This window comes from Meles meles, chromosome 7 (genome assembly GCF_922984935.1).
Source record: "Meles meles chromosome 7, mMelMel3.1 paternal haplotype, whole genome shotgun sequence".
NCBI classification, from domain to species: Eukaryota; Metazoa; Chordata; class Mammalia; order Carnivora; family Mustelidae; genus Meles; species Meles meles.
In genome coordinates this window covers 119,883,475-120,171,832 of record NC_060072.1, presented here as the reverse complement: position 1 = coordinate 120,171,832, position 288,358 = coordinate 119,883,475, and the positions used below count along the sequence as shown (strand labels likewise).

The following is a 288,358-nucleotide window of genomic DNA, read 5'->3' as shown; positions in this document are numbered from 1 at the left end:
GTGCCCGCAGGGACAATCATCAATAACGCAAGAGGGTATAAAGTGAATGTCCCCTGGAAGCTCCAATGACAGGTTACTACACGTTTGGGAGAAATACAGGGAAGGGGGGACACCCAGCGTGCCTGCCTCTTTTGTGTCTGGCCCCGCACACGCTGTCAGGTGTAAGCAGGACCTGGTCAGGCACATTGTTATCCCACTTTGCAGCGAAAGGTGCCAAAGCCCAGAGCCATTCAGTCGGCTCAGGATCACATGGCTGGAAAACAGCAGATCCAAATCTCAGCCCTCTGACTTCACATCTACTCCCCTGTCCCCTGTCCACTATAGTTTGGGCTGGGAGGGGCAGAAGAAGATTAGGATGAAGACACAACCTAAAGGAAGGAGAGGGATAAGATGGCTCCTGGCAAAGAAAGGACAGCTGAGACTGCAGCAGGGGGTAGGGGGGAAAGGGGGGGCAGGGGGTCTTCCTAGTGACAAGGGATCCCAACTCTATAAAAAAGCCAGGGTGGTGGCACCATGGCCTTGAATGTCAGTTACATCTTATTGTGACTCTATTTCTCAGCCCCTTTGGGGAGGGAGGAGGGAGACAGAGGCACGAGGAGCCACTAGGGGCAAAGGTCGCTGAGGTTTAGAGTAAGGGTAACTAAGGAAAAATCTGAAGTCCATAAAAGCACATTTTTCTGACCTATGCATATTCTGGAGTGTTCATCAGAGGCTAGGACAGAAGTGCCCTTGTTTAAATTTCATAATTCACAACTTAGTCATTTCAATTACATCATATCCAAAAAAAGAGGATTTTCTTTAGAACCTAAACATTGAAAATCTTCATTAATATTTTGATTAAGCCTAAAACCAGTATTTTTCTGAGCATTATGGACTATGTGATTAACAATAGAACTACTTTTAACTCCATGGTTTTTTTGACCCAATTCACCAGGGAGCCGGGGAAAACCATATTTGCCTATTCTTTCAATGCTGATCTCTTACATCCGATGGCACTGATTTTAATTTGGATAATTCTCTTTTACTTGAATGTGGAAAGAACTTGAAAAAATGAATAGGGTAACTTGCAACACAGCTCACTTTTGTTTTTCCATATAGACATTGCCACTTGCCTCTCCCAAAGACAAAGCTAGAGAGACAACGCTGCCCTCCCATAGCCCCCAAGAAAGGATCTTCTGCTAATTCCCAGCTTCCAAGCTAAGTGGGCAAAGGGAGTAAGACAAACTAAGAGGCAAGAGGAGTGAGACACAATGCACTCTCTCATTGGACTGAGCCTCCAGCACCGGCTTAGAAAGAGCCGGTGAATAACTGTGAATGATGTGTGAACGATGAATAACTGTGGTGTAAGTATGGCGGTGCTAAGCATCATGGGAGAGGGACTGAGCCATGGGGGACACATAATGGAGAATCACATTCGGTCAAAAGGTAAAAAAAAGCAAAAATCCCTCAAAAGGAGATGGTGTTTTGAATGTTCATAGCAGCACTATTCAGAAGAGTCCCAAGGTGCAAACAGCCCATGTGTCCATCGACTGATGAATGGAGAAGTAAAACGTGGCATAGCCACACAACAGAATATTACTCAGCCATGAATAGGAATGAAGTGTTGACACGTGCTACAACAGGGGTGCGCCTTGAAGACAGCACGCTAAGTGAAAGAAACTATTCACAAAAGACCGCATATTGTATGACCCGGTTATACAATCGGTCTAAAATTGGCAAAATCCTTTGAGACAGAAACTCTAGTGGAGGTTGCGTAGGACCCGGAGAGGTGGGGAGGTTGGAGAGGGCTGGTGGCTAAGGGCCGGGTTCCTCGTGGGCCGTGATGAAAGTGTTCTAAAATAGATCGTGGTGATGGTTGCCCAACTCTGAATCGTGGGACTGAATGATCTACTCAGGAGAATTGTATGGTGAGTTCAATCTCAACGAAAAAAAATTTTTTTTTTTTTTTTAAGGAGAAGATGTTTGAGATGAGCTTTGGAGATTGGACTTAAATCCACGGAGGTCTTATTAGCCCCGTGCACAGGAAATCCATCTTTAGGTCTGAGCCGAGGAGCCATGATGATAAACCCATGCATTCTCGCATCCGGAAGCACAGGGCTTGTGAGTAAGTGCTACAGCAGGTGACTGAGGCAAGCCCTGGATGTCACGAAGCTTCTTTCGATTTTTTTTTTTTTCAGCTCTACTGAGGTAAAATTGACAGATAAAAAATGCATTTATCTGAAGGGCACAATGTGGTGATTGGATATACATATATACATTATGAGAGGACTTCCCCTATCTGGTTAATTAACACATCCATCACCTCACAGATGATCCAGTTTTGGTGAGGACACTTAGGTTCTACTTTCTTAGCAATTTCAACAACATCGCCTGCATTATCAACTGTAGTCACCCTGTTATACATTAGATTCCCAGACCGCATTGCCCTTATAACTGAAAATTCATATCCTTTAACCCATCTCTCCCTATTCCCCTCCCTGGCTACCACCATGCCATTCTCTGTTTCTATGAGTTTAATGTTTGTTTGTTTGGTTGGTTGGGTTTTTTTTTTGTTGTTGTTTTGTTTTGTTTTTTAGATTCTACATCTAGGTGATACCACGTAGTATTTGTCTTTTTCTGTCTGGCTTATTTCACTTAGTACAATGTCCTCCAGGTTCATCTGTGTTGTCACAAGTGGCAGGATTTCTTTCTTTCTCAAGGTGCAATGACATTCTATTATAGATATAATATTTTCTTTCTCCATGCATCCACCAACGAACACTTGGGTTGTTTCGATACATTGGCTACTGTGAAAAATACTTCAATGAACATGGGAGTGAAGATACCTCTTTAAGATAATGATGTCTTTCCTTTGGATGTGTATACTCAGAATGTAGGTTGCTGAATCATATGTTAGTTCTATTTTTAACTTCTTCAGGAACCTCCATACTGTTTTCATAGTGGCTATACCGGCTTACATTTCCACCAACAAAGTACCGTGGTTCCCATTTTTTCATATCCTTGCCAGCATTTGTCATCTCCTGGGATAACAGCCATCCTAGCAGCTGTGAGGTAATATCTCATTGTAGTTTCAATTTGCATTTTCCTGATGATGAGTATTGTTGAGCAACTTTTCATGTACCTGTTGGCCATTTGTATGTCTTCTCTGGAAAAATGTCTATTCAGATCCTCTGCCCATTTTTACATTGGATTATTTGGGTTTTTTGTTTGTTTGGTGTTTTGTGTTTTTTTTTTTTTGCTATTGAGTTATATGAGTTCATTGTATATTTTGGATATTTAACCTTTACCAAATATATGACTTGTTGGGGTTCCTAGGTGGCTCAGTTGTTAAGGTCTGCCTTTGGCTCAGGTCATGTTCCCATAGTCCTGGGATCGAGCCCTGCATCAGGCTCCCTGCTTGGGCAGGAAGCTTTGCCCCTCCTCCTGCTTGTGTTCCATCTCTCTCTGTCAAATAAATAAATAAAATCTTTAAATATATATATATATATATATATATATATATATATATATATATATATATGGCTTGCAAATACTTTCCCCCATTCTGTAGTTTGCCTTTTCTGTCACTGATGATTTCCTTAGCTATTCAGAAGTTTAGTTTAGTTTAGTTTGGCTTAGTCACACTCGTTTATTTTTGCTCTTATTACCTTTGCTTTTGGTGTAAAATTCAAAAAATCATTGCCAAGACCAATGTTAAGGAACTTCAACCCTATATTTTCTTCTAGGAGTTTCATAGTTTCATGTCTTACATTCAAATCATTTAACCATTTTGAGTTGATTTTTTTATATGGTTAAGACAGGGGTCCAACTTCCTTCTTAAGCTTATGGATATCCAGTTTTCCTAACACCATTACTGAAGAAACTATCTTTTTTCCCCATTATATATTCTTGGCTCTATTGTTGAAAATTAATTGATCATATATGCATGGGTGTATTTCTGGGCTTTCTATTCTGTTCTACTGATTTATTGTCTATTTTTATGTTGATACCATACTGTTTTGATCACTGTAGATTTGTAATATAGTTTGAAATCAGGAAGCATGATGCCTTTCACATTGTTCTTCCTTCTCAAGATTTCTTTGGCTATATAGGTCCTTTGTTGTTTCTCACAGGAATTTTAGGATTGTCTCTCATATTTTTATGAAAAATGCCACTGGAATTTGATAGGGATATTACAGAATTTGTAGATCATCTTGTGTACTGTGACTATTTTAATAGTGTTAATTCTTCCAATCAATGGACAGATTATCTTTCTATGTATTTGTGTCTTCTTCAATTTCTTGGATCGAGGTTCAATGGCTTTTATTGTACAGATCTTCCACCTCTTTGGTTAAATTTATTTCTAAGGATTTTATTCTTTTGATGCAATTATAAATGGGATTTTTTTCTTAATATATATCTGATAATATGTTATTAATATATAGAAATGTAACTGATTTTTCTATATTGATTTTTTATACTGTAACTTTACTGGATTTACTAGTTCTAACAGGTTTTTTTGGTGAAGTCTTTAGGGTTTTCTATATGTTATATTATGTCCTCTGCAAACAGAGATAATTTTATTCATTCCTTTATAATTTGGATGACTTTTATTTCTTTTTCTTGCCTAATGGCTCTGGCCAGGACTTTCATACTATGTTGAATAAAAGTGGCAAGAATTCAGCATCCTTGTCTTGTTCCTGACCTTAGAGGAAAAGCTTTTAGTTTTTCACCCATGAGTATGATGTTAATGTGGGCTTGAAATGTTAAGGTATGTTCCTTCTATACTCAATTTGCTGAGAGCTTTTATTATGAAAGTGTGTTGAGTTCTATCAAAAGCTTTTTCTGCACATGCTGGGCTGCACATACGAGTTTTATTTTGTTAATGTGGTGCATCAAATTCATTGATTTGTGGATGTTGTATCATCCTTGCATCCCTGAAATAAATCCCACTTGATCATGGTGTTTCATCCTTTCAATATACTATTGAATGTTCTTTGCTAATACTTTGTTGAGGATTTTTGTATCTATGCTCATCAGGGGTATTGGCCTATAATTTTCTTTTCTTGTAGTGTCCTTGTTTGGTTTTGATATCAGGATAATGCTGGCCTTGTTAAATGAGTTTGGAAGTGCTTCCTCCTCTTCAGTTTTTTGGAAGCATTTGAAAAGGATTGGGAATAATTCTTCTTTACAAGTTTGGTAGAATTCACTAGTGAAGTCATCTGGTCCTGGATGTTGTTGGCAGGTCTTGATTACTGATTCAGTCTTCTTAGCAATTTGGTCCATTCAGATATTCAGTCTTCATGTTTCAGTCTTGGTAAGTTGTTTCTAAGAATTTATCCATTTCTTCTAAGTTATCTAATTAGTTGGCATGTGATTGTTCATTGTAATTTCTTTTATACTTAGTATTTCTGTGTTATCATTTGTAATGCCTTCTCTTTCATTTCTGATTTGAGACTTCTTTTTTTCTTAGTCTAGCTCGAGGCTTGTGAATGTTGTTTATCTTTCCAGAACTTAGTTCCACTGATCTCTTCTATTGTCTTTCTAGTGTCTATTTCATTTATCTCTATTCTGATATTTGTTATTTCCTTCCTCCTACTAATTTAGGCTTGGTTTGTTCTTGTATTTCTAGTCCCTTGCTGTGTAAAGTTGGGTTGTTTATTTAAAATATCTCTTTTTTTCTTAATGTATTTATTATTATAAACTTCCCTCTTAAACTTGTTTTGGCTGCATACAGTAAGTTTTGATGTCTCATATTTCCATTTTTCATTTGTCTCAAGATTTTATTTTATTTTATTTTTATTTCTTCTTTCATATAGTGGTTATTCAGGAGTGTGTTGTTTAATCTCCACATATTTGCAAATTTTCCAGTTTTCTCTCTTAACTGATCTCTGGTATCCTACCATTGTGCTCAGAAAGGATATTGATGAGATTTCAGTCCTCTTAAGTTTATTAAGACTTGTTTTGTGGCCTAACATCTGATCTGCCTTGGAGAACGTCCCACGTGCACTTGAAAAGAATATGTATTCTCCTGCTATTGGATGGAATGTCTGATAAATCTGTAAGTATATCTGGCCTAATGTGTAGTTTAAGTCCAATTTTTCTTTATTGATTTTTTGTCTGGATCATCTATCCATTGTTGAAAGTGGGGTACTGAAGTTCCCTACTATTAGTGTATTGCTGCCCATTTCTCCCTTCAGCTCTGTTAATATTTTCTTTCTATGTGTAGGTGCTCTGATGTTGGGTGCATAAATAGTACAAATGCTATATCCACCAAATGAATCGACCACTTTATCATTATTTAATGATTTTCTTTGCTTCTTTTATTTTAATTTTTTAAATTTATTCATTTGGGAGAGAGAGAGAGAGATAGTGGAAGTAGGGGGAGAGGCAGAGGGAGAAGGAGAAGACTCCCTGCCGAGCTGGGAGCCTGACATGGGCTTGATCCCAGGACCTGGAGATCATAACCAGCCAAAGGCAGACACCTAACCATCTGATTCATCCAGGGACCCCTTCTTTGCCTCTTGTTACAGTGTTTAGTTTGTGGTGTATTTTGTTGGCCATAAATACAACTACCCCTGCTTTCTTTTGTTTCTTTTGCATGGGATTTTTTTCCCCATCTATTATTTTGAGTCTATATTGTCCTTAAAGCTAAAGTGAATCTGATTTTCTGTAGTGTGTGCTTTGATTCTTATCGCTTTATCTCTTCAACAATAGTTACTACAATTTTTTGCTTTTTTCTCACCAGAAGGCTTACATGTATCATCTTATATTTATAACAGTATATTTTAAGTTGATAATAAGTTAGCTACAAATACATATACATATATGTATAAAGCTTTACATTTTTATATACTCCCCACCCACATTTTGTGTTTTTGGTGTCATGATTTACACCTTTATATTGTATATCCATTAATAAATTATTGTAGTTAGAGTTACTTTTAATTCTTTTGTCTTTTAATCTTTATGCTAGAGTTATAAGTGATTTATCCATCTCTATTATAATATTAGAGTATTCTGAATTTACCAGTTTTATACTTTGATATATTTTTATGTTACCAATAAGTGTTTTTAATTCATATTGAAGAACTTCCTTTAGCATTTCTTTAGGCCAATCTAGTGGTGATGAACTCCTTCAGTTTTTGTTTGGGAAGCTCTTTATCTCTCCTTCAGTTGTAAAGAAAAACTTTGTTAGATAAAGGATTCTTGGCTGGCATGCTTTTTTTTTTTCCTTTCAAAACTTTGAATATATCATCCCACTTCCTCTGGCCTGAAGATATCTGCTAAAAAAAAAAAATCCATTGATATTCTTTACAGGGTTTCCCCTCGTATGTAACAAGTTGCTTTTCTTTTGCTGCTTTTAAGATTCTTTGTCTTTAACTTTTGACAGTTTAATTATAATGTGTCTTGATATGCCTCTCTTTGAATTCCTTTTATTTGAAAATCTCTAGGGTTTCTGGATCTGGATGTTTGTTTCTTCCCCCAGACCAGGGGGAATTTTTTTTTTTTAAGATTTTATTTATTCATCTTGAGAGAGAGAGAGTTTAGGGGGAGGGGCAGAGAAAGAGGGAGAGAGAGAATCTCAAGCAGACACTATGCCGAGCTTAAAGCCCACGGCGGGGCTTGATTTCACAACCATGAGATCATAACCTAAGCTGAAATCAAAAGCCAGATGCTTAAACAACTGAGCCACCTAGGCACCCCAGCCATTACTATATTTAAATAACCTGTCTGTGCCTTTCTATCTCTCATTTCCTTCCTCTGTAATGTTTGTATTTGTCTGTTTCACAGTGCTGTGTAAGTCCTTAAGGTCTCTTTATTCTTTTTCACTCTTGTTTCTTTTGTCCTCTGATTTGATGAGTTCCACTGCCTTGTCTTTGAGGTTAATCACTTATCTTCATTTCTTTAAAATCAGTTTCTGAACATTTATCATGTCATTTTTTTTGAAATGTATTCCCCCATTTCTTCATTTTCCTTGACTCCCTGTGTTTGTTTCTGTGCAGTAGATAAAACAGTCTTCTATCCCAGCCTTGACAGACTGGTCTCACGTAGGAAAAGAATCTTATCAGTCCACTTGGCTTGAGCTCCTGATTGCCTATCAAATCTTTGTGATTGTTCAGGTTGCTGACTTTGTTCCTATTTGCTTCTAGTAGTTGAGAGTGTACCAAGACTTGTCAGTGACCCCAAGGGGAGGATCACAGTCATCCAACCTAGAGGCAAGATGATTACAGACCGGACTCTCAGGTAACAGCTGCAAAACTGTGAATTCAAACCCATTTCAGGAAGATACTGCAAGATGGACATTTTTTGCCTACACCTTCTGTGCTGAGCCTAGGTGTGTAGCCAGAGGGGGTATTCCTGTGTCCATTTAAAAACTGCTTCTCTGGAGACACCTGGGTGGCTCAGTCAGTTAAGTGTCAGTCTTCAGCTCAGGTCATGATCCCAGGGCCCTGGGATCAAGTCCCGCATCAGGCTCCTTGCTCAGGAGGGAGCCTGCTTCTCCCTCTGCCTGCCACCCCTGCTTGTGCTCACTCGCTCTCCCTCTTTCTGAGAAATAAACAAATAAAATCTTTAAAAAACAACAACAATAGCAACCGCTTCTTTGTTTTCTATAATCCTGTGGGACTCATGAATGTAAGTAAGTCACCTGTCAAACTAGGTGATTTGGAGGCCCATCCTTTGGATAGTAGCCATAAAAGTTGGGGGAGCTATATGTATGGACAAACTCTTTCCAGGGAGATATTGCTGACTTGGTTTTATTTTGAAGTGAGGCAGAAAAAGAAGGCATGGGAAGTGCTTATTGGGTCTGTCAGGCTCCAGGGATGATCACAGTAAACACCTAGATGCATGCTACTTGGGACTTCCTGGCAGTAGCTTATAAAGTATACAGTAGGAAAAAGCCCTGTCCAAGGAAAACCCCACTTTCTGCTCATTTTAATATGGGTATTTTCTCAATTGCCCAATATGTAGGAGTCACTCAACTAGTTTCTGGATCTCTCTCAGAGTGAATTGCTTCGTGTGTAGCTGTAAATTTGATGCATCCATGGGAGGAGGGGAATTCAGGAGCCTACTGTTTCAACATCCTGGCTAGAGTCCCACAAACCCTCTTTTAAAGCAAGTTAGCAGGGACCCCTGGGTGGCTCAATCGGTTAAGCATCTGTCGTCACTTCAGGTCATGATCTCAGTGTCCTGGGGTTGAGCCCTCCATGGGGCTCCCTGCTCAGTGGGGGTCCTGCTTCTCCCTGTCCCTCTGCCCCTCCCCTCTCTCATGCTCTTTCTCTCTTGCTCCCTGTCTCTTCCTCAAATAAATAAATAAATAAAATCTTTAAAAATAAAAAAAGCAACTTAGCAGTCTCTCTCTTCTCCCATCTCTCACTCACATGGCTACTGGCACCATCTTCCCTAAACACAAGAAAGAGTCACAAGTTTTCCATTTGGCTCTGTTGTCCATATAAAGCCCTATAGCCTTCAGGGCACTCTTAGCATTGGGAAGCAGTAAAAGCATCCTTTTCTTAAACAGGCCAGCCATTTTCATGCCATGTGTTGCATTTATGCTGATCCTTCAGCCTAGAATGTCTTCTCTGGTAAAGAACTCACACTCAAAATCTAAATGAAATTGGGCCTCCTGGTTCTCCTGATTGGAACTGATCACATCTTCTTCTTTGATCCCCCAGTAGTTATCTGGTGCCTCCATTATAGCATTTATTTCATTTTGGCTTTTGTATTTGTTTATATTCCTTAGCCTATAATAGATGCCTCATAATGGCAGATATCATTCCTTTATGTCCTTTGGATATTGATTGAATCATACTGTGCACAAGTCACAGAACTCAATATTATGAGATTCAGATTTAATAAGGTATAGATCTTGACGTTAAGAAGTTTCAAGTCCATACTCTAAATATGTGTGGTAGAAAGAGATCTAATATCTTAAGCATAATGAGAGCTCTTACAGATCAATAAGAAAAGAATGAACATCCCTATAGGAAACGTAGGTAATTTCAGATGCTGTTGCTGAGAATAGCCAGTCACCACTGTTCTGGGGCGCAGTTTAACAAAACACATTTAAAATATGTATCACCTTTGGTTTAGTAATTCCACACTAAGGAATTCCATACTAAGGAGTTTCACCTAAGGAAGCAATTAGGACACGCACCAAGATTACATATTACTGTAACTTAACATCATTATGTTAGAGACAGGGTGATTTATAAGGTAATAGCACATCCACAGAGCAGAATATTTTGCAAAAATAAAAATCATGTTTTCAAAACATATTTAAGGTACAGGAAAGTATCTAGGATAAAATATGAAAAAAGGAGAATACTCACAAAAACCTGTTTTAATACTACAGTGTATCACTAAGAAGGGTTACTTAGGTTTCAAAAATTTTATCCCTTAAAATTTTTAATAATGATTATAAGTTTATTTTAAAATCAGAAAAAAATAATTGGAAGAAGAATATTTAATTTAATAGGAGAGTGAAGGCACATACAGGAAGGCCCAGGGCTGTTCAGTCATTACACACCTGTACACACCAGTATACTCCAGTATGTGCAACTATTATGCCTCGTGGCCTTTTGATTGGTTACGGCCTTGACATACAGATCATTAAAAATATTTAATATCATTTAAAATAAAATATTTAATATCATGCAAATAACTATGGTCAAAGGCAGAAAGTGACACATTTCTTAAAGTGTATATAAAGTGTTTTGAAAAGAATTACTTGAAAACTGTTAACAAAAGAAAGGAAATAGGCCATCATATTTGATAGATGCTTACAATCACTGAGCTTAAATATGAAAAGAATCTTAGAGATTAGCAATGTCACAGATGTAGAAAATAAGGTTCATCCACTCACCTAAGGTCCAAAAGGCACGGTGATGTTACACTGAATTGTGTCTCCTCACCCAAATTCGTATATTGAATTCCTAACCCCTGGTTCCACAGGACATGGCCTTATTCAGAAATAAGGTCATTGTAGATATAATTGATTAAGTGGAGATGAGGTTATTCAGTTGGGCCCTGGTCCAATGTGGCTGATGTTCTTATTAAAAGGGGAAATTGGGAGCACCTGGTTGGATCAGTTGGTGGGGCACGTGACTGGGTTGTGAATTTGAACTCCACATTGGGTACAGAGATTACCTAAAAATAACATCTTAAAAGAAAGGGGAGGGGCATTTAAACACAGACATGCACACAGAGAAAACACCAGGTTAAGTATGAAAGGATAGAGATTGGGATAATGCTTCCAGAAGCCAAGGATTCTTGCCAAGGATTGGCCAAAGATTGCCAGCAAACCACCCAAAGCTGGAGGAGAGGCCTGAGCCAGAGTCTCTCTCACAGCCCATAAAACCCTGCCCACACCGCCATGTTGGACTGTAGCCTCCAGACCTGTGAGACAATCCATTGCTGTTACGTTGGCTGCTTGACTTGTGCTACTCGGTTAGAGCAGCCTTAGCAAACTACTACAGGTGGGAGGCAGGCCTAGAACTCAGGAGTGCTGACTCCCAGCCCAGTGCTAAGCTTTTAAACATATTGCATTGTATCTAGGAGAAGCTTCCCGACTCTGAACTCTTGGACCCTCTCTTGTGTGGAGGGTTTTCCAATCTTCATGCTCAGGACAGAACTTGTTTTGAATTCCAAGCCAGGTTGAGGTTGGAAGTTGAGCTGAACTTGAAGGGTCACGAGGACTTTATACCTCTGGGGTCCACATGTGGCTGGAAAGAAGTGCTGAAGATCCCCTTACCCGAGTGTGAGGCCTGACAGATGGCAGAACCTGGACCACAGGATGCAGGCTTGAAAGGCTTTGTGTTGCCCCCGACTATATGAGTTTCTAATTAAGACTAAAATGGCAAGTTTGTGACGAGCACATTTATCCCAGGCACTTGGCCGCTCTTCATACATTCCTCCTCCAGGCACAGATGTCTGAAGCCAGAACACAGAGTCCGGGACTTTTAATTCAATCCAGATTATGTACTGAGTATGCTTACCTTTAGGGCAAAGAGAGGTGCTGCACAGGTTGGTGTCTGGCTTGGTAGAGGTTACCCTCTGTGCATAGAGCACGACGTATTCCAGGGAAGATGGGCAACAGTGGTCTCGCCACCCACAAGACACAGAGGATGAGACATCAAAAAACATGAGATGTTGTCACCACAGCAGACGACGGAGACCCCCGGCCTTGTCTACCGTCACAACAGTCCAGTGCATGCTAAGAAGCACCTGGAGACTCAGAAGGGGCAGGTAGTTGATGAAGTTTGTGCCTGAAGGCCACAGTGAAGTGTCAACTCTTTAGGATGAAACAAGGCTGTCAGTAAGCCCCTAAGACTCAGTTTCTCTAACTGCAAGTTAGGGAGGCAGGTGAGGGATGCGTGAGGATTTGGGGCTCTATAGGTTTTCAGCCTCCTGGCTGACGCTCACAGACCTATCCCCACCCAGGCCCGAGTCTGCCAGCCCCCAGTCCAGCCTCAGGCCCTGCCTGGATCACCCAGGGAGCCAGCCTCTGGGGGCCCAGGCAGGATGAACACTAATTGTTTTATGACCCACAGAACCTTTGAAAATGGAGTATTTCTACAAAGCAGCTTTAAACACAAACAAGAGACTCTTCTGGAAACCATTGCCTCAAGCTGTATGAGCAGAACAAGAAAAGAAAAGAAAGGAAAAGGAAAAAAAAAAAAAGAAGAAGAAGAGGGACAACCCACAAATTAAAGTCCATAATACATTTTTAACATAGTTTGTGGTTTTATAGTCGCTTTAATCTTTTTTTCCCCAAAACTCCTCCAAAGATTTGAGCATTAGCTGAGCCAACACACAGTTGCATTTCTAAGCAACAAACTAGTAAAACTAGACTCTGGACCCTGTCCACAACAGCTTTGTAACATCTCCAAGAACAGAGGGTGACACGATAGATTGAAACAGATCCAAGGAACCATGACTGTGTTTTGTGTCCAAGGGCTGCTTCGTTCAAGTCTTACCAGGGTAAATCAGGCTGTCCCACGGTGTGTCTTCCCTCCCCTGTCCATGTGCCAGGGGGACACAGTCAAGCCTCAGGATCTAAGGGTGGCGCTGGGTGCCCTGGAGTCTCTCTGGGGTTAACTGAGGGCACACACTGCCAAGGCAGAGGTGAGCGCACGGAGGGCGGGGGTGGCCGCAAAGGCCCTTCTACAGGGCCCTAGAGCTGTCTGCTAGATGTCCAGATGCCGACATTCCCTGGTGCCACCTGACCCCCCACACCGGCTCTCTGCCTGTGGTTGACCCACATCTGGTGGGAGAAGGCATCATCTTTTTGGTTTTTGCTTTTTAACAAGTCTCAATTTCAAAGAGGAGAGTTGTGTCTCCAAGCCTGGCCTTTGCTCTTCTCTTTTCTGAGGGAAGCCTGAGCCCCATGGGCCAAGGAGAGCCTCACCCAAGAACCCGCTGGCCTAGGAACAATGGAGTTCAGCGAATCCTTAGCATCGTAAGCTAATCTCAGGTGTTCACATTTTAGTAGGTGTGACAACAGGACCTCGGTGTTGAGCTCACCTATGTGTACCATAGTGACACAGCCAGGCTTGCAGAGTCATGTGGGGTGACTGGAGCCTGCTGTCTTCACACCAAGAGGGATGAGGCTCCCTCATGGGACAGTGGTGAGGGGATGCAGGGGGGTCAGGGCACAGCACCATGGGACCGTCTGTCTGTGGTCTGACAGTCACTTCCGTGTCCCTTCACAGGGGGCCTTGGGGAGATTTACTTCTGCAAATCTCCCACCCTGAAAGGCATAGGACGTGGGTTTGGGCTTTCCTACTTGTCTGAGCGGAAACGCCACTGATTGACATCAGGGAGCAGATCCCAACAAAGTGACACCACTTCTTCTGTGTCTGATCCAGCTTGTCTTCTGGAGCACAGACCTACAGGTGACATCCAAGGACAGAGCTCAGGGAGTCTCTTGCGACTAGAGGTTTCTAACTGGCTCTGAATCTTTTGCTGCACCAGCACACAGATGAAGGGAAAAGAGAAGAATTCCAAGTGTATGTGAATGGGAGGAACACTCTGGAAGGCAGGGAAACAAGGAGAACCAAGAAAAGGTGTTTCTAGGGGAAAGAGGAGTTGAATGCTGTGAGGAGGTACAGTACGATGAGGACCATGATGAGGCCACAGAACTGGATGACACAGAGGTCTTGGTGGCGGGAAGGGACAGAAGCCACACTGCCATGATCTGAGGAGGACAGGAAGACCTAGGAGGATGACCCACAGACAGTGTCCCAGCACTAGCCATCCAGAGAGACCAGCTGCCCGCCTGTAACCTGAGTTCCCGGTGAGAAAGAGTTCCCTTCTCCATTCCCTTCCATTCCACCTGGTGATGCCAGAGAGCACTTCTGTCTCACACCCATGGGCCCCCAGTGTCCCTTCCCTGCTGGCTGATCTTCCCTTTGGAATAGAGAGCAGGCTCAGTCTTACAGACATCCACAGGCAATAGCTAAATTTGGATGACCCTGTTTTGTTTTCATTGCATTAGTATGGTCTTCCCCTTCTCCTTCCTCTTCCTCTTCTTCTATTTCTTCTTCCGTTTCTTTTTCTTTAGAGAGTGAGTGAACTTGTGACCAGGGACAGGGAGGGGCAGAGGGAGAGAGACACTGAAACAGGTGCCATGTCCAGGGCAAAGCCCAACACGGGGCTTGATCTCACGACCCTGCAATCATGCCCTGAGCTGAAATCAAAAGTCGGATGCTTAAACCACTGAGTCACCCAGGCTCCCGTAGTGTGGTTATCTTCTATGTCTCACGAATGATACTATTTTTCCCATTTAGTATTGCACTAAGAAATTTCCTTATAAACTAATTAATGGAAGTAAAACTGAGTCCATTGAAGGAAACAGGATGGAGCAGATAGCAGACGACAGGAGGTATGTGGTTATGGCAAACATGATGAAGAGAGTACATCGTGGTGCGGGGCCGTGGCGCAAAGAATCATCCACGAAGGAATGGAGTGGGCCAAGGCTCTGGTGGTTGGGGAGTCCCAGAGTCCCAGTCGAGGGGCTGGCCCAGCTCCTTCCAGAGAGGCCAGGACAGAGGGCCTGACTGGCTGGCCCCCATAGCTCACCGTGGTTGCTGACCAGGAGGGCTGCTTTTGCAAAATCGCCCAATAGACTGCCCAACCTGGATGCACCTGGACTGGTAAGTCCCTGCCATTTGGGATCAGAACTTCTACCATTTGGGGTTTTCAGTAGCTGCTCATTCCTAACAGGATAATACAAACAACCTAAAGCGAAGTAGTGCAATCTCCAATGTTGTGGCCACTTGTCCCGGTCCCCAAGTCCCAGGGAAGCCGGATGGGCATCAGCCCATGAGCCTGTTCCTGGACGTCCTGGTTTGGTGACCTGCCTTCCAGGCCTCCAGCTGCTGGAGGACAAACAACAGAAGAGACACGCAAACTGTCACTGAGACGTCACAGAGGTGAGCAGGAAACACCAGACCCGTGGCCCTCCCTGGTGAGGAGCAAAAAGAGGGGAGATTGTGACGGAATCAAAGGAAGTCAGCTCGGCAGTAACACTGTGCAGACACAAACAGAATGAGGGATAGGTCTGTCTTCCTTTTTCCTTCTTGACCCCATAAAGAAAATAAAACACACATGTGGGGGATGTAAACTAGCGTGTGCTATTACCAAGTAGCCTGCATTCAAATTAAGGATGAAAATCTAATGCTTTTTGGGGGCTGGTATTGAAAAATTTATGATGTTCTGAAGACAAGATGTTTATCATTCATTTTCTCCCTCCTTTCCCCCAGGAGAATCCAATCACTGGTTATTGCTCCCTGCTCCCTCTGCATAGTCCCAGGGTCTCCACCAGAGAAGAAAAACAGTTAAGACAACAGGCAGCCTGTGGGACTTGCCTTTAATTAAATAGTCTAGGAGGCAGGAATTAACTTACAATTTGACCAAAACTAAAGCTCGAGTTTAATTGAATCCACATTATGTCCACTTGCTTGCTTTCTTGTTGGCCTTCTCTTGGTTTCTGCTTTTGTCTCTTCTTGACCCCTGACTTTTGGCTTCCATTTTGAGAGTGGTTTCCCTCAGAAACCTTAGAAAAATGAATATAGGGCAAAAATATGGTTGCTTCTGGAGCATTCCTAGAAACTGCTCGCAAAGAGTCCTGGCCAGGCCTTAGCCCTTCATGAGCTCCCTCCAGGACCTCAGGCTCCATGAGGACAGCTCCAAGAGGACAAACACCAGACCAGTACCAAGCCTGCCACCTGATGGGCCAGGAGAGGGCCCTTGGGTGTTACACAGGTCAGGACTTACCAAACTGAACACCTTAAATGTGTGAAGTTTACTGTATGTTAATTATATAATTGTACTTTCACAAAACATGAAGAAAAAGGTGGTGGAGAAGAAGAGGATGGGGAGAGTCATCGCCTCTCTAACCTGAAATGGACTTGAGACCCCTGGTTAGATGGGCAGATTGCACAGGCCAGAAGGGCCAGGGAGGGATCAAATGGCTTGGGCTTTTGAGTCCCACTGGATTTGAGTCCAAATCATTCACATGTTCAGGGGCAAATCTTTCTGTCTCTCTCTCTGTCTGCCTCCTGCCCAGCATCTTCCCTTTCCCACAGAAGACAATCAATCAAGAATCACACCTCCCACACAGTCCTGGAGCATGGGGACCAGCCGGTGGCTTTGTTCTTCCATGCTCATGGGCTCTGGAAAGGGAATGGCCGATCCATTTCCAGTTCAGATTTTAGAATGTCCAGACTTTCCAGGAATTTGGGGGTCTGCAAATGCAGATGAAGAACCATCTAGAATCAATAGAAGGTGGACAGTTACAGAAAAACCCATCTCCATCACTGGTGACATAGATGAACATGACAATGACGGGATCTCCTAACTATAAGCTCGCCTAGAGCTAGGCACTGTGGCAGGCACTTTGCCCACCGTCTCCCCAGTCCTCCCACCTTCCTGCCATATGTGAATATCCTTATTTTACAGAAGAGGTGGTTGAAGCTTAGGGAAGTTTTTGATGTCGCTCAGGCAGGCAGGTGGTAAGGATGGACAGTAGATCAGGAGTAGACAGGGTTAGGAGAGGGACTCTGGGTGCAGAAAGCTTAAAGTGGCTTTTGTGTTAATTCACTAGTTCTGCTCTTTGAGAACCAGGCCCCATAAGCCCCACAGACAAGAGGACAGGGTTGTTGCACTTAGAGAAAAGGACGGAGGTGGCTTCCCAATGTCCTTGCACAGAAATGGGGATGAGAGTCTCTTCCTACTAAGTCCCTTTAGAAGAAGTAGATTTCATGGGTACTTTAGGAATGACTGAAGTCACTGGGACAAAGAGTTCTTCCACTCCTGGGATAGATGTGAGGAAGGTTTGCATTCTTTTCTTGGGAAGTGTGGACCACAGAGGGGCTAGCTGGTTTCCAGGGACTGGATGAGACTTCCTGCCGGCTATCAGAGTTACTCTGAGTTCTGATCCCATGAGAAGTCTAACCAAGCCAGGAGCATGATTCTAGAAGGAAGAAGGACTTTTGCAAGTCAAGCCCAGTGCTGCCTTGGCTCAGGGCTGGACAAGGAGTGAGCCCAGGGCCCATGCCATTGCCAGGTGGTGGGCACTAGAGGGAGGGCAGGGGGTGGGCATGTAGCCACACAGATGAGGGGGCTGTGTCATGAATGTGGGCCACTGTTGCTATGGCCTATGGGCATGTCCCATTCATTATATGGTCACTGCGAAAGCAGAGAGGCACACACCCTCCCCTACAGGTGAGAATATCATCGGGAAACCCCACCTTCAGATTTCGCACCAGAACCTCATAGCCATGAACCCCAGGCAAGTTCACTAACTTCTGCCTTCCTCAACTGTAGAAAAGGGTGACAACCTTTCAGGCTTACTGTAAATACAGAGAGAGACAATACCCCACAGGCACTGGTACCATTCTGGCCCTGAGCCAGGGCACCTGCAGCAGCAGCCTTTGTAGAATGAGATCATGCCACAGAGTATTTTATGGATTCTGAAACCTCTTCTCCCTTTGTCTTCATCACAACATTTGGAGATGGAGACCATGACACCCATTTTACAGATGAACAAGTAGAGAGGTTAAAGAACCTGCTTCATGGGGAGGAGCAAGATGCCAGAGAAGTAGGAGACTTAAATATCATCGGGTCCCAGGAGTTCAGCTAGATAGTTATCAAACCATTCTGAACACCTACAAACTCAACAGGAGGTCGAAGAGATGAAGAGCAGCAATTCTAGGAACAGAAAGGAGAACACTTTCTGGAAGGTAGGACCTGTGAAGAAGTGAATCTGAAGCAATGGGAAGATAGACCATAGTGGGAGGGGACAGCTCCCAGCAAGCGGTGGAGCAGCGGAGCACAAAATCGAAAAAATTTTGTTTAAGATTTTATTTATTTACCTGAAAGATCACAAGTAGTCAGAGAGGCAGGTGGGGGGGGGGAGCAGGCCTCCCACTGAGCAGAGAGCCCGATGTGGGGCTCAATCCCAGGACCCTGGGATCATGACCTGAGCCGAAGGCAGAGGCTTAACCCACTGAGTCACCCAGGTGCCCCAAAATCGGAATTTTTTGAAGTCTGCTACTGAGGGACTTTGCTCAAGAGGCTAAGCAGAGGGTGGAGCCCTCACAGGGAAACTGTGGTCTCAGTACCTGCGGGGTGACAGAAAGACTTGGGGTATCTGAGTGTGGCAGAGCTCCCAGGTATTGGAACGGGGGAAGTCAACTACAGAGACAGAGCAGTGGGCTCTCAGCTTGGGGTTACTTTAAACTGTGATCTAAGTCATAGGCCACTGTTCTTTGAGTAGGGACCCCACAAGCAGCAGATCCAGAGAGACTCACCTTCCTCCTCTGGGAGGAGCAGATCAGGAGCACACTGCAGGAATCTTCTGGGTTTGGAGACTCTAAAAAGGGCTGTGCACCAGAGATAGAAATGCTTGGTCACAGAGCAGGTGAGCATGGAGTGCAGCCAGAGACCAGGGTGATGGGAGGGATTGACTGCTTTTCTCTGAGGGTGCACTGAGGAGTGGGGCCCCAAGCTCTTGGCTCCTCCACGCCAGAGATTAGGAGGCTGCCATTTTCATTCCCATCCTCCACAGGGAACAAAAGCTACTGAAGGTGAACCTGAGCAGATTACTTAGCCTGGCCCCTGGTAAGGGCGGTGCAATTCTGCCTTGGGCAAAGACATTTGAGAATCCCTGCAACAGGCCCCTCCCCTAGAAGATCAGCAAGAATATCCAGCCAAGACCAAGTTCACCAATCAATGAGAACTGCGGAACTCCAGAGCTAGGGGAAAGCAATGCATAGAATTCATGGCTTCCCCCACCCCCCAATGGATCCTCTAGTCTTGCAAAGTTAATTTTTTTTAATTTTGTTTTTTCTTGTTCTATTTTTTTAGCTTTTCTTCTTTCCTACTTTAACTTTTTAAACTATTTCATCCTATCAATATCTTTTTAAAAATCTTTTAAAATTTTCATTGTTATAGTCATATTCTATCCCTTCATTGTATTTAACCTTACTTTTTGTATACATATAGGTTTTTCTTTCCTTACAATTTTGGGACACAGTTTCTTCTAACAGATCAAAATATACCCTAAAACTAGCTCGTGGCTTTGTTCTAGTCTCCAGCCTGATCATAATCTTTCCTCTTATTTTTCTTTTTTCAACCAACTTCTTATCAACTCCTTTTTTAGAATCTTTTAAAATTTTCATCTCTATGTCATATTCCATCCTTTCATTGTATTTAATCCTATTTTTTGTGTGTGTATATATATATATATTATATATATATATATATATATATATTCTTTCTTTCTTTCTTTAAAATTGTGGGAGGCAGTTTCTTCTAACAGACCAAACTACACCCAAAAATACAGACAAAAATACAACGAAAGTGTGTGGCTCTGTTCTATTCACCCAACTAATAAATGTATATAGTCTTTGTTTTTTTCTTTGTCTTGTTCTCCTTTCTTCTCCCTCTGTTTTTGGGTCTCTTCCACCCTGGTTAGTATATTTTTCTAGGGTCATTGCTACACTTTCAGTATTTTGTTCTCATTCATCTTCTTATCTGGATAAAATAACAAGGCAGAAAAGCTCACCTCAAACAAACAAACAAACAAAAAAAAACAAAAAAACAAGAGGCAGTACCAATGGCTAGGGATGTCATCAATATGGACATTAATAAAATATCGGAACTAGAGTTCAGAATGATGATTATCAAGATGTTAACTGGGCTCAAAAAAAGCATGGAAGATAATAAAGAATCCCATTCTGGAGAAATAAAAGAGCTAACATCTAACCAAGTTGAAATTTAAAAAGCTATTAATGAGGTACAATAAAAATGGAAGCTCTTACTGCTAGGATAAATGAGGCAGAAGAGAGAATTGATGATATAGAAGCCCAGATGATCGAGAATAAAGAAGCTGAGCAAAAGAGAGATAAACAACTACTGGACCACAAGGGGAAAATTCGAAAGATAAGTGATTCCATAAAGCAAAAACAATATTAGAATAATTGGGATCCCAGAGGAAGAAGAAAGAGAGAGAGGGGGAGGAGTATATTGGAGCAAATTATAGCAGAGTATTTCCCTAATTTGGTGAAGGGAATAAGCATCAAAATCCAAGAGGCACAGAGAACCCCCCTCAAAAATCACTAAAAAGAGGTCCATACCCTCTCATCTAATAGTAAAACTTACAAGTCTCAGTGACAAAGAGAAAATCCTGAAAGCAGCCCAGGACAAGAGATCTGTAACACTCAACTGTAGAAATTTTAGACTGGCAGCAGACCTATCCACAGAGACCTGGCAGACCATAAAGGACTGGCATGATATATTCAGAGCACTAAATGAGAAAACTATGCAGCCAAGAATACCATATCCAACTAGGCTGTCATTGAAAATAGGAGAGATAAAAAGTTTCCAGGACAAACAAAAATTACAAGAATTTGCAAACATCAAACCAGCCTTACTGGAAATAGTGAAAGGGGTCCTCTAAGCAAAGAGAGAGTCTAAAAGTAACAGATCAGAAAGGAACAGAGACTGTATACAATAATAGACACCTTATGGGCAATACAATGGCACTAAATTCATATCTTTCAATAGTTACCTGAATGTAAATGGGCTAAATACCCCAATCAAAAGACATGGTATCAAAATGGATAAAAAACAAAACAAAACAAACAAATAAACAAAAAACCAAACAAACAAAAAACAAGCCCTGTCAATATGCTTTCTACAAAAAACTCATTTTAGACCCAAAGACACCTCCAGATTTAAAGTGAAGGGGTGGAAAACAATTTACCCAGCTAATGGACATCAAAAGAAAGCTGGGGTGTCAATCCTTACATCAGATAAATTAGATTTTAAGCTGAAGACTATAATAAGAGATGATGGAGGACACTATATTATATTTAAAGTGTCTGTCCAACAAGGAGATCTAACAATTTTAAATATCTATGCCTCTAACATGGGAGCAGCAAATTATATAAAACAATTAATAATAAAAACCAAAGAAATACTTTGACAATAATACAATAATAGTAGGGGACTTTAACACACCCCTCACTGAAATGGACAGATCATCTAAACAAAAGATCAACAAGGAAATAAAGGCTTTAAATGACACATTGTATCAGATGGACATCACAGATATATTCAGAACATTCTATCTCAAAGTAAAAGGATAGACATTCTTCTCTAGTGCACATGGAACAGTCTCCAGAATAGATCACATCCTGGGTCACAAATCAGGTCTCAACCGGTACCAAATGATTGGGATCATTCCCTGCATATTTTCAGACCACAATGCTCTGAAGCTAGTACTCAATCACAAGAGTAAAGTTGGAAAGAACTCAAATATATGGAGGATAAAGAACATCCCACTAAAGAATGAATGGGTCAACCAGGAAATTAAGGAAGAATTTAAAAAAAAATTCATGGAAACAAATGAAAATGAAAACACAACTGTTCAAAATCTGTGGGACAGAGCAAAGGTGGTCCTGAGTGGAAAGTATATAGCAATACAAGCCTTTCTCAAGAAAAAAGAAAGGTCTCTACACAACCTAACCTACACCTAAAGGAGATGGAGAAAGTACAGCAAAGAAAACCTAAACCCAGAAGGAGAAGAGAATGTAAATATGGAATAAAATCTGAATGACTTATACATATGGTTTACAAAATAATAAATGTTAATTCATGGAAATTAAAAAAAGAAAGAAAGACCAGAGCAGAAATCAATGAAATAGAAACCAAAAGAACAGCAGAACAAGTCAACACACTTAGGAGCTGGTTCTTTGAAAGAATTAATAAGATTAATAAACCCTTGGCCAGATTTATCCAAAAGAAAAGAGAAAGGACCCAAATAAATAAAATCATGAATGAAAGAGGAGCGATCACAACCAACACCAAAGAAATACAAACAATTATTAGAACATATTAGGAGCAACTATACACCAGCAAAGTTGACAATATGGAAGAAATGGATGCATTCCTAGAGATGTATAAACTACCAAAACTGAACCAGGAAAAAATAGAAAACCTGAACAGACCCATAACCAGTGAGGAGTTTGAAGCAGTCATCAAAAATCTCCCAACAAACAAGAGCCTAAGGCCAGATGGCTTGCCAGGGGAATTCTACCAAACACTTAAAGAAGAAACTGTTCAAAAAAATAGAAATGAAAAGAAAACTTCCAAAACTCATTTTATGAGACCAGCATTACCTTGATCCCAAAACCAGACAAAGATCCCATCAAAAAGGAGAATTACAGACCAATATCCTTGATGGACATGGATGCAAAAATTCCCACCAAAATACTAGCCAATAGGATCCAACAGTACAGTAAAAGGATTATTCACCACAACCAAGTTGGTTTTATTCCTGGGCTGCAAGGTTGGTTCAACATCCACAAATCAATCATTGTGATACAATACAGTAAAAAAAGAAACTAAGAGAACCATATGATACTCTCAATAGATGCTGAAAAAGCATTTGACAAATTACAGTGTTCTTTCTGGATAAAAACTCTTCAAAATGTAGGGATAGAAAGTACATACCTCAATATCATCAAAGCCATCTATGAAAAACCCATAGCAAATATTCTCAATGGGGAAAAACGGAAAGCTTTTCCATTAAGCTCAGGAACACAGCAGGGCTGTCCACTATCACCACTGCTAATCAACATAGTACTAGAAGTCCTAGCCTCGGCAATCAGACAACAAAAAGAAACAAAAGGCATCTGAATCAGCAAAGAAGAAGTCAAACTCCTCACTCTTTGCAGATGATATGATACTTTATGTGGCCAAGCCAAAAGATTCCACCCCAAAACTGCTAGAACTCATACAGGAATTCAGTAAAGTGGCAGGATATAAAATCAATGCACAGAAATCACTTGCATTTCTATACACCAACAGCAAGACAGAAGAAAGAGACATTAAGGAGTTCATCCCATTTACAATTGTATCCCAAACCATAAGATACCTAGGAATAAGAAGAATCCATACTCAGAAAACTATAGAATACTCATGAAAGAAATTGAGGAAGACAGAATGAAATGGATGAAAGACCTCAATGTGAGACAGGAATCCATCAAAATCCTTGAGGAGAACACAGGCAGCTACCTCTTTGACCTCAGCCACAGCAACTTCTTCCTAGAAACATCGCCAAAGGCAAGAGAAGCAAGGGCAACATTGAACTATTGGGACTTCATCAAGATCAAAAGCTTTTGCACAGCAAAGGAAACAGTCAACAAAACCAAGAGAAAACGGACACTATAGAAGATAATGGTAAATGACATTTCAGATAAAGGGCTAGTACCCAAAATCTATAAAGAACTTATCAAACTCAACACCCGAAGAACAAATAATCCAATCAATAAATGGGAAGAAGACATGAACAGACATTTCTACAAAGATGACGTCCAAATGGCCAACAGACACATGAAAAAGTGCTCAATATCACTTGGCATCAGGGAAACACAAATCAAAACCACAATGAGATATCACCTCACACCAGTCAGAATGGCTAAAATTAACAAGTCTGGAAATGACAGGTGTTGGCAAGAATGCGGAGAAAGGGGAACCCTCCTACACTGTTGGTGGGAACGCAAGCTGGTGCAGCCACTCTGGAAAACAGCATGGAGGTTCCTCAAAAAGTTGAAAGTAGAGCTACCCTATGACCCAGCAATCACACTACTGGGTATTTACCCTAAAGATAGAAATGTAGTGATCCGAAGGGGCACGTGCACCCAAATGTTTATAGCAGCAATGTCCACAAGAGCCAAACTATGGAAAGAACTTAGATGTCCATCAACAGATGACTGGATAAAGAAGATGTGGTATATATATATATATATATAATGGAATACTATGCCACTGTCAAAAAACCGAAATCTTGCCTTTGCAATGATGTGGATGGAACTAGAGGGTATTATGTTAAGCAAAATAAGTCAATCAGAGAAAGACAATTATCATATGATCTTCCTGATATGAGGAATTTGAGAGGCAAGGAGAGGGGTTGCTGGGGGTGGGAGGTACCAAATGAGACAAGATGGGACCGGGGAGGGAGACAATCCATTAGAGACTTTTAATCTCAGGAAACAAATGGAGGGTTGCTGGGGGTGGGAGGGATGGGGTGGCTGGGTTATGGACATTGGAGAGGTTATGTGTTACGGCGGGTGCTGTGAATAGTGTAAGTCTGATAATTCACAGACCTGTACCCCTGGGGCAAATAATGCACTATATGCAAATAAAAATAAATTAATCAATTTTTAGAAAAGAAAGAAAAGGACAGTTTTGGGGAACCTGTCCCACTACTCAACCAAATTTCTGACACACCACTTTGTCATTGTTAACTGCAAGCAGAATCGTATATAGAAAACCATTAAAAATTGATAACCATTGCAAGATTAAAAAAAAAAAAAGAACCTGTTTCAAATCCAGTCTCAAGACCAGGGCTCATTCCATTGCACCAAAGACTGTTTTCTTTTGTTCCCTTTTTGGTTAAACCCAACTACCCCCAATGGGCCCCCTTCCCTGGCAAGCTCCAGCAGCCAGACAACAGGCAACTTCCTTCTCACTCAGGATCCATAGCAGTGTCCTGGTGCTTGCTGTCCTCAACTCCTGGGAGATAGGCTGTCTGCTGCTCTCGGCTTGTCCAGCCACATTTCATGTCACAGGAGTGGATCTTTTGTATGCCCTCCTGTCCCACTCTTACTAACTCAGTTAAAACGCATTCTGTTGCGTCAAGGTGCACGTGTGTCCCCGTGGTTGGTGACTGTCTATGGAAAGATGCATTTAGAGGAAAACTTGTCTTTTAAGTGGCTTAAAGCCTTGCTGTAGAGTGCAAGGCCAGCTTTGATCATGAGAGGTGGGTCTGCGGGGCGACACACAGTGCCCGTCCACCCCCCACGCAAACAACAAATAGGCATCAAAAGCAAGGAAGCAGAAGTATGAGGTGGAAGTTCACAAGGGAGGGAGTGGGCAGCTCAATGTTGAGTATGAAAAGGTTCAGTTACTATGTCAGGATCCCAAACTCCCAGATCGAAGGGAAAGTCAAAGGCACCCACCGCTGTAGAAGGCCCTGAGACATGCCCCATGCTGCAGAAAAAGTCCTCAGCAGATCTCCAGAGCCACGGATCACCTTGACCTCCTTCCCTGCTCTCCCATTCCATCTTGACTCTTTCTCTCTACTCTATCCATCCCAGACCCTGCTGTGGTCAGAAGTCGCTGAATTAAAATCGTGCCCAACAAGAGTTTTGCTGATGTCTTAGAATTTCTAGGGTGACCTAATTCCTTGTGTCTGTTTTTCATGACTTTTCTATTTTTTTTCCCCTCTCTTGTTTGTAAGAGCAAATCGCTGGACTGAGATCAAGCGGTTCATGGTGCCAAAAAACCAGGGAGGCTGCTGAGGCTCCAAGGGCGATGCAGAAGGGCCTTCGGGGGCAGCATCACCCCACTGAGCGGTGGCCTGGCATGCAGCAACATGGGAACCCTGGTGTCAGTTCTGCACCCCGGCTCAGCAGGGCTCATGGCTCAGGTGCACGACAATCACCACCCCGGGCTCCATCAGCAAATGGCCCTCAGCTCTAGTGGGGGGGGCATCACTTTTCCTTCAGAGCCGGAGTGCAGGTGACTCGCACTGGTGTTCTATAGGACAAAGAGAAAGTGTTCGCGGCAGGGGGAGGGGTGCACATGAGAACAGGGGGTGGATGGCCCTTGCATTTGCTTCTGCTGGGACTCCCAAGACTTACAGCCTGGCGTGTCAGTTCACACCCCTGAGCCTCCAGGATCCCTGTGTGCTTGATATGGTGGGATTACTTCCCTGACCCTGGGCCCAGAAAATGAGAAAAATGCTATAGGAGCTTGCCCAAGATCACTGAGATAATAAATGGAAAAGTCCCAAAAGAAACATAAATTTTTCTGAATCTAAGACTAAAAAGAAGTTACCCATGTATCAAAAAGTTTAGATTGCAGTGTTTGGTCTTTCAATGGTACTTAAGTGATGAGATTATTTGAGAGAACCTGATGGTGACTCTTGTGCGACCAATGTTTAATCTGTTTGATCTACCCAGGTGCTCCTTGGCACATCCCTTAAAGGGAAGCCCCTTGCATGGGGTGAGCTCTCACGGACTTGGGAATGAAAGCCCCGACCAAGCATCTAGAGATTCTACGTGCTTCCAGCCCATCAGCTCCTTCAAAGGATACTCTCATCACCCTCACCATCATCATCATCCCTTACCCCAGTCCGACACTGCGACAAAGAGGCACAGAACCTTAATTCACCAGCCAGAGTCTCCCCCAGAGGTAAGGTAGCGTTGGTTCAAACCCAGGAACTCTAGTCCATAGTCTCTGCATTTCGCCACTTTGCTCTCTTCTCCTCTTTCTAAGCAGCCCTCGCTTTTCTCAGTATTTCCATGGCGGGGGGGTGGGGGGCACAGATTCAATTGTGCAGATGACCTGACCACGCTGGCTTGCCTTGCTGGGAGCTATAGCTGGCCTCAGTTCGTTGCCGACTCATTGTCAAAAGCCTCACCCAGGTATTTGGGATGACCCAAGAGAGAAAGAATATTTGGGAGTAAATCCCTTTAGATCTGCCCCCCAAATTTTAATGTGCACACAAATCCCCTGGAGAGGGTGGGAAAATGCAGATTTGGAGTGGCAGGTCTGAAGTGGGCTGGATGCTGGACTCCTTCCTCACAAGTGGCCAGGTGATGCAGAAGTTTCTAGTCTGAACATCAGGCTTTGAGTAGCACGGTTCACCACAGTTTTCCAGACTAGATTCCAGGGGTTAGCCTGGGATTGTGTGAAGAGTTTTGAGTAAGATTTCCTTTGAAAAAGAGGTTTTCATGCTTTGAAAAAAAGTTTGAAAACCACAGCCCTAAATTTAATATCCCATACATTTGGAGATACTTACTAGAATGTGTGGTAAGAAATTTCTGTCCCAAAGATCATTTTTTTATAGACTTTGCTGACTCAGGGGAATCAGCAGCCATATTTGGACAGCTGGCCTCAGAGTGACCTCCCTGCTACCTAATGGAAAATGTTGAAGGTACTCTACTTAGAAATAATTATATTTACATAGCCTCTGCGGTCTCTCTCTCTCTCTCTCTCTTTCTTTCTCTCTTTCACAGATGCTTGTAGGAGAAAAGAATACTCACTTCTGGAATTCATCAGCTCCAGCTGTTTACTTCCATTTGAGGCCAGAAACTTATTTTTTCCCCCCGTGGTTAACTTTCTTATGGGAGAGGGGGAAGGAAGGCCTCTAACATGTAATTATCAGAAATTGTTACCCTTCACCAAAAAATCACTCAATCTGTCCCAAATTTGACTGAGAGCTCACCACCAGACCAGAGGAGAAGAGATATGGAGGATATGGGGTTGAAGGACCTTAATAGAGCCCAGGGTGTTCCCCCATATCCAGCTGCATTCTTCAAGGAAAGGATTCTGTGACCAGAGAAGCCAAGGAAATGCTGGGCTAAATGAATTTGTCTACTGTAGGATTTCTTAGAGTCGACATAAGCTAATAAAGCTGTAATGCTCCAAAAGTCACCAATAATCTGCCATGCTGGGGCATTTGGGTGGCTCAGTTGGTTAAGTGTCTGATTCTTGGTTTTGGCTCAGATCATGATCTCACAGGTTGTAGGATCAAGCCCCGCTTCGAGCTCAGTGCTCAGCAGGAGTCTGCCTGGATATTCTCTCCCTCTCCTTCTGTCTCTTTCCCCAGTTGCATATGCACTCTCTATCTCAATAAGATAGATAGATGATAGATAGATAGATAGATAGATAGATAGATAGATAGATAGATGATAGATAGATAGATAGATAGATAGATGGATGATAGACAGGTTTAAAATTGTCTGCAGTGTTTCTTAAATTTCCTTGAGCACAGACAGAGCCTGCTTTTTATTGAACATCTCAAAGAACACTCAGAATTCCATGGATCCCAATTTCTGGGACCAGATGAAAGAGCCCCAGCTTCAGAGATTCTAAGAAAATCCCTAAAGCTGGAGGACATCTGCCCTTGCCGTCTGTTTCTCAACATAAGAAGACACCAAGGACCTTTCATATCTGGAATTCCAATTCTTCCTGCCTAAGACTCTGGGCCAGCCCTGGGAGGGTGACATCAGAGGCTGAGGTCAGAGCCACCCTAGTGGCCAAGTGCTGCTCCTGCAAGGATGGGGCTGGGTTTCATTCCTCCTTTGGGTCTCCAGGGTGGCCTCGGAGAGCCATCTGTAAATGTGGGTGGGGCAGGACAGAAGGGGATCACAGGAAGATGGTCAGGAGGGCATGAAGGAGGAGGTACCCAAGCCAGCAGACATACACAGCTTTCAGGAGACTGGGGAGAGTGGGAGAGAGGCCTCTGGGTATGAGAGTTGGGAACCTGGAGAGAGAGTACAAGTTTCAGGTGGGCCCGGGCCAGTGTAGTGGGAAATCAGCAGGTCACTAAGATTCCATTTGGGTCAATATTGGGGGGTGCTCTGTTTTGCATGTAGTACCCTTCTGCTGCCCTGGGCCTCAGCTTACTCATTTCTCAAACTGGGGCGGGGGGGTTGATGGTTCTAAAGACCCTCCCAGTACTCGTTTCAGCAGCACATATACTAAAATTGGAATAATACAGAGAAGATTAGCACGGCTCCTGTGCAAGGACGACATGCAGATTCATGAAACGTTCCATACTTTTAGCTATGGAGAGCCTAGATGTCCATCAACAGAAGAATGGATAAAGAAGATGTGGTGTATATATATATATATATATATATATATATATATATATATATACATATATATGTATATATATACACACACATACATACACACATGGAGTACTATGCAGCCATCAAAAAACCAAAATCTTGCCACTTGCAATGACATGGATGGAATAGAGGGTATTATGCTGAGTGAAATAAGTCAGTCAGAGAAAGACAATATCATATGATCTCACTGATATCTGGAATTTGAGAAACAAGAAAGAAGATCATAGGGGAAAGGAGGGAAAAAGGAAACAAGACGAAACCAGAGAGGGAGAGACCATAAGAGACTCTTAATCTCAGGAAACAAACTGAGGGTTGCTGGAGGGGATGGGGATGGGAGATGGGGGTGGGGGATGGACATTGGGGAGGGTATGTACTATGGTGAGCACTGTGAATTGTGTAAGACTGATGAATCACAGACCTGTACCCCTGAAACAAATAATACATTACATGTTAAAAACAAAAAACAAAACCCTCCCAGTCTGGCATGTCCCTAAATATGGTGGTTCATTGGAAGCAAGTTGGGTGAGCCTAGGGCGTACACAAACAATTTTTTATTTTAGTAGTGATGTTTTTGTTTTAATGTTTATTAGAAAAAAATGTGAACTAGAACCTCCTGCTAACACTCTCCCTAGCATTCCTGCATCAATGGAGGCTGAAAGAGGGAGTCCCTGGGCCTCCAGCCTTGCTCAGCTCCTGAATTCTACACAGTAGGGAACAGACATGACAAAAATGAGAGCAGGCAAAGGGAGCTATAGTTATGGATGCCCAGGAAAATTCAGAATTCCCTCCAGGGAACTAGGCTTCCCGACTATGGGAGGGAGCAGGTCCCTGGGGCCAGGGGAGGTGTGACCATGAGGTCACAGGCTCGGCATGCACTCCTGTCCCCCCAAACCCCCTCCAGCCAGCAGCCAGGGGAGGACTGGGCAGTACCCAAGCTCAGGTGCTTCTCAAAACAGCAGTAACTGTCATGTGTTCCCTTCACTGAAGCCTTCGCTCGTCTGCTCTCTGGTGTCTTTGGAACCCAGATCCCAAGTCATGGACTGCTTCTCTCTCCCCGCTACGCCATTTGTCCCCGGAAGGGATAGACACCTGAAGATATCTACTGTCTGCAGATGAAAACAAAATGCCAGAAAATGCCCCATTTCCTGTCCGTCCAGCTGCCTTACAATCTTCGGACTCCGAGACCTGGACTGCATGCATGGCATGAGATTACCTTAATTCACGCTGCTCCCAAGTATACCTTGTGAAGCTGTGTTTAAACTGAAAGGTAAGAGAGTGCTCCCTGAGTTAATTCCAACTAGGTCTCCAGCTGACCCCTTAATGCTGCAGTTTAATGTGACACAGGCTTCTCTGCAAAGCAAATGGCCGGGCTTAAATAATGTAAAACTTTCTATTTTCTAACTCTGGTTCCAACCTGGCTCCAGCAGGAGGGCTCTGCCCATTCATCACCCTCCTGCCGGGAATATTAATAGCAACGGGGGGTTAGTGAGGGCCTGTTCTGTGCAAGGCGCTATTCTAGGAACTTGACACTTATTAACTCACTTAACTCCATGAGCCAGGGACAGTTATTATTCCCATTTTAAAGATGAGGCAAGTAAAGCACAGAGAGGTTAGCATCCAGGGTCACATGGCCAGTAAATCACAGGGCAGGGCTTTCCAACCCTTAACGGGAACATGGCCTCCCTAGAGAAAATCTTCCAGACCTACATCTTTCCAGTCACAGGCTCAACCAAAACAAAACAAAACAAAACAAAAACCAAACACCAAATATGTGGATTGCCAGTCAGTAATTTTCGCTGTGGGTTGAGGACACCCAAAGCTTCCTCTAGAACAACATGAGAATTTAAGAATCTCGAAGAATCTCCAGATAGCTGGGTTTTGAAATGTGACTGCAAGCCAGGAAAAAACCTGAGGCTGGCACCAGCGGGGCAGTCCAAACTTCCCAGTGGGGAGATGCCGGGAGAGAAGGAAGGAGGAGATGGGGAGTGGAGAACCCCTTCTGGAACCTCTATCCCAGGGTTTGGTGCAGGGGAGAGAGCCCGTTCAGTTCTTCCATGGGGAGCATCCTGGGAAACACATCAGTGGGCACAGGGGGTTCGGTGGGAACTGATCTCACCCGCCGCTTATCAGCCCAGCTTACCAGGGGGAACAGGAACCAGTTTTGTACAGAATGGCAAATGTTGCTTTGTTAGCCACATGGCCTTGGACCTGGAATCCAGGTGGGCCCTGGGGGCTACACTCCGCATGCTGGTGTCTGCCTGGTTGGCAGCGCACGGGTCCGTGTTGGTCCATGTGCAGTTTCCTGCCCACCCTGGCCCCGGGTAATACCTGGTTGCTAGGCCATCAGTGATGCTCTCAGCAGGAAAAAGCCCTATAGACAGGACAAAGTAGGCGTACTTAGGCCATGGGAGCCGGTAAAAGGCCAAGCAGACAAGCCAATGCAGCCACCAACCAGGGACTTCTCCAGGCTTTGGAGGATAAAGTGGGTCTAAGCTCCTGGGCCTGGGAGCTCAGGCTTCTTCTAGCCACGCCCACCCACAAGCGCATTCTAGCTATGCCCACGCTTAAGCTCATTTGGCCACGCCCACTCCCCCCAAGCTCCTTCTAGCCACGCCCACTGCTCCTGATAGCTGTGCTGTACCATCTCTCTGTTGGTGGTCCCAGCCTTCCATCTCCAACCAGCACCTCCCTTCTCAACTCCTGATGGAACACACAACTGCTCACCTGACATCCTCACTTGGGTATTTCAAGCGTGTCCCAGATTTCACTCTGATCGCCTCTGCACGAGACCTACTCTTCACCTCTGCTAATGCCAACTCCATCCTCCCAGGTACTCAGGCCAGCAACTCTTGAAGTTATCCTTGATTTCTTTTTGTTTTTCACCCCTCACACCAGCACGTTCTGTATTACGTTGTCTGCTCACAACATACACTCCTCACTCCTGGGCCTGGGTCTTGATCAAGACCCCTGCTTCCCACCTGGACCGTTGCCTTGGCCTCTGCACAGATTCCTGGACTCTCCCCTGACTTCCCACTTGGCAGGGCAGCCCCTGGCTGCTGAGCGAGCCCTTGCCATGGGAGTTGGGCCATGACCCTCCTCTGCTCAGAGCCCTCCAAGATCCCACCTTGACCAGAGCACGGGGCCTCTGACCTGGCCTTGGGGCTCCTCTGTCCTCCTGTGCGGTTGCACTCCCCCTCCCCCTCCAGCCACTCCTGGCCCCTTGCCCGTCCCAGAGGGCCCTCGTCCTTCCTCAAAGCACGCTTCCCAGATATCTGAATGTCTTGCTTCCTTGCCTCCAAATTCTTCCAATCGCCACCCTCCCCGTGGGGCCTACTTGGGTCACTCTATTGATAACAACCGCCCCCACCCAGGCCCATGACATTTCCCCCTTCCCTTTCCTGATTCCTTTCCTCCATAACAGTTTCCCCTTCTATGCTTTCACTGTCTGCTCCCTTCCCCGGGAGGCAGGGGCCACGGATGCAGGATCTTCACCCACATTGGCTGCTGCTGTATCTGGGCACCAGCCACCCAGTAGGTGCTCATGCTGGTTTGTTACCCAAAACCCTGCCATCTGCGGCATCAAGAATGAAAGCGCTCTTCAAACAGAGGAGATGCTCACTGTTAGGATTTACAATCCTTAAACCGAAGACCTTCAGCTGTCTGGCCTCCCGTGTTGCCCACATCCCCAGGGAGCTCACTCAGGCCCAGCTCTCTGGATCTCAGCCTTCAAGGGAGGGAGGAAGGTGGTCCCTGGGGACATCTGAGCTGTGGGACAGAGACTTTGTCCTCTTCTTGCTGGGACCCTAAGAAAGCCTGGGGACCAGGAGCTGCCCCAGAGGCAGTCAGGTAACAGGAATGGTTGGAGGTTTGCTAACCACAGGCTAGATGGTGACAGGCTGAGGCACTAAGTTCAGACAGGCAGACAAGGAGCCCGTGGCCTCACTGAGACACAGAGCAGGTAGGACTCTCCAGTGCTATGCCCGTCTCTTCACCAAACTGCAAGCTTCTGGAAGCTTCTGGAGGGCAGGGTCTGGCCTTGGCCCTTCTCCTGTGCCCAGTGGCTGCCTCAGAACTTGGTACACAGTAGGTATTTGTCAGAGGCTCGTGAAGTGAGCTAAGCAGTCGCTAAATGACCTCTGGGGTCACTGCCTTTGTTTACACATTCCTAGCATGGGCAAAACCCCTGGAGCGGTGCACATGTGGAAGCTGTGGGTCCCCCTAGTTTTGCCTCCCGGTTGGTTTGTTGGGATCGACCGGTTTCCTTTGAGGTAAGGCGGCTGTGTCTGCTCCAGGATATTTCAGAGTGGCCTCCGCTCTCCACCCACCCTGGGTCACCCCCGGGGTATACCCCAAAAACCAGAAAAACAGTGGAGTCCTCCCCAGCCCTGAGAGACAGAATGACATTGCTATAAGCCCTTTTGAAAAGAGAAAGGAGCCTGGAAGCTCAGACCATAAGAATCATCTCCTACATTTCCCTCCTTCTGCTCATCATAGAGGACATGAGGGAAAGGGCTGGATTCACCCGGTTTCCCTACACCCATCTCCTAATGGTTGCATCTTCTCTCCCACCCATGGGAATACCGCCTCCTTCACAGCTCCCTTGTCGCTTTCCTTCTGCATGATGATTTGCTATTTTGAGGGGGTAGGAATCAAGTGTGACCCCTGAAACCTGCGAGATTTTCCACCAGTGGGCTCACGCTTTTGCAGGGGACCAAAACCGTGCCCTACCTGTTCTGCATAAACCAGGAAAACACCCAAGTCCCTCCCAGCCTTTCAGATCTCCTATCCTTGAGTTATCCACGCAGCTTTCACCACCAAAGGGAGGCCGCCAACCACACCATGAGACCTGTCCCCAGCTCGGAATCCCGGAGACCCCCAGAGCCGGGATGAACGGCTCCATCTCACGTGACAGCTAGTTTGCTTGAGGATCAATGGAAAACTCAGCGACACTGGGAGCAAGGAAGTTGGAAAGAATGTCGGTCTTCGCCGGGATTTAATATGACAGATTTCTGGCTCTGAACTTGGACAAGATTAACTCTTCATTCCGAAGGAAAAAGAGGAGGAAGAAAAAAACTCGCCTCTCTGAAATCACAGTTTAGTGGAAAAACGTGCAGCTTTGAAAGTGTCGCAGGTCGTCAGATTTGCACGTTCCCTTTTTCCGGGGCTGCATATTTTCTGTGTCTGACAATATGTTTGTTACCCCTCCTCTGTGCCAGGGACACATACAGTAAATTGTCAGCTTGAACCATGTAATCTCTTAACCAGAAGGCTCCAACATCTGCTGGCCAGTTGTCGCATGGTTGGATCATTAACATGGCTTCTAATTTTACCCTTTGAATTTAACATAAAAGTTTTAATGAGCGTATGTAATTCATACTTTCCAACTTCAGAGAGTCCTGAAAGAGAAACCTATGCTTTTATAATCCAAGCCTCTGACGTAGCCGGTTTTATTTTTAAATCCTGCTCCCTCCACCAACCCCGCCCATGCACAAATGCATTATAAAAGAGACCACTTGGACATCATCTCCCTTTCCAAGAGAGGCATTCAAATATTTGTCTAGGTTTTGGTGAAGAGCCCCTTTCAAGTTTGGGCTCAGATGATAGGGCAGACATGCGCATTCTACATTTCATCCTGAGAATCGTGTTGTGAGCCCCCATTCATCCGTCTATAAAAACAAATTGAAAATTGGCATGGGAAAGACGACCCCTGAGTCATGTTGAGAGAATTCAGTTTTAAAACTTGCCATCACTCTCATGCCTGCTTTTACTGAAACGAGCTGGGGTTAGTAATGGTTTGTTCCTGCCAGCTTAGGTCACTTTTCCCATTATCCCCTCTCTGGGTATGCCCTCAGTCTCCAGCCTAGAAAGTGACTGCGTTGGATTAAATGCAATTTGGAATGACCTTTTTATTCAGAGACTTGCCTCCGTTAATATGTTTTGGGCTATTTTTTAGGAACAAACTCCAAGAGACGAGAGCAGAAACGTTCAAAGCCAATAGAGAGAAACCGTCCCTTGAACACCGACTAGAGTTGTGGTTCTCATTTACCAGCTCCCGGTCAGTTTCAAAAGGAATCCCCCGTTTGAGTATTTGCCTCCTGTTCGGGGTCTTCTGTACTGAAAGCTTAATGAAGCTTTAAAGCAAAAGTCCCAGAACGAAGCTTGTTAGTGTGGCTTATTAACTCCTGCTGGAAGTTCTGCCGATGTTCTACAGACACACATCCTTTCCTGCCAAATCCGTTTTATCCGCTCCTGCCCAGGAGAAGGGGGCAGCAATGCCAATGGTGGATGGCCAGAGTTAACAAAGCAAACTCCCTTTCTTTGTTACAGGAGATTAAGGGGACAACTTCCCTTTAATTCTCTCAGGTTTATGCAAATTCAGAAGTAGGATCCCACCGCAGCATTTTGTATGGAGAACCACATCTCAAATACGCAGCATCGCAGCTTCGATTCAAACGCATGAGGCTGACGAGCTTGACCCAAGTCGAGATAAGTTTCCTCCATTCCTCAGGAGCTATGTATTGAGTTCTGTTTTACGCTGGGCAGTTTCTGAGCCCCAGGAACATAGTAGTGAAGCAGAACAAAAAACGCTTACATTCTAGCACGGGGCGAAAAATGATAAACCCATGAACGATTTGCCTGTGGCAGTGAAATTTTTCTATTGAAGAGCTGAAGAAAATTTCTAGATTCTCTGGGGACTAGCGATTTGCTGTTTTTTTCTAGAATTCTTGGGAAAATTTGCCCGTAAAACACATTTCAACAGCTAGCGGCCAGCACTGGGGCTGGTAGAGGGGCGGTGGCCCCGGCAGTGGGGTCGGATGGCAGTGGGGAGCGATCTAGGAAGAATCTAGTCCAAGCATTCATTGTGAAGAAACACGGGCTTGCAGTCATGGCATACGCGGGAGGGACCACCACCTGTGTTGTCTCACATTCTCTGAAGAAGACAGAGGAAGGAAGGGGGGGTCGGTGACATGGTAAGGCAGAATGGGGATCAGAGGGGAGGAAAAGGGAAGGAGTAGGGTGGGGAGTAGCTTGTGCGGGACTTCAGGCACCGAACCACATCCTGGCCGTTAACTGGAAAGGACAGAGCCGGCTTCCACCCTCTTCAATCGGTGGGACAGACCTGGCTTCTTTGTGGCGAGTTTCAAGGATGATGTGGCTTATTCCAGCTCTTTCTCTTCCTGAGCTCTTCCCTTTGTCCTTTCCCTGAGGAAGGGCAGGATTTGCAGGAAGAGTCCTGGGTCTGGAGCGTATATAACGCAGGGGTCGGGCACTGGGGTGGCTCAGTCGGTTAAGCGGCTACCTTCGGCTCAAGTCATGATCTCAGGGTCTTGGGATCAAGCCTCACATCGGGTTCCCTGCTCAGCGGGGAGTCTGCTTCTCCCTCTCCGTCTGCCCCTGCCCCCTGCCTGTGCTCTCTCTCTAATTAATAAAAAAAATCTTAAAAAACAAAAAAATCACACAGAGGTTGTCACGGTGCATGTGTCAATGGAATACGAAAGGAAATACGAAGGCCATGTAAAATCAGCAGCACGTCTGTTACCCCAGTGCCCTACCTCCTGAGATTTATTAAGTTGCATCCTTGGAGCATTTTACATTTTTAGCTGAGCACATATTTGATGGTGCTGACTTAAACCGCTGCTGCCCAGTTTGGCTTCCCAGGACCAGAGACGAACAGGAGATGGGGAGAAGACAGCCGTGTGGGCTCACACTAGGAAGGTCTCGGGACTCTGCCAAGCCAAAGAGAAGGGTCATCCTTACTCTGAACATCTACCACACTTTCTGAATTCCTCCAAGAAGGCATTGATTGAGGTGGGGGTGGGGGGAGGAAAGAGAAAGCCCAGGAAAGGGATGGCCTTGCCACATGGATGACCCACAGTCACACCCCCTCAACCTCATCCTTTCAGCCTCCTCTTCAGCCCTCAGCCTCTAGGACAGCTTAGCTTTGTTTATGGGATCTCCATCCGTCCAGCTCTCCCAGTCCAGTCTGTCACCCAGCCTTACCCTATCCACCTTCAGCCCCTCCAACCTGTGCTGGCCAATCCAATATGGCAGCCACAAGTCACCTGTGGCTATTTCAATTACTACAAGTTAAATAAAATAAAAGATTCAGTTTCTTGGTCATATTCACATCCTCTCAAGGGCCCAAGAGCCACATGTGGCCGGTGGCTACCATATGGGGCAGTGCACACAGAGAGCCCTTTCCGCTCGCAGCCAGTTCTGTTGGGCGGGCATGTCCCACGGGAGCACAGTCTGTGCGAAGGCCGACTGTCTTGTCCGTGGCTCTCTCTCTGAACCCAGGCATTGCTACTGGAGGAAGTGACAGCTTCCCTCAGCCCAGAGTTTCATCGTTTCTGGCCGGGACTAATGTTATAGCCTCCTAGACACCTCAACTTGACCCCGAGGGTTAGCATGCTTCCCGGCACAAGTGTCCTCACTGGACACTTCCTGGGGACTCCGGGTTCTGAGCATCCTGCCTACCAGCCCTGCAGCACTATGCCCTCCAAGCTTGTTCCCCCAGGCCCCCTCAGTGTCGCCCCCTCTGGCCAGGCGACAAGTCTTCCAGGCAGTCCCTCATCCTTCCTCTGCTCTCTCACACACAGGCTGTTATTTGGTCCTGGAGGGGCCACATTCATGGTTGTCCTCCCTTCCGGCTGTGAGCCCTGCCTGGCATGTGGGAAGGTCCACATGCACATGGCTTGACCACAAGGGAGGGATGGGATGCAGTGACAGATGGGGAACACCAAGTCCACCTTGGCTGGGGCTCTTACCTTGATGGGCCAGTCGGCGGCGCCAGAGGCAGTGGCCGTCAGCCCAGTTGGTCTTTTGGATCACCTGCAGGACAGGTGAGTGTGAGTCTCTGGGTGGGACCGGCCTGGGTGATTTGAAGGTTCCCTTTGAGTTTTCAGGCACCACCAGAGCTGGGAGCCTCTGGCTCTGGGCAGGAAGCAAGGCCAGCTTGCTTTCCACTTCCGTCGACCTTCTGCTGAACTCAGGGGATGCCACGGCTGCTTTGTGACCAGAGATCTATGAGGAACACACACGATGAATGTAGGTTCTTATGCGTGTCCCACAGTGTGGGACAGAGAAGGGGAGTACCGCAGAATGGAACCTGAGATCCTACACCGGGCCGTGTGACTGAGGACTGATTGTGTCCCCAAGTTGTGCAAGTTCTCTCTACACCCCCTTCTTACTCTAAAGAGGCAAAGGTTCGGAGCATCACTGTACCACTGGACATTGTTATTGAGGGGGGACGCTGATGGGACATGATGGACACTGGGGCCACGCGGACCTGGATGACCCTGGTGTCTCCCAGTAGGACAAAGAAATGGCACATGTGTGCATGCTCATGTGAATGTATGTTATGTGTAGGCACATGTGAATGTGTGTGAATATGCACACATACGCGTGTGTACAGGTTTGTGTGCAAGTGCATGTGTGGTTGTGAGTGTGCCCACGCATGTGTATACACGTGAGTGCAAACGTGTGTGCTGAGCGTATATATGCAAACACATGAGTGTGTGTGCTTTGTATGCATGTATGTGTGAGTGTGTGCGTGCATGTACATGTGTGTATTTGTGGTGTGTGCACTTTGCAAGCACGTATGCATGTGAGTGTGTGTGGGTGTGCACGTGCAAATGTATGTGAATGTGTGTGAGTTTACATGCACGTGTGTGAGTGTGTATTCGCACGTGCCGAGAACTAGAGAGAAGAGCGGTGAGTGTGGCAACAGAGACTCATCCGTGGACCCTGGGACCCTGTCCCATCTTCCTCTGCAGCTGGCGAGTCATGACCTAATGCCAGCATGAGGTCCAACCTCAAGACCACGCTGGATTCGGAGGGCAGGTGGGGCCCTGCGGGCTTTGCAGGTGAACCGAGTGAGTAAATTCAGAGAACAGTGTGACTGCTGTGGGCAGCGGCAGTACAGCAAGAAGAAAGCGAGCAGGAAGCCTGGGGCTGCCTCTTCACCTACCAGCTATGTGGCCCTTCACTTCTGTGAGCCCCTCGCGTGTGGGCGGGGTGACCACAGCGTGCACCTCTGCCCGCTGTGTGGGGCTCGGGTGGGTTCAGGGCCGGGTGCAGGGTCCACGCTGGCCCCGCTGGGCTTGCCAAGCCTCTGCTTCCTCAGTGGGGGCATCTCCAGGCCAGAAGAGCCAGCCCGGCATGAGCTCTGGCCTGGGGGGAGCGCCCAACCCCCACAGACACCCCGTCCGGAGCAAGGCTCCATGAGTGAGTGATTTCGGCTCCATATAAAGGTGCTGGGGAGGATTTCCAAAGTCCTAGTGGCCTTTGAAAAAGCCTAGTAAATACTCCAGAGGGGAGCTGGGTCTTGCTGAAACACCGTGGCCAGGCTGGAGCTGGGCCTTGGAACTGGTGCCCATTGCCCCACATCAAGCCTTTTCTCTCTGTGGAGCCTGTCATTCCAGCCACGTGTCACTGGGAACAGCAGAGACATCAAAGCTGTGCCCCTCATAAGGGAAGCTTCATGTTTTCAGCCCCTCCTCTGAGTGCCCCCTAAGCACACAGAGATCCCCCAGCCCCGGTCTTCCAACAGGAATCTCTGGCTTCTCTTTGGTTGGCCATTATGAAATCCTGTAGAGCAACTGTTGGAGACAGAAGCTGAGGGGTCTGCATTATTGGAACAGACTTCTGATTTTGTCCTCCCTGCACGCCTTCCTCACAGAGCCCTCTCTCCTCAGCGCAGGCAATCGTGTTTGCTTTGGGGGGATCTTTCTTTCTTCTTTTTTTTAAGATTTAGTTACCTACTCTAGAGAGAGACAGAGCATGAGTGGGGAGAGAGGGTAGAGGGAGAAGGACAGAGAGAATCCTCAAGCAGAGTCTGGCTGAGTGTGGAGCCTGATGCAGGGCTCGATCTCACGACCCTGACATCATGACCCAAGATGAAACCGAGAGTTGGACTCTCAACCAACTGAGTGGGTGGGGATCTCTCTATGGACATGACCCTACCCCAGGCCCAGAGTGGGCATGTGACCAAGGCTTTGGCAGTGACAGGCACAGGACCCAAACCCATGACCAGGACTTCTGCCGGCAGACTGGGGAAAGCTGTTTCCCCTTCTTGTAGTCAGGAGATGTAAGGTTTGGTAGGTTTGGGGCTGCCGGAGTCCATCTTGTCTCCACATACGGAGTCTGTTTGGAGAATAGACCCAACAAAGGCGAGAGCAGACCAAGCCACAGAGCCCTGATAGCATCCTCTGGGCACCTCTGGGTAGTGTCTAAACTTTACAGCACCTGGCTCACCCCCGCCTCATTTTTGAGTCAATGCAGTTTGAGCTGAGTTTGTCACTGGCTACCATACGCTGATCATTAGGAAGCTCACTGAAGAGACTTTATTCCTAGCTGTTGGCAAATAATGTCAAACCCTCAAAACACGAAAACAGACAACTGGGAAGAGCTGAGATAAATGACTGTACACGACATTGGCCAGTGCAGACTTCTAGGGTAGGGTCAGTGCCCTGAGGCCAAAGTTGGACTGGAGGAATGGTGTGGCATTGATATGGGAGTGAAGGTGTGGGCAAGAAAAGGGGGGGGGGCGAAAGAGAGGGAGTAAAGAGATACCAGCTCTGCCTGACTTTTCAATTTGTCCATCACGCAGAACTCTGGGGTGGATGGCTTAGGGCCGGGATGATTCTAGGAGACAATGTGTCTCTTCAAAATGCTTGCCAGTAGCTGCCACTCTCCCCTCTCCCATTCTGCCGCTCCAATCTGAGACCTCCCATGGATCCAATCACCTGGCCAACGGACACATTTGGGGCACTGCCATATGCCAAGTTCAAAACTGGGCTCCAGAGATGGAAAAGATGCCTCCTCGAGGGGCTCATGATCTTACGATCAGCAACGACAACACACACGAGCAAACATGACAAATGACCCCAACAAACATGGTTTCATGTTTCAAGAAATACACAAAAAACACAAAACACTTACTTCAAAGTGCCATCATCAAGCAAATGTAGAGTATTTCTCAGAAAAGCCCAGGGGGTACATTCTCCAGAACGAGCAGGAAAAGAATGTGGAAAGCACCATGATCCAAATGAGAAACCATTCCTATCGTCCCTGTCCTCTCAAGACTGGAAGAGAAAGCTTGTACGCTGGTCTGCAAACCACCTCGTTTCCCTTCCCTCTTTCCCTCCTGGCAGGACACGCGGCCCTGCGCAGGGGGTCTTCCCGCAGGCAGGTGCACAGACGTGCAACCACCCGGGGCAGAGGTGAAGGCCGGTAGTGGGTCTGTCATGTGCTGTTACTTCAGGTCAGATGACCGTGCTCCAGGGCACAGAGTGACAGAAGCTTCACCAATTGCTCTTCCCCAGTCCCCTCTCTGGGCCTCTGTCTGCTCAGACACCAAGGCTCTGGAAACACCTGCCGACCAGCAGCCATGTGTGACTTCAGGAGAGAGGGTGTTCTTCGGGAAGCTTGAGTATAATGGGCATGTCTGTGCGATAGGCTCTTGGGTTCCAATCTATAACTGCTACTTGACAGCAAGTTACTTAACTGCTCAGGGACTCCGTCCCTTCATCTGTAAAATGGGCGTAATAAAAATACCTACCTCAGAGGGACACAGTGAGGTTTAAAGGAGCTAACAAACATGAGGGCTTAGCCCAGTGCTAGGCACAAGTCAGCTGCTATAGACGTCGCTATACTCACCCCGAGGCCCCGGCAGACTGAGCAGAGGTGAGACCATCTCCTGACTGGAAGGGAACGATGCAGCCGTCCCTCATGAGGAAGAAGAACTCTGTGCCTGGGTGTGACGGCCACGCTGGCAACTGCCAAAGTGAGCCATTCCCTCAGTGCTTATAAAAAAGCCCTGAAATACCAGTACCCAATGGCTAAACAAACCCAGATTGTTGCTGGGGATTTTGATGGGGAAAGGATTAACTCACTTCCAAGTGCCCTGGCTCCATCCCAACATTATTTACTTAGCTGAGAACTGCCTTTCAACACCAGCCTGGTGAGAAAGACCAGGAAGTCTGAGCCCTGGGGGAGGTGTGATGGGCGGAGAGGGGATGACGCGGGCACGTTACAAAGACATTGGCACCACTCTCTGCTGGGTTTCTTGCTTGGCCAGACATCTAATTGAGGCACAGAGACACTGGAGGGTTTTACTTTTTGTGTTCCAGAAAGGACTGCATAATCAGGCTCATAATCAGCAACTGAAGTCTTGGCTGGGGAGGGTTAGCTTTCACCTGCTTACTTTTCCCCAGTCGTTAATCGTGATGACGGTGGTCCCCACCCCCCGGCTTTGTACGTGAGGGATACGTTCCAGGACCCCTGGTGGATGCCTGAAACCATAGATAGTATGGAACCCTACAAATCTGATATTTTCTCTTATCCGTATACACCTATGATAGAGTTTAATTTATAAATTAAGCACAGTGAGATTGACAACAATAACAAAACAGAACAATTATAAAAAGATACCGTAATACACGTTACGGGAATGTGGTCTCTCTCCCAAGACATGACTGTATGGTACTCACCCTTCTCGTGCTGACGTGAGATAACAGAATGCTTAAGTGAAGGGATGTCAATGACGTAAGCACCTCGACATGGCGTGAGGCTACCATGGACCTTCTGACAACAACCCAGAACAAGGGTTCTGCTCCCGGACCCTGGTTGCCCGTGAGTAACTAAAGCCCTGGGAAGTGGAACTGCAGACAAGGGGCACCACTGTATTATGATTTAAATCCCTCTCCGCTAGCATCCCCGACAACTGAAGTGCAAGGTGTTAAGAGATGTTCTCATGCCACATCCCTGGCTTTCTGCTTAATGTGCCTCTTTGCATATGTGAAGCCAAAATCTATGGACCTGGAAGGTTCTAACTAAACGTTTGATAATCTGTCTGTTCTGGGTGGACTTGCTTATGATGCGTGTCCACAGCGAGCCAGGCTGGGGGTCTTTGTAGTGGGAGCTGCTTTCCCAGGGACGTGCCCGTCCCGCTGGTGTGTGTTGCATGCACACAGGGAGCATTTACACCAGCAATGCTGCCCCAGCGAGAGGGGCCCCACCTCAGGTGCATTCAGTTTATTCACCGAACAGTCAAGTGTAGGAGTTTATGTCAGGTGTTTTCGTATTTCCTCTCTGCTTTTAAGAAGAGAGGGTAAAATGCGAAGCTTTGATTTCTAGGAATGATATAGGAGCCACCACAGAAAGCTAAGGAGTTGAGAATTGTTACCAGTACTCGTTGAGTGCTTAACTGTGGGCTCTAGTGGTATTAAGAGCTGAAGACCCAAGATGAACTAGCTCTGGATGCTTGCTTTTAAGGGACTCATAGATCGTGGCACCAGTAAATAACCTTGGCCAGAACGAGTGGATGAGAACCAACATCTTCAGAGTGCCTCCCAAGGGGCTGGGCTTCTCTGCCCCCCCAACAACCCTCTGATGAGGCAGGACTGCCCACAACCAACAGCTGAGGACACGGAGGTGTGGAAAGGTGACTTCATCCCCGATTCCCACGGAGGGTAAGAGGTAGAGTGAGAATTCAAACCCAGATCCCTCTGCACTCTGGGGTCTGTAATTTTCCAGTGGCCCATTTGGCCTCGCCAAGGCTACTGGGGTTCCAGAGCAAGGGGAGATGGGCTCTATCCAGAGAACCTGAAAAAGGCCTCGGAGGGAGGGCGACATCTGAACCATAGAATGAGCTGAGACCCCTTCCCCTTCATCACCCACTCGGAGAACCATGGGGGTGGCCCTCCAAGCAGGCCGGGTGTGGGGAGGGCTCTGCTTCCTGCCAGTGCTGGGACGTATGAATGAATCTTTCGCTTTGGCGCAGAAAGAAAGGAAGGCCATGAATCCCTGGGGGCCCACACCCGGGAGAAAGGGGATCAAGGCTGAGCCACCAGACAGGGCTAATAGTGTGCCACGGGTCACTGGCCAGAGAGGAACACAGGTGATTCTTAAAATGATGCACAAAGGGGCGAGGGCTTTTTGCAGCATTGACAAACGACCCTTGAGGGATGAGGATCTCACTGTAATAAATTCTGCACACATCACTCAGACTCATGCCTTGAAACTGCCATCATCCCGGTCGATAACTGCTCTAGCTTGGGTGCTAAAATGTGCCCGGTACTTTTAATGGGCTCCCCACTGTGTTTTTCAGATGTCGGCTGTGGAAGAATGCTCAGCTAAGGGCTAAGTGGTTGCCTGGGCCCCTCATTTCCACCGAGGAGCTTTGAGCCCCTGGGAGTAAGTGGGACACCCCGTTAGATCACACACTGGTTGTCACTGGCACCCTCTAGCCGACGCACCGGGGCTGCTCCCTCTGGAGAGAGGTGCCCTCGCCCCCCAGGGTGGGGAGCGGGAAGAGGGGTTGTAGAAACAGCCCCCAAAGGAGAGTTCACCATCCTGCGTTTGGGCTCAGTCTCTCACATGTCAACCAAAACTCAGAAACAAGCAAGCAAAACCCCACCAGCATGTATGGGCACTACACGTGACTCGCCTTTAGATGCAATGGAGAAAACTCCAGAGCTTGTCTCTTGGGACCCATTTAAATACTCCGGTGATAGTCATCTGTGATATCAACAGAACGTCTGGCCTGATGTTCAGTATTGATGGCCCCAAAGGAAGCGCGAAAGTCCGTACTGGAAAAAGCATGTGGGATCTGGGCTTACAATTTCATAAGGGAGAACTCTGCACCCACCCCCTGCTGCCCCCCGAAGGGTCTTCTTTGGTAAATATTTCTGAAGTGATCTAGGGGTGTCCTTCCAGCAGCCCCTGCCTTCAGTATCAATACAAGTACCATTCCTATCTGAAATGTCTTTTATAATTGTGTAATTACACACCTCATTTATCCAATTGTTAAGCCAAGAGACTGATTAAATATTAACAACTGCTTGGTTCTCGCGGCGTCATTAGTTGGAACACAACCCTGTAATCTCAGGTAACACCCGATGGTAATTATGCAGCACGTTCACACTTAGCTGAAAACCCAGAGCAGTCAATCCAGATAAGGTTGCCAGGTAGAAAATGCATTGCCTTTAAATCCATTTTATCTCCCCGGTCTTGAGCAGGTGCATTTTAGCCAGGGCTCAGGGTTTTTGAGAATGAACTGGCTCCTTGCTGGGTAATGGCTGGGGCGGGGAGGGGAGACAGGGTGGCCATAACAAACAGCTCAATTCCCGCCTAGCCAGCCCTCTCCAGCCATAAATCCGACTGGGCTTCAGAAGTTATAATGGGATTTTTCCCCTAAGCACCAAGATGGAGAATCCGGTTTAGTGTAAGCATCCCTCATTTTAGGAAACAGTGCTGAGTCCTGCTGAGTTGGCCTTTGTTACTTTTGCTGGGCCGAGGGATGGCGGGAGGAGGTGTTCCAGGCGCCTTGGCTACCCGCTCTGGGGCTGCACACTGCCTGGCCCAGGTTTCCTGGGCTGAGCCGGCTGCAGGGTTTGGGAAGGGCCCTGCATGGGCTGGCTTCCTTCCAAACTGGCTCTTTCTGCCAGGCCATCCAGACCCTTTCCAGAGACCTGCAGCTTGCCCACCTGCTTTTCCTTCTCTTCCACATTCTCTGATCCCTTCCGTTCCTCCCCCACAGGGCTCTGCACGCTGTAATTCCTGCGGGGGCTCCCAAACCCCACAGCCTTGGCTTGCTGATCCCTGAGCTGACTTCCGGAGAACCTTGGGTCTCCTGTCTCGGGTTGGTCTGGCTCTCCAGGCTCAGGAACACCTGGGGATGCCTCTCCTTTGGCAAATGTGGTAGCCTGGGGACATATTCAGCAAGACCAAGTGCTCTGTGCGTGCCTGGGGCAGCCTGGCCAGTACTCAGGGCCTCAGCAATCTTCCCTTCTAGCATCCTCCACACGTGTGTGCCTTCCTGGTGGATGGGTCATGGTCTGTCTTCCTCCTGCCCCAGGCTATTAGGTGGTATTGCGACTTTGTTCAGACTCCAGGGGCACAAGGGGACTGCACTGTTGAAGGTACCACTCTGGAATGTTCCTTCACCACAGCTCAGATATGGGGGTGGATGGCAAGGCCTGCCCAGCCCCTCAGGCTGGCCAGGGTGGGCTGTCTCCACTTAGCGCAGGAGGCCAGCCACGACCTCCTTTCTGCCCCTGGGGTGGTGCTGGGGCACATCTGGAAGGCGGCTGCCTTGAGATGAATCATGAAATCATACGTCACATCTGTTTGTAAAAATATAATACAAAGGATGCACGGCTGAGTTCCACGTGGCTACAGACAAGACAGCAGTCGTGAGAAAGAATGAGCTCATTATTGCTTACGTCACACTTTTAAAAAACCACCACTTTTGCTGAACTCTGGGGAAATGTCTAGAAGAATCTGGGTTCGTGTTAAAGACTGATTAATACATGGAGATATACTGATGGGAGGAGCAAAAGGAGGAAAGAGAAGGAGCAGACTGAGCAGAATTGATAGCAGGAAGGAAGACTTGGAGCAGGTGAGAAGTCTGGGATGTCAGGGGACTCAGGCTGGGGGGGGGGGGCGGTTGCTGGCAGAGAGGATTCTTCAGGCTTCATTACATAACCTTGCCCTCTGTGGTGTCTCCATGCCTAACCCTGATGTCTGCTCGCTTTATAAATTAATTGTGATAAAAGACATTGGCCTGGACACGACATGTCAAAGACCCATTTCAGGCCAGGGAGGAACATGCAAAAAAACAATCTCTTTTGCAAAATAAACATTCTGGGTAGCAGATTTAGGGTTTGCATTTCTTGCTCAGCAGGGCAGAGCTGTTTAAATCCTCCAAAGCAAACAGGCTGGCAACAATCCTCTGGGGAAGAGGAGGCAGTTTTCCTCTGACAACTCATTTGCTCCATCTTAATTAGAGGAGGTTTTCATTGTTGTTGTTTGTTTATTTAATACCAAAGTCAGGGGGAAAGGCAGATGGAGCAAAATTACACAATGTTCGACTCTCCAGCGGAGAGACTCAGGACATTAAAGTTGTTTCTATAAATTGCCAGGGGCATCATTAAAACTAACTTTGAAAATAAGGAGACTAGGGGCGCCTGGGTGGCTCAGTGGGTTAAAGCCTCTGCCTTCAGCTCAGGTCATGATCCCAGGGTCCTGGGATCGAGCCCCGCATCGGGCTCTCTGCTCAGCAGGGAGCCTGCTTCCTCCTCTCTCTCTCTGCCTGCCTCTCTGCCTACTTGTAATCTCTGTCTGTCAAATAAATAAATAAAAATCTTAAAGAAAAAAAAAAGAAAATAAGGAGACTTGATCAGTGGCCCCTGTTTGCTAATTTCTTATTTGACAGCTTATCCAAGGATTTGCTCCCACATTCAATCAGCCAGTTCTGTTGGAAGCCTTCTTCCCCTTCTGACGTTTAATATGGAGGTTCCATTTTCTGCTCCCCAACTGAACTATCCACCCCTCTGTGTACATCAAAGTACCAAACTCTCGTGCCAGGCGGCAAGGCTCCCTTAGCAGGTCCGGGGCTGCTCTGATGCTAGATAAACATCCAGAAAGGCCCACCGTGGCCCCTGCCTGTGTGGATTTATCATGTCTCTTCCCTATTTTGCAACTGTTCCCAGGGACTGCCTTTTCACAGCTGGCAGTGGGCACATGGCGCCCAGAGGCACTGAGCCCCAGAGACATGACAAGACTGCTTGAGCCATGCCTGAAAAATGCGGCTCGTCTCACGGCTGTTGTGGGAAAAATGTAAGACTTTAATTGGTTCTGACTTCAGAATTCAGATCATAGTTTTCCCTGGAGGTGTGCATTGCAGGAAACAATATTACCAAAGCTGGGTTCTTTCTACACGGTTGAAGTCAATCAAGTTGTAGGATCATTCGTAATGGGAAAACGAAAGAGAGCATTCGAACATTTAATTACAATATTTTGTAATTGTTGAGTGACCAGTGACATTACGAAATGCTCTTGGTGACCAGCTGCACCATGTCTCTGTGAGAGAAAGCAGAAACGCTCAGCAAAAATGAAGTAATTGTAGGCACCTTTTCTTCTCTTCAATCTTTCCCAAAAGGGACAGATTCAAATAGATAATTTGACTTGATTGTTTTTAATTACATTGCAAACATTTAAAAAAAAAACAATCTAGGATAAAGGTGAACATGAGTCAGTTGGTAATAAAATTCAGGCTCCAATTCTTCTTGGATGACAGATGAAATGAGTTTAATATATTCTTGCTCCGTGGAAAACACAGAGCATTTAAAACTGCAAACAACTGAATTCAATTAGCAGACCTTGTTCAAAATGGCCTGGAGAACCGGAGGGCCAGGAACTCAAATTATCCACCCATTGTAGAACGGGGAAAGCATCACAATTCACGGCTGATATGAATTGGTGAAGAAACAATATAAAATTGGTCCCTGTGTTTTTCCATCCAGCCATATCTGGCAAGCAGATCCACTAAGAGATTCAGCTGTTAATGCTTTCAAGCCCTCACCTTACATAAGCCCTTAATTCATCAGAAAGATATAAAAGGGGAGAAAATACATTCAGTGTTGAAAGATGAACTACTAACTGCATTGCTTTCAAATGCAAGTGAATCCCAGCGGTGAAGTTCAATTCCAAATTTCCCTGCACTAATAAATCACAATCAGCAGTCGCTGGGGGGCCTGTGTGCCCTGCTCCCCACCTCAGGCCTTGACAGTTGCTGGGAGAAACCAGGCCTGGGCCAGCCTGTGAGGGTGACGTTTTTGACTTGGGAGAAGGGAACATCCATCCAGTTTGCAGAAGAGCAAGGCCCCGCTTCAGTTCGTGTTTGAGGGAGGTGGCTTCCGTGGCAGGGCCGGCCGTGAGTGTTCCTGCCCAGGATTGCACACGTGTTTCGTTGTGCTCACTGGTTGGGAGCAGGAGCCCTGGGGGGCACCTGTGTGGCCTACAGGTCTGGTCCTTCCTTTAACTAGCAGTGTATCAAGCTCAGTGGGAGAAACAGCACAAGGCCCTCAAGTCCGCGGAGCAGCACTTACTTAGGAAGCCAAGCTCCTTAGCGGGTTTCCTCAAGGTCCAGAGAGGGATGATGTGGACAAGGCGACTGGAATGCATCGCCCCTGTATCTACTTTCCAAGAACCGGACGGTGGTCCAAGAGGGAGGGGCTGGGCCGCCCGGGGAGTGAGGCCTCAGGGTACCCGCTGAGAGCCATGCCTTGGCCCTGCTGGGCATGACACCCGGGGGCCCACGGGCCTCCCCACCAACCTCCCATCAGACCTGCTTCAGGGTGGGTGGAAAGAGGGTAAACACAGGCTCAAAGGTCATCATAAGGAAACTTGAGGGCTGCCTCCCACCTTGGGTCCCAATAAAACACGGTGACACTGTTGAGGTGGAGGGCACAGCCTCGTGTGGGTGGTGTGGACATTCTGCTGGGCTCCCTGGTTCATGGTTCGTGACCATGGGCAAGGGGTCAGATGAGCCCGGAAGGGGTGCGGTGGCAGAGCCAGGGCAAGGCCAGCGCCCGTCACCACAGCGGAGAGCAGGGAGGGCCAGCTGGGGGCGGGAATGCGGGGCAGCTCCAAGGCGGGGAACTCTGAGCCAGAGGCAGAGAGGAGTTGGGTCCATATTCCCTGGCTGGCAGGTACGTGGCCAGGCCCGTAAACCATGGGGACACAGTGAGTCTTGGCTTGAAAGGGGAGAGTGAAGGCAGTCCACAGAGGCTAGGGAGGGGCGAAGGTCCTGTGTGCTGCAGAGTCAACAGACTTCCTAGTGGCTCTTGGTCTTTTCTGTGGCTTACTTTCATGGTCTTCTAAAAGAATTGCCCACGTTTTCTCAAGGATGTTGGTGATGAACCTGACAGAAAATACTGCCACCGGAGTCTGGCGCTCAGCGGGACATTGGCAGATCTCTGCTAAAAATCGGATGCCATTCTGGTCAGTGTGAAAGGTTCCATTCAAACCTCATAGCCTGTTCACGTTCCCCGAGCCTCCTGTGGTCCCTGCAAATAGCATCTCCCAGCCACAGTGCGTCAACCGAGAGCAGTTAGCCTGTTTTCCTGAAATATGGTCAAACGCTCTTCCTTCAGGAGAATTAGCTCTTTCTTCTGCCCCCTCCACCGGCTCCGCCACCAACTGAAATTTAGTGGCTTCTTCCCCAAGTCCAAAGGCTGAGAATGCCAGAGTGTGCTGGAGGTCTCACTGAACCTATTTTAAGTTCCTTGCTGTACTAGAAGGACTTTCGCTATTTCTGGATGGCTTGACTGCGACCTTGCAGCCCCAAACACTCCCTTATCCCTGGAAGAGAGCAAACCTTGGGTCAAAACAGTATGATTTCCTTCCTACCTACCGTCTCAACTTTCTAGCACATTGCTCAGTATTGGGGCTCAGAGATTTCTCTTCTGGGACTGTCAACAATGAGGCCAATTAGTGTCCATTATAGCAATGGATTTTGTGATGTGGAAATTTTCCCGATTGTAAATGGTCTGAAATCCCCAATTAATCCCACAGGACCCAGAAGAGCAGGAGTCCTTTGTGAAACTGGTGTAAGCTTCCCCTCTTCAACAATAAAGGCCCTTAGAGTTACACCAATTATTGCTCTAATTATTATTTTCCATGTAAGATGGCGGACATGTTTGAAGTAGTATTTCAGTGCACTGAGGAAAACCAAAGCAAAGCAAAAACATCCAATCATTGGCTAATCCCTGCCAATCTTCTTCTCTCCTCGTGCCTTTTATCAGTGAGAGGGCTAGATTCTCTTCTCCCATCTGCTCTGTGTGCAAGCGGAAAAGTACAGCCCAGCAGTGGCACCTCCGAGGTAAACCCATCTGGCCGAAAGTCCAGAAGCCCTTCCCCGCGCCAGGCTGGCTCTGCAGGCCAGTGATCCCTGGGGCGGGCATGTTGGGGGTGTGTCTCTGCCCTTGAGCACGGGCACTCAGGAGCTGTGTGTTGATTTAGAATATCCCTGGAGGACCGGTGAGTAGTTCCATAAACACTTTTCTGGCAACTTGGGGACAGATTAAAGCTGCTATAAAAAGGGGAACCAGACCTGTTTTCTCCAAGCCAACATACTGAAACTGAAAAGAGGGACCCCTGAGGAATACACACAGGAGAACGAATTAACTAAGTGTTACCTCTGAATGGTCTGGACCAAGGAACAGCTAAGCAAAAGCGCTGGGTCTCTGCCATGGGGTGGGGGGTGGTAGCCTTTGTTTGAGTCAGTGAGAGACTTGGCCTAATTTCAGAATCTCTCCTTAAAGAGACAATGGGAGGATGAAGATCACTTTGAAGCACGAGAGGTCCTTTCTTTGACCATGGTCGACCCTCGTGACCCCGTCCTTCTGCAGGCCCAGCAAATGGCAGAAGGTTCTCCAGGAAGTGAGGCTGGGAGGAGGAGAGGGAGTGGTCATATCCCTGTCTTCAGAAAACTGGCCAGTGTGGGCTTCTTCGCACAGGAGAAGGGGAGCAGGTGGAGGGTAGAGGAAGGCTGTGGGTTTGAATGTTATCAGACTTTGCTTCTTGTTCAGTCCACGAGATTTCTGCCTCAGTGTTTTATGTGACTTTGGATGAAAAGTCAGAGATGATTGCAAAATCAACCCAAACCCAAAGAGTCAGTAAATCTAGTCAAGTGAAACTTTGAGAAAGGGTTTCAAACCCCAGAGCCCCAGTGAGACAGCAATGTTTCTCCTTGCCCATTTCCGAAGGGGCACTCAAGATCCACCAGGACATTGCTGGAGAGGCACCAAAGGCCTTCTTAGTGGTCACAGGGTGTCCAAAACACCCAGCTTTAGTCATGCATTTGGCCTGCGGCCACCCTTCAAAGGTCTATCAAATGCATCTTTGTACAGAGAGAGGAGAGTTCCTCATCAAGCCTCTGGCAGCAGGGACCTGAGAAACTGGGGAAGAGCCCAGAAAGGCCACGATGGGATAGGGAGGGGTCACAAAGTCTAAAGTCTACAGTGGTGTATTTCAGATTGCATTTTCTTCTTAGTGGGTCACGAAGTCAATTTAGTGTTAAGTAGCCAGCCTTTAAAATCCAAGGGAGAAGAGGCCGTATCAAAATGCAATGTGCATTATTACGTACATTTTCACAAAGTCAAGCTTCCGTCTGGATTGTAGGTATCTGTGTCTGTGTGTGTGTATATGCATGTGCATACTGGGTCGACAAGATGTCTCTGTCACCATGGCTCATTGTCTATGCGGTACTATTAGGCAGCAAGGGTGCAGCTGGGGAAATGTGCATGGGCCCTAAAGCTGAGGGGTGACACGAATTTTCCTTCCTTCATGATTTGGCTGAGGCCTTCCTGAAAGAGCTACCACTTAATCTGGTAAAGCCATTTTTTTTCAACTGAAAAAACAAAATGCAGCAAAACATTTCAACAGGGCAAAAGTGGGTCCCTCCTTCCCATCTCCCAGTACTCCTTTCCTGAAATGACCCTCTGGAAATGTTCTGTGCATACACAGGCATCTATAATACATTTATCCCTTCTCCTTCTCCCTTTCCTCCTCTGTTTAAAAAGCAAACGAGAGCACACTATACATTGTTCTGGAGCTTGCTGCCTTCACACATGACATAGTCCAGCTCACAAAGAGCTACTTCAGTCTCCTATGCTCTAGCGCGGTGTTCCATTATATGGTATGCGGTAACGTTTTTTTAACCAGATTGGATGGACACGTAAATTGCATAAGTTTTCCACACATTATCAACTGCGCTGCCATGACCGTCCTCACACATCCATCTGCGTACATGTGCACTGATATCTTGAGGACAGTGCCAGAAGCCCGGAGATCCTGGATCAAGAAGTTGGTGCGGTTTCGATTCTGCTATGTGTCTGATTTCATTCGCCCCACTGTGACTGTACCTAAATATTACTGGCACTTTCCTGTGGGACACTGGCTCCAGGAGCCCCGCTACCTTGGTAGTGCCCCTTGGGGATTTTCATAATCAAAAAGCTCCTCCCACCACATCCTGACATAGGACTACTGCCCTCTTGCTCCCCCAACCCCACCGTTCAAGAAAGAATAAATACCATTCCAAAGACTTCGTTGTCTTGGATATTTTAACTTTCCTTGCGTGTAACTACGGCTCAAAAGGCTTGGCTCCATGAATGTCTTATGAAAAACTGAACTGTGCTTTAATTCGGATTACACTAGGAAAAGGCAGTGTTTTAGTGACCTAAGAACATATTCTTAAATATTGCTTCCAGATATAGCCAGAGCTCTGGGATGGTTATGGACTCATATGTTTGAGCCACCTGGATCTTATCCATGGCCACATTATTTTACTCAGATCTGCATTGCAACTCAGGCAGTAGTCAGGTCAGGTTCATTGCTGTTTCTGCAAAAGCCTCTATAAGATGGGGTCGTCTCTTTACAACTCCGGAGTTGGAGATTAAATTTATATTTAATGACAGAAGGTGAAAGCTTTCATTTATTTATTTATTTTGGAGTAGTGCTTAGTGGCTGTTTGACTTATCACAAATGATCTATCATGTTAATTGCTTGCAATTTTTATTTTGGAGCCTACCAAAAGAGACAATATAGCTTTCCTATTATAGGTGAAGTCTTTGCTGCTAAGCTAACCCTGGGGTGGGGAGCAGTTCTGAAGATGGGAACAAGTTTCATACAAACGAATCCCTGATGAGCTTCACATCAAAATTAGAACAAATCATCTTTATTTCTCTTGCGCTGTCCCATTTGGTTTCCTTCCACAGATAGCGATTTTTTTTCTAGGCTTAGGCAACATGTTGAAACGTTTTCACACTTTGGAGTATGGAAAATGTGATGTACCGCTAAGCTAATGTCTGCATACTGAACCCAACTTTAAAATATGCTCACAAAACTGTGGCTGTAGTTTTATGATGGGGATGACCATGACCATGACCAAACAGGAGATACAATAAACATTTCACCTCAAAAGGAACATTCCCGGAGAGGTGGATATAGTTAAAATAGCTATTGGATTGCACCACAAGCCTAGATAAGCTGCTGCTGGTCTAATGTCGGGCAAGTCAGTATATAGTTGAAACTAAAAGCCTGTTCTGTTAAACCCCAGTTCATCTCTATCAGGGCACTGTTTCTCAGGAGCTCAGTGAAAAGAGGAGACTCCATAAAATATGTACCTAACAAAGCATGTCAGCAGCTTGAATGGGGCAAACCAGTCCAGATCTGAGAATTCTAATAAATAAATGAAGTTGAGCATTTATTGCCAACAATCCTGTCACTGGGGCCACAGAAAGCTGGAGCTGTGCAGCTGGGAGGCAGGAGTGTGGAGCCAGAGAAGGTAATGGAATGCACCCAGGTTTGATTATTTATGGCGTGCTGATGAAGAGACAACTTTCCATATGAGGAACAGCTTAACGGAGGAACCATCAAACTAAACCAGGAAGAGGTCCAGAGAAAGAGAGCGAAACAAAAGAGGACATGAATAAAAATGACAGCTAATAAAACAATACAAATCTAAAATGCTGTAACTTTCAGAAATAATTTAGGACCAGAAGAAAAGAAAAAAGTCTCGTTTTGCTGGCTCTGGGACAATTTTCCAAGAAGCAAAAGACATTAAGCAAAATGAGCGTGCTGAACTTAAGACCAGATTTGCCTCTCATACCCTCTTTGCTATGAGTCTGGTTGCTGCTAAAGCTGGCTTTATTCATGAAAAGGCAAGTGGCAGTTCTGTTTGTATTTAGCTAATGTATCTATTTTTTTCAACAAGTATTGATTGTACATTATTCCAGTGTCACATGCTGCATCCTTTGGGGTTACGATCCCTGCCTTCAAGAGGCTCATGGTCTGGCATTAGAAGTGGACAAGACCATTGTCAAGTTCAAGAAACTGCTGGTACCACCTAGATCAGGACCGGGGGCAGGGGGGAGTTTGGGGGGCGGTAGCCCCAGGGAGACTACTAGAGCCAAAATAGAGCCTGGAATGAAAATAATTCCGTTTTCTGTATCAACTAAGTAAACCCTTGGCAAGCCTCCATGCAATCCGGGTCCTGGTTTGATTACTGAAAAATTAACCCATTTTGTGCAGAGATGTATATTTCTATGGTTCTGAGTTTTAATTTTTGAATTCTGGACCTGAGGCCTACCTGAGTTGTTTGACATGGTCTTTCTATGGTGCAACATACCTCTTCTCCAAGGCTGGCTGGAAGCATAATATCAGCCCCTAGTTCCTAGGCCCAAGTGTGCCAGACACTTCCTTTGGGTCTCCTTGGCGCTTCACCACAGTGAAAGGAGCATCCTTTCCATTCTACAGGTGAGGAAATGGAGCCTTGGACAGGTCACCCTCTCATGGTCACATGGAGGAAACAGCACATTTCTACCCCTCCCTGCCTTTGGGTCAAGGATGTGGGTTGGGACTGCACCAATGACACATCTGTGCCCAAAGAAGGCTTATCAATGAAGATCCACTGGCCCATCAAAATGAGCCATTCCCAGAGTCACTTTAGCTGGAGGACTCCCTTTTCTTCCTGGCCCTCCCCCTCCCCCCACCATCAGTAGGAGTCCTTTGCCATGCCATTCTTGCTGAAGAAGGGCTAGTTTTAAGTGCCAGAAGCCCCTTATCATAGGTGGCATTGGGGCCATTCCCACTATAATGTAGGGGAGTGTCTCTAGAAGCCGAGAACTAGAACATTCTATTCCAAATGAACCCACACGCATAGCCATCCAGTGGGGTCCCTCTGCACTGCACACTTCCTCTCCTAACAAGAGTCTTCTTAAAGATGAGCGCCAACCCCCCCAAACGTAGGGTTTGGGGCCCTGCTGAAATGGGGATCCAGCCAGGCATGAGCCGGTCACACCTCTCTACCTGGGCTGGTGCCCCATTCCTAAATCTCTTCTTTTTAGAGGTCGACTACACTCTCAGTATTGTGCCCTTGCTGTAAGAATCTGTGGTTAAACACTGCCCCTAGGCGGGTGTCACACAACCTCCGGGACTCAGACTTTCCTTTCCGTGCTGGGTGGGTGTCTCTGGCCCCACCCCTCTGCTTCATTCATACTCCAGACCCACTCCTCTGCCTTAGCCAACTGACCTGTATTTCAGAAATGCTGCTTAATACTGGAGCACCGAGAGTCTGAATTAGAGATGGAATCTGAGTTTCATGGTCTGAATTCAAATAGGATTTTCAGTCGATCTCTTTTTTAAGTGTCTCCAGACCCATCTTCCCCAAACAAACTGGGTGCTGCACTGAATGGCAAAGCGGTTTCATTACTAACTCTGTTCTACAAGTATTAACCAGTGAAGGTCTGACAGGATCCCTTTCAAACTGGGTAGAGCCCGATCAATCAGTAAACTATGGCAAAATCTTCCAGAGGTTTCCACCTTTACCCTCCTTTTCTCAAATTTATAGAACGATTAGAAAAACCCAAGATGTGAGTTTTCCCTTTCTGGACGATTCGAGCCAAATCCTCCTTATGAACACTTGCTTTAAAAACGAGACATTAAAAACAGATGACTTAAGATCCACAAGCTTATCAATTCTAATTCACTTTCTCCTGCTTAGGCAACTTCCTGCAGCATGAAAAAATGGGCCACAGGCACGGTACCTCTGCCCATAGGCTGAAATTCCAGTTGGCTGGCCGCTCACACTCCCTCGTTCTAAGAAAATGATTCTGCAGCCAGGGATGGCCCAGAGCTCCAAATGGCAACTTTTCTGATGAGAGGTCACTTCCCAGGAATTTAAGAGGCAACCATTTACTCTTTGACATTCAAAGTGAACCCTGGGCTTGAAAGGCACAGCGGCTTGGAGAGCCAATAAGCTAGGGACAACCCTGTGAAGTTCCTTGGGGTGTGTGGGGGGGGGGCAAGCTCTTCAGACACCTCGACATCTGGACTGCACCACCTCGTGCACTTTCCAGGTTGTAAATTTCCTGGCCCGAAAGACTATTTGAAAAGAACTTTTAACCAAAAAAGTGGTTTTTTATTAGCTGAAGTACTAAAAAAGTTTTGATTACTTTGATAATGGAACACTACCGCTGTAAGGCTTAGCCAACATCTGATCTTCAAGGCAACATACATTTAAGAAAATAGCAAAATTAAAAAAAATAAAAAACAAAAAAACCTGAGTCCTGGAAACATGGATTTTCAATTACGGTAGACGCGAACCTTATTAAATGTACTGCCCTATAGCCTCTCCTACTACCCCAGCAAATCTGATAAATATCAACACTATACTACACTTGAGACTGAACTGGTTTTGCCACCTGGAAATGCATCACATTTGTCGGTCTACTTAAACAGAAACCAGCTGAACCAAATGACATACGCACACACTCAGACACACCGCAAACTGTATTTGAAGAAAAATCTCTCATCTTTTACATTTCAATCTCCAAATTTTCATCTTTTTATTCATTCTCAAATAAAGTCTAGGACATTAACAGTGAGTACATAGAATTTTGGGATAAAACTGAATGTAGTTAGAAAAATATACATCAAGGGTTTGTGTGCGTGTATGTATGTGTGTGTATGTGTGTGTGTGTGTGTGTGTATATACACACACACACACACACACACATACATACATACACATATATATATATTTACTTATTTCATAAGAAAATAAAACTATGTACAAAATCACTTGTGCTCATTCATGCTGACCTTAACTTGTTTGACTTTTATAATGAAGCACCACCCTAGGAACACAAAGCTTTGAGAGAAAGAGAAAGCCAGTAAGCAACACTCTCGTTAACCCCCTTTCCCACCCCAGTATTTCATTGTCCAGGTTTGTCAGAAAGTGCGATCTCTCCCTGGTGGCAGAGTGTGTGTAAGATGGTCCATAGCTTTGAAGGGTTCTCACAATTGTGCTGCTGCTCCCAGTGCAGGAGGAGTTCTTCCTTCCTTGGCAGTGTCTGTGTGCATAGGATGCAGTTCAAACCTGAGTGGGACTGAAGCAGGGGGACGCGGGGATTGGGACCCGCAGGGGCCCAGGGGGCCGCACCTGCCTCACTGGGTCCTGCCTGGGCTCCTTCAGCCTTTCTAAGGATTTCCATATCCTTCTGGGGACAAAGGCAGAGCTGCCGTTTCAGTTTGGGAAATGCAGGGAACTCCTCCTCAGGGGGACCGTGCTTGTGAAGCAGCTTTCTTCTCTCAGGATGCTGTTTCCAGAAGGGAGCAGCGTATTTCACCAGCTCCTCCTGAGTGCCTCTGCTTCCTGGTAGGATCTCCTCTTGCAGCCGGCCCTGAATTTCCTCTCCATGGACATAAAGTAAGTGAAACTTGATTTCGGCAAAAGACTGAGCAGTGATCTGACAGCGGCCGCATTTGATCTGTAACTTGACTTCATCTGCCTGAGTGAGGAGGAGGTCCTCTTCCAGGCTTGACTTGTTTTCCCTGGAAAGGAGGAAAAATAGCCAACAGAAGATTTCACAAAAAGCGCCCCTGAAGCTTTTCCTCTCAGACGCTTGCCTTCAGGGATCCAGAACAGCCCCATTGAGGAGAAGTTCCAGGAATGGGGGGAACAGCACCCGGGAAGCAGAGGCCACGGGGAATACCAGCCATCACTCCTGCTTGGGGCCACCTGGTTCTCCAGCTCCCAGTGTCCACTGAGGGAGGGGGAGTTTCCCATCCTGTCTCTCTCCCCCAGAGGGGCTAATGACTCTTTGGTGACCAATGAGGTGTCATCGACTCAAGAGGCAGGTAGCATCAAGTGAAGCCTGGCAGGGACCCTGTTGGTTCACCCATGCTGTTGCCCTTCCTCACTAACCTTGAGCATGCAAAGCAGTTTGGACATTTTACCTAAAAATCAAATTGTACCACAGAAGACTATGAAGAAGGCGGGGTTTCTTGAGGGAGTCCGCTATGTGCGTTAATGAAAGGCACAGATGTCCGCAAGTGGACAGGAATGCCCGAAGTAAAGCAGAGAAACTACAGAAAAGCCGGGAAGAAATAGGCCAGATGGAAGATTCTAACAAATGTAACGGAGGAAGACACAACTGGATAGAAAGTATCTGGAACAATTAGGACAATTAAGAATGATGAGGGGCAGAGCATCTAAGGTTAGAAAATGTTTAATTTTCCTGGTGCAATGAGAATGGATTTCAGTGAAACTCCCCCCGTCACCCGGTGGAAAGTGGGCAAATGGAGGGGGACCACCTGGCGTAGCCACTGCTTGCAGCCCCAAGGCCAGACTGTGGAACTCCATGGCTTACTGCTGGTTCCTAAAGCCCAGAGCCAGGACCTGCACAGGGCAGCAGTGACATGGGAGACGTTAATCCGGCCTGACAGGAAAAACTGGGCCAACGTCACGGGCTGGGTCTGGGCACCTGAGGCTGTGGTAGCATGGGGCACGCGGAGTCCCCACCATGGGTCAGATTGTATTCTGGGGCAAAGGACAATGTTTAGATGTAAATTCTGTGGCCACAGGTTTGGGGAAAATTAGTTTGCAGAAAGCACCAGGAACCACAGGCAGCACCTTACGGATTCGTGTCTCAAGAGGCCAAAATCCTCCCTCACTCTGCTGTCACCAGCAGAGCCCAACCTGGCATGTGCGCCCCCTACGGGGTGAGCGTAATGGGCCACTCGCACTGCTCGGAAACCCAAGAGAAATGAGACCACTCTTTACAGAAGGAGAAGGAAGAGACAGCTCCCTGTAGAGATCTAAATGTGGGGTATGTTCTTATGAAGTCACCTTTCTGAATGTGAAATCCCGCTCCGTTTTCCAAACCCAAACCGACCCCCCTCCCCGCTTCCGCGCCTGCATCCCCGGGTCACTCACCTCTCCCCAGATCCATCGGTCCCTCGTACACCCAAGCCTCTGTTCCTCGGCGAGTCCCCCGGCTGCCTCTCTCCGGGGGAGGGCTCCGTGCTGATGACCACCCGGTGCACTTCTTTCAGGTGGCCAAAGTAGACTCTGACGTGACCGAACACCTTGGCGCAGAACTCACAGCACACGAGTTTCTTCAGACGATTCTCGCCGTGCTGCAGCCTCATGTGTGCGCTCAGGCTGCCTGAGCGCACGTACGCCTTGCGGCACAGGCGACAGCTGTACGGCCGTCTGTTCGTGTGTGTGTTCATGTGGTCTCGGAGGTGCTGCTTGAACTGGAAGTGGTGGTCGCACACGTGACATCTGTGCCAGGGCTTCTTGAGGCTGGGGAAGCCATTCCGCAGTGTGGAGTTGGGCTTCGGGGACGCGCTGCCGTCCTGCTTCCAGCCCAGGTACTTAGGAGTGAGCGTATTACTGAACAAAACGTCCTGTCCCAGGCTGCCAGGGGTGTGGGGCTGAAGCACGCTTGCTGGAGAAGCCAGGGGAGCCAAGGCAGGCACCATGATCACCGGCTTCGGCATAATGCTGCGGTATTTCTTCAGAGCCCCGGGTTTTTGGTCCCTGGATTCCTGCGGATCAGTTTTCACTCTTTCTTTACTATCTTTACACTTATTAATGATACACTTCCTCCTTTTCCCCTGAAATGCCAACATTTCCTCTGGTACCTTTCGTTTCCGTACTCTTCTCTTCACTGCCCCGCTGTTCAGTTTGGCTTTGTGGCCTAGATCTAGTCTGGTGGCGGGACAGAAAGTGCTCTCGCAGGGATTCTGTGGAGCAGGTGACTTGACAACTGTTTTGGTGGCTGCATGAAAGCCCTCCGTGATGGAAGCCGTCTGATCACAGACGGCCCTGAGCCCAGGCAGAGAACTGTCTGCTGTGTTAATATCCGACGGACCTTTGCACACCTCCGCTGTTTTCATCCGGGCGTAGGGAAGAATTGGCAGTTTACCTCTGGGGACTGGAGAGAGCAGCTGAACCGTGTTGCCAAAAACAGCGGGTGATAAAATGGTCATGGCTTTTGCAAGATCAACTTGTTCTTTAAGCTTTTCACTAGCAACGGAAGAAGGCTTACTGCAGGTTTTCTTGGTCACCAAGTTCGCTTTGCCTGAAGGCTTTGGAAGATCCTGCTTGCCAGCGAGCTCCTCTGCTGTGGACAATGGTGGAGTAGCAGGAGGGCTCGTATCTCCACGGTCACTGGTCACCAGAGGTGGAGAGTCCCCGGGGCCACCTTGGTTGGTTGGTGCCACTGTGCTAACGCCGGCTGGAGCTTGGTCTCGTGACGGTACTTGCTCCAACAGACCGGCTTTGTGCGGGGGTTCGGGATGGTCAAGTGGGGAGGGGGACGCATGGGTTTGGGCAGGAGGTATGCCAGCACCTGTCTCAGAGGAGCTCTGAATGGGTTTCTTTCTTGATCCTTTGTTATTTCTAGGAGGTTGGTATCGAGGAATAGGCAGTTTAATGTTTTCAGGCAGTGGTAATCTGGGCTTCTGGATTGACTGAGCCGAGGCAACGTGTGGCAGAGCAACAAGAGAAAACGTCCCTTCCTGTCCAGCAACCTGCATCAGAGCATAATTCTGGGCAGGCACTCCCAGTGGCTTGGCGTTGACGGAGGGTCCCGGATTCACCTGATCAGAGAGTGATGGGGAATGGCACGATAGCACTCTGGATGTTAGGACCTTGGGCGCAATTTTTGGTGCAATGGTCCTAAACTGACTTTTATTCTGCAAACCTTTCCCACTTTGAATCGGTCCAGAAGAGATGTGTGATTCGCCTGCAATTACAGTACAATATAAAAAGTCACCCTAGTGTCGCTGTCCTACTGTGGAGAGTTTACTTACCTGCAGTAAGCTCTCAGACCCACCCTGGCCCTTCTGGGCAAACTCCTGTGTTTCTCAAGACCCAGACTTAAAATCAACTCTTACACACCTTCCCAGGGACTGATTAGTCTCTGCTATGGTTCCAAAGCCCCCAGGATATCACTGACCACTTTCCATGATAATTTATCTCTTTGTATATCCCTACTACTCAACACAGAGCTTCTCAAGAGCTGGCCTCTGTCTCTCCCAAACTGTATTCCACAAGTTCACCTTCTTTATGAACCTAGTTCTCGTTCCTGATCTCCCTTCCTGACCTCCCGAGCCACAAAGACTCTCCTCTGGTATGTTCTGCTGTGTATTTCATTTATTTTATGGACACGTCTTATTCTCCTTATTAAGCTTTGAGAGAGGAAAGCTTATGTTTAATTCATATCCATATTTCCCACCCTATCTTCAGTGTGAAACAAACACGTCTTGTATCAAGCTCGCTTCTCTCTCACTTTCAGGACACACCATTTGACCCACTGGCAGTGGGCTGTTTGCACAGAGGAGGAATTCCTGACTGAATGCGAGTTTTGTTGCTGTTCCCCAGGTGACTTGTGAATTTCTTCTCACACCTTTCAAACTGTTTACGTGTGCTTTTGCAATTAAATCACCAGCATGAAAAAGGCTGATGTGACACCTTAAAAAATGTTGAAGGAAAACAAAATGATACAAAATGATAAGATACGGAGACAACATAAAAAATACATGAATCACACAAAAATCACCTGCTGAGACACTAATAGGAATAATTTTAAGTTTTAACAATAACACTTCCTACTCCTGGGATTTATTAGGTTAATGGAAGACCAATTACAACTTATATGCCAAGAGAATATTAAGACTACATTTCGATGCACCGCTTCTAAGAACTTTTTTTATTCCCCCGAGACCTCAAGGTCATTAGACCTGGCTGTGGAAAAGCTCCCCTTTTCTAGGTGCCTCACTTTAGCCAAACTTCACTCCCACTCATGCTTATGGGGTACCCATGCCACTCTAGGGACTGGCTATGAGAGGCCCACATCCCCTTTCTGAAACCTTTGGGACCAGATATATTTTTTGATTTACACTTAAATTTTAGGGAAGTAATAAGACACATAAACCAAATGTTATGGAAACACCCAGCAGGGTCTGCGGAGCACCCAAATTAAACCTCTTGCCACTTCCGTAGTAAAACAGATGAGTATTCACAAAACACTGGAACAACTGAAGATTTTTAAAATAGTCTCACTCGGTTCAGGTTTTGCCTCTGAACAAGTTTTGGTACCCAACTATTGATGAGATTTTGTTTTCTGTGCTTTTGAGATTTCGAAGTTGTGGATGAAGGATCCAAGGGCAGTTTGGGGGATACCAAGGACACAAAGATGAACGACACAATTTCTGCCTTCAGAAGCTGATAATTAAAACATTGTTAGGGGCACCTGGGTAGCTCAGTGGATTAAAGATTAGAGTCTCTGCCTTTGGCATCGGGCTCTCTGCTCAGTGGGGAGCCTGCTTCCCCCGCCTCTTTGCCTACCTCTCTGCCTGTTTGTGATCTCTCTCTGTCAAATACATAAATAAAATCTTAAAAAAATTTTTTTTTTAAATCAGCTTAGATTTTAATGTCTACAGTTACCAAAACTAACAATTTTAGCAGAGAGCTGTTTCTTTTGGCAAAAATGACACTCCTCACATATAAGTAGCGCAGTAGGAATAAGGGTGAAATGTATACTGACCAACTTGTTTTAGAAAGTAATCACTCTCTGGTGATGAAAAAAGTATGTTAAAAACACATTTCATGTGGCAGCTTGCATTAGAGTAAGAAGCAAAAGGAGGAGCACGATGGTCTGGAAAAACTCAGGCTGGGATAATTGTGTGATCTGTTGGGATCCTTCTCAGCTCTGTTTCCATGAAGTTCATGGGTAAATAAATAAGCCAATCACCTCACAACAGTCTCCCAAATGGGTCTGCCACATTGACTTCTTCTTCCTGAATACTTTGATTTATTTTCTGGTTCTATATTTATGGCTTTTAAATGTCTTTCATTTTAAGTCTTATTTTCTCATCTTTGTGGAAGAAGTACAGAAAGAAGTTGTAAAGAAATATGTTAAATCAGGATTGAGTTTACAAAAAGCTTAATGTTATTGAAAGCTCTCGTTGGCTTAAAGACAAGGCTTATTAAATAATAACGTTAGTGATAATACTGGTCTTGGCATCTACACAGCAAATTGAAGGGGGAGGAAGAGGAGAGAAAACCTGGGGTCCTTCAGATCTGCTTCATACTTGCAAGTGACTAAGCACAAAAGAACTGGAAGAAAGGCTACTCTGTTCATCAGTCATAAATCCTCTTGAATAACATGTGACAATACTACATCACAGAACAAGACACATTACCTCACTCCTTTGCTAAAAACTATCCATTGGACAGCCAAAGTCCTTGCCATGGCGTTAGAGGCCTTACGGCATGGGCTCCTGGGAACCTCTCTGACTGACTTCCTCTATTCACTACCCTCCAGCCATGGTGGCCTCTTTGCTGCTCCTTCCAGGTGCCACATATCTGCTTCCTTAGCCTTCGCATTTGCTCTGCTTACTGCCAGGAAGCCCCTTCTCCCTCCAGATAAATCCCCGGTATTTGCTGCAGAATTTCCTTCAAGTCTGGTCAAATGGCTTTTTCCTGGTGAGCCTTCTCTGACCACCTTAATTGAAACTACCCCATTCTGAACTCCCCACCTCCTTTCCTATTGTAATTTTCTCGAGCACATTGGCTCCATCTCCTGGACTACATTATGGGCCACTGCCTTCCCTCATGGAAGTGGACTTTTTTTTTTTTTTTTTTTTAAAGATTTTATTTATTTGACAGACAAAGATCACAAGCAGGCAGAGAGAGAGGGGAAGCAGGCTCCCCGCCAAGCAGAGAGCCCGATGCGGGGCTCGATCTCAGGACCCTGAGATCATGACCTGAGCCGAAGGCAGAGGCTTTAACCACTGAGCCACCCAGGTGCCCCGGAAGTGGACTTCTTGAAGGCAGAGTCTGTCTGTGTCTCCAGGATCTAGAACAGTGTTGGGCATGTGGCAGAAATGTCATAATTGTAATTACCTGTTGAAGTTGTAAGTGGCAATTAAGTGACTCATGGCTGAAATAAAGAATTTACAGATTCAGCTTAAAAAAATCGTCTTTAAAAAAAAAAGAAAGGGGGCCACAGTTCAAAAGTAAACTTTAACTTTTCTAGATTTTCAAAATTAAAAGAGGAGAGGATCTATGTCCAGAAAAAAATTTTTTTCAACTTAATTTCACTGCCAGAGTAAGAAACTGGGTTAGCATCATGATAAAACCCTTTAATACAAAGGGGATCGGTGAGGCCTGATAATTAACCATCTGAGGGAGGAAGAGAGAACAGTAAATTATGCTGCTTGGGTACAAGATAACACAGAGCAACAAGCAAGCTCTGAAGAAGAAACTGTTTTGTTTTTTTCTTTTCTTTTGTTTTTTTAAAAAAAGACATCCACAGAAGGGTAAAGCAGGAACTGAAGAGGGAAAAAACAACTGGAAATGGAAAAACTGAACCTCAAAGGCGGAGAACGGTGATGTCAACGTGAAGAAGAGCAGAAATAACAAAGACCAGAAGGTACAGCTGAAGCAACAACCTGTGGTCAAGGTCACTTCAAAGTCTCTAAAGATTTAAGTTGGGAAGGGGCTTCCTATTTTTTATGACCAAGTATAAGAAAGCAAGCTTCTGACAGTGAAGGTTTCCAGAAATGAAACTAGATATACTTTAGAGAGCCATCCAAAAGGGAGCGAGCTAATTATGATGCATTTAAAGTTAATGTGCTTTGATTGATCTTCAAAAGTTTCTACATTACGGTGGAAATAAAATCACACAGGAAGAACAAGGCTATTCAAAGGAAAAGGAGGCCGGCTGTGATCTGGGAGCAGAGGGAAGCCTTTGGGGTCTCTGGCTGCCCCAGCGTGGGAGAATGCTGAGCGGTGAGCAGCCCAGGCAGCCTGAAACAACAGTCCGAGGTGCCACATACGATGCCTCTCAGACAGAGCCAACTCTCTAGTCTGCTGCAATTCAAAGAAGTGGATCCGGGGGTAGAACTGTTGATCAGCTGCTTCATGAGCAACAATTACAGGGTAATCACAAGAAATCCGTGGGGTGAAAGATAGGGTCTTACTAGATAAATGTAAACTCAGCATGCGGGCCTGGATCTATCAGGAAGTGTGGGCAAGGGTGTCCATGAAGGTGGTGATACGTCCCTTTTCCCAGAATCATTAATGATGGAGCAACACGGAATGCAGTGATGCATTAGAAGAAATGTAAGGCAGGAGAAAGAGGACAAGGTCTCCAAAGAGAAGAAAAGTAACCCCTAGAAATTACTTAAACAAGTCCAGCAATAGGGACATTATAAAATAACCCTCCAACCATCCAATGTCATGCCATGCAACAGTAAGAAAGACGGGTGAGCTAGATCCATCTAGAATATTCTCCAAGATGTGAGATGTATAGTGTGCTATCACTTGGATTAAAAAAAATAGTGACGTACATACACAAATATATTCCTTTTATGCAGAGAATATCTCTGAAGGGAAGCAGAAGAAACTGGCATTCATGGTGGCCTTGGGTTTGGGGGACACGGGAAACGGAGCGGTCAGGAGGGGATACGCGCTTCTCTTCCACTGAGCACTCCCTGTGCCTGGCACACAGGAGGTGCCTGCAAATATCTGTTGGAGGAATTCAAGGACAATGAAGTTTCCCTTTTGAATCTGTTTTTAAAATGGGTACCGTTGGGTATAAGTCACGGTGGGTAAGTGTATGTCTACATAAATGAGCGTGTCTAGATTCCACACGGCATGTCTTCTGTTTTCCTTGCCTGTTTAAGGACAAGAATTGCTAACGATGAGGGAAGTAATCTAATCATCTGACAGGCAGTGCATAACCACCCCCAAAGTTAAACACTGAGAAGTATGAGAGCTCATTACTTCCCAAGGACAATGGGAGTCCTGAGAATTATTCCCGCAAACAGTGGGCTCTTTAGGATAAAATGAGGCAATCTGCAATAAAGGTCAGTTATGCTAGAATAACTACAGGTTGTTTTTTTTTTTTTTTAAAGTAGTTTGAACAATAGGAGTTGTTAGAGAAGCTGAAAATGCTGTTAGCTTTTTAAAACTCTAAAACACGAGGACAGCGTGACTATAGGAAGTCTTTCTTGGCAATGCAGCTACAACAGTGGTTTGCTCCACAAGCATTTACAAGGCCTCCCCAGATGGGGAAACCCTCCCCGTCACCTACTGAATTATAGATCTCAAAGAACTGTGCACTAAATAACGAGAAGTAGAAATTTCCAGTGACATTCATAATTTCTGGAAATCCTGCAAAATTTCCCATAACACAGTTAAAGAGACTCACAGGACTCACAGGCACTAAACATGGACTTTTATTAACTGAAAACATAAAAGGCTCACTCAGTAAAATTAATTTTGTGCAATTATACAACGTGAAACTGAATATTAGGATTTTAAATATGGGCTGTTTTTACTACATTAAGTGTACTAAAAATAACTATTTTGCAAAGTGACATTTACAGTTGGTGAAAAATTGACGGAACTATGGATTAAAGGAAAACACGGAGGTATGGAGTCCTTACTATGGGCTGGGATCTGTGCTAGGTCTTTTCACTGAGCCCTCACACAAACGTTGCAAGTAACTTATTGTCCCCTTTTCGCAGACTGAGAAAAATGAGATTTGAGGAAGTTAAGCAATTGCCAAAGTCCAAACAACACAGATCTGTCCCATTCTGATTTGAAGCAATGAACTTCCACTCTTTCGTTCTCCCCTCAAAGGGACTACATTATAAACAAAGTTGTCCTATTTAACTACAAGATATAATGTTGTCTCTGAAGTTTAAGGAGAGGAAAAAAGGGGAAACTTGAAATAGAAATGACTTGTGATATTCCAAAACTTCCGTTTACCATTAAATGAGCTTTCTGAAAGCCCACTCACTAAAGAGAATTCATGAAAAATAGTCATTAAAGGTTAAAGCAGATTTTTAAAAGTTGACTTTGCCCTTACTATCCATAGGACTCTGAAGGTCCAATAACATTACCAGACCTACTTGTTTGGAGAAGGTACAATGTGTGTCCTCCTCCTCCTCCAATACCACTAAAGGACTGGTCCAACATGTGTCGGCTGCAGGCAGAGACAGCAGAGGGAGGAATGAGGGCTTGATGGTGCTAAGTGCCAGCACGGAAGCCAGCTTGGTCACAGTCTCACAACAAGGCCTAGACAATATTAAGAGACAAGCACAAGGGTGGTCAATGACTACAATCTGTCAATGACTGCAATCATCAATTCACTCCCTCATTTCCCCTGGCAGAACCAAGGCCTGCTCTGTGACTTCTGAGTGAAGTTGGTCCCGCTTGTCCCTTTGTTGGTTTGGGCACAGTTCCATTACCCCATCTGTTTGGGACCCCTCTGGCCTTCTGCTGAACATGGAGTAGTGACCGGGCACAGGGAGGAGAGTCCCCACTCTTGAAACAGGCTCCCTGCCCTAGGCTCAGAACACAAGTGCTGCCAAAGTCTTAGCCACAAAAGAGCCAAAACTTTCAGATGTTGTTTAGGTTTTAATTTTCTTAAACTGTAAAACCCTATTTTTAATTTTATTTGCTGGCATCCCTGTTCTCCCTCTCACTTGGCTTTCAAATGATAAATTCCAGTTGGGGTTCAAACTGTTTCCCAAGATGGTCTCCGGTTAAAACATATTTGGCTAAACCCTGGAGAAGTAGGAGATAAAAGAAACAGCTCATAACACAAGGGAGCTCAACTTCATTTTCTTTGAAAAACCTATAAACACACTGAGCCATTGCCTACCCTCTCTCCAAGGCACCACCCAGCCTCTGCAGCAACAGAGTCAACAAGAATTCCTTCAGCACTGACTACAGAGTGCACTGTAGAATGTGCTGGCAACAGGCACACTGTTGTTTTGTGTCCAAGGACTCAGGATGCCAAATAGTCATTTCTAGCCCACTTATCTGGAGCACTAAGACCTCCTAGAGTCAGTACATCTAGGACCCAGATTTCAGGCAATCTGATACCATACAAATAGGCACTTCCCCAATCGGGTATCTTGTATCCAGAGTCCAGTTTTGTCCATTCTGCTCACACACTTCCCTGCTCTGTAGAGCCACGCTCTCAGCTAACGCCTTCTCCTTCCCTCCTGTAATGACACCCACAAGCGACAGCCAGGCACGGTCCCTGCAGCAAGGGACTGTGAGAGCCTTCCTGCCAGAGAATGAATTCATTCCCTCGATTAGCAAGAAAGGCAAGGCTTGCTGTGCATGTTTCTTCACTTCCCAGCACTTATCAGACACTTTACATGCACTATGTCATTTAATTGTCACAAAAACCTGAGTTAGAAATTTCCATTAAGGGGTGCCTGGGTGATATAGTCAGTTGGTTAAGCGTCCGACTCTTGATTTTAGCTCAGGTCCTGACCTCATGGGTGGGAGCTGGAGCTCCATATCAGACTCTGTGCTTAGCATGAATTTGCCTGGATATTCTCTCCCTCTGTCCTTTCCCCAACTTGTGCATGTGCCTCCCATCGCTCTCAAATAAGTAAATTAATTAAAAATCTTAAAAAAAAAGAGCGAGAGAGCAAGAGCGATTATTGCAAAGTACTTTTTATAGATCAAGACTTTGAAGCTGGTTCAGTAACGGTGCTGGGACTCAAAACCCAGGCCTGGCGAACATGCTGACTGAGCTTACTGAGCACAGTGATGGCCTCTATCATGGTCACCAGTGAAAACATGGGGCTTGGGGTTCAGAAAGGTATGGTTTCAGCTCCTGGCTCTATCTCGCAGCTTGGGAAAGTCACTCTCTGCGCCTAACTGTCCCACTTACAAAATGGGCATAAGAATATCTTGCTGCAAAGGTCACGGTCAGGATTAAATGAAAAAAGTACCCATGAAGGTGCCAGGATAGTGCCTATGACAGTTAGATGCTCAGCAGACATTAACCTTTCGCTTTCTCTTGACGAGAAGTCTATGAGGTTCCCAACAGTTATTTTTGGTGAGAAGAAAAAAAAATGCACAAATCTTGAATGCTAATCATATGGAAATAGCACTGAATCCTTAAACTGATGTTTCTTTTTTGAAAAGTAAATAAAGGAAAGAGGGAAGGAATGGTTATTATTTGTGAATAATGGTCCCAATAAAACTGTAAAGCATTTTTTCCTTCACACCGCTCTCCAGCCACCTCTTAGGGCAACTCCACTGTTCCCACATCTCAGCTATCCTATCAACCCCTCTTCCTCCCTGCCCCCAAGTTTCCCATCCCTGTTGACAAAGTGCTAATCAGAGGAACCATTATAATGAAGAGGAGTTAACATATGTGCATTTTAAAGAGCTGTTTACTGGGACACTCTTCCCTGATTTTGTTTATATTGAGTATAGAGGCTAATTGTTGTTCTCAGCCCTGGCCTGGAAGAAAGTCACTCCCCTTAGCAGACTGGGAGTGGGGGTGAGCCCAGGTCTCAGTGGCCCTGGGAGGAAAGGAGCCTAAAGCAGAACTAGGGATGCTGGCCACAGCTCTGCAGGACCTGAGAGCAAGAGCCACGGTGATTTTGCCATTTAGGAGGGAAAATATCCTCTCACAGAGGACAGGGACAGGTCAACCATAATTTGAAACCACTTTCTTGTAGATTTCAGTGTTTTGGGTGAGGAAGTCATTAAGAAGATAATTTAAGATAGCTTAAAAAAAGATACAAGGAAAAGGTGGGCGCAGAAAGAGGAGCCCATAAAATTAAATAAATTAGACATGTAAATATATCAGGAAGCAAGAGGAAATAAGCACTCTTTATGAAAGAATCTGAAATCCCATTACTTAAAATTTTAATGGCAATAAAAGGAAAACTAATATGACAGGGTTTGTTAAGTTCAAGGAACTAATTATTCTTTTTGGACCACATATTTCATGTCCCAAATGAAAAGAAAATATAAAAAGCTTTATCATTTAGAATACATTTTAATAATCCTCTATTTCAATGAATTTTTCCGTCATTTTAATTATCAGTCCTTTTATCAGTCCTTATTTCTGGGAGGAATTTTTGATTTCAAGTGCTTCTGATGAAAGGCAGTTGAGAACTATGAAATCTTTTAATTTTTAATACAGTTAAAAAGATAAAGTTATTAATCTTTTTGGCCAAAAATTATAACATGTACAAGACTGTATTCATTATGACAAAACAGTCAATTTTGTATCTTTACCCAAATCTAAGAATGACTGAATAGGATGAAATGTAATAGTTTATGATCTATGGGGGACACAAAGAAGACAAATAGAAACTCGTGAAATGCTTTATTAATTCCATTCTCCCATTCTTAGTCTTACTGTTAGTATTAACTAGAATTATTAAGACTCAGTTGGGTCACACAGCTGAAATTCAGAAGAGTTTGAAACTGAATTTGATCCAGGTAAAAACATCACATCACTTCATCTGATGTCCTATCCCTCCTAGCAAACACCTATGCACACCGTCTTTCCAGGAGATTCTGACATTTTCTGAGTCAGTGGTTTTTCAACACAATGGGTGGGCAGGGAAACATCTCCCGCAGAAGAGCTTTTGTAAGCCACACGGATGTCTCATGGCAAGAACTCTTCGACCAGCAAATTAAAAATGGGCCCCTTTTTAATCATATTTTAATATCAGTTGGAATGGTTAGGAATCTGGGATGAGTAACAAGATGGCAGTTAGTGAAGAAAACCTTTTCCATAGTGGGATAAACAGAAAGATAAGGTTTCAACATGAGAATGTGCAGTCAGTTGGAACAATTAAACCGGGACACATGCAGAAGGCTCTTGCCTTTGGTCAAAGTACCATTTTTATGAAACCAAAGCAGCAAAGATCATAGTATGGTTAAAAGCAAGGGACTGGAATCACAAAGATAGTTTTATACTGTGATTTCAAGAGTAGATTTACTTTATAGAATGGGTAATTTTTAAGAAGCATCCAAACTGCATTTTTAAAAATGAAGTAATTGTTCCACTACTTTATGGTACCGTTTTACAGATGTTTTGTTTTCACTTCTGATTTATCTTCAACTCACAGTGATTTACAACCCTTTTTGTTGCAAGTTTTTCTCTACCTCAGCTTTTATGTCAAATAGTTCATGATTTGTAAGTGCAAAGGCACAGGACTGTGTATCCCTTTGTCATGGGGATAATTATTCCCTAAACTCCTGCTTGGTAAAGTCTTGACTGAATTACTTCTTAGTCAAGACACACTTTGATTAATATAGAGAGATCACCTAGAATACAGACACACTGAAAAAAATAAAGACAATGAAGGAGCAGACGCTCGCTGGTTCTGGGGTAACTGCATGAGCGGTGGTTACCTTTGTGAAACGGACCAGATTGGTTGTGTAGGAGTTAATCAGCAAATACCGATTCTAAGGTGCAGCTGAGGTAATCAGATGCCGACCTGAGCTACCACAGAGAGAGAAATCATCAGAGCCGTAAAGCTGTGGGACCTCTTTGGAATCCTTTCCTTCTTGATTCTGCCCGGCTTCTTCTCCATCAACACCTTTACTGTAATTTGGATGGCAATGATAAAGTCTGGTTGAAGGAAATGTACTCTCATCTACACGTGAGAAACGTGCCAGAGTTAACCCTCCATCTTCCCTGAAGAGATGCAGTGGTTATACAGTCTACCTGTGTTCCCTTTTTCTCAAGGCTCTGCTCAGTGGTACATGTGTGTACTGAGGTAGATGACCCCTGGTTCTGGAGCTGGCCTAATGGCTGACCATCCGTGGACACTGCTAGCATATGCTTGGTTCACCCCACTGCTATCTTCCTAAGGCACCTACCCTACCTGGTCCCACACTGTGCTCTCCACTCCCACTGCTTGCTGCCTAGCACTGAGGAATCCAACCACTGTGAACAACGGTCAACATTACAAATTTAAAGTTCCCAGTGTCGAACTGCAGATCTATTCCACAATCTTTTATCCCTAGGAGACTCCCTTCAGTTCCTCACTGGGGTTAGCTCAGGTTTCTCTCATTGCTTTTCTGAGGCACTCTCTCTCTCCCCTGCCCTTATGCTCGTGTCTCACTCTCTCTCTTGCCAAGGATTTTTGGTATTGACTCTGCAATGGAAAAAATGTTTGTGTTCCCCCCAAATTCATATATTGAAATCCTAATGCCCCAGCATAATGGTATTTAAAGGTGGGGCCAATGGGAAATCATTAGATCATAAGGGTAGAACCCTTATGAATAGGATTAACGCCTTCATAAAAGAGACCCCACAGAATACAATATAAAGATAGCAGAATCTTCTCTGCTATCCAGAAGAGGGCTCTGAAGGGGAGCAGAATACATGACACCAAATATGCTACTTTGGCATAAGGATTATTTTGAGCTAAAGGCAACCAGACATAGAAGACTCAAGAAAAACCTTTACCTCTTCCTAACTACCTGAAAGAATTTTGTTAGGGAGCCTGGCTCAGAGAGAGGGGTATTACCAGAGACACGTTTTATCTGAATGCCCCATTTCTAAGACAGGACAAACATCTAATTACCAAACATCTGCTCTTCTTACCATCTTATGAATTACCCTCCTCCTCTTTGGAGCCCCAGGCCCCTATCCCATTCCTTAGCTCAGGATGGCCTATAAACCTCAATTCCCCAACTTGTCTTTGGGTCACACTGTCTTTGTGGTGCCTGCATGCAGACATAATTAAATTTGTTTTTCTCCTGTCCTGTGTTAATTTTATGATTAGGTTAGCCAAAGAACAAAAAAGGGTAGAGGAGAAATTTTTCTTCCCCAACAGCTGTTGCCAGAATCTGACCATGTTGGCACCCTGATCTGTACTTTCAGCCTTCAGAATTATGAGAAATAAATTTCTGTTGCTTATAGCCACTTACACTACGGTATTTTGCTATAGCAGCCTAGATTGACTAAGACCTCGTGGACAAAAGAGAAGTCATCAAGTAGAAAATCACTTACTGTTCCTTATTTCTATTTCTAAATTCTTATATGTAATTAAACAACACAAATAAATTTCCTATTCTGGGGCGAGGGGAAAGGAGGGAGAAGCACTGTTACTCTAAATATATAGTTCATCTACCTCAAGTCCCGAGACACTAAAATGTAAAAAAAAAAATGTGCATTTTAGAATTGGGAAATGGGAGTATTTCCAATGCTGTTCTGTACCTCATACTTCTCTCTAGGCCCCTCGTGGTGCTTCAGGGATCTTCTACCATCAGTGAGCTCCCAGCTTTCCCTGACCATCCTATCTAAAAGTACCTGCTCAGCCCCATGTGATCACCTGCTGCTCTTACTGTCCTTCATTATAATGATATTATATTATCTGTTTCCTCCTGTTGGAATATAAGCTCCAAGCAAGAGGAGCTTATTTTATTCACTGCCAAAACCTCAGTCTCCAAATCAGTATCTGATACACAGCCATCGCACAGTATGTTATTTACTAAATGAGTGAACTATTAACTCTCAACTATATTGTCTTACTTTCTCCTTTGCTTTTGCTGAACACAAAAATATAAAGTGCGAGACACCAATTAGGAGTATTTGGGCTCTATCTCCTCCTCAGGCTACTGCCCTATCTCCTTTCTTTTCTTCATGAGAAAATTAAATAGTAGTTAGTGTATATGGTCCCTGTCTCTACTCATCAGCTTGTATTTATTCCTCAATCCCCCATACCTTAAATTCCATTGTGTAGTACTAAAATGTCCTTCTGTCAGCAGTCAGATTTTGTGCTTAGTTTATTATATCTCATTTAATCCACCACCAACTCTTAATATTAACATCTCCAGTCTACAGACATGGAAACGGAGTATTTCTTGAAAGGGCACAAGGCTGGTAAGTGAGAGTAAAATTTGAACCCAGGTCTGTCTGGCACTAAAGCTGTTCTCCCTTACATTCCAACACACTGAACTTATTACTAAAGCGTTTCACAACTTATCTATTTACATGTCAGTCTCCTCTGGTGGCTGGTGAGTGCCATATAATAGGAAGCCACAGCATCATTGCTGGAGAGAGAGTTAATAAACAGAGCGATTCCCTTCAGTGTCCTGGGCCATTCTTGCCTGGGTGGCCTTCTTTTACAGAGCTTCTGGTGAGCAAATCAGGTTCACACCAAAATGTCATTTTTTATTTTATTTTATTTTTTAAAAGATTTTATTTATTTGACAGACAGAGATCACAAGTAGGCCGAGAGGCAGGCAGAGAGAGAGAGAGGGGAAAGCAGGCTCCCCGCCAAGCAGAGAGCCCGATGCGGGGCTCGATCCCAGGACCCCGAGATCATGACCTGAGCCGAAGGCAGAGGCTTTAACCCACTGAGCCACGCAGGCGCCCCCAAAATGTCATTTTTTAAAAGCAACAATTACACAATAAATTTAATGACACTTCCAAATACTGATGTGAATGAAGAAAAAATTATTACAAAGGTGTTTTATAATTTTAGAGATAATATAGGTTTTGTAATCCTATACCACCTGCTTTTGAAATGAAGTCATTGAAGAACACTGAGACTGAACAAAAAAGTCTAAAAATGCTGAAAGAACTTCTGGATTCCTCATGTGGCAAGTCCTGCCCCTTTAATAAACTTGATCAAACATCAGGGCTTCAGTGCTGTGGCCTATGGTTTGGATCTGGGGGATTTCCTTTTTTGGTGGTGGCGGGGGAGAGGGAGTTCCTCAGGGAAAAGCAAACAAATTACATCACATATTAAAAGGAGGGCAGAGGTCTGGCTTTGGTTCTTCCTTTTGCTACTGGAATGGGTCTGAGCAAGATAATAATCCTTATTGGACTTTAGTTGCCTCCTTTAACAAGAGAGGATTACAATGGATCATCACGTCTCAAAGTGTGGTCTGCCAACCCTGGGAAGGGTCCCAACACTGTCTTCTCATACTAATAACAAGATGCCATTTGCCTTTCCCAGTGCATTGATCTTTGCATCTGTTGCACTAATGGTACAAAAGGGAGAATTGGGTAAAACTGCTCTGACACCTTAGCCTGAATTCAGGCAGTGACAGCAAACTGTCCACACAGCCATATTCTTTACCAACACACTCTCTCAGTACAGTAACACAGAGGCAGCACAAAATTTTAGTTTTATAAAAACCATGCCTTTTACATGCCTTTTTAAAACTCTGTGTGATGGAATGGTTCATATTCATAGAACCTCCCGCTGCACACCGAAGGATGACTTGCAGCCAAGCACTTGAGCCACGGAGTTGCAAAGCTGAACTAGTGGCTTTTGTCACAGAATGCCACTTCTACCTGACACTACAGCTGACAGACACATACTGAAGAGCATGGTCACATTTCGGTACTTGGCAGACATTTCCTCAAAAGTGAATGAACAGAGCTTGTCACTACAAGAAAAAACATCTGATGGTAACTGTTGCCAGTGATAAAAATCATTCTTAAAAGCAGCAGAATTTTGGAAAACATGACTCCATCACTGGGAGCTTGAAGCTTCCCAATACTCAATGATTTTTGAAATGAGACTGGCAGTTACATTAACAAATCTTTCAAATACTGAGTAAAATGTTATATAGAAGATCTGCAAACTCAAGGAACTTTCCCTCCCAAAAAACTAATACCTACTGTTACACGTATGGTTAAAAGGCTCACTCAAGAGTAAGACCAAAAAGTAGAAGAAGAGAAGTACCTTGACGTCGTTTCAAATTTCTCATCACAACTAAACTTTAAGAAGTGACCTGACTTATTTGAAGTCAATTACAGTTATCAGACATATTTTGGTGTTGTATCAAAGAAAAAGAGGCACAATTACCTGAAAAGGCTATTAATATACTCCCTCTGTTTCCAGCTACTGGAAAGCTGAATTTCCTACAAACACCTCAACATAAATGACATATCACAACATACTGTGTGTAAGACCAGATGTGTGACTCTGCCATTTTTTTTTTTAAGATTTTTATTTATTTATTTGACAGAGTGAAATCACAAGAGAGGCAGGCAGAGAGAGAGGAAGGGAAGCAGGCTCTCCACTGAGCAGAGAGCCCGATGTGGGACTCGATCCCAGGACCCTGAGATCATGACCCGAGCTGAAGGCAGCGGCTTAACCCACTGAGCCACCCAGGTGCCCGACTCTGCCATTTTTAATGAAGCCAGACTTGTAAGACATATTTGCAAAGAACAAAAGTCAATGCCAGTTTCTCATTAAATGTTTCTAATTACATAAAATAGGTTTATTTTATGTCTTATTATATTATAATACATATTATATTATTATAAGTCTTATTCTTATTTTAAAATGAACTCACAAATATATATATATATATATATTTCAGTTTATAATCTCAAATATGATAAATACCAATAGATACAATGGATATACGCAAATGTTCTTCAGAGTCCTCAAATTTTTAGGAGTATAAAGGGGGTCCTGAAACGAAAAAGTTTGAGAACTGCAAACTTAGATAAAATATAATGTCCCAGCTCTTCTGAGAGTCTATAATTTTTTTTTGTTGGGTTTGTGAATGAGAACATAAGATAAAATCTGGAAATGTCTTGCTTTTGGTTGATAAGTTTCTATTTCTTTCACTGTGGTTTTCTGTGAGAATATAATATGGCAGATCCACAGGACAGAGTTTTGAAAATAAAGCATCTAAAGGTAATTTATCCTAATAAAAATATCAACTATAATTAAGACTTCAGTAGTTGAAAATGTTAGAATGAAGATTAAGTAATGAAATGCTTGACAAAAATCTTACAAAGGTGTAATGCTTCAGAAATTTATTTTAGTGTGAATTTTTATTCATGGAAAAGCTCATAAATTACATTAAAACTAATGATATTTGTATTTTCCCCCAGTTTAAAGAAATGTCATCACAAGGTTCTCTTGATAGTATAAAATCTTTTAAAACAGAGCACTGTTTTTAAAGAACTTGTAACAAAATGCATTCAAAATCATTTTACATTATTTTATCAAAACAAAACTAGTAATTTCTGTTTCTAGTATAAGTTGCATGCTGAAGTTTCTGTAAGGATCTTAATAATTTTGGTGCCAATTAATTTACAGATAGGACAGTATGTTTATTCCATTAAAGCAATACAAGACTTATGTTCTTATTAGTATTAGGCTTTTACAAACATGAAATGCTTAGCCTACATTTCTGGCTTGCAAAGCATCCTAAATACCTCTGTCAAACTTCTTTGCTTTTATCCCGGCTCAACTCATCATACCAACCATCTGCATAAATAAAGATGTAAGCATCTGCTATATGGCAAATGGTCTCAGGGGCAGATGTTTCCATCCTTGTGTTCATGTCACTGGGGCTGGATACATTATTTGAACAGATGTACACAATCTGAAAGTGTTGTGTCCCTCAGTGAAATGTCTCCAACTGCTTTCTATCAAAGAACATAAATGCTATTTGCACCTGCATTTATGTTAATAATATAAAGGCAGCGGGGGTTCTGACAAAGTGGAATGTGATGCTATGAAATATATTTGCATGGTTAATTGGAGCTTCTGAGAGACTCTGCTGCCAAATGGCCACAATGACATTGATACATGCCCAAGCGGACTATCTGATTAGTAGCCTGTTTTTTAAGCAGGGGAATATGGCTATTTCAAACAACAAACCCATAATCTGAATTTACTAATAAGAATATTCTAAACCCTAGCATGATAGCTCAAAATAGGAAAATAACTTCCAATATAAGGTCTACCTGATAAGCTGCAGGCCACCCAGGTCATTTCCATTTTGTTCTATAAGGAAATTTCTATAGGTATTTGTGTGTTTTCCATTTGTAATGCTGTCAACAGCATAACATACCAATAATCTATAGTGGTATTTTGCAGAGGTTATTACACTGGAAAGTTCCAATTTCCAACAGTAAGTAAGTTAACCAAAACCAGCTTGAAAATGTCAATTTGTAGATGGTCTATGACATAAAATGGTACCAAAAGTCCAAGAACAGCATTTATACCACTAGTTAAGATCAAAATGTTTCCATATGAATGTCACATATTTGGAAACTTAATATGTTGGTAATACATAGGGAATGACCCCCCCCCCCCCATAATGAGGTGACAAAGCGATGTTAACCACTAAATGCAAAGCATCAGATTATAGTGGTTCCCCTTGCTACTGTGCATTAAATGTGAGGGCTGAAGAGCTAAAGAATTTGCATTAATAGTTGTATTCATAGCTTTACTGAGCTAAAAACTTGTGGTCGCTTTCAAATAATATATTTATTACTTTATTTTTTTTAAAGATTTTATTTATTTGTAAGAGAGAGAGCGCATGAGAGCACAAGTGGTGGGAAGGCACACAGGGAGAGGGAGAATCAGACTTCCCACTGAGCCAGCAGACCAACACGGGGCTCTATCCCAAGACCCTGAGATCAGGATCTGACCTAACAGACTGAGCTACTCAGGCACCTTATATTTATTACTTTATGAAATTGACACTGATGATATCAGTGTGTTGATAACATCAAAGTGTTCCCTGAGTTTTAATATGCTATACTCACAAATACCAAAAATCAACTTTGCACAAAATTCTTATATTTGAGCTAAATTTTACCCAAAGTAACTTATTTGGCACATTATTCTGAGATTTACATTGCGCTTTAAAAGAATTTACAAGGTAAATTATAGTTGATCCTCATTATTTCCAGATTCTAGAGGTACAAAATTTCTTTACAGTCCCCAAATCCATACTGGTGATGCCTGCATGGTCATCTGTGGACACGCACAAGCAAAACACGTGAGTCACGCCACGCACACATTCTCAGCTGTGGCAGATGCTCTCTGCCTTCTTGCAGCTCTTCTATTACAAACAAGTGTCATTTTCGTGCTCTATTTAGTGTCACCTTTTTCTTTCTTTTTTTCCTTTTTTGGTTGGTGATTTCACTGTCAAGCATAGGGCTGCTATGCTGTCCAGTGTTCCTAAGTGTGAGAAAACATGGATGTGCTTTGTAGAAAAAAGACATGTGTTAGATAAGCTTTGTTTAAGGCATGAGTGATCATGCTGTGTCTGTGAGCTCAGGGTAAAGGACTCCACAGAAAGCTAGGTTCTGTACTGATAGTTGATGAAAATATTGTGCTGTGACCAGAGCCTCACAGGAACCTAATGGTGTGGAGGAACAGTTCAGTATTAGCTATGACCTTATAGCGCGAGCTCTCATGAATGAGGAGCATCAACTGTATCTTATCTCATCTCGCTGGTCCAGAGCAAGAATTACTGCTCCCAGTTGAGAGATGAAGGGACTGAGGCTCGCTGATTTGGCCAAGATCAAAGAGCCTGAAAAGAAGGGTAGAAGGGTCAAGAGAGCTCAACTCGTCAGATCTTAGTTCAGTATTCTTTCCCCAGATTGAGAGGGCAGAAGAGAGGGGGAAGGGGAGAGGAAGCGGGAGAGGAGAAGATAGGACCGGAACTTAAGAAGCGGCCTCAATACGTAAAGAGTCAAACTGTAGTTAGATAATAAGACAAAAAAACATTTTTAGGTTAAGTCCTCATAGAAAGTAAACTGTTCTCATAGGCAGCACAGCTTTACTGAAACCATGCCGAAATTGTAGAGCTTCATTTGGATTTCCTTTTTCCTTCTGTGCTCCTTCCTCACGGTCTCTCCAAAGGCAGTAAGTATTTGTTAAGTGAACACGCAGACTTGGGAACTCCATCTTGGTGTTTTGTCAAGAAGCACAGATTAAAATGTTTTCACAGCATCTAAGTCTAAGGATTTTTTTTGAAGTTTGAGTTTAAAGCATTTCAACAAAAGTTAATGTATATATGAGAAGCCACTACATGCCAAAGTGCTTGAAAGCCTGCCAGAGACAAAAAAAATTCATCAAGAAGTTTATGAAGAACCTGATTCTAGGAGCCTAGAAGAACATTTTGCTAAACTTAAAAAAAAAAAAAAAAAAAATTCACTACTTTCCCTAACTGTTCCCTGAGTTCTAATACGTTATACTCACAAATACTAAAATGTTTATGTTGAATGTAAGTATATATATATTTTAAGTCTACATTTTTAAGCCATACCATAATTATTTTAAAAGTATTTTATTAAATCAGAAAATCCAGGTTTTTTGTGTTTTGTTTTTTTTTTGGTCCAAATCTGAATTCACATGATACATGGTAATGGCCATGACTGCAGTGTTCAACACTGTGCAGGTTTTGGAACTGAGTCGGGGTTGACTGCATATTTAGCTAACTGCCGTGGTTCCAAAGGGGGTCATTAAGACCCTCTTACCTCAAAGCATCTGCTGTGTTCTCACTCCCATTTATTATTAGTCTCATTGACTAAAAATAGCACTCACAATTTGAAAACATTCTTTGAACAATGCAAATGTTATGACAGAGCTGAGAAGAATGTTGGAAGACCTGTGTAAGAAGACCCTTCTACTTGCAGCACACTTGCCTCGTCAATGGCAAAACTGAATTGTGAAGTTGGCAAAAGATGAATTTCGAACGACTCCAGTAAAACAGACCCTCCCTGGGCTTAAATGAAGACTCTTTCCTGTCCAGTGAACAGTAGGACTTGTTTCAACCAACTACCTGGAGACCAACAATTCATCCTGTCTTCTCTAAGGAGCAAACTTCGATCCTTCATTGGCATCACCACAGTGAACTTTCTCGCACATGGAAAGCATAAACTGTCCCGTCAGAGAACCATGGGGCAGAGCTGCTCATTTGTGTGTTCCTGATCTGGCAAGTAAAAAATTCATGTGCATTTTCAGTCACTGTGGTGGTTTTGTCTGCCCTTCAACAAATTTAAAGTAGAAGTTACAACAACTGTAGTTGGCCTTATTCCATTGTTTTCATACCTTTTTTTTCCCCCAAAACATGGTCTATTACTTGCTACAATTTGCTATTTTCCAACACAAAATACCCACCCTTATCATTCTATTATCTTGCCATTTGAAAATATCAAGCAAAAAAACAGAAAGTTCTGGGAAAACCATAAATCCTATCTCCAAATCTCGAATGCATGAGAAGACAGAAAATCGTAATGAATTAAGTCTAATGAACTTCTGGAGATTCGATAAGTAATACTTCACACAGAAAGGAATAATGATGACACTAAATTATATTGGAAAGCTTTTAATATACTACAGATTATCATTAGAGTGATACTATGATATTAAATCCCATTATCCAAAATTAGAAAACATTTAAATAGGCACTAGAATTTCTAATTAGTTTCCTCCAATTCTTTCACAGCATTAAGCCCATATCCCTTGACCCCTAAAGTCCACTTCTTTGTGTTCTACACACGGATTAATGTCCTGAACAAATGTCATCCCCTCTGGTGTGTTTCCCCCCCAAAACATCAGCCTCAAAACTTCTGGCCTAACCAATGATCCCTTCATCCAGGTTCGCAAAGGATGCCATGCTTTCAATACAGCATTTGCCATGAGTTTAGTTAATTACATCATGTCTGCTCTTCTAATAGGATTTTGTGTTTTGTAAAAGCACAAAGATCCTCAAATCTTTGGATCTGACTGCGTAACTATTATATTGGTGATCATTAAATCTGCTTCCACCATGGAAATTTTGTTAGGAGACACTATGTGACACATTGGATTTTCTTTTTTTTTTTTTTTCATTTTATTTATTTTTTCAGTGTAACAGTATTCATTCTTTTTGCACAACACCCAGTGCTCCATGCAAAACGTGCCACATTGGATTTTCTTAAGCTCCACAACTCTGCTAGTAATATCTTAACCTGAATTTCATATATTAATATGTATAATATATGTTCATGTGTGTTTATAAGTCTGAAATGTTTAAGTACCATAATTTTAGATAGCCATCAATGATGTGTTAAATAAATTACTCAGCATTTAATTAACAAATGACATGTGCCCAGCACATGTCTCATGTCACATAACTGATTACATTTGATGACAAAAACAAATTCATACGACTGATCAAAGAAGAAAAAGGGGAATGATCTAAAAATAGAACTAGAAATGTTCTTTATAGATTTACCCTTTGACACAGGGGACACATAGTGAGTTTTGGATTTTGATAGCTCTGGGTTCAAGTCTTAGCTGTCACTTCCCTGATTGGTGAACTTGGTAAAAGTAACCAATCTCCTTGAACCTGTCAAAGATTATACCTAATTTATGGTGAGGATTAAAGAAAACAAAGTTGTGGGCAGAGTGACTACCACACTGGAGGCACTTGATTAATTGTGTTCTTTTAGTTATTTTATCTTTTTCTCTGTTAAATTCTGGGCTTGGGGCTCAAGCATCTCTGGTCCCAGAAAAGACTGACAAAGTATTTACGAGCACTACTGAACTCCTTGCTAGGCTTGAAGGTATCTTATTTTCTGGCTCGGCCCATGAAGGTAAATAAGCTCATGCAGTTCAAGAAGTAGACGCAAACAACAACAACAACAACAAAACAGAATAAGGCCTGATGAGAAACAAAGGAGGCAGGAGGCATGAGAGGTGACATGAATGACTCCCCCATATTAGATGGAAACCAAGTGGCTCATTGCTTTGTTACACAGATTTACCACCTTTTAGAGATGGAGAAGAATATCTAGTAATCCTGGCTTTACTAATGGGGAAACCGAGGCTTACAAGCAAAATAAGTTGTCTGAAGTTCCACAGCTGGTTGGCAGTAGATGTGGGAAAGGAGGCCAGTTTTCCTGACATTCAGTCCTGTGCTCTTCCTGCTAAGCAGTCACACCACTAGCTCAGAGGAACAAGGTGATACCTGCTAGGACACTAAGTTTCCAACCCCTTGATCAGCTACCTACTACTGCAGATATCTTCCAAAGGATATACACCAGAAAACACTCACGGGAAATGCACACTTCTAGTTAGGGTTCTCTCCTTTCTCTCTCATCCCATGCCCTTTCTTGCCCTTGTGCTCAGGACTGGATCTCATGTGAGTCTTAAGGACACTTACTCTTCCTTTGGTCAAGTGTCTGGACCAGAAGTAAGCCTGAGGTCCGCTCTGTATTTACTTCCCTTGGGTCCCCATGGATCATGCTTGGTGTTTTAAGGTACCTGGTACCTGAAGGTACCTGAAGCAGGAGGCAGTCATGCTCATCTCATTACATCAGCCTCCTCAGATGGAGGGAGCCCAGATATCAATAACGACCATTAAGAGGACAGCCACTATCATCTTATAGTGCCTAGTACACAAGTAGGAATATGCTGGGTGATTCACGTGCGTATATCCTTTCATCTCCACGTGACCATAGGGGAGTACTTACTGTGTTCATTTTACAGATTTATATAGGAGAAAGTGGAGTCAAGTGACGTACCTAAGATATGCAATTCAGTGGTAGAACTGAGTGTCAGACCTGGACTCTACACTCTTAACAGTTATGATGCTGCCCTTCCTTTTGGTAGAGAGATCAAAGAGTGTTTGCTATGGTTAAGGGTTCTTTATAGCGAATTCCCTTCATTATGTCTTCCATGAAGGAAGCCCAAAACTATGTATTCCATGAAGGAAGCCCAAATTCACATCATTAAAAACATTATTTTTCTCACATGCATATCAAAACTTCTCTTCTGTGTAGAAGAGAACATGTAGGGGCAGGTGAAAGACTTGAATTCTTCCTAAAGGTTAGAGTTTGCCCTTGATGGTGACGTTAATTTAATTACTCTTTATTCAGAAAAAACTCTATCTCCACCTATAAACTGCTTTTCTGAAACCTCCAAGAGTTCCTTTTAAAAAAGCCATGACTTGCTTTATAAATCATGTGGGCTGGATCTGAATGAAGCTGTTCCTGTTTCTTTTTAAATGACTATGAGAAGAAACAAGTCAAAGAAATGTATTAGTGAATATACCCTCTCTCTACATGTGTGTTGTATGTGTGCATGTGTGTAAGAATATATATATATATACACACATATATAGTCTTCTCATTAAAACTCGTCATTCTGTTTCACCAAAACCAGTACCTGATAATTGCTGTTGACTTCAATGGGTGCCAACTAACTGCTGGCTCATGGCCTGGGTTCTGTGAGCTTTGTGTGGGGATGAGATGGTCCTGCTCTCGAGGAGTTCTCAGTCAAACATACGTGTCCTTCATACGCTTCAGTAATTTAGCAAAGGAAATCAACTTTCTGATATAATTAGAATTTTGTTCTCAGTTCCAGGAAATAAATTACCTCTGGTTGGGGGACAATGGCACTGAATGTGTCAATTTTCACTATTTATTAACACACGCATTACCACTTTCCTCAGCACGGTTTATCTTACCTTGATCTTTCGGTGGTACTGAGAGAGAATTCTGCATTATGATATGCTGGACGTGAACAGCAACTTTCCTAAAAGAACCAAGCACAAATAATAATTAGAAACCAATTCAGATGCCTTGTTAATACATATGAACATTGTACATTATAAGCTCTTTAAAAACTCTCCCTAGTTTTAATGATCTGACTAATAAGAAATGTACTGCACTATTAAGAAACTGATGTTTTTATTTCCTTCTCATTTGCACACAGATAGGGATGCATGGAGGGTACTGGTGTGGGCTTGGAGGCGGAAGCAATGACACAGAGAGAGAGGAACTGTACCTGCATCTCTGTCCACAGTGGCAAAAAAAAAAAAAAAAAAAAAGTAGGCAAAATTAAGATTCCCTAAAAATGCCCTGCCAGATAATTGTGTTTCATATACTCTATTTAAGAAGAAATAACTCAAATGTTTAGCAATATAGGTAAAGCTAGCATAATTGCAGTAATTGCAGTGCACTCATTGGGTGAAATATAATTCAGTCATTAAGATACAATTAAAAAGATTATGTAGGAAGATGGAAAATGTACTGAATGAACATGGTAAATGACATACATCCTAGGATTACAACTATATAAAAAATAAAGGGATAGCAAAATGCAGTACAGGAAATAGGTTAAGAAGGGTACTGGCCATGTGTCTGTTGAGGCACTTCAGGGGTTTCTGCCTCCAAATTAGCTATTTTCCGAACTGTCTATAATATAATGTATATTCAAAACATCTGAATATAAAAATAAGGCAGTCAAAGACACTGAAAAACATGTAGGTAAATATTTTATAAGCCATCAAACACAGAAGTGTTTCAAGCATGACACCAAAGACAGAAGCCGTTAAGGTAAAGATGGATGAATTTTTCTACTTAAAATTTTAAGTGTTTTAAAATAGAAAATTAGCCAAAGATAAAAAGGCTTGACTTCTATGACAGCCAAGACTGAGTAACAGAGGCCAGATTTATCCTCCTGCCTGAAACAACCCAAAATATAGACAAAATATGTGAAACAGTATTTCAAAAAATTGGACATCAGATCACAAGAGACTGTTCTCCTGGGGGACAGGAAACAAATGAGAAGAGCCGTACAACAACGTTGTAGGAAGGGAGAACCTTGGAGATTCCCAGAGTAATGGAGAAAAGGGAGCTGTGGAAAGAGAAAGAAAGAGCAAAGAAGAGGGTCTCTATCAGGTATTCGCACATGTAACTGATTAGCACATGCAAATGAAGAAACTACCTGAGGTCAGGGGAAGATCCAAGCTGCTCCACACTCAAAGAAACACAGGGATATCACCCCTTCCTACCAGCCAGACTGAAGAAACTCCTAATTCACAGGACGTCAAGTAGAGGATAAAGAAGGGTCTTGCTTTAGCAGAGGAAATAATCAAGCCCCACACCAAGCATTTCTCTGGTTTCATGTAACAAATTGTAAAGTGAGACTGAAAAGGAACAAACTATTTCCAAGTGCCTTAACTGTACATTTAGAACAGAAGTACAAAAACATCCATCACCCAACAACATAAACTTCATATCTGACATGTAATTAAAAATTATCAAGCATATAAAGAAGCAGGAAAACATGAGCCATAATGCAGAAAATAATCAAAACTGACCCTGAACTGACACTCATTAGAATAAGCAGTCAAGAACATTAAGTTCTAACTGTAATTAAGGAAGGACTGTATTTCATATGTTCAAAAAGTTAAATACAGACAGGAAAGATATAAAAAAGACCCACATAAAATTTCTGGAGATGAAAACTCTAACATACAAAAAGAAAATACACTGGATGGGATTAACAGCATATTATCCACGTCAAAAGAAAATGTTAGCAAACTTGAAAACACAGTAATTAGAGATTTTTCAAAATGAAACTCAGGGAGAAGAGAGTAAAAAAAAAAAAAGGAAGGAAGGAAGAAAAGAAAGGAAGAAATGATTAGTGAGAGCTATAGGACAATTCAAAGCAAGCAGCCTAATATATATTTGGAGAGAAGAAAAATGGAAGGACAAAAAAAATCATTTTAGAAATAATGGGCAGAAATGTTTCCAAATTTGAGTGAAACTATATTAAACACACAGACCCAAAAAGCTCAAAACTAACCGAAGCATTAAAAAACAGTGAAAACCAAAGCATATCATGACCAAATTGCTCAAAACTACTAAAAATAAAAATTTTTAAAAGGCATTCCAAAGATACATTACATACAGAGGATTTCTTTTTGGAAACAATGCAAGTGAGAAGACAGTGGAGCCACATCTTTTAAAATACTGAAAAAAAAAAACCAAAAAACCCTGTAATGTAGAATTCTATGTTCACAGACAGTATCTTTTTTTTTTTTTTAAAGATTTATTTATTTATTTATTTATTCGACAGACAGAGATCACAAGTAGGCAGAGAGGCAGAGAGAGAGGAAGGGAAATAGGCTCCTTGCTGAGCAGAGAACCCAATTCGGGGCTCGATCCCAGGGCCCCGAGATCATGACCTGAGCCGAAGGCAGAGGCTTTAAACCACTGAGCCACCCAGGTGCCCGCACAGACAGTATCTTTAAAAAATAAAGGAGAAATGAAGATATTTTATAAATATATAAGCTGAAAAATACATTACAAGTTCACTCACACTATAAAAATGTGAACAATGTCTTTTAGGCAGAAGGAATGTTAGATTAGAATATGGATCTATACATAGGAAGGAAAAATAAAAGAAAGTGGAAGTGTACGGTAAACATAAAAGGCTTTTTTCCCTAAATAGTTAAGTCTCCTAAAAATATAACTATTTGAATAAAAAGAATTAAGAATGCAATGTGGGGTTTATACATATGTAAAATGATATATGGTAACAATCAGACAAAAGTTGAGAAGGGAGAAATGTAAGTATACAATTGTAAAGTTCTTTTATTATCAGTGAATTGGTATAATATGACTGCAAGGTACATTATGCTAAGTTGAACATGTATTTTATACATCTCAAGACAACAACTAAAATCACAAAAAAAAGAATTTCAGCTAGAAACCAAGAATTAAAAAAATGGAATCATAAAAATACTGTTTTTCAAGGGAATAGAAGAGAATAAAATAGATGGGATATCAAGATGACAGATTAAAACCTAATCATATCAATAATCGTATTAATTATAAGTGATATAAATATCTCAATAAAAGATAAAGTTTAGATAAAAATGCAAGACCCAACTATATGTGGTCTATAAGAAAGGCACTTTAAATATGGAGATACAAATATAAGTAAAAGAAAGGAAAAAGATATATCATGTTAGCACTAGACAAAAGAAAGTTAGAGTGGTTATATTAGTATCAGAAAAAGTAGATTATATAGTAATGAATATTACCAGGCATAAAGAAGGTCATTTCATAATTATAAAAAGTCAACTCATCAAAAATATGTAATAATCCCAAATATTTATGTTCCAAATAACTGAGCTTCAAAATACATAAAGCAAGAACTAATGGAACTGTAAGGAAAAGTAGAAAATAATTCATAAGCAATACTCAGTAAGAGACAGAAAATCACTAAAGATATTAGAGGTCAACTTGACCGAACATTTATAAAACATTTCACCCAACACCACAGAATACACATGGTTTTCAAGTGCACATGAAGTATTTATCAAGACAGACCATATTTTGGGTTATAAAGAAAGTCTCAATACACTAAAGAGGATTCAAGTCATATAATGTGTGTTCTCTGACCACAGTGGAATTAAAGTAGAAAACAAAAAACACAAATATTTCCTGGGAATTCTTCAAATATTTGTTAGTTAAATCACACACTAACCTATGGATTCAAAGAAGAAATCAAAATGAAAACAATAAAGTTTTTTAACTGAATGAAATGCAAAAACAACATATCAAAAAGCAGTACACAAGATAATCATATCAAAAAATGGGCAGAAGATATGAACAGACACTTCTCCAATGAGGACATACAAATGGCTATCAGACACATGAAAAAATGCTCATCATCACTAGCCATCAGGGAGATTCAAATTAAAACCACATTGAGATATCACCTTACACCAGTTAGAATGGCCAAAATTAGCAAGACAGGAAACGTGTGTTGGAGAGGATGTGGAGAAAGGGGAACCCTCTTACACTGTTGGTGGGAATGCAAGTTGGTGCAGCCACTCTGGAGAACAGTGTGGAGATTCCTCAAGAAATTAAGAATAGAGCTTCCCTATGACCCTGCAATTGCACTGCTGGGTATTTACCCCAAAGATACAGATGTAGTGAAAAGAAGAGCCATCTGTACCACAATGTTTATAGCAGCAATGGCCACAGTCACCAAACTGTGGAAAGAACCAAGATTCCCTTCAACGGACGAATGGATAAGGAAGATGTGGCCCATATACATGATGGAGTATTATGCCTCCATCAGAAAGGATGAATACCCAACTTTTGTAGCAACATGGATGGGACTGGAAGAGATTATGCTGAGCGAAGTAAGTCAAGCAGAGAGAGTCAAGTATCATATGGTTTCACTTATTTGTGGAGCATAACAAAGAATATGGAGGACATGGGGAGATGGAGAGGAGAAGGGAGTTGTGGGAAATTGGAAGGGGAGATGAACCATGAGAGACTATGGACTCTGAAAAACAACCTGAGGGTTTTGAAGGGGTGGGGGTGGGAGGTTGGGGAACCAGGTGGAGGGTAATAGAGAGGGCACGTATTTCATGGAGCACTGGGTGTGGTGCAAAAACAATGAGTACTGTTACGCTGAAAATAAATAAATCAATTTAAAAAAAAGCAGTACACAGAAATTTAGAGTACTAAGAATCTCTTTTACTAAAGAAAGTAGGCCTCAAGTCAATGACCTTTGTTTCTACCTTAAAACCCAGAAAAAGCAAACTTAACCCAAATTAAGTGGAAGAAAAGAAATGAGAGACTGAAGTAAATAAGTGAAAGGAACAACAGAAAAAGAAGTAAAAATAAATTAAATCAAAAGCAGACTCTTCAAGAATATCAATAAATATGACAAACCTTTAACTTAATTAATCAAAAGAAAGAAAACACAAATGACCAGTATCAGGAATGGGAGAGGTGACCTCATTATAGATAATACTGCTATTAAAAAGATAACAGGGGGGGCGCCTGGGTGGCTCAGTGGTTTAAACCTCTGCCTTCGGCTCAGGTCATGATCTCAGGGTCCTGGGATCGAGCCCCGCGTCGGGCTCTCTGCTCAGTGGGGAGCCTGTTTCGCCCTCTCTCTCTGCCTGCCTCTCTGCCTACTTGTGACCTCTCTCTCTGTCAAATAAATAAATAAAATATTAAAAAAAAAAAAAAAGATAACAGGGGGTGTCTGGGTGGCTCAGTGGGTTAAGCCTCTGCCTTCGGCTCAGGCCATGATCTCAGAGTCCTGGGATCGAGCCCCCCATTGGGCTCTCTGCTCATCAGGGAGCCTGCATCCCCCCCCCCCCCAACCTGCCTCTCCGCCTACTTGTGATCTCTGCCTGTCAAATAAATAATAAAATCTTAAAAAAAAAAAAAAAAAGATAACAGGGATCATTACAAACAACATTTTGGCAATAAATTTGATAATTTAAACTAAATGAACAATTCTCCTGAAAGACAAATTACCAAAGCTCATTCAAGAAGTTACCCTCTAGTTTCAAAGAAACTGAATTTCTAGTTAAAAATCTTCCCTTGAAGAAAACTCTAGTCTGCAGTGGTTGGTTTGCTGGAATCTACTGAATATTTAAAGAAGAAACAATATCAATTATATACAAATTCTTCTAGAAAATTGAAAAGGAGGGGGAATTCTAACAGTCTAATTCTATGAGGTCAATATTATACAGATATTACACAATATTAAAACCAGATAAGTCACTAGAAGGCAAGAAATCTCTAGACCAACCTCCCTCAAAACATAAATGCAAAAATTACAAACTAAATTTTAAGACCGAAGAAAATACAAAAAGAGAAAACTACAGGCCCTATCCCTGTTGAACACAGATGCAATAAATCCTCAACAAAATACTAACAAACTGAATTCAACAATACATTAAAAAATTATTCAACATGATCATGTAAGATATATTCCAGGGATACAAAGGTGGTTCAATATTTGCAAATCAATCAATATGATACATCACATTAACTAGAGAAAGGATAAAAATCACATTATCGGGGCGCCTGGGTGGCTCAGTGGGTTAAGCCGCTGCCTTTGACTCAGGTCATGATCTCGGGGTCCTGGGATCGAGTCCCGCGTCGGGCTCTCTGCTCAGCGGGGAGCCTGCTTCCCTCTCTCTCTCTGCCTGCCTCTCTATCTACTTGTGATCTCTCTCTGTCAAATAAATAAATAAAATCTTTAAAAAAAAATCACATTATCATCTTAACAGATGTAGAAAAAGCATTTGACAAAATACTACAACCATTCCTAATAAAAACCCTCAACAAAGTGGATTAGAAGGAACATATCTCAACACAATAAAGGCCATATTTGAAAAACCTACAGCTAACATCATACGCAAAGGGAAAAACTGAGAGCTTCTCCCCCAAGATCAGAAGCAAGACAAGGATGTCCGTTCTCACCACTTTTATCCAACAAAGTATTGGAAGTTCTAGCTGCAGCCATTAGGTAAGAAAAAGAAACAGGAGGCATCCAAACTGGTACAGAAGAAGTAAAACTTTCACTATTTGCAGATGACATGATATGATATATAGAAAACCTAAAGACTCCAACCAAAAAATAAATAAATAAATAAAGATTCCACTAATAGAATTTATAAATGGATTCAATAAAGTCAAAGCATACAAAATTAATATGCAGAAATCTGTTACATATCTGTGCACTAATAATGAAATAGCAGAAAAATAAATTAAGAAAACAATCTATTTACAATTGCACCAAAAAGAACAAGATGCCTAGGAATAAATTCAACCAAGGAGGTGGAAGACCTATACTCTAAAAACTATAACAATGATGAAAGATACTAAATACAAAACAAACAAATGAGAAGATATTCCATGGTCATAAACTAGAAGAGTATTATTGAAATGTCTACAGTACCCAAAGCAATCACAGATTCAATGTAATCCGTATCAAAATATCAATAGCATTTTTTCACAGAATTAGAAAAGATAATACTAAAATTTGTATGGAATGACAAAAGACCCCAAATAGCCAAAGCAATCTTGAGAAAGAAGCACAAAACTAAAGGTATTGCAATTCCAGATTTCAAACTATATTACAAGGCTATGATAATCAAAACAGTATGGCAGCAGCACAAAAACAGACACACAGATCAACAGAACAAAATAGGCCAGAAATAAACCCATTATTATAGGGTCAATTATCTATGCCAGAGGAGGCAAGAATACACAACAGGGAATAAATAATGTTGAGAAAACTGGATCACTACATGGAACTGGGTCACTTTCTTACACCATACAAAAAAATAAACTCAAAATGGATTAAAGAAATAATTGTGAAACCATAAAACTCCTAGAAGAAAACATCAGCAGTAATTTCTTTGACATCGGCCTGAGCAAGTTTTTTTCCCTCAGGCAAGGGAAACAAAAGCAAAAACAAACAATAAAGTACACCAAAATTTTGCTTTTTGCACAGCACAAGAAACCAACAGAACAAGACAACCTACTTAATGGGAGATATTGGCATGAAGACTCTTTGGGGGTTATTTTTGTAATATGCATCCTGAGCTTTAAAGTTCCACATTCCTTTTGATTCAGACCTTCCTTCCACTTCGGAAAGTTATCATTATAATGTGCAAAGCTATACTGCCATCCATCTTAATTATCATCATCTTTAGCACCCTTTTAAAATTCTTCAGGGTGCCATTTAAAATACACGCAAAAAGTAAAACCCTAAGTAAATTAACATACATTTTTACAATAAAGCTATTATAAACAATGTTTCTAAAAGTATTTAAAATATGAAAAACGCTTATCATATATTTTTGTATGAAAGGGGCTGGTTATGGAGAGGTATGGTTCAATACGTTCCTGTATGAGAAAAACTATCAAATATTAAAAGGGAATATTTCTTACCTTTTTTTTTTTTTTTAAAGATTTATTTATTTTAGAGAGAGTGTGTGTGAGGGGGAGAGAGAATCTCAAGCAAACTCCCCACATGGAGCCCGACACAGGGCTCAATTCCAGGACCCCAGGACCATGATCTGAGCTGAAATCCAGAGTCGGATATTCAACAAACTGAGCCACCTCTAAAAGGGGCTATTTCTGAATGGGGGATTAAATTACTGTTTTTTTCTTTCCTTTTTATGCTTATGGATATATGACTAAGTTTTCCAAATGAACAAATACTGTCTGTGCCATCAGGAAAAAAAAAAGCCAATTCTTTATATTATTGCTATGGAATGCTATATGAGATAAGGAGTGCCATTAAAATAATTTTACCTGTACCTCCAATATTTTGGTATTTAAAGTAGAAAATTTGCTCAAATGGAATCTAATTTCTTCCTCTACCATATAAAGCACTGTTGTATTGAATTCTACTGTAATTATGAAAAATGAATTATGTAATAAATGCACCTATGCTTATTAAAGAAAACTTATGAATAATTGTAATCTTGCATCTTCTGATTGAGCTGGAAATAAAAGTGCATTATATAAATGTGCTAGAGGAAAAGTGGCATAAAAAGTCACATAAGATCCAAGTAATTTTCAAATATCATATAAGCAAAGTCAATATGCATCTTTACTCAAGGCACCATGATACAGGACTAGCAGTCAGTGGGTCCTTCACAGTAAGTACAATTTCCTTAATTAAAACCTGACTTTCTCACTTGAATGCTGAAAGATATAGTAAGTAGAAAAATCTACCTGAAAGGAAAAAATATTAACAAATGCAAACAGTGAATGCCATAAATTACAGCAAGATTTAATATAATACACTTTCTAAATGACTCATATGAGTACTTTTAATCTCAGTTAATATGTCATTTTTTAAGGGTTGATTAAAAATGAAGATTAGGTGAATTGGTTACTTGAGAAGTGACAGCTTGATGGTTCTAGAAATGGAAATCTCCCATTTATTCCTAGTTAAGGAAAGCTAAGGCAGATGTTGCCTTGTCTTTGTTATGCTACCTTGCCTTAAAAATAAATTTAGATAAAGAACCATACACAATACATGAAAATCACTGGCTCCATGCTCAGTGAACTCATTAACATTAACCCCGGTGTGAATATGTGACCAAGTGCATGCTCTTTTGTGTGCATATGGCACCAACCAGAGCTGCAATGTGGTTGTTCATGTAGATTATTATTTCTAGGGAACCATTTCCTAGAGAAGAAACAGGTCATACATCACCTGCCTGATACACTCTTGTTTAGATAAATGCCATAATGTAAAAGCGGCCAGGAGAACCTGAAATATGAAAATATTTAAAAAGTTTTGGGTGCCTTACCATTGGTAATTTATAAAAGGCTCTTCTTTGTATGTTAAATAATGTGATTAGGCAGGTGCTCCTCCCACAGGCCTTCCTGTTTTGATTCTAGGGTGACTTTTGATTTTAAAAATTTGTAAGAAACTAGAAAAAACTGTGAATTGCTAGGGAAATGTTGAAAAAGAAAAAAACAAGCTGGGGGCATCACGTTACCTGACTTCAAGCTTTACTACAAAGCTGTGATCACTAAGACAGCATGTACTGGCACAAAAACAGACACACAGACCAATGGAACAGAGTAGAGAGCCTAGATATGGGCCCTCAACTCTATAATCAAATAATCTTCCACAAAGCAAGAAAAAATAGCCAGTGGAAAAAAGTTTCTTCAATAAATGGGGCTGGGAAAATTGGACAGCTATGTATAATAAAGAACGAAACACAACCATTCTCTTACACCATACACAAAGATAAATTCAAAATGGATGAAAGACCTCAACGTGAGGCAGGAATCTATCAAAATCCTGGAGGGGAACAGAGGCAGTAACTTCTTTGACATCAGCCACAGCAGCTTCTTTCAAGACATGTCTCCAAAGGCAAAGGAAACAAAAGTGAAAATGAACTTTTGGGACTTCATCAAGATAAAAAGCTTCTGCATAGCAAAAATCAAAAAAACAAAAAAACAAACCAGTCAACAAAACAAAGAGACAATCCACAGAATGGGAGAAGATATTCACAAATGACACTACAGACAAAGGGCTGATATCCAAGATCTATAAAGAACTTCTAGAGGTAGAAGTAAGATGGTGGAGGAGTAGCAGACTGAAATGATACCAGGTTCCAGGAGTTCAGCTAGATAATCATCAAACCATTCCAGATACCTACAAACTTAATAGGAGATAGAAGAGAAGAGCAGCAATTCTAGGAAGAGAAAAATGATCACCTTCTGGAAGGTAAGATGTGCAGAGAAGTGAATCTGAAGCGATATACAGGAGGAATGACTGCGGGGGGCGGGGCAGGCTCCTGGCAAACAGTGGAAGAGTGGAGCACAAAATCAGAACCTTTAGAAGTCTACTCCACTGAGGGACATCGCTCCAGAGGCTAAAAAGGGGTGGAGCCCTTGGGAGGACAATGTGGTCTCAGGACTTGCGGGGTCACAGAAAGACCAGGGTGTCTGAGTGTTGCAGAGCTCCCAGGTATTGGAGCAGGGAAGCTGGCTACAGAGACAGAGCCGGGCAGTGAGTTCACAGCTCACAGTGACCTTAAACTGTGATCCAAGGCACAGTTGGGTCATGCTCTTCAAGCAGGTACCCCAAAAGTGGCAGATCTGGAGAGACCTCCTCCTTCCTCCTCTAGGAGAAGCAGCATGGGAATGAGCAGCAGGAATTTTCTAGGTTTGGAGACTCCAAACAGGGCTGTGCACCAGAGAAAGAAACGCTCAGTCACAGACTGGGTGAGCATGGAGTGCGGCCAGAGACCAGGGAGACAGGAGTCTCCCTGCTTTTCTCTTGACTGCTTTTCTCTGACGGCGCACTGAGGAGTGGGGCCCCGAGCTCTTGGCTCCTCTATGCTGGAGATTGGGAGGCTGCCATTTTCATTCACATCCTCCAAAGCTCTATGAAAAGCATTCAGGGAACAAAAGCTACTGAGAGCAAACCCAAGCAGATGACTTAGCCTGGCCCATGGCAAGGGCGGTGCAATTCCAGCTCAGGAAAAGACATTTGAGAATCCCTGCAACAGGCCCCTCCCCCAGATGATCAGCAAGAATATAAGCCAAGACAAAGTTTACCATTAACAAGAACAGCAGAACTCCAGAGTTAGGGGAAAGCAACGCATAGAATTCATGGCTTTTTCCCCATGATCCTTTAGTCTTGCAAAGTTAAACAAAAATTTTTTTCTTATTCTATTTTTTAAACTTTTCCTCTCTCCTCTTTTAATGTTTTTTAACTAGTTTATCTTAACAATACCTTTTTTAAAAAAAAAATCTTTTAAAATTTTCATTGTTATAGTCATATTTTATCCCTTCTTTGTATTTAACCTTATTTTTTGTATACATATAGGTTTTTTTCTTTAAAATTTTGGGATACAATTTCTTCTAATAGATCAAAATAAACCCTAAATCTAGCACATGGCTTTGTTCTAGTCTCCAGCCTGATCACATTCTCTCCCTTTTTTTTTCTTTTTCCAAGGAACTTATCAATTACTTTTTTAGGACTTTTTAAAAATTTTTCATCTTTACAGTCACATTCCATACCTTCAACGTGTTTACCCTTATTTTTGTACATATATAATTTTTCTTTCTTTAAAATTTTGGGAGGTAGTGTCTTGTAAGAGACCAGAATACACCCAGAATCAAGAGGGTAGCTCTGTTCTATTCACCAGTCTATTTATTTATTTATTTATTTATTTAATTTTAATTTTAATTTTTCCCCCCATTCTTCTCCCCCCAGTCGTGGGTCTCTTCTGATTTGGTTAGCATATATTTGTCTGGGGTCTTTGCTGATTATTCTCTCATTCATATATTCTCATCTGGATAAAATGACAAGGTGGAAAAACTCACCACAAGAAAAAGAACAAGAAGCAGTACTGCTAGCTAGGGACCTAATCAATACGGACACTGGTAATATGTCAGAGCTAGAGTTCAGAATGACGATTACCAAGGTGCTAGCTGGGCCCGAAAAAGGCATGGAAGATATTAAAGAAAACCTTTCTGGAGAAGTGAAAGAACTAAAATCTAACCAATTTGAAATAAAAGAAGCTATTAATGAGGTGCAATCAAAAATGGAGGCTCTTACTGCTAGGATAAATGAGGCAGAAGAGAGAATTAGTGATATAGAAGCCCAGATGATGGAGAATAAAAAAGCTGAGAAAAAGAGAGATAAACAACTACTGGACCATGAGGGTAGAATTTAAGAGATACGTGATACCATAAGATGAAACTACACTAAAATAATCAGGATCTCAGAGGAAGAAGAAAGAGAGAGAGTGGCAGGAAGTATTTTGGAGCAAATTATAGCATAGTATTTCCCTAATTTGTAAAGGGAACAAGCATCAAAATTCAGGAGGCACAGAGAACCCCCTCAAAATCAATAAAAATAGGTCCAAAACCCTCATCTAATAGTAAAGCTTACAAGTCTTAGTGACAAAGAGAAAATGCTGAAAGCAGCTTGGGATAAGTAGTCTATAACATACAATAGTAGAAATATTAGATTGGCAGCCGACTTAACCATAGAGACCTGGCAGGCCAGAAAGAAATGGCATGATATATTCAGAGCACTAAATGAGAAACCTATGCAGCCAAGAATACTATATCCAGCTAGCCTATCACTGAAAATAGGAGAGATAAAAAGCTTCCAGGACAAACAAAAACTAAAAGAATTTGTAAACACCAAACCAGCCCTACAGGAAATATTGAAAGGGGTCCTTTAAGCAAAGAGAGAGCCTAAAAGTAGTAGACCAGAAAGGAACAGAGACAATATACAGTAACAGTCACCTTACAGGCAATACAATGGCACTAAATTCATATCTTTCAATTGTTACCCTGAATGTAAATGGGTTAAATGCCCCAATCAAAAGACACAGGGTATCAAAATGGATTAAAAAAAAAGACCCATCGATATGCTCTCTACAGGAAACTCATTTTAGACCCAAAGACACCTCCAGATTTAATGTTAGGGGGTGTAAAACAATTTACCATGCTAGTGGACATCAAAATAAAGCTGGGGTGGCAATCCTTATATCAGATGAATTAGATTTTAAGCCAAAGAGTATAATAAGAGATGAAGAAGGACACTATATCATACCCGAAGGGTCTGTCCAAAAAGAAGATCTAACAACTTTGAATATCTATGCCCTTAACATGGAAGGAGCCAATTATATAAACCAATTGATAACAAAATCAAAGAAACACATCGACATTAATACAATAAAAGTAGGGGACTTTAACAATCCCCTCACTGAAATGGCCATATCATCTAAGCAAAAGATCAACAAGGAAATAAAGGCTTTAAATGACACATTGGATCAGATGGACATCATAGATATATTCAGAACATTCCATCTCAAAGCAAAAGAATACACATTCTTCTCTAGTGTACATGGAACATTCTCCAGAATAAATCACATCCTGGGTCACAAATCAGGTCTCAACCGGTACCAAAAGACTGGGATCAACCCTGCATATTTTCAGACCACAATGCTCTGAAGCTAGTACTCAATCACAAGAGGAAAGTAGGAAAGAATTCAAATATATGGAGGCTAAAGAGCATCCTATTAAAGAATGAAAAGGTCAACCAGAAAATTAATGAAGAATTAAAAAAAATTCAGGGAAACAAATGAAAATGAAAGCACAACTGTTCAAACTCTGTGGGACACAGCAAAGGTGGTCCTGAGAGGAAAGTATATAGTGATACAAGCCTTTCTCAAGAAACAAGAAAGGTCTCAAGTACACAACCTAACCCTACACCAAAGGAGCTGAAGAAAGAACAGCAAAGAAAGCCTAAACCCAGCAGAAGAAGAGAAATAAGAAAGATTAGAGCAGAAATCAATGAAATAGAAACCAAAAGAACAGTAGAACAAATCAACAAACTTAGAAGCTGGTTCTTTGAAAGAATTAATAAGATTGATAAACCCTGGCCATACTTATCAAAAAGAAAAGAGAAAGGACCCAAATAAATAAAATCATGAATGAAAGAGGAGAGATCACAACCAACACCAAAGAAATAAAAACAATTATAAGAACATATTAGGAGCAACTATATGCCAGCAAATTTGACAATCCGGAAGAAATGGATGCATTCCTAGAGACATATAAACTACCAAAAGTGAGCCAGGAAGAAACAGAAAACCTGAACAGACCCATAACTAGTAAGGAGATTGAAGCAATCATCAAAAATCTCCCAAGAAACACGGGCTCAGGGCCAGACGACTTCCTAGGGAAATTCTACCAAACATTTAAAGAAGAATTAACACCTACTCTTATGAAACTGTTCCAAAAAATAAAAATGGAAGGAAAAGATCCAAACTCATTTTATGAGGCCAGCATTACCCTGATCCCAAAACCAGACAAAGATCCCATCAAGAAGGAGAATTACAGACCAATATCCTTGATGAACACAGATGCAAAAATTCTCACCAAAATACTTGCCAATAGGATCCAACAGTACAGTAAAAGGATTATTCACCACAACCAAGTGGGATTTATTCCTGGGCTGCAAGGTTGGTACAACATCCGCAAATCAATCAATGAGAGAGAATATATTAATAAAAGAAAGAACAAGAAACATGTAATACTCTCAATAGATGCTGAAAAAGCATTTGAAAAAGTACAGCATCCTTTCTTGATCAAAACTCTTTCAAGCGTAGGGACAGAGGTATAAACCGCAATATCATCAAAGCCATCTAGGAAAAACCCATAGCGAATATCATTCTCAATGGGGAAAAACTGAGAGCTTTTCCCCTGAGGTCAGGAACACGACAGGACTGTCCACCATCACCACTGCTATTCAACATAGTACAAGAAGTCCTAGCTTCAGCAATCAGACAACAAAAACAAACAAAAGGCATCTGAATCGGCAAAGAAGAAGTCAAACTCCTCACTCATTGCAGATGATATGATACTTTATGTGGACAAGCCAAAAGATTCCACTCCAAAACTGCTGGAACTCACACAGGAATTCAGTAAAGTGGCAGGATATAAAATCAATGCATAGGAATCACTTGCATTTCTATACACCAATAGCAAGACAGAAGAAAGAGACATTAAGGAGCCAATTCCATTTATAAGTGCACCAAAACCCAGAAGATACTTAGGAACAAATCTAACCAAAGAGGCAAAGAATCTGTACTCAGAAAACTATAATGTACTCATGAGAGAAATTGAGGAAGACACAAAGAAATGAAAAACGTTCCATGCTCATGGATTGGAAGAACAAATATTGTGAAAATGTCTATGCTACCTAAAGCAATCTACACATTTAATGCAATCCTTACCAAAATACCATCAATTTTTTTCACAGAAATGTAACAAACAATCCTAAAATTTATATGGAACCAGAAAAGACCCTGAATAGCCAGAGGAATGTTGAAAAGAAAGTCAAAGTTGGTGGCATCACAATTCCAGACTGCAAGTTCTATTACAAAGTTGTAATCATCAAGACAGCATGGTACTGGCACAAAACACAAAGACACATAGATTAATGGAACAGAATAGAGAGCCCAGAAATAGACCCTCAACTCTAGGGTCAACTAATCTTTGACCAAGCAGGAAAGAATGTCCAGTGGAAAAAAGATAGTCTCTTCAACAAATGGTGTTGGGAAAATTCAACAGCCACATGCAGAAAAATGAAACTGGACCATTTCCTTAAACCACACAGAACAATAGACTCAAAATGGATGAAAGACCTCAATGTGAGAAAGGAATCTATCAAAATCCTTGAGGAGAACACAGGCAGCAACCTCTTCAAGCTAAGCCGCAGCAACTTCTTCCTAGAAACATCGCCAAAGGCAAGTGAAGCAAGGGCAAAAATGAATGCTTGGGACTTCATCAAGATCAAAAACTTTTGCACAGCAAAGGAAACAATCAACAAAACCAAGAGACAGCTGACAGAATGGGAGAAGATATTCACAAATGACATATCAGATAAAGGGTTAGTATCCAAAATATATAAAGAATTTAACACACTCAACATCCAAAGAACAAATAATCCAATCAAGAAATGGGCAGAGGACATGAACAGACATTTCTGCAGAGAGGACATCCAAATGACCAACAGACAAATGAAAAAGTGCTCAATATCACTTGGCATCAGGAAAATACAAATCTAAACCACAATGAGATACCACCTCTCACCAGTAAGAATGGCTAAAACTAACAAGTCAGGAAACGACAGATGTTGGCAAGGATGCGTAGAAAGGGGAACCCTCCTACACTGTTGGTGAGAATACAAGCTGGTGCAGCCACTTTGGAAAATAGCATGGAGGTTCCGCAGAAAGTTGAAAATAGAGCTACCCTATGACCCAACAATTGCACTACTGGATATTTACCCTAAAGGTACAAATGTAGTGATCCAAAGGGACACATGTACCCAAATGTTCATAGCACCAATGTCCACAATAGCCAAACTATGCAAAGAGCTAAGATGCCCTTCAAAGATGAATGGATAAAGAAAATACAGTTCATATATACAAGGGAATATTACGCAGCCATCAGAAAGGATGAATACCCAACTTATATCAACATGGACAGGACTGGAGGAGATTATGCTGAGTAAAATAAGTCAAGCAGAAAAAGTCAATTATCATATGGTTTCACTTACTTGTGGAGCATTAGGAATAACACTGAGGACATTAGGAGAAGGAAAAGCAAAGTAAATTGGGGTAAATTGGAGGGAGAGATGAAGCATGAGAGACTGTCGATTGTGAGAAACAAACTGAAGGTTTTGGAGGGGAGAGGGGTGAGCCTGGTGGTGGGTATTAAGGAAGGCATGTATTGCATGCAACACTAGGTGTGGTGCATAAACAATGAATCTTGGAACACTGAAAAAATAATATTAAATTCTAGGTTTGATGCTAGAACTGGAGTGGGTAAATCCACAGGTGAGAGCTTCACCAACACTAACTGTTCTGCACTGAGTGTCTATTATGCGTGTGACCTACGAGATATTCACACTCTTAGCCTCACCTGAGGATCAGCAGTTATCATCTTTCAAGTAAGAAACGTAGGCTCAAAGAAATGAAGTGACACGTGCAAGGTCACTAGGATGAGCCAGAATAATGTCTTCAGGTGTGTGTCAGATTCCTAAATTCCTTTTTAAAAAAGATTTTATTTAATTATTTGACAGAGAGAGATCACAAGTAGGCCGACAGGCAGGCAGAGGAGCGGGGGGAAGCAGACTCCCTGATGAGTAGAGAGCCCGATGCAGGGCTTGATCCCAGGACCCTGAGATCATGACCTGAGCCGAAGGCAGAGGCTTAACCCACTGAGCCACCCGGGTGCCCGATTCCTAAATTCTTATACATGTTCCTGCTCTCCCACATGCAGGTTCCTTTTCCCTTCCTCCCTTTTTTTCTGATGCACACATGAATGCACACACAAGTATGCACCAAGTCAATGGAAATACGCAGAGAAAGTTTTTGTGCTAGATACTAGAATCGACGGAAAACCAGGGAAACAAAGAATGGGAACAAAGTAATGGGGAAAGGTGATTTAGGGAAGCTGGAAAAGGAGTGAACTTGGGGAATAAAAGAATTCAGGGAGAAATGACAGTCATCTTCGATATATGAGGAGAAGTTATATGTTAGAAGGATTGGAGGGACCCTCTGGAGCTCCAGCAAAGACCAGTGAGGGAAACACATGATAAGAGGGCAAATTTAGCCTGCATATAAAGAAGAAATTCCTCATGACTACTGATATTCAACTCTGGAACCTAGTGCAAGGCGTGCTATGAGATATATTAAATTCTGTTACAAAGAAATTGAGGGAGAAGCTGACTGAAGCTTTGGTTTTCCACCCTAAGAATACATACACTACACCTTAGGAACATGGCAGCAAAGGACTGAGAAAGGTTGTATAACCCCAAACAACATATAACTGAAAATGCCACCTTCTTTTACGTATTAAGGAAATGAAACTGATCATGACAGAGAGGAGGAAAAAAAGGAACTGCTGGAATGAACTCATACTTGTGAAGTATTCAACGCTGCTCCTGTCCTTTATATACTCAGGTCTTGTTTGGAAAAAAATGAAATGCACTTGAGGATGAATTTTCTTAGCTTGACTTAAGTAATTTCATGGATCTATTATATATCATTTTTTTTTTAGTTTTCAAATCAATTTTATTGAGATATAATTTACATAGAACAAACATATACACAAACATATACTCCTGTGTACTAATCACATCTTTATTCATATTAGGGACCCAGCTGGTAGGACAGAGTGCCCCTTCCAGGGCTAGCTAATCCTGCAGACAGCAAACAACTCCCCTGTGAACACTCATTTCATATGCAAACAAATCAATCCAGAGTCCATATCCCCAACCAACTTGCCAACATTTTCCCTGGCCTAAATCACACCAGGGCCAGGTACCAGACAGCCAGGACCACCTTACAGCCTGGAGCTGCTGAAATAATTCAAACTGTTTTATCAATCCTAAACTGTTTTATCTTGCCCTGCCTTGCCTCTTCCAGGAGAACCAAAATAAAGACTCTAAGCCATGCCTTCCCATAGCTCCTTCTGCCTCCTGTCTAACCCTGGAACTTCCCAACCTGTGCCCTCTCCTCTTAGGAGCTGTTAAGAGAGAAATTCCTTTTTCAAAGGTGTTTTCCCTGTGTCTTTCACCCCACCATATCTGAAACAAATCCCAGATATATTTTAAGAAAAAACAAAATGTGAATATCACTTTGGAAAGTTCCCTCATTACCTGAAGACATTCCTTGCGTCCTTTGTAGTCAATCCCCACACCCCTCATCACCAGACCCAGGCCGTCACTGATGCTTTCTGTCACTATAAATTAGCTTTGCTTGTTCAAGGATTTTCTATCACTTCATATCAATCAAACAGCATGAATTCTCTTCTTCTACACAGCTAATCATTCTTTTCTCTTGTCGAATAGTATTCCATCCTATTTGTGTACCACTATTTGTTTATCCATAAACACTGATGGGCATTTTCCTTGTTGCCAATTTTGGGCTCTCATGTAAATATTGCTACAGATGTTTGTGTCCAAGTCTGTGTGTAGATAAATGTGTTTCCATCTCAGGTGAAAGCCTACCAGTGGAATTTAGCTGAGGGTGGTATATTAACTGTATATTTAACTTTATAAGTAATTAATTGCTTGTTTTCCAAAGTAGTTATACTATATTCCATTGACTTAAAAAACTACTTCTTCTAGGCAATGATTGAATTCATGTTTTTTGAGATCTTCACATAAGTAAGAGGACCCAAATCCCTTAAGGTTCCATTTTGTTAAAATAATATAAGCTTACGGTACATAAATTCTGACTAATAGCAGTATTCCTCATTTGCATTTGCTCAATTGTAGTAAGAGCTTATTCCTATCTCTGTCCTACTTAAGAAACAAATAATAAAATTCTCAAATTGGTATTAAAGGATAAGGAAAGCTGAAAGAGAATCTATAAATTTTGATCCACTTAGAAAATTCTTAATGCTTCATTAATATAATGCATTAATATTTGACAATCTCCTTCCTTCCCTACATGACTGCATACTGCTAATGAGTTCAGTAAGAAAGACCCTCTTTAAATTCAGATATTTCTGAATGTCAGCCACTGACAGAATAAAGTGCTTTACAGAGTCATCCTCGGGGGACTAATTTAAGACCCCTCAAGGTAACTTCTTTTCTACTTAGAGTTGGGGAAACTCTTGAAGTACAAAGTTCCATTTCCCCTAATTTTTTAGATGTGTTGTTAAGGTGGTCTCACCAGATGCTCACTACTGCTCTCCAAACCAAAAAACCCTAAAAGACTAGACTGACCCTTGATTATCAGGACCATGTTCTAGCCCAATCTCAATGAGTTAAGTGCAATGTAATGAGCTAAAGGTTGTAAAAGGATCAGCAAACTGAGTAAGAAGATGAACGTTTTAAATGAAAACTTCTTACTGCATGGTCCTTTTTATCCTTTTTTCTGTTTCAGTTTCCCCAAATTAGGAAGGGAGAGATAATAATACGTAACTGGTTTGGCTGATTAGAAAACATTAAACTAGATCTTATGTGTTGAAAATACACTGTAAAAAAACAAAACAAAACAAAACAACTATTCAGAAAACAGTGCATTCTATGTTAACCAAGTTCTCCAGGATTCTTCCAAAAGTAAAGAAATGGTTATTACTATCTTTGGCATTTCCAAGGGAAAAAAGGAGATACTGTAGAATATACTTAGAAACACAAACAATGTTGTTTTCTTTTCTTAAGATTTTATTTATTTATTTGACAGAGAGAGATCACCAGAGAGAGACAGAGAGAGATCACCAATAGGCAGAGAGGCAGGCAGGGAGAGAGGGAGAAGCAGGCTCTCTGCTCAGCAGGGATAAGGATGCGGGGCTTGATCCCAGCACCCTGAGATCATGACCTGAGCCGAAGGCAGAGGCTTAATCCAACGCACCACCCAGGCACCCCAACAATGTTATTTTCAACTGTAAGATCTAACCATCTGCTCTCATAAAGTGCACGTAGATATAGATACTCAGGTTCCTTACCACGTGCTGTACATATGACTGAACAATGCAGGATGTTGAGGAGGGCATTTTTCTGTCTCAATCAAAATCTATTCAGGAAAATATGTTCTAGCCTGAGGCCTTCATTTCTTTTCCCTTCACAGGATTTCTATACAATTTCTTCCAACTCCTGTGGCTCTAAGTACAACTCTACATTTATATTTCCGGTTTCCAGGTGCCAAGGTGAAATGTTCTCTGCTTACCACGTATCTCCACTTGCCTACCTGCAGACTGAATGTAGTTCCTGCTTCCTCTAAAAATGTTTTTCAAAATTATCGCCTCTGCTCCAAACCCATTACTGCTTTAGGTCAGGTCTTGTTGCTATTATAACAGCTTCCTCAATTGTTTCCCTGTTTCCTGGCTTCCATCTTTTCAACTGTTCTTTGTGATATAGCTAGAACTCTCCCTCTTTCCTTATTAATGAAAAAAAATTTATTTTACTTAGATTTGTTGAGGTATGACAGACAGAACTGTACATAGAGTGTACAATATGATGACATGACATGTATATACTTTGTGAAATGGTTACCACAATCAGGGTAATTAACATATCCCATCATCTCACATAGTTATGTGTGCGCACACTGCCAACATTTAAGGTCCCCTTTTAGCAATTTCAAGGAAACAACACAGTATTACCAACTATAGCTGCCATGTTGTATGTTAGATCCCCAGAGACAAGCACTTTCAATTCTCAGAGCTGATTTTTCTGGCATTTGTATCTCCGTATCTGTGGAAAACATGCTTATGATTCTACTTCTTGACTGGTCAGTTTTAGGCAGTATCTACTGTTGCTCCACTGTGGAATAGGGAGGGCTATCTGTATTTTTCTCTCCCCATCAACAAAAATCCTGCTTAATCATTTTTCTGAGTATAGAATTGCAGGTTGAAATTTAAAGGCGTTGTTTCACCATCTTTCGGTTTCCAATGTTGGTGTTAACAAATCCAAAGTTATTTGTGGTCCTTTTTATGCAGTCTGTTTTTATTTTTTCTCTATGGAAACAATGTTTAGAAATTTCACAATTTTGTATCTCCGCATATTTTCATCCATTTGCCAAGTGTTTGGTGGGCCTTTCAATCTGGAAACTCTTACATTCAGATCCCGGTTATCTAGTTGTTTTTTTGAGATTTCCTAACTTATTTTTCTCTGTCTCCCCAACCCTCCCCACCCCCACCACCGCCCCAAACTCTTATTATTCAGATGTCCACCCTCCCTGGACAGTTACACTTTGTTTCCCCTTCTTTCTATGTTTTCTCTCTTTTATTTTTCCTCTTCCTGGAAAAATGTATCTTCCAGTGTTTCAACGGAGTTCCAAATGTCATCTTTACTCAGTGGTCCACGATTTTTTTTTTTTTAAATCTCTATACCCAGTCTGAAGCTCGAACTTATAACCCCAAGGATCAAGGATCCCAAGCTCCATCTACTGAGTCAGCCAGGCGCCCACCATGAATGGTCTTTTTAATGCAAATCCTGCTTTTCCTAGCCCTTAATTCCTTCAATGGCTCCCTGTTGTCCACAAGATAAAATCCAACCTCTTTTGCACAGCACATGAAGCCTTCCACACACTGGCCTTTGGGGTCACTGATGCTACATTATTAAGAGCTGCATCTCCAAGGCAACCAAACGGGTCAACTCACTCATAGGCCTCCACACTTCTTCATGGAAAGGCCTTGTCTCCCCTGTCTTGCTACATAATTCCTACCTACCTTCCTCTGCAATGTCCACCTGACCAATTCAAGTTATTTTTATTGCTCTCTCATAGCATGCAGCATCTGTTTAAATCTGTCTATTTTCCCCTTAATTTTGTGATTTTTCTTGACGGCAGGGACAATGTCATATTTATCTCCGTATTCCCGAATCTAGAAGTGACTCGTTTATAAGAAGGTTTAGTAAAGGGGCGCCTGGGTGGCTCAGTGGGTTAAGCCGCTGCCTTTGGCTCAGGTCATGATCTCAGGGTCCTGGGATCGAGTCCCGCATCGGGCTCTCTGCTCAGCAGCGAGCCTGCTTCCCTCTCTCTCTCTCTGCCTGCCTCTCTGTATACTTGTGATCTCTCTCTGTCAAATAAATAAATAAATAAAATCTTTTTAAAAAAAAAAAAGAAGGTTTAGTAAATATTTACTGAATGAATAAAAGTCACTAGTCCTATAAAAACAATAGTGCTAAAAATTATTTAATAATACATGCACAGTTCCACCTAGGGCTTTTTATACCATTTAAATCTTTCAGTTCGCAATAGTTAAGTTCCTAAAATTCTGAGTAATCTTTTCATAAATAGCGATTTCTAAAATCTGAAGCAGTATCTTTTAATTTCGCCATTATTATACTTTTCCATAACTTAAAGTGACAGATAACTGGCTAAGTTAATTTTTTCAGTAGTAAATTTCCTTTGATCATGACAGATTGCCTGGTTGTGTTTTTATAAGGACTGAAACACTCCTAAAAGGACTTAAAAATTATCTTACATAACTGAAAAAAGAAAAAAGTCCCACTTTCAATTTCTCTAGTACCAGGCTGGGGCTTTTCAGACAGATCAAGACTGTTTTACGTGTCATCAACTACCGATAAAAAGTCCTAGGAAACAATGATTCCCAGCCTTATCTCTAAGTGCAATACGCTGATGCTGCAGCTTTTCTGTTAAAAGGCCTTAGTGCTTTTTAGTCCGACTTAAAAACACTCAAGTTTTGGCAAGTTTTAACAAACAGGTATCCTTCCATTTCTTATTTCTTCAAACGTAAAAGATACAGATGTAAGAAAAATATTTGGGTGTTTCTACACCAACGAGAGCATCCTTAGAATTTCCCGCCTGGATTGTGCTCAAAGAATGAAGATGTTCAGGCCAGTGAAGTTACCATTATGAAGAAGATGAAAGCAACGTGAAAAGAATGGCACCATCTGGTAATAAATGACACTCATCAGTAAAAGAAATGCATAAAATAAAGATGCTGTCATTTACACAATCATGATATAGATACATATTGTGAAACTGTTCATTATTTCACTCCCTTGGATCATTCAGGCTGGTGGTGTTTCAATCAGTTTAGATTTAATTCATTACTTAGAAATAATCGTATCTCCGCCATTCGTGCTCTTCTCCTGTCTACATTCAGTGATGCAATAATCTTTAAACGAAGCAGGTTTACAGCAAATCAGTATAATTTCAAAATCATTTTAGATTCCTCACATTCTTTTTCTCTCCTAAATCTTACCTGCGGCCAAGCACCACGGGGTTTTGGTTTCATCACCATGGACCCACTGGTGTGATTTCAACAGACTCTAGTTCTACCTTCTGCGTCTCTTCCCTTCTCACCTGCTCACAGCACTGCCAGAAAGGCCATTTCTCTCTCAGCCCTGCTCCCATCTTTAGCTTTTTTCTTCCTCCTCTACAGTGTCTGCATTAAATTAAAATCCCATCAATTAGCTTTACAATGACTATTTCAATTAAAGAAAAAAAACCACATCACTGCTCTATTTCCTGCTAACTTCATCCATATTTTTTATGTTCTTGTGGGTGTGTGAGTGGCTGCTTAACAAATGATTCTGTGATTTTTCTTCTTCTTCTCAAATAATTCAAAATTTCATCTTTTCCCTGGAGCACTCTAGTCACAGATTTACCTTTTCAGCATCAGCTAAATTTTTGTTATTCTATGCCCCCCGATGGCATTTGTCTAATACTTAGGTTATCAGAAAATGATTATCTCCAAAACGGAAAAAGCGAAACAAAAATGAACAAGCCTCCCTCTCATTCTATAAACCTGTATTCCTTCCTCAGAGGCAACAGCTCTCAGCACCAGTGTGGGTCTCCTTTCAGAAACAGTCTGTATGTGTATGACTTTCTCTTCTCCCCAAATCAGGGCAGATGATATATGCTACTCTTTTTTCATTTAATATATTTTCAAGAGCTCTCTGTATCAGCACTTATGGATCCTCTTCATTCCTTTTTTTTTAAAGATTCAGCTTTTTAAAGATTTAATTTATTCATTTATTTTAGGAGGAGAGGAGCAGAGGGAGAGGGACAAGCAGGCTCCATGCTGAGCATGGAGCTGGAAGCAGGGCTCGATCCCATGACTCTGAGATCATGACCTGAGCTAAAATCAAGAGTTGGATGCTCAACTGACTGAGCCACCCAGGCGCCCCCTCTTCACTCTTTTTAAAGGCTGTCTAGTATTTCATTGCATAGACCTGCAACTTCTTAACCATTTACCCACTGACTGACAATGAGATTGTTCTCAAGTCTTTTGCTCTCAAAAATAAAGCTACCGTGTGCATTCTTACACCATGTAAGTTCATCTGTGGGATGAAAACACAGTAAGGAGTTTCTTAGGTTGATTTAAAATTTTTATGGATATTACCAAACTGTCACTCAAAGAAGTTATATTGACTTAGCCAACGACATACGAAAATGCTTCTAAAGCACTATTTGCAAAAATTGCCACAGGAATTTTTCAGTCAGCTATCCAAAAGTTTCAGAGTCCAGCATGCCTAGATATTTTTCTCAGCTCTAGTTGAATATAAAAACACTGCTCTTTGTTGAGATATACAAACACTGACAATAAAACGAAAACCAAGTTTCAGAGCTCAAGGATTTAGAAAGGTGATTGTTTATGGGAAATCCCTGACAGACGAGAGAGGAAAAAAGAGTCAGTTGTAAGAGAAAGTGCTGCTGCCCAGTATCACCCAAAGGAAGTGGGTATTAATGTCATGGACCATCGCCCATTAGTTGGTGTTGGTACATTCTTGCCATGAAACGAGAAGACAAAGTGATTTCCTAATTGAAAAAGACAAACCAGGTAAAATAATAGCAGGAAAATAATACATATATGAATAATACTTATATGAAAAATGAGCCTTTTAAAAATGCTTTTCATTATAAGACACCACAGAAGGTACAGGTGTAGTTTAAAGGATAATTTTATAGCATAAAAATGGTGCTCCTTTGTCTAATATGAAATGGTGTCTTGACTGAGGTGCTACCAGCTGAGGATCAGGTGAACCCAATTAACCCAATTTTTACTTGTCCGTACTAAGTGGTTTATTTTAGATGTATACTACTCCCTAAATCCTTTAGGGTACAACATAGAAAAGCATAAACAGGCTATAAAGGTCATGACATTAATTTTCCTGTCATTCTCACGCTCTAAATAGGCATCAGAAAACTAAAAAAAAAAAATCTTGTCCTCTGGGAAGGAAGGCAAATCTGAAACCAATTATGGTAGTTATTATTGTAATACTATTAAATTAAACACTGTGACCCAAGCTAAATTTATCATGGTACCTTCTGTTAATGAATAAAACTTCCCAAATAAGATTACTGCATCCTCTCATATAGCAAAACTGATTCACCAGAGGACTAGTAGAACAAAGTAACCACTGCAAAACCTGAATTTTCACTCACTTAAAGTTAACTAAAAAGTTTAAAAAGCACACATGGAATCCTTTTGCATAAAATGCTCTTACAAAGCTTTATTTAAAAAGTAAATCTTTACATGGGCAGAATAGTCACATCTGTCACAGACAGTTTATCTCCACTGTTTTCTGTGGTCTAATACTTCTCCTATTTTGTGTACTAGGGATTTGCTCCTATTACTATTTATTTAAACCTAAGAGAAAATAAAGTGTGTGTGTGGGGGGGGGTTATCTCAGTAGCTTCTTTTCCTGCTGAAATTTCCGAAACTCAAACTGCTTTAGGTGTTTGGAGGACAACATGGTTCAGAGACAACATCTAAGTTTGAGTTTCCTGAGAGTTCAGGTTCCCACCTCATTACCAACAGCTGGCCTGGGCTCCAGGTAGGAGAGGAAGCTGTTTGACCTGGCAAGTAGGAAGTGTTTGCTGTGTGTGTCTTCGAGCGCCCTGACACCAGAATGATTACCCACGCAGACTCTGTTAGGCTCTTTTAATTCTTACAAATGTTCTAGGAGAGATGAGGGCCAAGGACAGTGAATGATGAGTTTGAGTAGGTGGGAAGAAAAGTTAGGCAAGAAGGACTATCAACATCTGTGTGAGACTAAAGAGCAGGGGAAAGGTGAATAAATAGCAATCACGAAAGAAAAAGGAAGTGGGAGGGGAAAGGAACAATGGCAACATTATTTTAAAAGGAGAAATGGCATGCGAAAGAAAAAAAAATCACTTAAATTCCAGTTTCCTTAAATATCTCAGAAGATACAGAAAACCATTTAAGAGCCAGTTCTTTGTACATTCTCTTGGTAGTTAGTAAAGACACTTACAGGACCTTCTCTGCTCTGGCGATAGTCTTAATAGTCAGTCTTAGTGACTACCGACTCACTTGTTAAATTTTTGCTGCTGATCAACAGCAACAGAATACTAAAACTTAAGGTGACTAAAATTAAATACTTTACATGTCTTTTTTTTTTTTTAAGATTTATTTATTTGAGAGAGACAGAGAAAGTGAACAGAGGGAGAGGGAGACAAGCAGCTCCCTGCTAAGTGGGGAGCCTGATGCAGGGATCCAGCCCAGGACCCTCAGATCATGATCTGATTTGAAATCAAGAGTCAGATGCTTAAATGACTGAGCCACCCAGGTACCCCTAAAACTAAATACTTTAATAGCATCTTCATTTCTCTAAATTTGAAAGTCAGTTTTAAAATAAGATTTTCTAATTGTCTTTATTTAGTGTTAAGGGACTATGGGGAAGTACCATACTGGAAATACTTGAGAAAAATCAGAATGCAGAAGGCCAACAGAGAACTATTTTCTCTTGCAGGGGTTTCTACAATGGCAGACTGTGGACATGCAAGAATTCCAATTCAAAGGATACGAGTAGGAGTGTTTCCCCGATCTTTTGTTTTTATGTATTTGATCATGTTCCCACAACCTATTGTTTTACAGTTTAGAGACCTACATTCCAAACTGCCCTTTTTACTCAAAACATGTATATTTTCACAGGAACTGATGAAATAATGTTTCCAGCTAGTGCATAATGGCATTACCTGGCAGCCAACATGGAGGCAGTCATCTCCATTTTATAATCATTTCAATGTTTCATTGCATTTTGCAGTTATTATTTTAGAAAAATTAGTAGAACTCAAAAGATGAAAAGTAAAAGTGATTAATATGATACCAAAAGCACAGACAATAAAAGTATAAATAGACAATTTGTAGTGCATCAAAATTAAGAACTTCTGTGCATCGAAGTAAATAATCAAAAGAATGAAAAGGCAGCCTACAACACAGTAGAAAATAATCATAAATTGTATATCTGATAAGGGAATAATATCCAGAATATAAAAAAATTCCTATAATTCAACAAATAACCAGTTTAAACATTGGGCAAAGAACTTGAAGAGACACTTCTCCGAAGAGGATATATAAATGGTCAACAAGTATATGATAAGGTGCTCAATACCACTTATCATTAGAGAAATGCAAATAAAACCCAATGAGATGTCACTTCACACCCATTAAGATGGCTACTACCAAAAGGAAAAAAAAGAAAAGAACAAGAGTTGATGAGGATGTGGAGAAATTAGAGCCTTTGCACACTGTTGGTGAGAATGAAAAATGGTACAACTGCTTTAGAAAACAGTATGATGGATTCTCAAAAAATTAAAAACAGAATGATCATCTGATCTAATAATTTCCTTTCTGGATAAATATCCAAAAGATATGAAAGCAAGATCTTGGAAGAGACGTATGCACACCCACGTGCATTAGAAGCACAATTCACAATAGCCAGGAAGCAACGTGAGTATCCATTGATGGATGAATAGATAAATAAAACATAGTGTACATATACAATGGACTATTATTCAGCCTTAAAAAAGAAGTTTTGACACTTGCTACAACGTGATGAACCTGGAGGACATTATGCTAAGTGAAATAAGCCAGTCTCAAAGACAAATACTATGTGATTGTACTTAAAGATATATCTAGAGTGGTGAAATTTATATAAACAGGAAGTAGAATGGTGGTTGCCAAAGGCTGGAGGGATGTGGGGAGAGAAGGATTTGTTGTCTAACAGGTATAGAGTTTCAGTTTGCAAGATGACAAAAGTTATAGATTGGTTGCACAACAATGTGAATATACTTAACACTACCGAGTGTACAGTCAGAAGTGCTTAAGATGATGAATTTTATGTTTTTTACTATAGTTTTTAAAAAGTAAGTATCATTATACTAGTATTAAGAATAATAAGTTTTCGGGTGCCTGGCTGACTCCATTGGCTAGGCCTCTCACTCTTGATTTCGGTTCAGGTCATGATCTCAGGGTCCTGAAATCGAGTTCCGTGTCAGTCTCCACACTGATTGTGGAGTTGGCTCAAGATTCTCTCTCCCTCTGCCCCTCATCATGTCCCCCACCCTGCTTATGCTCTCTATATCTCTCTAAACAACAACAAAAAACAATAAATCTTAAAGGCACATAAACTTACACAAAAGTGGCAATCATTCAGAGTGTTTTATGTGGGCAAATCTTTAGCCTTTATTGGAAGCATGCTGGACTTTACCCAGGCATATATGTGTTCAGTTGTGAGAAAAAAAAATAAAATTAAAGAATATTAACAGGGACACCGGGGTGGCTCAGTAGATTAAGCATCTGTCTTTGGCTCAGGTCATGATCCCGCATCTGGGGATCGAGTCCCACATAGGGCTCCTTCCTCAGCAGGAAGTCTGCTTCTCTCTCTGCCTGCTGCTTCCCCTGCTTGTGTGCTCTCTCTCTCTCTCCCTCTCCTTCTCGCTCTCAGATAAATATATAAGAATCTTAAAAAACATAAAGAATATTTACGGAATACACATTATTTATACTAGACATATATCTACGTCAAAAGAAATGATGCATTAAGGAATTAGATAATGTTTTAGTAGTTTGCTGGTGACAGAATATCTTCTTACACAGCATTACACACGTTTGTTTATTTTTTTGAGGAACATAATTTGTACAAAACTAAATACTATCGATAAACAGGAAGTACTAGTCTAGGGCTCCTCAGGCCATAGGCTATGAACACAGCTACTCTGAAGACTGGATCTGGTTCATTTCTAAAGATTTTTACTTTACTTTTTATTTTTATTTGAGAGAGAGAGAGCATGAGCAGGGAGACGGGAGGGGCAACTGGAGAGGGAGAAGCAGACTCCCTGCTGAGCAGGGAGCCTGACATGGGGCTTAATCTTAGGATCCCGGGGTTACAACCTGAGCTGAAGGCAGACGCTTAACTGACTGAGCCCCCCAGGCACTCCATGATTCATTTCTATTTCCCCGAACACATATCACCCCATGTCCTCTTGTGAGTATATCAGAGAGGCAGGGGGTTTCTAGGTAACATTTGTTCGTGAGGCTACCTTAGTATTAGCAGCTGACAAAAGACCTAGTGGTACAGGGAAAGTGTCTCAATAAATAATACTATCTTCTCAGCTCCAGGTTGGCTTTGGCAGGGGTGAGTCTGTCCCTCCTCCTTCAATCCACAGTTATCTCCTTCCCACTCCCTAGGCTCTGGTATTACCAAAGTTGAGTTGAGAGAATCAAGTTAACGAAAGTGGTTCTAGATTAAAAGAGCCACAGGTATATCACAGTTTAGCTATAAACCCTTCAATTAGTTTTGAGATTAAAGTAGCAAGGCCATTGATGCTTGGGCTCCCCAAGACTTTGTGGCAGTATTCACAACACGAGGCAGTATTCTCCCACCCGCATGCAGCGCCTTCTCCCGGGGATATTCAGTTACAGTTGAAGGATCTACAATGCTGGCAATGACTGTACACCTACAGATTATATCCTCCAACAACCACACTGCATGAAATCCAAAAACGAAACACCACTAATCAGAAATCTTTTCTCATTTTGGCATACAATCTCCAACACTGGTATTATAAAATCAATTGGTTGCTGCTCTAAATTCACTGAGCATTCAGTTTCCCTATAAAGGACTGGACAGGGAGTTAATTTTAGTCTAACTAAGTAAAGGCATATAAAAATAAAAGCATGATTTCAAAAGAGAAGGAACTGCTAAGGGCAGCTACTTCTGGAAAGAAGAGTACTGGGAGATTGGCACACTTGGTAGGGGAGAATGACTTCTCATTGTGTGCTCTTTTGTAAATCTTGTCAATATTTTACCTTGTCGGATACACTACTTAAGAAAACATTATCAACAATAAGGACATGAGAAGGATGAGTAGATTTAGAGAGAGAGGTGGTTCTCAATAAATAGTGGCAGGGAAAAATGTACATGAAATAATTCTAAGTGAAGCGAATTGTCGAACAAATAGGTATACTCTGATCCCACTTGTTAGAAAAAGAAAAGGTGTATTCCCACGGAAACATCAAATTGTCAACAGCCATTGCCCTGGGGACTTTGGGTTAGTAGAACTTTCCTTTTTTCTTTGTACTTTGTGTGTATGTGTGGCGGGGGGGGGGGGGGGGAGATGCATGTGTGTATGCATGCAGATAGATACACAGTGCATATAACCACATAATCATCTTTTTAATAATAAAAACAATAAACTATCCTAAAAGAGAGGAAAGAACCCCAGATTCCACTTTAAAAACACCTATGTATTTAAGAAAGACAAATGGATATTTTGATTTTTTTTTAGATTGATTGATTGATTGATTTTTTTTTAAAGATTTTATTTATTTATTTGACAGACAGAGATCACAAGTAGGCAGAGAGGCAGGCAGAGAGAGAGGAGGAAGCAGGCTCCCGCAGAGCAGAGAGCCCGATGTGGGGCTCAATCCCAGGACCCTGGGATCATGACCTGAGCCGAAGGCAGAGACTTTAACCCACTGAGCCACCCAGGCGCCCCAATTGATTGATTTTTGAGAGAGAATGCATGTGCACGGAGGAGGGGATGGCAGAGGGAGACAGAGAATCTCAAGTCGACTCCCCACTGAGCATGAAGTCTGACATGGGGCTTGATCCCAGAACTCTTGAGATCATGACCTGAGGGAGTTGACACCTAACTGACTGAGTCATCCAGGTGCCCTGATATTTTGGTTTTCAAGTAGTAAATTAACAAATGAAATGATAGTCTTTTTTCACTTTCTGTATTTTCCTCATCCCAAATTCACAATGACCATTACCATCAATAAATTATTTTTTTGTCAAGATCAAATGCACAAGGTTCACCAATCAACCATCTAATATCTAAAACAAATAGGAATTAGTAGATTGCGCCTGTATTAATTAGAGGGATATTAGATGTAATTTCTTAAAATTCTTGTTTTGATACTTTTGGCTCAACTTAAGATGATTTCAGCTTAGTAACAGACACGTACCTAAGGATGGATTTTCAAAATCAGCACAAAACAAAAAAATTTCTATAAAGAAGCAATATTCTCTGACTTCTTTCACAGTTTAGGTTCAATTAGTCTATTTCCTAATGCACAATTTAATTCTCCAACACTGAACTGATTATACGTCTACTGATTCCATGTCTCTTTCCGGACAGACTCAAAACTCTCGAGGGCAGGGTCCAGGTTTGTCTTATTCCCATTAGACCCAGAGCCTTGGAGGGGGAGAAGTCTTCCAGAAGTATTTGAGGAACAGACTTTGAAAGATATAAACCTAAATAAAAGGAGCTGTGAGATTTACAGATATTCAAGGGCAACACAGATCCTAAATAAAGATTATGTAACCAACCAACCAAAAAAGATCCACATCACAGTTAAAAATAGCATAAGGATATGAAGGATAGAAGAAAAAGTTATTTGCCTAAACCATCAGTCCGACAAAATCAAAGCATATGTTCTAAAAGCACAATTGCCAAAGCCTCCAGAGTTTGGCTATCTTATGAATATTAGGCTCTGAGTCACAAAGCCAAAGCCTTAAAAAAATAACCCACAAGTAACTTCTTGAAATGGGATTACAATACTATACAGTCTTAAGGTATGTTATCACAGGAAATGTGATCTTATTAGAAGATGCTCTTGGAATTCATTTTGTGTCAATTATCTTTAAGAATTATGAGAAGGCGAATATCCTCACACACACACACACACACACACACACACACAGAACCAGACTTCCATTTTGACAATTCTTGACAGAAATCCAAATCTTAATACTCTTCACTGAATATGTATGGTTTTTGGCATGTCCATACTAATGTCATCTACTACAGCTGAATTAAGTCTACTCATGAACTATCTACTTTCAGCAGAATTTTAACCAAAATGGAAGGTTATACTTTTTCTAAATCAAAAAAATCTAAGCAAACAAAACAAAACTTCCCTAGCCACAAGGATAACTAATTAAAGTCATATGCTTTCTTACACAAGCTTACATCTTTTGTCAAAGCAGGACAGTATAAAATGCAGGAGTATTCATCAGATCAATATAACTAACAACCCCACAAGCCAGTCATTAGAAAATTTTTTCTGTATGAGGGCCATATAGGTCATATTTGCAGTTTTGTGGGCCCTACAGGCTCTTTCACAACTACTCCTTCCTGCATTGTAGCATGAAAGCAGCCACAGACAATGTAACTAAGTGTGGGTATGTATCAAAAACTTTATTTACGGATATTGGAACTTTATATAATTCTCATGTGTCACAAAGCATTATCTTCTTTTGCTTTTTTTCAATAATTTGGAGATGTAAAAACTATCCTCAGTTTGCAAGCCATATAAAAATAGGCCCAATGTGGCCGGTTAGCCACAGTCTACTAACTCCTGACCGAAACCAACTCATTAATAAACCTGCTTTATACCAATTGCTAGCCATCTAACCTTGTCCTTACTCCACCAAAATAAGCCCAGATAACAAACAAAACCAGCAAAAACAACAACCACAACTGAATTATAATATCTTAATTTGCAGGTGGGAGTTAGTAACAACAGTGGTGACAGCTAACATTTATTTTGAGCTTACTATGTTCCAAATAGTGTTCTTAACATTTTTTAGGAGATTTAACTGAGAGAGAGAATCCAAGCAAACCCCCCAACCCAGCACACAGCCCAACTGGGGACTCCGTGCCAGGAACCCTAGGTCATGATCTGAGCCAAAACTGAGTCGATACTTAACCGACTGAGCCACCCAGGTGCCCCTAAATAGTGTTCTAAGCATTTTTTTTTTTAAGATTTTATTTATTTATTTGACAGAGATCACAAGTAGGCAGAGAGAGAGAGAGAGAGAGAGAGAGGAGGAGGAAGCAGGCTCTCTGCTGAGCAGAGAGCCCGATGTGGGGCTCGATCCCAGGACTCTGGGATCATGACCTGAGCTGAAGGCAGAGGCTTTAACCCACTGAGCCACCCAGGCGCCCCTGTTCTAAGCATTTTAAATGTGTGCTAATTCATTTAATTCTAACCACAGTCTTGGGATAGATATTTTATGATCATCAATGATCATCATATTACAAATGAGGAACTAGGCACAGAGAGGTTAATTAATTTATCTAAGATCACACAACTAGTATCTGGTGAAGCTGAAGTTCAAGACAGGCCTTGGGTTCTGCTCTTAACCACAAATGTCCCAACCTCAGAAATTTCCCTATTCTTTTCTTAAAGTTCCCATTTCAAATGACAGCTTTCAGAAATTAAGACACACAGTGGAAAAAAGCACATATGAAAAGCAAATGACAATTTTCAGAAATTAAAACTCATAATGAAATAAGCACATATGGAAAACAATGTAACATAGTTAATGCTGAGAAGTAAAGAGGTAATCCTAAGGTCGAGCCTATACTGACAGCAAGAAAAGTGGAAACTTGAGTCAAGTGGATTCAAGCTTTGGTGTTTTCATGGAAAAATTAGCAGCAATGGCTCTTGACTCCCTCCTGTGTATACTGGCTGATGAGAACAGATATTGGTGAGAATGCCCGAGAAGAGGGTTACAAAAGGCAGGTTATTATGATTTTCTCTAAATGACCCTTAATTCTCCTAATTTAAATGTGCCTCAAGGTTTGCTATAAACAATGGCCTTTATAGATTTACAGTGTTTCTCTTATTACTTGTATATTATCGGTAAAATACTAATGAAAAGGGAGATGTCTTTCTTGTAACAGAGTATAACAATTTAAATCACAAGTCATTTGTATGATCTCTTTTCTTTCCAGATCTTTACTTGTCAGTTGGTTCTGTGTGCTGACATTCCAAATCTGAGTGACCCTTGAACTCTTCAAGGGTCATTTGAAAAACAATTTTAGGGTACAGACTAAAATTTATTTCAGTGTAGTCTTAAATTGCCAAAGTGGCTTTTAGAAATTATAATAAAACACTACCGCTCTACATAACTGCAGAATAAAAACATCTTTGAAGAACCTGACATTTTAAGACTTTGGCTGGCCAAGGAAATAAGAATTGCTAAAACTGGACTCATTCCAATTATTCCTCACTGGAAGGTAGTTACTTGCCAAAAAATTATTTCAGAGTCTATTTCCATTACTTACATCAAACTGAAGAAACCTAAATGACAGATGATCTCTACAGCACTGGGGGATCATCAGCAAGGCCAAGTACATTAAAATAAGACACTGAGAATGTAGACTAGGACAAAAGAGACTCCCAGATGGGGCGCCTGGGTGGCTCAGTGGGTTAAGCCTCTGCCTTTGGCTCAGGTCATGAGCCCAGGGTCCTGGGATCGAGCCCCGCATTAGGCTCGCTGCTCGGCGGAAAGTCTGCTCCCCTCTCTCTCTCCCTGCCTCTCTGTCTACTTGTGATCTCTCTTTCTGTGTCAAATAAATAAAATCTTGAAAAAGAGAGAGAGAGAGAGAGAGAGAGAGACTCCCAGAGGAAAAACCTGTCTGGAAAATATATAAAAATTACTTGTTTAATTTTCTCAAACATTTTTTGAACTTTCCCCAAATATTTGCTACCAGTAAATTGCATACTTCTATACGATGTGACTGCTTCGGTAAGAAAGAGCTATTGCTTAACAGAAAAAAAATCCCTTTATAGAACTTGAAGTTGCTCATAGCAAAGTACATACTGAAGGAATCTCTCTGGCTTAGAAAAATGGCCCTCCAACCCATTCACAGGGAAAAGTCCACATCTCCCTCACTTCCTAGTTCTAGGTTTTTACCAAATCCCGTCAATTTTAACTCCTAAACAGCCCTTAGATACGTCCGTATCTTCTCAGCTCTATTGCCAACTACCTGGTGCCAGTTGCTGTGTCATTCTCTGCAGAGACCACTGAATATTCTATTAGCTTCCTCTCCTGCTCCTTCTCTAACCAACATGGCCACAGTCCTGTTTTCAAAACATCAATTAGAATGTGCCATCCCAGAATGAAAGCCACTGGATGCCACAGCACGTCCGTGAGGTTTTGCATAGTCTCGCCTCAGCCTGCTCCTCAACCTGCACCCTATACCCTCACCTTCTGTGTCCCAGCCACACAAGCTTTCCAGCAGTTTCCTGAACACAGCATGGCTCTGTTGGTGGAGTCTTTACACATCCTGGTTCCCTTTCCCTGTAATGCTGCTTGTCTTCTGGGTAATGTGGCTTCATCCTTCAGTTCTCAAGGCAGGATAAGCTCCTTAGGAGAACTGTCTGACCTAGTCTGGCTCAGATACGCCTATTAATAACCTCACTGAACCCTGGACCTTCTTCCTTAGAGCATTTACCACAATTGTAATTTTATTTAGATGATACCTGGTGTCTTCAATACACAAGAAACTCCAGAAGGCAGTGGCCATATCCCCTTGTGTTCACCTGGTACCCTAAACATCCGGCACAATAACAGAATACCTAGGAGGAGCTCAGTTAATACCCATTTACTTATATTTGTGATAAAATCCACCCTTCTGAAGTATACAATTCGATGTTCTATAGTATATTCACAAAGTTACAGAACCACCACACCATCTAATTCCAGAATATCCCATCACCCTAAAGAGAAACCTCATACCCATTAGCAGTCACCCTATTACCTGCTTAGCCCTGGAAAACATTAATCTATTTTCTGTCTCTGTAGATTCACTTATTCTGAAAATATCATGTCAGTGGAATCATATAATATGTGGCCTTTTGGTGTCTGACTTTTACTTGGCGTAATGTTTTCAAGGTTCATGAGTGTTACAGAATGTAGCAGTTCTTTTGTTCCTTTTTGTTGCCAGATAATAAGCCATTGTATGGATATATACCACTTTTGTTTAGTCATCGACTGACAGACATTTGGGTTGTTTCCACTTTTTGGCCATTATGAATAATGCTGCTACGAACATCTGTGCACAAGTTTTTGTGTGGCCATATTCACTTCTCCTGGATATATACTTAGGAATAGAACAGGTATATTCTATAGTACTACAGGCTGGGTCACAGGGTAACTCTATGCTTCATCTTCTGAGGAATGGTCAGACTTTTCCAAAGCAGCTCTCCATTTACATTCCCATCAGTAATGTAGGAGGTTTCCAATTTCCACATATTCTTACTGAATCTTTTTTGTCCATTTTTAAAATTATGGCCATCCTAATGGGTGTGAAGTTGTATATCACTGTGGCTCTTATCACTGTAATGTTGGCAAAGTTGCCAGGTGCTCACGGACAATTTGTATATCTTCTTAGGAGAAAGAGCTATGTAAATCCTTTGATCACTTTAAAATTGTGGTTCTTCAGTCAAATGCTCTACCACTGAGCTAACCAGGAAATTAAAGAAGAATTGAAAAAATTCATGGAAACAAATGATAATGAAAACACAACAGTTCAAAATCTGTGGGACACAGCAAAGGCAGTCCTGAGAGGAAAATATATAGCGGTACAAGCCTTTCTCAAGAAACAAGAAAGGTCTCAAGTACACAACCTAACCCTACACGTAAAAGAGCTGGAGAAAGAACAAGAAAGAAACCCTAAACCCAGCAGGAGAAGAGAAATCATAAAGATCAGAGCAGAAATCAATGAAATAGAAACCAAAAAAACAATAGAAAAAATCAATGAAACTAGGAGCTGGTTCTTTGAAAGAATCAATAGGATTGATAAACCCCTGGCCAGACTCATCAAAAAGAAAAGAGAAAGGACCCAAATCAATAAAATCATGAATGAAAGAGGAGAGATCACAACTAACACCAAAGAAATACAGACAATTATAAGAACATACTATGAGCAACTCTACGCCAACAAATTGGACAATCTGGAAGAAATGGATGCATTCCTAGAGACATATAAACTACCACAACTGAACCAGGAAGAAATAGAAAACCTGAACAGGCCCATAACCAGTAAGGAGATTGAAACAGTCATCAAAAGTCTCCAAACAAACAAAAGCCCAGGGCCAGATGGCTTCCCAGGGGAATTCTACCAAACATTTAAAGAAGAACTCATTCCTATTCTCCTGAAACTGTTCCAAAAAATAGAAATGGAAGGAAAACTTCCAAACTCATTCTATGAGGCCAGCATCACCTTGATCCCAAAACCAGACAAGGATCCCACCAAAAAAGAGAACTACAGACCAATATCCTTGATGAACACAGACGCAAAAATTCTCGCCAAAATACTAGCCAATAGGATTCAACAATACATTAAAAGGATTATTCACCACGATCAAGTGGGATTTATTCCAGGGCTGCAGGGTTGGTTCAACATCCGCAAATCAATCAATGTGATAGAACACATTAATAAAAGAAAGAACAAGAACCATATGATACTCTCAATAGATGCTGAAAAAGCATTTGACAAAGTACAGCATCCCTTCCTGATCAAAACTCTTCAAAGTGTAGGGATAGAGGGCACATACCTCAATATTATCAAAGCCATCTATGAAAAACCCACCGCAAATATCATTCTCAATGGAGAAAAACTGAAAGCTTTTCCATTAAGGTCAGGAACACGGCAGGGATGTCCATTATCACCACTGCTATTCAACATAGTATTAGAAGTCCTAGCCTCAGCAATCAGACAACAAAAAGAAATTAAAGGCATCCAAATTGGTAAAGAAGAAGTCAAACTATCACTCTTCGCAGATGATATGATACTATATGTGGAAAACCCAAAAGACTCCACTCCAAAACTGCTAGAAATTGTCCAGGAATTCAGTAAAGTGTCAGGATATAAAATCAGTGCACAGAAATCAGTTGCATTTCTGTACACCAACAACAAGACTGAAGAAAGAGAAATTAAGGAGTCAATCCCATTCACAATTGTACCCAAAACTATAAGATACCTAGGAATAAACCTAACCAAAGAGACTAAGAATCTATACACAGAAAATTATAAAGTACTCATGAAAGAAATTGAGGAAGACACAAAAAAATGGAAAAATGTTCCATGCTCCTGGATTGGAAGAATAAATATTGTGAAAATGTCTATGCTACCTAAAGCAATCTACACATTTAATGCAATCCCTATCAAAATACCATCCATTTTTTTCAAAGAAATGGAACAAATAATCCTAAAATTTATATGGAACCAGAAAAGACCTCGAATAGCCAAAGGAATATTGAAGAACAAAGCCAAAGTTGGTGGCATCACAATTCCGGACTTCAAGCTCTATTACAAAGCTGTCATCATCAAGACAGCATGGTACTGGCACAAAAACAGACACATAGATCAGTGGAACAGAATAGAGAGCCCAGAAATCGACCCTCAACTCTATGGCCAACTCATCTTCGACAAAGCAGGAAAGAATGTCCAATGGAAAAAAGACAGCCTCTTCAATAAATGGTGCTGGGAAAATTGGACAGCCACATGCAGAAAAATGAAATTGGACCACTTCCTTACACCACACACGAAAATAGACTCCAAATGGATGAAGGACCTCAATGTGAGAAAGGAATCCATCCAAATCCTTGAGGAGAATGCAGGCAGCAACCTCTTCGACCTCAGCCGCAGCAACATCTTCTTAGGAACAACGGCAAAGGCAAGGGAAGCAAGGGCAAAAATGAACTATTGGGATTTCATCAAGATCAAAAGCTTTTGCACAGCAAAGGAAACAGTTAACAAAACCAAAAGACAGCTGACAGAATGGGAGAAGATATTTGCAAACGACATATCAGATAAAGGGCTAGTATCCAAAATCTATAAGGAACTTAGCAAACTCAACACCCAAAGAACAAACAATCCAATCAAGAAATGGGCAGAGGACATGAACAGACATTTCTGCAAAGAAGACATCCAGATGGCCAACAGACACATGAAAAAGTGCTCCACGTCACTCGGCATCAGGGAAATACAAATCAAAACCACAATGAGATATCACCTCACACCAGTCAGAATGGCTAAAATTAACAAGTCAGGAAATGACAGATGCTGGAGAGGATGTGGAGAAAGGGGAACCCTCCTCCACTGTTGGTGGGAATGCAAGCTGGTCCAACCACTCTGGAAAACAGCATGGAGGTTCCTCAAAATGTTGAAAATAGAACTACCCTATGACCCAGCAATTGCACTACTGGGTATTTACCCTAAAGATACAAACATAGTGATCCGAAGGGGCACGTGTACCCGAATGTTTATAGCAGCAATGTCTACAATAGCCAGATTATGGAAAGAACCTAGATGTCCATCAACAGATGAATGGATCAAGAAGATGTGGTATATATACACAATGGAATACTATGCAGCCATCAAAAGAAATGAAATCTTGCCATTTGCGACGACGTGGATGGAACTAGAGCGTATCATGTTTAGTGAAATAAGTCAATCGGAGAAAGACAACTATCATATGATCTCCCTGATATGAGGACATGGAGAAGCAACATAGGGGGGTAGGGGGATAGGAGAAGAATAAATGAAACAAGATGGGATTGGGAGGGAGACAAACCATAAATGACTCTTAATCTCACAAAACAAACTGGGGGTTGTTGGGGGGAGGTGGGATTGGGAGAGGGGGAGCGGGCTATGGACATTGGGGAGGGGAGGCGAACCATAAGAGACTATGGACTCTGAAAAACAACCTGAGGGTTTTGAAGGGTCAGGGGTGGGAGGTTGGGGGAACAGGTGGTGGGTAATGGGGAGGGCACGTTTTGCATGGAGCACTGGGTGTTGTGCAAAAAGAATGAATACTGTTACGCTGAAAAAATAAATAAAATGGAAAAAAAAAAAAAAAGAAAAAAAATTGTGGTTCTTTTTTGTTACTGAGTTGTAATAATTTTTATATTCTCAGTCCAAGTCCCTTAGCAGATATATGATGGTGTCCCATTCTGAAAGATGCCTTTTCGCTTTTTTTTTGCTATCCTTCAAAGCACAAAAGTTTTTATTTTGAACTTTTCTTTTATTGCTCATGCTTTTCATGTCAAACTAAGAAATGATAGCCTAATTCAAGGTATAAAGATTTTAAACTTTGTTTTCCTTTCAGAGTTTTATATAGTTTCAGTTTTAGCTCTTGCATTTAGATCTTTGATCCATTTTGAGTTAATTTTTGAATATCATGTGAGGTACAGATCCCCTTTCATTTGCTTGCATGTGGATACCCAGTTGTTCCAAGCCACTGGTTGATAAGACTGTTCTTTTCCCCCCTGAAATGTCCTCACACTCTGGTTGAAAATCAATTTACCATACATGTGAGGGTTTATTCAGGACTCTCAATCCTATTCCATTGACCTCTATGTCTAGCCTTTTGTCAGTACCACCCTATCTTGTTTATTGTATCTTTACAGTAAGTTCTGAAATTGAGAAGTGTGAGTCTTCCTCTGTTTTCTTTTTTAAGATTGGTTTGCCTATTTTAAGTCCCTTGAATCTCCGTTTGAATTTTAGGATCAGCATGTCAACTTCTACAAAAAATGGCAACTGGGATTTTCACCGAGATTGCTTTGAATCTGTTGATCCGTTTGGGTGTATTGCCATCTTAACAATGTTAAGTCTCCCAATTCAAGGGGATTAAGAGGTATAAACTTCCAATTGTAAAGTAAGTAAGTAATGGGGATGAAAAGTACAGCATAGGGAATATGGCCAACAATACTATAAGAACTTTTATGGTGACAGACAGTAACTATGCTTATTGTGGTGAGCATTTCATAATGTATATAATTGTCAAATCACCATGTTGTACAATGGAATCCATATAATACTGCATATCAACTATACTTCAATTAAAAAACTGTAAGATGTCTTTCAATTTGTCTTTACTTTCTAACATTTTTAAACTTTAGTGCATAAGTCTTGTATTTCTTTTGTTAAACTTATTAAGTACTTATTCTTTTTGATGCTATTATAAATGCAACTGTTTTCTTAATTTCACTTTTGAAGGATTCACTGCTAGTATACATAAACACAACTGATTTTCATACTGATTGTGTATTTTTTAGCCCTGCTAAAATTTGTTTATTAATTCTAAGTTTTTTCAGCTTGTTCCTTAAGGTTTTCCATATTCAAGATCATACCATCTATAAATACAAAAAGTTTTCTTTTTTTATTTGGATCCTTTTTTACCTCTTTCCTTGCCTAAATGCCCTTAATAGAAGTGGCAAGAGAATACATCTTCATGTTCATCCTGATCTTAGGAAGAGGAGAGCTTTCAATCTGTCACTGATAAGTATGATGTGAGTTGTGGAATTTTTGTAGTTCCCACCTATTTCTACATTATTGAGTGTTTTCATCACAAAAGGAACATCAATTTTGTCAAATGCTTCTTCTGTGTTTATTAAATGATGATCACATAGCTTTTCTTCATTTTATTAATGTATTACATTGATTAAAAATAATCTTGCATTTCTGATAAAATCATCCCATGTGGCCTTGTTTCTAATCTTCTTTATAGTTACTAGATTTGGTTTGTTAGTATTTTGTTGTCAATTTTTGCATTTGTATTTATAAGGAATATTGGTCTGTAGTTTTCCTTGTGTTGTCTTTGTCTGGTTTCAGCATCAGGATATATTGGCCTAATCAAATGAACTGGAAAGTATTTTCTCCTCTAATTTTTAGAAGACTTTGTAAAACATTGGTATTAATTCTTCTTTATAGCTTTGATAGACTTCAAAGGTAAAGCCATCTGGGTTTGGGCTTTTTTTACTCTGTGGGAACTTTTTAAATAATTCAATCATTTGTCAGTTCAGATTTTCTTTCTTGAGTTAGTTTTGGTAGTTTTTGTCTTTTAGGAGTTTGTCCATTACATCTAAGTCACCTGATAATATTTTTGCATACAATTATTTCTATACTTGATTTTAGCCAAAAGGCCAAAAAGTGATGGCATACAATTATTTCTAATGTTGCTTTAAAATCCTTTCTTATTTCTATAAGATTAGTAGTAATGTGCCCTCTTTCATTGCTGATCTTTTTTTTTTTTTAATATTTTATTTATTTAACAGAGAGAAATCACAACTAGGCAGAGAGGCAGGCAGAGAGAGAGGAGGAAGCAGGCTCCCTGCGGAGCAGAGAGCCCGACGTGGGGCTCAATCCCAGGACCCTGAGATCATGACCTGAGCCGAAGGCAGTGGCTTAATCCACTGAGCCACCCAGGTGCCCCCATTGCTGATCTTACTACCTTGAATGTTCTCTTTTTTTCTTGGTCAGGCTAAAGATTTGTCAGTTTTATTAAGATCTTTTTTTTTTTTTTTAAAGATTTTTTATTTATTTATTTGGCAGAGAGAGATCACAAGTTGGTAGAGAGGCAGGCAGAGAGAGAGAGAGAGAGAGAGAGAGAGAGGGAAGCAGGCTCCCTGCCGAGCAGAGAGCCCGATGCGGGACTCGATCCCAGGACCCTGAGATCATGACCTGAGCCGAAGGCAGCGGCTTAACCCGCTGAGCCACCCAGGCGCCCTTATTAAGATCTTTTAAAGAATCAACCTTTGCTTTCATTGATTTTCTCTATTTTTTATTCTCTAGTCCTTAAATTTATGCTTTCACCTTTATTTATTTATTTCTTTTCTTTCTATTTGCTTTGGTTTGCTCTTCTATTTCTAGGTTCTTAAGGTGGAAGGTTCAGTCACTGATTTGAGATCTTTTTTTAAAAACACAGACGTGTATTGATGGACATCTCAGTTCTTTCCATAGTTTGGCTATTGTAGACATTGCTGCTATAAACATTCGGGTACATGTGCCCCTTCAGATCACTATGTTTGTATCTTTAGGGTAAATACCCAGTAGTGCAATTGCTGGGTCATAGGGTAGTTCTATTTTCAACATTTTGAGGAACCTCCATGCTGTTTTCCAGAGTGGTTGCACCAGCTTGCATTCCCACCAACAGTGTAGGAGGGTTCCCCTTTCTCCGCATCCTCGCCAGCATCTGTCATTTCCTGACTTGTTAATTTTAGCCATTCTAACTGGTGTGAGGTGATATCTCATTGTGGTTTTGATTTGTATTTCCCTGATGCCGAGTGACGTGGAGCACTTTTTCATGTGTCTGTTGGCCATCTGGATGTCTTCTTTGCAGAAATGTCTGTTCATGTCCTCTGCCCATTTCTTGATTGGACTGTTTGTTCTTTGGGTGTTGAGTTTGCTAAGTTCCTTATAGATTTTGGATACTAGCCCTTTATCTGATATGTCATTCGCAAATATCTTCTCCCATTCTGTCAGTTGTCTTTTGGTTTGGGTACATATACACAATAGAATACTATGCAGCCATCAAAAGAAATGAAATCTTGCCATTTGCGACGACGTGGATGGAACTAGAGGGTATCATGCTTAGTGAAATAAGTCAATCAGAGAAAGACAACTATCATATGATCTCCTTGATATGAGGACATGGAGAAGCAACATGGGGGTTTAGGGGGATAGGAGAAGAATAAATGAAACAAGATGGGATTGGGAGGGAGACAAACCATAAATGACTCTTAATCTCGCAAAACAAACTGGGGGTTGCTGGGGGGAGGTGGGATTGGGAGAGGGGGAGGGGGTTATGGACATTGGGGAGGGTGTGTGCTATCGTGAGTGTTGTGAAGTGTGTAAACCTGACGATTCACAGACCTATACCCCTGGGGATAAAAATACATTATATGTTTATAAAAAAAAAAATTGGAAGGGGAGGCGAACCATAAGAGACTATGGACTCTGAGAAACAACCTGAGGGTTTTGAAGGGAGGTTGGGGGAACAGGTGGTGGGTAATAGGGAGGGCACGTTTTGCATGGAGCACTGGGTGTTGTGCAAAAACAATGAATACTGTTACGCTGAAAAAATAAATAAAATGGAAAAAAAAAAAAAGAACCTATCTCAATGAGAATTAATCCCCAAAAAAAAAAACAAACCACAGACGTGTATAGTTATACGTTTCCCTCTAAACACTGCTTTCTTGAGCTGCATCCTATAAATTTTGATATGTTGTGTTTCAGGTTAATTTATATCAAGGTAGTTTCTAACTTAGCAAACTCAACACCCAAAGAACAAACAATCCAATCAAGAAATGGGCAGAGGACATGAACAGACATTTCTGCAAAGAAGACATCCAGATGGCCAACAGACACATGAAAAAGTGCTCCACGTCACTCGGCATCAGGGAAATACAAATCAAAACCACAATGAGATATCACCTCACACCAGTCAGAATGGCTAAAATTAACAAGTCAGGAAATGACAGATGCTGGAGAGGATGTGGAGAAAGGGGAACCCTCCTCCACTGTTGGTGGGAATGCAAGCTGGTGCAACCACTCTGGAAAACAGCATGGAGGTTCCTCAAAATGTTGAAAATAGAACTACCCTATGACCCAGCAATTGCACTACTGGGTATTTACCCTAAAGATCCCTTGTGATTTCTTTGTTGACCCACTGGCTATTTAGGAATGTGTTGTCTAATTTCCACATATTTGTGTGTTTCCCAAATATCCTTCTGTTACTTATTTTTAATTGTATTCTGTTGTGGTCAGAGAAAATACTTTGTATAATTTCCATCCTTTTTACATTCATTGAGGCTTGTTTTATAGCCTAATGGACAGTCTATTCTGGAGAATGATCCATGTACATTGAGAAGAATGTATAGTCTGCTCTTGTTGAGTGGAGTGTTCTATATATGTTTCCTAGGTCTAGTTAATTTACAGTGTTGGAATGGAACCCAAGCTGTTCTGATGTATTTAAGAGGGTGCTCATCTTTTTAAGTGTACATCCTTCCATTCCATATTACCCTAATGGTTAAAAGTATGCACAATAAAGTTCTCAATTTGGATCTGCTCTTAAATACACCTGTTCTAAAAAACTCTTAAGGACAGCAAGTAGGAAAAATATGTACCTGTTCTAGGTTTCCTAATTAATTTCATATCTATCTCATAAAGGACTGCAAAACACCCTGCAAATAAAAAAATCAATACAGGGTGCACAGAGAAATGTGAAAATGTTACTTCAAACAATTAGTACTAAAATTTAGTTTGCCCAAGCACTTTCTAGAAGAAAGATCCTACCAGTTGATATAACCAAAACAAATTTTATGATTAAGGAACTTTATGAAATTGATACTCTGGGAAGTCATACACATTAAAGACTATTTTAAAGTAGGCCTTATGAGGCAAATTGGAAAACTGTGACAACTGCATCAATGCACACAAATTATATAGTGTTTTTATTATGTGATGCTCAAAGTATCTAGAAAATGAAACTTGACTTTCTTCAAATTCTTAGAAAAGATAACTGAATTTTCAAACTTAGGAGATAAACACAAAGCAATATTTGTATATCATGAAGATCACAATCACATTTTTTGAAAGAAAAAAAAAATCCCCGCACTGTTTTGTTAAGCAAAATCACAAAGATATTTGCTTTATTCTACTGTATAATACAAAAGCTTACACTTCAGTAAAGTACTAAGATTTCTCAAAGTATATGTACATGCATGCATATAACTTAATGACTACGGAATTACTTAAAGTTACAAATCCAAAGATATGCTAAGCTTTTGATTCTGATTATTATGTAATGTACACTCAGCACCTCACAGTTACTATCCATGAGCTGCTACTAAATCATTGCCATCTTTATCTTTACTTGGTAACAAAAAAATCGAACTCCAAAGTACAGAAAAAAATTTTAACTGAACTCATGGTTCTGGGCTGATATTTTCTATTTCCAAAAAACAGAACTCAAAGTCCAAGCCAAGTCAGAAAATAACTTTTCCTTTAATTTTCTTTTCCTAGTCCTTATTTCTACTCACTCCTCTTCATTTTTACCTTATACCTAGCTTTACATCACATATCCTCTCATTGAAAGTAATAACACTTCTTTCCCCCCCCTCCAGGGAGAGAGAGAGTGAGCACAGTGGGAGGGGCAGAGGGGGAAGGAAAGGGAGAGAGAGAATCTCAAGTAGATTCCACACTGAGCATGAAGCCTAACATGGGCTCCATCTCATGACTCTGAGATCATAACCTCAGCTGAAACCAAGAGTTAGATGCTTAACCAACTGAACCCCTCAGGTGTCCCCAAAACACTTCTCTTCTTAATACTGCATAATGAATCATTTTCAAACTTGTAAGAGGTAGTGTTAATGATAAGAGGGTGCTTTCCATCCCAAATTAATGACACTGACTGTATGATCTAACTAGGTGAAAAAATTTAAGTACAGCAAAGGTATTACAGAAGGAGCTGTAGCTTATGCAGTCATAGTAACCATCACAGACCAAAGGCCTGAATCTAATAATATATTTGCCATGCTGTTACATCACGCCTTCTTCCAATTTTGATAGCCACAGCACAATATATCCACACAACTATGGTGCATGTAAAAGCAGTGATAGCAACAGGGATGCAAAGAGATTTTTGAAACTGTCGCTATGACCAAAATAAAGGTCATGGCAGGCACACTTACTCTTATTCACAGTCTGCCTTCACATTAGTTATTGAGGCTCCCTAGGTTCAACTAAGCACTTCTAAAGAAGCAAGGTCCTAGAACACTCCATATTCTACCCACGCCTGGGACACACTGGATGCAGAAAGACTTAAGGCTTTCCTAGAAAATGCTTACCATGAGCAAGAGTGGGAAAGAAGATTCAGTGGAGGCTGTAAGCACAGGAAAGAGGAAAGGTCATATTTAAAGTGGGTACAGATAGCAGGCAGCACCAATCTCTGGAGAGAAAGATGAAGAACATTAGTGTTAAGGAAGCCAACAGCTGATGGGTGCTTAAGAAGAGACAAGAGGACTGTGCTTCAGCAAATGCCAACATTCCTCTAGTTCTCCTGTACACATCTAGAAGAATATGGTAATATCAAAACATTCTTTTCTCCCCATTCAGGAAAAAGCCGCCTACAGACACAGGTGGGAAAAGAGGCAAAAATATAGTGAAGACAGTAGCAGGCACTTCCACATCTGATCAGACTGAAAATAAAAAAAGAATCTATTCAGTACAAAAGACTCTCAGCAGGGATTTGGTAGCATGTTGGATGGAGAACCATATCTTATAAAGAGAGCAGAGAGGAACTTTATCTTTTAGTACTAATACAGGACTCATTTTTGAAAATCACTGATTTAAACCAAGTCTTTAGTTGTGCTTTTGTAAAATATACTTAGACCTACAGAAATGCATTATCCTTTCATCCAAACTATTCTTGATAAAAATGATAAAATGTATATATAATTTTAGGATTGCCTGGATGGCTCAGTCAGTCAGGCAGCCAACTCTTGGTTTCAGCTCAGGTCATGATCTCAGGGTCATAGGATGGAGCCCTGCATCTGGCTCCACATTTAGCAAGGCGTCTGCTTGAGATTCTCTCTTTCCCTCTCTCTCTGCCCCTCCCCCCACTAGCATGCATTCTCTCTCTCAAATAAATCTTTATATACACATATATATAGTTTTAAAGTATCTTTTAAAGAAATGTTGTATAAACATTGTTTTTGTTAAGCCAATTCTAAATTAATAGCATTAAAACTGAAGCTACTGTATTCAATGTTCTTTCGTATAAAAATCAAGGCTAAAATTTCATATGTTCTAGAATTGAAAATATCCAGGGGAATCACTACAAAAAGTATCAAAATCTTAGAGTAATTTGGTTCAGTAAATGGAAATCTTCGTAATTTAAAAATCTGAACTAAGGAATAAATATATCAATTATGATCCACACTTCTCAGCTACTTTAAATAAAGTTTTTTAAAAAAGATTTTATTTATTTTATTTGAGACAGAGAGAGAATGAGAGAGACAGAACATGAGAAAAGGGAGGGTCGGAGGGAGAAGCAGACTCCCTGCCTAGCAGGAACCTGATGTGGGACTCGATCCCGGGTCTCCAGGATCATGACCTGAGCTGAAGGCTGTTGCTTAACCAACTGAGCCACCCAGGCACCCTAAATAAATATAAAGTTTAACTAGGTAAGAGAAAGTAATTCTCTTGATAGGTCAGAAAGATGGGAGTCACTGTTACTTCATATAAGAATACTTATCTATTTACTAAAGGTTTGTAAAAAAGTTTAAAATTTATTAAAAATCCCCGATCAAATAAAATGTGTCCCATAGTATCATTAGAGCTGCAATGTCCAGCACTTTTTCACTACTTAGTGACTACCTCTGGGGTATACACAGTGAACAGCTTGCTTAGATATATACAGGTTCTGCCCCTAAAAAGCTAGTTAAAGTCTTGCTGGTAGAAAAAAAGGTCTTGTAGGATAAATAAAATGTATGATAACATGTGAATTACCAGAAGATTCTTTCTTGAAAGCAATTAAACCACCACAAATGTTGTTTTTTTTAGTTTTAAGGTATAACTGACAAAACTGCAAGATATTTAAAGTATACCAAGTAATGACTGATACATGTATACACTGGGAAAGGATACCCCCCATCAAGTTAATTAACATGTCACCTCATACATGTAATCTCCCCCTTTTTTGCCAAGAACATTTAAGTTCTACTCACTCAGTAAATTTCAGAATGATACATCATGCCATATATTAGATCTCAGACTTTATTCATTTTACAGCTGAAAGTTTGCACCCTTTTACTAACCTCTCCCTATTTTCCAGAAACCTCAACCCCTGGCAGCCATTTTTCTACTTTCAACTTTGTTCATCAGTTCAACTTCTTTTTTCCGTAGATTCCACATTTGTCTTTCTCTCTCTGGCTTATTTCACTTAGCGTAATGTTTCCTGGATCTATCTATCCATTTGTTGCCACAAATGACAGGATTTCCTGTATGTATATTTTCTCCAATCTTGTCAGTTTTTACTAAAATGACTTATTTGTAGGACATGGAATTATCTTTTTTTTTCCCCTACTGGAAATATATCTTCAGTACACAGGCAGCAATTCATCTGGTCTTGGTATGACAAGACAGAGGCGAATCCAATCTAAATAACTAAAAGGACACTAAAAACTTACCTATAACTTTAAATAACAGGTTAATTGTAACATTTAAAAAAACTTGTCAGCTGATAATTCAATTATCTATCATTTTATGTGTATTTATGTGAATGCTAAAAATCAAAGTAGATTTTGATGAAATACCACTGAGCAATAAAAGATAAACTACTGATGAATGCAATTATTTGGATGAACATTAAGGGAATTATGCTAAATAAAATAGTCAATCCCAAAGATTCCATTTATGTAACATTATTGAAATGAAAAAATTATAGATATAGAGAACAAATTAGTGGTTGCCAGGGGTTAGGGATGGGAAAATGGGGTAGGTGAGCATGGTTATAAAGGGGCAACATGAGGAGACATGTTCCATGTGATGGAACTGTTCTCTTCTTGACTGTGGTAGATAAAGGAAGCTACTCATGTGATAAGTTCACAGAAACTAAATGTATACATATGCATATGAGTCCAAGTAAAACTAGGGAAATCCAAATAAAACCTGAATTGTATCGCTGTATCATCTGGATGGTATTCTAGATGTTACCTTTTCGGGGAAAATGCATAAAGATAACATTGGGTGCCTATTATTTCTTATAACTACATGGGAATTTATAATTATCCCAAACTTAAAAGTTTAGTAAAAAAAAAAAAAAAATAGTTTCAAGGTACTCAGAGCATTCTCAAAGATAGTTACTGAATTTTCTATCTATGACTACAGAATTCCAATTTCTTAAAGTAATCTTCCTCCAGTTTATCTACATTTCACTTTAGCTGGTGTCAGCCCATGAAGAAAGGCAGATTTCAGCAGACAAAGGAAGAAATGTCTTGAGGTTGTAAAGAATGCAATAAAACCATATTAATATTTTAAAAAGTAGATCTTGAAATGTACTTGAACATTTGAGATCATAATGACATAAACAAGTATTTAGGACCTAAGAAGAACTGCCTCCTTTGGGACTTTGAAAAATTAAAAAAAATCACGCAGAATTAAGTTACAAAGCTAACACATTTGTTTATGCAGCTGGTCTTTTTTAAAATTGAGGAACTTTAAACCTACAATTCTAATAGGCTTACTGGTGACACCCCAATCCTTTGAAAAATAAATGAAATATCATAAATCATCTGACAGTTCTTAAGCTTAGATTTTTATCATCACTCAGACGCTTTAAAAATAAAAAGCAATATGAAAGGATAGGATCTTGTTCTGTGCCTTATAAAGTTTAGGATAGAAAATAAATCATAATATTAAACGTCATTTAGAACCTTAACTTCAATACTTAGGATTGAATTGGCATAATATTCTTGGTCATTCCTATGAGAATTCATGCAAGTAGAGTAGCTTTTCTTACAAAATATTTCAGAACTCTGGCACTTCCTGTGATAAATGAAGCAATAAGGCTTTGGAATTGCAATTGGGTATATTTAAGTACTTCATATAGGCAAGCAGACTGTCATCCTGCTGGATATGTAGCACTATGAATTTATTATTTGGCATCAAAGGAATGTCTGAATACTTATAAAGAGTAAAGGGTTGGGGTAAGCCCTTTTAATTTTAAGCTACAAATTCAGGACCACATTAGAGCTACAGAGTTCAACCTTTGTTTTCTGGCAAGTTGATGTAATGAAAAATATTCACGGATTTTGCAGGAAATGTTAAAATGAAAAATCTATAAATACCACAAAAATGTTTAATAGTCCAACAAAAGAACAGTAAGATCTGTGTGTTAGCCACAGCATCCTAAGAATTTTTATCATAGTTAAGTTTCAAGAAAATAAATTGCAGGACACATTCTCCATGACCTGATTATAAGGTACCTTTATGATTGGTCAATGACCAATTTACTTGACATTCCAATTCATAAAAGTTTGCCTTCAGAAGTCCCCTGGAGTAGCATTAGGGGAGTGAGGTCAAAGCTGGACCTATATAAGACTGTCATCATTTTAGATCTCACTGGTTTTTAAATTAATTTTTAAGATACAAGCTACCAAAGTGGTAGCCTCCCAATAAGGGCTTAACTAATGTCGCACCCCTATCAGGCTGTGTACAGGCATTTGATAAACATTTGAATAAATGGCCTAACTTTGTATATTACTGCTAATGAAAAATTCTTATATTTAATTTTAAAATGTATTATTTTGTTACTCATGGAATTATCAAATACTCAATTATATCAAAGAATATTTTAACATGTGCAAGTTATAAAGAAAAATAATAAACACTCTTCCCACTAGCCATTTTAGGGAATAAAACCTTACTTGTAATTTTGAAGTTGCTTTATGGGCTTTTTCATTCCCATTCTAATTCTCCTTGCCATGCCTTCATCCCATACACTGAATTTATTTTCTTTGCTTTCCTTTACAAGAAATGTATCCTTAATCAACATAGTTTGTAATTTTTCAAGATTTTGAATGAAATTACATTATTGGAATCATATTGGGAGTATTCTTACATGTTTACAAGATTCATCCATGATGGTGTGTTTGAATATAGCACAATTATGCCTTCTCCCATTGATGGGTATCTCAGTTCTTTTCACTTTTCCGGAATATTGTCATATATGTTTCTCTGTGTACGTTTACAGAAGTTTCTATGTCTCAACATGGAATCATTTTTTTGGCATATGCACGAGTTATTAGATAATGACTAACTGTTTTATATGGTTGATCTAATTTACACTACCACTAGCAAGGGTGAAAGAGGTCAGGATATTCCCTTGCCAACACTTGCCTATCCGGCGAATATAAAATAATATCTCCTTGTGATGTTTTTAAAGCTCTTTTTTCCTTTCTTTTGAAGTAAGATTTACATAAAATAAAATGTACCAATCTTGAGTGTAGCATTCCATCAGTTTTTATAAATTCATACACCTTGTAACCCAAACCATTACTATCACCTCAAAGAACGTTCCTTCATAATCCTTCCCAGTCAATTCCTGCCTATTCCCTACACAAACCACTCCATTCTTTTCCCTCATAAAAGGTGCTTGTAATAGAACTTCATAAAAATGTAATACTGTACTGTACATATTCTTTTGTATAAGATTTCTTTCAGTTAATATAATGAGATTCACCCATGCTGTTGTAGGTATTAGTACTGTGTTTCAATTTCTTGCTGAGTAGTATTACCTGACCCCCAAAGTCATGAAGATAGTCTCTGATTTTTTCTTTGCCCCCAAACCTATGGTTTCAGCTTTTTAATTTAGTAATATAATCTATCTCAATTAATTTCTGTGCTTGGTGGAATGCAGGAATTGAGATTTTTTTTTTCCCATATGGATATCCAGTTGTTGCAGCAGTATTTACTGAAAAACTTTCCTTTCCCCCTTGGGTTGCTTTGAATTTTGTTTGAAATCAAATGACCAAATAACTGTGGGTCTATTCTTGCCTCTCTGTTCAACTGTATTTATCTTTTTGTTGATCCTTCCAGCAGTACCACACTGTTTTGGTTATTGTAGTGTATGGTTATGTTGTGAAGTCAAGGTCTTAGAGGTTTTAGAAATTCTCAATCTTTAGCATTTCCACATAACTTGTAGAATCACCTTGTCAATTTTATTTAAAAAGCCTGCATGAATGTAATGCAAAATAAATAAATAAATAAAAAGCCTGCATGGAAAAAAAAAAAGCCCATGTGAATATGGTAGGGATTATGTTCAATCTATAGATCAATTTGCAGATAATTGTCCTCTGAGTATTCCAATCCATGAATATGTCATGTCTCATCATTTATGCAAGTATTCTTTAATTTTTCAGTAATGTTTTATTGTTTCCCATATAGAGATCCTACAGGTCTTTTGTTTAATGCATTTTAAAAAAGATTTTATTTATTTATTTGAGAGAGAGAGAGAACACAATCAGGGAGAAGAAGCAGAGGGAGAAGGAGAAGCAGACTCTCACTGAGCAGGGAGCCTGATAGGGTCTCAATCCAAGAACCCTGAGATCAAGACCCAAACAGAAGGCAGATGCCCAACTGACTGAGCCATCCAAGCACCCTATTTAATGTATTCTTAAATACTGTATAATTTTATTAAAAATGGGAAACAGGATTATTATTGATAATCTCAATTCAAAAATACTCATTACTTATTAGGGCCGCTCCATCACATACTCTAGCTTTGGAAATATTAAATACATCAAATTCTGAGCAATTTTGTTTAACAGTAGTACATTCTGTATAGTAAGATAAGAATTTCTAAAACTGGGACAAGAACTCTACTACTTGGCAGTAAAATAAAGAAGTGGATATAGTCCAAGAGCACACATGCTGGAAATAGGATCAGAAAATTTCTTTAATCCACTCTCACTTGAAGTATATTCTCTGATGGATCAAGAAGGGGGTTAGCTATATGATGACCTCTGTCTAGAGTTCTCTAGAATCTAGATCCTTGAAGTGTGGACTCTTTGTTAACTATTCCAAAGCCAACTCTTTTTTTTGACTGGTGGCCCATATAATCAGGACAAAGCATTAAAAAAAAAAAAAAAGCGTAAAGTAAGTAGTAGTTGACTTTGAGTTTTGAGAAGATGTAACAGCTCTGTGGTCTTTGGTAAAGACAGACCTGTATCCAAAGGCTCTTAGGTTTCCCACTTGGCCTTCTTTCCATTGAAACCTGTTTGTCTCACTTCTTCCACTTCACTATTACCCCCTTTCCTCATTCTCTGCTTCTTCCTAGCATCACTGATTTCATTTTCCATACCTTCACTATCTGGTTCTTCAGACATCTGTATTTATCAGGATCTAAGAATGAATAGATCAAATTTTTCACCATCACCACGGCAACCCTAAAAGGTATCTCTCTTGGCTTTCCTTTCGTTTTATTAATTTTGAATCCAGTCAGTTAATATAGTGTCTTATTAGTTTCAAGTGTACAACATAGTGATTCAGTAATTCCATACATCACCCAGGCATCATCATGACAAGCGCCCTCCTTAATCCTCATCACCAACTTAACCCATCCCTCATCCTCCTCCTCACTGGTAACCATCAATTTGTTCTCTAAAATTAAGAGTCTGTTTCTTGGTTTCTCTCTCTCTCTCTAAGATTTATTTATTTATTTGGAAGAGAGAGAGAGCATGAGCAGGAAGGGAAGAGGGAGAGGGAGAGAGAATCTCAGCTGACTCCATGTTGAGCACAGAGCCTAATGCAGGGTTCAGTCTCATGACCCTGAGATCATGATCTGAGCCAAACCAAGAGGTAGATGCTTAACCAACTGTGCCACCCAGGCACCCCCCTCTTTTCCTTTTGTTCATTTGTTTTGTTTCTTAAATTCCACGTGAGTAAAATCATATGGTATTATCTTTCTCTGACTTATTTTGCTTAGCATTATACTCCCAACCTCCATCCATGTTGTTACAAATGGCAAGATTTCATTCCCTTTGATGGCTGAATAATATTCCATTGTACATAAACCTCATGTTTTCTTTATCCACTCATCTATCAGTGGACACTTGGGTTGCTTCTGTAATTTGGCTCTTGTAACCAATGCTGCTATAAATACACAGGTACATGTACCCCTTAGAATTAGTTTTGTATTTTTGGGGTAAATACCTACTAGTATAAATACTGGATTATAGGGTAGTTTTATTTTTAACTTTTTTGACGAACCTCCATACTGTTTTCCACAGTGGCTGCATCAGTTTGCATCCTATCAACAATGCATGAGGGTTCCTTTTCCTTCACATCTTTGTCAACACCTGTTATTTTCTGTGTTGTTGATTTTAACCATTCTGACAAGTTTGAGGTGGTATTCTATTGCAGTTTTGATCTGCATTTCCATAATGGTGAGTAATGATGAATTTGGTTTTTGGGTGTTGAGCTGTATCAGTTCTTTATTAAGTTTTAGATACTTTATTGAATATGATGAGAATGAATATGATACCCTTTATTGAATATTCATTTGCAAATGGTTGCCCTTTACTTTTGGTGATTGTTCCCTTCTTCAAAAAGAGACTTTTTATTGTGATCTAAACCCGATAGCTTATTTTTGCTTTTTGTTTCCCTTGCCTCAGGAGACATATCTAGAAAAAACTTGCTGTGTCAAAAAAAAAAATTACTTATGTCAAAGAATTTACTGCCTGTGTTCTCTTCTGGATTTTTACGGTTTTGGGCCTCATATTTACATCTTCAATCCATTTTGAATTTATTTTTGTGTATAGTATAAGAAAGTGGTCTTTTTTTTTTGCATGTAGCTGTCTAGTTTTCCCAACATCATTATTAAAAAGACTGTCCTTTTCCCACTAGATATTCTTTCCTGCTTTCTTGAAGATTAATTGGCCATAAAGTTGTGGGTTTATTTGTGGGTTTTCTATTCAGTTCTTTTGATCTAGGTGTCTATTTTTGGCTAGTATCATACTGTTTTGATTATGACAGCTTGATAATATAACTTAAAGTCTGGAATTATGGTTTCAGCTTTGCTTTTCTTTTTCAAGACTGCTTTGGCTATTTGTGGTCTTTTGTGGTTCTATACAAATTTTAGGACTGTTTATTCTAGTTCCGTGACAAATGTTGTTGGTATTTTAATAGGGATTGCATTAAATGTGTAGACTGCTTTGGGTAGTACAGACATTTTAATAATATTTGTTCTTTCACTCCACGAGCATGGAATGTCTTTTCTTTGTGTCATCTTCAATCTCTTTCATCAATATTTTATAGTTTTCAGAGTACGGTTCTTTCACCTTTTTGGTTAGGTCTATTCCTAGCTATCTTATTGTTTTAGATAAAACTGAAAATGCGACTGTTTTCTTAATTTCTCTTTCTGCTGCTTCATTATTGGTGTATAGAATTTCTGTACTTTAATTTTGCATCCCGCAGTTTTACTGAGTTTGTGTATCAGTTCTAGCACTTTTTGTTGTTGTTGTTGTTAAGTCTTTTGGGTTTCCTATATATACTATCATGTCATCTGCAAATCGTGAAAGTTTTACATATTCCTTACCAACCTGGATGCTTTTTCTTTCTTTCTGCTGACTGCTGTGGCTACAAACTTCCACTGCCATGTTAAATGAAAGTGGTGAGAGTGGCCATCCTTGTCTTCTTCCTGATCTTAGGGGAAAGGCTCTGAGTTTTTCCCCACTGAAGTTGATGTTAACTATGGGTTTTTCATACATAACTTTTATTATGTTGAAATATGTTCCCTCTAAACCTACTCAGTTAAGGGTTTTTACCGTGAATTGAAGTTGTGTTTTGATAAACGCCTTTTCTGCATCCATTGAAATGATCATATGTTTTTTATCCTTTCTCTTATTGATGCGATGTATCATGTTGCTTGATTTGCTAATACTGAACCACCCTTACCTGCTAGCAGGTTAGGAAGCTAGTGTCTGTGTAGTGCTGCCTCCTACAGGTGGCTTTGTTAATGCTGGGGGACTGTGGAGGAAAATGGCACCTGCCAGCTCCCGTTTTCAGAGAAGTCGCCCAACATGCTCTGAAATCAATATAAACAGATCTGTCTCCTGTTTGTCCCTGGCTTTGTGTAAACTGCTGTTTTTATGTTGCCTCTCCATGCAGGCTGCTATCTCTTCAAGGACAAAGACCCAGCTATCACTCATCCTCTTGGCTCACACACTAAGTCCACTGACTTTTAAAGCTCCAGGCTCCAAGTCCCACTCATTTTACAAACTCCAATTCAGCTGCTCTGGCCAAATGCTATGGGATTAGTCTTCCTTTTGTGAGCTTCCTGCTTCAAGAGCACATTTCTCTGCCTTATCCATGTACACAGCTCCCTCCCCCTTGCAGTCAGCCTCCCTCTATCTTTCTAACCTTCCTAACCTTTCAGATGCAGCTTCTTCTCTATATTTATGTGGAGTTTGCTCCACCAGTCTTCAGATCACTCTCTGCTTTACTGCCTTGGATATCATCCATGATATCTACTTGTAAATGTGGAACAGGGTAATAAGCTCAGGGTTCTCCCACTCTGTTATCTTCTTGGCTTCTCTTTTTAAGTCTTTCTCCATATGCATTCCCTTAACTTTCTTCATATTCTCTTCTCAGTCAAATTTGTCCTCTTCCTAAAGGCCTTTCTTCTGCTTTATTAAGGTTGTTACTGATATAATCCTCTTCCTTGGTATCTTTCACATGCATTTCTACATTGGTGGTCACTGGTGAGCCAACTTCCCTTCATTAGTAAACATTATTTTTTTACTCACTTGAAGTGTTTTCACTATGTTGTTTCTATGATTTCTTTGATTTTCTGTGCCTCATCAGTATTAGGGGGCCATTTTGTTTTTATCATTTTTTCTTCCAGTTTGCCCCTCATCTGCCTCTCTTCCTCTTTCCTTTATTATTAATTCCACTGGCCAGCCTGTACTCTTCTGCTTCTGGTCTCTTTCTACCTGCCTGAAGAATGGACATTTTCTCACCAAAATAAGCTCTAAATTCTACTTAGTCATTGGTAAGAGATAGAGCGCTAGGCTCATTAATTCTTTAGTTAGTTCTTTCTACATTTTCTGAAGAAATCTTATCCCTGGTGTCACAGCAAGACCAAAAGATTACACATCTGGGTAAAGGTAACTTATTCAAATCAAATGCTTCTTCATCATTCATCATATATACTAACACATGTAGAAAACAAAACACCTGCAAGTTCATTATTCTAATTGTTGATTTTGGGCTAAAAATGACTCCATATTTTTTTTTCTTCTAGATATCCGGATTTTTATTTCCTTCATAGGTACTTTCTTCTCAAGAAGTCGCTATACCACCTTTTTTTTTTTTTTTTCTTCTTCTGGAAGAAGCAAAATTAAGAAAGCTTCATCATCTATTTGGCAGGCCTATCTGTTCTGTAAATATGAATTGGCAGCCTCCAGACAATCAAACCAAAGAATCCAATTCATGGCCTGGATATCCAACACACTGGCTGAAGTATGAAAAGCAGAGAGCACTGTTAGCTCTCTTGCAGATAAACTTATTGCAGTCTTCCATTTTTCTTATCTGTTGCTGTCAACCATAGAAGTCAAGAACAGAAATATCAGAGTGTATAGGCAGTAGAACACTTGGTTTAGACCCTGAACCTTTTTACAACTGAAAAAATATATATAACGCACTTCTTCAGATGGCTTTTCAAAAAGGAATGTAAGACACTCTTTTACCACAGCTCACAAACGATGTAGTTTTGTTCCAAATTGACAGGGGTGGTATATTTTTTTATTTTCTCACCAACCCAAACATATTCAGACTTTTTCTAACTTAAACATAAAAGGTCTTTTACAGATTTCATTTGTTTTGCCTAGAAAAAAGTAAAGTAAATGTTTCTGGGGAAGATTTTTGATAAAGCACTCAGAGCACAGTTATCAGCAAAGTCTATGCCCAAGATTCTACTTCATCATGAGCTAATCTTTGGAGATTGGTATCATGTAAACTTATCGGTTCATCCTTATGTTTAAGAAGTCAAACTGGCAGCAAAACAAGTATATTTACATGTTGATTTTCTCAAACTTCTTGTCTTAGATCCTTCCTATGGATGAGATTGCTGAAAAGTTGTGATTCTTTCCTAGTTCTTGGAAAATGCAAAGGCTTGAGAAATAGATCAGTTCTTTCTTTATTCTTTTCTTGAAAATCTTTTACGTATACTCCATTGTTTGAAATCTTGCACTGAATGAAATCTGAAGCCAACATAATTTCTCTATTTATAAATAACTCAAACCTATTTGCCTGGTTCTTCCTACCAAAATCTTTCTTGACCTCTCAAGTCCAGCAACTTTACTATAAAAACCCAGTCACACAGTATGCTCTCTCAATCTTCAGATGCTAGTTGTCTTTTATCTTAGGAAAGTTTAATCTCTTAGCATTAATTTTACCATACTAGCTTGGTTATCATGTCTGCAATTATACATATGATGGATCTGCTCTGCCTGTCTTCTATATCAGTGGTCTATAAATTGAGGTACACTGGGGCTACATGAAGACTTTCCAAGAGACATGTTGGTACAGTTTTAAGGTAATCAAATTCCAGATCATCAACTTCCATCTTTTCTACTACTGATCTTTTGGAAAATACACCTGTATCTAAGGTATCAAGCCAGCCTCTTTCGCATTTCCTTCTCCTTCCTTCACAATCACTTTTCTCGCTTTACAAAAGAAATGCATCGCACCCATTAATCCCAACTAGTGTATTTCCCTGGAATATAAACTCTCCAGGATGTCAAACCTGTCAAACCTGTAAATCCTCCCTTTAGTCAAAGCAGTACAATAAGGATTTGTTTATCCCCCATCATATATGTATCTATACATATGTAGATATATATATCATATATTTTATTAAGAAATGGACTATGTGAGCTACGTTAGTATATTATAAGTTCAGATATGTAGTAGAATGAAGTAGTAAGGAGGGTATTTTTACTTAAGGACCTTACATCTTCCATACCCTTATTATTTGCAAAAGAATCATCTCAACTTTAGAAGACTTTAGTGAACACAAAGCAAAGAAATATTGAAGGCAGCAGTATCTTACTGTATCCAGGCAACGCATAGTAAGGCTCTGCGCCTTGTCTATTTATCTATATTAGAATTAGAATTCAGCTGTGTGATGGTTGTCATGGAGACATATATTAACATATTTATTTGAGCTGAAAAATCAAGTTGGACTTTTACCCACAGAGGAAGTCTGATTTGAAAGATAAACTTGTAACTGAAGACTAGCTTTGTCAATTAAATGACAACAATTTTCCTTAAATTGAGTGATCTACATTTATAGCTGCAAGGTTCTGGATTAAAAAAATACATTTCAGATGTATGTTAAGACAAAAATTACTCTAAAAACTCACTGTATAATGGAAAATGTGTTTTAAAATTCATAATATCTCTAAACAGTCCTTTCTAAGTATTTTGAGTTAAACAAGTTACCTGTAAGCAAAAGAGTAATAAGTTTTAATATTCTTTTGATAAATCTTAATTAACCCTTTTTGATAAACTTCCCCAAATTGACAAAGTGATAATGAATCCCTCTGCAAGTCAGGTGGTTTCCAATTCTTTGCTTTCTATAAGCGATTGAGCAACTGAGCTGTCAGTAGAAAGATCATTATAATAATTTATAGATTATTTTATGATTTCTGGCACCTAACTCAGCAGGATGAGAGAAGTTAATGAATGATGCAGTTCTGGCATATTGTAAACACTAATATTTTAAAACTAAAGGTGTTATATCACCTTTTAAATGTATATTTGATGTGGCTCACTTCTCTTATTTCTACTTTTTTTTTTTTTTCTTAAAGCAGGTTCCACACCCAGTGTGGATGAGATCAAGAACTGAACTGAGATCAAGAGTCTGACAATCAACTGAGCCACTCAGGTACCCTTATTTCTCTCATTTCTAATCTCCATGACTTCACTATTTTTCTATACCAACTCTTTTCTCTTACACCCCTTCAAATTTTGTTTTCATTTCTTTGGTAGTTTTGTTTTTTTCTTCAACTTCTTTTCTGAGTTCTGGTTCTAATTTTTAAAGATTTTATTTATTTATTTATTTATTTGTCAGAGAGAGAGCACAAGCAGGCAGAGTGGCAGGCGGAGGCAGAGAGAGAAGCAGGCTCCCCACTGAGCAAGAAGCCTGATGTGGGACTTGATCCCAGTACCCTGGGATCATGACCTAAGCCAAAGGCAGCGGCTTAACTGACTGAGCCACCCAGGCGTCCCTCTGCTTCTAATTTTATAATTAAGTTTACTTATGATTAATTTATAAGTTATAGTTTAACCATTTCCCATTTTGTGTGTGATGTGAGATAGGAATCTAGTATTATTTTCTTTCATCTGAGCAATCTCTTGCCTCAGCACCTTATACTGAAAAATCTAACTTCTGTATATAAAGGGATCTGTTTCTGAATTATCTATTCTTCCCACTGACCAACATATATATCCTTGCACTGGTTTAAATTTGTTTTATATTAAATCATTACATAAGGCAGGAAAAACACTTTGTTCTTTAGGAGTGTCTCTGTAATTTTTGGACCATCTTTCAAAATAAATTACACCAATATCTTATTGATATTGAAACTATATTCAATTATATTATATTATATATGAAATTATATTTATATTTATAAATTGTATTATATATATGAAATTATATTCTATTAAATTCAATCATATTGAAATTATATTAAGATATCAAGTTCTATAGAATTCTTCTAATGTCTTTGTTCACATCTGTGAACATAATCACATGACATTTTCTCTTCTTTTTCATTTTTTTAAGTTTTTATTTTAATTCCAGTATAGTTAGCATAGCATTATATTAATTTCTGTTGTACAATATAGTGATTCAACAATTCCATTTATCACCCAATGCACATCACAACAAGTGGTCTCCTTAATCCCCACCACCTATAACCTATCATCACCCATTACCCCTCTGGTAATCATCAGTTTGTTCTCTATAGCTAAGAGTCTGTTTCTTGCTTTGTCCCTCTCTTTTTCCTTTGCTCATTTGGTTTTTTCCCTTAAATTACATGAGAGTGAAATCACGTGGTATTTGTCTTTCTCTTATCTCATTTAGAATTATACTCTCCAGTTCCAACCATGTTGTTGCAATGGCAAGATTTCACATTTCAGATTTAATAGCTGAATAATAGTCCCTTATACAGTATATATATTTATATACATAATACATACAATGAAATATTATAATGTATAATATATACAATAGGGAATATCTTATATATAAGCATTTTATATTTTATAAATTATAAAATTTATATATAAATTATACATAAATATAAAACTTATAAGTTATAACATTTATAATTATATATAATTATTTATATAATTTACCATTATATACATGATTTATAAAATTCATAAATTTTATAAAAATAAAATTTATTGTTATAAAAAATTTATAAAATTTATAACTTTATATATATATATATAAAACATCCATGTATATGCATATAGTGAATTATTCCATACATACACTACCATTTATCTATTGATGGATGCTTCTATAATCTGGCTATCATAAATAATGCTGCAATAAACATATGAGTGCATATATCCTTTCAAATTAGTGTTTTTTCATTTTTTGGGGTAAATTCCCAGTAGTGCAAATACTGGATTATAGGGTAGTTCTATCTTTAACTTTTTGAGGAAACTCTGAACTGTTTTCCACAGTGCCAACAGTGCATGAGTGTTCCTTTTTCTTCACATCCTTGCTAGCAGTTGTTGTTTCTTGTGTTGTTGATTTTAGCCATTCCAACAGGTTTGAAGTAATATCTCATTGTAGTTTTGATATACATTTCCCTGATAATAAGTGATGTTACACATCTTTTCATATGTTTGTTGGACCATTACTCTTTCATATAAGTCCAGAATTATGTCAGTCATCACCAAAATAACAACTACAACAACAACAATAATAATCAAAAGTAGTAGTAGTATCATTAAAACTCCCCAAGTCTCTTAGGAATTTGATTCTAAGTGCATTAACAGAATTAACATCTTTGCAACATTTAGTCTCCCAATATATTAATACAGCATTTCCCTCCATTTAATTGGCCCATAGTTAACATTCAACAGAAGTTTATAACTTTCTCAATAAAGGTCATAGACATTATTTGTTAGATTTATCCAAGTGTCATCTATATTGTGTTCTTTATTTCATTCTATATTGTAAATTTTATAGCTTTAAAATTACGTTTACTATAGTAACCTCACTGGGAAGAAACCTGGCAGACACCACCTTAACCAAGTGGTCAAGGTTAACATTAACAATAATGTTATGTTATATGATATGATAACATCATGGGGTCCATTTTACCAATGACCTCACCTCTACTCTTCAAAAGTGTCAGGGTTCTGAAAAGAAAAGAGCAAGGACTTACTGTAAATTGGGGTAGACTAAAGAGAAATAGCTACCCAGACTTGATTCTGAAACAGAAAAATGTTATCAGCAGAAAATCTGAACAAAGGCATAGTTTAGTAACATTATTGTACCAAAGTCAATTTCTTAGTTTTGAAAAAATATAGCATGGCCACATGGGATGTTAATAATTTCAGAATAAAATGTTCTTAAAATTATACTCTCTGGTTTTTTGTTGTCACTGCCTGTCCATAGAAATGTAATTGGCTTACCTATATTGCTTCTGTTTCCAAAGACCTTGATAAATTCTCTAGTCAATTCTAGGAATTCAGCTGTAGAGTTTTGGAAACTTTCTACATAGATAATTACACCAATTTGCCAACAATGACAGTGTTTTCTTCTTCCTTTCCATTCTTATACCTTTTCTTTTATAATTGTCTTCCCCCTCCCATCACCGCCCATCTTATTCTGCAGGCTAGCATCGCTGGTAAGATCTCTATTCTAGTCTATATTGAATACAAATGGTGATATCAGGGATCTTTATATTTTAAGACTTAAATTATCTCCTCTGACATCGTTGTAGCAACATTTTTTCCTATATATGTCTCCTATGGCAAGGGAAATAAAAGCAAAAATGAATTATTGAGACTATATCAAAATAAAAAGCTTCTGCGCAGTGAAGGAAACAATCAACAAAAGTAAAAGACAAGTTACTAAATGGGAGAAGATAGTTGCAAATGATATACCCAACAATAGGTTAGTATCCAAAATATATAAGTAACTTACACAACTCAACACCCCAAACCCAAATAACCTAATTAAAAAATGGGCAGAAGACATGAAAGGATATTTCTCCAAAGAAGATATCCAGATGTAGCTAAGAGACACATGAAAAGATGCTCAACATCACTCATTATTGGGGAAATGCAAATCAGAACCACAATGAGGTATCACTTTACACCTGTCATAATAGCTAAAATCAAAAACACAAGAAGTAACACGTATTAGTGAGGATGCAGAGAAAAAGGAATCCTCATGCACTGTTGGTGGGAATACAAACTGGTACAGCCACTGTGGAAAACAGTATGGAGGTTCCTCAAAAAATTAAAAATAGAACTACCCTACAATCCAATTATTAGACTACTGGGTATTTACTCAAAAAATACAAAAACACTAATTTGAAAGGACATATGTACCCCTATGTTTATTGCAGCATTATTAACAAGAGCCAAGTAATGGAAGCAACCCAAGTGTCCATTGACAGATGAGTGGATAAAAATGTTGTATATATATATATATACATACATATATACACATATACACATATACATATATATACAACATTTTAATATATCTATTTATCTCACATCACACACACACATAATGGAATATTATTCAGCCATCAAAGGGAATGAAATCTTGCCATTTGCAACAACATGGATGGAGCTAGACAATATAATGCTAAGCAAAGTCAGTCAGTCAGAAAAACAAATACATGTGATTTCACTTAAATGTGGAATTTAAGAAACAAAACAAAGAAGAAATAAAAGAGACAAACCAAGAAACGGACTTTTAGCTATAGAGAGCTGATGGTTTCCAGAGGGGAGATGAATGGGCAGGATGGATAAAGTCGGTGATGGGGATTAAAGGGTACACTTATCTTGATGAGCACTGAGTCATGTATATAGACTTGCTGAATCACTGTATTGTATACCTGAAGCTTATATATATTATATAACACTGTAAGTTAACTATATATAACATTAATACAACACTGTAAGTTAACTATACTGGAATTAAAATAAAAATCTTTAAAAAAAGACTTAATTATCTCTGTTGACGGCCAGAAATAATCTTAATTTCATCAGAATAATATAAAAAGCAGTTAGTTGCTTTTACTTCAAACATTCCCACAGAGGTAGCAGTATCATTGTGGTTTTTTTTAGTTTTAAATATTGAAATGTTTGTTCAAAGGGCATAAAAGAATGTAACACAAAGAAAAGGAAATAACACAAAGACAAAAAAGGAAAGCAATATGGTATTATGTTACTAAAACAAAATAAAAGCTGTGCCATTAACCATGTTAACCCATGGACAATTGACATTGTCCAAACTTTATCTTCCCTTTGTCACAGTGTGGAGCAGTCACTGAGAAGCGGCTGCCTAGCCTACAAGTAGAGCCTACATTTCCAAACCTTGCCTCCCACCCCATTACACCAGGTGTGGCTTGTGAACAGTATTCCCCAGAAGGATGTCAGTGCAGCAAGTGGTGGAGTGTCAGTTCTCAAGTTCAACCTGAACTTTTCAGAGCACATGTGTGTTCCTGCTCTTTCCCCAACTCCTGGAGGACTCAAAGGCCCACATTACAGAAAGTTACCTACCAATAAGGAATGCCTTCAATACACTGGTCATTGGTGATAAATACACTTCACTCAGGTTTTTTTGGAGTCCATTCATTGTCGCAGGTAGTTTTCAAGTGGGTCCATTCATTGTCGCAGGTAGTTTTCAAGTGGGTACAGACCAAACAGAAAATATAAAAGACATGGCAACTGCTTAGCAGTCAGGCAGCACGAGATAAACTGACTAAAGGATGGGAAGATAGTTATGTCACACAGTCACAAAAACTTAGTAAAAATACTGTTTGTCAAAAGGAAACTGTGAGATTAAGAGTCATTTATGGTTTGTCTCCCTCCCAATCCCATCTTGTTTCATTTATTCTTCTCCTATCCCCCTACCCCCCCATGTTGCTTCTCCATGTCCTCATATCAGGGAGATCATATGATAGTTGTCTTTCTCCGATTGACTTATTTCACTAAGCATGATACGCTCTAGTTCCATCCACGTCGTGGCTGGGGGTTGCTGGGGGGAGGTGGGATTGGGAGAGGGGGAGCGGGCTATGGACATTGGGGAGGGGAGGCGAACCATAAGAGACTATGGACTCTGAAAAACAACCTGAGGGTTTTGAAGGGTCAGGGGTGGGAGGTTGGGGGAACAGGTGGTGGGTGATGGGGAGGGCACGTTTTGCATGGAGCACTGGGTGTTGTGCAAAAAGAATGAATACTGTTACGCTGAAAAAATTAATAAAAAGGGAAAAAAAAAAAAAAAAAAGGAAACTGTGATAGAAATAAAAAAAGTGGTTGCCTCCAAGAGAGCAAAGTAGGAGATTAACTGGAAAAGAGCATACATCTGGGGTAATGGAAGTGTTCTGTATCTTATTGGGGGCAGTGGTTTTTACTGTGTGTTTACTGTGTATAAATTATATCTCAATTTTTTTAAAATGCCTGAGATAGCTTCAAAGACAAAATGGTGTCTACCAAGAGTACAATTATAAAGAAGAAGGAAAACAGAATACCAGAATAACAGTATTACTTACTGCTTTTCTTGAGAATTTACAAGCAAGGAATGTACACAGGCAAGAACTAACCGACTGGACAGCAGAAATGGCAGGGAATAGAGAACCCAGAAATTTGGGAGCCCCAAGGGTTAGAAACACTGACTGTTTCTGGATTTCAGTAAGAGAGAAGGCCAAAAAGTTTTGAGCAAAAATGGCCATTAGGTTTTCTCATGTAATCAGTGTGAAGTCAGTCTTGTCACAAATCAGGTTAAGTATGTTACTTCCCATGAAACCTATTTCAGATGGCCACATGACAGCAACCTTTAAAAGATAAGAGAGGTAAGAACAGAAGTAAGGAAGCAAAGAAATAAAAGAGACTGGGATTTTTTGGTGTGTTTTTTGGTTAGAGTAACCATATAATTTATTGTCCAAACTGGGATAGTTTTGAGAATGAAAGAAGGAATTATTACTTACCATGCACAAGAGATATGTATAAACTAATAACTCCCTCTGCCAGACTGGGACATGTAAGTCACTCTATTACTATCACAGGAAATTAACTACAAAAAGACAGATCAGGGCCAATTAAGTTTCTGAGGGAATAACATTGACAAAAAACCCATAAGCCTTGCCTATAAGCCTTTCACACTTCAAACAATGCTCACACAGTCAAAATTGCAGGGACAAAAAGAAAGATATAAAGGTTACATAACCTCCAAGGAGGACATATTTGTCCCAATGTTCACACAAGTTGACCTTGGAGGAAAATAAACAAGGAAGAACCTTCCGGAAGGCAGAATTATATCCTATAGAATAATGAATAATGGAATTCCTTCTAGAGAGGAGGAGGACCAGAGTCTAATCAAGAGATAGCTTCTATCCTGGGCAAAAATCCTTACCATCTCCTGTTTTTGTCACTGTCAATATTCCTAATTCTAAATGTTCCTTCAGCTTTAGGAAATTAAACATAAACTTGTAATTTGCTAACTGGGCCCAATGCAATAAATTATGGGCATTGCACATAACGTGATGGTGGTAAGAATAAGTCCAAAAAGTCTTTCACAAAGATCACTGAACTGACTGCCAAGAGGCCATGATTTTCTTCTAACCTTCACTATTAGCTGTGTGACCCTGGATAAATCATGATTTCTCAGGACTTCAGTTCCTTCACTTAGAACGTGAGTAAGAGGATGCCTTCCAGCTCTAATAATTCTAATTTAAAGTTCCTGACCTCACCGAGCCAAAAGAACTACAAAAATCCTCTATAAAATGTCATTACCTAGAGAATACATAATAAACTAGTTGGTGTGGTTTTATAGCAAAAGCAACTCAGCACAATTCTAAAAAGTTATATTGGCAAGAAAAATCCTGGCACTCTTTCATCTCTTGATTTTTCTATATTATTTTGGTTTCATTATAGGACATTAAGGAATAAAATAGAACTTTTTTTTAAAACTGGAAAAGACAATTAACTTCCATTTCATTAGGCTTTAGAAACTAATCCAAAAAAAAGCACCTAAAAATTTCAATTCTTTTATAGTACATACAGACTAAAAGTTAGAATATTTTAAAAACAAAAATGCAATTTGAAGTACTTTTAATCTAAAGATACCATAACAAAATATGTTACATAGTCAACAATAATATTTGTTGAATCCTAAAAATATTATTTTTTCAAATAATTAAAATTTTGAAAATATATCTGCTAAATTTCAACTTTTGATTGCCCCTTCTAATTTTCTTTTTTTTTAAGATATTATTTATTTATTTGACAGAGATCACAAGTAGGCAGAGAAGCAGGCAGGAGGAAGCAGGCTCCCCGCTGAGCAGGGAGCCCGATGCGGGGCTCAATCCCAGGACCCTGGGATCATGACCTGAGCTGAAGGCAGAGGCTTAACCCACTGAGCCACCCAGGCACCCCACCCCTTCTAATTTTCAAAAGAAAATTCCATTCAGGACTTTGTCTTCCTCATTGAGAGAAGACAAAAACTAATATTCTATATGATACTTTGTTACTCATAATTATATATATATATATATATATATATATATATACCAAACATTTTAAGAGAGTAAGGCCCAAACTTTGTCACTTGAAATCACTAGATGATGGCACAAAGGAAAAATGGCAAATATTTTGCAAGTCCTGCTATCACATACCCTAGTATTATCAGTAACTTTCTAACTCAATCACAGTTATTAATTGTTACTGATTATACAATTATGGATAGAGGTTGGACTACTATATAAAACAAGAAACATGAACTCCGTTGTATCTGGAAAAAAGTTCATACTCATACTCTTGGGTGAATTAGTGAATCAAAAAAAGAAAAACAAGAGTAAGGACCATGAACATGCCTCAAATCTCTGAAAGGAAAATTTACAGGTATACATCAGATTATACAAAAATTTCAGTAAGTCTAAATGATGGAAAGTTATAAGTGAAATATTTTTTAAAAACCATTTAAGAGAACTATTTAGAGATATTTGACAACAACTCTCAGGTAAAGAAAGACCTGCTTTTGTTATAATAAAAATTACCCCTTAATATATTTCACAGAATGCCTGGGTGGCTCAGTTAAGTGTCTGACTCATGATTTTGGCTCAGGTCATGATTTTCGGGGGAGTGGGGGCGGTCTGCTTGAGATTCTCTCTCCCTCTCCCCCACTATTCTCTCTCTCTCAAATAAATAAATAAATCTTTAAAAAAATTTTTCACAAATTTAGGTTTCCATAGCAGCACTGATGTTGAGAAGTCTCCTGTTTGGTTTTATTCAAAACACTTTGCATGTGACAATTTTTTTTTTCTTCTCTGGAAACTTTCAGGTTTATCTTTCCTTCTGTTCTAGAAAACAGTCTTCTATTATTTCTTGAATGATTCTCTCCCATTTTCTCTTGCATCAGTGAGCTGCTATTGGACCTGCTGAGTTGCGCCGCTAATGATTTCTCCCTCAAATTTAGCTTTCAACAGCTCAGTGAGTTTCTTTCAGCCTTTAGATTTCTAATTTTTGAGAGTTATTTCCTGTTTTTTACTTTTCTTTTTAATTCTCCTTTTTTAAAAAAGACTATTTTCTGTGTAAAATCTTTTCACATTTTCAAAGACAATAATTATGGTTTCATATTTTCTACTAGGTCATAGTATTAAACACTTTGTGTTCACATTTATGAGAATTACTGATGTCATCTACTTCTTATCAAAGAAAGAGCTGGAATTTTTATTTCCCGTTTCTTTTGTTTTGGATAGATATTTTAATAGGAGAAGGCAGAAAGTTCTTTATATGCCATCTTAAGAGCAAAAGTACAGTTTTTAAGTTAGTTCACACATACCATTTGTAATGGTTGAATTTACTACAGTTTTAGTCTGCTCAGCACACATTCCCATATCCCTTCTTCTCATTCCTTTGGAGAAAGCCTCTCTCACACCCTTATCCCAGAGGGACCCTCAGTCACTGGACAACGCACCTCTGTTGCAGCACTGGTGAACATGCCCTAAGCTGGTCCACCAGAATACTCCATTCCCTGGGCCACAGTGATTATTCATCACACATGTGGCCAGAGCTGTTCCGTATCTTCTCTGAGGCTGATAGCTGGATGGGTGGCCCAACAAGTTCTCTTCCTGTTGGCATTGCTAAGCCAGGAAGACAACAGTCTCAAGGTGCTGGTGGTCATTTTACTGATCATATGCCTGTCTGCATAATGATGAATAAAGAAACCAGCAGAGCTGAAAAAGGGTCCAGATGAGATCATCTGAGTTCCTGGCTGCAACCATGCCTGAAGCCAGATGCACCTCTGGAAACCATAGTCATATAAATAATTAAGTTCCTTTTATTTTCATAAGCTGGCTTGAGCTGGCTTTCTTTCACTTACAACCGAACAAATCCTGATGAATTCATCATTTCATCAAAATGTTCCAAATTACTAACACTTGAACTATAAAACACTACTTCTTTGCCAAAAATTAAATAGCCCAACTTTTTATTAAAGCAAAATCACAATCATAAATAACATACACATACGTCTCTTTTATTTGCGTTTTCTCGGTAACAGTATCTTTGAGAATGAGGAATATATACTCTGATAAGATATGTAAGATATTACATATCTTATAGCCACTGACCTACAGAATAATTTTCTTCCAGGTACTTCAGAAAGTCTTGTCATTTCTTAAAACCCTCTCTATCAGAGCTCTCAGGTTTTAATAAAACTCAAGTTGCATGGTTATCTTACCTAAAGGCTATGTGGAAAAAGAAAATAATAGATCTCAAAATACTCATTCCCTTAGGAGGAAAAATTTGGTTTACATTCAAAAAATTATTCAGCCTCAATCTCTGATCCAGGGACTAGGAACAAGGATATTTTCAACCCAAGTATTTGTGGGAAGGAGGTAGACAGTAATAACATGCTTCCAAGGAGATAGGTAGGAATGCTTAGAAGTCATGTGTTCCTTGGACGCACTCCCTGGAGTAACTTTCTTCTTATTATGTAAAGGCCATATGCTCGCCAATCCAATGGTCAATGTCTAAGCTTCTGGGTTTGAAGATCTTGCCTGGGTCTTTATTGGTTTCAAGAACATTTACAGGCCAGGCAGATTATCTCAAAGAAGGAAGAAGCTGAGGAATTTTAATGTATTACATTCCTTTATCTGCACTAAAAAGTATATCCTTTTAAAATTCTAGTGTCTCGGGCGTCTGCGTGGCTCAGGTCATGATCCCAGACTTCCAGGATCTCGTCCTGCATCGGGCTCCCAGCTCCTTGGGGAGTCTGCTTCTCCCTCTGACCTTCTCCTCTCTCATGCTCTCTCTCACTCATTCTCTCTCAAATAAATAAATAAAATCTTTTTTAAAAAAATTCTAAGTGTCTCTCACTTCTCTTTTTTGATTGGTTCAAGTATTTTTTTTCATGCATCATTTCTATACTGTTCCTCTTTCATCCATGGTTTGTTTCACAGTGCTATCATAAATAACGGATTTCTGGCATTGATATTCTTTGTATGCAAAGAAATCATATATGAATAAGAACTAATAATTAATGATAATAATAGTTCAGTTTATTGAGCACTTAGGATGTGCCATGCACTGTTCTAAATGATTTCCACATATTAAGTTATTCTGTTCTCATTTCAACCCTATGTGGTAGGTACCATGATCCTTCCTCACTTTATAGATGAGAGCATGGAGACACTGAGATGGGTAAGCCTATCCAAGAGCACACAGAAAGTAAGTTGTAAATAGGAAAACGGGCATTCTGTCTCAAGGATCTCTGTTCTTAAACTATTACTCTGCACCATCCAAAGAAATCCATCCTATTATGGATTGAATTGTGTCCCACAAAATGTTATGTTGAAGTATTAACCTCTTGTACCTGTGAATGTAACCTTATTTGGAAATAGGGTCTATGTAGATGTAATTAGGTTAATATGATCTTATACTGGCTTAGGGTGGGTGCCAATGCAATATGACTACTGTCCTTACAAGAAGAGGAAAACCTGGACACAGAGGAAAGACATCCATGAGATGATGGGGTGGGCGGAGATTGGGGTTATGCTGCCATGACCTAAGGAATGTACCAAAAGCTAGAACAGGCAGGAGGGAGCATCTCCTAGAGGTCTCTGAGGGAGCATGGCCCTGCCAACACCTTGATTGCAGATTTCTGGCCTCTAGAGCAGTGAGAGGATATATTTCTGTTGATTACAGCTACCTAGTTTATGGTACTTTGTCATGACAGCCCTAGGAAACTAACACACTGTCTTTCACTTATACTGAAATATACCATCCTGTCAACCTGTTATTTCCAATTTTCATATAGATGGCAGAATTAGTACCGTTTAACTTTCTTCTTAATTTTATGTAAAGAAAATCAACTGCCAGGAGTGGGGCCGTGAGAATGGGAAAGTAAAGCCTCCCATCTAGTTCAAGCAGCTGCTTTTTCACTCTAGCGGACTACCGTCACATGGAAAGGTAGGACTAAAGTTGACAGGTCTCCAGTTTGCATGAGAACCCAGAAATGTGGATTTGTACATTAAATCAGTCAACAACAAGTTAAACTGGTGACTAGTTAAAATAACACTAGTTAATAACGAATTCACATTTAAAACAAATACTGGGTAAACATGGCACATCTGCAGACCAAATCTGACCACAATCTCTGCTTTGCATGTTTGCTTGACTTTCTGTGTCCACTCTCTCTTTCACTCCCCTTGACTAGGCCCTAACTGGGGTCATCCAGCCACCAGATCTAGGATGCAGGCACAGCATGGGTACATGAGAAGCCATGTGGAAGTCAGCACCCTAGAACTAGGGAACCCTCTTCAAGATACAGAATGTGGCAGATGTGGAAGAGTTCTCCACACTTCTGAATACAAGACAGAATGGGTACATTCCTCTGGATCTGGATCTGGAGTCTAACACTACTCCTCTATTTTGTCAGTTGGTCTTCCAAAGGCTTTCCTTTCTTTTTCTTCTTCCTTCTTCTTCTTCTTTTTTTTTTTTTTTTTTTTTTTTTTGGTCTTTGTTAGTCTGATGTATAAGAGACTTAGAGCTTTAGCGGGTACAGGTTTTGGGTAAGCCTAGGACATGACCTTGGTACTTCCAGGCTCCTGGCCATTTCGTTCATAGTGCTGTATTTATACTTTAATGAGTACCCTAAATTTCTTATCTCTCACATGTACACTTGAAAGAAGTGCTGAGTGGGCTGTAATAGCTCATAGTTGCCTTTCAGTATTCACCATCCTATAACCTATGAAAGTTGTCCAGAAATCTGGAAACATTTTTGAAAAGAAGTTCTGTGAAATCAGTTTCATAAAATGTGACTTTACTACTCAGGCTTACTTGGCGGGGGGGGGGAAACAACACCTTCCAAAATAGAAAGAATTTTTCTGATAATGTCAACATCCACTCTAGCCCAGTAAGTCTATTACTATGTGGTAGCCTGAGACTCTTCTGAGTCCTCATTGGCTACGAATCTGTCCTCATTCAGTATCTACTGGAGCTCAGACCTATTTGATGTGGTACAGAAACTACTGATTACTGCTGGTGAGAGAAAATAAGTACCTGACAGGTTGCCAGGACTCTCTCTGCTACATTAAGATATTAAAGTCAGTGATGCAGTTTGGCAACTGTGGTGTTTGGGGCCTGCAAAATCGACAAACATTATTTTGGAAAGTCTGCAGAGCGTGTTAAGAAGTGAAATACCACAAAATCCGTCCAAGTTCATCTCATTTAATGGTTTGGGTTTTTTAAGTTTATTTTTTGCTTGAATTAAAAATATCTCAATCTTCCTTTCCAAACCTGTAAAGTCATACTGAAAGTCACTAACAGGTTTCTCACAAAACCTCAAAGGGTCAGTAAAGCCGGTTTTGCCTCCCCATGGCAGATGAAGAAACTGAAGTTGAAAGCCTTAAGTAACTTGTTCAGGGTGGTCGTGATGGAAGGAGAAGCTTGCACGCACAGTGCCTGACGCTGAGTTTGGTGCCCTTTCCCACAAATAAGGCATGCAGGATTGGAAGACCAGGCTGCTGAGCCATTAGGATAGCCAGAGCTGTGATCAAAACTGCACTTAACTTGTGATGTGAGAGAAACTGTTCAAGCCTCTGTAGATTGGAAGCTTCTCACTTGTAAAGGGGAGTTAAAATTATAAAATACATGCAAACTCCATGGCACTGAGTGGGCACTTAACCAATGTCCATCCCCTTCCCTCACTTCCTCCGACAAGATCCCTTAGATCTAGGCAGACCACCCATTCTCTGGTTAAACACTTGAATGATTAGTGAAAACCTAAGCAGCCATAGAAAAGTAACTCAAGGGGCGCCTGGGTGGCGCAGTCGTTAAGCATCTGCCTTCGGCTCAGGTCATGATACCAGGTCCTGGGATCGAGGCCCGCATCGGGAGGCTCGAGGCTGAGCGGGAAGCCTGCTTCTCTCTCTCCTGCTCCCCCTGCTTGTGTTCCCTCTCTCCCTGTGTCTCTCTCTGTCAAATAAATAAATAAATCTTAAAAAAATGAAAGAAAGAAAAGTAACTCAAGACACTGATGACACAACAATAAATTCACTGTCACGGGCAAAGACCACAGGAGAAGTTGTTGTCACAGAACAGCCAGAAGAGTGGTTAAAAAAAAAAAAATCCACGATGTGGAGTCTTTTCTTAAAGGAAACAGGTCCCATCAAAACGTCATACCTTGAACTTATTCTCTGCCATGTAATAAATATGGCTCGTTGTTTCCAAACACAAAGTATTCAAAACATCTCCAAGAGGTATGAAATGCTTTCAACCCATGGCATTGAGACTCCCAAAAGCTGTCAGATCCCACGGCAGCCAGGAGTAACAGTCCTCAGGATCATGTGGCTTGTCGGTGCCACAAAAGAACTGCAATGCTGACTCCTTTACATCTCCGGTCTGCTGGCTCACTCAGGTGAGGATGAAGTAGGGGGCATGCAGGACCGACACTAGGAGGGTATGGGCCTGGATAAGAACCACTAATTGTGGATGTGGGCAGCCCAGAAACATAAGCTCAGAGCTGCTAAGGTCAGGAGGTATTCACAGGCCTACCTACTACCACAAAAATTAAGCAATTAGCAAATCTGATGCTAAAAATATTAAAATGCATAACATGATTTAGAATGTTTCTTCAAATTTCAACTTAATGCTAGGGAATTATGTGCCAATATCTGTCTTATATTTGTGACTTCAGCTTTTGGCACAATCCTGCAGAACTGGGGTTGTGTTATTGCATATGTGGGTGGTTATTAAATGTTTTATAATGATTATGCTAAAGGTCATATTCCTCATCCACATAACTTCACTTACTATTATGAGTTAGATGTGTACATGAGTAGACAATGGTCTCCTTCCATTAAATGCAAACTGGCTGAAATTACTGTTTAAGTTGCCAGGTTGTAAGAGCGAAGAGATCAAATTAATGAGGGTGAAGTTGTATAATCAGTTTATAAAACAAATCATGCCGAGGTCAAGGCTGACATCGCCAACTCCCACTCATCTAAGTACCCTTAAAAATGTGACCTTCTCTGTTTTCCCTGCCACTACTGCTCTAATTCAAGCTGTTTCTTATTTCTTTTCCATTCAAATGCAGTTGGTGAATCATTTATCTTGGCAAACTTGAATTCCATCATGTCACTGGGCTCAGAAGCCTCTGAGGGCTTCCCACTGCTTGACACACAAAGGCCCAACTCCTCAGCAAGGCATTCATGGCCTACTAAACTTGGCCTATCCTTCTAATGGAGTGGTTCTCAACCCTTAGGGGAACTTTGAAAGATAAACAGGTTTACATCTTGTGTCCCAGAAATTCTATTTTTTAGTCCTGGGGTAAGATCCAGGAACCTGTATTTTTAAAAATATCTCTAGATGACTTTTATTCACTGCCAGTGTTGAACCACTGGTGTAATTTTACCACCTATTATTTCACCCAACACAAAGGAACTTTCTGTTCCAGCCAGTAATGCTGATTTGTTTGTTTGTATCTCTAGTTCTCCATTCATGCTGCTAATCCAACCTGGAATGTCAGTTCCTCTCCTAGCCCTTTATTTAAATTTAAATCTTTACCATTCCTCTAAGATTAACTGAATTCCCACCACCATCTTTACAACCATTGTGAATCATAATAATATTGCCATTCTGATAACCCCAAGAGTGTTTGTTACCTTAATGAAGTACTTTATGGCAATTAATAACACACTGTTTGTACTGTGAGTGCTTTTTTTTATTTTTCATACTTCACTCCCTGTATTCCTGGCTCCTGGAGGGAAAGTAAACTTTTCATGATAACTTTGGTTCTCATTCCCTAGCCCCTTGCACCTATGAAAGCATTAAACATAAAGCAGACATTCACTCATGTGCTCAAAGCTTATGATGACTAAGCAAATTAAAGTCTCTAAAATTTATGATGTGTATTCTTAAAGCCTGACAACGTAAGTTATCAACCTTCAGGATTGTTTATGCACACACTGATGAGTTTTTCATGGGAAGCATCAGTATTCCCATGCAGAAATGAGAATCTCTTGTCCATAAAACCTGATATGATGGCAAACACAGGGTTGGTTGATCCCTGATAAACATGTTCCTCCTATAGACAGAAGTATTTTCCATATTTATATATTTAATTCTCGTAAGTTCACCGGAAAGGAAGAAGTAGTAAAACAGTTCTAATCCGCCAATACATGACTTAGAGTGACCCATTCATGTGATAAAACTGTTGAAGACTCAGGATAGAATCAGGATAGCTGATGACTATCCTTATCTACTGCAAGAGGACCACAAGAGCAAGTGTTCCCTTGCCCTCACTTTAGAAGACATGAGAGTACCAGTAACCTACAGTAAATGTCTCTTATGCAAATACTGAAAACCAAAAACAACTGGCCGGAGAGCATCCAATATGCCGAACCACTGGCAGAGGTCCAACTCAGGCTTTCCTATTGCTCCAGCTGGCCAGAAAGGTACTGTTCTGCTTCTATGGCACAGGAGATGTGATTTCACTCTCAGAGCTACAATTTCTCTACAAAACGGTGCCATGCATGATGACTTCCTGTAGTTCAAGTAGCACTGGTACTTATGAGTTAAATAGTCTTGGGAGGACTTGCTGAGAACCGAACCACTATTTATAACATCGTTTTTATAGGAAAATGTCTTCTGCATTCCGAACAACAGAATTAGGTATGAACTTTTGGAATCCAGTTTATTTCACAGATTAAGAACTGACTGCATCTTGTTAATTACACTATGGTTAGTATTTTCCTAGGATAAAATGGCAGCGTGGAGGCTTGCCAGAAGTGTGTACGAGGAATGAAAAGCTGCCATGAATATGGACCATATGTGACTATAAGGATGAAAGACAGAAAGGATGATGAAAAAAAAATCCAGGCACATTACTAATTTATTAAGCAAGTATTTACTGAGCACTATTGAGGCTATGCTGAATGCTGGGAGAGACCAAAATTACTCAGACAAGAAGTTTGACTCTATAGTCCTTACAACCTAATATATGAGATAAGTAAACACAAATAATAAAGCTGCCTGGTAAAATGTGCTATGATAGTGATAAAAACAAAATACTGGATAAAGTCAGCAGAGAGAGCTAGTGGTTTAGCTGGAGCAATCAGGGAAAGCTCCACAGATGAGTGCGCACCTGGGCTGAGCCTTCAGGGTTTGCACAAGATTTCAACAAGCACAGTGAGGGCGAAGAAGAGAACATCACAGAAAAAAACAAGAAATATAGAACACATTAAGTCACGGAGGCATGAAAAATGATGAGAATTCAGAGAAGAGGAAAGAGTCCAGTTGGCTAAGATGAGGCATATTTTTAGGAACTGGGTAGAGGGCTTTGGAATACCAGGCAATAAAACATGGAATTTATCCAGTGGTGAGTGTGGAGCCATTAAAGTATTTTAAAAGTATTAGAGTTCTATATGCTGATCTATCTAGCAGTGGAATACAGGATAGAGGAAGAGTAAATGGAGACAGAAGACCATTAGAGGTAATTATATTAGTTGAAGGTGGTTAAGATGACCTTTCAAAGCTAAGTTTTTGATTAAAGGTTCAAGTACTAGCTCATTACTAAGTATCTCCCTCCAATAATCACAAACATATAAATCATTTAGAAAAGCCATACAAAGCCTCAAAAAACTGAAAAACATAATATTAGCTATAATTGAAAAACCACCTTTAAAAATATTAAGTTTGGCATATCATCAGGACCTGATGACTAGACTTAACGCAAAATAAAGGAGGATTCTGAGGTGTTAATCACATTTTAAAAATAATACCAAGAGTTTAAACATTACATTTTTAATAAGCATATGAAACTTACTAAGAAATCATCTTTCTACTATTTTCCAAGACCAATGATGCAATATATAATGTGACTCCAAGATATTCTAAGAAATCTGAGAGTTGAGAAAGTGTCAAAGGTACTGGGCTTAATTCTTTACATGTTAAATCAATCTTAAGCTGGCATTAAAATGGATACGAGCAGACTTACTTGAAGTGATGTGACTTAGAAAGTATATTCAAAACTTCAAATTTTCAGTACTGGATGAAACACAGCATTCATCTTTATCTGAAAAAAATGTAATGGAAGTAATGAAATTGAAAGAATTGATAGGTAGCTTATAGAAGCCAATTATATGATTACACCTTAAAGACCATAAAAGAGTTATATATAAAGTCCTATAAAACTGACATTACTTAGACTATGTATAATTTAAGAATGTAAGACAAAAATCTCAAGCTATGCCCAAAGACTTCTAAAATAGGAGATATAATATATTCCTTTCATATATTTTTATGTCAATTTCCTCAAAATTCTGAAAAATATATTATTAGATATTCAAGCCTGATTCACACTGAATTCTTTCATTTAGTCAATAATCAAACCCTCTTCAGTTCTAATATCATGAAGAGCAGGGAAAGATGAAGTGCGTAAGAGAGTTTCTGTCCTCAAGAAACCCACACACTATAGAAGGAGACAAACACGAAAAACTCCATATCAAGGCAGATAATACTAAGTGGTACAAGGTATATGGGATTGTGGAGAAGGTTAATTACTACAGGGAATATGTGGGAAGGTTGTGTTATGGACTGAATTGTAGCTTGGAAGTTCACGTAGTAACTCCTTAATCTCCAGTACCTCAGACATGACTTATTTGTTTCTTTCCCTTGTTATTTTTTTTCACTTTTTTAAAAAATTTCTTTTCAGCGTAACAGTATTCATTGTTTTTGCACCACACCCAGTGCTCCATGGAATACGTGCCCTCCCTATTACCCACCACCTGGTTCCCCAACCTCCCACCCCCCGCCCCTTCAAAACCCTCAGGTTGTTTTTCATAGTCCATAGTCTCTCATGGTTCATCTCCCCTTCCAATTTCCCTCAACTCCCTTCTCCTCTTCATCTCCCCATGTCCTCCATGTTATTTGTTATGCTGCACAAATAAGTGAAACCATATGATACTTGACTCTCTCTGCTTGACTTATTTCACTCAGCATAATCTCTTCCAGTCCCGCCCATGTTGCTACAAAAGTTGGGTATTCATCCTTTCTGATGGAGGCATAATACTCCATCGTGTATATGGACCACATCTTCCTTATCCATTCGTCCGTTGAAGGGAATCTTGGTTCTTTCCACAGTTTGGTGACCGTGGCCATTGCTGCTATAAACATTGGGGTACAGATGGCTCTTCTTTTCACTACATCTGTATCTTTGGGGTAAATACCCAGCAGTGCAATTGCAGGGTCATAGGGAAGCTCTATTTTTAATTTCTTGAGGAATCTCCATACTGTTCTCTAAAGTGGCTGCACCAACTTGCATTCCCACCAACAGTGTAAGAGGGTAGACATGACTTATTTGAAGACAGGGCTCTTAGGAAGGTAATTAAGTTAAAATCGGGCTGTTAAAGTGGGTCCTAATACAATCTGACTGGTGTCTTATAAGAAGAGATTAGGACACACAGAGAGGCACCAAGGATGTGCACACACAGCAGAAAGACCATGTGAGGACACAGCAAGAAGATGCTCAGCTACCAGCCAAGAGAAAAGCCTCAGAAGAAATCAAACCTGTGGACACCTGGGATCTTGGATGTCTAGTTTCTAAAACATCAAATAAATTTCTGTTGAGTCATCCAGTCTGTAGTTTTTTGTTTTGCCTAACATACTCTGTAAAGGTAATAATTAGATAAAGGTAAGGGTTGGAAACAACATTCTAAGAAACAAAAATTACTTTCGGCATACGGACCAACATGTACAGTGTGAAATAAATCACTATACTTCCATAATATGAGTATAGCTTGGGGACAAGGAAGAGAAAAGTGAGAATGGGGGTGGAGGGGAGGAGAGAGGGAGGAAAAGATAGGGACCAATAGGCCAACAGATAGGTAAGGATTAGAATTCGGAGTTCAGGTCATATTGTAAAAGGGGCTGAATACTGCATTCAGTATATGAGATTTTATTTTAGACATAAAAGGAACCATCAGTGGTTTTTCAGTAGAAAACATGTTTGAATTTGTATTTTTGGAATGATGGCTCTAGTTTTGGAATACGAGTTACTATGAAAAGATCCCCAAGGCAGTGAGACCTGTTTTGCTACTGCCACAGTCAAAATAAGAAACCAGGGCAATTGTAATGGAAATAAAAAGTTAAAAATTCACTGAAGGTGTGCTTGAAAATGAAAACCAGAATAACCATTTCATCACTTATGCATGACTGAGAACTGGAATAACTACCACCATTCAGTTATAGTTACAAACGCACAGTGTCTTGGCCCTCAACAGGCCTTTCTTTTCAATCACAACCGTACGTCATGTGTATCAACTATTACCTTAAAAAAATCAACCAATCCAAAGACTTGCCCCACGTCTAATATCTGACCCTAGAACTTCAGAGCTCAACCTATAATCAGTAAAAACCCTAAACTCATTTCCTCAAAGGAGGCACCACTTCAGAATCATCTGTGTGGTCTCTACTGCTACAGCAAGTCAATAAAACAGTGTATTTATTTGAGAAGGTGTATTTATTTGAGAAGGGGGTTTCCACAAAATATGGATGTCCATCAGTGAAGTCGAGGAAGAAGAGAAAAAGGAGGGAGAGCCCTCTCCTACCTTTTAAGGGCAAAAGGAAAATTAAGCACTTAACAGTCACTGATGACCTTAGAAAGAAATTTCAAGAAGGCAATAGAAGAAAGCAAAACCTCCAGTAAGGACTGAAGAGAAAGGAGAAGTGATATTAACTAGCAAATTTTATTCTTCTAAGAAGGCTGGCATAGTTTGAATGTGAAGGTGAATCTTTAACAACGATGTTTGCTGGGGCACTTGTGTGGCTCAGTGGATTAAGCCTCTGCCTTTGGTTCAGGTCATGATCCCAGGGTCCTGAAATCTAGCCCTGAATCGGGCTCTCTGCTCAGCAGGTAGCTTGCTTCCCCTTCTCTCTCTGCCTATTTGTGATCTTTCTCTCTCTCTCTCAATGTTAAATAAATAAATAAAATCTTTAAAAAAGAAAACAAGGATTTTTGCTGTTGTTACTGTTTGTTTTTTTCCCATTTTTAATGTTAGTAGAAGAAGGACATGGAGAGGAAGAGTGTCAAATACAAGAGAAAAAGGGAATAAAACTCTGGTAGAGGTAGCCATGTTAAAGAGAGAAAACAGTTTCTTCCCTATGATTAGAAATGGGTGAAATCCATTTTCAAGGATGGGTGATAAATATAAAGAAAAATTATTGTGTATAAGGGGGTAAAGTTGAGGTAGTTAAGATCCAATGGCAAGACCATCTAATAACATAGAGAGGTTGAAAGAGGGAGGGGAGGAAGGATAAAAACAGAGACAGTATATGAATGAAGGAATATTAGAATTTAAGAATTTAAGAGAGAAAAAAATTGCTAGAGGAGTAAGGAAAAGAGAGGGCTTTCAGTATTTGAGATCTATGAAATCTTCTGGTTGAAAGAGCTGAGCAAGTTAAAAAGTAATGAGTTCTGAGTATCAGAAATCAAAAGCATGAATTAAGAACAGATTATAAATCACATAGTGTGGGGTGGAGAGGACAGTTCCAGGTCTGATGCTGACATAACTGAGGAAGTTGGAGCTATGTCCTCTAAATCAACCAATACCAAGACTTAGAAAGGGAAGGTGGCAGTGTTAAGAGAGAAGGAACTGATGCACAAAGGTTGCACACTAATCACTGAATTGACAGTGGACAGCAAAGGAACACATCAACTGTCCTTTAAATCTAAAATTAGATCCACTGAGGAGCACCTGAGTCAGTCAGTTAAGCGTCTGCCTTCAGCTCAGGTAATGATTCCAGGGTCCTACAATCGAGACGCATGTCGGGCTCCCTGCTCAGCAGGAAATCTGCTTCTCCCTCTCCCTCTGCCCCTCATCCCACTCATGCTCACTTTCTCATGTTCTTTCATAAATAAATAAAATCTTAAAAAAAATTTTTAAATAAATTTAGATCTATCGATAGGTGACTAGATAAAGACGATGTACTACACACACACACACACACACACACACACACACACACACACACACACAGTGGAATATTACTCAGGCATAAAAAATTAAATGTTGCCACTGAATGGATCTAGAGGTTATTGCTAAGTGAAATAAGCCAACGAGATAAAGACAAATACCATATGATTTCACTCACAGGCGGAATTTAAGAACAAAACAAACAGAAAAAAGGAGACAAGTTGGGGTGCCTGGGTGGCTCAGTCATTTAAGTATCTGACTCTTGGTCTCTGCTCAGGTCTTGATCTCAGGGTCCTAAGTTCAAGCCCAGTGTTGGACTCCATGCTGGGTGTGGAGAAAAGGGAAACGGAGGGGAGGGGAAGGAAAAGAAAAGTAAAGGGAGAGGAGGGGAGAGATGAGGAGGGCAAAGAAAGGAAAGGAAGGGAAAACAAAAGGAAAAATGAGACAAGCAAATAAAACAAAACAAAAAAACCAAAAAACCAGACTCTAAAATATAGAGAACAAACAGATAGTTACCAGATGGGAGGTGGGGGAGGAATGAGTGGTGAAATAGATAAAGTGGATTAAGAGAAGACACATCTTGATGAATACTGAGTAATGTATGGAAGTGCTGGATCATATTGTACACCTGGAATTAATTTAACACTGTATATAAAATATCTAGAATTAGAAAAATTCAATACATTTTCTTCAGATGGCCATGCAAAAAAAAAAAAAACAAAAAACGAAAAAACAAACAAACAAAAAAACAAAAAAACAAAACAAATGGGAGACTGTCCACAAAAGCCAAGTTTAAACTTCTAGGGAGTACGGGGAAGAAGAGTTCTAGGGAAAGATCAAAGTTATAAAACTTTGTTCAAAATAGAGCAGAGGGTCCAGATGACATGAGGAACTGGAAGTAGGCCAGTAGTGGAACTGTGGGTTCCATGAGAATAAGACAGGTCTGATTCCTTGGAAAAAAGAACAAGATTAAGAGTAGGGCTTCACCCAGGATGACTGGTGACAAAACACCACTCATTCTCTTTCTGCTTTATCTGTTTGGTGAGACAGGGTAAAAGATGGGCCACATATGTCACCAATCTCTCACTCTCTCTTAGACCTTGCCAGCCCAAAACTACATATATTCTCTTCTCATTCATATAGCAAACTCAACAGGGCAAGTCAAGTCAATCCAATTTGAATATGCAGGAAGACTCCATAGAGATCTAAGCACACTCTTTTACCCAGTTTCTCCAAAGATAAAGTTGATTTTTTTTTAAAAAGATTTTATTTATTTATTTGACAGAGAGAGATCACAAGTAGGCAGAGAGGCAAGCAGAGAGAGTGAGAGGGAAGCAGGCTCCCCGCCGAGCAGAGAGCCCGATGCGGGACTCGATCCCAGGACCCCGAGATCATGACCCGAGCCAAAGGCAGTGGCCTAAACCACTGAGCCACCCAGGCGCCCCTAAAGTTGATATTTTTTATTCTGAGCTAAGTCTACTTCTCAAAGGGTTCAGAAGTTGGAAGAAGGAATAGATGGTGTATTTAACTGGCCTACTCAAACTCCAACAAAAGGTATGTAAACTGAATAAATGGAAATCAATCTGAAGGAAATTATATGGAAAGTGAGTTTAGTGTAGAACTTGTTTCAATTCATTCCATCTAATCTTTTTTTAATTAATAAATGTTTATTATTCCATTTTATTTCCTGTTAGCTTTTTTAAAATTCCAATATAGTTAACACAGAGTGTTATATTAGATTCAGGTATACAATAGAGTTTTCTGCAGTGACTGCACCAGTTTGCTTTCTCACCAATAGTGCACAAGGGTTCCTTTTTCTACATATTATTGCCAACATGTTATTTTTTGTTTTTGATTTTAGTCATTATGGCCGGTGTGAGTTGATATCTCAAAGTAGTTCTGATGTACATTTGATAATGGGTTACGTTGAGCATGTTTTCAAGTTTCTTTTGGCCATCTGGATATCTTCTTTGGAGAAATGTCTGTTCTTGTCTTCTGCCCATTTTTTAACTGTATTACTTGTTTTTTTGGTGTTGAGTTGTATTAACAACTTTATATATTTTGGATACTTTATATATTTTGGATACTAACTCTCCAACAGTTATGACATTTGTGAATACCTCTTCCCATTCAGTGGGTTGTCTTTTAGCTTAATTGTTTCTTTCACTGTGCAGAAGCTTTTTATTTTGACATAGTCCCAATAGTTAATTTTTGTTTTTATTTCCCCTGCTTTAGGAGACATATCTGAAAAATGTTCCATAGCCAATGGAGACATCACTGCCTATGCTCTCTTCTAGGACTTTATAGTTTCAGGTCTCACTTTTAGTTCTTTCACCTATTTTGAATTTTTGTGTGTGTGTGGTGTAAGAAAATGGTCTAGTTTCATTCTTTTGCATGTAGCTGACCAGCTTTCTGAACACTATTTGTTGAAGAAATTATTTTTTAACCACTGGATATTCTTTCCTGCTTTGTTGAAGACTGACCATATAGTTGTGGGTTTATTTCTGGGTTTTCTATTCTGTTCCATTTATCAATGTGTTTATTTTTGTGCCATTACCATACTGTTTTGATAACAACACCTTTGTAATCTAACTTGAATTCTGGAATTATGATACCTTCAGCGCTTTGCTTTTCTTTTTCAAGGCTGCTTTCATTCTTCTGGGCCTTTGTGGTTCTATATAAATTTTAGTATTGTTTCTGTTAGCTTTTTGTTCAAATACCTTTGTACTTTGTTAAAGCAATTATCCTAGACATTACAAATACTTCCTTGAGTTACTACCTTTTAACCACTTCCTATACAAGACAAAAATATTGGTTTTACTCCATTTACACCTTTCTGCCCTTTGTTCTATTGTTTTATTTTATTTCTACATATGTTTTAAGCCTGAAAGACACCGTTATTGCTTTAAATAGGCAAAAATCTTTTATATTTACTCACATATTTATGCTTTCCATTTTTTCCCCAAAATTCTATGGTCCCAACTGGGATCATTTTTCTTCAGACTGAATACCTTCCTTTAGCATTATTGTACTATGGTGCTACCTGTAATAAAGTCTCCCATCTTTTGTCTAAAAATATCTTTATTTTGCCTTCATTTAAAAAATATTTTTACTGGACATAAAGTTTTTTTGGCAATATTTTTCCTTTCTGTACTTAAACTTTAAAGATGTCATTCCATTGTGTTCTAATTTTAAAAATTTCTGTAGAACGGTTTGCCATAAATCTTATCGTTGCTCTTTTGAAGTTACTGTGGTTTCTTTCCTTGGGTTATTTTAAGATTTTCAATCTGGTTTCTTCAAGTTTCATTATGTTGTACCTACGTGTGGTTTTCTTTATATTAATCTTGCCTGAGGTCCAAAAGATTTCTGTATTGCTTGACTCTGTAGATTGCTATCTTTCATCAGCTTGGAAAATCTTTGGTTATTATGTTTTCAAGTATTGTTTTTGCTTCTTTTCATCTCCTATGGCTCCAATTATATGTATATTAGATGAAATGACAGTCCATATATCTCTTATCCTATATTGTTCTTTACATTTTTTTCCCTGTGATTTAGCTTGTACATTTTCCCACTGAATGCTCTTTGAGATTACTAATTCTAGTTTATTTTTTGCTGTGTCTACTTTACTATTAAAATCAAATCTTAATGTGAATGTGACAAACATAAAACTGTAGTGGATATTATTTTTTCCCATATAGGACCCATCTTTTCCATTATTAGACAGGTAGAGTGAGGAAATGATCTCTTCAATCTAATCAGTTTACTTCTGGTATAAAATGTCTCAAATGTTAGAAGTCTGACTACTCTAAGACTACCATGCTTTTAGAAAGGTCATGCAAAGCCAGAATTCCACTTCTGCCCAGACCATATGCATGTGTAAAGATATCTTAGATCCTCTGAAGCAATTCACCCATCAGCTAAATACTATCTAGTGATCTCATTCAATGCAACATGGAACAGAAAAATCACCCAGCTAAGATCTACCTTAACTGCCAATCCACAGAATCATAAGATACATAAAACAATTATTACTTTAAATCACTAAATATTGGGGCAATTTATTATGTAATAACAGATCATCACGACAATGACTTCTGTAATTTATTTAAGTTGTTACAGGGGCCACAATGTCCTGTCACCACCTTCTACAACCCAACTGGAAGCAAAAGCCTAAACTTAGATATTATTCAGAAATAATGTACAAAGATAATTACAAGGTAAAATTATTCCTTGAAGATAAAAAAAGACAACATTCTCTGGAATATTATAAAATAAACAATTTTCCAAACATAAACTTCAACTAAGTTATTGCAATTAACATTTTCTTCTTACTAAATAAACTATTGTACATACATAATCAAGCCAAAAGATTCATGCTCAGGTTATCCTTTAGTTAATTTAACAAACGGTTATTTAGATACTTTCTTGTGATTAGAGCAAGACCAGAATTACAAATATAAAATCAAATACTGGTAGTGGTCTAAAGCAGTGATTTTAAAATATAAAATAAAGAAATACTGGTATATTAAAATAAATTATGAAATACAGAACAGGTAATAGCTGTTACTAAAGTGATAATATATACATATATACACACACCCACATAGAGACATATACATTCATGTATGTATATGTAATTGTGTAATTATGTACGTGTGCACTTAAATCTTTACTTAAATGGAGGAGTGCCCTACGCCAGTATGTTTACTACAGCATTATTACAGCTAAAAACTAGAAATAATTTAAATATAAATTAACAGGAAAATAAGGGAATAGAGAAAAGAAACAAGTCTTTAATTTTTTATTCTATATAGTCTATACTTCATATATGAATGGAATTGTTATAAATGCTTTACAACACCTATGTATCACTTTTGAAAATTTATAATGGACACCACACTATTCCAAGTTTAGTGTCTATGGCCATGTCTTCAGAGCCTGAATGATCCCTTGGTCTAAACAATGGAGAACAGCCAAAATGATTTCTCAGGGAGAATCATAACCCATTAGCACATATTTCTCCAGGCTACCCCTATTCATATACGGTAGACAGTCTATTCTGATACTTTTCCTCCTCAGGGTCCCCAGCATTCCTAAGAGGATGCCAACCATACTCTCAATCTAGCTATTAAAGCAAATGGCTCCATATCTAACCTGTAACTGAGAATTACTACACTCCAGGTACTTGCCAGGGAGTAAAATGCTAAACTTAACCATTACTCAGTTTTTACAAAAAAGCTTCTGTGGAACTGCTGCATATCTATTTGGTACACCCATTCATTATTCTAAAACCGCATGTCTGGACTAAGACATACTACCAAAGAGCAGCACTCTTGGCTTTGTCCTTTTACCACTCTCCTCCTTATTCACCCAGCATTACCATTCACCCAGTATTGAGTGAAGTGCCTTTGATGTTAAGCCACTAGACTGTACTGAAGGGAGGTTTAAGAAACAGTTCTAGAAAAGAGTCTTCAGTTATTTACTACAGGGATGCTCTTGAGGGCAGAGTTGAATATATGCTGCGTTATGAATAAAAGGATACATTTTCTTTGAGTTATAATTATTAGTTTTCTCCTAAAATGCTGATAAATGTTGTTCTTGTGAACACTAATAAAAACATCTCATCTTAGAATGGTCTCTTTAGAAAATTTAGAGTAAAATTTGTGACCCCCTCAAGGAAATATAGGGGCTTTTATGAGATGCATTGTGTGTCCTGCCTTTGGTCCATTTGTCCCATTTTTAACACCTCTATTATTTTTATAATACTAGGTACAATATACCATAAAATTCACCTGTTATAAGTATATAGTTCAATGTTTTAGTCAATTTACAGAGGTATGTAATCATCGCTAAAATCCAATCTCAAAACATTCCCTTAACTCCTCAATACCCCATTAAGTCCATATGCAGTAACCCCTGCTGCCATACCCCAAAACTCCTCTGATTAGCTCTATCTAGATATTTCATACAAGTGGAATCATACAGTTTTTAGTCTTTTAAATTTGGCATCTTTCACTTAGCATAATATTTTTGAGGTTCATCCGTATTATAGCATATATCAGTATGTTCATTTATCAATTACTGAAGAGTATTCTAATATATGGACATACCATGTTTTATTTATCCATTTATTAGTTGGACATTTGAATTGTTTCTCATTTTTGTCTATGATGAAAAAAGGTACTATGAACAATTGCAAACAAGTATTTGGGTGGATATATGTTTTCACTTCTCTTGGGTAGATTCTGAGAAGTAGAATTGCTGGGTTTTATGGTGTGATAGTTAATTTTACGTGTCAACTTGATTGGGCACAATGCCCAGATATTTGGTCAAACATTATTCTGAAGAGTGTTTCTGCATGAAATTTACATTTAAATTGGTGGACTCTGAGTAAAGCAGATTGGCCTCCATTTTGTGGGTGGGTCTCATCCAATTAGTGGGAGGCCTGAATAGAACAAAAGGCTAACCTCTCAAATGGAGAGGAAATTCCCCAGAAGACTGCCTTCACACTTCATCTGCAACTTCAGCTCTTCCTAGTTTTCCAGCAGACTAGCTTTGAACTCAAACTGCAATTATTTGTTGAGTCCCCAGCCTGCCAAGCTCCCCTATAACATTTTGGACCCACCAAACCTCCACAGTTACATGAGCTAATTCCTTAAAATAAATCTCTCCCTGTACATAGACAAATCCTATTGAGTGTTTCGCTGGAAACCTGACTAACGCATATGTTAGTTTGGTTTCATTTTTATTTTAATCTAATTTTATTTATTCATTTAAAAGATTTTATTTATTTATTTGACAGAGAGAGACACACAGAGAGAGGGAACACAAGCAGGGACAGTTAAGAGAGGGAGAAGCAGGCTTCCCGCTGAGCAGGGAGCCTGATGAAGGACTTGATCCCAGGACTCTGGGACCATGCCCTGAGCCTAAGGCAGATCCTTAACGAGTGAGCCACCCAGGCTGCCCATGTTGGTTTAATTTTTAAAGAAATAATCAAACTGTCTTCCAAGGTGGGTATACCATTCTATATTCCCACCAACAATGTATGGGCCTTCCTGTTTCCCCACATCCTAGACAGGAGATACTATGTGTCTTTTTTGACAACAGGCCTCACCAGTGGGCATGGAGTAGTATCTTACTGTGTTTTAATGTGGGTTTTCCTAATAACTAAGACGATGAGCACATTTTCAGGTGCTTATTAGTCACTTCAGTCTTTTTTTATAAAATGCCTATTCAATTATTTTGCTTATTTTTTAACTGGGTTGTCTGTCTTCTCATCATTCATCTGTTGGAGTTCTTTATATGTTCTGGATACCGTTCTTGGTATGATCAGATATGATCTGTAAGTATTTTCTCTGTGGCTTATCTTTTCAGTTTTTTCAGTGTCTTTTGAGGCAAGTTTGCAATTTTAATGAAGTCAAATTTATCCCTTTTTTTCTCTATGTCTCATGCTTTTGGTGTGATATTTCCTAACTCTTTGCCCAATCCAAGGTCATGAAGTTTCTTCTATGCTTTCTTTCAGATTTTTTAGTTTTAGCTCTTACATTTAGGTTCATAATTAATTTTGAGCTAATTTTTTGTACCATTGTTTTTGTGAAGAAGTACATTTTTTCGCATATGGATGCCCAGTTTTTTCAGAACCATTTGTTTAAAAGATGACCCTTTGTTTATTGAATAGTCTTTAGCAGCTCTGTAAAAAAAGAAAAAAAAAAATCAATGGACCAAAAATGTAAGGGTTTATTCTTGGACTCTCAATTCCACTCTATTGATCTGCAAGTTTATCATTACGCCAATGATATACTATCTTGGTTACCACCACCTGATGTTGAATTTTGAATCTGGGAAGTAACAAAGTCCTCCAACTTTGTTATTTTATTCATTTATTTAAAACATTGTTTTATTTTATGTGTACTAATGAATACTATCTTAAATTCTTTCTGAGGGAAGACAGATATAATACAAAAACAAAACAGAGTATATTTTAAGGATGTTTTCAAAAAAGTATACTCCTCTTAAGATCTGAAAGTGAGGGGCGCCTGGGTGGCTCAGTGGGTTAAGCCTCTGCCTTCAGCTTGGGTCATGATCTCAGGGTCCTGGGATCGAGTCCCCCATCGGGCTCCCACAGCTCAGCAGGGAGCCTGCTTCCCCCTCTCTCTCTGCCTCTCTGCCTACTTGTGATCTCTCTCTCTCTGTGTCAAATAAATAAATAAATAAAATCTTAAAAAAAAAAAAAAGATCTGAAAGTGACAAGCACTAATGCATTCTCCTAGGAATAATTATGGTATTAAGTCTTCTGCAACAAACACCCACATCCACACTTATCAAATGCTTACTTAGTATTAGGCATGATGCAGACTTAGGCACTAAAGATACAGAGACAAGACACAGTCCCTAACTTGGCACAAAAATAGAGAATGATGGCATAGTGAATTATAGCAACAATTGAAAGAAACAGGGGTAGGAAGGGAAAGGTATATTAATTTCATCTGACAGATTTACCTTACTTCATATAATCTTGTTTCTGGAAAAAAATGGCTTATGATTTTTGGTATTTTTTTAAACAAAGTGAGCGTGAAAGCACCAGAGGCTACTATTTACAAAAGCTTAGAGTAAGCAATTCTTTTTATAGAGTTTCTCTCAACTAGTAAGGTCTTTTACTTCACTCCTCATTTTTAAGGAATTTAAAATTTTTACCAAAAAAATTTACACTAAGGAAAAAATTCAAACAAAACAGAAATATGTATAGTAGAATGCGTAAGCCCCATTTTACCTCCAATCCATCCTTCTCCTCTCCCCAGAAATAACTTCTGTTATGCTTGGTCAACTCCTGTTTGTTCACAGCTATATAAAATGCAGAGAGTAAGAACTCTAGAAATCCTCACACCAATCTCAAATCTTGTTTTATAAAGGAGCCTCCTTCCCACTCACACAATACCAGAATAGCTAGCAAGACTTAAACATTATTATTTTTTTCCTGCTATATCCCATCCTATACTCTAGAAAAGGTAGAGACTAAGAGAAAAATGGACATAAGCAACAGACCTAAATTGCACGTGTCTGTGTTGTGTCTATGTGTGTGTGTCTGTGTCTGTGTGTATAATCTTCATAGTAATGATTCCTGAAACTTGTTCTATAGGAGATTTTAACAGGTATTCTTAAAAAAGAAAAGAAGGAAGCTAAAAGGAAGGAAGGAAGAAGGGCAGAAAAGAAGGCAATCAGGCAAGCAGTGGGCATTTCCAAAGTCAGATATATTTGGGAAATACTGGCTTAAATGAAATATCTATATTCACTGAGATGCTCCCACCTTTTGTAAAATTAGCTGAGCATCAAACCCTTTAATCATGGATCATTTTGTGATATCCTGAAAGACTGAGGCAAAAATACAGTGGGAAATAACCATTGGTTATAGTTTCCATTCATCATCACACTGGCAGTAACAGGTGAACAAATAAGGATATGGAGACATGTGCATGCAGTCACAAAAATATGCTAAGGCCAAAAGACTAAACAGTAAAGTCAGGCAACTGTCTTAAAATTCTATCTTGACTATGTTAGAGAAACTGACTTCATTTCTTTGTTGTATTGTTTTTCCTTTGACTGCTTAAGAAATAAAAGAATAAAACTAGAGATAAAAGCTTGGTTCTAAAATTAAATGGATTAAAGTGTTTGCTTTTAATAGTGAGTAATAACAAATAAATACAATCAAAGGGTCTCAATGTAAATTCTAACCATATTTTAATTTGCTTCACAAAACTGATTTGTTTGGGATAGTATTACAGTATTTGCTTTATTGTAGAAGAATCTTTAAGAGGTTGATAAAAAATTGCTGTGAGGTTGTATTTTTACAAAGTTACTCTAGCTACCTATATCTGTGCAACAAAAAACAGTAAATTTGGATCTATCTCCTTATACATTAGCCTTCAAATCAAGATATAAATCAGCAGTGAAATCTGTTAAAAACTTGCCACTGAGATTGGATGGAGCCTTTAAAACCAAAACATAATCATGAATGATAATTTTTCAATATATATCCTGTCTTCCCACTGAAATTTTAATTTGGGAGGACTTCTTACTGAAGTGGATCCTTACGATAACTAACAGAGTTGTATGTCCTCAGTGGAAGCTATTCTGAAATTGTACTTCACTAAAAAATAAGGAATAAATAAATCACCAATGGAGAAAAGGCTCCATCATATACTTAAGTTTCTTTGTTTTTGTTGTTTCTTCATTGCTGTTGGGAACAGGAAGTGTGATAACACCAGTATTTATAAATGTAAAACAGCCTCATTTTTCTTTATAGCTAAAACCCAACTATTTGTCTAATGCCCAACTCACACTTCCTTTATGAAATCTCGCACCACTCTCTTGTTCAAGTCAAAACAAGTTTTCCTTCCACTAAGCTACATGAGTCTCATTCAGGCTGCTCACTTAGCACATCCCCACATTTAATGCACCATAAGTTGCTGTTCAACTGGACTAGTGTATGTATTCTATTCACTGAAATGCCTAAAAGACTTTAGATTTATTTAGTAAGTATTGTTGATGACTGACATTACTATCCAGTGCCTTATGATGGTCTTAGGATAGAGAGTCCTTGGGAGAAAATCTAAGTGTTTTTCCATTATGAGAACAGTGAACAGGCTTATCAGTTTTAGGAAATGTTAACAGACTATCTATAATTTAAGTAACTTACGACTAAATTTCATTGTTTTCTATGACACAGCAGTGGCGTGATTAGACCAGCCAGGAGTACAACATTTTTATGGACTTGGGCACAAAATGCTTTGAGAGAATTAACTGTTTAATAACAAAGGACTTCGAACAAGATCTATCATTAGAGACTAACAGAAAGGGTAAGTGAAACATTATTAGACATACACATAATAATGCATATACAAAACAAGTAAGTATCCACAGAAATAACCTGCCAGTTTAATTCACTCATTTAACAAACCATTATTGAAAGCCCATGGCACGGTGGGCTCTGTTTTTCATTTAGGAGAACTAAAGGTGAATGAGAAATATCAACCATTCCTGTTGGCTCTCTAAGGCAAATCCAAACAGAATCAATCTAAAAATTCATCTACCCACCTCTGTGTAAAACTGTATTACACATGGTTAAGGTGCATAAAGAGTATTTTATCTCACTGTTTTAAGCAATACAAATGGTTTACTTCAGCCTAAACACCAGCAAGCTTAAATTATCCTAGAAGGTCCTTCCAAGAGACGTCGTTTCATTTCTAGTCTGTCCCCAAACCCTAAGGTTCCCAAGTTGTTGAATGAAGACAGAGAGATGTGCTATTAGCAACACAAGCAAACTGACCCCAGAGCCCTGTCTAAAGAAACACTCCTTACCTAACAATGAGGGCAGTGCTGGCCCAGGAACCCCCTGCCCCATCAGTTCACCAGCAGCTGCTGACATAGTCTTAGGCTTCACAGGAGCACAGCATTTTCTTCTAAAACTTAAGGGGAAAGGCAAAAATAGAAAACCTTTTGGCAACCACGAAAATGTATATTTAAAAAATTGTGGAATAAAAATGAGCTGTTATATACTTTTAAAACCAGAGAAAAAGGAGAAAATTACAAGTACCAGTAGCCTCCCTATGCTCAACTACAACCTGAATAGAACCAAAGCAGAAATGTGGCAGTTTCAGTTAAGCAGCTTTGCATTTGAGGCAACTTAAAATGATCTAGCAATTAAGCAAGCTGAAAGTAACATGGTAGAGACAAATTTTACTTTTAGAATCAGAACCCATTTTTCAAGTGTGTTAAGAAGGAAGAATGCAATCTTTTAGCAGATGGATGGGCTTTCATTTAACTAGAAATTCACTAATCCAGGAATCAGGAGATTTTAAAACTTACACAGTTAACTGGACAACACACTTGGATACTAAATTTGATTTTTAAAACTAGTAGGTTATGCTCTGTTCTTGTGTTAAATCACAGGGATTTCTTCTGGGATTGCAAAGGAATAAGCGTGTAGCCTATCTCACGAAGGAAGGAGAGATTTCTAGCCTTTAAAAACAGGAGGTTCGCCTACATGATCACCTGGGACAAACTTGGCCAGAGCAAGCAGGCTAGAAGGTTATAGGAGCCTGGGAATGTTTAACATCAAGAAAGAAATTACAGCTCAGTAAGATCAGAGGGAATTACACAGGAAATGTGAACAGTAACCCTTTCATATCTCCACACCCCCTCCTATTGCCTGTGATAAATGGACTCCTGCAGCCATCCAGCTATGTGAATACACAGACCAACAGCAGAAGGGGACTGGGAAAAGGGAAAGAAGCCATTTTATATAAACACACACACACACACACACACTCACAGCCCAGCCAAAATTCATGACATGCTAAAATCATGTTGCTCCAGAAAACTGCCTTTAGCCTTTCTAATTGCCACGTTTGCACTGTATCACCACCTTATCCAACAGAGCTTTAAGTAAAAATTCCAAAGAAACTTGAAGAATCAGGCAGGGGTGGGGGGACAGAATAGTTGGCAGAGGCATCACAAGTAGGGAAACGTGGCTCCTCTGAAGCTGACCAAACAAATAGGTCTCCACCCTGGCTTATGTTTAAACATCTCATTCCTAGTCAGTCTGTAGGGAAAACATTCTTTCCACAATAAATAATACGCAACCGAATCAGAAATTCTTACTCCATCCTTTATCTGCTCTCTGTAGAAGAAGTTCTTCGGCATTATAAACCAGAAGCTCAGAGAAGTCAACTAATTTTGAATTCTATTAAAAATGTTTAGGTGGAGTCAAGGCAAATTAAACTATTTTTTGTTTCTAATCTGGAAAAGCAAATGTGCAAATCCTAGACTCCTCTAGAGACCCCTGGCTATTCTTACACAACTGCCTTCCTTTCAGAAAAGGGGAAATATTCAGTTTCCATAGACAGGTTAGTTTAAAAGAGATTAATTAAAAACAAACGAACAAACAAACAAACAAACCCTATCCATGGTCCTCAGACAGTGAGGGCATGGGTGAGGCAGAAAAATAAATAAAGAAAAAAGTGATAAATCCACTGGGCTAAGCTTAAAATATGGAATGGAATTTCACAGATCACTCTGAAATAAGGTTTAACCTTTTTCATTGGTATAACTTCAGGATAGAGGTGGCTTGCCACAAAGAGTAGGTTAAGAAATAAATGAAAGTAAACAGAGATGACAAAGCAAACCACCAGTAAAAGTCAAAAGGGCTAGCTTTTTAGAACTTTCCAGAAGATAAAACCAAAGGATCTTATATTTTCCAGCAAAGTGCCTCCTCCAAAGTACAAGTATCTTCTTCAGGAAACAGCCTATACCAGTAGTGCTTTTGTATAATAAATGGCACATCAATCAAATGGCAAATGAGATTTAAACTGCAGACTTCCTAGTTGCCTTAAACAACTGATTTCTTATGGCTCCCAGAGAGGCAATCTGATAACTGTTCAGTAAGTTAAAGGTGCTTGTTCTTTCCATGGACTCTGAGTTTATGTAAACCTTTATGTTAGGAGAAACATTAGGGGAATGACAGGGAGCAAAATAATAAGCAAATTCTGAATAAGAAACCGGACAACTGAGGGGGCTTTCACACAAAGATCAGTTCCCCATTAAATGAGGACCCTGAAGGGCACCAAATATAAACTCAGTGTAGCCACCTCCCCATCTAGAAACAAGAGCTTACTTTTAGCACTTCTTAACCACCATTCACCCATGTCTTGTTCTGATAAACATAAACACTTCATATCCCCACTGAATGTTGTTTGGGATCTCAAAATAATTTAAGTATTATAACCAAAAAGAAACCACAGCAAGATAATTTGATTTTTTTTTTCCAAACAGTGTTGCACTACAACAGAATTACACTTTTTTAAGTACACAGATGTTAATTTATATTTGCTTACTTTTATCTTGAAGACAAAAGATCAACAATGTCTGTGGGGGCGCCTGGGTGGCTCAGTGGGTTAAAGCCTCTGCCTTCAGCTCAGGTCATGATCCCGGGATCGAGCCCCACATCGGGCTCTCTGCTCAGCAGGGAGCCTGCTTCCTCCTCTATCTCTCTGCCTGCCTCTCTGCTTAGTTGTGATTTCTCTCTGTCAAATAAATAAAATATTAAAAAAAAAGTCTGTGAATATGAATGTATAATGACAATGAAATGATGATTACTGGGACCTTCAGCGTATCTCCTCTTTTGAGTTATTGTCAATGATCTTTTCAGTTCTTAAACTGGGCCTAAAGAAATGCTGATTGATACATATTAGGCCTTCAATATTTGTTAAATGATTCAGCAGTAAGGCTGCTTCTTCTATTTGGAAAATAAGAGAGCCCTAATATAGTACTCTCTTGCAAGTAATAAAGGATAGAAGCAACAAGGAGGTTAAATCTTCAGTACAGAGGCAATATAGTTAAAAGAGGCAAACTGTAGACAGCCTTGACAAGAGTTATGATAATAAAAATAGGAAGACTATCACCTAATATTTGCATATTTGTACAGTACTGCCCAATATATAAAACATTTTATATAATTTCAACCCTACAACTTTATAAAGTAGATGTTATTATCACTTGATTCAAACAGCAGAAAGTGGCTTTTTCGAGATCACCCAGCTAGTTAAACAGCAGAGCTGAGATTCAAACCTTTCTAAAAAGCTATCTCATTCATTAAAAGCACTTTATTTTGTCATGAAATTTTGAAAATTTCCTCCAAACTCCAAAATCAGGGAAAACATAATAAACACAACCTTTTTTTCCCTTTCAATCCACTCACTATCACTCCCTTTCTACCAATTCCCATTAAAACAAAACAAAACAAAACAAAACAAAAAACTGTCCAAGCTCCCATCGCAGCAGCCTCTCTCTGTTCCTCATACCAGAATGACTAAGGGCAGAGGGAGAAGCATCTTCCAAAAACAAACCTCTTTTCACCTAGGTCTTGTAACCTACAACTTTCCCCAAAATAAGGATATCATCACAGGCAAGGACTTTTAAAACCATTAACTAGTGAGGAATGTCTGGGGTTGTCTGTTCTTCACTGAGAATGAGTCAAATATGACAAAAATTACCTCTGCATTCCTAAAAGGTGAGCAGGAGTTCCCCTCACATTTCCCTCCTTCTGGCTTAGCAAAAACACCCCCTCTGGGGACTTGGTAGTGAAAAGCTGACTGCGTAAGAGTAACAAAACTAACAGAACTAAAAGTTATTTTCTTACCAACTTGTTCAGATTATTCCTCACAGTTATTTTTGAAGCCTTATTAAAGAAAGATAAACTACTGGTATTAGTAATTTAATATAAATGTGAGGTATAATAAAGGTAAAGATGTATTCCTACAAAACCAACTATTTGTACGCACCTCTGAAGCTTATTATAAAGATTATTAAGCTAAATTATATGAAAAATGCTAAATATCTCATCTAGCACAGAGTTAACTACTCAATAAATGTCAGCTGTAATGAGTAACATTACTGAAGAATTAAAAACAAAACATGACAGAAGGCCATATTTAAAATGAACAAGCAAACAATATATTCTGTGGGTTGTTTTTTTTAAATCTATGCAAAACATAAATATCCGTTCTATGTATACAAACATATGCATATAAATATTCAAAAAAACTTTTTGGATGAATGAATGACAAAATGATGACCTCTGGGGAGGATGGGGGGGGTGGTCAAAGGGAACTTTGATAGGTAATAAAATTAATCTTTTAAAAAGCAAAATAGAAAATATCTTTACACAAAATCTTATCTTCATTCCTACAGTTGATTTCAGCAGTACATGAAAAGTTTACTTCTATTTTTAGGTAATGTATCCAAACAATGTCTGAAACCTCATTTTCTTTAGGATTACCATCTAAATTTTATGTTACATAGTGCTTTCAATAATCTTCCTAATGACATTCCTAATTGCTATATTAAAAATACCTGCTGGTGCACAAAAAATATATTTATTAAGTTTTAGAACTCAATGTATTTAATCAAGGGGCAAGGAGTCTTTCAAAGTCCAGGAAGCCATAAATCAAAACAGTTTTACATAAAAAGATTACCTTTTCTCTTTAAATTTTCTGTGTTTACATTTAATAAACTACAAACAGAAAGTCAAGTTCTTGATTCTTTTTATAAAGCCAAAGGGTTGCCTATTTAAAATCATCATAACAATCTCAAATGTCTTGAGTGCTGCTCTAATTAAAAATCTTTCTTCCTAGGCTCTTCCTAACTTCTAATTCTTGTCTGTGCCATATCGATGCTGTTTTTAAAATTCTAACTTTCCTTCCAGTTTATAACCATAACTTTGACTTTTTCATCCCATTCTTTTTTCCTTCAGATCATCTAGATTTGAGCCCATAAACTGTGGGCAAACCGGGTCACAAAAGCTCTTATTAACTCCCTCGGTGCAGCAAATAGCGGGCCTCCTGTGGTTCAGGCACGGAGGTAACCCACATGCACCACAGACCCAGCCAGCCTGGGCCCTTCAATTTACAAATCCAGCTTATAAATTAAAGGCCTCCACTGCTGTAAAAAAGAGACCGACATTTCAATAGATGAACACCAGAGAAAGTAGCCTCTTCCTTGTCCAGGAGACACTGGGCTTAACAGGAAACCCCCCCTCAAAGAGCTGTGGGATTCAGGGATTATGGGAGACTGTTCAATCTCTTTACATATATTCAAAATTCAAGAAAGCACCTTTCTGTAAATTAATGGGGAACAGTATTTGATCAAAAGGTATCTTCCTATAATTTCAAATAAAATATTCTAGTTATCATTTGTAGCTGCCACAGGGCAATTCCAATAATAATAACAATATACAGCTTTATTTCTAGAAAATAAGAAGCACATGTACTGACATTTTTTCCTAGATGTTCAGCTGTGGACTCGTTAATATTAAGCTGCTGGACCTACAAAAATGTACAATTGTTCCCCCAGTAGTCAACTCTCTTAATTTTAGACAGCTTAACTTCACACAGTAGTTAAGAACATCAACTTTGGAAATAAGGCCTAGATCTACTTCATGCTAATTGTCATCAGTCAAGTTACTCAGGTACTCTGCGCCTCAAGTTTCTAGGTTAATACTAATACCTACCTTATAAGACAACTGTAAGGATTCCTTAACTGGTTGGTTATACATAAAACACCAGAACCATGCCTAACACAGAGTAAAACATTGCGAAGTTTTTGGCTGTTATTATTATCCCTAATATCAGAAATGTATAGCTCTTGGAAAAAAAACAGAACTTTTAGCGCAGCTCACTACAACCATTAAAGAAAGAGATTCTTTGAGACTGTTTAGTTCTATTAGAACATATGCAATCATTCTCTCCTGTGCATTCTAATGATTTATTTCCTCCTGTATGTCTCCATGTACCCTGGCCTCTACTTATCCATCTACTCATCTCCTTCTGGACTATAAGTGTCTTAAGAACAGGGATTCTATCTAACCTTGTAGTCTCAACATCTAGCACAGGGCCTTGCATAGAGCAGATGCTCTACAAAAACAATGAAACATAGTCTTAGCAATTTAACCTTGAAAGCCCATGGCCATGACATTAATTCCTTTGTGAAGAAGCTGTGTTTGGCAACTCTTTATCCAGGTAGTCCAGCAGAAGGTGAATAACCTTCTGCATGATAATGACATACAGTACCCTTCTATGTATAAGCTGAAGAGAAGAGGAATCCTGTGTCCCACAGAAGAGTCTAGAATTCTGGTTGTTACTACCAATAAAAAAGGTCTTTCTCTACCAAGAAAAAAAAGTATTAGCCATTTATCCATCTGCCTTACTCAAGTTAGGTTCTTAAGGACAGAAGCCACTGAATGTTGACCTCCACATCCCTAGGTGGGCCTACCATACAATGGCACTTCATAAAAGCCTATCACCTGCATTTTTTATCCAAGCTTCTAACTTATTTGTATTTTACTTGGATTTACTCATGGCATGTCTTTATTCACTAGAACAAAACACATTTCTGAAATGAAACAATTCTCCTTTTTCCCCAGAAGCTCTTGTAGAGAGGGAAATGAAAGTCCGCAAAGTGGTGACTAGAGAAGAGAAGCAACTGATGTCTGCTTGCATGATCTTTTCCTTGTTGCCCCAGATGAAGCCTTTGTCGGCGGATCAGCCTCCAGAACTGAAGCAGAACAAAGCCCTTCTTCAAAAAAGAATCACCCTTTGACTGCTGTATAGATTTTATTCAGTCAGCACTGTTTCCTCGCTCTCTTACCATTGTGACATGTTCATTATTTCAAAATTCTATCTGCCCACCCTGCTTGTGACCATGTCCAGCTTAGCTCATGACAAAAAGCCAGCTTGGGCAGCATCCTCTCACTGATGTCGTGAAACATGAATTCAGTGCCAGCAGCCTTTCGACCACTCAGGAGCTCATCAATGAAAGACCTTCAGTGTGACCTTTAGTCTCATGTCTCACTATTATCACCCAGTGGGCCCACCTCCCAGCACCCTCAATCTCAAGACAAGCACATATCCTAGAATTACCTTCTGGGAGTCTAGATGAATATCTTTCCACATTTTCTCAGGGAAAAGGAGTGATTTCACGTTCCTCTAAGTCATTCTACGAGAAGACTACTTCCGCGTGTTATAACTGGGGGGGGATCTCCAGCACAGCATGTGTCACTTACCTAATATTAGGTCAGAGCATAGACACACAAGTCATATATGATCCCTCCTAACTCTCTGCACTCAATGCAATAAGATAAGTGATTTATTCCTCTTGACTCTGCAAGATGAAATTAAGCTGATTTCTTTGCTTAATGAAATTAAAAATAAAACTGCTGTCAAATGGAAACTTCTTTGCTATCCTTGGGGTCCTGGCCAATCATGGAATTTTAAAGTTAGAAGGATCTCAGAGAGTCATCTTCCTCATTTCATAGATCTAGCCTGAGGCCCAGAAAAAAGCTGAGTGTTTTGCCATGGTCGCAAAGAAAAACAGAGAACCAAAGCTGGGGAAAAAAAGGCCTTCCTGCCTCCTCAGCCCTTATGCTGTCCACATACCACACTAAGATGAGTCTCTTGGCAAGAGACTTCACTATAACTTACAATCCCAGAGAGGCTGAATCAGCCTCACTTCATTCCCTACATCTTGGTAGTCCAGCCATATAATTATCTGCTTAAAAAAATATAGATAGATAGATAGATAGATAGATATGGATATCTATATATATATGACAAGATGGAAATCTTGTCACTCATTCATGTATATATATATATATATACATTCATATACATGAATGAATATATATATACATGAATGAAAATAACTAAAATAACTCTAAAAATAACTTTGCAACATCACTATTTTCTTAAAGATATTACCCCCTAGCAACTGCCACAGGCTTCTTCTTTCCACACTGTTTCCAAGACAAGACTGAGTGCTATCTAAGACCCTACTTCCCTAAATAGTCTTTAAGCATAATGTGAAAAAAATGGGAAATCCCCATATTCATGTTTCTTTATTATAGAAAGAGAATGGAGCTGGTACCCTCTCATGACATGGAACGCTCAAGATAGGCTAACAGCCTATCAGAGACTCAAAGCAGTGAAAGGACAGCTTCTCTCACGAAGCAAACATTAATGAGAATGTGAGTGCATGCCCTGTGTTACTTATATAGTAATGACAGGGACATCTTAGAAACAAGCTGACTAGTAAATAACTGGAGATGTTCCCATAAATTGAAAAAATCAAAACCAAATTAAACGAAGATAAACTTTAAATCAAAGAGCAAGAAGTCCAAAACACAATGGAAATAAAAAAGAATTTAAAACAGAAAGCTTCAAATGAAGTAAAACCAATTAGATCAATTCTGACAATAAATATAAATGATTTAATATATCCTTAAAAGACAAAGGTTCTCACTAGGTTAAAAAATAGTATCTAGCTATACTCTACTTTTAGGAAATATCTAAAAGACACGACAAAGAAAGAGCAAATATAGTAAGTATAAAGACACATAGGGAAATATAAACTAAGATAGCAATATTCATGTCAGCTAAAACACAAAGCACATAGCAAAAATTAGGAAGAAAGTCATATTACTCTGACAAAAGTATAATTATCAATTGAGATGTTGAAAGCAAATAATACATTAACACATTCTAAACCAAAAATGGATACAAATATAAGGAAAAATTAATAAATTAATGATTTATATCTTTAAGCCTTTGACAGACTAGACAAAAAAATTATAGAAAAGTTGGTAACAGATAAGTAATTCTAGCTGAAACTGCACTTCAAATTTTGAGTTTTGACTTTTCCCAGGTTAACAACATAACACCGAAAAACTGGTAACACTGAACTCTCATGATGCCGACAGGCACAGCCCCCAGTCAGCCACACAATCACGAGGATAAATGACCAATAGGCTTAAAACACATACAACCATTCTGTTTTTCACTTTCAATAGAGCATTCAATTTATTACATGAGATATTCAACATTTTATTACAACAGTCTTTATGTTAGAGGATTTTGCCCAGCAGGCTAATATAAGTGTTATACATGTTTAAGGTAGGCTGAATTAGCTATGATGTTTGGTAGCTTAGATGTATTAAATTCATTGTCAACTTAACTTAAGATACTTTCAATGTACAATGGGTTTATCAGGATATAACCCCACTGTAAGTTGAAGAAAACCTGCATATCAATTTATTAATAATTAGTACGTAAAGTTTAAAAGTAACTTGAACTTTGAGAAACATTCTCTTAAATAATTATTTTAATTGAGACTGCCCCCTAAAATATACTGGATATGTCCAAAAAGTACACAGAGAAAAATAGAATTCTTAAATGGTTTCCTTTGAATTAGTGTATAAACTTTCTGCTATAACAAAGAGATTCAGGGGCACCTGGGTAGCACAGTCAGTTAAGTGTCCAACTCTTGGTTTTGGTTTAGGTTGTAATCTCAGGGTCACATGAAATAGAGCCTTGTGTGGGGCTCTGTGCTCAGTGCCGAGTCTGCTTGAGAATCTCTCTTCCTCTCCCACTGTGCCTCCTGCTCGTGGTCACTCTCTAAAATATATAAATCTTTGAAAAAAAAAAAAGATTTAAAAAATACAGTAGCTCAAGTTAGAAATTCTTCTTTTTCATGTTATAATACTGGGTGGCAAGGAAAGGTATGCTGTACAAGATCACCACAGACCTACACTGACTCTATTATCCCTTACATGACCTCCAGCTCTGGACCTAAGATGGTTGCTACACCTGATATAACATGCCAGCCAAGCAGAAAGGGAAAAGAGAAAGTCTAGGACATATGGCTTGTTTGGGAGTAGTTAACCTTATACAATCATCTTTCAACTATTATTAGCCACAAAGCCACACCCTGCTGCAAGAGAAGCAGAGCAATGTAGTTTCTAGGTGGGCAGCCATATATATGCTCAGGTAAAATATAGAGGTTCCGTTTCTAAAATAAAGAATAGATTCTAAGAGACACTGGAGTATTATGTACATATTTTGATTAGAAAAATGCAAAAGAATAATAAAACAAAACCCAGAATGAATTATGTGTAATCACTTCATTTTAGTTGGATTCATCTTAGTGCCAAGAACACCACCAAATATCAATTTAAGAAGACAGAAAAGTACATCAGTGAAATATAAGGATGCTAGGGTCCTATTCCAATACATCAAATCACAGGCTAGAAAGTATACCGAAAATTCATTTATTCTCTTTCCTTGTTTAAGGATATTTAATTCATGTATTATTGTTTCTATTGTATATACTGATTTATCTGAACAGACTTTTCAGGTTGACAAAGTTTCAGTCTTACACAGAGGTCTTCTACTATTAGACAGAGTTAATCTTTTGCTAGTTAAATAACTTTCAACATTTGTGGAATGCTTTTTAAAACAACATTACTAGGGGTGCCTGGGTGGCTCAGTCAGTTAAGCATCTGACTCTTGGTTTCAGTTCAGGTCATGATCTCAGGGTCACAAGATCAAGCCAGCAAAGGGCTCTGCACTCAGCACAGACTCTGCTTGGGATTCTTTCCCTCCTCCTCTCCCTCCCCTTCTGTCCCTCTCCCTGCTCACACTCGCTCTCATATAAATAAATAATCTTAAAAAAATAAAGCATTATTGAACTATAGTTTATATACAGAAAAATATGTGCATTTTCATGGATATTTCAATGCATTTTACAAACATATATCCATATGTCCCTATAATCACCACAAGAACACACCCCATCATGCCACAAGTTTTCTCATACCCAATCCAGGTCAATTACACTGAACTCTCAGCTGCAGGCAACAACTTGTCTGCTCATTATTACTAATGATTAAATTTGCCTTTTCTAACATTTCTGATGTAGTAATTCAAGGCAGTAAATGGAATCATAGAATTTGGATTCTTTTGTGTCCGGCTTATTTAACTCAGCATAATGTTTCTGAGAGTCATTCATGCTGTGTGTATCAGTTCTTTAAGCCTCTTTTATTGCCAAGTAGTATTCCACTGCATGGACATACCACAGTGTGTTTATCTAGTCACTAGTTGATGGTCCTAGCTTGTAGCTATTACGAATAAAGCTGCTATGAACATTCATGTGCAGGTGTGTGTGTAAATTGACTTTCATTTCCTTGGGGTAAATATTTAGGAGTAAAATTGTTGCATCTCATGGCAATAATATTTACCTTTGTAATACTACCAAACTGTTTTCTAAAATAGTTTTATCATTTCACTTTCCCCATGGCAAAATATATGAAAGTCCAACTGGTCTACATCTCAGCTAACAGGTGCTCTTTTTTAATTTTTAATTTTAGTTATTCTGACAAATATATAGTGGTATCTCATTGTATTGATTTGGTTTTTTTTCTGAGGTTTAATGATATTGAATCTCTTCCTGTGCTGCACCGGCCATTCATTATTTTCTTGTGCATATTTTTTAACTGGGTTGTCTTATTATTAATGCGCTGTAAAAGTTCTTTATATATTCTGGTCACAAGTCATTTGTCAGATATATATATATATATATATATATATATATATATATATAGTGCATATGTTCTCTCTGTTTAAAGACTACCTTTTCATTTTCTTAATGGTATCTTTCAAAGAATAGAAGTTTTAAATTTTGATAGAGTCCCATTTGTCAATTTTTCTTTTATGGTTCATGCTTTTTGTGTCCTAAGATATCTCTGCCTATTCCAACTGTGAATTTTTTCTTAAAGTTTTATAGTTTCAGTTTCAATCAGTTTCAGATCCATGATTCTTTTCAAGATATTTTTATATATGAAGAATAAGGGTTGAGGTTAATTTTTAAAAAAACATTTGGATATCCGGGTGTTCTAGTACCATATGTTGAAAAGACTATCTTTTCTCCATTTAATTACCTTGGCATAATTATCAAAAATCAATGGACTATGCAAGTGTGGGTCTGTTTCTGGATTCTCTATATATGTCTACTTTAGACCAACACTGCTTTGATCACTGTGGCTTTAAAGAGGAAGCTTTAAAATGTAGAGAAAGTCTTGAGGCACCTGGATGGCTTGATTGGTTGAGCATCCAACTCTTGATTTTGGCTAAGGTCATGATCTCATGGGTCATGGGATTGAGCCCTGTATCAGGATCTGTAATCAGCATGGAATACGCTTGAGATTCTCTTTCTCTCAAATAAATAAATTTTTTAAAAAGTACAGGAAGTTTTGAAACTTCCAATACTGTTGTCAATTTTTTTTAACTTTTCTAGGTCCTTTGTATTTCCATACAGATTTAAAATCTCAATTTCCAATTTTTCATTGCTAGTATATACACATACAACTGATTTTGTATATCTACTTTGTGTCCTGTAATCTTGCTAATTGAATTTAAATTACAAATTCTAGTGGCTTTTGAGAGACTGCTCAGCATTTCTCTATACATGACTACATTATGTGCAAATAAAGATGTTTTATTTCCACCTTAGCAATCTGTATGCCATTTCTTTTTTTTTTTAATTGCCTATTACACTGGCTGGGGGCTCCATCACAGCACTAGACAGACATAAGGAGGGAAGTAGGCATCCTTGCCTTGTTTCTTATCTAGGGGGAAAGCATTCTAACTTGTGATATTAATGAGATTTTAGCTAGAGATTATATGTAGATGTTTTTTCTCAAGTTGAGAAAGTTCCCTTCTGTTTTTAGTTTCCCAAAAGATTCCTTTTATGAATGGCTCTTGAATTTAGTCTATTGTTTTCTCTGCAACTATTCACAGTACTGTGTAGCTTTTTTCCATTTTTCCTGTTAAAGTGATGACTTACGCTAGGGGATATCCTAAAATTAAACCAAGCTTGCACACCCAGGAAAAACCAATGTTTTTATATACTGCTGGATTTAATTTGCTAACCTTTAAAAACTTTTCATGTATGTTCATGAGGATATTTGTTCATAGTTTTCTTGTAATATCTGTATCTTGATTCTTATCAACATAATGCTGATGTCCTAAAATGAGTTGGGATGTGTTCCTTCTTTCTCTATTTTCTGAATTATTTAAATGTTTGATGGAATTCATCAGTTACAACATTATAACATCCAGTTACAGGACTGGAATTCTTTCGGTGTTTATTTCTGGTTTGCTTTGTTTGTATGGAAAGGGTTTTAACTAAGGATATAACTTCTTTAAGATATGGTACTACTCTAATTTTATTTCTTCCAGAGTCAAATTTCAGTAATGTATGTCTTCCAAGGAATTTATCTGCTTCATCAATGTTGTCAAACTTATTTCTAAATATTTCTTCTATATGCTATTAATTTCTGTAGAATATGTAATGACATCCCTTCTTTCAATCCTGATATTATACTTACTAACATGTGTTTTCTTCCTTCTTTATTTTTCTTGATTAGACAAGCTAGAGGTTTATTCATCTTTTCAAAAAGCCTGCTTTTGGTTTCCTTGATCATCTTTTCGATTTCTGTTCTTGTTGATTATTTCCTTCCTTCTACTTACTTTGGTTTTAATTTGCTCTTCTTTTTCTGGCTTCGTAAGGTGGATATTTAGATGACTTATTTTATCCCTTTCTTCTTTTCTAATACACATAATTTAAAGTTAAATATTTGAGCACTGCTTCAGCTAAACTTCACAGATTTTTGTGTTTTCATTCTGATTCACTTCAAGACAACTTTTAATTTCCCTGTTTTATTATTTTTTTTAACCAATGTGTTAGAAGCACTTGGTATAATTACAAATATTGAGGATTTTTCAGATACCTTTCTGATATTCATTTCTAACTTAATTGTTGGGGTCAGAGGACATACTATGTATAACTTCCATTATTTTAAAGTTAATGAGACTTGTTTTACAATTAGCATGTGGTGGTCTATGCAGATAAATGTTCCACATGCACTTGAAAAGAACATAAACTCTGCTCTTCATGAGTGAAATGTTTTATAAATACTAATCAAATTACATTAGTTTACAGTATTGTTATACACATATTGATATCTTCCCTGATATTCTTTGTACTTGTCCCATCAATTACTTTTATCAATGCTGAAATGTCCAATTATAATAGATTTCTCAATGTATTCTTTCAGCTCTATTGGTTTCTGCTTCATGTATTTTGACAATGTAGCATATTGGCTGCATTTAAAGTTATTATTTCATCTTGAAATATTGATCCATTTTTCATTATGAAGTGTCCTTTTTTAACCTTATTAACATCATTTGTTCTGAAGCCCAGTTTTCTGTTACATAGGACTTACATTGTGTATATTTTTCCAAACTTTTTCTAACCTATTTCAAGAGTTTCTTGAGAACAACATAGAGTTTACTCTTACTTTTTTATTCAATCTGACAATCTTTGCCTTCTAATTAGAGTACATCATCTACATTTAATGTGATTACTGACATGGTTGTATATAGTTCTACCATCTTGTTGCAGGTTTTCTATTTGTCCCTTCTGTTCTTTGTTCCTTTTTCCCTTTTATTTAATCTTCTTTTGGATTTTTTTTGGGGGGGGGAGTTCATTTCATATTTACCAATGGTTTCTTATTAGTTAAAACTCTGTTTTTCCAACCTTTTAAGGGGATGCTCTCTTATTATAACCTACCTTCAAAACACATTACACCTTCATGTCTAAGACTCTTAAAATAATATGATTCCTTTCCCCATCCAATTCTTTGAGCTATTGTTGTCACACATTTTACTTTTACGTGTTATAACTCTACTAGACAGACACTGTTATTATTTTTTGCTTCAAACGGTTACCTTTTAAAAAAACCTGAAATACAAAGAAAAAAAATTCTTATGTTTATTGACATATGAGACATTTCAAGGATTCTTTATTCTTTTGTATAGTCCAAATTTCCATCTGCTACCATTTCCCTTTTGCTTAAAGAAATTCCTTTAATATTTCTTATAACGTAAGTCTGCTGGTCATAAGTTGTCTCAATTTTTGTCTAAAAAGCTCTTCCTCTCTTATGTTTTTTCCTCCTTAACGTCCTAAAATATTTTTGTTAGCTATGGAATACTAGGTTGACAATCTTTTAGAACTTAAAAAATGCTATTAAGCTGCATTCTGGTTTGAATAGTTTCTTATAAGTCTGCTGTCTAAATTCTTAACTTTATTCCTTTGTATGTAATATATTTCTTTCCCCCTCTGACAGCTTTTAAAATTTTTTCATTATCACTGATTTTCAGCAATTTTCTTATGCTGCGCCTTGGGATGTATGTATCTTGCCTGGGGTCTGTTTAAGTTTTTGGACCTATGGGTTTAGAGCTTACTTCAAATTGGGGGAAATTTCAGCCATTATTTATTTAAATTTCTTTTTCTCTCCCGCCCTCCTCCCAAAATTCTGAGACTCCACTTACACTTATGTTAGACTCATGGTATTTACTTATAGGGCACCAAGCTGCTTTCATCTTTTTCAGTCTTTTTTCTATGCCGTGGATGAATCCTCACCGCTTTCAAGTTCACAGACCTTTTCTCCCAAAGGATCTAATCTGCACTTAATCCCACCTATTTACTGCATTTTTAAATCTCTAGATATTCCAATTCTCATTATGTTTATTTACATGGGCCATATTTACAATAGCTGCTTCACTGTACTTGTCTGATAATTGTCCATCTCTGCCATTTTAGGGTCTATGTTTATTGTCTCCTTGTTCTGAGATTTTTCTCTTGCTTCTTTGTTTATCAAGAAAGGCTTAACTAGATACAATTTACTTGAATTTTATGTTGCTGAGTGCTAGATTTTTTTTGTATTAATTTAAAGAGTGTTAAACTGCCAGACAGTAAAGCTACCTGCAGATTAACAAGATTATTTTGAGGCTTGGTTTTAAGCTCTTTTAGAACTTGTGTAGAGGAACCTTTATTCTAGGGCTCATTCTTAGGAAGAACTGGTAAGTTTTCATTCTTTACAAGTTATCCTTGCCAACTTCTAGGGGTTTCAAATTGAATGCACAGTGTGGTGTTTGGTCAAATCCTCAAGAACATCCCTATGCAGATTTCAGGAATTCTTTCTGTGCCGAACACCCTCCTCTCCAGGAGAATGAGATTTTAAATGTATCAGACTTTCCTATCTTGCCTCCTTTTTACTTCCTTCCCTGCTCCATAGTGAAAGACACTTCACTTCTACATTCAGGTTACTGAATTTTAAAGGTTGAAAGGAAAACCAATCTCCTTTTAAAAACCTGCTTGGCCTGCCTTACTAAAACATGAGGCAGCAACGTAAAGGGTGTTTATTTATATAAATACTCTCTCTCTCTCTCTCTCTCACACACACACACACACACTGTTTAGAATACAGAAAAAGCACAGATTTTGCTTCTCAGTAAACTTAAGCTTAAAAGTAGCAAATCAATAAATATTAAAAAGTAGGATTCTCTACTCTAAACCATAATTCTACATAAAAAAGTATTTATTTCTCTACCTTTTTCCTTAAAAATATTTGCTCTTTACTATTTGGAAGATGCCCTGACTGAAGCCCCCATTATACCAATAAATAGTTTACATGTTTCCTGAGGGAAAAAATGAGATTTTGGGGGGAGATTGAAGACAGACATGTGGGTGGCAGGAAGCCAATGTTTCCTCCAAGGCTAGGCTGTCATAAACCAGTTTATATCTTTTTTAAGTCATCTTGAGTAACAGTGCAAATTTCATTTTTGAATTTTCTTCTCATTATGTTATAAGAATAACTAAGAGTCACTGAATAGTCTTTAAAAACATGATCCTTATCCAGGGATGGAACTAAGGAGAGATGAGTGAGGCACCTACCTCTCCTTAGTCCCAGGCCTGTTCTTAACAAACATAATAGGAAGGTACTGAAATTCCTTGCTACACAGAGTGGGGTCCATAAATCAATATCAGCATTATCTGGGAACTTGTTAGAAATGTAAAATCTTGCCCTCCCCAGACTTAATCAAAATTTCATTCTAATAAGGTCTCCATGTTATTCATGTATACATTAAAGTTTCAAAAGCAGTGCCCTAGTTTATCTATTTCTTCTATTATTGAAGTTCTGAATTATTTTCAATTATTTTGCCATAATAACTATTTTTCTATGATAACATTATAAAAGAACGCCACTGTACATATATTTGTGTTCTTGAGTAATTATCTTATTAAAAGGAATACGTTAAATTGGGAATCCTAGGTCATTGTGTTTTCTTTCAAATTTGAAACTTCTAAGCTGCTTGGTCTGAGAAACCACTTAACTGGGCTTCCTGAAATTATGAGTTAAGAGAATTCACAGATCAAGATAAAAAGTGGTTATATACATGAACTTGAATCCCAGCTCTGACAAAACTAGTTGTGTAACTATGGTCAATGATGTAACCTGTCCAAGACAGTTTCTTCATATGTTAAATGGGAGTTATAATAGCCTCACAGGATTGCTATGAGGATTAAGTTAAGTAAAAACAGATAAAGCATTTAGAAAACATGTTAAGTAAAACAGATAAAGCATTTAGAAAACATATGTGTTTGCAATTAAGAGGAAAAGTTAGTAAATAAAAAGGCTCTAAGTGAACCTGATTAATTTTAAGGTCTGAATTTTCAAACACCATCTATATGTAGTTTAAAAGCCTCTTTCTTCTTATCCTAGATTCTTGGATCTGTCCTAAGTAGATGAATTTGACAGAAAAAAGTGCATTACATTTAAGAACTGCTTCTTCCTTTTTTTTCTTTAGTACTTCATTATTAGTTTTAAAAGAAATGTGGATATGTTAGTCTTTTGCTAAGGCCAGATACAAAAATTAATCTTAATTGCCAGGTGCAGGAAGTCAAGAACCATGACACATATGTAATGCTCATGTTACCTTTACAGTTGAGGAGTTACTGCTATCTATTCTCTCCTCCTAAGAGAATCCCTGGCTCAAGTCAAGACAGGATTATCAATACAAGAGATAATCCAAACTGTATGTTTTGAATCAAAGGAGTAGTTTTGTTTGGGCAAAGTCAATACAGTAACCATGAAGAAGGAGCAGTCAAATCTAAAAGACAGAGATAGGTATAATGGGAAAGGAGGCAGCAAAGTCAGAAACCCAGAAAAGATCGAGAAGTAAGAGGAGATTCAAGGTGAATCATGGTAAGGAATTCAGGCCTTCCGAGAACAGTATATTCATATACTTCTGATTTCATATCACACTACTGATCACACTACTGCTTTCATATTGATCTGCCAAGCACCATGCTGGTTGGGGCAAGCCCTGGTGCTACACGAAGCTGCCAGGCTAGAGGCAACTTCTAGAGGTGCCATCCTATTATTTGGGTCCTAGCTACCAGAAGCGATCAAATATAAAGTATTTTAGTATCCAGAGACCCTGAAAATTATTCTTTCTTATATCATTGATTCCAAATTCCACAGTTCAGGGGTTATAAGCAACTGAAATTTGCATGAATAGCATTATCCAGGTCTAACTAGAAGCACTTATAGCCAAGTTCTCTACTACAAAATCCTACTTCTGCCTTTCTAAGAGAAGATAAGGGAATGGCTACATCACCCTCAAGAAAACATTCAAACATGATCACTAATTCTCAAAGAGCTTCTGATGTAAGGGAAACTATGAGGTGAATTTTCCATTTCTAGTAAACTCTGATCAAAAGGCTATTTCCACCGCCCCCCCAAAAAAAGCCATTACCACATAATATTCTCTCTACTTCTGCAATTCAGTGAACTTTTTGTTTAACAATTAAAACCTATCAGGGAATTTGTGTACGTATGTATTGCTTATTTTAGACTAAAAATTAATCAAAATAAAATCTAAATAAAAGATGGAAGAAAGAAAAATTTCTCAAAGTAATTTCCTTTAGATGGGGACTTGAGCAATCTGGCTGGAATCAACCCTGAAAGCAGCTCTTCTTTCTCTTCAAATATTGGAAAACTTTTACCCTTTATTGGTGAAAGTTTCCAATACAAATACAGGAAAATAAATCTGAGGAACACTTGGAAAGAGTGCCCTGAAAAAAAAAAAAAAGATTCTAAAAACTTATATAATCTGAGTTAGAAAGATCTAAAAATCAATTCTCTGACCCTTCACTCCAGCATGGAGCCCCAACCTGATCAGCCTCATAGATACATACGCTGCCAGTGCTGGAGAACTCACTGTCCAATGAAGGAGCCCAGTTTATTTGCAAGTAGATGTAACTGTTGCCAGCTTATTCATTATAGTGCTCATTATACTAAGCAGAAATTCTGTGACTTCTCCCATTGATTCTAGCTTCTTTCTTGTTGCTCTGAATCTCCAAGTCCTCTTCCACTTGAAAGCAATGCAAATTACAGAAACTTGGAATAATAAAGTTGCAAAATTTCTAGTGTAACCTCACTTACTACATACACTAGAGAGCCTTGGGTATGTACGTTTGTTCTCTCTAAATCTACCTCCGCTGCTATCAGACTGGAGTCTGAGCTGGTTGGAATGAGGGTGCAGGATAGGGAGTAAGAGGGATTTAGCTGATTCCAGTGGCCTTGGAGAATTTAAGGAATTGCAAAAGGGCAACTGTGGCTAGAGCAGAGTAAGCAAGACAGAGAATGGTAGGAGATAAAGTCAGCAGGCAGAACACGCAGGGCCTGGTAGAACATGGTAAGACTTGGGGTTTTATCCTGAGTGTGATGGGTAGTCACTCAAGGGTTCTGAACAGGAAAATGACAGGAACTGTTAAACATTTAAAAAAAAACACTTTTGCTCCTGTATGGAGAACTGACTGGAGAGGTGCAAAGAGGAGATAAGGAAGGTCAGTTACAAGTCTCTTGCTATCATCCAGGTAACTTGTAATGATGATGGGTTGTATTATATTAGGAAGTAGTGGGTAGCGGCAATACAGGGGTATTTAAGGATATGTGTTGAAAGGAGGATATATAAGCCTTATTGATGGGCTGGAAATGGGTTCAGAAGGAAAGAGAAAACTCAAGATGGCCTCTAATTTTTGGCCTGAGCAACTGTGTGGACCATTTACTGAGTTGAAGAAGAAGGAGGGCAGGAACACATTTGGGGAGGAGAATCCAAGAGTTCTATTTCAGCCATGGTAAGTTTGAAATGTTTATTAAACTTTCAAATAAATGTTGAATAGGCAGCCATAGATCTGAGCCTGGAGCTCATAGGAGAGATACAGATTAGGAATAAATCTGGGAGAACAGGAGGCATTTAAAGCAAGGGGTCACATGAGACCAAATAGGGAATAAATGTAGAAGGTAGCCAAGGACTAAAACCTGAAGAACGTCAACTTTTGGAGACCATGAAGAAGATAATATAGCGAAGGAGACTTTGTAATTTTAGGTGTATTTTATGCAGAAAGATACAGCTACAACCAATGGGGAGAAGTTACAGAGAGTTTTCTGCATGGTGTAATGAGCACTTTGATGAATAAGTTGGTAACTCTTATCCTCTCAGTAAAACAGAATTACAGTTACCCCTTGAAAAACATGGATTTGAATCGCACGGATTTTGGGATGCTTGGGTGGCTCAGTCGGTTAAGTGTCTGCCTTGGGTTCAGGTCATGATCCCAGGGTCCTGGGATGGAAACCCACATCAGCCTCCTTTTCTGAGGAGAGGCTGCCTCTCCCTCTGCCATCATTTCTCCTGCTTGTGCTCTGTCAAATGCATAAATAAAATCTTAAAAAAAAAAAAAAAGAAGAACTGCATGGATTTTTTGGATACAGTACTATACTCTAAGTGTATTTTTCTTATAATTGTCTTAATAACATTTTATTTTCTCCAACTTATTTTATTATAAGAATATAGTACATAATAATGTCTAAAATATGTGTTAATCAACTGTTTACATTATTAGAAAATCTTCCTGTCAGTAATAGGCTATTTGTAGTTAAGTTTTAGGGGAGTCAAAAATTATATGTGGATTTGACTGTGGGATGGACCAGGACCCCTGAAGCCCAAATTGTTCAAATGTTAACTGTATTTTATATGCACAAAGTTCAAAGTCACCCATCATAATCTTTCAAAGTCACGTGCCTACTCTATTTCTGACTCTTGCCCTATTGACTGTGTCTGGATAGCTGCATTTCACGTGTCAGCTGCTCAATTACCACATCTCTGGCCTCTGGCGTGTGCCCTGTCTTCTGGATCCAAATTTTCACCCCAACTAACAACTCCTAGTTGCCCAACACTGACCAGGAGGCACGCTGAGATCATGTTCCCCAGAGCTGCCAAAAGTTCTTGGCTTATGATCAATGAAGCACACAATGAGTGAGTGTTCAGCAGTTAATCAGGTGACAGAGAACAAATGACATGTTAGGGAATCACAGAATGAGCCGAATCAAGGCTGGAACAGGGAACAAGAGATTGTACTCCAGCCTACTCACCCCAGGGCAATCTGCTCTAGGTCACCCAGTGTGATCAGACACCCTTTTCCCCAGAAGAATTAAAGTTCTCTCAAGTTTACCAAGTATCCATGGATTAAGGATTTCCTGGCCACTGGTAACATTATGAACTAAACAGCAAGTAATGCACACCATGGGGACCTGCTCTTTCTGCACCAAAGCCTCAGGGTTAGCCTGGAGACATGTGTTACTTCCCCTGCCACATCTATAAAGGGGATTCCAAACTATTTTTGTATTTGTGAAGATTAAATGAGATCACTGTAAGTACCTGGTACATAGAAAGTGCTCAATACCTATTAGGTATTCTCATTTATACATTACATGACCACAAAATGACAGTCAGCTGAATGATAAAGTATGTCTCTAAAAACAACATGTTTAGAGTTTCTAGTACAAAAGATTAATAAAAGAGGGTTTTTTGTTTGTTTATATATGAACTATTACATGATCAAAGGAATTTAAATTTGTCCTGAAAAAGTGGTCTTCCATTTTTCTGAACTTCCCTACCAAGATCTGGTGAAATTATGTTACACAACTAAGAAGTAAAGAGGTCAATTCTACTAACATGAGATTGATGAATAAATACCATCAAGCAAAACAGAACTCTTGGAGCCTAATAATTATTCTACAATAGTCACTCAGGCCTGTTGTTATTTTAAATGTCTATATCCTTTAAGTATAATATATTTCTATTTCCCTTTATGAAATTTAAGTTTAACTAAAATCATTAAAGTTGGCAACAGAAGCAGGAAACCATTTATAAGACCAGCATGGCTATTTTACTTTTATTAATGAAACTTATGTAATAGTTTCAGCCAACTACAGAGTTCCATTCTTGTAGTCTTTTAATATTTATAGAAATTTAAAAGAGTTATACAGTTAGAGTTCATTTTTGAAACTGAGAATTTCTATTATCTGACAGCAATCAATTATTTTAGCTCAATTACAGAAATGGCTATTTAAGAGTTATGTTCATCTTTATCCATACTCCTTAACAATAGGTCAACTATGTCTTGTACTTGACCTAGAAGCTCACAGAGGTGTAACTGAACATACACTGAGAGGGTCTCAACTCCAAAATGGAGGCCCATCACTGGCCTTTGGCCTCCAATAGTACATCAAAGTAAAAAGAAGAAAAAAGCAGGGCATAGGGAAAGTGCTTATGTTAATACAAAGTGCTGTACTAAACTACCAAAAAGCATAGAAGCACCTTGAAAGAATCAAAGAGGAAGTCTGTACTCAGGTTTAAGGAGATGGCCACAAACACCATGCCAATATCCCAAAAACTGAAATCCCATGCCTCCTACAAACTGAAAAATTAAACCTATAGTTACCCTTGCATCTTTATTAATAGAATCTGGATTTTTTTTAAAAGGTAACAATTCTGATTTTTCAAACAATTACAGAGAAAAGTTACTTCTAAACTATAATTTTCAAATAAATCAACCTTGATTTATTTCTGCTTTAAGTGAATTTTTATTTGGGAATAATTTTAGATTTACAGAAAAGTTGCAAGGATACCATGGAGCTCCTATATACCCCTCACTCAATTTTAACATCTTACATAATCATGGTTTTGGCTAAGGAATTAATCTTGTTTTACTGCTATTAATTAAGCTGCACATTTTATCTGTATTTCACCTGCTTTTCCACTAATGGGTTTTTGCAGTTCCAAGATATAATCCAGATACCACATAGCATTTACTGATTGTATTTATTTGTTTATAATGCTTTAAGTTCTGGAATGTGCCAAACTTTTGTATCTTACTAAATGTCTTCCTTATAAATATGACAGAAAAGAACCCTCCCCTCCCTGGAAATATGACTTATCGGATCCTAGAGAAATGTTCCATTAAGACTCATATAAATATGATATTTCTACTAATGTTTTACTGAAGAGAAAAAGAGGTAAGTCACTTTTTCAGGAACTTTGTCAGGAACCTATGAGATCAAATTATTTAATGTTTCAGAGATATTTCTGCAAAAATACTTGTCACTTACCTGTCTCCCAAGGTTCTGGTAAAGAGCCATAGACATACAGTAAATCCTTTTAATTAATTCTGTAACAGAATGTAAAGTATTATTATACTCATATTCAAATAACCCATTTTTAATAAACATAAAGAAACTGCCTTCCTTTCATTCCCAAATTTCATTTTTAATTACTGTATTCTTTTTTAAGATAACAAAGGAACTAAGTTAAGGGAGAATAATTTGGGAAATCTGTTACATGTCTTTAGTTTAAAAGTGAGGGCATGCAAAATTTAATAAAAATTTTGAGATGAACAGAAAATGTTCTATAAAAAAATGAAATGCCAAATGAATGAAACTGACTAGGAAGAATTCTTCACATTCTTTTCCACATACATAATTGTGGTACAAATTACTAAATAGTCACAAACAAATGAATCATATTGAGGACATAGCCTTTTTATGGAACAATAGTAATCCAGAGTTTGGAGTTAGGAGGCTTTTGAAAAAATACATGTCCAGTTAAGTGTCCAATGTGTCAGTTTGCCTAAGACAGTTGTTACTTATGCCTGTTGTTACAGTGTCCCACTAAATTTATTATTTCTCTTATATTTTTCTTATTCTGGTGCCCTTTTGGTGTTGTTGTTAATGGTAGCAGTATTAATAAGCCTGAATTTTCACTTTTAGGTTCTGCCATTATCTTGTCAAGCAGTATGAGATGCAGTGCAGGGAACCCAGCTGCCAATTTAACATGTGGTTAAATCTGAAAGACGCTGAGCAGTAACCCATCTGTGGATGAGCTGTAACTGATACCTCATTCTCAAAGACAATACTCAAAGCCACTGGCAAGGGGGAAAAAAAAAGCGCACTCAGGAATAGCTAGAGATAATTAACTCCTTCAGTCTTGAGTGGAGGTGGAAAAAGTATTTAATGCTGCTGCCCCGGCTTATGACTAGCTCAAAGACCAATTTAAGAAAAACAGATGGAGAGGTTTTATGTATTACTCTATAAAGCATGACTTTTCATTTAGATCAAATGACTATGCTTTAAATTTATCTCTCAATTCTAATTAAAATTTATCTTGTTTATACGATCAAAGTTAAGGGACAGCTGTTACTTTCCTGGCTCTGTTAACAGAAGAAATTCACACTTAAATGATGTCAGCTTTCTACTCGTGTAAGGAGATACATCAAATAGAAAACTCACTTAATTCCCTTCTCTTAACTGATTTAGAAAGTAATTCAATAAAACAATACACATACAAATATACTGATGGCCTAATAACATAAATTTTATATATTTGCAATAACAACATAGACAAAGCAGATGAGAGGAAAGCTGTATTGGGGTAAGGAAATAACACCAAATGGAAACTCAAATCCACAGAAATGTAAGAAGAGAATGCAAAATAGAAAGGCTAATATAATCAACTCTATAAATATGTATTTGTTCTCCTTTCTTCTCTCAGCTTCTTTGAAAGACATAAGATTAGGGGCACTTGGGTGGCTCAGTCAGTTAAGTGTCTAACTTCTGCTCAGATCATGATCTCAGGATCCTGGGATTGAGCCCAGTTTGGCAGGCTCCATTCTCAGCTGGAAGTCTGCCTGTCCCTTTTCCTCCCCCTGGGCACCTCTCCTCACTTGTGTGCTCTCTCTCTCTTAAATAAGAAAATAAATAAATAAATAATAAGAGACATGAAATTACATAAAATAAAAATTATAACAATATATGGCTGGGTTTTTACAACACATAGACATAATACATATAATAATGGTAGCAAAAAGTGGGGAAAGAGAAAAATGGAGCTATACAGGAGAAAAGTTTATTTTGCTGAATTTAAGTAAAAATGAGTAGATTCTTCTAAGTTAAAATGTATATTTTAAAACCCAGAGCAAACACTAAGAAAACTCAAGTTGTATAATTTAAAAATGATTAAGGGACTCAAAATATCACAGTGGAAGATAGTCCCTTAATTCAAAAGAATTCACTTAATTTAAAAGAATTCAAGAGAATTTTTTAAAAAGCATGAGGCCTACAGAAAACAAAAAGCAAAAGAGCAGATGTAAGTCCAATCATATCAATAATATTAAACATAAACATATTAACCCAATCAAAAAGGAGAGATCATCAGATTATATTTTTTAAAAATCCAGTGACACTTGGCCCTTGAACAACATGGTTTGAGCTGCACAAGTCCATTTAATGTGGATTTTTAAAAATACAGTACTGAAAATGTATTTTCTTTTCCATAGTATTTTCCTTTTTTTAAAAGATTTTATTTATTTATTTATTTGAGAGACAGAGAGAGCATGAGCAGGGGAGCGGGGCAGAGGAAAAGGAAGAAGCAGATTCCCTGCCAGGCATGGAGCATTACATGGGGCAAGATCCCAGGACCCTGAGATCATGACCTGAGCTGAAGGCAGATGCTTAACTGACTAAGCCACGCAGGCACCCTGAAATCTGGGATTTTGATGTTTCCAGCTTTGTTCTTCTTGCTCAAGATTTTTTTTAAAAACTTTTTGGTTTCAGTTTCATTTTTGTTTCTTAAAAAGTCTACTGTTTTATCTCTCAGGATTAAAAAAAAACAATTACTAAGGTTCTAAAGAATTAAACAAAAGGAATGTCAAGGGAAGTATTCTCTGAGGTATCAGAGCTATTCCAGTTTTATATTTTCTAAATGAAATAATGTACAACCACCATCTTCTAATTTCCAAACACAAAGCTTCATCATAAGCTTGGTAAAAAACAAACAAACAAAAAACTTTGCTCAAGATTTTTTTTTTTTTTTTTTTTTGGCTATTTGAGGTCTTTAGCAGTTCTACACAAATTTTAGATTTTTTTTTGGTAATTATATAGTTTATTGACATGTTGACTGTCTTGCCTCCTCCATTACACTATAATTTCCCTGAGGATAGGGAGTAAGTCTGTTTTAATCACCATTATGTATTATGTACATAATACTAGTGAGGATTATGTACATAATACATAATGGTGATTAAAACAGACTTACTACTAGTGTATTACTTAGTACTTAAGGAATCTCAAAAAAAAAAAAATCACTAAAAATACCAGCAGTACATAATGAAGAAAAAAATTTGTAATTATAAGAGGTGGAAATTTTATAATTGTTTGTTCTTATTCTGCAAAAAATATTGCTGGTATTTTGATAGGAACTGCATCAAATTTGTAGATTGTTTTGGGTAATATAGATATTTTAACAATATCGATTCTTCCAATCCAAGAGTATAGTATACCTTTCCATTTGTTTGAGTCATCTTCAATTTCTTTTATCAGTGTTTTCAGTTTTCAGAATATAGGTCTTTTATCTCTTGGGTTAAATTTATTCCTAGTTATCTTATTATTTTTGCTGCAATTTTAAATTGGATTTTTTCCCTTAATATCTTTTTGTGCTAGTTTGTTATTAATGTATAGAAATGTAACAGATTTTTGTATGTTAATTTGTATTACGCAACTTTACTGAATTCTTTTATCAGTTCTAATAGTTTTTTAGGGCTTTCTATACATAGTATCATGTCATCTGCAACTGGTACATTTTACTTCCTCCTTACTAATTTGGATGGCTTTTATTTCTTTTTCTTGTCTGATTGCTGCAGCTAGGAATCCAGTATATGTTGAATGAAGTGGTGAATGCAGACATCCTTGTCTTACTCCTGATCTTATAGGAAACTCTTTCAGGTTTTGCAACTGAGATAATGTTAGCTGTGGGTTTGTCATATATAGTCTGAATTATATTGAGGTATGCTCCCTCTAAACCTCTCTTTGTGGAGTTTTTACCATGAAGGGACGTTGAATGTTGTCAAATGCTCTACTGAGATGATCATGTGGTTTTTACCCTTTGTCTTGTTAATGTGATGAATCATGTTGTATGATTTGCAGATACTGAACCCTCCCTGCATCCCAGGAATAAATCCTATATCATCATCGTGAATGATTCTTTTAATATATTACTGAACTCTGTTAATATTTTGTTGAGGATTTTACATCTATGGTTATCAGAGATTACAGGCCTGTAGTTTTCTTTTTTTGTAGTGTCTTTGTCAAGTTTTGGCATTAGGGTAGTGGCTGGCCTCATAAAATTAATTTGGTAGTTTTCCTTCTTCTATTTCTTGAAATTTCTTCCTATTAGGAAGAATCAGTATTAGCTTTTCTTTTAAATGTTTGGTAGAACTCACCTGTGAATCCACTTGGTCCTGAACTTTTGTTTGCTGGTACACTTTTGATTACCAATTCATTACCAGTAATCAATTTGTTCAAATTTTCTATTTCTTCTGATTCAGTTTTAGAAGATTATATGTTTCTAGGTATTCACCCATTTCTTCTATGTTATCCAACTTGTTGGCATATAATTTTTCATAGTAGTCCTTACGATCCTTTATATATACATAGTACATTATATATTATAACATATATATTATATATATTTTATTATGTCATGATGTCATGACTTTGATATGGTGTCATGTCATGACCTTATATGGTGTCAGTTATTTCTCCTCTTTCATTTCTAATTTTATTTGAGTCCTTTCTTTTTTTCTTGTTGAATCTGGCTAAAGGTTTATCAATTTTATTCATCTTTTCAAAGAACCAGCTCCTGATTTCATGTCTATTTCTTTTTTAACCTCTATTTCATTTATTTCTGTTCTGATATTTATTTCCTTCCTTCTACTAATTTTGGGCTTTGGTTTTTTTCAGTCCCCTTAAGTGTAAGGTTAGATTGCTTATTTGAGATTTTTCTTGCTTATTTATCTAGGACTTTATTACTACAAACTATCCTCTTAGAACTGCTTTTGGTAGGTCCCAAAGATTTTGTACTGTTGCGTTCCCATTTTCATTTGTCTACATGAATTTTTTAAATTTGTCTTTGATTTCTTCATTAAACCACTAATTGTTTAGTAACATGCTGTTCAGCTTCCATGTATTTGTGGTTTTTTCCCAGTTTTCTTCTTGTACTTTCTAGTTTCATACTTCTGTGGTTGGAAGAAAAAAAAAGTGCTCAATATGAATTCAGTCTTCTTAAATTTGAGGCTAATTTTGTGGCCTAACATATGCTCTATCCTAGAGAGTGTTCCAGTGCACTTGAATATGTATCCTGGTATTTGGGGATGGAATGTTCTGTATATATATATCTGTTAAGCTCATCTGGTTGAATATGGCATACAAAGCCACTGTTTTAATCCTATATCTGTCTTGTCCAATACAATTATTGAGCACCTGAAACGTGGCTAGCATGATTTGGGAACTGAATTATAAATTTTATTCTAACAAGTTTTAATTCAAATTTAAATAGCCACATGTGGTCGATGGCTACCACACAGACAATGCAGGCTTAGAGCATACAACCACTATGAAATTTTTGGCAGATATGTATTTTCAAAAAAATGGATAAATAAGCTAACCTTTAAAATATTAAAAATAAAATTTATATATCACAGAGATGGCAGCTTTATAATAATATAAATGAATAAGTAAATATAACCCTTTTTAAGTTTGCATAAACTTCTCAAAAAGTCTTCCTTAATATTCACCACCAGGCTCACATATTGTACAGAGCACTGGGTGTGGTACATAAACAATGAATCTTAGAACACTGAAAAAAAAAATAAAATAAAAAAGGTTTCTCAAAAAGCAATGAAATAGGGAGTGTATATATATATGTGTGTATATATATATACACATACATGTATATATATATATATATACACACATATATGTATATAATGTATATGTGCGTGTATATATGTAAATATATATATATATATCAGAAAATTTTGGAATCAGTTGTGCTCATGTTCCTGGACAGAGTTCTTAATGGGCTGAAGAACTCTTAACAGAAGTCCTATTTCTAGATTTCATCCAAACTCTCAAGGAAATGAAAACATCAACCTAATGGGAACAGCACTCAAGTGTTTTTCCATAATCTATCAACAATCCCTATCCCTACTCAGTCAAAAACTATAAGAACTGTGAATTTTACCAGAATCTTGAACAAATCCAATGAAAGTCTAAGGTGTTTCTGTCACCCTATTTGTTCCCCAGTCCTAAATTCTTCAGATTTGATTTTTACAACCAGCTTTTATCACTAAAAACGGTCCTTAACTTTCAGTCACTTACCAAATGTTTCTTATCATGTTAGGTGCTACATTAGGAAACAGATGAAAAGTATAATCTTTGTCCTTAAAGAAATTATAGTCTAGAGAGAGCAAGCACTCAATAAACCAGCAGAACTGAACAATGATTAAGGGTCAAATGAGTACCATTTATATACCTATATGGTTGCAGAGAAAAGGAACACCTAGTTCCCAGGAATAGAAAGGAAAAAGTATCAGGGAAGTGAGGCAATAGCAGAGGCATCCCTAAGCTAAGTCTTAGAAGATAAGCAGGACTTACCAAAACAGTCAAGAGGGAAAGAGAAGTGTTTCAAATAAGTAAAGGCTCAAACAAGTAAAGACTCAAAACAAGTAAAGGCTCAAAAAACAAGTAAAGGCTCAAAAACCCCAAAGAACTCAGAATTGAGACAAGTTCAGTTCTGAAATACAGTAAAGGAGAAGAAGGGAGAAAAGAACACTAGACGAGTGGGTAGAGACTCTACCCTGAAGCTCTTTGCTTGCATGGGAGGAGACTGGATTTTATCTGGAAGGTGCAGGAGCCCAGAGAATTCTGAGCTCAGCAATAACGTGATCAGATTTACATTAAAAAAAAAAATCAGTCTGCAACAGTAGGAAGTATAAATAAGAGAAAATCTGAGATGGAATATAGGACAAGCACATCAGAGACCATTCTGGTAGCGTAAGTAAAAAGAAATAAGTGCTCAAACTCAAGCAGAGGCAATAGAGATGGTGACAAAATTATGCACTTGTGGGGTATTTAGAGTATGAAACATGAATTGACTGTATATGGGGATAAGAAAGAATTAAAAAAAACCAGGGTGAGCTCCAGTTCCTTACTTGAGAAAAAGGACAAAGGTATTCATCAATAAAACAGAATATAGGAAGAACAAGAAGGGCAGGTTTGAGAGGTAATTTTGGAGTTTTGAAACTCAGGAAGAAGGCAGTAATCAGTAAAATCAATAGTACCCAAAAAATAAGCTCAAATCTACAATCCCCAGCTCAGATTTACTGAATTAGAAACTCTACGGATGGAGTCCAACAATCTTATTTTTAATCACCCTCCAGATGATTCTGGTGTTTGCTAAACCTGCAGAACCACTAGTCTTGCCAAAGATTACTGGTAATACTGGCAAAGAATCAAGCAATCAGGTAGGCACTGATGATGATAGAAGGAAAGGTTATTAGTAGAAGGAGCAGAATCCCGATTACAGAAGAATTAAGGGATACACTATAAGAAGAGAGCACATGTAGACTCTTCTTTCAATACAGCCTGAAGAGAACAGGAAGAGGTGATTAAAAAAAAATAATTAACAGAAAAAAGTCCTCCAAAAGGAAGAAAATGATTCACAGCCCAGGCAGAGGAACTGGCCTTGGGAGGTAAGGCAGGCACTAGTGGCTGCCTTCCCAGTCCACTCTCCTTCCTGGAAAACAGAATCCTGATTTCCTGATTTAGTTCTTCTCTGGGAGGGTTGGAGGTCCATGAATCTTGACTAATCTAAGCCAATCACAGGACTTCTATATCCCTTGCCATGGTCTGGTTTAGAAATGGGTTATATGACGTAGATTCAGGTAGCGAAGTCTGCTAAGCTTTTTCCACTCTATAAAAAGACATAAAAGAAATGCTATGGTCTGCATTTTTGTGCTTCCCACCCCACAAAATGCACAGGTTGAAGCCCTAATCCGCAATGTGATAGTATTTGAAGGTGGGGCTTTTGGGAGGTAATTAAGGTTACAATAGTTCATGAGGGTGGAGCCCCAAATCAAGTGTTCTTACAAAATGAGAAAGAGACTAGAAAGCTCTCTCTCTGACATGTGAGGAAACAGCACAACACAAAGGTGGTTGTCCTCAAGCCAGAAACAGGCAACTTTATCTTAGACTTCCCAAACTCCAGAACTGTGCAAAATAAATATTTGTTGTTTAAGCTACCCAGTCTATAGTATTTTATGAGAGCAGCTGTTGCTGCTCAAGACAAGAAACACCTTCCTTTCTTACAATCTTGAGTGCTTGGGTATAAAGGATAGAAATCTTGGAGCTAAAGCTGCCTGCCATCTTGAGATCAAGGGGCGACAAGCCTGAGGACAAAAGCTAACTCATCCAGGATGTTAGAATGGAAAGACAGATCCTGAGAGTTTAATGACAGCAGTGAGCTGCTACATGAACCAACTATAAAACCATCTTTCTTCCAAATTTCTAGTTATATGAGATCATAAAATTTACTTATTATTTTCAGTTTCAGTTGGGTCTTCTACTACTTGCCAGCTGAAAGCACTCTGATACAAAAAGACATTTTCGCTGAGATGGGTGTAAATGAAATTAACTTTGCCTATTGGAGACATGGGAATTTGAGGGAGTTTCAGACTAAGGTTTCATTTATTAGACAAAATGAAGCTCATATAGATCTATTTTATAAAGGGACTGCCTTAACAGCTCTTTTCTACTTTAAAATATGTCGTATTTCTAATGATAACAATAGCCATGAAGAAGATAATGGTGATAAGCTCATGGCCATTAAAATATTTTTAAGAGCTAGGCATTTTTATCCTTGTATTGTTTACCTTCTGCATTCTATTTGACTTCCACAGTGAAATCATACCAAAATCTTCTCCTTTCTGTTTATAACAATTTTCAGGTCAGTTTCATTTTTCAAATGTTCTTGGTATATAACACTATACACCACAATATAGTTCACAGAGGGAACACTTAATTTGAAAGAACACTCTGAAAACCAAACAATATATTAAAAAGATTTCTATTTTTATTTCCATATATTTTCTAAATCTGTTCAAGGAAAGAAAACATTTCAACTGCATCTATGGAATGATACCTTTGATTCATATCAAGAGGTGGAAAATCAACATTGTGGCCATGTAAACACTAGAGAAAGTACAATTTGAGCACAAAAAACAAAAAGCACTAAAACTGTATGTCTATCCAATCAGTCCTCAAATGGTGAAAAACAAAATTGGAAGTTGAATTTTAAGAGTTTTTGAAGCCCCAAACATTTTTCCTATAGAAACAATGTTACTGTAAGTCATTCTGTTACTGAGCCAGTTTATAAAACCCTTACAAAACTATACACAGAAGACTATTGTTTGAATTACACCCAGACAGAATAATACTTTTTCCTTTGGAAAATACACCATTTTCTCCCTCCGCCCTCTACCAAGTTCCAGGAGAGTGGGCCTAGCCATGGACTCCTTACACTTCTCCAACCTCATCATTACGCTCCACACTGCGCATTCTCTGAATTGGCCACACTGCTCCTCTTCAACCTGCAGGGTCTTTTTTCCTTGTAGTCGCTGCTGTCATACCCTTCTCGACCTCTTCCAGGTCACCCTCCCTCAGCCTTCTGAGGCTTAAATGATACTTCCTCAAGAAGACAGTTCCTCCTCCCCACACTGAGTCACTTGTCCCTGCTGCACCCCTCACCACAGTATTTCTCCCACTGTACTGTAATCACTTTGCTTAGCCTCCCCATAATCTCCATATTTGGAGGATACATCTTACTTGCTACTCTTTTAAACATAGATGAGTAGCTGGTATTTTGAAATGTTTAATACATATTTGTTTGTATGAATGAATTTACATAACCAGGTATTTCAATTTGTTTTTAACCTGACCTATGGAATATTTAACCTGATCTATGGTCACTACCAGGAGATGAATCAGTTTTCCAAAGATTTCTCCACTCTTGAATTTATACCTACAATTTGTTCACAGAGAGGAGGCTACCTATCCAATTTCTTCCCCATTGCATAAAGTACATAAATAGAGCATTAATATTCTAGCAAACAAATGTATGTATTCTAATATTATCTTTATCTCTTTCTTATATGTAACGTCATTCATTCTTGTGTTTGTTTTGGTTTTTAAAATTTTTTAATATTTTATTCAATTTAATTACCATATATTATATTATTAGTTTCAGAGGAAGAATTTAGTGATTCGTCAGTTGCATACAACACCCAGTGCTCATTACTTCATGTGCCCTCCTTAATGTCCATCACCCAGTTATCCCATCTCCCCACCCATCTTTCCTCCAGTCACCCTGTTTATTTCTTTTTTTTTTTTTTAAGATTTTATTTATTTATTTGACAGAGAGAGACCACAAGTAGGCAGAGAGGCAGGCAGAGAGAGAGAGAGAGGGAAGCAGGCTCCCTGCTGAGCAGAGAGCCCGATGTGGGACTCGATCCCAGGACCCTGAGATCATGACCTGAGCCGAAGGCAGCGGCTTAACCCACTGAGCCACCCAGGTGCCCAACCCTGTTTATTTCTTATAGGTAAGAGTCTCCTATGATTTGCCTCCCTCTCTGTTTTCATCTTATTTTATTTTTCCTTCCCTTCCCCTGTCATCTGTTTTGTTTCTTAAATTCCACATATGAGTGAAATCGTATGGTATCTGTCTTTCTTTGAATGACTTGTTTATGTCCATCAACAGATGAATGGATAAAGAAGATGTGGTATATATACACAATAGAATATTACTCAGCCATCAAAAAGAATGAAATCTTTCCATTTGCAACAACATGGCTGGAACTAGAGGGTACTAGGCTAAGGTAATTTCATTCATTTTTATGGCTTTTACTACAATCGATGAAACGCTAATTCCCCAATTTGTATCTCTAGGCCTGATTTGTCTCTTGCCTTAAAAATCCAAATTTCCAGGTATCCATAATTTTATACCCGAATGTCCCATAAGGACTTCACTCTAACATTTCTTTTCTCCTGTGTTCTCTATTTCAGATAATGACATTACCATCTGGATACTAGAACGTGATACTCAAGTGCTCTCACTCTTGTTACTTAAAGATTGGCTCATGGACCAACAGTGTTTGCTGTTCATCACCTAGAACCTTTTTAAAAACACAACATTGTACCCCACCCTAGACCTGGTAAATTAGAATTTACCTTTTAACAAAATCCCCAGGCAATTCATATTCATATTAAAATCTGAGAAACACTAATCTCTAATTCCTTTTTCTACCTACCCCACACATCAAGAACTGAGTCTACACAGGAAAACGTCTCATATACATTCCTTCCCATCCATTTCTGTTATTGTCCTGACTTCACCCATCACCTCTTGTCTGGAACATTGCAATGACCTCTTTGTCGATCTCATTCCTCTAATCCACTGTTCTCATCCAGAAGTTCACAAGAGACACTCTGTTGTAAAGCTATGAATTTGAGAAAAGCCCTATGGTTGGCTGACCAGAACTGTGCATAATATAAAACTCACCTTACCTACGCTGCAATCAAAATCTAGGGGTACTTACATATGGGAAAGCATGCAAAAATAAAAGCAGAAGACTGAGAACCACTCATCTTGTGCCTCCTCAAAACACTCATTCTCCATACTGACCTCAGTTTTCTCTCCCAAATACAAATATGATCATATCACGCTCTAAAGTCTTTCAGTGGCTTCTGCACACATCATGTACTTCCACACCTCCCCCTTTCTGTTCATGCTTTCCTTTTTTTCTCCTTTTGGCAAAAATCTTGCTCATCATCTAAAGTCCTGTTCAAGAATCAACTCACTGGGAAAAAAAAAGTCATCTTATCCTGCCAATTTTCTTGGTAAATAACTGCTTTCCCCCTCCCCCTGCTCCCCACCATATGTTCATCACGTGATCGTGGCTGCCTATCTTCCCTGCCAGACAAGGACTTCCCTGAAGGCACTCTGTATCTCAGTCACTGACAGATGGTAGATACAAAAAAAATGTAAAAGAAAGTCAATTACCATTTATATCTGACATCATCAAAAGCTGTAGAACTTCTCACTGATAACATGAATGCCTTTATAAACTATAAAATACTAAGTACCATATATCTATAAGATGGAATCATTTAGAAAATAAAATGAAAAAGAAAAATACCTCTCAAGCTAGATAGATCCAAGTATAATAAAGTTTAAATATGCTTCGAGACTTAATTCACAGTCACATAAATGCAGCTATCCTTGTAAGCCCACAATCTGGGTAGGTCTACCCTGCTTCCTGATAGTTAAACCAGATAATTGGACAACAAGAAGAGTTTAGCTTTTGATAAGGAGAAAGAGAGATAAGCCTGCCAGTTGACTGGAAAAATTACATATTTTATCATAAAGATTAAAAAGTTATCTCTAGGTAATAAAGAAAATTATTATCTGTAATTTAAAATAACATTTCAGCTTTGCATATTACTTTTCAAAGGTGGTTAAATCACACTAAACATACCATTTTGTATTCAGTTATAAAATTCTGCCATAAATTATACTCATAATTACACTTTTGGTGACCACATTATTTTATCATCTTGACATACCTGTAGTTCATTAAAACATTCATCAAATTTCATTAATTTAGTTCTAAGTTTATTGAGCAACTGCTGTGTGCTGTGTGCCAGGCCCTGAGACAGCTGACCACCCCTAACCCCTACTCAAGTGGCAGGGGTTGACCCATACACCCAGCATGCAGTAGCATGCTGAATGCAAATCACATATGGCTCACCAGCAGTGCTAAGTGGGGTGGGATGACTCTCCCATCTGACTGCCACTCTCAAAGGATGAGAAGTCAACACGAGGTCAGAAGGAAGAGGGAAAGAAATACAATATGGACAAGGCAGAAGAACCTAAAATCACACACATTCAGAGACAGGAAGTGACGGAGAGTATAGCACAAGAAACAAATATGAATGGTGCCCACTTTATTAATGTCTCACCAAAACTGGAAGTTGTTTTAATTTCCAGTACTTTCAAGAGAATAGAAAGGGTGACTCAATGTAGATTTAAAATGCATTTCTTTGATTACCTGTGATGATGAACATATTCCTACTTTTTGATTACTAATTGCATTACTCATCCATTAAAATTCTCTGTCCATTTATGTACTAAATCTTGATACTTTCTTCCTCATTAAGTTTAAGAAAACTCTTCAGGTATTACAGATATAAACCCTTAGTCACACTTGATATGAGCATTTTCCCCAGTCTGTTACATGATTTTTCCATTGTAAGTAAGTCTTAAATGCTATATATTCACACTGTTGACCCATTCTTTGGTGAGGTTTTCATTGCTCCAATATTGAATTATTGTACTGAGTTACTGAGTTATCACAAATCTGATAAATGTTATTTTCTTTTTTTAAGATTTATTTATTTATTTGACAGAGAGAGAGCGAGTGAGTGAGCAAGAGCAAGCATGGAGGGAGCAGCAGAGGGAGAGAGAGAGAAGCTGACTCCCCACTGTGCACAGAGCCTCATGTGGGGCTCACGCCCCTGAGATAATGACCTGAGCCAAAATCAAGAGTCAGATGCTTAACCAACTAAGCCCCTCGGGTGCACCTACATTCTATCTTCTACTGAATTTTCTAAAATGTGATTTTAAAAATATTTAGCTCTTGATACCAGCCAGACCTGATAAAGACATGATGTACAAAAACATTCACATATAGCCATTAATCTCCCTCCTTCTATCCTACTCCCATTCCCTTTGCCAAAATACAGCTAGCGAATTTGTTTGTATACAAACTCTTCATTCCTTTTAATTCAAATTCCCTTACCTATCAATGCTGGGAAGAGAACAGCTGGAGCAGGTGTCCTATGCACTATGTTTAGAGATGGCCCTGAAGCACCCACACCCTCTATGAAAGAAATAAGAATTAATATTTCAAGGCACATAGAAGGACACAAAATACTTAATGGACATATCAGCAATAAAAACCAGTGCTAATTTTGAAATACTGCTGGCAACATTTCATTCCTATACCTTCTACGTCCCCAAAACTAGAAACAACCAGCATTTTCTTTGAGGGCTTGGCATGCCATTGCCTTTTGACTTGATGTTACAGCAAGCAATTTTAAAATTAGAAAGGAGGGGCTTGGTCAAGCGGTTTGCCGTTGAGCACATCTGACTCCCATGGGAGTTTGGAAATTGGAGGGGGAAGGGCACATTCTAGATGTCACAATGAGGGAGCACACATAGCTATCAGTGAGAAACCAGAGATCTGAAGTATTCCACTACATATAAGGCAATCTTGTACAACAAAAATGTCCACCCCAAAAGCCAATGGCCACCTCGCTTTGGCTTATAGCCCAAGGTGACTTGCTTCCAATATCTAGTCAAGGTATCTCTCCTGACTTCCCTTTGTTCTATCCACCCTGCCTTGGGTACTTGTTTCACAGTGATAGGGCCTGTCCCAGGGAAGACTGTGAAGTGTATCTGGCTTTACTGGATGTCCTCCTTACTCCACCTATGGAGACTCTCACTTTACCACCCTTTCTGGCCTGAAGTCATTCAAGTAACATCCTCACAAGTTCTTGGGCTTTAGCTACACTGTTCTCGCTCTGATCCACCCAAACATGTTTCCTGCAAGTTTTCAGCTAATACCTGATAAACAAATCACCCTAAGATACTAATCTCATGACAATATAGTGTACTCTTTTTCCCAGGGATATCCGTATTGAAAATTTAATCCAAAGACACCACTTCTTACCATCTCCTCTATTACCACCTGGTCCAAGCTACTACACCATCTTTCTACCTGCACAACCACAACAGTTTCTTAGCAAGTCTTCCTGCTTCAACCTGATATATAATTCGTAGTCTCTTCTCAACAGTGATCTATCATTTCTTAGCCCCAAGCCCTCTGATAGCTCCCTAATTCACTCAGAATAAAAGCCATTTCCAATGGCCTTCAAGGCCATAAATGAAATGAGGAAATCTGGAGGAAGAGTGTACCAGAAAGAAAAAACAAGAGTCCACTTTGGTCATGTTAAGTATGAGATGCCTAGGAGGCATTCCAATGGAGCTGCCAGAAAGGTGTTATTCTTAGATCTTCAGACAAGAGCTTTAGGCTAAATGGTTTTCACCTGGGGGTGATTCTGACACCCCCCCCCCAGGAGACACTCCACAATGTGTGACACATTTTTGGTTGCCACTTACGGGATAGAGGAGGTTCTACTGGCATCTAGTAGGTAGAGGCCAGAGATGCTGTTGCTATACACCCTACAGTGCACAAGACAGCCCCCCAACAAAAATGGACCCCACCTAAAATGTCACTAGGTGCTAAGGCTGAGAAGATCTATGCCAGAGAAATAAGGGAGAAATATTCAAAGATATATTTAAAACCCAAAGCGCAAAGTGAGAAAAATGAGAGACCCTGAGGAGCTCCTCCTCCAGCACTCAGGTCCAACATAGAAGACTGAAAAGGGTCAGCCAGAATGGGAAAAGGCAATGCGGGAAAGGGTCGTGGGCCAAAGGCCAGAGAAGAGTGTTTCTGAAAGGAAGCAATGCTCAACAGTTGTCCACTCCAGGATAAACAGCTAAGGTGGCAAGTGACAGCAGTCTGGGTAAGGTTTGAAAGAATAGAGGAGATGTGCTGTGGGCGTAAGAGAACAAACACACGGGAAGGCTGCCAGGCAAATGAGGCTGCAGGGTATATCACTCAAGTGAAACCAACAGGCAGGTAGTTGGGCTCCTCCAGCCCTCTGGCTTTGCCAGATGGGAGAGATCAAAGAGGTGCAAAGGCATAAGGGAATCTGCAGGAGAGCAATTTGAATTGGGGCAGCTAGGACTGGATAAGGAAGAACTGATGACAGAAGGGAACTAATGAATAAAGAGGAGTGGGGGGAGGGGGTTAATGAACTGAAATTCTTGATGAGTCATAACCATGTTTCCATATCAATAAATATACTCCTCTACCATGCTTTTAATTGTTCCATATTAATATAATCTCTCTTAATACTATTAAAGTAAATGTGATTTTACTTTAGCAAGAAAAAGCTATTTACTATCTGAACACTGCTCAGGGTCCTATTTACTTTGCCAGACCAGGATGAAAGAGCATTTGTGGAAAAGACCATGTAATCATGAAAGATATGCTAAATAACAGTCATGGGTTAAAATACTGGTGTTTTCATTGCTCATGTTGCAACTTTTTTTTTTTAAGATTTTTATTTATTTATTTGACAGAGATCACAAGTAGGCAGAGAGGCGGGCAGAGAGAGAGGAAGGGAAGCAGGCTCTCAGCTGAGCAGAGAGCCCAATGCGGAGCTCAATCCCAGAACCCTGGGATCATGACCTAAGATGAAGGCAGAGGCTTTAACCCACTAAGCTACCCAGGTGCCCCACAACTTTGGATGACTTACTTAACCTCTGTGATCCTAAATCTCTTTACTTAACAGACTGTGGTAGGCACAGAAGGCACACAAAATCCCCTTCAGCAATATCCACATCCTAATCTCTGGAACCTGTGAATATGTTATGTTACATGGCAACCAGGAATTAAGGCTGCTAATCAAATTACCTTAAAATAAGGAGACTATCCTGGAATACCCAGGTGGACCCACAGGAACCACAAGGGTCTTTAAAGGGAAAGAGAGAAAGCGTTAAAAGTCAGAACCAAAAAGATTGCCTGTGAAACTTGTCCCACCACCACTGATGTACATAGAGGGAGGGCCACAAGCCACAGAATGTGGGCAGCCTCCAAAAGCTGGAAAAGGCAAGAAAACTGATCTCCACTAAAACCTCCAGGAAGGAATGCACTCCTGCCAACACTCAGTAACACCCATTTTGGGCTTCTGACCTCCAGAACTGTAGGATAAGAAGTTTGTGTTGTTTTAAGCCATGAAGTTTCTCTTAATTTGTTACAGAAGAATAGGAAACTAATACCAGGTAAAATGAATCAACTTCCGTATCTGTATAACCAAGAAAATATACATAAAAAGTACCAAACAGAATGCCTAGGATATGGGAAATGTTTAAATAGCTGTTATTAGTATTATTAGTGCTAATACAATCACAGCACCAAAACCAGTGGTAGTCAAGAGAAAGAGCACTAATTCAGTTCTAGAATTTACACAGCGCTGTGACCCTAAGACATCTTAGCTAACCTTAGTTACCCTATAGGACTCATTTCTCTCACTTATAAAACAAAATGAGGGGGCCTAGAATACATGACTTCTAAAGTTTCTTCCAGCTCTAAAATTTTATGATTCAAAAACCTAATTCCTAAATGACATTCTACTTATTGCTAATTAACAGATTCAGAAAATCCTATTAAATAAAAACAGTAAGCCAAGCAGTTTTCATTTAATGTTTCAACATTTTCAATATTTTATATTGCTGAGTTATAGCCTTATAAAGTTGAGTCATGGCATAAAAATCACAGACCTGCAAGCAAGGGAAAATATCTAAGTCATCCTGCTACTATTTAAAGACCTCACAGTCAAACTACAATAATATCTTCTCAAGTAGCTCAAAGTATATTCCCACACATTACCTCATTTATTCTTTTTTTTAATAGCTCTATTGAGATATAATTCACATACTATGCAATTAACCCTTTCACAGCAGATGATTCTCTGATTTTGGTATATTCACAGAGTTGTAAAACCATCACCACAAATAATTTTTTAGACCATTTCCATTATCCTAAAAAGAAATTCTCTATGCATTAGCAGTCTTTCCCCATCTCCCTTCTATGACCCTTCCTGGCCACTAATCTACTTTCTGTCCCCTTAGATTGGCCTATTCTGGACACTTCATATAAATGGAGTCCTACAACATAGGACAATTTGTGTGTCTGACTTCTTAGCATGTTTTGAGATTTGTCCATTTTGTAGCATGTGTCAGCACTTCCTTTTTCATGCTAAATTATATCCCATTGGATTGTGTGAATAATACACCACAATTTGCTTATCCATTCATCAACGGATGGACATTTGCATTGTTTCTGTGTTTTAACTATCTCGAATAATGCTGCTATGAGCATTAGTGTATAAATGTTTATGTGGATGTGTGTTTTGAGTTCTCTTGGGTATAGACCTAGGAGTGGAATTGCTGGGTAACCTATGGTAACTCTATGCTTTAAGCTTTTAAAGAACTGCTAAGCTGTTTTCCAAAGGAGCTGCCTCCTTTTCTCCCACCAGCAATGTATGAGCATTCATTCCAATTTCACCACATTCTTACCAACACCTGTTATTATCTGTCTTTGACTATGTGCTATCTTTTGTGACTCTGACTTGCTTACCCCTATGACTAATGAAGTTGAGCATCTTTTCATGAGCTTATTTACAATTTACAAGTTTTCTTTGGAGAAATGTCTATTCAGGTCCTCTGCCCATTTTTTAATTGTGTTGTTCTTTATATTACCAGGTTGTAAGAGTTCTTTATAAATTCTGGATACAAGTCCATTGTCAGATAACTGATTTGCATGTATGTATTTTCTCCCACTCTATGTACCCCATCTAATCTTGGTGGAGCTACTTACACTCAATAAACAAAGTCTGTGTTGCTATCCCCATATTACTGGTAGAACTGGCATTTTTATACGATTAAATAGACTTGACAACTGGCAGACTCAAAAAAAAAAAAAATGCTTACAGCTCTGCTCCTATTTTTATTAACTTAAGGGGTCATATATTCATGGCTACAGTGTTGACAGCATACCCAGAAAGGCGCCCTCATTCAATCCTGATGCTGCCTGTATCAATAACCAGACAGTATTATTTCCAGAGTTATATCACAGATGATTCATTCATTCACTCAAAAAATAGTTATGTGTTAATGTAGCAGGTGCTATGCTCAGGATGCATCAGTGAACATGACCAAGTCCTTCATTAACCTTATAATTTGGCAGTGTTATACAAAATCCTGAGTGCTAAATCAATTTCCTGATGGCAAACCACCCCAAAAAAAAAAAAAAAAAAAAAAAAAAAAGATTTATCTTAGTGCTCAGAAATCTACCCTCAACTCTCAAGAAGAAACATTACAGATTTTAATGTAAGGAATATCCTATTTTTTAAAAAAATCCAAAGTGTCAAACTTATTTTGTGGCCCAGGATGACCTTGTTTGAGTACTGACCTTACTGGGCCATCACTTGGTTCTTACAAATCCTTTTTCTAATGCAGACATGTTTACTTGAATGGCATCTGTCAAAAGGAAATCCAAGTAGAAGAGGAAAATACTCATATTTTTACCTTTAACCAGAAAAGCCTGAAGGCTCAAAGTCTGTATCATAGCCAGTTCCTACCCATGTGAACAAAAAATGTTGTAATAGCTCCATTAAACATAAAAACAAAAATATAGAATTACAAATCCAACCACCTAAAAAGGTAGTTCAAACCTGGCCTATCAAAATATCCTTAAGGCAAAGCAGAAGGACTAAATAGCCCCCAGAGACTGAAGGCATAGCACTAAATGGCCCTCACAAACTTGACATTTCTTGGCCTTGTGTTTTGTCCACAGAAATGTTATTCCAAATTTAATATACCTATTTTCTTTTTTAAAAAATGTTAGCATATTTAATTAGAGTCAATAAAAGAATTTGTTGAGAAAGATGGTTTATAATTAGACCAACATTCAGTTTTGCTGTGCAGGCTCAGTAAATCAAGTAACAGCTAGTAAAACTACCACTGGGGAAGAGAGTACCACGCCTACTGGTAGCTCTGAATGGCACTGCACACCACTTTGTAATCGTAGGGCGTGCATAGTGCCCTCTGCTCAGCTAAGTGCCTGCAGATTGAGGCAGCACAGGCTGAGCCTGGAGAGGGGGACCCAAGGTGATCCGGGAGATGGCATGCTACCACAGCAACCACAGACTCTTCCACACGGGGCTCTTCCACACGGTGAAATGAAAGGCTTGGGCTTTGCTTCAGGGAGCCAGGGAACCGCCCTAAGAGGTCGGAACACAGCACACAGCCTTCCATTTCCCCTACTTTCACCTGTCTTACATCCTGGGCTTCTAGGAAGTTGTCCAAAGACTAAAATCAGACTCTGATGAAAAGGTCTGTAAATCTAAATCTAGAGGAAGTCTTGGCTCCACAGACAACAGGGCGCATCACATCTGAAAGACAGGCAGGGACAAAATGGGAGAATGAATAATGAAGCTGGTGAGGGGCAGAGTTAAAAACAGGAAAGGGTGCGGCAGAAGCCAAGGGTCAGGGTCAGACCTTTATCAACTGAAAATAATGCCTATTGTGGAGTGGGTGTGCCTGCTGAAAAGAGCAGCAATGGGATCCTTCACCCAGAAGGATTCAACTGCTGAAATCTTAAACCCCAATCTGCTACTTACAGGCTACAATCCCCTACCCTTCTAGCTCTCTCAATTCCTTACCTGCCATTGCCAATCAAAACTCCACAGAAGAGCCAACGTGAACCTTCAGAAAAGTAAAACAGATCATGTCACTTCTCTGATTCAAACCTTCCAATGGCTTTCTCAGGACACTTGAATGAAAAAATCCCAGATCCTACTGCAGCCCTGCAGCACACCGGCCCTCAGTAATTACCACTCTCCTCCTCACTCACGCTCCCCAGCTACCCGGCCACTGCTCAGGCAAGCTCCGGACCAGGGCTCTGGCATACCCTGGGGTGCTCTTCCCATGGCTGTGTCCTAACTATATGCCAGTCTCAGCTCAGAGGGCATCTCTTCCAAGAATCTTTTCTTGTTCACATCATCTAAAATAGCATCTGCATCACTCTCTACCCCCTTATCCTTCCTTTTTCAACATTTTCATGTATATATATGTTTATCTACCTCCCCTCTAGAAGCCAGCTCCAGCAAGGCAGGGGCCTTGTTTTGATCTAAGCTGCCACACCACAGAGAACAGTGTTTGGAAGATAAATGCTCAATATTTATTGAATGAATGAATGAATGAATCATACTTGATCTTAATATGTTCGAGATTTCAGTTTCTCCCCCTGCCCTCTCTATTCTCTTCCTGATCCATCAGCCATGCTCCAAGCTTCACTTCCTATCCACTATAAACCTAGGATCTAATCATCCAGCTTTGCCCACTCTCTTGCCTATACTTAGCTTTCTGGCTGGTTTGTCCTTCCCCTAAACCAATCTTCTCCACTCCCACACTCATACTAGAGATTCCTACTGTAGAAGCCTCAACCAAGTGGACCAGAGACTCTGCAAATGCATGGTCTCAGACCATCTCGATAGAGCCCTTGCTTGCTGCTGCCCAACAGTCTCTTTGTGGGCTCCCAATCAACTCCCTCTCTCACATCTCACAGAATCAATTCCAAACTTCCATTACTTTCTTCAAACTTCCTATTCTTCCCTCTGCTCAGCAAATGACATTACCTCCACAGAACCAAGAGAGGTTATTAGGTCAGACTCCCTTGGTTTCCTCCACCCCTGCTGCCCAACAACCGCACTCTTACCTCCTTCCTGAGAGAGTGGAGGAAGGATATCCCTCATCCTTCCCAAAGGTAACCTTCAACCAGGCTCCAGAACTCAAGACATCCCACCTCCTAAGGGATCTAAAGCCATCATTTACCCACCTTCCTCTTCCAAATCTTCCACTTCTCCTTTACGACTTTCCCCCCACTGTACCACTGTACAGAAATGCTTAAAGTTCTCTCATTATAAAACAAATGAACAAACAAACCTAACATATTCCCCCAGATGTGATGTCTCTCTCTCTTGCCACTGTCCTAGTTGCGCCTTCCCTTTCACAGCCAACTGTCTTGAAAAAAGGGCTTAAACTCATTATTTCTACCACACCCACCACCACCCCCCAATTCACTACTCAACCTCTGCAATCTGGATTTTGTGCAAACATAACACTCTCTCCAAAATACGAATGTCTTTTTTTTTTTAAGATTTTATTTATTTGACAGACAGAGATCACAAGTAGGCAGAGAAGCCGGCAGAGAGAGAGAGGAAGGGAAGCAGGCTCCCTGCTGAGCAGAGAGCCCGATGCCAGGCTCGATCCCAGGACCCTGGGATCATGACCTGAGCCGAAGGCAGAGGCTTTAACCCACTGAGCCACCCAGGCGCCCCCGAATGACTTCTTAACTCAAAATTCACTCAGAATTTATTAGACCTGTCAATTTAATATTGACATTCTCAATTTTAAAATGCTTATCTCTTGACTTCTGTAACATTACTCTTTCTTGGTGTTCTCCTCTTTTGGACTCTTTTTTTGCAGTTTGCTTTGCTGTTGACTGTGATCTGAGAAAAGCCCCTTGCATGTGGTATGGCAGTTAAAAACCTGGGCTGTCTTACCTTGGGCTGCCATAACAAAATACCGTGAGTGTGGCTTAAAGAATAAAATGTATTTTTCTCACAGTCTGGAGGCTGGAAGTCCGAGATCAAGGTGCCTGTATAGTCTGGTTCTGGTGAAAACCCTCCTCCTGAGTTGGCAGAAATCTGCCTTCTCATGTGTCTCCTCACATGGCAGAGAGCTATGGTGTCTCTTCCTCTTCTGATAAGGACAACAGTTCTATTGGACCTACTGGATCACCCTTATGACCTCATTTAACCTTAATCACCTCCCTAAAATCCCTATCTCCAAATATAGTAAGATGGGTGATTAAGGCATCAACATATGAATTATTGGGAGGACACAATACAGTCCATAATAGCCAACAGTAAGACAAGAATGGTAAAAACCAAATGTTAAATGACAACAATAACTATACAAGTGAAAGAACTCTACAGCAACAAAGAAAATGGACAGCATATGGATATATCAGGATACAAAATTTTTACAAGAATGTGTTATGCACATGAAATAAAAAGGAAATCACAACAGGAATGATGTTCAATTAAAGGAGTTTATTTCTGAACTCTTTGTTAGACAATTTGAAAGATAAACTTTCACAGAAAGGATATATAAACAAAAAGCTTCACGTGAGAAAAAAATCACTAACAATTCCAAATTGATTTCTCCATGTTTGTTTCCTGTTTTCATCACCACCATCTGTATTAACCAAGATATAGGCTAAACTGCTGTAACAAGACCAGGAATGTAGCGACACCAACAAAAGAGGAGTTCACTTCTCTCATGTAGTGGCCATGGGAACTGAGGTTCCTTCTCTCCTGTCCTGCCACTCTCTCTGGGGGACTGCCCTTGTCTGTAGGATGGTAGCTGGCTCAACCACAAGTCATCCATGGGGGTGGGGCAAAAAGAATATGACAGACAGCTGATTTTTAATACAAATGGGATGTGCACACATCACTTCCACTCCCATCCATAGCCAAAACTTAAGATATGCGGTCTCCTCTGGCTACGAGGAGCCTCAGAAATCGAAGCTATGTGACAGCAAGTATCAGAGGTGGGAGTGCATCCTTCTTCCCACTCTGAAACATTCCTCACTTTTTCTAAAGGGATAACCTGAAGTCTCACACAGTTATTGGATTCAGCTCAAAGTCTAAGATCTCTGGGTGATACACAACTCTTCAAGAGATACCAACTGTGCCCCTGTCCCCTGTCCAGTGACCTACAAACCAACAGACAAGTAACTTTGCTCTCTACCACCACCATTACATCCAATGTACAATAGAATACAAATAAGATTAATGCAATTAAGTTTTCCATTCTGAAAAGAATGGCAAATGCTATTTTTACCAATGATGAAATACTGCTGGACAGGAATGGCAGAGAGTCCCCACTCTACAAGAGAAGCAAGATTCTTGGTTAAACTCAGGTTCTGTGCTGGGGCGGGGGTGAGGGGCAGGGGGACCTTAGGGAGGAGACAGACTCCCTTGTCCATTTGCTTGCTGGAACCCGGCTTTTTCTCTGGAAGATACTTTCTTCTGTTATCCTTTCCAGCAATATATGATGTGAACACAACAAAGTATGTGCTCCCAAAGAGGTCAGAAAGAACTAACAGCCTATTTCCTGGGGGCACATGTTTGGGGGTCAAAGATTGCTTTAGTTGTAAAACAATGGCAAACCATCACAAATTTTGGCAAGCTAAACTTGTGGCATCTTCGCCAATATAATCCTCTCAAAACCTCCACAGGTCTCTTTGTCTTAGGCCAGTTCTACGTGAAAAGTGACCACAACTCAAAATTTAGTCTGATGGTAGACGCTAAGCTTGTCAATTCTGCCCTCCTATTATTAGCTGACCTCTGAGGCAGATGCATCCCTCTCTCCCTTGATTTCAGGTTAGCTAACTTGAGAGCATCTGATTCACATGGTGGGATGATTATACCACCACCACACCTCACTCACATCGGGACAAGCCATGTGACCTAAAATGTTCTTTCTGCCTGAATGATTTCAGGCTCAGCCACTCAATTAGCTTTGGCCAATAAAAGATGAACAAAAGTAACACATGCCGCTTCCAAGCAGCTGCTTCTGCCATGTCTCCCTTCCCTCTGAAACAGAACAGCAATGTCCCCAAAACGCCTATTCCTTTGGCTTAGAGTGGTAGAGGATGGTGGAACAGAGCCATAGACATGTCATAAGAAAGAAATAAACCTCTGTTGTCCTATAGAGACTTTGTGTTTGTAACTGGAGCTTTACCTAGCTTAAGTGACTGGTTCTGGTGGCAAGATAAATCCTTAATATGATCCTTGTCTAGCCTGGCTTCCACTTTTCTCCGGCCAAGAAAATCTGACAGTTTCCTAAAAATGAATCTAACCTCTTGCTGTTTGGGAAAAAGAAACTACTTTTTCCAGCCCTGCAATACCCCATATTACTGTCCTTTTAGGCAGTGTGAAGCATAGGCTATGGGCACACAGAACCTCATTAGCAAATTTATACCCCCTCCACTCCACCTCTAAGTGCAAACTAGCTAATTGTTCTCTTACTTGACACCCTCTTGCATTTCCTTGCTAAAGCAGCTAATCAACTCTTGTGAGCCTTCTCACATTAGCAGTCTAACCACTCTCCTGAAGCTACAAACTGGACGAACACACCCATGCCCTTCCAAGTTATCAGAAGTGACAGCTTCAGCAAGGGTTCTGCTATAGCGTAACAAGGGTCACCAGTTTTCCAGCCTCTAACATGGTGCCTACTATCTGCTGGCCAACAACGCAGCCAGTGCCATGCATTTTAGCTATTACAGCAACACCCCACTGCAGGTACCCGTTTTGGCACTAAATTGGGTATTGGGAAAGCTGTTGTGATAAAACAATGACAAATACAGTGGCTCAAACAAGAAGGTTTATTCTTTTCCTGGAAATAGTACAGAGATAGGCCGGTGCTTAGGGGAGGGTGAGCAGTAGTTGGTTCTGTCCCACAAGGTCGTCTGGGGACCTAGGCCAACTAGCAATGGCTCTTCCATCCTCATCACAGGATGTCTAGCTCTGGGTTCAAGGCAGCTGTTGTCATTCTAGTTGTTTTTTTCTAGTCAGGGTGGGGGTACGGCACAGAGAGAAGAACAGGACTAGCACCTCATCTTTAAGAAAGTTACCCAGAAGTTGCACATATCACTTTTGCTCACATTTAATTGGCCCAAACCTAATCACATAGACAATCTTCTATAGTCAGGGGAAGTTGGAAAATACAGTCCCTAAGAGAGATTCAGATATGAATAGAGAAAAGGATATCCTAGATAGCAGGAAAGAAGTAACAACAGTCTGCCATACCTCACAGAACCTATTCTCAAGAGTCACCAGGAAATTTTTTTGAAAGCATGTTTCAGATTTCAGACTGTGGTACCCTCTGTTTAAAACCTCCACTGGCTTCCTCTTTCACTGAGCATAAAAACCAAAGTCCTTACAATGGCCTACAATCCCCATGCAATCTGCTCCCTCCATTACCTCTCTCATTTCATTTCCTAATACTCATCCCTTAAAATAAACACCAAATGTAGAAAAGACCTAAATGTGAAAGGTAAAACTATGAAGCTAATGAAGTAAAAAGTAGGATGATATATCTAGGATCTTGGAGTGATAAAAGATTTAAGATCCCAAAAGTACAAACAATATGGGAAAATTCTGATGGAACTGAAAGAACTGACTCCATCAAAATTAAGGACTGTTAATCAACAAAAAATATTATAAAGTTAACAGCTATACAGAAGACTGGAAAAATATGTTTGCAACCTCAAAAAGTTTTTTAAAAAAGCATTTAATATCTAGTATATGCCAAGAACTCTTTAAGATAACAAGAAGATAGGAAATGAAATTAAAAATTTGGTAAGAGACAGCAGCAGATAATTTATAGAAGGTAAAAATAAAATACAGAATGCCCCATTAAATTTGAAATAAAGAGAAGCAATAAAGATATTTAGTATAAGTATATCCCAACTAATACAAGGGTATATACTTACATTCAATATTTATCTAATATTCAAATTTAACAGGTTGTCTTATATTTTTATTTGCTAAATCTGACAACTAACAGTGAAATCCATATGGCTAACAAGTAAATGAAGAGAAACTCAACCTCTCTGCTTATGAAAGAAATGCAAAATAAAACTATGAGATACCATTTTATACCCGTTATATTAGCAGATAATGGTTTTTTTCCTGTTACTACAGAAGATCATTTAATTCAGGATTCTTTTTTTGATCATATCACTGGGCAATAAAAGCCCAACTATTTACTGCATATGCACAGAGAAAAATCACATTTCAAATCCATTATTTCATACACATAAATAACAGCACATAAGTAATCCCAGTAACCACATTCAGGTATCAAAGACATCTTTTTCCTAGAAAATCTAAGTACATATTTAGTATAAATTTATAAAATGTAAATGTTGAGGATAAAAATGTCTGAGTATCATTTAGTAATTAAACAACAGTGCGTCATAAACAATATTAATTTTAGTACTGGGTTGAGATTAAGCTCTTAAGGTTAACTATCATAGCAGTTAAGAAATTTGGACTGTGAACAAATACAAGAATTAGGCTTTGCATTTGCAAAGAGTTTTCATATAAAAATGTTTTATCCAAGTCATAAATGTAGCTTTATCACTGGATAATACTTGTCTAGAGGGCAGAGAGGGATAGCACAAGCCATAGGTTAAGAAAGGAAACCGGCTGCATATAAACATGACAATACCCGTTACCAATTCTTTTTTTTTAAGTACTGTGAGCTTATTTCCTATGTAAATACAGTACGCAAGGTATTTTTAATAAAACTTCAATACAACAAAGAAAATATACCAAAAACTAATTTTGCCTTCTCTAACTTGTAATATAAAGAATGCCCTCTGAGTTTATCTTAGCATCTCGAAGGAAAACATTTTTAAAACTAAAATATCATGTGAGAGATCACTTTAAAAAAAATCTACTTTTTGTCAGAGTTCCAGTAAACCGTCGTAAATACCTCTTTATTTCATTCTAAATAAAAATATTATAAAATAAGAATTAATACAAAATACTTTATAAAAATGGTACTATAATTGTGGTAAAATGATTCAAAGATATAAAATAACTCAGCCTACCTTATACAAAATACATACAGTATAATCATTAAGCTTCTAAAATGCTGATAAGAATAATCCTTAATTAACTTTCAAAAAGTCATCACTTCTGGATATATCTCTAACAACAGCAAAAACAATAAACTTTTAGATTTATAATTCAACATCCATCAAGGCTGCTTTTGGCAGGCATATGATACAACACACTCCCACAAGAGAGAAAAATAGACATAAAAGTAACAGCTTTCACCACAGTGTTTAAAACATTAAAGTATTTCCATAAATAACATATTACCTTTTTAACTATATATAAAAATAATCCTTGAAGCAGCCTGGGTCCCAAATAACATATAATCCTGTGACTGGTAGACAGAAAACAAATGATATTCACAGCACTCATTTCTTTTTTTAAAAATTTCAGAAGAAAAGCAAAATCAGAAGTGTATATCAGCGCAACTGCTAATATAAATGTTTGACAAATTTCAATGGAAAATAAAAGTACCTATTCTCCAGTTTCAAGAAAGGAAAAGATTATTCTTTGGCTCTATTTCAAGCTGGGAACAAGTAACCAGTTTTAAATATGCCCCAATCTATCAATCCTTAAACTCTAGTCAACATTTCCACTTAAGCCCTCAGCTGAGAAAGACAGCCGATCAGTAACTGCCTTGCTTCTGTACCCTTGCTTCTCAATGCCAGCCAGTCCCTAAAGTCCAAGTTTAAAGTTGGCCAATCCCTAAATTGTCTCACTGAAAGTAAGCCAATCTTAAAACTCCATGCTTCTTCAAAACCCTAAGTACATCTCTGCCTGTTTCCAGGATTCTACTCTGCAAGCACAGCTCTCCCTTCCTTAGCAAGTATGAAATCCAGCTCTGTTTCAGTTACACTTAATGGTGGTCTCTCCCCTCAAAAATGCTATAAATATTATGTTAACCTGGATATAGCATTTTTCTTCATGAAGGTAAGAAAAATATTTTTATGCTAAGTCAGTTGTATGGGAAAGTTGAAAATCTTCACTTTTTAAATATAAGTATAATCCTTCATGGCCCAATATACAAATGCACTAACAAAGGTCTTTTTCCTTCCCTTCTTAATCCCAGACCCACAGTTTCATACTACCAATTGTCCACATCCAGCCTATTCTATTCTATTCTACAGAAAACATTAAAATTTCCAATTACAGACCTAATAATACAGAACTGTTGTTTGCCACAAGGGCAAGAGGTGCGGGGATAGGCAAAAATGGGTGAAGGGGAATGGAAGGTACAAGCTTCCACTTATGGGATGAGTAAATCTCAGGGATGAAAGGGACAGCATGAGCAATATTGTCAAGATATTATAATAGCTTTATATGGTGACACTTGCTGTGAGCACAGCACAATATACAGAGCTGAGGAATCACTCTTTGTATACCTGAACTAATTTAACACTGTGTGTCAACTATACTTCATTAAAACAAACAGGCTGATTTTAAAAATGGGCAGAGGATCAGAATAAACTTTTTTCCAAAGAAGACATACAGATGGCCAACAGGAACATGAAAAGGTGCTCAAGATCACTCGTCATTAGAGAAATGCAAAGCAAAACCACAATGAGATCCCACCTCATACCAGTTAGAATGGCTATCATCAAACACACAAGAGGTAACAAATGTTGGCAAGACTATGGAGAAAAGAAAAGGGAATCCTTGTGCACGGTTGCTGGGAATGTAAACTGATGCAGTCACTGTGGAAAACAGTGTGGAGATCCCCCCCAAAAAAGAAAACTAAAACTCCCATATGCCCCAGCAATTCCACTTCTGGGTATTAAAATTTTTCTTCCAATCACTGAAACTCACACCAAGAACAGAATATCATCAAATAATCTTCAAACGAAATAGTAACTCATCAAATAATTTGAGTAGATATTCTTTTGGAAAGTAAGAGAGTCTCAAATGTGACTAAAAGATGGCAAGGGCTAAAGAGAATAATATGATTTCTAATTTAAAAATTAGAATGAATGGAAATCCTATTCTAAGTCTAAATCCCTCTATCAGAATGGCAAAGTGAATCATGCCAAGTAGGTTACTTCACCCAAGTATACTCAAATACAGCTGAGAGCCATCTCTTCACTGCTTTTGGACCTGAGTGTGCTCAAAAAATAAATTCTACATAGCAAGCAGCATTACCTTATGCTTTATCAAAACTCAGTAAAGATGCCACTCAACTCCAAGCACAGTACAAACACTGAATTACCAACTGATTCAAGTGACAACATGAACATCTGACTAGGTTTTGTAGTCACCCCCAAATGTGCCACTTTGACCTTTTGATTATTTTGAATCAAAGGTACTTAAGAAACAGCAGGTGCAAGGACACTCTGAATCTCCTTTTTTTGGTCCTGAAAGTAAAAGATAAATTCCCCTGTGAAAGGTATCCTCCCTTGTACCAGGAGGAAGGAAGACATTCTTACCACCAGAGATAGGGAACTGGGAGCAGAGACACCTGTACAAAGAAATCTTACTAAACTAATCCTTATCTTCCTCCTTACTTCTTCACCATTTACTACCCCTAGCCCAGACTCTTCTGGATCCTGTCAGTTCTTCACAAATTTATTGTTTCTTTGCCTAAACTGTGTAAAAGCTTCCTGTTCTGGTTACTTCTTTGGGTCTTGATGAAGTTCAAGACTTCCCTGTATAAGTTTAATAAAGTTTGTATGTTTTTCTACTGCTAATCTGTCTTGTATCAGTTTACTACTTAGGCCCAGACTGAGACCCAAAGGTGATGGAGACTTTTTTCTCCCTTACAGTGTCAAGAGACCTACTTAGTTAGGTTAAGAATGGATTTGGTGAATTTATCCAGAGAGTGTCAAATTTCTTTATTAGAGGGTATCCAGAGAGGCAGCACAGGTCAGTAAAAATAGTCAAAACTTTATTATGAGTTAGGTGATCTTAAGTAAATTCCTAGTTTTCATAAGACAGGAAGATCAAATGAGACAACTAGTAACTTTAAAAATGTCCTAAGCATCAAAACCTCGCAGAGTCCTAGATTTGCTTTTGTCCCTAACTTGCTATAATATATATAGCAAGTCATTTTGATCTAAGTCTGTTTCCCCATCTGGCAAGTAGTGAGGATAATGCATGTCCTATACATTCCATGGGGTGTTCATGAAAATCACATATAAAAATTAATGTGAAAGTATCTCTGAAATATATAAACAACCATGTAACTGTGAGACAGTTAATTCAATATATGAATGAGATTTATACTAGCAAACCTGTTACAACCCAGAATTGTATGGTGCCCAAATTAATTTTACTAAGAAAAAATATTCATAGCTAAATACCAAACGAAAAACACTAGACATATTGGCAACCAAAAAAATTCAAGGCTATTAGGTACAAAAACTATTTTCCTTGCAATAAATGAACCAAATTGGCTCAGCTCTCCAACAAACTAAAAGCTGCTGAACACAATCTTTTGTTCAAGTCAGGTATTTGCCACTGACAACTACTGCCTCAACCTCCAAAGCATCAAAAAAAAAAAAAAAATAGTAAGGAAGAAAGAAAAAAGTTACATATTGCAGGGTTTCTCAGTATCAGCAGTACTGACATTTTGAACTGGATAATTTTTTTTTGTTAGGTTGTCTTGTGCGTTACAGGATATTTAAGAATATCCCTGGCCTCCACCGACTACATGACAGGTACAATGCCCTCACACATAGTTGTAATAACCAAAAATGTCTCTAGACATTTGCCAAATATCTCGAGTGACTTGGGGGAAGGAACAAAATCATCCCCAGTGGAGAACCACTGAGGTAAATGGTTTTTACCTGTTACAACCCAGGTAAAAAAACCTGGGTTGTAACAGGTTTGCTAGTAAATTTACACTGAGGTAAATCCATACTTCCATATATTCCACTATTTATATCACATTTATGTAGAATGCACCTTTGCTAGGACCAATGAAAAGAATGCTGTCTGTAGGATAATAATACTTAAGAATTATAGCTATGGTAGGGAGTAATGGTTAACATATCCCTTCCATCACCATGTAGTTTTTGCTTAAACCTCTCTTAAGAATTTTCTTCTTGCATGGTCTTTTGGGATAATAATTTGATTAATCTGTCACTAAAGCTTAGTCTTCACCCAGCCTTACTAATTAATAGTCATTATTTATGTGGGGGAAAAAAAATCAAGCCTCAAGATCTTAATTTCTAAGTAACCATGTATCAAATGAATCAAATTTAAGTGACACTTAAATGTTTACATTATTTAAATATATTTAAACATTTACAATGCTAAAGTACACAGACTAGTAGTATTCAGCTCTTACTGCAAGTACACTGTGTGTGTGTATATATATATATACATATAATGTGTATATACATACACACTATATATACACATATATATATATACACACACATACATTTAGGAGTTGAAGGTAATAACAGAATAGACTAACAGAAACTACAAGATTAAAAAAAAAAGAAACTACAAGACATTTAAATATTAAAAAATATTTAGTGCCCATTACATGTTATCAGTGGGCGAGATAAATAATTTTCTAAAAGAAACAATTTCCAGACACTTGCATTTGTATTCTTAACTAGTAGTTTCTAAATTTGTTCATGTAAATATAGATTTGTAAAAGAATCTGGATTTTACAAGTTATCTAGAACGGTCAGTGTTAGAGAGAGGGGTTCCTGTCTTCAAATAGGAAGACTTAACCATTATGCCCGCCCTGCTGGGAGCATTCTAGCACAATTAAACATTGATCAAACAGTGCCCTCACTAAGACTGAACTTAAAAAATGACAAAGCCTGAGCAATGAGGAGCCCCTTCAAGAATACTTAATACTATATATGAATATCTGATATTCATGGGAAAGCTAGCTGCAACTGTAGATAAAGAAATACTTATCCATTTCAACCCTACTAAACTTCGGGAAGCCATGGTAGGGGATTTAAGGTTCTGTGAACTGCAAAATGAAATGGCACATTTCTGCATTTCTGTTTGTGGAGGGTTCCCATTTAGAGTGATGATGGATTTGGTTATTCATATCAACTACCCCACTGACAGTTAAAAAAGCTCAACAGGATATTTTATATATTGTAAGAAAAAAACTCTGAAATTAATCACAAAATCTACAATGGTGTAATTCTATAAAATGTTTTAATGGTTCAAATTTGAAATACGTTAGGAATTAATAAAATTACGACAAATGTATGGACATTAGAGTATACTCTTAAAGAGATGTACAGAAATAAGACACGAATTTTTGTGCATATTGTTCTAGTTTCCATGCGCTACAATGTTCCAGATGGGAGAGGTCATCTATAACTCCACCTGAGATGTACCACCAGATCCCCTTTCTATAACAAAAAAAAATAATAACCTCAGTGTTAAAGAGAAGAGCAGCAGAGAAACTGAAACTTACTCCAACATGTGGAACTTTGGCGTGATACACTTAAACCAGTGGAAACCTGCCTAAATACCTCACACAGCCCCTCCATCACTCTGTATTATGCAAGCTGCAACATTTCAAGCCAACTCCCTTATTTCACTAGTAAATCCTGTCAACACTGAGGTAATAGAACTGGAAAATCTCGTCACTCCACAATGATACTAAAATATCAGAATTTATTTCATTTGGTAAAAATTATATCGTTGCCAAATAAAGCTAATGCAAATACAGTAAAATATGCAAGATTATGAGTAATTCTTTTGTTGAAGAGGACTCTTGGGGAGCCTCAAATTCACTGTGCAATTGGTTAGGCATTCTTTTCCTCCTTTGACCCCTTCATGCCCCATCCCTCCAGTATATAGGGTGGAAGGGGCTGCAAAGGTCAAAATGAAATGATCCGCATGCTTTTATGCATTTGGTCTACTCTGGTTTTATTCCCACAGGTTTTTCCTCAGACTGCTCCTCCAAGGAGAGTGCTATGTATTATTCATCCCTGAACTCCCAAAACTTAACCAAGTGTCCCACATTTAAAAGCCTGCCCAGTACAGTTTATGCCTCAAAGTGCTTACTATTATTACTAGCTCTAGTATTACTATGTCTACAAGGCATCTAAAACTTGTCCAAAACAGAATTCATGATTTTCTCACCAAATCCCTTTCCACCTGCTCAGTCAATAGCACTACAGTTCTCCCAGTTGTTCCAACCTAAAACCTAGGAAGTCATGACTTTTCCTTTTCCTCACTCTCCAGTTTAGTAAATTCACACCAGTAGCTCTACCCTCAATTTCGTCATGAATTTGACCATTTACTATTATCTCTGCAACTACTTCTCCAAGGCCAAGACAGCAGCAGCTCTCCTCCAGGGTAGAACCATGCCTCCTACCTCCCCACTTTTGATACCCTCCCCCACTCCATGACCTTCAAGTTAATTCTGCAACCAATAAAAGTAAAATCAAATGCTATTTCCTTGATATAAAACTTCTGGTGGTTTTCTTTCACACCTAGAATCACGCCTTTACTTCACCACAGCCCCCATAACCTGGCCTGGTTCTCCAAGATCATCTGCCACCACTTTCCCTATCTCTTGCAGTGATCTAAACACTCACCTTGCTCTGCCTTGGCCACCTCAGACTAGCTTCCCCCTCAGACCATTGCTTCTTTGTTGCTCCTATTCTAAAGGGCTGCCATCTGGAGCAGAGACTCTGAAGCCAGACTGCCCAAATTTGTATACTGTCTCTATCACATTTTAGCTGTACAATCTTGAGCAACGCTTCCTGTGCGTCAGATTCTTCTTCTATAAAAATGGAGGTGTTAGTATTCACAGTATAAGGTCGGTATAAAAATTTAGTGTTTAGAAGACTGCCTCACGTATTAGTAAGGTCCACACAAGTGCTGACTGCTCCTATGATCCTTGCCTGAAATGTTCTTACCTCAGGCTCTTCCTCTCACTTCAGTTGATTCACCTGTCACCTTTTTTGAAAGGTCTTCCCTTACAGACCATATCTAAAACAACCTACCGTGTTCCCCCACTGTCATTCCCTTATCTTCCTTTACCTCACTGTACTTAGTCACTCTCTGAAATAATATTATGTACTTAATCTTTGTAGCCTAGTCACTGGAAAATGAGCTCCACCAGGTTGGGGACTATCTTGTTTGCTGCTCTATTTGTGGTTCTGACTCAGAACCTGCCTTCTGAATAAACATACCTCTTATCCAGGCTAGGAGACCTATGGGAATTTCTTAATAACAAGACCATACTTAGCCTTTTGTTCTTAAACTTGTGGTCTCCTTTGATCCTTGAAAAAGCAACAGCAAATAACACCATCATCTCCCAATTTAGACCAAAAAAGGAAATCCCAAAGTTGGGTGACTTGCCTTTGGACACAAAACTATTAACTGGTAGAACCAAAATTAGCACCCCTGCTTTCTAATTCTAAGGCCCCTCAAAGGAGGATAAATTGAATTTACAGACATGTGACCTCTCAATCTCTGGAATAAATACTCTCTGAGATGTGTACAACAGTCTTCCGTTCAAAGTTCCTAACAAATACTTACCTCTAAATTAAGAAGTATTATAGTACTCACTCCTCAATAATGTACTAACCCTTAGCAAGCCAAAACATTCAAAGTCAGATATGACAATGGGACTTTCCAAGTCCACACAAAAACAACCCCTAAAACTCAGTGTATCCATGTTGAGTATAATGTACTAATTCCAACATGATAAAACCTTTCTCTGAAATACCCAGCCAGGAGACTTCATACTTGTCAAGAACACTGTGATAAGGGCACCAGTCATTTCTTGATCCCTGTTCCACAAAGTTCAGTGACAACAAACAGTTCAGGTGACCCATCAGACTCAAGTGTTGTCCATGATCGTATGGGGGGGTCGGTGCGAGGGGGTTGAGGGGGCAAACTGTGAAAAAGATCCCTACCTACAAGACCTTGGTTAAATGGCCATTGGCCGGCACATTCTCAGAATAACGATTGTCTTTCTGAGCTTTCACCTAGCAAGTTTACATGCTTGTGTTACCTCATATGCTCTCACAATGTACCCAGTTCTGTGAGAATGACAACTAGGCCAGAGGCTGCGTCACCTCCATTTCACACAAAAAGGAAACTGAGGCAGCAGGTGGTTATCTTTACAGCTTGTCCTCAGATCTGGTCACTTGCAGGATCCCAAAGAAAGCCTAGATGTGGAGTGTCTGAAGAAATCCTCCATTCCAGACTTCACGTCAAACTCCAGGGCTGAGGGGGAAACTAAGCCCCTTCATCAAGGAAGAGGAAAAAAGGGGGTCGCTCCCCTTTGGACTTTCCCCGTTCCTTCCCAGTCCTCGGCTCGCCAACCCCTAGAGACCTCTCGGCCCCAGGGGAGAAGTGCGGGCCTGCCCCCGTGGGGCACGGCCTCGCCTCCTCGCACTCCCGGTCCCGCCCGCCCCAGAGGGCGCGCTCCCACTCTGGGCGGGCACCTGTCCCTTCACCACGTTCGGCGGCTCCCCGATAGCCCAAGAATCAAACGCCCGCAGCCACCACCGACACCGGGAATGCGAGCAGCAGGGCGAGACCCGCAGGCCCAGAGAGCTGCAGGAATCCTCAGAAACTTACAGTTTTCCTACAGCGTGCGCGTCACGGCGAGGTGACGTCACGGGACCCGGCGTTCAGGGAGGTCAGGCCGCCGGGCGCCGGGCCGCACCACCCCCACGGCTCCGCCCCGTGCGCGACGGCGGGAGAGACGCCCCTTTCCTCAGCGGCCCCGCCCCCCACCGTTTGGCGCTAGGCGCAGGCGCACTCGGCATGCGTGGCCGCCTTCTAAGGCGGGGACTGCTTGAGAGACTTTCGCTGAAAGCCTGTGGCGGGGGCGCAAATGTAAGGGGGAGTAGACACACACTCACTCCCCACCACCTCCCCCACCCTCGGGAGCGCAGCAAACAAGCTGTCGCCCAAGGAGCTGGAGTCGGACGCCAGGGTTGTGAGGTAGATTTTCCGCAGACATTGCCTCCTTTCCCTCACGTGTTCATTAAAAGTTCTCCACGTGTGGAAACAACCATTTGCTCTCCACCAGGTGCCTGCAAGCCCTCGGGCGGGAGGACTCAGCTCTCCCACGGGTCCTCGCTCCCATCCGGCCCCGCCCCCGGCTCCGCCCCAACCGGACCTGCCTAGGCTCCGCCCCGCCCACGCCGGCTAGACCCCTCCCCTCGAGTCCACCCTTCCGGCTCCCGCTCGGAGCTCCAGCGGGTGCCGCTTGCCCCGCCCTGTCCAGGCGCCCGCTAGGAAATTTTAGTGTGTCTTTCCTACTGGATTTCCCGTTTGGGCTTAGTGAAGCTACTTACAGGCTACCGTTCACCTCTATTAAATTTAACTAACGGTGGTCTGTGTAAACAAATATGTACACTTCTTGGCCAGTGTGAACTTTCCACCACCTCCCACTCACGTGATGATGCCTTCCTGTGCCCTGGGTCTCTGCTCTTTATGCTTTTACCGACGACGAGTTCTGGTGTTAAAAGATACCTCAGCAGAAGGGAAGATGAAGGCTCGAAGAACTAACGCCGCTATAGTAAGAGATTATTTCTGGCTTATAGGATTCCTACATTACTCACAGAAGCAGGGAAAAAAATAAACGTTTTAGTTAAAAGTGGCTCACGCAAATCAGTCTTGGGGGGAAAATAATAGGAAAAACAGGCCTTGGAAATAGACCCTAAGGAGGAAATGTTGAAGATGGCAAGAATCTTTTTTAAAAACGTATTTGGAATCACGACAAATTGTTAGATCAGGCATGGGATTTTTAACAGGCAGCTCCAGTATAAATAAAACCTGAAACAATGGTTTTACACTCTCATTGAAAATATTGTAGTATTTTCATAGGAACGAGTGATTACAGCAGAATATTAGTCTTTAACTCTTGACATCTAAGCGGGTTAAAAAATAAGTATGTGTATTATTCAGAAAAAATCTAAAGTGTTGAAAAATTTCTGATTTGGGTAATATTCATATATTTATGTTAATATAATATACAAGATCTTTATTATCAAATGATGTGAGAAATGTGTAAGTAATTTAAGAGTAAAGTATTTTTCTGTGGAGCAGAGTTATAGAAAAGTTAGCACGTTTTAAAAGTGCTACATATTTTTTTTTATTTTTTTTTTTAAAGACTATTTATTTGACAGACAGAGATCACAAGTAGGCAGAGAGGCAGGCAGAGAGATAGGGGGGAAGCAGGCTCCCCGCTGAGCAGAGAGCCCCGTGCAGGGCTAGAGCCCAGTGCAGGGCTCGATCCCAGGACCCTAGGATCATGACCTGAGCCAAGGCAGAGGCTTTAACCCACTGAGCCAAGGTACCCCTTAAAGGTGCTACATATTTTTAAAACATGATATTTATATTTTTCTTTGTAAAACAGCAACTTTAAGAAAACTTTAAATTGTACATTTGTTAACATACCTATAAAATGTTTTATGTGTATCATGTCAAAAGTCGTAATTCTCTTGAGATTCTAGATATACCTATGGGAGTGTTTCACAAGTAAATGTCATCTCTCGTTTTTAAGAAGTATACATCAAGTTCATTAAACATTTTTAACACAGAGTACACTTGCTTCTCTAAGATGGTTTGGCTTCTGGATGCTTACTAAACTGGTAAGTTATTAGTATACTTTTGAGCTTGTGCTGGAGACAGGAACACAAGAAAGAAGACAAATATCTTCAATAAGATGGGTGGGGGAGAAGAAAACAAATGTCTTATTATTCAGTATGTTTTTTCCCTTGCTACCCCAAGATTTAAAACAAAAACAAACACTTCCCACTTCCTATATTGCTAGATGCAGGAAAGAAGAACTGTGGCCAGGAAAAGAATGGCAAGCAGAAAGGGTACCCAAACAAAGAGGAACTTCAGGGAATGTCAAATTTGTGGGAATATACACATTCAGATTCTGTCAAGTTCCTGTGACAAACTGAAATCTGATCTAAATAAGTAGCGGGGAGGGGGGGAGGAGTAGCCAGGAGCTAGGGTCAAAAGTGTGTTGATATTAGAGGAACTCTAAGAAGAACTTCTTATTTTTAGAAAATAAAACCCCAGACATTCATTGATTAGCACCGGAGGGACTAAGGGCATCCACTCTGGCCCATGGGGTTTCAGTCTCCACTGGTGGTTCTTTCACTTTAGTATCTGCTGCCCCTAAGCAAGTTAGCCCCCAGAGCACTCTACTTCAGAACTCTTCCCTTGGTCCTATACTGCAAACTGAGAAAAACTCAACTGTACTACTAGGGAAAAATAAAAGGTGGAAATACAATGGCTACTATTTACTGGGTTTTATACGTACGCAACCCTGCATTATCTCATTAATCCTTGCAACTGGATGAGATAAATGCTGCCATTATCTCCTTTTGACACAGAAGACAAGCATGGTTCCCAATGCTAAGTGTGTCACATCCTGCAGCCTCTAAGTAGCAAAGATTTAAATTCATACTCCAGAATCCACAGCCATAACCACTGATCTATATGAAGTTTCATGTAACAATGTAAGAAACAGAGACTCGGAAGGTCCAAGATATATAAATTCTAGCTCCCAAAGACTGATACCATGGGTATCTTCTTCACTGTTCCACAGCCTGTCTTTGCATGGATACTCCTATATCACTGTTTAAGGCGCTCCTCATAACCCACTGAGTTGATTTTGTAACCATTAATAGATTACCACCCTGAGAAACTCTCATCAGAATCCAAAATATAAAATATCAGACTATATCGCATGTGATAAGGGTAATTTTCCCCAAAGCATAAGTTAGGGGAAACCATTGTTTCAGAACACACACGCCTTTGTTGCTATGCTGATATAGTTCTTCCTATGGGTCTCAGTGAAGAAAGTGTGAAAAACACTATTACAACCACCCCTTGCCTGATTTCTATGCATATTTCTTCCTTCAGAATCAAGACCAAGAGAAACCAAATCCGACTCTGTAACCCCCCTGCATCTGTCTCAGCTCCAAGATCTGGTCTGCGAGGTCTCTTTCCAGGCAATCAAGACAAACGATGAGGTCATTCTTACATCCAGAAAGGCTCCTGTGTCCAGCACAAGCACAAAAGTATACTAATAACTCGACAGTATAGTAAGCATCGAGAAGCCAAGAGTTACACAGAATTAAAGAGAAGTCGTTCTGAAAAGGGAGCAGAGATAAGGAGCTTGATGGAAGGAAGACCTGAGACAAAGATTGGAGAGCTATAGAAGTATGTGTGATTAAGAACCACATAATCTTTCACAGGTCTGCTGGCACAGAGTTTGCAAAGTATTTCAAATGTCATTTTATCAGCTCTCCCCGACAATTCCTTTGTTTAGCTAATTCTCTCCATCCTTTCAGTCTCTTCTTAGCAGGAACTCCCTCTGAGAAGATTTCCCTAAGCTATCTTTGCTCTTGGCCTTCAAAATTATTTTCATTTCCTTCTCTGCTAGACTGTAAGCTCTGTAAGGGTAGGGACAATGTTGGTCTTGTTCAACCTCAAATCCTCTGCTTAAAGCCGAACATACCCTAAGTTGAGACTCAGGAACTGTGTGTGGAGGGAGGAGAGGAGTGAATGGACAGATGAACTCAAATTTAAAGACTGGCTAGATTTCTTACTCAAGATGCTAGTTGTTTGTTTTTTTTTTTTAAAGGAGGCACTGTGTTAATAGAAATAGTACTGAGAAGAAAAATCCTTAAGGAGAAAAAACATTCAGAATGACAATGCAAGTACATCATAGCAAAACACTGATCAGGGTCAGCTCTGTTGTTAAATGGGTAGTTTTGTGCAAGTCCAGTAACTTTCTGAGCCTTTAATGGGCTCAATAAATGTTATTTGTAGTGAATGTCCTAATAGAGTGTTACCCTGGGGGAACTCTGGGAAATCAGGGCAGGCCACCTGGAGCCTTATTTGCATGAAGTTCCCTGGAAGAAACTGACAGGCACTAGGAGCTGGCAATTAATCCTCTTAAACAAAAGATGTTGGACAAAGGCTTTCCCCAACAACAAGAGGGTGGAATGGGGGAGTGAGGAGGGAAATGGAAGACAAGTAACTAGTGTCATTGCTCTCAGGAGCCAAGTTCATGATTGAGTACAGGGCCAGGTGCATGCTTTTGAGTATAAAGTTGAAAAAATCAAGCTGCCTGTGTGTGTATGTGCGTGTGTGTTGGGATTGAAGGGTAGGGGAGGAAGATACAGGAGAAAGAAGAGGGTGTCAAAAAGATTTACAATTACTCAAGGGAAAATCCTCACCTACTACGGCACAACCGGCAGGGAGAAACAGGCCTCTGGGTCTTTGTGTATTCTGTTCTTCCTCCCTGGAATCTATTTTCTCCCTTATCTCTTGGAAGAGACCTACTCTTTCTTCAAGTTCAAGTTCTATCATTAATTACCTCTGCTAATAACTGCCAACATTAACTGAACGCTTGCTTGGATCTAAATCGGAGTACTCTCCAATGAAACCTTTAATCTTGACAACTATTAATTTTTTCTTAGAGGTACAAAAACTAATGGTGCATCTTATAGTTGCTGGCATCTTCAGTTTAGTAACAAATAGTGTGTTGTATTACATTTGTTTGTGCTTCTTTCTCCCCCACGAAGCCGTGAATTCTTTGAAGACAGAGAAAGATTTATTCAACTTTGCGTCCTTAGCACCTAATGTAGCTCCTGGCACATAAAAAACATTTGACAGACTTCTCGCAATCAGTTGAAGAAAGAATGTCATCTCCCTGACAGAGTGACAGGTAGGTGCAATCTAGGAGACAAAAGTCATAGACTGTTATCACCAAAATTTGTGGTTATCCCTAAGACCTCACTAGCCTGGGAAAACGAAGTCACAACTTCCTCTGAGTTTTGTCCTAGTTAAGTTCTATCTGGCATTAAAGTATGTGACAATCCCCTTGGGCAATTAATTCAGCACGTCTCTTCTCCGCTTAACAAATTGCCATTTATTACTTACCCTTTATGTTGGGCTTACACAATTTTTAACCAATTAAAGCAGTTATACTAAGGCCAAATCAAAACAATATTTTAAAATCTGTTTTGGCAAATGCAGATCCAGTTGTGTTTAGACTTTAAACGGGAGATGATATTCAGCTCACCAAATCCTTTGATTTATGTTTTTATGTTTTTGACTTGACTATCAGGAGATAACACATTTTAAAAGCAAGCATTTGGGGGTGCCTACGTGGCTCAGTGGGTTAAATAAAGCCTCTGTCTTTGGCTCGGGTCATGATCCCAGGGTCCTGGGCAGGGAGCCTGCTTCCCCTCCTCTCTCTCTGCCTGCATCTCTGCCTGCTTGTAATCTCTGTCTGTCAAATAAATAAATAAAATCTTAAAAAAAAAAAAAAAAAAAGCAAGCATTTGACTTCTTCCAAAAAGTCAGAAGCTCCGATGATGTTGGCCGCCCATTCACCCAGGGCATTCATCACTGGAGTGAAGCTGCCTGGTTCAGAGGCACAGATGTTCCCCATTTTCCCATAACCCCACCTGGGGACTATTTAACCTACCCACTTGGCCCCTAAAGGCACTTGAGTTTATGATGGATCTTGAAAGTAAAGGGCTTGATCATTTAAGTCTCTAGCTTAAGAAGGATCATAAAACCTAAAAATGAACAGCTTTGCCCAGAAATTTGGTAATGCTGTAAGCGAATTAATGATAGCCAATAGTCACATTTTCCTTTATAGAGTTTTCACAATTTTTATATCTTTCTCCTAGAGAAGAAATATTCTTGTGCATTAGGGATTTTCCAATACTGTATTGCTTTTTGGTATATATACAAAAGAGAAAAATATTTAAGAGAAATTGAAATGCAAAATACACAGTCGGGTTCACAGCATGGCCTGGTATGTGTGACTGTTGTATTGATTGACTCACAGAATACACACTTAGCCAGCATGCAACTTTCTTTCCCAGACCTCAGTTCTCTTGTGACACATGGGAGAAGGGAAGTGCATATCTGTTAATTATCAGGTTTGTGTTTTTTCTATACCACGAACAGTAGTCACAGTCACTTTTACATTATACTTTAAGCTCTGAGGTTATATAGAATATGAGTAATTCATCAGTTTGTTATTTTGGTGAGATTCTCTTGTAGTAGGTACAGCTATTGACCTTTGTTGCAAATGACAGAAAAACCCCAAGATAACAGGCTTAAATGGGATTGGCTTATTTCTTTCATGTGTAAAAAATGTCTGGATATATGTGATCCAAGGGCCAGTTTGCCCAGGTCAAATGTCAGCAACTCAGGTTCTTTCTATCTTGTTGTTCAGTCATGCATGACCTACATTCCCAGTCATCTCACAGTCCAAGATGGCAGCCTAGCTCCAGTAATCCCTCAGCATGCAGGAAGGAGAAGCTCCAGAATATTCTGCAGCTAGTACTCCTCAAATCCCACTTTTTCAAAGAAGCTTTTCTCAGCGAATGAAGAGACTAATCAATTGATTTCTCTTCTAAATTCCCTTAAAACCTATTTGTACTGGGCTGTAACCGTTTAAATACTTAAAATGTTTTATATTATGAATATTCCTAACATCTCTGTCATCATCATCGTTCTTAAATCTATAACAATGATTCTAAACCCTGATTACACATTAGAGTTGCCTGACAAACTATAAAATGAAAAACAGCCCTCAGGTTCCATTGGTCCAGGATCCATACCGGAAAACATCTGCAAAGGTGGAAGAAGACAGATAGTTGGGGGCTGAGAATGGGGTTGTTGAGAGGGGATTCACACCAGTTGTAGGTTCTGTCAGGGGCTCACTTAGGAGTATGTGTGCCAGGGAAGCTAGACATCAGCCTAGGATTCTATGTAGAGGGTCCTGAGGCCAAGCATGATGCAGAGGCATGAGGCTTCATAACTGTGAATGGGTGACAGAAACCCCCGGGCCAGGATGACCAGAAGTGGCAGCCACCAGGCACTGATGATCTGAGGCTCTTCCCCGTCATTTCTGGGTTTGTGTACAACCCTGAGAGAAGGAATAGGAGCCAGGAAGACAGACAGACAGAGAGATAGCAAGCATTTTCAACCTCTCTAGTACGGAAGCTAAATCAGATTGGGTTTAATTTGAAGAATTAAAGACATGATGGTTCTTATGACTCAGTTCTCATGGACTAAAACTGTAGATGTGACAAAAGCTGATATATGTGCAGGGAAATACCTTATATTTAAACAATACTTAATTGTCTTATATTGTTCTCGTGCTCTAATTATTATCTGATTATAACTACAAAGCCACCCTTTAGAGTGAATACAAAACAGAGAGGTGATGTCAGTAGAAATTTAGGATAATACCTGAAGAACCCCAGGTAAAGATGGTGAAACTCAGAAAGATATTTGTGGTTTCTGACTCTTAGAGTTGACAAAAATGTCAAGTATATTCCTAGCTAGAGATTTTCCTTGCTATCAGTATCTTCTTACTAATAGAGGCAAAAATAATTTTTTTACTTTAAAATTTTCATTCCTGCCATATCTATCTGATTGAATGGGCACCTAACCACATTTTTACTTATATACACACCAAAAACATGCAGGAAAAGAGACATCCATTCTATACTAAGTTGCTTTGGATTTTCCTTTCATATATTACTTCTAAAACATATATTACTTCTTTTTAAATTTGAAATATATTACTCTTGTCATGTAAAGTAGACCAGTTTCTTTTTTATTTTTATTTAAATTTAGGTAGTGTACAGTGCACTGTTAGTTTCTGGAGTAGAATTCAGCGATTCATCAGTTACATAAAACACCAAGTGCTCATCACAAATGCGCTCCTTAATATGCATCACCCATTGGGCCCATCCCCCACCCACCACCCTCCATCAACCCTCAGTTTGTTCTCTATAGGTCTCTTACGGTTTGTTTCCCTCTCTCCTTTTTCTCTTTTCCCCTTTCCCATATGTTCATTTGTTTTGTTCTTTAAATTCCACATATGAGTGAAATCATATGGTATTTGTCTTTCTCTGACTGACTTATTTCGCTTAACATAATACTCTCTAGCTCCATCCACATCATTGCAGGTGGCAAGATTTCATTCTTTTGATGGCTGAGTAATAGTCCATTATATGTATATATATAAAAGAATATATAGTGGAATATATATATATATATATAGCACATCTTCTTTATCCATTCATCAGTCGATGGATATTTGGGCTCTGTCTATAGTTTGGTTATTGCAAATAATGTTTCTATGAGCATTGGGATGCATGCATCCCTTTGAATCACTGTGTTTGTATCCTTTGGGTAAATACCTAGTACTACAATTGCTGAATCGTAGAGTAGTTGTATTTTTAGCTTTTTGAGGAATCTCCATACTATTCTCCAGAGTGGCTGCACCAGTTTACATTCCCAACAACACTGCCAGAGGTTCCGCCTTTCTCCACATCCTCACCAACCTCTGTTGTTTCTTGTGTTGTTAATTTTAGCCATTCCAATAGGTGTGAGATAGTATCTCATCATGGTTTTGATTTGTATTTTCCTGATGATGAGTGATGTTGAGCATCTTTTCATGTGTCTGTTAGCCATCTGGGTGTCTTCTTTGGAAAAGTGTCTATTCATGCCTTTAGCCCATTTCTTAACTGGATTGCTTGTTTTTTAGGTAGTGAGTTTGATAAGTTCTTTATAGACTTTGGATACTAATGCTTTATCAGATATTTCATTTACAAATATCTTCTCCCATTCCATAGGCTGCCTTTTAGTTCTGTTGATTGATTCTTTTGCTGTGCAGAAGGTTTTTATCTTGATCAAGTCCCAATAGTTCATTTTTGCTTTTGTTTCAAGTTGTTCCAGCACCATTTATATGACAACTATCTTTCCCCAACTGAATTACCATAGTACCCTTGGCATCATCTCTGACATTATCTCCCCCCCCCCCAATCCAATCTGAACTCTTCCTAACTAACCTTTCCTCACTCAAGGTCATCCTTCTCACTATGGTCAAGTTTAGGCTAAAAAAATAAACCACCACCACCACCAATAACAGCAAAACACCATAAAGCCTCTCTCTGTAGTGGATTCTATGACACATTGCTCAGATCTTCCTTTGAATGGAGACATTTGTTCCAGCTTCTGGACATGTTGGTTGGTGATGGCTGACAGCTGTGTCCCTCTCTAGGAATTGCTCTCATCTGCAGGAATCAGCCTTGCCCGAGGCTCTCCCTTGTCCCTGGGGTCAGTTTATGTTCAGTGATTCTCAGTGGAGGCCTTGGCTTCCAGGTAGGACAACTCTTAATAGCCACTGTGGCTCCATGGGATCAGTTGCAGCTTCTGATGCATCTGCATTGAGGCCCAATTTCCCCTTTTCCTGGCCCTCTTCCCTTTTACTCTCTTACAGTTATTGTTCCCCAAATTATTCCCTATATAAATTGCTGCATGCAAATCTCAGGCCTTCTGTGACAGTTTCTCAGAGAGCCTGAACTCTTAGCATCTTAAAGCTGATTATGTCATTTCTCTGCTTAAAGTCCTTAGCCTACAGGACATACAAAAGCTTTCATAGGTTGGCTCCAATTTATCTCTCTCTCCTTAACTTCCTCTGCCACCATTGACTCTGTCCTTCAGACAACTTTATATATTTATATCCCCCAATTCCCCGTTACTCACTTCTTTGCATGTGGACTTCTCTCTGCCAACAATAAATTTCCCACCTTCTGCTTATCCTTCTGTTCTGCCTTGGATCAGATGTCACCTCCTCTGGGAAGCCTTCGTATTTTTTCCTCACAACACCATAAAACTCTTTATGTAAGAATTTGCTATCCAATATCGAAATGTATTTGTTTGCCTATCTGACTCTCATACTAAATTGTGAACTTCTCTAGGCAGGGACTGAATCCGGGGTCTCATGCCATCGTGGATAGATTTTCAATACATTTTTTTAAGTGAGGCACTGTAAAAAAGTATTAAATATTTGGAAATTTTTGCCATATTTGATTCATGTGTCTTATATCTAGAAGGTCGTGTATCATCTTTAATAGAGTCTATATATTTTTTCAATCTTTTCAAGATTCTGGACTACCATACTGGCTGGAAACAAATCCAGGCAAACACTTCAAGATGAAATGAAATTCAAACCACAGATCTTTAAAGTTAGTTCTGTTTATTAAAAAAAAAAATGGGGATTGGGAAAGGCTTGAGGTGGAAACACCAATGCTTTCAGTGGGTGGGAGGAGGGAAGAGAAAGAAAGAGAGAAAGGTGGATAAAGAGCTGATTAAATTGGATTGGCTGGTTAGAGACTGGAAATTTTCCTCCCTTTCCCAAGAGGCTTATTTTTTATCTTTCTTTTTCACACTGTGAAGTGTCAAATTAAATTGCAAAGTTAATTCTCATCACTAAGGAAGGGATTCTAAATGTATTAATTAAGGATTACTGGCATTTTAATTTTATTCATGAGAATGAAAACTTTTTAATAATTAAACAATTATTTGTTCTGTTTTACGTATTTATATTATTATAGCATATTAAAATGTAACATCAATGCATTAAACTCTAGTTTCCAGAGATTTGGATGACTATTTTAAAATAAGAGCTGTGCTTATTGATATATTTGATTTTATGAATTATGATACTAGAGTTCCCTTGAGAAATTATGTTCTCTTTTCTTCAGAGATGAAGTCTTTAACAGGATGAGATCTTATCTTGCAGGAAACCATGAATCCACTGTAGAGAAGAATGATTTGGATTTCACTCTGGTAGAACATGAAGTACCTTTTGAATTCTTCACTGTCTCTTTCAGTGATTTATCTTATAAATGAAAATAAGCTTTAGCATTTTTCAAAACAGATGAACCTATCTTTATAGAAATTGAACAGTTCTTCTGCAGGAAAAATCTAGGAGGAAAAAACAAAATTATTCTTTCCGGTAAGATAATGTAAACAAGTAAAAAAATGAAAAAAAAAGCTGTGTATCTTTGAAAATCCAGGTATTTAATGATTATGTCAAAATTCATATTTTCAACAGTAAAGCATTCATTGAAAAAGTTGGAGCTGTCTTTACAAATAAATGTGGAGAGGATTACAAATTCTAAATTATGAAATGTCTTCTAAAAATAAAATTATAAACTTATAAATAAAAAATTTAAAAATATGTTTCTTTTTCCAAATTTGCTTTGCCTTTTAACCTTTAGCTTGGACCCCTCTGCTATTTTTCTCTCAGTAAATAAGCCACTCTAGTTCATAGATAATATTAAAAAATAATAACTGCAGAGAAAGAAAACAACATTGAAAGATACGGTGCTTCAAGCAAAACTAAATCATAGGACTTCAAATGGCAGCAATAATCAGAGGTTTCTTTTTTAATTAAATCATGAGTTTTTATTAACAAAATAAAAGCCTTAGCTTTTTATATACTTAAGAGAGAAATGATATGCATAGGCACACATTGTGCCCTTGTTACCTTGACGGACAGAGATTATTATTAACAATAGTGTAATACAGGCATACAGAGAATCTGGAATTCTGTCTCTGTTAAGATTTAGATCCTGCCAGTGGGTAGCAGCTGTTTTAAATTTAAGAGGACAGGAGTGGGTTAGGGACATTTTGTAAGAAATAAATGAGCCCTCAGCACACACCAATTGCTGGTAAATTCAGAAAATGATAAACATTCTTCCTTAACCAAAAAAGCAAGATAGGAAACGCACCTGCAAAGACATTTGCAAAACAGAAAAGATGTTGCTGTGGAACAAAGACATTTGTTGAAATTTCTCCATTATTCTCTTTTCATCCTTTGCCCCATATTTTATCTTTACACATTCAGGATCATCTCCTGACTTCAGTTGTTTTCCTAAAATCTTAGAGATTTCAGTTTAAATAACACAAAACAACAAAACAAAGCAAACAAAAAAACTTTACAACTCAAAGATGTCAACTTCAATTTTAAAACCAAGAAAGTGTCCTAAGTAATTTTCCATTAACATTTGTTCAACATCCTTTTTCTCCCTCTGGTCTATGCTTTTTTTTCCCCCTGTGAAAATGGCATCAACATTTTTTAAAGGGCCAAAACAAACAAATCAACCAACCAAACAAAAAATATTAAAAAAAAAAAACAACTGTATAATAAGTAAGCAATGCAATAAGGGGGCTGATAACATTATATTAAAAATAGATAATGTGTTTTATATTTTATCCTCTGGTTAACATTCCAGACTGTTGGTGAAAAACTGAACAAACCTTTTCTATAAGTCAATTTTAAACTACAAATTTTCTAATATTTTTAAATATCACATAATTGATGTGAATGAGCAATTTATATTTCTTAATAAACCTAATTTAAAAGAAACACTAATTCCTCCAAGTTGCCATTTTAATTTCCTGAAGTAGATTTCCATGTCTGTCACTTAACACCCTATAAACTATATGTATTTCTTATTTCCCTGTCTTTAAATCATAATTCCAGAAAACCTTTGAATAGAAAGATCTCATATTTAGAAGGAAAGTGAAAACTGAGATATAAATATAGGATAGTAATATAGACTGTATTTAATATAATCAAACTATAATTATCTGACATAATTTAGTTTTAAGATTAGCTGAATATCATCAAAATAGTTCCCCATGTTTGTGGTTTTCAAAATTTTGTGTAGGTTTTTGCCATCATCAGGAGTATGATACACACACACACACACACACACACACACACACACACACCACCGAAGCTGAGGTATACAAACAGAATTAAACTGGTATGAGGTATTTGAGGTCATTTTCAGACTATGTAATAAAATAAAATAGTCTTTCCTTAAATAAATCCAGCCCAAACTTTATAACACTGTATTTTAATATGTTTATTTTTTTAAAGGTTTATTTATTCATTTGACAGATAGAGATCACAAGTAGGCAGAGAGGCAGGCAGAGAGAGGGGGTGAAGCAGGCTCCCCGCCGAACAGAGAGCCCAATGCGGGCTGGATCCCAGGACCCTGAGATCATGACCTGAGCCAAAGGCAGAGGCTTTAACCCACTGAGCCACTCAGGCGCCCCTATAACACTGTATTTTAGTAAAAAGATACATATTAATCATTCCTTACAATGAAAATTAGAGTTGTAAACTTTGGAAAAGTAGAGAAGGTAAAAACAAAAATAGTGGTAAAAAAAAAAAGGAAAGTTCTGATTATAATCTTTTATATTACTACACCCAAACATGACATGACAACATGAGAAAAGAGCCTTCAGGATTATTATTACAAAATGCCCGATCATCTCCCAAACCGCATAAAATTAGAATCTAGAATTAAAATAACAAAAACAAATAGAAAATCCTCAGACTGCCACTTTTGCTATGTGCTTCTCTAATTTTGATAGGTTTTTCTTCCTATTGCTATTGAGATTGAAAAAAAAGTTTGTCCCACACTAATATTTCTGTATAAAATTTGAGTCTGTATATGATTTCTCCCTTATATTTAAAGATCTTTAGTGGTAGAGGATACATTTTTACTTATCTGTCCACCAGTATTTTGCTGTGCACACAGACGATCCTTAAAATGCAATTTAAAAAAGACACAAATAAATAATAACATATCTTGTCCTAAAACTTAATCACAAAGACATATTAACGGTTGTTTTGATGGGAAAAATCCAAGCAAAGCTAAGTCATAGAAATAGTTGCCAAATCCTTTAGCTAGTACCTTACAGGAGCAACACGATAACCTTTGATGTCTAGTTCAAGTTTTGAATCTGTGGGAGCAAAACAGGAGAAGCCCTGAAGCCCCAAACCATGGAAATCCAATTTTGACCTTAACAAAAAGCATTTTGTTTAAAATGGTTTCATACATTAAGAATTTTTGATGCATATCTTTTACTAATTTGTCTTTAATCTTCTGGAAAGAGAAATAATGTTGATATAATCTACATAACATAACACAGTAACTCAAAAGTATGCAAAAGTAATCATTGCTATTAAGTGTTGGAAAATTTAAAAACTCTATGAAAACATGTTTAAGGAGAGAGCATCAGCAAAAGTTTACAAAGTTTCAGTGTTCTAATATGAACACATATGCCTAAAAGATCTAGTTGAATTAATATTAAATACATCTATTGTATATTTTAATTTCTTACACTTTAGAATATGTAAAATTAAAATTTATTACAGAATAAATGCTGATTTCCCAAAGAGAAGACTTACTTTAAGATCTTTTAAATGTGTTTATTCATGTAGCACTTATCAGTTATATGGTCTTGTGTGATATTGACTGAATAGGAGAAAAATATCAGTAAAGCATGATTTTCAAGGATTTTCAGTTTAATAGAGACAATAAGGTGATAGGAAACAAGAAATAACAATACATTATATACAACTCTAAGTTTTGTTCAATTTCAGCTATGAATATAGGTCCTAAATAAACATTTGGCAATTCATATTTGGCAATATAATTATAAGCCATGGTCAAGTAGGTTTGTTAAGTGAATCTATACATTGGAAGTTCTTATGTAGGAAGTGCTACAAAAGTGTTAGCTCTTTATTCCAGAAATATAAAGAAGGTTCAACATTATGAAAAAGACCTAGCTTATTACATTAACAATTAAAGAAAAATGTATTTGTCAATATGTCAATATATAATAGACACATTTGATAAAATTCAGCAGCAATTAACCAAAACCCAGCAACCACATGCTAAAAGGTGAGTGATTTCAGTTATCATTATTAAAATCAGAAAACAAATAAGAATGCCTGACTACTTTATCAATCAGAGGTTGTCAGGAGGCAGAAATCACACCAGTTATTTTTGCAGAAAAAATAGGAGGAATTATTAACTAGGTGTCAAATTATTTATAAGGTAGTTTTAAAAAGAGAGAAAACTTGGAATCAGAGGTAGCAATTACAGAGAGAACCTACCATCCTATGATTGAATGGGATCAAGAAGAGAGGTTGGATTTATGAAAAGTTACAAGCTTGGAGAAAGGCCCTTGTGGAAATGAAACTCTGACCTCTGGTACCTCTGAATGAGGGCAGGGGAGTGCAATGAGATGGCTTCTGCACATATTGGAAAACCATATATGGGATTCTCCTGCTGCTATTGGAAGGAAATCTGCTACCATGATGAAGAGGCATTGGTGAGATGACAGCCATAAGAATGGGGAGCAAATTAGAAGCTCCCAGAAAGCAAATAGGAAGGAATAAGTCTTTCTTCTCCAGCTTGAGATCTCCCAGCAGTACCTCTATCAGCAGAGATTAACAGGGAACCACCTTGCAAAGCAAAACATAGTTTGCAGAGTTCCAGTTCCGGCATCAGAAGTGAAGCATCAAAGGGTAGGTCTAGAACTAAGAGACAAAATAGCTTAATAGGTGGCATATGTATTGTCATCATTATTATTCAAAACTGGTTTTGGAGATTTAGGCTAATACTGAAGATAAGAAAACTAATAATGATTGGTATAAATACTGGGTGAAAAGGAGAAATCACCTTACATGCAGAAGATGTTATACCTAGAAAACCCAAGAAATTACAGTAAATTGTTTTTCTAAGTAAGAGAAGTAGGTAAGGTGGCAGGATATAAGATAAATATACAAACATCAATGGATTTTTCTCTGTGCTTTTTGCTTTGGTTTACTTTACTGTGCAACAAAACAAACTGAATTTTGCAGAGGCATACAATAGCAAACACTTATTTCTCACTGACATTACCTGGGGGCTGAGGTTTGGTGTTGGGAAACACTGCTCTGTAAGTCTCAAGTTCCTACATGCTTTTGAATCTTGAAGTCCCTGATCACTTTTTAACCCAGCCATTTCATTTTTTTTTTTTTTGTTAAATTTTTTATTTCTTTGACAGAGAGAAATCACAACTAGGCAGAGAGGCAGGCAGAGAGAGAGGAGGAAGCAGGCTCCCTGCCAAGCAGAGAGCCCGATGCGGGGCTCGATCCCAGGACCCTGGGACCATGACCTGAGCTGAAGGCAGAGGCTCTAACCCACTGAGCCACCCAGGCGCCCCCATTTCATTTTTTTTAAGAGTTTATTTATTTATTTGACGGAGAGAGATCACAAGTAGGCAGAGAGGCAGGCAGAGAAAGAGAGAGGGAAACAGGCTTCCCGCTGAGCAGAGAGCCTGATGCAGGACTTGATTCCAGGACCCTGAGATCATGACCTGAGCCGAAGGCATAGGCTTAACTCACTGAGCCACCCAGGCGCCCAACCCAGCCACTTCTTAGGGGTGTTTGCAGCGGACAGCCTTGAGGGAAGAGATAATTCCTACCTCTGGGGTAAAAAGCTTGCTTACTGCTTGCCATGAAATGATGGCCTTTCAAGTTCAGTGTTCTTCTCCTGTAATGTAACTTACTCTGCATTTAGGCATCCATCTGAACCCCTTCACATCACCAATGTGAGAATGGAGACTCAGGGAAGAAAAACATCATGCTGACATTTGGATGCTCCTTTTGTTATAATAGCTTTTGTCTCTGACCCAGGAAATATCCATGAAACTAGCAAGGTACCATCTTAACCTCAAAGTAGATAAAATATGAGACCTTTCACAGTTCTTGACAGTTGTCTACTATTCTACTCCGAGCTATGGGTTGGCTGCATGTCTTCTTCACAAGCATTCTCATTCCAGGATCTAGGCTGAAGAGCTCCTACCTGGTCATTTTTATGCCAGAAACCAGAAGCTCAAGAGGCCAAGTGAAATCACACAATTGAATTTAGAACTTCTGTTTGGATGTGTTTTATGTCATGTTCACTCACATTCATTAGCCAAAGGAAGTCATATGGCCAGCCCAATTGGGAAAAGGAAGTGTGCTTCATCTCTAAGAAGGCATTGCAAATTATACCTAATAAGCATGGATGTATAATCTTCTTTACCATAGAGGGAATAGCTAATGACCATCAATAAAATTCACCATATTAGCAATAACCAGTTAACTATAAATAGAAAATAAAACACACCTTTCATAACAAAAACAAAAACAATATAAATTTAACAAAAAAAAAATTATAATAGCTGTATGAAGAACTTTTTCTCTTGGATGACATAAAATCTTGATAAAGGAAAACTTATGCCATGTAACTAGATGAAAATATAGTATGATTAAAAATTCTTTCTCCATTCTAATACATTTAATTCGAACGGAATTCCTTAAAATGAGTTATATGTCTGTGGATGGACCAGCTGGATCATCCATGAGAAACCTTTAAGTGATAAAGCAAGTTGCAAGAAAATGTGCAAGATAGTACTATTATAAAATAAAAATACTAAATGGGTGTTAACATAAATATGAATATGTATGTTTGTAGGAGTATGAAGAATAGGGTGGATAGACAGCTCGATTTACATCAGAGGGATGTGTTTGTAAGGAGACTAGGGGAATGACTTTTCTCTTCATGTATCTCAGTATTGTTTGACAATGGAGTTTATTCCAACAGCAAATCATGAAAATTAGAGAATCATGAAAATATTTTAAATCTTGTCTAAGTATCCATTAAACGGTGGCATGTTTTAGGATGTTGACTTAAGTTTATGTATAGAATGAACAAATACTTTGCTCTTTGGGCTCAGGAAGGCAGCCATCTTCTGCTATCAACATCACTTTAGTCTTCCACATTAGCTTGGCAGTCTTGAAAATATGTTTTGTTAAAAAAATTGGTTTTTTTTTTATAACACAGCTGAAGATAGCAGTAGGAACACAGATATATCAAGGCTAGGTTTATTGCAAATAAATGTGTAACTTCCTTGGTGTGTTTTATATCTAAAAACACGAACCAAAGCAACCATATTGCGTCTATCCTAGCTTTAATGATATTTAAATCAAATTCACACAAACCTTATTTTTATATGGGTAGCCTTTATTATTAGAGTGCAGTTCTCTGCAGCATATACTATTAAATAATATCAAAAAAACATTTAAAGAAAAAACCGTAATAACTGCTACAACTGCTTTGTACAAATAATTGTACAAAGTAGCCTTTTTAATCACTGGAGGACCAAACTATACAATGCTGAAGAAATTTTCAGGAACTATGGTTTCTGAACGCTGCCCAAAGTTCACCTGAGAGGATTTTTTGAAGCTTTTCCAGAATTGTCCTTGTTATAGTCAGGTTTTAGAATGTCTAGCCTGATGATATCACACATTGAATTTTGCAGAAGATCCAATAATTGCCTTTGCTTACTATTAGTTTCATGGATCTCATGCTGCCTCCTCAAAACTTTGGCCAGCATCATGTGTTGATGCATGACTTGTGGTTAAGGATGGCAAAGAAGAAAAGAAGCTGTTTCTCAAACCTTTTTGGTCTACAACTCAGCCTAATAATATCTTTGAAGCCCTCTCAAAATTCTTCTGAACAAATGAGCTTTAAAAAAAAAATTGATAGGAATGTGCATTGATGTTGCTCCAGCAACACAGGGTTCATAGTGAAGAATTCCACAGGGGGAAAGAAAATGAGAATTATTCACTGTTAAACACCTAAAACTCTACCAGCAATCTATGAGAATTATTCATGGACCCCATGAAAATTTGCATGGAAAATTCATGGAAAATCTTCATAGACCCCATGAAAATATTCAGTTGGCCCCATGAAAAGTACTAGAGTTATGTTTTAGTTTGTGATTATTTGGATGTTCATGACAAAGTTCTTATGTTCTATCCTGACGTTTATTAGTTATCAAAAGGAAAGATATTTGGCTGAAGAATGTAGGGGCCTTATTTTAGAACATCAAGGAAACTACCAATTACTTAAAACTTTCAGAAGTAATAATTTTCATTGGTACTTGGCATATCTGGCAGGTACATTTAGAGTTTTGTTTATAAAACCTGGCATTTTAAGAGGTAAACACCAATATTAATGTGTGTTAAATATACTTCAGGCAGTTATAACAAAAATCCAGCTATAAGGCAAGCAAATCGTTAAAAAATGGTCTCTTCTTTTCTGACTTAGTTCTTGAAAATGATTTCAAAGGAAAAATGTAAGATGTCATTTAGTCGGCCTGCAAGATAAATTCAGGTAATATTTTTCTGATATTGTGGCAGAAAATTCCATTTGGAAGTTTAGAAGGAAATTTTTACTCGTTAACATATTGTATTTGCCAAACGATCCCCAAGAGATTTGGGGAATCAAATTTGATCTAGCTGTAACTTCCAGAAAATAATTTGGAAAACTTTTGGATAAAATACGTTCTTTTTTTACCCAAAGTAAGTAAGCAGGCCTTGCATGCCCAGATCCAATTTTCATTCACTCTAGTTGTGAAACATTTTTCTTTAATTTTTATATTTCTGGCTATGAAAACAAAGTAGCATGAGAGCCGTGGTGTTAAAAATGGCCTATGTTGTGGTCTTGTTTCCAAAGTCTTATATCTAAAGAAAGTTCAATAGTAGGCTTGATATGCACATAAAATCACATAACAAAGAATAAAAATGTAGGCCTTATGCTAAAAATTAAATTTTTCTTCTAAAACAAAATGGCTTTTATTTATTTTAGTTGTGATGTTTAATTCATTCTCCCATTTAAAATGGAATCAAAAGAAGCCATGGTCTCAACCAAAGGAAGTACGTTAAAGTGATTCTTGTCTCATTTTTTGCTACATCAGGGATGCGCTGTCATCTGTGGCAATACAGGGCTAATTGCCACTCCCTGTCTACACTGTGTATTTTATGCTTATGCTTTCCTTCCCTGAAATTCACTTTTCCTCAGCTTATTAGCTAAGCTAATTCCTCTTTGTCCTTCAAATGTCAGATCGAGTGACTCACTTGCTCTAGAAAGCTGAATTGCAATGGAGTAGCCTTTCCTATATTCTCCACAACCCTGTGCTCAAACTTTTCTTCTAGCAGTTTCCGAAAAATGGGCTCTCCATGCTTCCCACCGCCATATTTGAGTTGATTTTCTATGGGCAGCCCCTTGCAGAGGGTCTGTTGCATGCTAGTTTCTCAATATACACTGGTTGCCCAGTATTAATAGATAAATACGCCTGGGTATACCCATCACAGAGAGTATGGAGAGAGGAGTTAATGGTTTACTAGGTAGTGGTGCTAGTGGGCAGTCAGGAAAGGCTACAAGAAGGGGTGACACCAAATAGGATTCTAAAACTGAACAGGGTGCGCTGTACAGAGGGGTGAGTTGACAGGAGCATGCAGGGAGAGAATCTCAGGCACGGAAAAAGCATGTATAGAAGGGGAGGGGGAAGCACCTGGGTGGCTCCATCAGTTAAGGGTCCGACTTGACTCGTGATTTCAGCTCAGGTCATGTTCTCAGGTCCTGATCTTAGTGTCTTGAGATCAAGCCCCACATTGGGCTCTGCGCTTAGTGGAGAGTCTGCTTCTCTCTCTCTCTCTCTCCCTCTTCCTTTCCCCTCTTCCTGCTCTCTGTCTCAAATAAATAAATAAATCTTTAAAAAATAGAAAAGAGAGAAAGAAAGGGAAGGATGGAGAGAAGAGTATCAAGAAAAGAGGCAAAGAAATATGAGGTTTAAGGCAATGGGGAGCTGTGGGAACGCTAGTAAACCAGAGGTACATACCTCATCTAAAGGGGGAGCCATTAGGAGGTTTTTATAGACTCTTCTCATGTGAATTTTGAACTAATATTATCATCTTTTTTTTTTTTTTAAGAAAAGCTAGAAGTTGAATACAGAATCTTCCAGTTTTCTGATATTGGCAAGTGGTAATTTAAAGTCTTAACATAGGCTAGAAACATAGTCTTGGGCCGAATATGTCCAACAACTTCTGCTTTACTCCCATCACAGGAAGCATGGAAACCTGTGGAGAACAAGCTGTCTTGACAAACAGGTCAGTGGGCAGGTGATGATGTGGGAATTGTATAGAAACACATTTGATCTCTGTGGGCTTTCCTAGTGAGTAACACTTTTCGGGGAGAGTGTGTCCTCATTGCAAAGTTCTCTATCAGTGTGAGAGTACTTGTGGAGAACCCTGATGCATTTCACACTCACAAGTGAAATGGAAATATCCAGAAAAAATCACTGCTGATAGTTTCACACTGTAAATAACAGGGGAACACTAAAGGCGAGAAATTGGGGGGAACACCCACAGTGTGGGGCACTTGAAGAGAAGAAAAGGGATGACATAGAACCAGGAAAACAAGGAAGTTTGCCATGGAAGCTGAAAGAGGAAAGCCAATGGGGTCATTTATCACAATCATGCTTGCAATACTTAGGATGTTTGTTTTTATTAATAAAATGACATGAAATGTAATTTTAATGACTATTAAATTATTTCTTCCATATTCATTTGTGTGTAGGTTCAAGAGTTAACATCCCTGACAAATAATACCATGTGAAAAAAGGGATTCAAAGCTAGTTTCACATCTGCTTTTCTTTAACCTTTCTACACAGGAAAAACAGTCCTGATGATTTTGCCCAGTTTCTAAACTTGGAATTGTCTTACATGGAACTGAAAAGCCCTCACACACAATGACATTAATCTCATGGTGTCAGACTTTTGGAAACCTGGAACGGAATTTTCTTCTTAGATCTGAAATTTACTTAAGAAAGATCTACCACAAGTAAACAAATATGGGGAAATGTTCAAGCTCATTAGCAATCCAAGACACAGAAATAACAACTACAGGAAGATGATAACCTTAATCATCTGGAATACGGCTGGTTTCTAGTGCTGGCTGCTTGGTTGTTACTCCTACTCTGAAAACAGTGTTGGAGGCAGGACGATTGGGACAAACCTTATAAAAAAATAATTTGGCAATATATTTCAAGAGCCACCAATATATTTCAAGAGCCACACTGGCTCCATATTTTTTGGAATTGAATTTGACACCTCTGAAACAAGAAAAAAATTACCCCTGTAAGGGTTTTTGTATCACCTTTATTTACAAGATATTCACTGTCCCTAGAACTGCTACTAATTAGTTTAGTAGCTGGTCTGAGGCTTTGTGTCCCCAGAAGCAGTGCCTGAGATGGGGATTGCCATGCTGTGATTTAGTGAGAGCCCCTGCAAAACAAACTTACGAGGAGGGGAGGGACCCACGCTGGGCTGAGGAAGAAGCAAGGTGAACCCATTGTTTCAGCTGAGGTCTAGTCTCAACTTGAACCCATCGGGAGCTATGGAGTATCAAACAGTGCTCAGCGCTGACCCATCTTGAACAAGGCTCTGAACTTTGGCACAAGTTCACTGTCACTGGCTGAACATTGTCTCTGGGGAAAGGGCCTTATCTTCCCTGTACTTCCACACAAGGCAAGTCCTGTCAACTCTGGAGAAAGATTCAGCCCACAGAGCCTGAGGAAGGATGCATTGGCCAGGTAAAAGGTCTGGACACTGGCAAACACTCTCTGCTAACCAGGTTGGAGAACATAACCAATGTGTGGAACCCAGTTCAATTTATAAAGTCTAGTATTCACCAAGGGCAGATCTCCTGGACTACAGTCAGGTTTTCTCAGCCTAACAACACTACCCCTTTTCTTCTCAGAAAATCATGCCCTTTATCTGAAAATGGTTTCTTCCAATGGGAGCTACTAAGTTGTTTCCCTCATTTGTCCCATCCTTTGTCTTCACCCCACCTTCAGCTGCCACTCTGGTCATCGATGAATGGCTGAAGAAGTTGATGAAAATAAAAAGGAGACATTGGTAGGTGGGAGGCAGAAATGTGGCTTTTCCTAGTTCAGAAGTCGAGAATATGTCTGTTTTATTTGTGAGTGCCAAGCTGGTGTATCACGACAATAGAATGGTGAGTCAGAAGCTTGTCCAGTCTCCTTGGGGAGCATCGGTCCTATTCTGGGTTTGGCTACAGAGTGAGTTTCAATCCAAAAAAATGTTCTCCTCCTCACAACCCTTGGAGTGATGTAGGTAGTGGAGAATCAGGCTGGCCTTTTGCATGTGTCTTCTCAGCCTTAGTTTCTAATCCCAATTTTGTCATCTCTCTTCAAGGGAATTTTAAAGAGAAATTGGAAGGAATCTCAAAGCTATCAGGTCTGGCCAGTCTTCTGCCAAGTTCATTCAGAAGGCTTTTTAAACAGGAAAAAAAAAAAGTATTCGCACATTTGAGAACGTTTCTGAGAGTTCTTTTAAACTGATGTCTGTTTACTAAAGACTTTCTGTTTAAACCTGATTTCTACACACACTTTAGAAATAAGTGATAAATATACAAATTCAAAAGTAATAAATGAAAAGCACTGAAGCCTTTCCACCTGAAGTCTCAAAAATATTCAAGAGACAAGGGGATCTAAGGTAGTTACGGGAGTCTGAGATAACAGAGAAGTGTAGAAATTCAGGAAAGACCAAAATGGTCAAGTATTTATGTTTTTAGTTCAAATCTCTTTCTACCACTGAACGTCTATGACCTTGGACAAAGTACTTTATCTTTCCAAGCCTCAGTTTCTTTAACTATATAATGGGGCTGATAGTTCTTTCTTCGCTATGGCAGGATCATGGTGGTGAGGGCCAGGGATGTGTATCCTACAGGCTCCTAAGTCCAGTTGCCTAGTTTTCAGTGTTGGCTTTACCACATATCACTTCTCTGTGGCACATTAGCCTTTCTGTGCCTCCGCTTCCTTTCCCGAAAAATAAGCACAGTAAGGGTCTTTATCTGCAAGGGGGCAATTTGAGGATTAAACAAGTTAATATCACTGAAATAAGAATGAGTTAATATGACTGAAATGTAAATATAACGTAAGTATAAATACACAATACAATATACAATATATAATATATTTATTTATAATATAATATTAAATATTTATTATAAATATGTTTATATATTTTATATATATTATTATATATAATATAGTGTACATTATGTTATGTATTTATATATAAATATACTTATTATAAATATATTTATATATTTATATCTCATAAAATAATATATTGCTTATGAATGTATATAAATAATATATAATATATACCTATATTTATATATAAAAATAAATATAAAATATAAATATAAAAATAAGTTAATATCACTGAAAGATGAATACTTGGCAGATAGTATTAAAACAGCATTGATGACTCTTTGTTAGCTATTATCATGATTTTTAAATTAAATAATATATATGAAGAAAATAAGCATTCCATAAATGCGATAGCAAGGATTTCATCTGAATATATTTTGTAGCAAGAGGTATGTTCTGTATGAACACCAGCTAAGTTTGTCTGCTTTGATAACATCATCATGGGCAAATGACTCACATCGCATAAGGTAATATTGATGTGTGAATATTGACAGATATCCCTAAGTTCATATCGTTAACATGGCATATCTTTCTTCATTTCTTTTTTAAAGAATATAAAATATTCTCTTAGCATGATGTATCCTATTGACAACACTGAAAACAAAATAGCCACTAAGAAACAGGCTTTAACAAAGTCAGCCCTCCTCTCCAAGAACAACAAGGAAAGAAAGAAGGAAGGAAGCGAAGAGGACATAAAAGTAAAATAAAAACACTTCTGTAAACATACGATCATCGTGCAGCTCAGAAACTGAAGTCTAGATGCTGCCAGCTGAACTTAGAAACGAGAGTCAACATGGAATCCGGGCTGCCCAGGGTGAAAGTATTTAGAACATCATCTCATTTCCAGGCCAATGACCATCTAAATTTCCTTTCGGTAATTTCAAGGCATAAAGTAAGGACTTGAAATCCATTTACAAAGATAATGTAGACACATTGAAATCAAGTGTTGAAATGTGTCTTCAAGGTAATGATAACAATACAGTTGTTTCTGCTCTAATGTGTTATGTGCTTCCTTACAAAAACTATGGTGTGGCAAATGGTGTGCTAAGTAACTGAGTTTCTGAAGACACAAGGTTGGAGCAGGCTGTGAGAAACTATGCAACTTTGTAACCAGAGCGGTATAAAAACAAAAATTGTTTCTTGGAACAATAACCTCAAGAGCCTAGTTAGGCAGCTCTCAGGGAGTCTAGAAAATGCCACAGCAAAAAACCAGGGCAGTGCTGGGAACGTTTCCACTAGAACAGAGCCGGCTGGGCAGCCACAGAGCAGGTGGGGGAGACTGGGGGCTGCCAAAGGGGGCTTCCAAGGCTCTGCTACCTTCCCCAAGATGACAGTCACCCAGGTGGGTCTTCATTTCTCCGGGGACGGGGACCTGGAGACCAGCGATGTTTATTTTCCTAAAAATCCCATTTATAGTTTCCTAGTGCTGGTGTGGTAATCAAGCTGTTTTCTTGTTCCTTTCCTGCTGGAAGTGATGGTTCTATTGCTGCTCTAACAGTGCCCTTTGCCAGAGAAAGATCATGAACCCATGCCATTTCCTGGTCCTGCGAACTTCATTTCCTATTGATCGATTACACACGAGTCAATTTGCATCGTAGCTTATCTAATGTGGCCAAAATGGTGTTAAGAAATTTAATGCACTTTTGGAAAAATTGCAAAGCCATTGACTAAGAAGCATGTTGCTTTGGATGATCTGAAAGAGAGCTTTGGGATCGATTTTAATTCAAATGGTGGGGACTTGGGAGGGAACTGAGAAAGAAACACAGATGTGAGGCTGATGGAGGCAAGCTACTATTTAGACAACACCTGACATGTTCCAGCAAATTCTAAATGCTTTTTGTGGATTAACCCACCTCATCCTCCCAGTAACATAAGGTAGGTTTTTTAAGACCTCACTTTTACAGAGGAGGAAACTGAGGCACGGAATTGTTAAATGACTTGCCCGGCGTCATGAAGGGCTAAAATTGGGATTTGAGCCCAGGCCTTCCCCTCTGGGAGGCTGCACAGCAAAAAAGACTGCCTTTGCGGCTTCCCAGCCACATTTGGACCTGGGGCTTTGGCCTTTAGCCTTCGGCCTTGCAGTGAGCCCTGAATTAGGCAGACCAGGCTTCCCCTTGCACAGGCAGAGACATGAATGAGGAAGGAGAAGCCGTGAGGAAGTGTTTTGTTACCTGAAGAAGGAAGGAGAGGAGAGCATGCTGGATGGACAGCACAGCTTCCGAGGTCTAGCGCACTGGGGTGCTGTCACCTGTCACTTCTCCTTCCTTACAGAGGCCAGCCCCGAAAGTCCTGTGCATTTCCTGCTTTCATACCAGCCCTGGCTCCTGAGAGGAAGAGTGCGTAGCCTACTTTTGGTTTTAAAAAAAAAAAAAAAAAAAAAGATCCTGGAAGGACAGTTGGTTGGTTTCTCTAGAACACAAAGGGATTTTTCTGGGGTTCTTTGGGAATCCTGAAATCTATCACTTGCATTGTCCCGAGGTCCTTCTCTCCTGGAGAGGTGGGGCGGGGGGAGCATGAACTGAATAAATGAACCAGAACAGGAAGCGGGACTGTGGACCAGGGAGAGCAGCAGTGCTGAGGGAGCTCAGCCCTGGGGCTGGAGCTGCGGGGCTTCGGGAGGGCCACGGAAGAACAAGGAGCTTGCAGGTTAGCATCCAGGCCGCTCAGCCCCAGGGACGTGACGAGGAGCCTGAAGGAGCAAAGTGCCCTGGGACACTTTGGACTTAATATCCGTGGGTCTCTGTTTGCCCTTTTTACCCCCAGCTTGTTTCCAGCTGTTTCCAGCTTCAAAAGGATTAAAGGATTGTGGCTTGCTTCAGGAGTTGGAGAGTAGGAGGGTATTTATGGTTGATCCCAAGGCTTAGGAGCCAGAGGAGGAAAGAAATCTTGATCCCAAGAAACAGGTGGGTACAGTGGAAATCAAAGCAATGGGACAAACCCAGGAATTCTTGTGGAAAAAAGAATTAATTGACTCAAGGCAAAGAAGCCTAGCAAACAGCCATCTGGAAGCTGAGCCCCCACAGCGACCCCCTTCCCATCCTACCTCAGGGAACCCCTTCTCTAGGAACTACTCGCTAAGTACTGGGAGTGAGAGGTCCCTATTCCCACCCTCTAGGAAGTGGGGGAAGACCGAGGAGTCCGTCCAGCCTTTGCTCAGGGAAAAGAGACTCTGAAATCGCACCTTAGATTCTGGAGGGCATTTTCCGAAAAGAAAGACTGAGGTATCTATAAATAAAAATAATGTAACAAAGTAAAAAACATGCAGCTTTACCAATTTCAGCTCAATATCATTAAAGGATGAGGCAAATGAGAAAGACAGAGGATGTAACAGGACAGACTGGAAGTAAGATATATTGGAGGTGATTCTTGAGTCAACAGGGTGGTGCCTGGCTATGACCCAGAAAGCCTGAGCTTCTGGTGGTAAGGCCCAGAAATCTGCATTTTAACCAACACTAGAAAAATTTAACATTCTTCTATAGGTTAATATTGGAGAAATACTGGTTTAGGTTTTATTATCTAGACATGTGGGTCGCTGGATGATACATAAGAACAAGGATCCAATTATTTTCCAGAACGATGAAGACTGAGGATCCACAAACAGGCCATAGTATTATAACTAAAACAAAACAAAACAAAACAAAACAAAACAAAACAAAACAAAAACCCTCCTTACAATTGCAACATCCCCAGCACACATAATCATTACTTTACTGCATGATAATTAGGCATAAATGTGAATCTGTGGACCATGTTCTTTAAATCATTTCAACCCAGCATTTCTGCAGTCCGTAGGAGACAGACATGAGCTCCACAGCTGAAGAACACCAGCTCTCACTAGCATAGCCTCTGGGTGGTTAAGTGGGCTGTTTCCTATATTTGAGATACTAGAGAAATGGGAAGTCATAACTCATCTCTTCCTTTCCTGGATAGAAGGTGGAGCCAGCCACCATCTTGGCTTTCCTGTCCCTCGTGAATGTCCTCTTACAGTCCTAGCTCCCTGATTCTCTCCCAGAGCCTCAGCACACTCATCACTGAGCTTCCCAGAGCCCTGGTTCTCCCTCCCCATGGCTTGTCTGGAGAGGGAAGTGTGGTGGGATACCATGATGGGCAGTAGAGGAGTGAAGATATGTTCAGGACTAGCCAATGTTCAGACACACTGTGGCAAGGGGACCAAAATGAAATTCCAGCATTGTTTGTGGTAACTCTGAACGGCTGAGGTAATGTAGCTTGGCATGGAAACAAGGTTCTGGGGACAGACATGACTATACTCAACCCAGCCCTATTCAGTTTCTTTGTGCTGACTTCCTGGGACACTAGACATTGGGGCATTGAGACGTTAGTAGGCTGTGTGGGAGCATCCATAAGTCAGTCAGAATCTTTGCACTTAAGAGTAACCGTGCTCCATAAGAGCCTGATGGTGAAGCTTGGAGAAAAAATAATCAGAGCCCTTGTTTCTTCTCCAGCCAGTTGTCAAGTAGCATATGAAACCATGAGGGCATATGTTGAAAAAAGGCACATCTGTTTCTCCATGGGTGACCTTTGTTTAGTGGGACTAAGTGGATGCGAGGATGTCATTTGAAACAGGTCCTTTGCAGGAGTTTATCCTCAGCCTGAAAAATCCACAGACACATCACATGAGTACACTTAGCTCCTGTCAAGTGATCCTCTATGGCTCTACAGGGGAAAGAAAGGCCTTCAAGCAGCCCTGGTTTCTAGCAAGTCCAAGCAATTTGGCAAGTTTACTGGGGCAGACTGCTAGATCATTCTTCTGAAAGTTGTCCCAGAACGGTGAAGGCTTTGACTCCAAAGGCCTTATCCAAGAAGTCCCCTGAAGTCCCACACCATGGTGAACTCTCCAGTTGTCCTGTTGGAGCAGATAAATGATCCTGTCAAGAAGAGACCCTGTGGATGCAAGGAGAAGAGAACATTTTTTAGTAGAAATTCAGTTATCACTTTACTCCTCTGCAAGAATGAAGGGGGGAAAAGGTTAGTGCCAAAGAACCGAGTGTAATGGCTTTAGCTATGTGAACCTCTTTATACATCTTGGACCTTTTGAAGCTAAGCTGTCCATGCCAAGATACACTTGGCCAATACAACCTGAGAAAACAAAGTTTTAAATAAAGCGTTCTGACATCTTTTTCTAATGACACATGCAATTTTGTAATATACCAAGCTTACGTCTTTCCTTCCAGCTTGGGAGAGTGCAACACCATATGTGTCTGGCCCCAAACCAGGAAGAAAGCTGGACTTGGCCTCGCCCTTGGATTCTCTGTGGCAGCTGATCCAAGAGGCCTAGATGCAGAGAATTAAGACATCACCCTCTTAAGCTGAGAGGTTTGGGGGACCAGTTCCCATATCTGTATTTCCTAAATTAGATAGGACCTAGGGTGGGAATGGGCAATGCTGTTGCAAAGTCATTCTGGACCCAAATGAAAGTGGGATGAGTGATCCTTCATGCTTCAGAAATGACTCAGGAAATCCAAAGTCACCTTTCTGTCGGGTGATCCCAGTAAGATTTCCATTTTAGCACTGAGAGCCAAACTCAAGTTAATGTGATTTTCTACAGTTTGAACATTCTAATTAAATACCTGAATTCCTCTTTTTGGCAAAAAGAAAGCAGAACATTTATTTCAGTCATAGAAATGACCGTATCTTTGGCTTGTGTTAAAGACCGTTGGTCGCCCAAGCTCTGTTTGAAATTCACAACATGGGAATTTACAGAATTTTCATAAAAGCAATCGAAATTACAGCATCTCCATGAACTCCCAGGGTGTACTTCTATTAACAAAAGATGTTTTGCTTTACTCACACCTGCTCAGTTCTCCGTGGGGGCTCAAGAGATACACATTCCAATCAAGCAGCGTCAATAAAATCAAATAAAAATTAAGTTCCAAGGAATGGAATGGAGATAGGCAATATTGCCACACAAAGTGCGTTTGAAAAGGAGCTGAGCTATTGGAACTGGCTTTTTAAGTAGAAAATCATTATAAATAGAAAAATAGATTTTTCAACCATAAATCATACAGTGTTGACTGCGTTAAATTCTCCGACAACTTTAACACACCTTCCTCCTGTTTCTGCGTGGCATGCACGCACGTAGATACAGATGGATGGGGTATGGGGCAGGGCGCAGGAAAAGACTCAAGGGTGGGGAAGGCTTGGAAGAGGTTGGAGGAAAGAATAAACACTAACAAAATGGGAATTTTGTATTTGTCTTTGCATGTGACTGGAAAGAATTGGAGAGATTTCACAACGTCTGCCTAAATTAATGTGTTTATGCTGATTAGATTATGGTCTTAAGAAAGGCAAACTCATGTTTTCTTTTCTCTAAGTCTGTCAGATCCCACTTCCCTGAAGAGACCTTCTGTCTCCTGGGAAATGAGGTTGGAACCTAATTCCCTCTAATTGCCAACACACTTGTGTTTATAAACAGTATCAATATTTCTAAGGCTGTGGTGTTGGCAGTGTTCTCAGAGTAACAAAGTATTGAAAGAGCCCTCCCTGTGCAGGGTATGATAATGATAGTCACCCTCCCCCAACACACAGACCCCCACGGACCACTCGAATTACAAGTAAAAGGCATGATCCTTTGCCTTTAAAGAGATTACTCCTTTTGAGGAGAAGGAAAATGACAAATACATGAGTGACAGGAAAATTTTGTTTGCAGGAGGGAAGTTCTTGGGTATTTACAATTTTTTAGCTGCCTTCGAAAGAAGGAGGATCCTTAAAGGGGACCCTTTGCAGAGTGATGTGGCGGGTGTGGGGACGGCAGGGTGGGACAGAGCCTGCAGCTTGCCTGGGAAAGGATGCGTTGGATGGTGGGGAGAAGGGGGAGGTTCTGGAAGCAGGAAAGGCTTGCTTGGATCTGTGAAGGGGAAGGAAGGGGAGCAAGCTGAGGCCACCTGCGACTGAGGAGAAGCTCTGGAAGGGGAGCAGAGATGTGCAATGAGAGCGTCACTGATTTCTCGTTCATCAAGTAATTCACTTGTTTGAACATCTTCGCTGAGCTCCTGCTGTGTGCCAGGCTCTGTGCTAGGCTGTGGAGATAAGGCAGACACCAAGCCTCAAGAAACTTCAGCGAAGTGTCTCACTTTTCACTGAGCCTCGTGGAGTAAAGTTTCTCCTGGAGCAGGTAGGGAAGTGCTTTGAGATGTTGCTAAGCCTGGCACAGGGTAAGAACATGGGAAGCTGCCAGGGAGGCCAGCCACACCTGCCTTACTCATATTTTTTGTGTGTGTGTGGGGGGGGGGGTGTGGTGGGGAAGGGTGTCTATAAACGAAAAAGCCAAGGTGTTGGCTCCTACTTGTCATAACTGACTTGGTAACCAAGAATTGTAAGCATCTAAGTGTAGGAAGAAAATACACAGCTGCTCAGGAACGTGGAGGGAAGGGAATAGTTTGCTTTGGATTGGGTCGGTCACTTCTCCATGTGTTAAGGTGGTGTATTCAGTTAGCTTGTTCTTTCCGCTTGGTCTGGAACAGTCTTTGGAGTTTAAGCCTCCAGAGCTGCTGTCCTCAGTGGAGGTGTCCTAACAACCTGGTGGGGATGAGTTGTGAGGGTTGCAATGATTTCGTACTAACGATAAAGTTCCAGAAGTATGCAAATGAAGCCACAACAATTTTTTAAGTGCATAGCATGAAACCTTGCATACTTGGAAACAGCCCCACCCCACCAAAATTCTCAATCTTCTCCATCACTGACACGTGATGGTTTATTTATGCTTGTGTTTGCAGGCATGGCCTGATGGCTATTCCAAGCTTGGTGGCTGTGGTTCCAGGCCGTTCTTTCCCATTCAAGAAGGAAATGCAAGGGAAGGAGGTAGGTATCATTATAGGCATTATTATTTCTTAAGGCTAATTCTGGGCCCAGAGGAAAGAGTACTGTGGTTGACCGTGGACCTGAGCAAAGGGTATGGTGGGACATTGCCAAGGATCTGCCATTTCTGAGTGAGAACATTTCTATGAATCTCATGGTGTTATAGCTCATTAGTTTGCTTTAGGTTGTGGTCAACTATACCATCCTCATCTGTAAAGTTGCATCTTACACAGCGTTGCTTTTATGTATTTATTTGAGAGAGAAAGAGAAAGCATGAGCAGGGAGGAGGCGGCAGTAGGAGAAGAAGAAGTAGACTTCCCACTGAATAGGAAGCGTGACTCGGGGCTCGATCCCAGGGCCCTGAGATCATGACCCTAAGCCAGAGGCAGATGCATAAGTGACTGAGCCACCCAGGTGCCCATCATCTGACATAGTTTTGGTTCATTCATATCACTCAGCTCAGCCACGTCAGCCAGGTGGTGTTAGAATTCAGTTGACCTTACGCACCATTTAGCTGAGTGCCCCTAAGCTGTGTGCTCTCTCCACTGTCACGAAACAGTTTCACTAAGGGGACACCCATGGCAACCTGGGCCCACATAACATCCAATAAGTATGCCAAATATCTTTCTCATCAATTATACTCATAAACAAAATAAATTTTGATTAACAGTAAGGATGTATTCAACCAGTAACTTCAGGAAATATAATATTACTGACCCTTTCTCAGAGCCAATGTTTTTGGGAACCCATCAAGCCTTCTCTGCTTGCCTCACTTGGTAAACGTTGTCCAAAGACAAAATGGAGGACAAAATAGTCCTCATGCTAAAGACCATTTAGATGGGGGAAGCTGGGCCAAATTATATGAACTCAAGGCAGCCACTGGAAGTTGCTCTAAAAATAAAGAAGTAAACAAACAAAGAAACAGCCTGGGTCTCAGAGTGTCTTGTTGATAGTGAACTCTTTGTGAAAAGACCAGGTAAAGAAAAAAAATTTCAATAATTGAAGGTTCTGGTAAACCAGGGACAGATAATTCTAGGTTTTTCTGTGTCTCGCTGCCCAAACATGGATAAGAGGTTAGGACCCTGAACTATCAAACATTTGACATAATGTCCAGTCTTTCTCGGCTTGTAGGTACCCAGCCTGGGTTAATTGATTTAAAAGGCTCACTTCCCAGCATATCTGCTTCCTTAATGCTTCATCCATTTAGCGTTTGAAAACAGTCAGTAACCACCTTGAGTAAGGCAGCCCCACCTCCCCAGTAAACTCACACCCACCTTGTAGAGTGGGTATTGATAAAAATAATAAAATATTTTATCAATAAAATATCAATAAAAATAAAAATAATGACTCTTGCAAGATGTTTGAATGAAATGGTTCTTTTGAGCGCTAACACAATGCAGGAATCGAAAGCATGAAGTTTGGAGCTAGATGACCTAGGCTCAAATTTCAACTCCAGCATTTACAAGCCGTGACCTTGGGTAAGCACTTGACTTCCGGGCTTCACTTTTTTCATCAGCAAAAGCAGACATGTTCAGAAAATACTGCATGTGCTGGGATGTGCACAGGGGGCCCGGAAAGCCATTGTACAGGGCCTGGCTTGGATACCACATCATCTGATAGAAAGTCATTATAATCGTCTTTGTGTTACCTTTCTCAATCAATCAGTTATAATTATTTTCTGAGTATTGGGTTGACGACTATACATGCCAAGCTCTACGATGTGTCACTGTTCTCTAATTATTATACAAGGGAGTTCTGGTGCGGACCATGGATACACCTGGAGAAAATCGATTCTCGTGCACCTGTGGCGTTTCTAGCTACGTGATCCATATTTTGGTACTCAGTGATGGCCAAATTCTAAAGTCTTCATGTCAGCCAGTTCTTGAAAGTGGCTCAAAACTCATTTCTTGCAGGGTAAGGGGAGATGTGGGTCTGGGCTCCGTTCCTGAAGGCAGAGTGACCGTGGAAGGCAAGGTGCTCTGGCCTGAGAGCCAGTACCAGGGGGAGCGTGCCGCCTGGCTTGGAGCCACCATGAAGCCACGTGAGAGAGGACAAGCGATAAATGGAGCGGAGGAAGGAAGTCAGAGGTCAGCCTGATGGAAACCGTATCAGACCACAGGTCAAAGGAACAGGAAACAGGTCTCGGGCCACGACCCGGGACAATCAGGAGCAGCTGTGGAAGGGAAGCGGCTGGCAAGACGGACCAAGGCGAGTGAGTCAGGATGTAGCCCGGGAGCACATGCACGGAGGATGTGGGTGCCTTTGGGATCGGGGCCAGCCGCTCGCTGTGGGAACAGGCCTTCTTGTGTAGAGGTTCACAGCAGCATTTACTCCATTGAATAATCTGAATGAGTAATTTCTTCAGAAACATAGATCTTTTGAAGTTTGAGAGTGAAGGGAGCAGGCCCGAAGGTTAAACTCCGATGCCTTCCCTTCACCAGGCCTCCACAGCTTAACCACCAAAACTCCTTTGAAATGAAACTGTGCTCTGGGGCCCCTGGGGGGCTTAGTTAAGCCTCCCACTCTTGGTTTCGGCTCAGGTTGCGATCTCAGGGTCATGAGATCGAGCCCCGCACTGGGCTCTGCACACTCAGAGTGGTCTGCCTCGAGTTTCTCTCTCCCTGGCCCTCTGCCCCTCCCTCCCTTCTCTCTTTCTAAAATAGATACATAAATTAAAAAAATAAAATGAAATTTTGCTCATCAGGTACATTAGTAATGCTGGTGGGCGCCACCGAGTGGAATGACCCAAGTTTGTTTCCCATCACAGGATGCCATTGTGCAAAGCTGAAGTTGAACAGGCCAACCTTGTGCCGATCCAGGGTCTTTATTCCTGTCCTTACCCCTTTTCCCTCAGCACCATTCTGCCTTCCAGACCACTCACCTAGGAAAAGTAACAGCAATGGCTGTGCCCCCATGTGGAGCTGTGGCCGGCCCTAACGCCTTCACTTGTGCTGGATGATTCAATCTTTGCAGCAATCCCAAAGGGAAAGTATTATTATTATTTTTTAAAGATTTTATTTATTTATTTATTTGACACACAGAGAGGGATCACAAGTAAACAGAGAGGCAGGCGGAGAGAGAAGGGGAAGCAGGCCCCCTGCTGAGCAGAGAGTATGCGGGGCTCAACCCAGGACCCTGAGATCATGACCTGAGCCAAAGGCAGAGACTTAACCCACTGAGCCACCCAGGCACCCCGGGAAAGTATTATTATTATTCCCATTTTATGGATGAGGAAACTGAGACTCGTAAAGATTAAGCAACTTGCACAAAGTCCTGTAACGGGCAACTGGGAAGACCTGGGAATTATATCCACATCTGTCTGACACCAAAGCCCAGGCTTTTTACCCCTCTGCTGAGGTTCCAGTAAGAAGGGGTTACAGCAACACGTGGATTAATTACAGCCAGTGAACCTAAGTTTTAGGCAAGATGCTACTATGAGGATTAACATTTTAAGATGTTTTTTCTTCGATTGTGGAACAAAAGTATGTGTCCCAAACTAGAAGGACGGGAAGCAGAGGGAAGGAGGGCTGGCGGATGGAATGGGTGAAACTGTAGAAGGCCAGCAGATTGATTATCTCCTGAGTATGACTGGAGTAGGTGATCTGCAGGTCGGAAGGCTCTGACCCACTTCTTCCAGAGATCCGGGAGGAGGACCGGCTCAGGGCTGCCTGGGCCCCCCGCCAGCCCTATTTTCAGAACTTGCACATATTTGGCTGGCTTTCTTATCAACTTACCCTGTGGCCTGGAACCCCATGAGACCCAAGACAGATGCGTACTTGGACGCCTTTCCTCCCGCTGTCCATCCTCTGTCCTCCCTCTGAACCTTTCCCCTTCCTCCAACCTTTTCCTCATCTGGCCCATGTGATGTTGCTGCTAACAATAACAGCCAATGCTCCCATTATATTTACTATCCAAACACTCAGCACATCTCAACTCATTCCATTCTATTTTCCTAAGCACTGTAGAATTTTTTTCTTAATAATCCTCTCTGTGCCGTCATCCCAAAGAACATTCTTAGGTTCCTTATGTCATTTCTTGCTTCTGCTAACAGGGCTTTTGACAACAAAGCGTGTCACTAGAATGAGTCCATTGTCAACAGAGGAACAGTGTTGACCTCCTGCGAAATTCTTCTGTCACCCCTGCTTTGCCTTTCCTCCCTCCCAACTCACATCCCAAGCACCCTGCATTTGCATCGGCCACATTTTCTAGGCCTTTCCGGGGGCTTGCCTGTGAATTAACTTCTGTTTTCTCCCATGACCTGGTTTTCCTCTCAACCACATATTTGCAGAATGGTGACTGTCCCTCAAAATTGGCTCCAAATGTTGCTTCTTCTATTTATTTATCTTTAAGGGGTAAGGTCACCAGCCCTGAAACCTGATGCTGGCCACAAACATGGTCTCCTCTCCCCGATCTCTGGCTCTGCTGTTGAATAACATGTAAGCTGGGAATGACCATAAAATTTTGACAGTTGTACCCCACACCCTGTCACACATCTCCCACTGAGGAAGGTCCATGGGCCACGTCGAGGTTGCTCCCTGAGAGAAAAGCAAAGCACCCGACTGACTTCATGGACCTTGCCGGGCCAAGGGATGGAATCTTTACAGCGCACCCTGAGTCACTGTGAAATATGTGCCATCTTTTTCCTGCTTTTGATAAGTAGGAGGTGTGCTGAAATGAGGGGGTCATAAATTTGGGAGTGAGAGGAGATGACTTAGATTTAATAGAACAAACTGTTACATGAAATCTGTCTTATTAAAGTTAATTAAAGGAAGTGGAAATGGTCATCCATTATCAGAATCTAGCTCTCCAAGGAAGAGCTTGTGAATATGAATTTACAAATGTATGTACAAATCTGTGTGTAGATACACGGTAGTATGTGTGTAGATCTGTAGCATGTGTTTGCATATATATATATGTGTGTATATATATATATAACATTTTCTGATTCTAAACACTGAGCCCCAAAAGGATTTTTTTGATTTGTGAATTTATTCACACAAAGAACATTAGAAAGATATGGAATTGAGTGATACCCATGGTGTGGTTAATGTCTACTGTTGTCATAAAGACTCACAATGCTTTGGAGACAGTAAGGTGGCTTTTGCATAGAGTCTGGCAAGAGTTTTATATTGGGGCACCTGGGTGGCTCGGTGGGTTAAAGCCTCTGCTTTTGGCTCAGGTCATGATCCCAGGGTCCTGGGATCGAGCCCCCCATCGGGCTCTCTGCTCAGCAGTGAGCCTTCTCCCCCCCTCCACCCACCTGCCTCTCTGCCTGCTTGTGATCTCTGTCAAATAAATAAATAAATAAATTTTTTAAAAGAATTTTGTATTTACCTTAAGCTCTTTATATTTTATGTTCAAGCTCACCAACTGAATGGATCCAGCTTCTACCCGTTACTCTCATGGCTTTGGGAAAGCTGGGGTCAAGACTTAGGTAGGACTCTTCTGATTAGTTTCTGCTCTTATGAGGGGAGCTGAGCTCCGGGATGCATGAGCTCAAAGAACAATTAAAGGTGAAGAGAGAAGAGAAATAGAAGCTTCTTCAACGGAGATGGCCTTTGAACCATACCAAAAGGTTTGCAGGTCAAATCACCATATACTAGGCTAGAATGTTAGCCAGAGTGTTAACAGGGATCATTACTGCTATAAGCTACATAGAGAAAGTGTCTGTTTATTGGTTTAGGCAATGAGAATGTGAAGTTGGAGGAGTGAAGGCAATGTCTTGAATGGGGCATGTCACCTGTACTGTCTGTGGGTGGGTTGCTTTACCACAGCACCACAAGCTGTATTTGGGTATGCCGGAGGTGGCAGCTCAAGCTGAAACAGCTGGTTTGAAAAGCATTTGTCAATGTGTGCTAAGCATCATGCCGCTTTCATCTGTCCTGGGACAGAAAGAGTATTTGGAGAATTTATCCTAAGAGAAGGGAAAACCAAATGTACAATTTCCATTGCATATTGACTTTCCAAAGCAAAATCTTAGCCATAAAGTGCAATGTTTAACAGTAAGGAAATGGTGAAGTAAATGAGGTACAATCGCAATAGGAAATATGGTAAGGCCATTTAAAACATAGGCTATGTAGTAACCCCCAAAACAAAGCTTAAAAGCATGGGTTGGTGACTAAGCTCTTGACCCCCATCTTGGAACCCGCCTTGCTCAGTAGTAGGTGATAAGCTAGATCCAACTTTGCAAACTAATACATTTCTGCTTTGCGCGCCGGTTCCCTATTAGATCCCACCAACAGGGGGCGCTGGAGGGGACTCGAAAGCGGGAGTGGGGAGAAGGGCAGGAGGAAAAGGGTAAGACTCTTCCCTACGTGCCTGTCTGTTACCCCGCCAGGGACAGTGGTTGATTTCACCAGTTCCAACTCTTTACCGAAGTCCATCACCTCTCCTCTCAGAACTGTGAGCCCAGCCCTAGGTGGGGTCCCTTCCTAGAGGTCTGGGTCTCAGTTTTGCAGCTCCTCCCCCAAGCTTCTAGGTTCTGATTACTCTGACCCCTTCCCTTTGTTCCTCCAGCCCTGCGGGTAGTAGCTGCTTTCTGCACTTACCACGTCTGTTTTATTTCAGAGTCTTCAGCGCTACAGTACCTGTTTAACTGATTTCTTACATTACTGCTAAATCGTTAGTGTTGTTTCCCCTTTCCTGGTCGGCTAGAAAAATCTGGGAATATAATTGTATGTATACTGAATGTAACCATATGAAATTATTTAAAAACAAATGTATAGGGAAAAGTATTGTAAGGAAATTTACCAAAATGCTTGTAGTGGTTGTATTAGAGAGTTCATCTCAGGACTGATTTTTTTTCCCCCTTCATCCATATTTTCTAGATTTCTTGGTAATGTGATTACATTACTTTCATAGTAAAAACATACATTTATTTATATTTAAAAAAAGAGAGGATTTGATTCCCAGTAAAAGAGTATGTAGCCTGAAGAGAGCTTGGTCTGTAAAACTAGTTGGATTATAATCTGAGTAATGAAAAGTGATTAAAAATGTGACCCCGATTCCACTGGAGGAGGGTGTCTTTTGAAAAAGAGGAGCAGTCCAGGAAGGTTGGAGTGAAGCCAGTGGAGTCACCGCTCTCCCAGAAGGGAAAATGGTATATATAATTCCTAAATAAGAAAACGGGAGGGTTGATTGACTCTCCAGCAAATTCTACAGGAGGCTATTACACAGATGACTCAAGAATCCTGGGAAGAAGCCTGGATTTACAGAGACTAGATTATGCCAAATTCGCTTCATTTCCTTTTTTGTTGATCTTATGTTCATTCATTTATTTATTCATTCATTCATACAGCAAACATTTATTACATGCCTATTATGTTCTAGGAACTGTCTTGGCCATAAAGATAGAAAGATGAGCTTCGATTAAGGGAGACAGGTATGTGACATTTAGATGCTGTCAACATATATCCTAGGAAACAAATCAGTCTAATTTAAGCTTTTAATTTTGCTCAGTGATATGCAAAACAGACATCTGTACTTCATACCTGAACCTCCCACAGCACTGTCCCCCTCCCCCACTTCTGTGGGGGCGCTCCTTTTCAGTGACTGGGGATGACTATAGAGGGTTTGGGATATAGCAGGGATTGGCATGGGCGGGAGTAAGGGAAGGTTCAGGGGTGGGGCAGGGTTAGGCACCATCTGGCAGCCAAAACACAGAAAACCAGGCGCCATATGTTTTTCACACTTGCTCATCACAGCAGGGGCCATCAGTCATTCTAAATAAGATGTCTGCTCCTTGATTTCACATGAATCTCGAATGGTGCACATATCAGATTCTCTTAATTCTCCCTTAAAGTTGCAGTGGTCAAATACATTTACTCTTGTAATAAAAAGATTTAGCTATTTAGTAAGGGGACTCATTCCATTTTCAGTAGAGATATTCTTGCTTTTTTGGTTTTCTTTCATATTTGGTTGTCCTTATTGATTTACTATACATAGGACATCTGAGTGGGGGGATATTTTATCTATAATATTTTATCTATAATATCCCTTATTCTTAGCTCTGGACTAAATAAATTTCTAACTTTTTTTTTTTTGTACTCTCTGTTGTATATACACATCTTAGGTAATGTTCTAAAGTTCCATTATAGGGGCACCGGGGTGGCTCAGGCAGTTAAGCATCTGACTTTTAATTTCAGCTCAGGTCATGATCTCAGGTCATGACATCTAGCCCCGTGTTGGGCTCTGCACTGAGCATGGAGCCTGCTTAAGATTCTCTCTCTCAGGCGCCTGGGTGGCTCAGTGGGTTAAGCCGCTGCCTTCAGCTCAGGTCATGATCTCGGGGTCCTGGGATCGAGTCCCACATCGGGCTCTCTTCTCAGCGGAGAAGAGCCTGCTTCCCTTCCTCTCTCTCTGCCTGCCTCTTTTGTGATTTCTCTCTGTCAAATAAATAAATCTTTAAAAAAAAAAAAAGATTCTCTCTCTTTCAAGAAAGAAAACAACAACAACAACAACACTAAAAATCCATTATAATGATGATTGAGAGGGCAAGACTAAAGCCTTTTAGAGGCTAACCCACCTGTAGATTTTTCTCTATCTTTATCGTTTTTTCCCTCTGATGATGAAGAACTCATACCCATAAAAATTGTAAGCCGTTTGAAAGCAAATGAAGTAGATGGTGAAAGTCTCCCACAATTGGCAGTGGAGGGTATGGGAGAGGGGATAAGGGACAAGGTTTGGTTGAGCATGACAGGTGGTAATTAATAGTGATTTCCCTTTTTTGAAATGGCTAAATTAATAGGCTACATTAAAATACTCTTCTTCAAGGTAGGCAAGATTCCCAAGCAATCCTTGGTAATAAAATGTGGTAAAGACTCTAGTGGAAGATCAAGAAGAAAATGGTGATCCTCAGGGCGGAGTGAGAGAGGAGTGTGGGGTGGAGGTGAGGCTGAAGATGGGAGCTAAATCATGGCTCCATGTTGTCATCCTCAGCATTAAACAACAAAACAACAACCAACTTATTTATACCCTACCACATTTCAAAACATAATGTACCCTATAAAAAGAAATGTAATGCAAGAAGAGAAAGTGAAAATGAGTATGTGGTGAACATGGGACAAGAGATTTAGAGTGGGAAAAATAAGATTAACTCATGAGTGAGGTTGATCCAAAAATCAACATTTATTAAAATAATATACATAAATATATATAGAAGTTCCTATGCATTTGCTGAAAATGGGTTGCAAGTTCAGTTCCAAGTTTCAGACACATTAAAAAAAAGAGAACTCTGATCTTATTGTCAATGACTTAATCACTCACTTAATGTCCTTAATTATTTAACGAGTGAAATGTACAAACCAACTGCCCAAGTAAAGCACGACCCATCCTGGTATTGATAGTAGAGGGACCAATTTTTCCCCATGAGTCTTCATGAAAGAACGCACTGAGTAATACAGCGATAACTCTCCCAACTGCCTTTGAAAGTAAAAAAATACAATGAGTTCTTTGACGCTGTTTCTTGTATCAACTGTCAAGAGAACTGAAGACAAAATACCATCACCCAGTCAGTATAAGAAAGTCTATGGGAACAAAAATTATGTGGTACTTGTGTAGACATTATTCTGGGGGAAATTTTTGAGCAATAGTTCTAATTCCTTCTGATTTGTAGACTACTTGTGAAAACTTGCTGTTCCTTCATTTTTTAAAACACATCTAGGCAAAGACTGTGCTTTGTTCCAGGCTATGCCAGCCCTGGGAATCAGCTGCTTCGATCTCCTGCTGGGAGGAGGCCTCCCTTCTGGCTTACTACCATGTCCACCCAGGCCACCATCCCCGGAGCTGCCACCAGTGCTGGTCAGTGAGAGAGCACAGCAGAGAGGAGGGGGGCAACCTATTCCTGCAAGAAGCAAGAGTCCTGGAATAGAGTTCCGTGGACCTGGTCAAAACTTTCTCAGAGCTGTACTGAGGCCTGGGAGTCTGACCTTCCTTCATTCCTTTCTCCTTTTATTGGCATCAGACCTGCACTGGGGTCTAAAGGTTCTCCCTGCCTTCTTCCTCCCCTTTGTTTCCAGTAAATCTCAGTATCTGCTTTTCAAAGGAACTAACCCACCTCTACTGACGGTTCAAGGTCCTGTGGCAGCCAGGGATCCTGCTTCATGGAGGTTACATTTTAGTGGCAAAAGGCACTATAAAGGCAGACTCTAAAGAAGATGACAAACCTGTGACGGAGGCAGTCCTCAGATAGTAGTTAGCACTCTGAAGAACACAAAACAGGTGATGAAGAATGAGGGGGAGACTGTTTTCAATCAAATAGTAAGCATGATCTCAGTTTTTTAAGCATGTAGCTAAGCGTCAGAGCGTGCCACGGGGGACCAGAGGTCTGGGTGTTCAAGGACTGAGGGGGTGTGGTTTGTGTGGAGAGGGACCAGAACAGTTGGAGGGGGTCACATCAGCACTGTAGGCAGGGGGCAAGGTGTGGGGGTCCTGGGGAGGAGCTCAGATTTTATGCTAAGTGTGATAGGAAAGTAAAAGGAATGGCTTTAATTTGGGGGGCCTTGCAGACCTCCTAAAACTTATCCATAGGATACAGAATTAAATTTTAAATAGAAATGCATACATGTTAGGCAATTTTCCATAAATATGATCTCACCTTTTAACAAATAAGTTGTTGTTGGACATATGATGTATGTTTACAGTAAAAAGAAGTGCTAAGTATACAGAAAAATACAAAGAAGAAAATAAAATCATCTTAAATGGAACTACTTAGAGGAGACTAATGATATTTGGATAAACATCTTTCATGCTTATATTTAACATTCCTTATATTAATTTCATATTGATACAAATAGATGTACATACATACTTGTATATGTACTACATATGTTTATTTACTATGGATTTTGTCACTCAACATGTTTTTGGACATATAAAATTTTTCATTGATTCGAAGATGCCTTTTTCTTTTTTTTTTCAATCAGAAATCTTTTTTTATATATATTTTTTCTCTTTTTCTTTTTTATAAACATATAATGTATTATTAGCCCCAAGGGTACAGGTCTGTGAATCACCCAGTTAGACTCCTTTTTCTTAAAGGTTTGACTGATTGATTGATTGATTGATTGATTTGGGGAGTGCGCATGCGTGCCCTAGGGGAGGGGCAGAGGGAGAGAAGGGAAGATAATCTTAAGCAGACTCCTGAGCTCGGAGCCTGATGCAAGGCTTGATTCCAGGTGTGATCCCACGACCCTGAGGGCATGACCTGAGCTGAAATCAAGAGTCGGATGATTAATTAACTAACAGAGCCACCCCGGTGTCCCTAAAAACGCCTTTTTAAAAAAAGACATTTTGCAGTCCTGGAATGGGGCTGCGTCTGAACACACAGGGTGCGTGGTCACACAGCAGCCTTGCAGGCACATTTACAAAAATATCAAAACATACAGAATGGGTGCTAGTGACGTAGGAGAAAATCCATGAGCAAGAGGTGAGTTTCCTTTTAGCTCTCGGGACCCACATGATTGAGGGAGGAGGGTGGAAGGTTTGTTGGAAGCAAATCTGAAATGGTTTATCAATATTACCCCAGCACAAGTCCAAAACCGACCGATGCTACATAACAGCAAAGCCTGCTGAGGAGCCCACGGCTTTCTCTCTTCCAGACATTCTTAAGAAACTCAGCATCCAGACACTCTTAAGTGCATCGAGAAATGCATGAACATTGACAACTCTAAGTTAAGAGGCCTTCAGAAGCTCTGGAATCTAAATATGAAGAAGTTCCAGAAGTATATTAAGTTTTTTAAGATTTTTAAAATGTATTTGAGAGAGAGCAAGTGAGCCCATGAGCAGGGGTCATTGTAGAGGGAGAGCGAGAAGCAGGTTTCCTGCTGAGCAGGGAGCGGGATCCAGGTCTTGATCCCAGGACTGTGGGGTCACCACCTGAGCTCAAGGCAGACGCTTAACCAACTGAGCCACCCAGGGGACCCCAGACACATATTAATTTATTATGCTTATATTTTTCTTTCATGCATGCACAAGAGTATATATAAAAATATACCTAACTCGAAAAGTGCTAATAAGTATAAAATAAAAATTCTAGGTAACAAGAAAGCATTTTGTCTTAATTGACAGCATTTGTTTTTCTTAGTATCATAAAATAATGATGCATCTGAAAAATGATGGTATCTCAGATTTGAATAAATGCAATAGACTCTCGTCCTTTCATTTTAAGGTTGCTTTCATATTACGCTGTGTGTTACATTCCATAATTTATGGGACCAGCCCTCTATTAATGGACATTTGGGTCATTCTGATTTTTCTCTACAATAAACAATGCTGCAGCAAATATTCCTGTGCAGATGGCTTTCACACTTGTGTTATTTTCTCTTTAGGACAATAAACCAAAATTCTGAGAAGTGTCAAGTTGCAGGGATATTAAAGTGATGTCCCTTGACTGGTTGTGACTGGAAAGCCAGGGCTCTCAGAGCCAGCTCAGGGAAGGGCACGCCAGGGAAATGAAAGGTCAGCGAGCTGTGGTGGTTGTGGTTCTCACTTGTGAAGACCAAGGCCTCACTCAATGGGGGTTTGCCCTCCCTGGAAGCCAGTCTACTTCTTTTTGGAGTCGTCTAAAGGGCAACACTGTGGGTAGGGCAAGGTCGCCTGACCATTCATTCATTCGTCCGTTTCTTCCACATTGCTACTCTGTCCCGCTATTGTGCCAAATGCTAAGTGACAAGATAGCAATGGTCCTGCCCTGTGGGAGATGACGATACCTCATAAGCCACACTAAGAACTTTGAACTTGAACCCCCAAGTCTTTTGTTCTCTCTTTTAATCCCCAAAGCCTTAAAGACCTGAAACAGAGAAATGTCACAATTGGATTGATTTAGTTTCTCTGAATCAAAATGCTTGACATTTGATAAAGTTGAACAGGTGGCAGGAACGGGAGCCCACCATTGGGACCCATCTGTCTGGAGACAGGGAATCTTCCTGGAGCGTTTGAACCAACTGTGCTATATGGGGAAATGTTGCGGAGACCTTTTGAAAACAGAGGTGGGAGGTGAGGAGTTCCTTCTTTTTCACAATCCATCATGTTTGAGGGCAGCTGATCTGGATTTGTAAAGCGAGAAAGAGAAGCCTTCCAGATGGCCAGAAGGACTATCCCTTGTTTTTATTCCTTGGTTACCTCGGCCTTACCACCCTTTATCGCAGCCTTTGTATATGCTGTTCTTCTTACCTGGACAACTCATCTTCCTGTTGGCCTGGCTAGCTCAAGCTGATCTTGAACTCTCTGGTGTAATGCCATTTAATCCAAGAAACCACCTCCTGAGCAAGGCTGGGTGCTGGGGCTATGTGTTCCTACGGCACAGTATGTCCTGTATCACTATTTACTTAGCATACTTCAGAAAACTCACTTCAAGGGCCACTACCACTATGGCTGGATGCATCATGCCTAGAAGTGGGACACCATTTCTATTGCACTCTATATGCAAAATGTCCCCTGAAGTTGGCCAGTGCCTACCCTGAGTGGCTGTCCCCTCCACCCTGGTTGCCTGTTTTTACTATATGTCTTACCCACTAGATTGTCAACTTCAGAATGTCTTGGACCATGTCTTCCTGCTCATGATTTTCCTCTCGACACCTCACGCTATTGCTGGTAACTATTGGTACTTCACGTTTTCTTTTTTTTTTCTTTTTTTAAGATTTATTTATTTATTTGAGAAATAGAGAGAGAGAGTGCAGGGGGAGGGGCAGAGGGAGAGTCTCAAGCAGACTCTGCTAAGCACAGAGCCTGACTTGGGGCTCGATCTCATGATCTTGAGATCACTACCTGTGCTGAAACCATGAGTCAGTCACTTAACCCACTGCGCCACTTGGGCGCCCCAGTGCTTAATGTTTTCTAACTAAAACAACAAATCTATCCTTGTTAATGCAGATAACCTTCTCACTTGGATTTATCATACCTAAATTTTTCTAAGGCAATGTGTTTGTAATAAGATTTAAATTGGTAAGCTTCTCACCACATCTTTGCGTAACTGGGTCCTTCCCCATTTCCTAATGACCTTTATCAACTCATCACTGGAAGGAGAAGCCTCATAGTCCCAAGAACATGAGCTAAGACCACTTTAAAAAAAATATTTTATTTATTTATTTGGCAGAGAAAGATAGTGAGCATGAGCAGCGGGGAGAGAGAAACCGGCTCCCCGCTGAGCCAGGCGCAGGGCTCCATCCCAGACCCTGGGATCATGACCTGAGCCAAAGGCAGACACTTAAGCTTAACCAGCTGAGCCAACCAGGCGCCCTGAGCTAAGATGAGTTTTAAGGACTCAGCAATCCACTGATAGAGGATGAAAGGAGAAGCTACTCCCTGATGGGAGCCAACAGCCAGTCCGATAGAGAAAGTTCTACCCAACAACATAGGTTTCCGGCTCAGTGGCCCTCTGCCCTCCCCACTTACAAGGGAGTCTGGCAAATGAAACCTTTTTACCAGGCACATGGCTGGTAATAAGGGAGAGTGGAGAGGGAACAGGCAACCAGGATCAAAACATAACTCTAAAAGAAGTTTCTGTCAAATGCTGAAATTAAGGCAAATGAGCCCTTTGTGCTTATCCTGCCGGAAATACCTACATATGAAATAAAGGTTATTTGGGGGGGAAGTCTATTGTGCTAGCCACTAGAATTGAATAAAAGCAAATGATGCCCTACCCCTATACTCCTGGAGACTCCTCATATACATAATTTTGGGGGAAATTTCCATTTTGGTGAGTGCCACTATCTCAGTAATGGTGACCTCTCCCCACCTCCCCCTGCAAAGGAGGAACACCTCGCTTCCCTCACAGCTTCAGGCAGGATCCAGTGCTGGCTTCTGCCTTCAGTCCCCAGAGATCCCCAAAGACAAATGATATATGGAAACAGAAGAGATAATGTGCCCTGTTAAAAGGACAAGGTAAGAACTCAGGGAAAATTTTGTCCTGCTTCCTCCGTTAATAATTAAAGCAAACTCCACTTTCACCCCCATACCCTACAAAAAAAGCCCTGTAGCTACAACACCCATGAGGAAAAGGAGAAGAGCATGAGTTAAAAGAAAGTTCTGGTTGGGCTCATGTTGGTTTGGAGAAGGCAGCAAGATGCCCACTGGGTTAGCTGGCAGCTGGAAATCTGGGATTGTGATTTGATGATTAAGGTCCCAGAAAATGGATTTGTTAGCCAATGAAGAGGAGGAGGGGAAGGGGAACGAATAATAAATTCTTGGAAGGTTCTTTCATGACTAGTCACCTGCCTGGCAATATGACATAACCAGAACCAAACTGTCTGTCTTCAAGGACCCAATCAATGGAGAGTGAAAAGTGTCCTTACATTTGAAAAGTAAGAGGAATAATCTGCAACTAAGAAACCCACAATGAAAATGGTCTGAAGTGATAAATCTTTGGTAGAAAACATGCTAAAGATGTGTGTAAATACGTCATTATTTGCAACATAATTGAGGAATGTTTTCTTCCATCTGAAATTAAACTTTGCAATTTAAAACAATCTGATAAAAAGGCCATTTATTCAATGAGAAAGCTATTTTTTTGCAACATGAATCATCTTACACTCATGGTCTTTCCAGAAGGATAACCCCACTTTGCTCTTCCATTGGTATTATCATTACTGGAAACAAATGACTTTGCAAGAGTTGCATCCTTACTGATACCGTAAGATGGAACTCACAAATAGGACAGAAGTTATGACTTTACTGCGGGCACCATGATCATCAGATGATGGCCTTTGCTTTGAGGGCAATAAAAACTGAATTAATGAAAATAACCAGCCTCCGTGTACCTGAATGCTGAAGGAATTCAAGGAAAAAGGCTTATTTGTGAGCCGCTTACATAATTGGGAGATTCTGACTGACATTCACTACCATAATGATGACAGACTTAATTCCAGAATTTCACATAACCGTGTAACATGATGAGAAAAAATGAATAATCCTTACTCTCTTAGACACCCAGATAGGCATTAAGTAGTTTTAATAATGCTCTCAAATCTAGAACGATTTGAAATTGTCAGTTGGGTCTTGGCTCTGGCAAAAACTGTGCCATCAGGGGACTTCTTTACGCATCCCCACAGTCTTTGTGCATAGTGAGGTATGCACGGCTACATATCTCAGTATTTCCTCTTTCTTCCCATGGCAGAGATGGCAAACAATGGGTGCTAGGACCTGGTCCTTCTTCCATGGCAGACATCACTAATCAATGTGCCACAGTTGTTTGGTGTGCCCAGACCAGTTTTCTCCGAGAAACCACTTCACCCAGCTGCCCCTCAGGGCTCAGGTGGAACCCATTTATCATTCTTGTCCCCCAAAGTAGCTCTACATACTTGGTTTAAAAGGTTAGCTAAGGGCCGCCTGGGTGGCTCAGTTGGTTAGGCCTTAAGCACCTGCCTTCAGCTCAGATCATGATCCCAGGGTCCTGCTCAGCGGAGAGGCTGCTTCTCCCTCTCCCTTTGCCCCTCCCCCCACTCGTGCACATGCCCCCCCAAATAAATACATAAAATCTTTTTTTTAAAAAATGTTTGCTAAGTTTCATATATTCAACTCTATATGATATTCCTTATTATTATCCAAAATAGGTTCCTCCATAGGCTATTGTGCAATCAGATATGATTTTGATATAACTAAAACACCAGCAACCTTTTATACATTCAGACACATAGAAAATATGGCCCGGGGTGCCTGGGTGGCTCAATGGGTTAAAGCCTCTGCTTTCAGCTCGGGACATGATCCCAGGGTCCTGGGATTGAGCCCTGCATTGGGGGTCTCTCCTCAGCGGGGAGCCTGCTTCTCCCTCTCTCTCTGTCTGCCTCTCTGCCTACTTGTGATCTCTGTCAAATAAATAAATAAAATCTTAAAAAAAAAAAAAAGAAAATATGGCCCAATGAATGGTCAGTCTACTAACTTACAAAAGCCTGAATGACACCCTTTTATGAATATATTTTTATATCATGGGGTGAATGAGGTATTGACACATGAGCTATAATTTGGGGGGAGTTGGTGCACCTGAACACTGTTCTTTGGCCACAACGGTAGCTACCATAGCATCACACGCCTTCAAACAATGATCTCATCTAGGCAGTTTCATTTATGATAATGTAAAATGAGAATTTTGTTCAGTAGGTAAGTCAGATCAGCAAAAACAGAGCTTCCAGCATCATGCTTGGTAATGTCTTTGCCCCCAGGTCCATTCCCAAACAGTCTTCCCAGAAAGGGTAACCTCCAGCTCTAAACATCCATCAGACACAGATGCTGGGATCAGGCTTTCTTTCCATCAGCATAGCTGAATCGAGAGACCAAGGTTACTGAAAACTTGCTCTCATTCAGGCAGCAGGGTAATCAACCCAAAGATGATGGAAAGATTTCTGTCTTCTCCCGCCCTTCACCTGGGGAGCCTTTCCTTCTCGTGATGTGAAAGGAGCTGGCAGGCAGGACCCCAGCCCAGCTGCTCGCTCCATGGGGCCTGCCAGGGACCACCTGCTGCTCACAATGCCCCTGGGTCGTTGTCTCCTATCCCTTCTCTCTTAAATCCCGGGAGGCAACAACACAGACAAGGAGAAACAATGTGTTAGTTTAAGAAAAGGACTTGTGGACCATGGAAACCCAAAAATCTATTCTGCATGCTGGATGTCAACCAACTCTTTAAGAAGAAAACAAAACAAAGCTTCTTGATCCAATTGCCGTCAACTTGGGAGCTAAGTGTGTGACTGCTGAATTTTCCCTTCTTGGCCACAAGAGCATAAAATCCTGTGAGAGCAGAGCACTCTGCCTCCCACCCAGGCATAGTGCAAAATCAGCTATCAGGCCGGCGGAGGGGATGAGTCCCCAAGTTGCTCCAGGAGTGTCCGGCAATTTTTGTTAATGTCATCCTCATCATCTAATGTCAGTGTCCTCTGCATCAGGATATACAACTCTTTCTTTGGATTCAAACACTGACAGAGACTTAGATAAGGTGCATTATTGTCAAACTCACCATACAAGGTTCTTCCAACTATCACCGACCCCCTGGTTTTCAACCTTGGCTCAGCATTCAGAATAAATTGTAGGTTTGGGTTTTTAAAAAAAACAGACTTTTTTTTTTTTAAACATACCAATGTCATGCACAAACTTTATTCCAGGACTGGATGGGACCCTGTTGTTTCTATTTTTGAAATTTCTCCCAGTAATTCTGACAGCTAGCCAGATTCAAGAACCACACACACATGATGATCTGGGATGATGAGCCGCCACCCCCCCTCCTGCATTCTCTGGAGGCCCCACATTTCTTTTCTTCCAACATAAGTCTGGGTGCAATGGGCAGTGATGCTGTAAGATTTCCACTGGCAGGGACTTTGCTTCTGCCTTGGTCTCTCTCTCCTTGCATTCCTTACCTCCCCAGGAAAAGCCAGCCACCTGACTCATCCAACCACCTCTTCTCCCATCCTTCCTCCTCTTTCTTTAATTAATCGTGATGATAAGTTGGAACAGGAGTCGCCTGAAGTGAAACATTGGCTCCATCTCTCAACAT

The 288,358-nt window shown here is 39.9% G+C and overlaps 1 protein-coding gene, 1 long non-coding RNA gene, 1 other non-coding gene and 1 pseudogene across 8 annotated transcripts; 2 read left to right on the top strand and 2 right to left on the bottom strand.

The window, feature by feature from the left end:
- The first annotated feature begins 29,021 nt into the window (after positions 1-29,021).
- On the top strand, positions 29,022-29,128 carry LOC123947760. The gene has a single exon (XR_006819802.1). It is a non-coding gene; the product is annotated as a U6 spliceosomal RNA (small nuclear RNA).
- Positions 29,129-57,356: 28,228 nt separating this feature from the next.
- ZNF438 (zinc finger protein 438) lies at positions 57,357-238,166 on the bottom strand. 5 transcript variants are annotated; one of them, XM_046010549.1, is made up of 7 exons: positions 238,087-238,159; positions 202,339-202,397; positions 163,622-163,699; positions 87,108-87,169; positions 84,877-84,944; positions 59,770-61,588; positions 57,357-58,385 (listed from the first exon to the last, which is right to left on the bottom strand). In XM_046010549.1, exons 5-7 carry the CDS (start codon positions 84,911-84,913, stop codon positions 57,767-57,769), a joined length of 2,475 nt encoding a protein of 824 aa, XP_045866505.1. In that variant the 5' UTR covers positions 84,914-84,944; positions 87,108-87,169; positions 163,622-163,699; positions 202,339-202,397; positions 238,087-238,159; the 3' UTR covers positions 57,357-57,766. The 5 variants fall into 5 exon arrangements, with proteins under 5 accessions (XP_045866505.1, XP_045866502.1, XP_045866503.1 ...); XM_046010546.1 differs by lacking the exon at positions 87,108-87,169; XM_046010547.1 differs by lacking the exons at positions 87,108-87,169; positions 238,087-238,159 and adding an exon at positions 215,976-216,031.
- On the bottom strand, positions 142,670-143,725 carry LOC123946485 (annotated as a pseudogene).
- A 647-nt stretch (positions 238,167-238,813) lies between the features above and the next one.
- LOC123945923 lies at positions 238,814-249,486 on the top strand. 2 transcript variants are annotated; one of them, XR_006819533.1, is made up of 4 exons: positions 238,814-239,035; positions 241,399-241,698; positions 243,069-243,211; positions 249,107-249,486. It is a non-coding gene; the product is annotated as an uncharacterized LOC123945923 (long non-coding RNA). The 2 variants fall into 2 exon arrangements; XR_006819534.1 differs by lacking the exon at positions 249,107-249,486 and adding an exon at positions 248,468-248,504.
- The last annotated feature ends 38,872 nt before the right edge of the window (positions 249,487-288,358 follow it).

Excerpts from the sequence above, each read along its gene's own strand:
- ZNF438 (XM_046010548.1), bottom strand. The coding sequence starts at position 84,913 with ATGCAGAATTCTCTCTCAGTACCACCGAAAGATCAAG. Across the intron at positions 61,589-84,876 it reads AGTACCACCGAAAGATCAAG|GCGAATCACACATCTCTTCT; the intron begins GTAAGATAAACC and ends CTGTAATTGCAG. Across the intron at positions 58,386-59,769 it reads ACCGATGGATCTGGGGAGAG|GGAAAACAAGTCAAGCCTGG; the intron begins GTGAGTGACCCG and ends CCTCCTTTCCAG.